This window comes from Cupressus sempervirens, chromosome 3 (genome assembly GCF_028749045.1).
Source record: "Cupressus sempervirens isolate cs-2001-9-10 chromosome 3, ASM2874904v1, whole genome shotgun sequence".
Classification (NCBI taxonomy): domain Eukaryota; kingdom Viridiplantae; phylum Streptophyta; class Pinopsida; order Cupressales; family Cupressaceae; genus Cupressus; species Cupressus sempervirens.
Window position 1 is genome coordinate 487,419,764 of NC_143120.1, and position 247,502 is coordinate 487,667,265.

The following is a 247,502-nucleotide window of genomic DNA, read 5'->3' on the forward strand; positions in this document are numbered from 1 at the left end:
AGCTTTATCCATAGATGGAAACCAAAAGTGGGGGGATGATGAAGATATTTCTAAAGCCCTGATGGGTGAGGAGGAAGACTCTAAAGTAGGATGGATTGCATCGGGGGCTAAGAAACTTTTAAGATTGAAAAATAAGGAGGATATCTCCTTTAAAAAGAACAAAGAGAATTCTTTGGTGATCAAGAAAATGAGGAGCAATAAGACAGGGGATATTACACATATCATCACTCCAAAAGGAAAGAGAACTAAAAAGGAAGATATCAAGAGTAACAAAGCCAGCGATAGTTTTCTACCTTTTACTCTAGTTGGGAAGGATATCAAATTTGGGGATGTTGGCCTAACTTCTACATCTGCAAGAAGACCTTCTAATGTGCAGAAAAGAATTGTGGAGACAAATAGAAGTATTGTGGACAATAGTTAGAGGACTATCGTAGATTCAAAATCTTTCCATAAGAAATGAAGTTCATATCATGGAATATTAGAGGATTAAATAATCCTCACAAGCAAGATACAGTGAAGAGCATGATTAGGGATAATAAGCCAACTATGGTTCTTCTTCAAGAAACTATAATGTTAAAAGAGAAGGTTGAAGGTCTGCTGGTTTTTAAAAGTGGCAAGGTGTTTGGAGTAGACTTTGATGGAGCTTCCGAGGGCATGGTAGTTTTTTGGAATAATAGATATATTTATGGAGAACTTATATCTTAGAATAGAAATATGATGAATATCATATCTTGTAATGTAGAGGATGGGACTTCTTGGGTTTTAACTAACATTTACACCCCCATATCTAAATGGGGTAGGAAAGCGCTATGGGATTCTCTTTCTAATCAAAGGAATAATTTTGGGGATGAATACTAGATTATTATGGGGGACTTCAATACACCTCTAAAAGAGAATGAAAAGAAGGGAGGCAACCAGATTAATTTTGACAACAGAATGGAGTCGATGGAGTTCATTGTTAGTCATCTTTTGCATGACATGGACTTACATGGGGTGGATTATACTTGGACTAACAAAAGATCAAGGAAGGACCTGATCCAAGTAAGGTTGTATAGAGCCCTTATTAGTAATGACTGGTTTTTGAAGTACAAATGTTCCCTCTATGCCCAAGTTAGAGCGGCCTTGGATCACTACCCCATTTTTCTCTTGCCTAACCCTATTACGAGTAAGAAGAACTATCCCTTCAGATTTGAGAAGATGTGGACTCTCCATCCTGGGCTAGAAGACCTTATTAAAGAATGGTGGGACATTCAAGTGGAGGGAACAACTATGTTTAAAGTCATCGTAAAGTTGAGAAATGTTAAAAAAATATCAAAAGATAGAATAAGGAGACCTTTGGGAACATATTTGACAACAAAAGGAGGATTTTGGAGGAGATAAAAGAAATTCAAGACAACATTCAGGTTGAGGGCTATGAGAATGTGTTTAGGAAGGAGGAAGATTTGAAAATTATTGAAATGCATGATATAATTACTAAGGAAGAGATATATTGGAGACAATGGTCTAGAAAAGTTTTTTTGAGTGAGAGGGATCAAAATACTAAATATTTTCATATGACTACTTTGAAGCATAGAATGGTAAACAAGATTTCTAGGCTTAACGTTCATGGGGTTCTTACTGATGATGATGAAGCAATCAAAAGGGAAGCAATGAACTTTTTTAGTAATTTACTAGAGAGTGATCCCAATCTGGATAAGGACAAGAAAATGGTGTTTATGGATTGTATCCCAAATTACATTTTTGATGAACAAAATAAAAAACTTACTGCTACCCCCAACAATGAAGAAATTACAAGGGCAATTTTTTCCTTTGAAGGAGACAAAGCTCCTGGTCCAGATGGATTCCCCTTTCTCTTTTTTCATAAGTATTGGCACATTATTCAAGGGGATATCTTTAATGGTGTGAAAGAATTCTTTGGGTCAAGGAAACTCTTGAAGGAATTGAAGAGTACCTTTCTAGTTCTAATTCCCAAAAAACTTGGGGCTGATTGTTTGGATCATTTCAGTCCAATTAGTCTTTCTAACTCTTTTTACAAGGTTATATCCAAAGTTCTTACTCTTAGAATTTTATCTATTCTTCCTAATCTGATTTCTAGACAGCAAAATGGGTTTGTTCCTGGCAGGTAGATTTTGGATTCGATAATCACATTGCATGAAAATATCCATTCCCTTACCAAATCTAAGAAAAAGGGGTTCCTCCTTAAGCTAGATTTATCAAAAGCTTATGATAGGGTGGACTGGAAGTTTTTAAAATGTGGACTAGAAGCTTTTGAATTTAATAACAAATTTTTGGAGATGGTCTTTTTGTTGGTTTCCTCTACCACCTTCCCTATGTTGGTTAATGGTTCTCCAACTCCTTTCTTCCAAGCCTCCCATGGGTTCAAGCAAGGAGATCCACTCTCTCCTATCCTTTTCATTCTTATGGCTGAATGTTTAGGTAGATATGTGGAAAAAATGGTTACTATGAGGAAATTTGTTGGGCTTAGACCTTCCTCTAAGAATCTTACTTGCTCTCATCAAAAATTTGTGGATGACTCAATTATTATGGGAGAAGATTCTATGAGAAATGCAAGAAACATTAAGAAAGTTCTTGAGGATTATGGGTAGGCTACTGGTCAAATTATAAATTGGAATAAGAGTGTGATTTATTTTATCAATATCAATGAAAATAGACAAAATTAAATTAAAAGAATCATTGGTTGTGAGATCAATACCCTTCTGGGCTCATATCTTGGGTTACCTCTCTGTCTCAACCCTACTGAGTCTTTTTGGAGTTCTTTGATCGACAAAATCCATTCAAAATTAGCTAACTGGAAAGGATCCCTGCTTAGCTAGGTTGGAAAGGTAATTGTTCTTAAATCCATGTTACAAAGTTTGCCTTTGTATGCTTTCAGTGTGTTTAAGATTCCTAAGAAGTTTGCTTTAACAATTGAAAAGATTTGGAAACAATTCTTATGGACAGATATGGAAAAGAAGAAAAGAATGGCTTTAATTTCTTGGGATAAGGTCTACATGCCTATAAACAAAGGAGGTATTGGTCTTAGAAGGGTTATAACAATGAATCATTATCTTCTTGCTAAGCTTATTTGGCATTGGTATCAAGAGGAGGGAGAATGGAGAGACATTTGGAATGATAAATATAATAGAGAGAATCTTGGGTTTAACCTCTTCCTTAGTAATGAGGTGTCCCATGGGGGTTCTGAAATCTGGAAATATATTTTACAAATAAGAAAATTATAAATAAAAGAGACAGATGGAAGGTTGGAAATGGTAGGAATATTCATTTTTGGGATGATATTTGGATTCTTGATCATACTATCAATTCTAATAAGAGGTGGAATGGATTTATGGATCAATGCAAGTACCTGTTTGGAATCTTTGTTGTTGATTATTGGGAAGAGGAAAAATGGGTTAACCTCAATAGAGTGGATATCAATCTTAATGATCTCAACAAAATCCTGAATGTTGTCTTTTTAATTCAAGAGGAGGATACTATAATATGGAAGCATAATCCCAATGGATTGTTCTCTATTTTGTCTTTATATACCAATGCTTTTGAGGAATATCAGGCACCTTGCTGGGCTCAAGCTTGGTATAAAGGAATGACCCCTAAAGCTAACATTTTTTTTAGACTCTTTTGCAAGACAAAATTCTAACCATTGATAATTTGATGAAGAGAGGTATGAATTTTGTTAATAGGTGTTATCTTTGCAAGGAAGTGGAAGAGTCAGTTAATCATTTGACTATTCACTGCTCTTATAGTAGAAGGTTATGGGAAAGGATATATGGTTCACTAAATTTGGTTTAGGTCTCTCCCTTGCTATTCAAGAGTTCTTTAAAGGATGGAAATCTCCTACTTGTAATACGTTGATTATGAAGCTTTGGGATTTCATCCTCCCTTTTCTTTGTTGGGGAGTATGGAAGGAAAGAAATGATAGGGTGTTTAAGGGCAAGGAGACTAACTCTGTCCGGTTGTTCTGTAAGATTAAGCATATGGTGATTAAGAATATTAGGAATGTTGGAAAAGGGAATCAACCCTAGATAGATTGGAAAGAAAAATTGATTCAAAAATAAAATTTGGAAGTGTTAAGTATTTCTCAAAATGGGAATAACCTTAGGAATTTGGCTAGGTTGGATTGCTCTCCTTAGGGCTGGTGTAAGATTAATTTTGATGGGGCCTCAAAGGGCAACCCAGGGATGAGAGGTTGTGGTTTCATCATTAGAAACATGAATGGGGACAGTTTGGGTGTGATGGCCATCCCTGTTGGGGAACAAATGAATCATTCGGCGGAAGCCAGTGCCACAATTTGTACAAGATTTGGCTAGAGGGAGACTCCCTTAATATTATTAATTGTCTCAATAAAGTTAATCTTTCTTGGACAATTCATAATATTATTTGTAATGGAATTATTTCATTAATTCATTTCATACTTGTATCATCACTCATAACAATAGAGAAACTAATCATGTTGTTGATTGGGCTGTGAATATGGCTTGCAAAAGTGACGAGAAGTTGATTTGGAATCAAGTTGATAATATCCCTTTTGAGGGAGTATTCTTGATTGAGTATGATAAGGTGAGAAGTAGCCAAAAATGGTTTATTAATGATGAATAAGACTATAAGTATTAATTATTACTTGGGCAGATTTGGGGAGGCAGGGATTATGATTAGATAAGACTTTTTATTCATTGCCACATGGATTGGGGGCATGTTTATGTATCAATTACCTCCATTTTGATATCAACACCAAGCTTTTCTTTTTGAATGTGTACCCTGAGATTGTGAAAATCTGTAACAGATTGAAGAAATTGGGAGGAAGGAGAAAGAGGGTTGAACCAACTAGTTGTAAGGACTGGAAAAAGAAGAAGGAGATTTGGGATATTTTGGGACAGGGGAAGTTTATGGGTTTTATGGAGAAGCTTAAAGGTAGTAACCCTTCTATTTCATGCCAATTCATTAAAACATGGAAGGATGGGATTATTCTGGTGGGTAATCAGAGAATGGAGGTTACTAAGGACATCATAGCAGAAGCTACAAGCCTTGACATAAAGGGGATCAACTTTTATAGAGACATGAAGCTTTTGGATTGGGCAGAAGAGGAATTTGTAGAAATGACAAAGGAATGAAACAAACTAGTTAAAATTGGTAATTCTTATTTTAGCCCTAGTTTTATATCTCACCCCTAGAGGTTTTTCATGTTCATTGTTATTGAATACTTAACTTTGGATGGCCGCTTTACTAAGACAGTTAGGTACCATTTTATGCTAGTGAACCATTTTAGGCATAGGGTTAGGCTTAATCTTCCCTTCTACCTAAGAAAATCATTGGGTACTACAATTTTAGCTATTCATAATGATCCTAAGGGTGACCATGCTTGTCATGAGGGTTCAATGGTGCTAGTTATGAACCTCTATAAATAAATAAAAAGTGGATAGATCTTGGTTCAGTAAGAAAACTATGAAATGTGAGATGGAGGGGAGTGAACAGGATGAGGGCTTTGATGAAGACACAAAGGATCATATTGTAGAGATAGAGGTTAAGAAGAGGAAAAAATTGGAGCCTGTTAGCTCATCTAGGAAGAAAATGAAGATTAAGGAGACTGATTCTAATGTGGATACATATTCTGAAGAGGAGTTAGAAGAGGGGAATGGGAAAAGTGGTATTGTTGGTAAGGTCTCTAAAAACAAGGGGAAGAATCTAGATAGGGCCCCAAGCATACCTTCTAATGATGAACCTCTGATTAAGAGGATGGAGCGAAAAGGAAAAAATGCACTTTGCCAAGGGAAGATGGATGCTAAAGGTATGAGGAGATTGATTATGAAAGAGATAATGTTGGTGGGGATGAGGATGACCTTATTCATAACAAGGGCAATGATGACCAAGGGTTTTTGAAAGGAATTTTTGGCAATCTAGGGCTGACAAAGAAGGAGATTAGTAGTTTGTAGCAGCAAATGCAGGACATTGTTAGAGAATTTGACTAGCTCAACAAAACTACTAGAGGGGAGAGAACTCTACTACAACATATTGATAAACTTTATGAGGTGATTGGTAATGCTAAAGAGGTTAAGATTTTAATGAAACATGTTCCACCTCTCGAAGCCAAAAATAAATCTTTGAATCAAATGATAAAAGATTTCTAGAAAAACTTGGATGGTCTAGATAATAGAGTGGTTAATATGGAGAAGATGGTTAAGAAACTAGCGAATCAGAATTGCTCTATTCTAAAGATAGTGGTTGACAACATTAAAACTCTCCTAAACAAATTTGAACAAGGGAAAGGTCTAGGATCCAAGGAAGTGAAAGATGACCAAGGACTTAGCAAGCAGACCAAGGCCAACTCGAAGAAGACAGAGGGTGTCAAAGCCAAAGAAATGGATGATTTGAAGGCCTCTGTAGAAAACATGAATATCCTTTCAAATCAGGCAACGAATCTACTGAAGACCCTATAGCTAGTTTTGTGCTATCTTTTTGTTGTCTTTTCTAGTTTGTTGTGTTTAGCTACTTGTTTTAGCTTATTTTGCTTTTGGTGTTAATGCACAGTTCTTCTAGGTTTCTCAGTTTTTTTTTTTTTGCTACTTTGTAAAAAGTTTCAGGTCCTTTAAAACCTATTTTTACTTAATCAAAGCAACTTTATTTTAGAATTGATTGTAGAAAATGCAAAAAAATAGTTCTCATTCCATATTACAAAAACATAGATAAATGGTATGTCATATGTTTTGAAAACTACACGGTTTTTTAAAATTTTGTTTAAATTAAAAGAAAATTGAAAGAGAACATAGTGAAAGGTGTTCAGTTAACTTTGATGACACATCAATCCATAGTACATTCTCCTCTAAAGAAAAGATGGCTAGAAACAGACATATATATCAAACGATACATACAATAGAACTTTCATCTTCCTTAATGTAGGAAAGTTGGCTTTGAAGAATTAAGAAAATGAAAAAAATTGATCTAATAATTTAACTTGTGCATAATTGATAAATAAACAAAGATGAATGTAATCCATTTTTCTTTAGAATATGAAGGTACATGAAAAACTTTTGTTTAAGAGCTTCAACCCACAAATTTGTTGATCATTAAAAATAAATAGTTGTAAACATACTCCATATAATTTGAACATTAAATTCTTCATATTTATCTTCTTCAAAATCATATCCTTTGTGATCTCCCTAGTTATGATGAAGATCTTCTTTACCATTCATATTTTCAATGACTAGCACAAATTAATCATGACTTCACCAACCCTATAAAAGCAGAGACATAAACTAAATCTTGTATGGAAATTAAATATTATGCATCAATTTGTAGATAAAGATAAAATTTTATTGCATAATTTCAATTAGATGCTATATTCTATTTTTGGTAAAACCTCAACTTCAATGCTTGAACTTCTAAAACAACATTTATAGTAAAAATTTCAAGTTCAAGCATGGACTATTTTGATAAATAAATTTAAGAAAATATTATAAAAAATATAATCTTAAATTACGTTAAACATTTATGTTCTTTGAGCTAATATTTGCATAGTAAGGAAACTATTTATAAAGGAATTTTTTTAATATAGCATTGAATAATAAAAAGTTAGTATATCAAATAAAATCTTATTAGTCATTAGATGAGAATGAATAATCAATTAATGCTAATTCTTAAATATAATTATATTAAGCTTGAAGTTATAAATTTGATACAAGATTTGTATAAGATATTTTTTGTTTACATTATGATACTTTTGTACTTTTAATCTCACACAATCACATCAAATTCATAGAGAGATATTTGAGCTAGAGAAGGCCACTTAGGTGTAAACAATTATAGAGAATTATAATCGTAAATTGAACATTAATGCTAATTCTTCCATTAAATAAATTTGTAAAACATAGAACTCATATCATAGATTAAAATTTTAGAATATAAATCAATGAAATTTATAGAATCTAAAATAAGAATTTAAAATTTAAGAAATTTACCAATATAAAATATTATTTACTAATCTAGATGAATTTCAAGAAATAAATCTTACATACAATCAATATTTGAGAAAATAATTTAACATAAAAATAAAAATAAAAATTAACAATAGATCTTATATAATATTTTACTTATAATAGAAAACAAGATTTAAAATATTAAATTTGAAACTAATTTCAAACGTTAAAATCAGATCAAATGAGTAAGAGCTTCATCAAAGAAAACATATTCTTAATTTCATACTATTATTTTAAAACTTGCATTATTTATTTAACATAATAGAAAAATTTAACTAAACCAAACTATATTTGCCAAAATAAAAAAATCATAGTCAATAAATTACAACCAGGAGGTTACTTCCAAAGATCTCTCTATGATCCCATGCTATGAACAATTTTTTGAGTGAGACTAAGCAATAAAATAGCTATACAGAGAAGTCACACTAATTATTAAATTTGTTAATAGACAATAATTCCTACTTACAAAATAAATCTCATAAAAAAATAGAAATTTCTATTAAAAATTACAATTAAAAAGTTAGAACTTTCTATTAAAAAGGAATAAAAAGTTAGAAATTTATATTTAAAAAACAAATTAGTTAGAACTTTCTATTATAAAGAGAACTAGTGATGGACATTAAAAGAAAATCTTGTAAATATAAAACTATTCATATGACAATAAAGAACTCAATAAAACTTTAAAAATTAGAAGTTCCTTTTCAAAACTCTTAAAAAACATAGAATTATAAATTTTATTTTATTATACATTTAGTTTATTCAATAAATAATAATAAAGTATTCCTATTGATAGACATTCATAACAATAGTTTCTCCTCACCACAAGTAATAATAGAAATCTGTGTTTGGTTATAATTTTAGAATAAAGTGGGAAAAAGACAAGTTTCTATTTCTTATTTTAGAATAGTTCATTAATTTTAAAGAAATAATAAAAAAATTGCAACAAGACTCTAGAGTTTAAGTTTCCAACAAAACTCAAAATATTTAGAAAAGCTTGAAAGAAAAAATGGCAAGTTTCTATTTTCTTTACTGAAAAAAGACTATCAGTAAAAAAAGGCTCACAATTTTCTAGTGAAATTTTGTAAAAGTCGAGAGCAAAGCTCCCACATATAAGCATATAAGCATATCGGCTTAATTAATTCAAATATATTAAATAGATATTGGTTAAGTAAAGATAAAAATGTCAAAATAAATTCTATATCATGAAAAAAGAAGTGCCACAATGGTTTAGTAAAACATGAAAGTGAATCGAATGGTATATTGCCTACCACGAATACAACAAGATTGTCTCATTATAAAAAATATGATAAATGCAATTATTATCAAGACTTAAGCTCCTACAAAAAGTCTATTGACTTAATTAGACATTGTTGGAAAACTATTATATATTTTTTAACAAAGATTAATATTTATTTTAAATAAAATATTTTCAAAATTATAACTAATGAAAAATATATATAATTATTTTGTTTAAAAAACATTCAAACAAAGTTAAACTGTAATAAACATAAAATTTAAAAATAATATCACATAATATATAATAAAAGATATCTAACTAAATGGTTTTAACTCTTTGATTTATAATGACAAACTCTACTCAAGCGAATACTACTCTAGTGAACAAAATAAAGAAAATGCAAAAAACTAAAGCAACCACCACTGGCAGCCTAAAATCCTTCAAGCAAGATTGGTGATATCACTCCCTCCATGGAGCTTGAAAGCAAGGAAACTTGGACCTTAGCATATGATGCACAAATAATTTTGAAATTCTATCCAGACTCCATGAGAACAGAATGAAACAACTTAAAGAAACAACAACTCAACTCTGTAGCAAATCATAGAGGACAGAGAAAAACAACCACTCAAGAAAGCTTGATCCCGCTGATAATAAGGCAATCAACCTCCAATCCACATTAGTGAATGGAGAAGGTTGGAAACTGGTTCGTAGAAAGAAGAAAAATCAAAAACCTTATTAGAAATCAGGGGAGGAACCCAAACAAGAATAAAAGGGCAAAACAAATCAAATCTCCTAGCAAAATAGACAAGATCCCTAATTAGGATCCAAAGAAGTGATCAATCCAATGGAGAATTGGCTAAAAAGGCAAGAGAATTTTTTTTCCAAAACTAAATATGTGCTACCTTCAAGCACAAAAGCAGAATTGATAATCCCATCCTCTAATCTAAGATCTATAGGTCTTTGCATCCACCAAGACCGTGAGAAGGAAACTTCTTTAGAAAACCTAAATAAAGTTAGAGGGCATCAACATGACTCCAAAGAAAAAACATCATACTATTCGTGCATGTCCCAATCACCCACCAATAAGGAACTAATTATAGAAGAACCCTAGAAAAAGAATTCCTCAAAAACCCTAACCTTTTAGTCATTCAAGCCCAAACCCTTCGATAGAAGAGCTTCAACCAAAGCTTACATCCCTCCACATAGGTGTACCCCCCATCTTCCAATCATTCAAGAAATAAATAGGCCTAAACTTTATAACCCACACAATAAGAATCCAACAATGGTGGCTAAATTTCCAACACATAGTCGACACTATTGTCAAACATCAACCAACAAATATTGATCAGATACTGACCATTAGTAACCGCACAGTGAAAATCGATGGATAGAATGTTAAGACCAGGGTATATATGCATATTGGAATGGACCCAAGGGAAAAATCCCCAAATTAATTATTTGGCTGGAATTTTTTTGGGGAGACTAGGTAAGTATCTCCACCTTCTCTGAGCATTTACTTTATATTCATTCGCAAAATAATCTAATTAGAAATGAATTTCTTTCATCTTAGCATTTATTTTTCAAAGGTCATATGATAACTTTAAAAAAAAATGGGAACCTAATTTTAATGAAGCCAAGATCAAAGGAATCTTGGCACCAACCTGGGTAATCATCAAATCTCTTCCCTTGGAACTTAAACAAATTCAAATTCTGAACTGCATAGGTGCATCAATAAGAAATTTAATAGAAATAGAGTATCATGTTAACTCAAATAATGTCAAGTTTCTTATCAATTTGGAGCTAGGCATTTAGGAGATCAAACCCATTAAGTAAATGAAAAATAGATCAGTATATGAACTAAAAATCTCAAGATTTGAAGGAAAATTTAAAGGGATCCTTAAAACCATTCCCCTGAGAACTGCTAACTCTCTATACATTAAAAGAAATTCATCTTTAAAATAATTATTTGATTTGAACCACGTTAAGAATAAAACAAACACTAGGATGGCAACAACAATAGTCACAGATAAGCCCATAGAGGAAAAGGAGAGCCTTGTAGGAATGGATGTAGAAGAAGGGGAAATATTAGCATATGATGATCTTAACAAGAAACTAAGTCATAATAAGAACAAACAATATAGGAAGGATATAGAAAATTAAAAAATGAGTGCCAGATATTGATATAGACAACTACCAAAGGAAGAATTAGCATAGAAGAAAAAAATGGCAAGCTTACAACGGTGTGATTAGTGTGAGCAACAACACGTGTTTGCTAAAGAGATAAAAAAAAATATGATCAACATTGAAAAATTAACACATGACACCCTACTCACAAAAAGTGATATCGATGATTATATCTCTTTATGGGAGGAAACCCTCTGGAATCACAACAGTGATGCAAATTCCCAAGAACTCTCAAAAGGGATCAATGGAAGCATAGAAATGGAAAAGAATATAATGGATTCACATTCCCTAGAAAACACACAAATTAATGAAGAATTCAAGAAGGATGATATAAAGAAAGGGGAAGAACTAGGGCCCCTAGATATTAAAACAAAAATGGCACCAACCCTAAACCCTATGGAAAAAGGAAAAGTCCACCATTTGGGTGAATAAGATTGGAACTCCTTCGAAAGAAGATAGAAACATTTCCAATTTAGAAAGAGCATTCAAATAGAAAACAAAGAAGGAAAGCACTCTAGAGGTATTCAGTAGCTTGAATGGTCAAAAAGGGTATATCAGTCCACAAACAAAGCAAAGGGATAATCAGAGAAGTGAAATAGAAATAAACCCTATTAAGAAAAATGTAGATTTAAGGACTAAGAAAATAGAGAGAAATAGAAGAAGCCAAACAGGTTTAGAAGGCAATTCTACTCCCCCTGCCATAATTGAGAACACAAAACTAATTACCATAAGGAAAAAAGCAAAAGGAAATAAGAAAAAAAAAACTAACAAGTTTTGGCAAACACCTTTGAATGATAAGGATCCCTTTGACACCCAAGGTTGTGACTAGGGAGAAACCAAAGGCCATAATGAGAATATTATTCCATCCCATTAGAGGTTGAAATTTTTTTGAATGAAGTTTGGGTGGATGATTTAAAAAGAATAGAGAACATGGATAAGAAAGAGATGACAACAAAGGACTTTTGGGAAGAATTTGGAGTTTTAGACCTTATGGAAGAAAATTAGAATAATAGCAAGGAAACTAACATCAGTAGATCTAAGGAGGGAAGAACAACACTAGACAATGAGGGAATGAATATCAGTGACGGAATACTCGAGGAAATTAGACAAAAGGAGAAGGAAAATGAAGAAGAATGGGGTGAGGATAATATCCAAAGAGTAAGTGAGAACACAGAAAAATTAGGCCTAACACAAAAAATGGAAGGAATAATAGTTCCAAGATGTGGAGTACTACAAAAAAAGAAGAGAGGAAGAAAATCTCTAGTAGAATTAAGGGCAGTCATGGGCAACACAAAAAATTAGAGAAAGATATAAGATATGTTGAAAGAAGGGAAGGGGAAGGTCCTTCCCAATGAACAATGAAGCTAACAACATGGAATGTTATGGGTCTTAATGCCCCTAACAAAAAGTGCTCACTCAAGCCCAACTTATTTTTATTTAATTTAGAATTAATAGTAATCCAAGACACCAAGTTGAGAAAATTAGAGGGCAAGAAACTTAGTAAAACACTAGGCTATTGGAAAACACTGATTATAGAATTAGATGGGGCATCAGGCATAAGTGAAGTGATATGGGATCCAAGGAAAATGCACTAAACAAATCTAGCATCAAGTAAAAATTGGATGGGAGGAAGAATCAAGAGCCATAAATCTGACATTTGGTTCATCATTGTCAATGTATATGGTCCAATTCGGACAACATAAAAGAAAACTCTTTGGAGTGAATTAAGTAATTTTATGGAGTCACACCACGTAGAGAACTTTTGGAATGGAGGAGACTTCAATGCCATTCTAGAATTAGAAGAAAAAAGTAGAGCATCACAAACAATATCGAAATCAATGACGAATTTCAAAGACTAGTTTCTTTAGGTCAGTCTAATTGACATACAACCAACAAAAGGGTTATATACTTGGTTCAACAGATGGAAGGACTTTAGCCAGATAAAAAACAGGATGGATAGGTTCATCTTTAAGGGAGAACTGTAAACATTCAACTACATGGTCCAATCTACTATTCTCCCCTATGTTGGTTCAAATCATTTTCTAGATAATTTAGAAATATCAACACAACAAAAACCCTCAAGAAACCCCTTTAAGTGTGAAAAAATATGGTTTTTAGAGAATGGTTTCTTTAGGACAATCTAATTGACATACAACCAACAAATGAGTTATATACTTGGTTCAACAGAAAGAAGGACTTTAGCCAGATAGCAGAAAGCCTGGATAGGTTCATCTTTAAGGGGGAACTTTAAACATTCAACTATATGGTCCAATCTACTATTCTCCCCTATGTTGGTTCAAATCATTTCCCAAGCAGTTTAGAAATATTAACACAATAAAAACCCTCAAGAAACCCCTTTAGGTGTGAAAAAATATGGTTTTTGGATGAAAAATTCATGGAAAATATTAGACAATGGTGTAATGAAGGTGAATTTGAGGGTTCTAGAATGTTCTGCTTTGTATCCAAACTCAAATTACTTAACTAAAATATATTAAAATGGAATAAAAACAACTTTGACAATATTTTTAAAGAAAAACTTGACACAAAAGATGAACTAAAAAAGATCAATGAAGAAATCATTAGGCATGGAATGGACAATGATAAATATGAAAGAGAGAAAGAACTCATGTTAAAACAAAAAATATACTAACCAAAGAAGAGATATTATAGAAATAGAAATCCCAAGAAACATGGCTCCTTGAAGGAGAACAAAACACTAATTTTTTTCACAATAGTACGATGAGTAATAGAAACATCAACAAAATTTCTAAAATAAAAAACAATGAAGGAAATTTGGTAGATAACCCTTCACAAATAGTTGAAACTTTTGGAAGTACTACACATATATACTAAATAATTATGAACACTCAAACCTTACAACCCAAAAAGCTATGTTAAGCTCAATCCCTAAATTAATCTCAAAGGAAGATAATAAATTTCTAAACAATCTTCACCATAGAAGAAATCAAAGAGGCCTTATTTAGCATGAATCCCAAAAAATCCTCCAGGCCTGATGACTTCCAAGCATTTTTCTTTCAAAAATATTGGATGATACTAGGTGAGGACCTGTGGTGAGCCATAGAAGATACAATAAGACTCACGATCACTTCTAGCAGAAATCAACAATATGTTCTTATTTCTTATCCCAAAGAAAGCAAACCATGAAAATTCAGGAGATTTCTAGTAAATATCACTATGCAATAATATTAATAAGACATTAACTAAAGCATTAGCCAACATGCTTAAGATAATCCTCCCCAAACTGATCTCGGAGGAACAAATTGGTTTTGTCCCAAATAGGTCAATACTATATGAGATTATAATAATAAAATAATTGAATACACTTGGTCCAAATAAAAAAGGAGACATGTATCAAGATGGGCTTTGTGGGCCCCTCAAGATGTCTTATGTAAAAGAACATCTTCTTTACCAATGTAGTTTTGCTAGACTGCTGGCAATGGCTATGCCACAAACTAAATTGGTCATCAACACGACACAATAACCTATGAGACCATCTTAAAAATTTGCCCAAGGATGGGTAGTTCAAGATTTATAACAACTTTTGGAAAATATCCCCCTCCATCCTCTTATGATAAATTTGGAAAGAAAGAAACATAATAATATTCAAAGATGAAGAAATATCTTTGGAATCCTTCCTAAACAAAGTAAAAGCTAGTTTTACAGAAATCCCCAACAATAATCTCAGAAACACCATCAAAGAGGAAGGCACCTTTTTAGAATGGGATTCATTGATGAAAAAGAGTTGGAATATACTAATTAATCCCCCAATGATTTACCCCAAAGCTAGCAAGAAAGCTAGATAAAATTGCATAAGTGAACCTCCCTTTGTGGGATGGGCTGGAACTTAATTTTGATGGAGCTTCTAGGGGCAACCCAAGAATAGCGGGGCTAGGCTATTTTATATCGTCCCTAGAAACCTAGACCATCAAATGATCCAAATCTTTAGGCATAACTTCAAACAACTTGGCAAAACTAGAAGCTCTAGAAGAAGGTCTCCAACAAAGTCTAGATCTGGGGATCAAGAAAATCATCATAGAAGGGGACTCCAAATCATCTTAAATGCATTAAGGAAGAGAGGTACACTAAATTGGACACTAAATTCTAAATTGGAGAATGTCCCAATTGCAATTGACAAATTCAAAGAAACCAAGATTCAACATGTTTATTAGGAGGGTAGAAAGGAAACATATATGTTAGCAAACTTAGGAGCAGATGGACAAGATTCCCTTTATAAAAATACGAAAAACTTAGAGTAAGTCTAGTAGTGAAAACTTGCAATAGTAATTAAAAACTACACTTAAATAACTAAAACCAAATACACCCTAAGCAACTTTGTCAGCAAATAAACAAAATAAACTTAGCAATGACTAACAAAATAAACTTAATAAAAAATATATTTTGGTGATCTATATGAGATGTTACTCTGTATATATGGGTAGTTTCTCCTTCTAACAGATGGAGGGTCTCATCTAGTTCGGAAGTCTAGGTGGAAGGTTTTTTTGGTCATTTAACTTTTGGCTTTGTTGCTATCTATGCCTTTTCACCCTACTCAGTTTAGTAATAGCAACACTTTTTCTAGATCAAGAATAAAGGGCTCTTCTCATGGGTGTACATAAATATGGTTGTATAACTTCAAAAATTTAATATAATTAGTATATATTTTGCTTTACTTAATGACTGGATCTTCTATAACATGGATAAATTTTAATGGCTTTCAACTTTTAAGGCTAGCTTTAGCAAAGTTCATGAATTACTTATGCCTTTTTTTGGCTTACAATACTACACCTAAATCCTAGAATTTGCATTGTTAGATATAAAATTTCAAGTATCATAAATTAATTCATTGTGATTATGACTGACTCTCATATCTCTGTTTTATGGTATCTATTTTGCCCCACACATATAAAGTGATATTATCTCAAATTACTTTATCAAATCCTTTAATTAGGAAACCCTATATCAAGATTGATTTGTAAAACATAGATCAATAATAGCATAGGGACTAAAAGGCCATAACAAATTCGATTTCCAAAGAAGCTCTTTAGGCCCGAGGATTACTAACACATTGATAATCAAAATAGGAATTACTTTTGACAAAATCTAGTTCATTAAGAATTATAGATATATCATAAAAGAAAAATCTTAGTCTCAAACTAGAGTCACACATAAACCAGAAGGATATACATTTCTTTGGAACATAGTCTGTAGGAGAAGAGTTTCCATTAATTGAACTCGTAGTTGCAATTTTGATAGGTTATAGAATAACATAGATGTATAAATCTAATGTAATTGTTGGTCATATATAACATGGTAAGATTAAGATAAGGCTTTAAATTGATCATATTATCTTATGTATTTATAACTAGGATTGATATCAGTAGTAAGATATAGACTCATAAATAGGACTTAAAGTGGGAAACTTCAAACCTAATAGCTTAAGTAAATAATCATGTAGTTTAGAATGAACAAAGATTTAAATTAACCTTGACTTTTAATTCTAAACAACATCAAAACTTAATTAAACTCTCAACCTAATTATTAAATTCAGAATTCAAAATGCATGTTTGGAAAACATTTAAGAATGTTTAGTATTTTTAATATATCTACGAGAATAGGAGAAATATTCATCTTGAAAAGGAAAGCTTGTAACCTACAACCTCTATTTTTTGGAGAAATTTGGCTTCTAACCCATAGTGTATTTCATTTTATACATTAAGATATAGTGTCTACTAACATTGATCTTGACTAGAAAGTCCTTTGTGCAACAATTTTTAAACAAGGATGGAGAAGTCTCAATCGGGAAGAATAGACTGATGAAACACAAAAGGAAGCTCCATTGAATTATTAGGAAAGGACAAACTCTATAAACACACAAATGAAAATTCTATATAAGAGGTATGGACACCATAAAATGTAAAGGAAGACGAGGGCAACTCCTCAAAATTCTAATGAATTGAATTGAAGGAAAGTTGCTAATACTGGAAGAAGTCTAAAAGTAATATCCTTCTTCAAGATTAAAAATTAGGGTATGTCCCTTTCAGTTTTGTACTTTGTATAGAATTGTTGGTCATATATATAACATGGTAAGATTAAGATAAGGCTTTAAATTGATCATATTATCTCATATTTATAACTAGGATTGATATCAACGGTAAGATATAGACTAATAAATAGGACTTAAAGTGGGAAACTTGAAACCTAATAGCTTAAGTAAATAATTATGTAGTTTATAATGAACAAAGATTTGAGTTAACCTTGACTTTTAATTCTAAACAACATCAAAACTTAATTAGACTCTTAACCTAATTATTAAATTCAGAATTCAAAATGCATGTTTGAAAATATTTAAGAATGTTTAGTATTTTTAATATATCTACGAGAATAGGAGAAATATTCATCTTGAAAAGGAAAGCTTGTAACCTACAACCTCTATTTTTTGGAGAAATTTGGCTTCCAACCCATAGCGTATTTCATTTTATACATTAAGATATAATGTCTACTAACATTGATCTTGGCCATAAAGTCCTTTGTGCAACATTTTTTGATTAAACAAAGGATGGAAAAGTCTCAATCGGGAAGAATAGACTGATGAAACACAGGAGGAAGCTCCATTGAATTATCAGAGAAGGACAAACTCTATAAATATTGTATCACACAAATAAAATTTTTGTATAGGAGGTATGGACATCATAACATGTAAAGGAAGACGAATGCAACTGCTCAAATTCTAATGAATTGAATTGAAGGAAAGTTGCTAATACTGAAAGAAGTCTAAAAGTAATAGCCTTCTTTGAGATTAAAAATTGGGGTATGTCCCTTTCAGCTTTGTACTTTGTATAGGTCTTTGGTCTCGGGCAAGACAGAAAGTTTTCTTTCTCTGTTCTTTCCTATGAGTGCCTATTTGAATAAAGATAATATAGCTTTATTTCATTTTAATAATATTTTACCAACATTAAAAAGAAAATAAAATATGTAACTAAATAAATTAATATTGAAAATAAAGTTCAAATTTTATTCCATGGAGCATTTTACTCAATTACAAAGAAGCCGTTTTAAAATTAGAAAAAAAAAAAATCTAACTAAATAAATTAATATTGAAAATAAAGTTCAAATTTTATTCCGTAGAGCATTCTATTCAATTACAAAGAAGCCGTTTTAATTGAAGCGGAAAAAACAGATAATCCGCATTTGCCTTCCAAGGATTTGAGCGTATGACCTACAATTTATTATTTCATTTATCTTTACCACTATACCATGTCGAATAATATTGATTTTTTGATCGCGTATTTTATTGGTAGTGATTTTGCAGACAAAGCTTGGTTTCGCAGGCGAGGCATGGTTGTCCAATGGTGGCTGCTCCACCGCGCTGTGCGTCTCACAGGGCAGTCGGAAACGGAGATATAATTTTGTGATTGGGAGCCGGTCTTGTGTTCGCTCAAATAGTATCGATGCTCTGCTCAATCGGATGTTTACTCTCAAATTTGCTTCCGTACAATTTACAATTCTATCACAAAAAACCCAAATAATTGAGAGGATCTCCAAAGAATCTGCAGCCGAGAGTATAATTTATTGCAGAGACGATCAACTCCATAGCCCACAATTCAATGATCCTCCAATTTAGGGCATTTTTGGGAATGTAATGGCGGGGATTCCTTTCAAGGCTAGGTGGCTTGAAGAATGCAAAGATGAGATTATGGAGTTGCATATTGTGGGAAAAGAAAGCGACAAAGGCCAAAAGGATGGCTACAAGGAGCGCGACATGACGAGCATACAAAGGGATAGCGACAGGGAGCGCGACTTGACAAGCTTACAAAGGGATGAGGACAGGGAGCTCGACTTGATAATCTTGACAGATAGTGAGCTCGATGACAAAATCGTTAGGTTAAAAGGTTTACTGAAGTGCCAACTGCCTGATAAAGGTGCGAAGCTCAAAATTCTTCTCCAGAAGCATGAAGATGAGAAAAAGCGCAGGAAAGACCTCCCAAAGGTTGGTATGTTTCAACCTTTATTTACTCTATAGTTTTCCTAATGCAAACGGACTGATGTTCCTCATAGAATATGGTTATTAGCTTACTTATCAGGCTACTCCAAACGGATAAAGATCCACTTCCATTCGTCTCAAGGAACACGAAAATCAATGTAAAAAAAGTGAGGATTCTGAAGAAAAAACAATATGAAAGCTTTGCGGGGTAAGCGAGTGAGGCTACAAACAGGAAACTCATTCATATGTTGAGTAGGGCAAGTGCCCAAACATAAGGCTACTCTGTAGCAACGCCATGCACTCAGAAGTGGCATAGGGGGTCATTTAGGTCTAGCCTGGCTAGCAATATTGAGAGTAGAGACCTTGTTGTAGGGAGGGGCTATTATATCTTGTTTTAAATTTGATCTGCTTAAGTTTTATTGCTTGAATTATTGTGAGAAAATATGACTTGGACACCCCGCCTATGCTTTCAGAGGTGGTTGCCTACATGTCTCGAGGGTATATTTTGCATCCCCAATTGCGAGGGCCATATGCTTTTTTCATTATCTCTAATTAGTTTTACTGTCGAATCTTATTTACTGAAGGAGCAACTAGCTTGTGGCCGCTCTCACAAAACCTTTTCATAGAACAATATTCTTTCTCACATCCGAGGGAATTGTACTGCCTGATGAGTTTTGAACATCGTTCAATTTTACAATAAATTCTCACATCTCAGTAGACAGCAGCATGGTACATTTCACTTTCTTGTGTTTTATCATTAACATAACTTTATTACACATAGGATGCAACTCACATAATATTATAGTGGAAATTACAGGGGCCAAAGAAAAACACAAGATACGATAGATGAAAAATTGAAACATTTGGACATTATAAGTATTAATATCTAGGAGGCAGTATGGCACTTAAAGGAGGTTGTTAGCTTTTGGGATTGAAATCTAATTTTAAAGAGAAATATATTGCAAGTTTGTTCTTAGGTTTGGAACATTGCAAGGTTTTAAAAGAGACAAGCTCCAAAATTGAATAGGAATATCATTAAATGAAGCCATAGTTGTCTTATTTTCTTTTTGTTGCACTCCTACCCTATGAGATGCGGTATCTTTGCTCTTCACTTTTCAGACCTCAACCTCATCATGATCAGATGTACTATCTTGATTCACTTCTTCCTTCCCATATTTTGTGCTTCTCATTGAATGTGTTCAGGTTTTTTCTTCGTCATGTTGTGGAATTGTTGACCTTGGGGTTGAAGGACCTACCGTATTTCCTTTTAGAGTGGTTTTTCCCAAATAAATTCCTTTTTCTCTCTATATGCTGACAAGGTTATCCTTAGCTAGAACTTCAGATGTGTGTTGATGTGAACCTTGGAATGTTTGGAAGAGTGCATTTTTAACATAATGGTTTCCATTAAATTATCATTCATTGATATATGTCTTTCCCTCCCAGTTTGTGCTTGGAGCTTGTTCAACTTTTCGTTTCACTTGACAGCCTTATTTTTCACATCACCAATTCAAGCAAAGCTCAAATTTGAAAGGGATCATTTATATTATGCTTGATATTCTCTAATTTGGTTAAATATTTATAGTTGAATGTTGGGAGTAAAGAGTTTATGAGGGTCAAGTCCCATAGGAATCCGAGAACACCTAAGGTTAGTATGTTATATTGTTATATTGGACATCCTAAGAACCAAAGGTTTCTTCTATCTGTTCGAGATAAAAACAACAGTACCCGAAGTTTTGGGGATGAGGAAACGGTTTTTTGGGGTGCATTTCATTTTTGCCCTTTTAGGATACGTAGGGGACATGTAAAGGGGACAACTCTATAAAAAAATAGGAAATTTTTAAAAATATTTAGGGAAATCGAAAATATATTCATACCATAAAGTTGATAATTCTAAAATCATTAATTGTAGACACTATATATAGCAATTGAGTTCAAATGTCAATTGCATATCTTCATAATATATCTGACAATCTAGTCAGTCTAGCTGCAAATTCATTTCAGATAATATTCAAAAAAATGACAGCATATGATATTATTCTACATTCTCGATAGCTTTGAGTTCCTCAAATTTTGGTTCAGTTTGGATTAAGCCATAATCTGTCCCAGTATGCCTGGTCACTGCTGCTTCAACAGCAGATTGAGGGGGGTATAAATGTCCCATATCATAGGAAAGGAAAGTGAAGGCTTTAGATATAGAGCCATTATCAGGAAGCGAGATAAAAAGGAAAAAAGATTCAATGAGGGCAATGCTGTGTCTTTAAGACAAAACACTCCTAGAAATGGAGGAGGTACAATAAATAAGTGCGATTCTGCTAGAAAATGGCTGGCTGAATGACTGCGAAAGGATTACCATATGCAGAAATCACAAGCAAGGATCAACACGGCAAGGATATAGACAACGGTATCTTTTAAGAAACAGATTGTTGGAGAGAAGTTCATCAGAAACATAGTCAAAATAGCTACACTTCTCATTTTGGAGCTTGGAGAGGAGGTGGTCAGTGAGATGGATCATTGCAAACAAAATGAGGGTTTTTCTTTCAAGAGTTGGGCATGTATTTTAATCTTTTTAAAAAAAATCACTGGGAAAAAGGTTTTGGTGGGGAAGGCTGGTCGTCTTTGGGATGGACGGGGGATGTATGAGGTGTTCCTTGTCATCATGGGGATGGCTCACCATCTCACCAAAACTCAAAGCCATTCCCCAAGTTTTTAAAATGTCTCCTACTATTTTTGCAAAATCGGAAACTTGTTGAGAATGTTTTGTGCTGTCGTCCCCAGTGTGGTTTCTGTTTATGGTATGCCAACATTTTGGGTGGAAATCTGTTTCTGGGTTTCACTGGATAAAAATCATACTGAAATTCTAATGGGGTACTAGTAAGTCTCATATAAATTTAGAAAATGGGAGGATTTCCTCTAAATGGATCAAAATCAATTATAACTCTTTAATAATTTTGTGTAAAACGCATCTATACCTTTTAGCTAGGGTCCTTGCTCCACGATTCTTGTTTATGCTCATTTCCAATGTTTTTATGAAGGTTCCTGTCCCTAGAGGTTTATAGAAGAGTTGGTGGCAATTTATTCCATTGAGTGCATCTTTTTTTTGTTTTCTAGAAGTATATTCAAGGATGGCTTTTTAATCGTTGCATTGCTGCCTCTAGAACACGCCTGACTTCTTTCATTTTTCCTATAATCGAATCTCTCCTTTCGAGAACAACTATTTCTGAAGAAGCATATCTAACACTTTATCTTACTCCACAAACAATACTTCTATCACCCATGGTACAGTTCAACATGGATCCATGCCATCTTGATTAATAGCATCTGACATACCTTTACTCAAGCTTGATTCCTCTAATGGAAAGATAAGGTGAGACCTCAGTTTCTTCTAAAAATGGATTGTGAACTGAAAGGGGTTTTCTACTCGGAAAGAAAGTCACCTATCGACTAGGAATTAGAAGTTATAATAACTAACCTGATCCATAATATAATTCTGTAAATATTCTTCCCCAAGTCATCTTTCTTGGGTCATCGTGTGATGATAAAATTGTCAAGTACTAGTTTTGGAACAAGGAATATTAATAAAGAAAGCAATTTTACCAAAGAAACTTTGACTTTGAGTATAAAAGTCATCATTGTTAGACACAAATGCAATGAGTATATGCCAAATATCAAATTCAATTCTAGTTTATTGTTAGGGTCACTACTGGATCTTTCTTTAGCATTAAAGCAGCTGAACAAATGATAAACACAATTACACATCATTACAAGAAAACATTGGATATTCATGGAAACTGAAAGGGAAAAACTATGGTGAGAATAGCCTCTTAGATCTACTGCTCAAATCCAGCTTCACAAAGTAAATGAAGAACTTGCAATATTCTTCAGGCAACAATCTACAGGAATCATAACCTATGATGGAGGCACTGATCTTTAATCACAAAAACTGAGCACCAACTCAGATGGTGAGGTACCAACTTCATTTACAACAATGTATGTGAAAGATATGTCACACATACCTTCAAGGCCGAGCCTTCAACATTTTCTTGATTTGATCAGCTTTAGAGCCTAGTACAATGTGCATAAGATTTGCATTTGAAATTACACAATTAAACAAAATGAATAGACAACTTGCACAATGTTTACCAAGGGTCATTAGTCCTACTCTCTCAACCATCTCACATTAGTATAAATCCAATTACAATTATACATGCACCCCTACATTAATCAACTTCGCTTTTGACAATAGTCGGCTTGCGAAGTGCATTGGATGGTCCAACCCTTTCCTTCCTACTCGTGCCAACGTAGCTCGTATTTGGTAGTTAGAGGCATATACGTGGACGTGGAAATCCAAATATACCAAGATGGGTGGTCCTACTATTCTTGACTTCAACTCTTGGAATGCCTCTTCTTGCTCCTTCTGCCAAGCAAATGGTTCCCCCTTCCTAGTTAGCTTCTCCAATGGTAAGGATACCTTGACAAATCCTTTTATGAACCTTCTATAGTATCTGACATGCCCCAAAAATGATTTGATACTTGTTACATCTGTAGGTCTCTCCATGTGAATGATGATGTTGATTTTATCTGGGTCTGTTTTCGGTCCTTCTTTGCATACTATGTGGCCAAGTAGTCTACCCTATGGAACCATGAAATGACATTTCTTTGGATTTACAGCTAGTTTGGCTCACTGACATCTCTCCATGCACCTTCCAAGGACTTTCAAGTGGTGTTCTTTCTCATTGTAGATTGATAAGTTTTCCAAAAAAACTTTGAAGTTCCCAATCGACATCTTGTCAAAGATGTGGAGTATGATCCTTTGGAAGGTGGCCGGTACATTACAAAGACCAAATGATGTCCAGTTATAAGCATACACTCCATCTTCCACCGCGAAGGTGGTGTTTAAATTTTTCTCTTTTGCGATGTTGATTTGGTTGTATCCTGAAAATCCATCCATGAAAGAGTACGTTTCATGGCTGACCACTTCTTCCAGAATGCTATCTGTAATTGGGAATAGAAAGGGATCTTTCACATTTACGACATTCAATCATCTAAAATCTCCATAGATCTAGATCCAATTTCTTTCCTTTTTCAAAGATATGACTATATGTGAGACCCATTTATTAGTTTGTACCTTAAAGATGACCCTGACATCCAACATCTTGGCAATCTCCTCCTGCACCTTTGATGCATAGTTTCTATTCATCTTGTATGGTCTTTAGCGTATGGGTCTAGCTCCTGGTATGAGGGGAATTTGATGGACATATAACTTAGGTGGTACTCCTTTCAGATCTTTATACGCCCATGCAAATACGTCCTTGCACTCTAGAATTTTTTTGAATGCCCTTGCTTTTAATACTGGGTCCCAACCATCTCCTAACAGGATTACCTTGGGATCTTTTTCTTCCCCTAAATTCATCCTTTTTAGATTAGGTTCTTTGTATTTTACTTCCTTGTCCTTGTCAAACTGGTGAACTAGAGTGTCATTTTTTTTGGCTGTACCTTCTTTGTATTCCCCGTAATGGCCACGGTACACTTCATCAGTTTTTGTTTCATGGATTTGCAGCATGTTGCATTTTGGTTAGAAGACCTCATAATCTCCCATTTGCCAATGAAATAGACCATTGAGGGAGCTAGTTTCATCTTCCGAACGATTCCCTAATCGTAATATGCCCTTCTCATCAAGTTCTACTCCTTCACCCTTGCCCCATTCTTCACCCTCTACTTTTGAATCAAAGGCTAACTTTTGACTCACTATTTGGTTCCAAAGGTCAATTACATATTTCAGTCCTTCTACTTCAATGGAAAGAGCATTTTTTTTCCAATTATGATTCACCTTAGCCGTAATATATTAGAAATTTGTTCAGCTCTCCCCTCGAGATTCATGACAAGGGCTTAACCGCTTCCTGTGTATTGTAAGTTGAGTGGTTGTATCGAACATTGAGAGATTGGCCTTTTGGTGCGACAACAACCCCATTCTAACAAGTGGTATCAGAGCTTGGTCACAAGTTCGAATTTTGAGACCCTCGGGTAATGCTAAGGGGGAGATTGTTAGAAATTTGTTCAGCACTCCCTTGGGATTCGTGAGAAGGGCTTAACCACCTCCTGTGTACTATAAGTTGAGTGGTTGTATTGGGCATTGACAGATCAATCTTTTGGTGCAATGACAACGCCATTCTAACATAATAAACCAATCTCTCCCCAAAGTGCATCATACCCTTCCTTTTCTAAAGCAATGTCTGTGAAGTCCAGAAAAAATTGTTGTGTACCAATCACTACTTTTTGTCCCATCAATGTTCCAATGAGCTTGATTTCGTGCTGGTCGTCTCCTACTGGGTGGAATTGGGTGGTTTCCCCAAGACTTTCCAGTTCTCGTCACCTCTTAGCGAAAGTTTGTTGTTGTTTTATGGACTTTCGCAAGGCGTTTGATTCTGTTCCCCGGAGGACACTTTTCTAGAGACTTAGAGACGTTAGGGTTTCAAATACTCTACTAAGGATGATCATGAGGCTCTACGAGATAGTGGTGGGAAGAATCAGGACTCCGAGAGTTTTTTGGATCTGATCCAGAGCACTATTGGGGTGACTCTCCCCTACTTTGTTTGGCATCTATATTGATGAGCTTGAGGCTTTCCTTGAGGATTCCTCACTTTGTAGTGATGGCTGCTACTTACACCAAGTCATGATCTCTATTCTTTCGTTTGCCAACAAATAGATTCTTCTAGCCTCTTCTCCAGAGGGGTTTCAGAGGCTTTTGGATGTGTCAACTCGTTGTAAACCTGCGTAAGTCTCGGGTTATGGTCTTTAACTGCTTGAAGATTTCACACCTCCATTTTTGTTTACAGGGCAAGGAGAAAGAGATCATTTCTGTTAAGTTTGTCAGATTTGCTACAAATGTACTTGCACTGCCTGTATATGGTATGTGTTTTCCATGTGCAACATCCTCTCGTTTATATTGAGCATAGGTTATTGAATAGACATGTCTATTCAATAATCAAATAATTAATAATACAAACTTAATTATATATATATATATATATATATATATATATATATATCACATAATATTATATCTCATATATAATTATATGAATAACCATAGAGTTATCTGACAGAAGCTACCAAACATTAACACTCCCTCTTAGCAAGAGAGGATAAACACAAGACAAATATTACACCATTGGTAATATCTCAAAAGTTTTTCATCATTAATATTGCATATGATATCAAGAGTATTGATCTTCGGAATATCAACATATGATATTCATCAATTACTCAAACTTACGGTAAGATATCACATTTGATATCAAGAGTCTTGATCTCCCAAAATATCGACATCCGATATTCATCAAGTACTCAAAAACAAGGTTTGATATCAAGAGTATTGGCCTCCTAGAATATTGACATTCGATATTCACCAAATACTCAAATAAGGTTCGATATCACATTTGATATCAAGAGTATTGGCCTCCTAGAATATTAATGATATTCACCACTTACTCAAAATGTTTAGATATCACATTTGATATCAAGAGTATTGGCCTCCCAGAATATCAATGATATTCACCAAGTACTCTAAGAGTAATGGCCTCCCAGAATGTTGAGATACAAGACATTCACCATTTACTCAATTTATTTAATCTCATAATACAAGTTGATTGTAAGATCGTCACCTTACAACAACTTCTCCCAAATACAAGTGATGATCATTTGGAAGTCGTCACTTCCTTATGATATACACAGGGGATAGGGGCATATAAATATCACATGGTCACAATCCTCTTGATTGTGACACCTTATTAATCACTAGAGAAACCATCTTAACATGGTCTACTCCCTCTTAATCAATAAGATTGGGTTCACTGAAGGTTTTAACCAAATAGCATCCTCAGTCTTCTCTCTCGAATCTTAATCTCCCTCTTTTTTCTGCAAGACCATTCTGAGAGGAAAAGATCAAGGTATATAGCTCAAAAGAAGGAGACTACTATTATACTTAAGAATAATAAATAATCTTTCATGATAAGAGCATTCCAATAAAACATAGACAAAATATATTTTGAATATATATGCATTTTTCAAACTTCTATATATAAACTTTTATCTATATTTTAACATATTATTTCATTTTAAAATAAATAACTAAGGTTATGAAATTATTATTCATTAAATGAATAACCCATCCATATTAAGTAATCAATTTTCACATAAGGAAAAAAAACTTACCTCCATGTTACCCTTTTAATGATTACTTTCTTAATATATTTATTACTTACTCTCCTTTCTCTCTCTCAATATGGATGTCACTCCATGTATTTGTCCATGCCTCTATGTATTGTTATAGTTTGCATTATCTCCATCAATGATCAATCTCCATTACCAATGTTTAGATACCTCAGTTTTCAATTTTTCTGGTCCATGCTCCAGTGACTTTTATTCCTCTTCCAATAATCAAAACTCTTAAACACTTGTGCATCTTATCCAGAGGTTTTGCGTAAAGTTGGAATTCCCAGCTCCGTGATGAAAGATGGATTCCTCTCACTTTCTCCAGTCTCTGTCTGTCTTCAACAATATTATGCAGATATTGCCAATCGATTATTCTATCCGATTCTGACAATTTTCTTCCTCGTTTGAATATGACATCATGAAGTTCTACTCGACCATATTCGTTGATCTTTACCAGTGCTGCTTCTTCCAACACAAGAAGCTCATCGTTGCACACAATATAGCTCACAATCTGCTGCTCCCAAGAAGAAAAGAAATCTGCTATATGGAGAAAAGCATCTTTGTATTGATTGTCGGGCAAACTGTCATACACAACGTACACTACTCTTTCAGTTAGTTCTCTCTCTTTTGCTTAGCGAATCCTTGAAAGTTTCAATGGTGTTATTGAAGGTGGACAGTTTGCTTACATATTTTAGTTCCTTATATCTTCCACCCGTGGTCTTTATGTCCACGTAGGATAGTTCATGGCAGATAATTTAGGTAATTTTAATACTTTTCAGTCACCTTTGATGACAACGAACGTAGGCATATACTGAGACATTCCCTCCAATTTGTTTCAGTTCCAACATGCAATTCATTGACAAGGGCATCGCTCATATTCCAAATTGCGATCATCTTTTGTATAGGACTCTCCTGAACTTGGCTAGCTTCAAATTAGGTATCTTCAATGAATTGGATTATTTCTTTATCATTTTCATTTGTAGTTAGGCTTTGATACCATGTTAAGTTTGTCGGATTTGCTACAAATGTACTTGCACTGCTTGTATATGTTATGTGTTTTCCATATGCAACATTCTCTCATTTATATTGAGCATAGGTTATTGAATAGACATGTCTATTCAATAATCAAATAATTAATAATACAAGCTTAATTATATATATATATATATATATAAAACCATAGAGTTATCTGACAGAAGCTACCAAACATTAATAGTTTCTTCATACACTTGCCTTAGGGCGAAGTTCTTTGGCCCCTACTTTAGCTTGAGATTTACTATCCTGCCTAGGATTAATAAAGGGTTGGGTTCCCTTGCCATGTTAGAGAGATAACGTTTTAGACACAGCTTTTAGAACACTTTCTCCTAATTGTCCCTCCTAGACTCTTTGGTCACACCCATAGTCTTATATGGTTTAGTGGTTTTTGGCACCTCCCTCTTGGACTTTGACTGGTCCTTGGTTGAGTGGGTCCAGATGCTTTTCGTCAGGCATATCATCAGATATCACCGTTCCACTCCCTGTAGTGTTATATTGGCCGAGTTTGGAGCTCATCGGTTTAGACTTGCGATCATCTTCAATTTGATTTGGTTTCTTCACTGTCTTTGGGGCTATGCGGATTCAACTTATGGTTGCCACAGATATTCCTACTTGGTTTACTGTTCTTCAGTCACTATTGTTGGTTCTCATCTGGCTGCAGGGCCCACTACTGGTATGCCCAGCCCATTACACTATTGGGTTCGATTGGGATTGGGATTGATTGTCTCCCTCCTTATCAATTTTGTTTGGATGCTCCTGCTCACCTCCTCCCCTCTCGTCAAGAGATGAATGGGTATGTGAAAATTGATATTTACAAATGGTACATTATGATGACCTGGATCAACCCCCCAGGAGGGTTGCATTCATGGATGGCCTTTTATGTCAAGCACTTCTCAGATATCCGCGATGGGATTATTGTGCATCCTGCATGTTTTACTAGGCGTTGGTGCCATGCCCTTTGTATCTTTTTTGGTTCCTTCTGATTTGTATCCTACCGGCTTAGGTACCAGACTGACCTTACATCAACAAAGAGGACTGTATTTGCCGTTTATGTACCCTTGTAGAGATGGAAATGGACTCAATTTATTTTTTCTTTGTCCCATCTACTATGAGATTAGAGGGAGGTTTTATAGCCTTTTTTAGAGATTGTAGGTCTTTATGGACTTTTTTCAGTTACATTGACTAGCATTCCTTGACATTATCTTCGGGAGGCCACTCAACTTTGGGACCATACTTTACAGCTCCTTTTCCCTTAGTACCAGCCTTTGGATTAGTGTACCACCGACTTTTACACTCCCATGTCCTCTGCTAGGGGCATGAAGCAACAATTTTGCACTCCCACTCCCAGCCACACCAGATCACTGAGACCTTGTGGTGGACTCACTAGACAACGACACTCCTCATCCGATAGTATTCAGAGATGGTTTGGGACCCTAGGTCGTTTTGTTCTTTATCCTTATGTTCCCTGTTGTGGGTGGTTTCCCTTGGTTGTAAGCTTGTAGTCCCTTAGACCCTTGTTGATCTCTTGTTGGACATTAATAAATTTATCTTATCTTATCAAGAAGGACGTTAGCACTAGATCCTCCATCCACAATAGTGCTTGTCAGTTTACAACCCATTATTTCCATTTCTACGATGGTAGGTGTTCTTCCTACTCCTATTGTGAATAGAGCATTCATGTCTTTTTCTCCCATTGTTTTCTCCTTTTCTCCTCTCTTGGGTTTCTCCTCTTCCTCGCTTCCTCCTTGTCTAATAGCAACCTTCAATTCTGGTGAGTTTCTAACAAATTTGCTGCCCTGATAGGTATGGTGGCGTAACATTTGTTGGATAATATTGGCCTCTGATGCTGATTTAGAGGAAGGGGATTTGTGGTACTAACATGTCCTTTCGTCATGGCCTCCTGGATGTCTTTTCTTGCCTCCTTTAGTTTGTCCTTCTCCGTACTAGCATCTAGGTAGGTGGGGTTTCTGGCTTGTGTCCTTGTAATGGCTAGGACTTCCCTCGATTTTGAAATATCAATAATGTTCACACTTCTATGTTTGGGACAGTAGACATGTTCATGATTGCCAAGTCCTTACCATTTGCATAACATCCCTCCACCTTGTCCTCCACTTTGTCCTCCACTTTGATAGTCACAAGCAAAATGGCCCTATTCATTACATCATCATAGGGCATCCTTGGGCATCGTACTGGCTACAGCTCCAAAATGTATTAGTATTGTTGTTATTATTACTTCCTTGTCGATGGTTGTGACAACCTCTTGGCGAAGCCCCCATGTTTGCATTTCTTGGAGGTGTGGAGGGGCGTGTGGCTTGTTCACCTTGGGTGAAGAATTCCTGAGCGCTTGTTGGCTAAAATTTTTGCAAGCCACTGTAACCACATCTTACAAAATGGGAACTTTAGGCAATGGTGTAGTGAGATAAATCTCTCCTCTTAGCAATAGGGGATGCTCCCTTTTTTAGATGGCTACAACAAAGACCTAACTGGAATTAACAAAGGGTGGTTTACTGAATCAATTCCTCTTTTTTCAGGAATGATTTTATATTACCAACTACTACTTGTAATTAAACAAAAGGAATCTATTGCTACTATAATACCGGTGGCTTAAGTATTAATGTAAGAACAACCTTAAGACAACGGTTATATCTTGACTTGTGTGGTTGATGGTAAGAACCCAAAGTCTCCTACAAGGAACCTTCTTGAAACAAAAGGGCAAATAGCTAGAAAAGCTCAAAGTCTTTGTTCAACTATCCAAATATGAAATAATATACTAAGAAATTAAGCTCAAAGTCTTCAAACCCTAGTACTTGCAGCCATTAATAAACTAGATTAATCTTGTTTAAGAAAGCTCAAAGTCTTCCAAAAACAACATCAAACACTCAAATGCTTCTAAAGAAAGAAGTAACGAAGATGAATGAATCAATGTAACATAAGAGACAATGATCAACTCCAAGTATCTCAACACAAAATTTGGGAAAAACTTTCTTCTTTATTCACTTCAAAGATTTGCAACAAGAAATACAAAGCCTTCTAGTCACAAACCCATCCTTGTCCTATAAAGCAAAAGATGATTATTTATAATGAACTTTCCTCTTTATATAGGAAAAACAGAGAGAGAAAGGTGGAGGAAAAAAAGTGTGGAACAACCTCAACCACCCATACTTATCCTAACTAACTACTTTGACTTTATTCAAAGTTGCACGCCTAATGCGATTACAACTAAACTACATGAGCTGATAATACAGGTACATGTTATCTTGTATTTACAACATGAATGTTCGTTACATGTAGTCTTTCTACAGCTATTCTACTTAAAGCATATGATAATTTGAGATGTTCATAAGGTCTCAACAATATTTGCAAATTTCTGTAGTGAATTCCATACAACCTCGGCATCAGGCTCACTGGTGTTCTCAACATTATGATCCTTTGATATGTGCTAGCTGCCTCTAAAATCTCTTTCACAGAAACCTCCTTTTTGCTTTGTAGTTCATCCAATGAACACTTCTAACTTGTAAATGTATCCATTACACTGAGATTGAAATCATCCGCTACAAGCTTCAAGCAAATTATTTCAGTGAATTTTGTAAGAATATCCTCTTCTTTCCTAAGTTCATCATTCGTAGTGATATCTCCACATGACAGCTTCTTGAAGCACTCATTGATCACATGTTTTTGCTCATCAATCTTCACTATTGCTGCCTTCACATCCTTCATGAGTTTTTGCAGAACTTGTTCTATGTTAATCATTAGATGCTTATAATCATGATACATCTCAACAGACGAGATGACTTCATAAGCACATAAACCCTCCAAGTCAAGTTCCATCATACTCTTCCAGGTACCAATATCCCTATCTAACAACTGTAATTGTTGTTTAAGTGATCCTTGAATATCACTTATTTGAGCGGTTGCTTTCTTACCTTTCCTCAGCATTCTGTAAGTATCACAAATAAGTTGATAACCATGTGATTCAATGCTGGTTACCCATTCATCTATAACATGTGCTTTCCGCTTATCTCTTTTTGTACATACAATTGAAACAGTTTCACTACTTGTAGAGGACCTCTTCATTTTTTCAATGATTCCCAACATATGTGTATTCTCCTCTTTGAGTTTTATTTTCTTTTTCCACGGTTCATCATTCTTTCGAGAAAGAAAGTTAACTGCCTCATGTGCATCCTGTTGATAACTTAGCCTTGTTTGTTTACCAAGTTCAACCCTTGTGATTCTATAATCAATAGGTTGCATGTCTTCAGTAGATATCTCCACAAGTGGTTCAATGACTTTAGCATACTTTATTTGATTTCTATCAATCACTACTCGAGAAACTGTCTTAGCTTTTTAATTCTTTGAGACCCTTGGTTTGCTTACTTTCTTGTTAGATTCCTTAGGTGGCTTTTCTTCTTTCTTCCTTTTCTGTGTGGTAGTGCTCAACCAAGGAGGAAGGCTGAAAGAACATGCATTGACTGAAGAAGTAGTTACCATAGTTAACTTTGGATTACCTTGCATAACAATGGTAACTATAGTTGGTGTCTCAGTCTGAATGGACGTAGGAGGAGGACTGCTATGTGTTACCTCAAACATGAATTTATCGAATTGAGCTAAAGTCACATCAAGTAATGCTGAAGACCAAACAATGGCAAAAGAAATCAACAAGGAATATGCATAAAAACTATTCTTAAAATCATATTGATCTCCTCGTGTTTCTAGTACAGGTGCGACTGAGGACATATGCAACATTGGTGTAATAGTCACAAAATCTTCAAAAGATGAATACTCAATGGAGAATACATCCATAGCAAAGCCTAAAGGCAAATCATGGGATTTATTCGATACTAGAGCCGAATCCAGAAGAGAAGTTGCAGCGATAACTTCAAGAGGACATGAAGCAAGAGGTGATGACTCCTTTGATTTCCTTGCTTCATCGTCACTTGAGTCAACTTGAATTGATTGAGATTCAACCCTTTTCACCTCAAGTATTTTTGAATCCTTTCCTCCTTTGATAGACAACTTGGACAAACTTTGGGCAGGAGGTTCAAATGTAGATGAGGTTGTGTCGTCTTTACCTTTATCTTTTAATTTTGATCTTAAACCAATTGGACTAGTAGGATCAAAGTCTTTGCCAGGCTTTATTTTGATGCATTTGAGATCTCTTCTCTTCATCCATGTGTTGGTATTAGCAAGAACAAACTAGAATCTATCCCAAATAGATGTATTTTCTTTGCATGACCATGTAGGAGGAAGAATTGGTAACTTCTCCACATCATGCTGAAAATATTCAGGATCTAGGATTTGATCACCATATTCAAATCTAAGAGGGATTGATGCAAGTTGAAATCTACAATCTGCTTCATAGTCAACCGAGTATAATCCATGCGTCGTATATCCACCTCGGTATGTACATCAATTCAGAGATCTTTTCGACAATGTATATGCAAGAACTGCTTCGTTATCTTATCATGCAACCCTTTCCAATCAAAACAACTCCTGGCTGCAAAATTTTTTAGCGTGATCCTTTGAAGTTCAAACTCCATGTTCTTTTCTTTAGGCATAGTGTCCATCGAGTATCCTCTAATCTTGAATGGGTTTCGAAATGAGAACTCCACTCTAGGACGGTGCAAATTAGACTGATAAGCTTGGACTTCCATTAGTTGCCTTGCCAACTCCATGGGTATGATTTTATATGTAGGGTACCTTGACACTGTGTATGGCTCTCCCTTGAGGCATCTAACTCGCAAATATGTGAAGTTGGAGCACTGTAAAAGCATACAACCATACTCATTTACCTTGTTCCACGCTTCATTAGATAAGAAGTTCTTTATCAAATAAGCACATAAAATGCCCAAAGAAGGCATCCTAAACCCTTCTGAAGTGTATCTGACTTTTCTTTAAGGGCAGCTACATATAGTACTCCTACACTTGAACTATAGACTTGTCATGTCTTGTTGATAGACCAGAAAGGGTGCCCAGAGCAGTAACAATGTATACCATGTAGGAGTTCATGTTGAACACATCAGTAGATAACACGTTCACCAATTCCTCACATATTTCACATATTGAGTCACTCACCAATTCAACCCAAAACACATTCCTTTTTGATCGTATTATGAGTGAGATGTACTTATACATCCAAGGTTCGAAGGTGTTTGAATCTTTGAGCCCTACCAAATGATTGAGAAGTGTGATGAGGTCATTGATTTCTTCCTTGAAATCTTATCTGCGCACTCCTTTGATTGGCCATTTGACAAGATTTGGCCTCTTGATAATCAACCAATTGTCATTTACAAACTTAGTACAATAAGGAGTACCTCATTCTACCTGTCCATAGCCTTCTTCTTGGTGATATTTGTGACAACTAGAGTGTGAGGAACATGAAATATACGATTAATAGTCTTTGGATCGAGACTAATGATAGTGTTGCCATCCTAATCTTTGATGGTTTGTGAAGCTGTATCAGTGTGTCTTGCACATGCAAGGATGAATTCTGGTTCATGGGCTGCCAAGGGAAAAGTGGATAGAAAATGAATATGATTCCGCTTGACCCACACCATATCTTCAGTAGCTGCAATATCAACTCTTGCAAGAAAGTCTACAATATTCATGTGAGAAATATCAGTATCCCATACTTCATCACAATATGGAGTTACTTGTGATTAAGGGATGGAGTTATGATATTGATCGTATTGATACTCCATCTTCTTTTTGTCCTTGCCTTTTGCTGGAGTAGGTTCTCTTGACATTGCAAAATGGTACGCTTGCACAACTGTTACATGAAAATCCTATAAAATGAGAACGTCTTCATGTGAAGGATCCATAGCAAAATTTTGACAGATTTTGGACAAGGTATAGATGGTGAAAATTGATGGAATGAGCAAGGATAGAGAATGAACAAATGGGTCAAGCTGAGAATGGCGAAATTATGAATAAAATAGCCTAAAATGGTTTTTTTGGGATGAATTACATATGTGATCAGCAAGCTTGGACTTAAGCGAGCAAGGGGAAAAACAAATAACACATTGAGCATCTCATGTTTTAACAAGTGCAAAATGTGAAATTCTATCTAGCAAGCATGTGGGAAAGTCTTCAACCATAGGGCAGCCATATGGAGGAACATGGAATGTGTAATGGTGGAGTTTTAATTTGCATTCACATGCGAGGGAAAAACAAACTTATCAACTTGGAGAAGAAGATGGAAGATAGAAGGAACAACTTCAAAAGCAAAAGCATGCAAATCTAAAAATGGAAATGACAATGACTTGCAAGAACATTCAACAAATATATACAAATACGTTAGAGAAACTAACCAAGGAAAATTACCTCAACTCCACCAAAAATGAGAAAGACAAATTCTTATCCAAATCTTGAGCAAATCTGAAAAGAATCCAAGAGATTTTCGGATTTTAGATTTGTCCAAAACCAAGACTCAATAGATTTCAAAATCTTCATAATGTGGTTCGAATTGGGACTTGGATATGGGTAGAGAAATGCAATGCCCAAAATGTGGAACAACAAACTTTGACCAAGCAAATTCAAATGCGAAGACATAAAAACGACATCTAGGGCAAAGATGAGCTTGCAAAATGATGAAAAACAAAATTGGAATAAAAAACCCTTACCTCAGATAGCCTCTTGAAGAGTTGATGCAAAAATGCCTTGAGATCACACGGTATTTTGATGGAGATCAAGCCCAAAATAGGCTGCTTTTGCTCAAATGTATGTATTGTGAATGTATGCAAAAACTCTTAAAATCGCTGTGTATAGCCTTATCGAGGAAATGCAAACTTCAAATGCACTTTAGAAGAGCATCAAAATGGTATGGAATGCATGCATCTCTTCCAAAAATCACTGCCTAGAAGGGTTAAGGTGTTTGTAAGCCAAAATGCACAATTTGGAAGTCCTAACATATCACAAATCATATGTATTTCCTTTCAAAAACGCCGCTCAGCGTTTAAAAGAAGGAAAATAGTTTATAAGGGAAAAACCATGTTTCAAAACACATGCAGTTCCAACAAAAATTGCCATCCATGAGAGATAAGACGTTTTCAAGACCAAACGCATTTAGGAACTTATAACATGTCTTGAAGTATATGCATCCCCTTTGAAAATCGCCACTTAGCCTTAGATAGAGGAAAACACAACTTTTGGGAGCAAACACATGTTATAAAATTTATTCATATCCACCAAAAATCACCACTTTTAGTTGACCATTTCAATTGCTAATGAAAACGTGTTTTTAGGAAGCATATGCATAATGGGAAATATATGCAACATGATATAAAATGTCCACTTTTTCTCCAAGTGGAATTTACAAGTCAAAACCCACATTTCAATAGCATTTACATGTTTTATAAAACATATGCAGTTGGCTCAAAAATCGCCACTTATGATTTAGAATTAAAGGAAAGCATATATTTTAACAAAAAACATATGCATTTGGGTCCAAAATCACCATTTTCGCTTAAAATGAATGAAGAACTCATCTTAATTTTGCAGTTACATGTAAATGAGTTTGAAAAACCCACTTTAAATGGTGATTTTAAAACACATGCATTTAATTATTAAAAATGAACTTTAAACACAAATACATATGCAATTGCATTTAAAAAGCACACTTTAAATGATGTTGGAACTTAGAATTTATTGAAAGTGGATTTTCATAGAGTATTTTGCATGGGCATATATGCAATATGAAATAAAAATCCCACTTATACACTTTAAAAAAAAGAAAAAAAAAAGAGAGGTCAACGCTTTGACCTGGAGCTATGAACTAGTGAGGCCACAAATGGGGGACCTCATCCCCATGAGATTTGAACCTTGATGGCAAGGATAACAACTCAACAACTTAACCATCACAACACGCCACTATTGGCTTTCCCACTTATACACTTAAGTAGTCTCATGTAATCATATTTAATATTTAATTATAGTTTGATAAAGTAACGTGAAAAATAACGTGAAAAATAACCTTGAAATAAGCTATTTTCATAAAACATAGAAAACTATGGTCAAATCAACTCGGAATGAGTTGAATTTTTTTAAAATGGACCATAAAATCCACTTCAAATATCAAATACAACATTATATCATGCAATTACCAATAAAAGCCCACTTTTATGAGGTTTTTAATAAAAATATGCAATTGACCTGAAAAACCCCACTTTTTCCCTTATAACTTGAGATAGACAACTCCGATTTGGCAGAATTCCAAGGGCTATTCACCTAAAGCAAAAACAAGACCACAAACTATCTACAACTCAAATAAAAACAAAAAAAAGATGAGAAAGTTAACCAAAAATTGAATGTTTGCAGCAAAAGAAGGAAAACTCTTAGCTACAAACAATTGGAGATAATCTTGACGGAGAACTTTCAAAAGAATACATAAACCAGACTACACAAGGACAATTCAGGGATAATGAATTGTTTTCATGATGCCTTATAACGTGTTATCAAAGAAGATGCACCTACGAATCCATGAGAAAAAGTTGTGTAGGGTTGCCTCTATTTTGTGATGTCAAAATTGAGGACAATGACTCTCCTCGCCTTCAGGTTATAGGGACATTCCTTAATGGAATGTCTTAGTATCTGACATATATCGTAGAATGCCTTATTTGAGCAATTGGCTTTTGTGTGGCTCTCTAGCTGGCAGTCAATACACCAAACTTCCCTTCTTTTGATCCTTTTTTCCCCACAGTCATCTCCTTCATCATCTCACCATATCCCTCCTTAATGCTTGTATTGTCTTGGATTCTTCGCCACTCTCTCCTTCCAGCTGTCATTGTTGCTCTTTTGCTTTCTTCCTTTTGAAGTCTTGTTTTTACTTTCGATCTCTATGGCATGTGTGCAAGCATCAATGTATGAGGATGGTGGTACAACCTTCATTTTCTGTCATAGAGATGGAGCTAGACCTTCCATAAACCACCATTTTTTCAATCTATCTGCTGGTTTATCATCCAATTCGCCTATCAGTGCCTTTAGTCTCCGAATGTAGGCTTGTACTGATTCATTTTTCCCTTATCTGGTATTATATATTTCGGTGACTGTTTCATCGTCATCCCTTAATAATCTAAATTCTTCTTCAAAGGTTGTCCTAAGATCCTTCCATGATGCTTTCTTGCCAGCCTCTAACTTCGTATACCAATCGATAGCAATCCTCCTTAGAGTGGTCGAAAATGTTTTTAGCCACTCATCCTGGTTATTCTCTCCATTTGCTTGCCATATAGTAATCAATTTTTTTATAGTGATGTTGGATCATCTAACCCATCGCCTGTGAATCTCGGGAGTTTTTGTTTTTCTACTATTTTGACCATTTTAGTTCGCCTACAACTTGTGTGTTTATTGAAGGCAAGGGTATTTCTCCTCCTTTTCCTTGTGCCTCTTCTTCTGTCCAATTGGAGCTTCTTTCACTGCTTGGACAATATTCTCTTTGTGCTGGTGTTTCCGGGTCTATCCACTCAACCCTGGTTTTTGGTTCTTCGAAGATTGCCAAGTTTGCTATTCTCCTTATGGTAGTTTCAATCAAGTTTTCTGCATTTGTTTCAAGGTGGGTTGGTTCCTTTGATTGATCAACAAGTCCTTTTAGATGATGATGCCTCTCCTCTTGCTCTTTGATATGTAAGGCCTGCCATAGCATAACTTCTACTTCAATTTCCTCTTCTACTAATTGCTTGAGGTCTTTATTTGAGATTAGGGGCATTAATGTTTCACTGGCTGCGCATTCTGTGCTGTGACGTGTCTCTCTCCTGTGTTTCTTGTTGGTTCCTTTCAGCAAATTGCAGCAGCACTTGTTGCCTTTGTTGTTCATGTTGAACTTCGACCCATTGTTCCTCCAATTGTACTAGGTTCCTTAATAGTAACCAAGGTATCTGTCCAAGGAGATCGTACATTGTTGATGAGATTGAAAGTTTGTCATGTACTGTGCTCTCAGGAAACACTTTCTCTTGGGCTTCCTTTCACACATACTGATTGATAGAAACTTCCCACATCTGCACCAAATCTTGTGTTACTTGATCCTTCCTTGTTACTTTGTCCTCCTCCATGTCGCTCTCTGTGACTAGTACTTTTTGTAGGAATAGCCAACCCATCACTCTATTACCTTCATTGTTGTGAAATTATGGTCACAAGACCTCTAGGTTCGAACACAGGCAAGGATGCCAAAAATGTAGATGAGCTCTACAAAAAATGTATGCTGTAAGTAGTACTAGTACTTCTATCTATCATACCAATACTCAGCCTTAATTACAATACACAAAGTATTACCATAATACCATGCAATGTGAAGGAAATCCTTTATTATTGATTTAAAAAATATTCCATACAAAATCTGTCTTTACATTACTTTCACCTGTCCTTATATACTACTCTGGTTGGTTAAGCAAACTAACAGATGCATCCTTTCGCTACAACTAACTATCCAATTCCCTTACAACTTTTATCAATAGATATACTAATGGTTTATTACTGACCTACAAACTGTAGGATGTGTAATATCTTGTCTAGTAATCATGGATGTAGTCGATGGTATATTGATGTTCCTAATTTATGGTTTGATCATATTTGCTTTCTCCCCACGTGTCATCTGCAACTCGTATGTAACCATAAGCTGCAGCTGCTGCTGAGTTATTTGCTCACTTACTTGCAGGTGAATTTCAGTGAGTTGTAGGGTGAAAATCATGGCATTTTGTACTTGTTACTGTGTGCTGCAAACTTGCTCAATGTTGAGTTTTACGGGTTAATAAATTTAAATACTGAAAAAAATGATGAATTTTCTAGTTTTTGCTGAGTTACCAAGTTTGAGTTAATATCGGGTCTGCTAAATTTTACCAAGTCATGAATTTTAAGACAATGATTTATCTTGTCTTATGCTTTAGCTTATCTGTTACATATTTTGGCAGTGAACATGTACAGTGTGTAGTTATGAATCTAAGTGAAGCAATTGCGAGAGATTTTCATTCCAGACTCCTAGTAAAGTGTATTGAGTTACTTTTATGTTACAACTTAAAGAGTATTGCTACTTTTTTCTATTGTTAACAGCTATCTATGGTAGTCTGTGCTTCACAATTTAATTTATAATTTATTTCATTTCTTATCTGAACTGATTTATCTCTATACTTGTACATTGTCTAATTAGTATAAATATAATTAAGAGGTTATTTGCTCCTCCTGCTAAATTTTATTAATGATATATTAGCTTTTGTTTTTGCAGTCAAGTTTAGAGAGTATCAATTCTGTGAAGGGTGAAAGAAATGTTAATTCTGGTGAGAATTGTACCAACTTTTTCCTTTCATTAGACCAATATGGAAATCTGATTTTTTGGTGTCTATTGATGCTATTCCTTTACAGAAATGCTTTTCTTGTCTTTATTTTTGGCAGAAAAGAATGATGATAGAGAATACTTTTCCTAATGCTAATTTACTCTTCCCATTTGCATTTATTGATTATAACTTCCTGCACTACATACCTTGGATGCCCATTGCATTAGCTAGAGCTGCCAGCAAGTTGCTGCTCCTGTCATGTTCTCTTGAAACTATTTTTTAGATGTTAGGGTGCATCTATATGTAACAATCTGGTATCCGAGCGATCCATATCCTGGGGCAACTTAGTTGTTAGCCAGGATAATGTTAGATATATATCAAGACTTCTCTGTAATGACCCCTTTTATAAATCTTTGACCTGTGGTTCAAATTTCGTATAAGTTAGGAAGTCATTTAGATTTAAACATGCCTTGGACCCTTATTAATTCAATATTGAGGAGTTGAGTATTATAATTCAATTATTTTAATTTATTTAATGAATTCTATTTCATAGTGCCAAGCAATCTTCTCTCCTCTGGTTACGACAATCTGGAGACGGTAGATTGACGGTGCAAAGGGCGCGTGAAACAAGCTACAAGCGGCTCCCTGGAGGATACTGTCAGGTGCTGGAATTTACTCGGCCTCTCCCTCCACCCACTCCCTATCTAAAGATTTCATTACTCAGACGAGAGTAAGCTTCCTGGACTATAGTTGAAAGCACATTTAATGTTAAGCCTTAAGATTGTGTAATGTAATGATATTTCAATATTATTGTACACAATATTACAATTTGAAATATTTAACATATATATAAAGCAATGTTTATGTATATGTGATACGTTTATATCTATTCTGAACCATATATCATCAAATATATAAATATATACTCATATATATTTTAATCAAATTAATGTATATGCCTTACTTATGCGAATTGCTTTATGAACCTAAAAATCAATTTAAATCTATAAATCTTGGATTGAATAGAATGGAATCAATTTAAAGTTATATATATATATATATATATATATATATATATATATATATATATATTGGTCCGATTGCATTCCATGTATATTAATAGATCATTGTCAACAATTTAAGTTGATGAGACTTTGTTATTTAATTAAACTTACGTTATACACCAATCATCGATTGGTAGTACGCGCAGTTAATTGCAATTGTTTATAACAAAATCCCTCAATTATTTGTGAACTCTGTAATGTATTATAATGCGTGGATTAGGCATCGTACCTGGCGAGAAAGGCTTGCAGGTTGACAGTCCACGGTACAGTGTGGATCCCTGCTGCGTGACCAAGGGTTTAAGAAGATATTGCATGCGCCGGGTAGGATATAAACGTACCACCTTATTATTATTTTCCTTCCTTTATCGCTAGATTGATGTATTTTATTCTACCGCAGATTCTACGTGCAAGACGCTGAATTTTGTACTTCCTGTATTATTATCTTTTCCCAAGCTTTTCCAAAACTCGTTCCTTCCTTCTCTGTCCTTAAGCTCATATATATTGTATTTCTATCTTTCAGGATTGCATCTGCGGTTCTATAATACCCTTCCCAATTCTAAAGATTCCTCCTTATACCTTAGTCAACTAATTCTTGGCTATACTGATGGTAGAAATATGGGATGACGATTTATTTATTCCTTTTATTACTTTATGTTCTGTCGTTGACATGTAAGAGGGAGTTAATTTGGTGTGCTTCATAATATGCTAAGACTCGTAATAGATCATCTCCACTCCTCTATTTCAAATTAGTGGTAATATCTGTGCTTGTATTTGTCCATGCTGAAGATGATGACAGCAGACATGCGTTTCGAGATCTATAGCTATATGTACTTCCTTTAATTGAATATTGTTTGATAACAATCGTTTCTTTGTTAGTGGAAACATGCCCATTATCTACGTCCATAATATTATCAACCCTTCTATCATTGTCCAATCTTCTCTATCCTAGTTCTCACGGGATTGACTTCCCTAACTGTAATGCTGATGACGATGTTGCTTGTTTGGCATAAGATGAGAGATTTCTAACACTTAATAATTCCTTTATTATCTCCTTCAACATACTTTCTTCCTTTCTTATCTCCTAGAATAATTGGCCTTTCTCCTTATAAATAGGATTGAAAGGGTGAAGACTTAAAAGGACACGTCTCCTTATCGACATATGATAAAGACTAAACTAATCCATTCCTTAAGACATAAAGAAACCCGATGGAGATTAAAGATAGTAGCTCGAATGCATAACAAAGGAACGTGCCGAAGATCATGAAGGAGAAGAGTAAACTAAAATGCCTGATGCAAAACATAATAAGAAGGAACTCGGTAGGATAAAGGGAATATCCCTAAAGATGCCCGAATACATAATGAATAATTATGTATATATTAATAAGGATTAATATATAATACTTGAAAATGAATAAGTATATATATATATAAACCTTAAGATATTATATATATATATATAAACCTTAAGATATTATATATATATATATATATATATATATTCAAAAGCATGTATAATTATATATATTTATATATTTCAATATATAATATCATATTCTCATTTTAATCAATTAAATGTTTTGTTTTAAGGTTTATGTTACGTTTATCTAATCGATGCTATAATTATTAACACTCCCTCTTAGCTAGGGAAGATAAACATGAATCATACACAGTAGAACAAAGATTTTCAGCTCATATGACCTTGGATATCAAATCATTTTGATATTAGAATGTCAACTCTTATAATATTCATGTATGTCAACTTATTTGAGATTCATTATGTGCTTAAATGATCATAAGGTTCTGATAATACGTTTGACATCAAGAGTATTGGTTTCCCAGAATATCAGAGATATTCACCAAGTACTCTAAGATTTAGATAGCACATTTGCATTGACAATTATGGCTCATGACATCTCTCTCGAGTCATTATTTTGGTCCAACCTTGCCATATGCATATCTAATTATAATGTGATTATGCAATATATTCTTGCACAATATGTGTATTGTTATATGTGTTGTTTGTGATACGAAATACATTCCATTTACATTCCACATGGTGCTCTGAATGAAGTAGAGGTAAATGCCAAGTTAATTGCAGAAACATTTGGAAGCTTTGACTCCCCTCGTTCAACAACTGAACATCAAAGGCGTACACCAGTTCGCCACAGGGATGCTTTACAACAAAGAGAAGTAAAGGTGACTATCTGGACTTGTTTCTGCTATGTTTTAATGGAAGATAATTCTACACGATGCTAGCTGAGTTGATGTTGCTTCTTTTGACTCCTTTATTGATGCTATTACTGTTGTTGAAATGAAATTCACTTGTTTCTTTTTCACATCATCAGCCAGATGATACTAATAAGGCAGATAAGACGGCCAATGCATTTGAAGATGAGTTGAGATTTTTATGTCAAGGGCAAAAGAAGTTGACTGGACATGGTCTGCAACATTCTAGTAACAGAGAAGTAAATAGCATTCGACGCTCTCCCAGAAAATTGGTTTCTCGCAGTCCTATTAATCGAGTCAGTGAAGAAGGGAACTTGACAAATTCTGTTGCTAGAAATAAGAAGCCAAGATTTTCTGGGGTTTCTGTGATCTTAGAAGATTGTGGGCCAATCCTATCTGATGGAAGGTAAGTTTATTTTTCAGTTATGCTTGTTTTTCATGTCCATATACATTTTGGTAAGCTGGGTGCAAACAATTTCCACATGCATATACATTTCATTGCTTTTTAGTTTTTGTGCATGTCTATTGAAGTAGCATGCATGTGTACTCGCTGCATTTTCTGGTTTTGGGATGGGTTTTCCATATGTTTCTATACCCCTTATTCTTTTCAATAGTCACTATTGTCTTATTTGAGATGAAAAATTCGTTACTTGAAATGCACCAATAGTCAAAATATTTTACATTCTAACGTAGCATCAAATATCTTTTGGGGAAAAAATTGGCAAACTAAAAGTATAAGATTTATTTAAAAGCCAGGAATTAAACAAGAAAAAGCCTAGGAAAAGTTGGATTTAAAAAAATGTAGAAAAAGAGACAAAAATGTCTAAATTTTTAAATTGAAAGGCATTTCAGTGGCATAGAGATAGAGAGTTTAGCCCATGCATTTTCTAAAATGGAAAGTTTGTGTAAAATAGTAGAATGCAGTGTAGTATGTAAGCTTTGTAGTAAATGATTCTTTGGTAAGTTTTGTATGAAGTCGATAAATTCATTGCTAAGTTAATAATAAAGTATTTCACTAAGTGATATGTGAGTAGTCTTTTGAGGCTTGTTGTATGATGTCAGTGGACAGTAAAATTCTACTAACAACACTACATTCCAAATTTTATTAATATCAAAAGAATGCTTAATCATAGAGATTGCACTATCATAGTAAACTCTGAAACTGTTGAAAACTTATGAAGGCCCCATCACAACTACAATAAACATGTTTGCTTCACAAAAGGACAAAACAAAACATTTTATCACTGAGAACATCAACTGATATATCATTCAATTGAAAACCTAATCAACTGATCACAATAGCTACAGTCAACATGGACATGGATTATGCATTTTGAAAGATTCGAGATACAAAACCAAGTCACATTCAAAAGGTTTGCAACTAAACTAAATCCCTAAATCTAGTCAAAATATTGATTATATAGAGTAGAAATAGAAGATGGATTCAAAAGGGATTTTAGGATAGATATGCTTAATATCAAAATACCATACAAAATCATAGTGACTGTAATGTCCCATGCCCGAACTGACCGATTTTGGCTCAAGGAATATTCTCAAACACTTGCATGCTGCCTTTCTCTTTACTATTTTTTTTGTGTTTTAGATTGTTTGATATAGTTTGAATGATGCCAAGAAATTTAGAATGTTCGCAAATGATATTTACAATACCTCTTACAATGAACTAATATGCAAGTGTAGTTCTTTTTGGTATTTTCAATGCATATACATGAGAACTAGATATGGAATGCATACCTACAGCCAACTAACATTTTGACAAACAATTGGCATACAACTATTATGCTGATCATATATGCTATTAGATGGACATTTCGTCAAACAAATGGTATGCAACATATATCTTCTTTATTAAATTTTCATTCTCATGTACAATGTTGCTATGGATTTACCAAGACTAATTGGCTTACAATAATGACTACAACAATGCCAAATCTGATTTTGAGTTATCACTTACAACAACAAAATCAAATGCCTAAGATTACAATGCTGACTTCTAATAGTTGCAAGAGGAACCTGATAATAGTGATGCCCAATGATGGAGATGAAAGTTGCAATTGAAATCAAACACAAATACCGTAGCACGACATTGTTCACGTGTACTGTAGCAGCAAGAACAAAAACTTAAAAAAGCTGATTACTAATGGCTGCCAATGATGAATCTTCAGGTTTGCACTCGATAGTCCTTCAATATTCTTCAAATCCTTCCGTTATTCCTTTACTTTAAGCACAAATAGAACTCTAGAATGAAACTCTCTTGAATGCCAAATTCAGTAGGTATTTCACCACCTCAAATGGTTGCAAAACTGAAGAATTGATGCTCTCCAATGGCTAATTGAAATCATAAACCCTTAGCTTCTTCTCCCAAATTCATATCAAATGCAATCGACAACATCAGATAAATAGAAAAGAACCTCTCAAGTTAAATTATTCTTTCCTTGTGGGTGCTCACTTACTTTTCTCCTCAATGTGGGATAAAAGATACTCTTATTATTGCGCTTTATAATATTAAAGTGACTTTATTATTATAAGTTACTTTATAACTTTATAATAACAAAAAAAAATTTAAATAAATCACTTAAGTCACTTGAACTTTAATATCTCTTGAAATACTTGTCTAATTGCCATGCCGTTTGAAATAGGAATCTATCCTCATAATTCCCCATGTGACCAAATACACTTTCTAAAAATAGAAAGGGTCCATCTCTATTACTCTTGACTTACTATACATAGTAAGTATGAAAAATGGAGTCCAAATGATATCGAACGAAGGCCAAATCCATAAATCCCGGAGTGTTGGTGATGAATCAATCCTCAAAAGACCCTCTAACTATCTTCATTAGCCTACGAGGGTCCAATAATAAGCTAAACCATAGCTAAACTAAAGTATCTAGCGAGAAGGGGACATCACAGTCTGCCCCTCCTGAAATTGCTTGTCCTCAAGCAATCTCAACTCTGAATACTTTAAAATCTTCTCACTCTCTCAAGTAGCATCCTCAACTAGCATGTCCTTCCATTTGACCAAATACTCTCTGATTGTGCGCTTCCTCAAATTCTTTTCCCTAAACTCAATGATAGCCTTAGGTACTAACACCAACTTTCCCTCATCATCCAAGGGAGGAAGCATTGTGGAGGGAACAATTTGATGTCTGAACGCATTCTTGAGATGTGATACATGAAAGACATTATGCACTCTACTATCTGATAGCAAATTTAACTCATAAGCCACCTCTCCAACTCTCCTAATCATCCTAAAAGGCCCATAATAATGCGGCTTGAGTTTCTCGGCACCACTCTTTTTGAGAGTGGACTGGCGGTAAGGTTACAACATCACATATACCATATCACCTACCTCAAAAACCCGCCCAGTCCTCTTTTGATCAGCATATTGCTTTTGCTGATTCTATGCCTTAAATGATATTCTCCTTAAGAGCCTTTACAATGTCCTGGCTCTCTTCTAATAAGTGTCCAGCACTAGGCACTCTACTATTTGATAGCTACAAATCCATGAAATTGGGTGCCTCATATCCATATAATGCCATGAATGGTGACATCTGGATAGACGTGATAAGTGGAATTATAACAATACTCACATAGATATATCCACTTAACCCAAGCCTTCTGCTGCCCTGCTATGTAATTCTTGAGGTATCCTTCCACCCATTTGTTCACTATCTTTGTCTGACCATCTGTTTGGGGGTGGTAGCTAGTACTCGAAGTGAGCTCTGTCCTGCACAATTTGAACAACTCCTGCCAAAAGTGACTCATAAATCTGTTATTCCTGTCGCTGACGATGCTCTGAGGTAAGCCATGCAATTTGAATACCTCTCTAAAGAATAAATTTGCCACTTGCTTAGCAGCGTATGTAGTAGTGATCGGGAAGAAGTGGGCAAATTTCGTAAGCTGATCAACAACATATATACAGTCTCTACCTTGGGCTCTCAGCAGTCCTGTGATGAAGTCTATGGACAAACACTCCCACTTCCTGTCAGGAATCGGAAGTGGCTGAAGTAAGCCGAATGGGTAAGAGTGCTCTTGTTTATTCTGCTAGTAAGTAGGGAACTCTCTAATGTACTGCAACACCTCAACTTTGAGCCCTTTCCAAGAAAAGCACTCATGAACCTGTTGGTAGGTTTTGTAAAAACCTAGATGTCCTACCATAGGTGAGTCATGATAAACTCTCAACACCATCCTCCTCACCTCTGACCTTGGCACCAAATAAATGCGCCCTTTTGTAAATGATGAGCTCATTCACAAGGGTGAAATCACTATTCTGGATCGATCCATCTATGAATCCCAATGCCCATGTATCCTTTGCATACTCTACAAGGATCAAATGTCTTCAATCCTCTGATATATATGTCATCAAGATCAAGTGGAGTCTTCGTGACAAGGCATCTGCTACTAATTCTGTGTCCCCTTGAAATAGGTAATATCAAAGTCATAGGCCTATAATTTGCTTACCCGTTTTTGCTGCCTATCATTAAGATCTCGCTGCCCCAGGAAATATTTTAGGTTATTGTGGTTAGTTTTTGTGCTGAACTTGCTACCCACTAAATACTGCTTGAATTTGGCCAAAGCATGCATTATGACCAACATTTCCTTATCATAATGCTAAAGCTCCTCTCAGGCCCCCTAAGCTTCCTACTCATAAGCAATTGGGTGCTTGTTTTGCATAAGCACCGCTCCAATACTTTCATCGGATGCATCACAATGCATCTCAAAAGGTTTGCTAAAATCTGGTAATGTTAGCACTGGACAAGAATTCATCAACTCTTTGAATTTATCAAAACCCTTCTGTGCCTCAAGAGTCTATAAGAAAGCCCCCTTTTTCATCAAGTCCGTCAAGGGTGCTGCATGCCTGGAATATCCACTAACAAACCTCTTGTAGAACCCACACAACCCCAAAAATTCTCTCAACTGTGTTAGGTTCACTAGAGTAGGCCACTCAATAATAACAAGAATCTTTTTAGGATCTATGTGTACTCCCTAAGCACTAATAATGTGACCAGATATAATAACTTTGATAATCCCAAATCGCATTTGGACTCCCTACTCAAAATGCTCAACATAGTGTCTAAGTGCCTTACATGCTCATCCCATGTCCTATTATACACCAGGATGTCATCAAAGAAGACTAACACAAATTTCCTCAACTAATGTTGAAAGACTATACATTGTGAACTAAAAAGTAGTGGAGCATTGGTTAGCCCAAATGACATAACTACAAATTCAAAATGACCACAATGACACCTGAATGTCGTCTTCTCTATAGCCTACTCTCTTACTTGAATCTGATGATAGCCTGATCTCAAATCAATTTTGGAGAAGAAACATGCTCCATGTAGCTCATCTAATAACTCATCTAATAACTCATCAATTCGTGGGATGGGGTACCTATTTTTGATAGTCTTCTTGTTCAAGACTCTGTAATCTATGCACATTCTAAGAGTTTTATCCTTCTTCTTCACCAAAATCACAAAAGAAGCGAAAGACGACTTACTTGGTCTAATGTGCCCCATAGCAAGTAGTTCCTTGATGGTTTTCTCAGTCTCATTGTTCAATCTCTTTGGATGCCTGTAGGCTGTGATCATGAAGGGTTTAGCACCCTCCTCTAACTCCATCATATGCTGAGCACCTCTATCTGGAGGTCTACTTGGTGGTATTTCACTTAAAACCTTGTCGTGCTTGATTCTCAGTTCCTGTATGTCTAGGTGATATTTTGATTTTTGCAGCCCCTGTGATGGCATTAAAGTGCAACGGGCTGCCCACTCAACCTAGTTGTGTCTCAACAAGCTCTCTATACATCAGCAAGACATCATTCTAAACCCATTGTCACGAATGGCCTTAAGTATATGGGTCTTCCCATATGATTGAAATTTCACTTCCATATCTCTCAAATTGAGAGTGAACTCTCCAATATCATGTAGCCAAGTCATGCCAAGAACTAAATCCATATCACCCATGTTAACAACATAAAAATCTGTTTTGAAATCAAAGTTGTTGATCTTTAGGGGCAGACCTATAATCTTCCTATCACATTTGAGGATGTAGCCATCAGCTACCCTCACTCTCAGACCCTCAAACTGCTTTGTCTGTATCTCACACCTCTCAATCAACTTGGAATCAACAAAATTCTGATTAACACCTATATCAAACAAAGTGATAACTCGCTGACTAGCCAATACCCCTCTCATCCTGAATGATCCCTCTTGTTGTACACCAGTGAGATGGGCCTCCTTAAGTCTACCCTCAATTGTCTCATCACTTGTAGCCATTTTGTTCAACTTTTCATCATCTGTGTCTTGATTTTCTTCAATTGATTCCTCATTTTCAGATTGTTGGTTCGATTTTTCAGAATTATAATCCTCATAATAAGCCCACATAACCGTGTTTGCTTTCCCCTTTGGCCTCAAAGGACAGTCATGGTTCATGTCATAGGGTCTTCTATAATAAAAATGAAGTTTTTTCTTCTTTAAATCATTGAATGTCTCTCTATTCAAAGGAGCAAATGATTTATCTTTATTTTTAGTTTTTGTTTCATTCCTCTCAAGTTTCTTGAAGAATGGTTTGTTGTCTTTGCTAGGTGATGCACCCTTGGGCTGAAATTTATTTGTTGGAGCTGCATGCTCCATGCTTTTGGCTTTCCTCATAGCCTCCTGCAAAGTGAAAGGATCAAAAGTCTTTATCCAAACTCTCAGTGGTTCATATAATCCTTCAATAAATAAAACTATCAACCTCCACTTTGATATATCTGGCACCATAACTGAATACCGTTGAAACTCATTGATGAAATGCTCCAAACTCCCTGTTTGCTTGAGCTTTGCGAGGTCTCCAAAGTAAATCTTTGGGCCTTTCTTGTCAAACCTCTCAACCAATTTGTCCACAAAGTCCTTGTAAGAAGTCACCCGATTGTGCTGAAGTGTGATCAACCCATGATACCACCAATCGTGTGCTACTCCCTCTAAATGTAAAGCCGCATATTTTATTGCCTTAATCTCTGTCATAGGCTTTAGTTCTAGAAAAGTATCAAGCTTGTGTATCTAAGCTTTTGTAGTCAATCTACCACTACCATCAAAAGTGGACAAAGCAAGCTTGCTTGTAGCATGCTTCAACTCATTATTCTGTCCCCTGGGTCTCTTGTCTTGTCTGACTGCATGGTAGTGTTCTCTTCTTTGGTTCACAAACCTCTGAAAAGTCATTCTCTCCGGCACCTACGGTGCCAATAATTCCCATTCATCATTAGCATCCATAAGGATATCTACAAATGTCCCATCCTCAACTTCCTTTGCTGGCTCCTGTACTGGTTGCTTTCTAACACAGGTAGGATGGGTGGGCCTGTCTGCTATTTAGGAAAGAGCTCTATGAGCTCTAGATGATCCCATTGCACTCCTGTTATCCCCTTGTTCTTGATTCTGTCTATCATGTGGGTTCATGCACTCAACCTTGTGGTGAGTGCTTGCAAAGCATGAGCCATCCGCTCTTGTCCTGTGACCATTGCTTTGAAAAACTCCCTTGTTTTCTGATCCTCATTCTTATTGTCTCTTGGTGGGCTATCCTCTTGCTTGCCAGCCATGGTGTTTGGCCGCCTATCAAATTCTTGTTCCCTATCAAACAAAGCTCACTTGCGAGTGTAAAATCTGTGAGAGCCAACCCCAATATTCCTTGAGCCAAAATCAGTCAGTTTGGGCAAGGGATATTACATTGGTATCAGAGCTAAATCCTGCCATCATGAGGGTTTACCAATCATATGTAGCCGCTGTTACAAATGTAAATGCCAGAATACTTGATATTAAACAGAGATCAAAACGCTCAATATATACAAAAGGAGAATCGAATAGAACAGAAACATTCTATTCTAGACTCACCTAAATATTAGAAACATTCTAATATTTACAATAAGCTACAAGAGTGAGCATTAAAGATTATTCTAATACCCCCCCTAAATGCTCAATCTATTTACTACACCAATAGATCCCCTGAATTTATCAAACTTGTCAGGACCAAGAGGTTTCGTGAAAATATCTGTTGGTTGCTCTGAGGTAGGGACATAGAGTAACTGAATAGATCCATCTTCTACTAACTGTTGGATATAATGGCAATGAAGCTCGATGTGCTTAATCCGTTCATGAAACATTGGGTTTTTGGCAAGTTTGAGTACTGCCTGATTGTCTGTAAACAAAGAAGTTGCTTGAGAAATATGCATATCTGCAAGCATCTGACGGAGCCAAATTGCTTCACAAGCTGCCTTGACAGCTCCTCTATATTTTGCTTCTGTAAAAGAGAGTGGATGTGCCTGTTGCTTCTTACTAGTCCAGGTAACTGCTGCAGATCCGATACTAATCACATAACCAGATGTAGATTTCCTGTCATCAACTGAGCCGACCCAATCGGAATCGGTGAATCCACTGAGCTGAGGAGTAGTACTCCTTGTGTAAAGAACACCATAATCTGTAGTACCATGTACATAGCGTAACACACGTTTCGCTGCAATCCAATGATCAGTCTTGGGGTTCGTCATGAACTGTGAGATGTAGCTGACTGCAAAACTGAGATCAGGTCTAGTAGTAGTGAGGTAGATGAGACTACCTACTAGCTGCCTGAAGAGTGTTTCATCTACAGGAGGAGAATCAGATTGTGCGGACAATTTCAGACCAGTCTCCATAGGAGTGGAGGCAGGTTTGCAATCCTGCATTCGAAACTTGTCAAGCAAATTTCTGGCATACTTGGACTGAGACAAAAAAATACTATTGTCAGTCTGCCAAACCTCAATACCTAAACAATAATGAAGCAATCCAAGATCGGTCATATCAAAAGTTCTGCATAGATCCTGTTTGATATGTGAAATCAAATGTTTTGAACTCCCAGTAATGATCAGATCATCCACATAGACAACAAACAAAAGAATATCATTACCAGAGTGTTTAATATACAGATTACTATCTGATGGGCTATGCTGAAATCCCTGATTAACCAAGTACTGATCAATCTTTATGTACCAAGCCCTAGGAGCCTGTTTAAGACCATAGATGGCCTTCTGGAGTCTACATACTTTTGGTTCTGAATTGGCAACCTTAAAACTTGGGGGCTGTGTCATGTAGACTTCTTCTTGTAATTCACCATTGAGAAAGGCACTCTTCACATCCATCTGATGAACTTTCCAACCTTACTGAGCTGCAATGGCAAGAAGAATGTGAATAGTGCTCATCTTGGCTATCGGAGCAAATGTCTCCTCATAGTCAATGCCTTCGCCTTGGGTGAATCCTCGAGCAACAAGTCTGGCTTTGTATTTGTCCAAGGTTCCATCCGCATGGTACTTGACCTTATAGACCCATTTACAGCTAATGGGTTTCTTCCCAGGAGGGAGATCTAAAAGAACCCAGGTGTGGTTCTTTTGAAGACTCTGAAGCTCAGCATCCATTGCTTGTTCCCATTCTGGAATTCCTTTGGCCTCTACATATGTCTGGGGCTTAGGGATGCTATGGATGTTGGCCATAAGAGCTATATTAACTGTGTTGTTCTGAATGCTCTTATTTCTGGAGGTTCTACCCTCAATGAGTTCATTAGGACGAAGATCACTAATCGTTTGAGCCCACCATTTTGGCGGAAGAGTCGAGGAGCCAATATTAGATGTAGTCGGAATAGCTAGATGAGGAGTAGGAGCAAGAGCTGTATTATCTGGAAGTGGCTGAGGTGGTGTATCGGTAGCATTAGATGACTCATATAAAATAGAGGAACCCAAGTCAGAGATTGCTGAAGACTGAATCTCGGAATGTGGTGGGTAGTCAGAGAGCAGAAATGGTCTGAGTTCCTCATCAAACACAACATCTCGATGTTGTGTTTGATGATTAAACAATCAATATTTACATCAATTAGTCTGTAGGCCTTATGTGTGTGATTGTATCCTGTAAACATAAGTTTTTGGCTTTTGGAATCCAACTTAGTGCGTTTGGCATCAAGAATCCATACATATGCTAGAGAGCCAAAAAATTTCAAATGGTTGATCCTAGGTTTGTGACCAGACTGGGCTTTCTCAGGAGTCTTATGATTAATTGCAAGGGTGGGTGACCGGTTAAGGAAGTAGATAGCTATGGATAATGCTTTTGCCCATTATTTTCTAGGAACATTTCTATGTTCTAGCATAGCCCTAGCCATTTCTGTGATAGTACAGTTTCGACACTCTACAACACCGTTTTGCTGAGGGGTGTGAGGTGTGGTGAATTGATGTCTAATGCCATGAGTAGTACAGAAGGCAAAGAAAGCAAAAGAACAGAATTCCCCCCCATTATCGGTCCTAAGAGTACAGATGGAGGAACTAGACTCTTTTTCTACTAGAGCTTTAAACTGCTGAAATATAAGAAAAGCATTTGATTTTTGCTTAAGAAAATATACCCACATTTTGCGACTGAAATCATCCACAAAGAGTAAAAAAAACCTGTTCCCAGTAATAGGAGTATTCATAGGACCACATACATCAGCATGGACCAGCTAGAGCACTCTAGATGCCTGCCATGATTCACCATTCTTAAATGGTGTCCTATGTTGCTTCCCTGCTTGACAAGCTCCGCAAATGCGATGGTTCTAGGTCTGAATATTAGGTAGGCCATGGACTAAATTATCCCGAGCAAGTTGTGCTAGATACTGAATGTTCAGATGACCGTATCGTTGATGCCAGAGACTGCTGAGAGTGGATGATTCGGCAATGAAAGCATGCTCAAGGGAATCGCCTGAATCTACAAGTTCATAAATACCATGATCCTCAAGACCGACAACAAGGGTGGTGCGAGAAGCACGATCAATAATCGAACACTTATATCCACTGAAAACGACATCCAACTGAGGAGAGTGCTTCATAATCTGACTAATAGACAGAAGATTATGTTTCATGCCAGGAACATAACATACATTGAGGAACATGAGTTTTCTTCCTCCAGACTGAATCTGAATATTTTCCTTGCCGACAATATTGTATTCTTCGCCGCCTCCAAAGATTATTGAGTCAGAATAGGGAGTGAATTCAACAAACCAATCACGCCTATGAGTGAAATGTCGGGAGGCACCAAAATCGATGTACCAGGCAGAAGATTTCACATGATTTGCAGGTATGCTTGCAATAAAGGCATGATAGATAGATTCTTTTTGCTCTGAGTGTTGGGCAGCATGGGCTTGCTGTTTAATTGAGTCTGACTTTTGATGTTGCTGATACAGATGCTCAAATGGAATCCAGAAATAAAATGTTGTCGGAATCCGGATCCGCTGGCTTGAAAATCGAAGCACAAAAAATGAGACACCCAGAAAAATCTAACGACAACCCATTTGAGATCTCAAAAAACCCACCACAAATATGAAATCAAAAAAAATTCGGACCCCAAAAATTAGGGTTTCGAAGCCAAAACTCAGTCGGCGGCCATGGAAGGTCAAAGACAATAGAAAATGTCGATTGAAAAAACCAAATCTATTTCCCAGATCACGACTTCAGGCTGAGACGGTGCAAAAACACTGAGTTTGACCTCCAAATGATGGCAGGAGCAGGCATTTTGCAACACAAAGCCTTGAGTTGGAATGAAGCCGCGAGTTTTAAAAACTAGAGCCGTCTGTAACTGAGCCGTGGATCTCCCAAAAACGGCACCAAACACAAAAATCGGTTGCACAGCAGAGGTAAATACCAGTCGCGAGCCCAAAACCAGAAATGAGCTGTGATTTTTCGCCAAAGGTAAACCCGTGATTTTCAACACCAAAAAAGACGTGAGTTCCTTAGCCACAAATGCAAGTTTCAGAACATGAGAGCAGAAAAGAAAAATCGCGAGTTGCAGATAATCGTCCACGATTTCCATGCGTTTTGCAGATGACGGGAGTTGCAGAAAAACATGTTTGGAAGTCACAATTTTTAGGGTAGACTGGTCGAAATCTCAGACACAAAAACCTCAGACAAAAACTCTAGTTGAAATCTCAGGCTTTTTAGAAAGCAAGGATCACAAAATAATTTCGAAAATTGGCTCTGATACAATGTCACAAACGTAAATGCCAGAATACTTGATATTAAACAGAGAGCAAAACGATCAATATATTCAAAAGGAGAATTGAATAGAATAGAAACATTCTATTCTAGACTACACCTAAATATTAGAAACATTCTATTCTAGACTACACCTAAATATTAGAAACATTCTAATATTTACAATAAGCTACAAGAGTGAGCATTATTGATCGTTTTGATCTCTGTTTAATATCAAGTATTCTGGCATTTACGTTTGTAACAGTGGCTACATGTGATTGTTAAACTCTCATGATGGCAAGATTTAGCTCTGATACCAATGTAATATCCCTTGCCCAAACTGACTGATTTTGGCTCAAGGAATATTGTCAAACACTTATATGTTGCCTTTCTCTTTTCTAATTTTTTGGTGTTTCAGATTGTCTGATATAGTTTGAATGATGCCAAGGAATTTAGAATGTTCGCAAATGATATTTACAATAACTCTTACAATGAACTAATATGCAAGTGCAATTGTTTTTGGTATTTTCAATGCTTATACATGAAAACTAGATATGGAATGCATACCTACAACTGACATTTTGATAAACAATTAGCATACAACTATTATGCTGATCATATATGCTATTAGATGGACATTTCGTCAAACAAATGGTATGCAACATATATCTTCTTTATTGAATTCATTCCCTTGTATAATGTTGCTATGAATTTACCAAGACTAATTGGCTTACAATAATGACTATAGTATGCCAAATCTGATTCTGAGTTATCACTTGCAACAACAAAATTATATACCTAAGATTACAATGCAAAATACTAATAGTTGCAAGAGGAACCTAATAATAGTGATGCCCAATGATGGAGATGAAAGTTGCAATCGGAATCAAGCACAAATAATGTAGTGCAACATTCTTCACGCGTACTGTAGCAGCAAGAACAAAAACTTAAAAAAATGATTACTAATGGCTGCCAATGATGAATCTTCAGGTTTGCACTTGATAGTCCTTCAATATTCTTCAAACCTTTCGGTTATTCCTTTACTTTAAGCACAAATAGAACTCCAAAATGAAGCTCTCGTAAATGCCAAATTCAGTGGATATTTCACCACCTTAAATGGTTGCAACATTAAAGAATTGACGCTCTCCAATGACTAATTGAAATTAGAAACCCTTAGCTTCTTCTCCCAAATTCATATAAAATGCAATTGACAATAATCAGATCAATAGTAAAGAACCTCTCAAGTTAATTTATTCTTTCCTTTATTAGAATATTTCTAATATTTACTAATGCTCTATCTATTTAGATAGTTTCTATTTTCTGTATATTCGTTTTGTATATATGAGCTTGTAAGCTCTGTGTAATTAATTATACATTATTGATTATTTTATGGTATCAGAGCCGGTTTGTTTTTCATTTTCAAAATTTTCTAAGAGCTAAGATATTATAACTTCGTCTTTTTCAAAGTTATCCGACCTATTTCTCGGTCATGGTCTTTCGCCCGTGTCCAAGCCTCTGTTGAAATTGTCACGACTTGTGCTCCTGTGTTCTTGTGCTCCGTCTTTTGCAACCAAATTCATGTTGTTTGGTTGAGATTCACGTCAGAATACTCATGAGTTAGGCGTTTGAATATTCACGGGTGCCTCTTCTTTCGTCTCTTTTGTGACTTATTTTACTGGTCTTAATTGCCATTTTTTGATTGCATCTGCAACAAATATCGTGTCCTTCCTTTGCTGTTGATTAGGGTTTTCTTTCAAAACACTAATTTTTGAAACTAGAATTTGTTTTGGATTTCATATTTGTGGTGGGTTTTTCGAAACCTTATCTAGGTTTTCATCAGAATTTTCTGGGTACCTCATTTTTCGAGCCAACAAATTTGTGATCCTACTTCAGATTTCTTGTGGTTTTTTGCCTAGTCTTCTAGGGACTCAGTTTTTTCTAGGTCCATTTAAAATTTGCCTTGAAATCTGTGCAAATGGCATCTGTGACTAACTTGATGCTAGAAAATAGTTAGCAGTTTAATAGCAGCAATTACAACACCTGGAAGCAGTCAATGCTGACCATCTTCGAGTATCCTCATCTGGATGAGCTAGTTCTAGGCATAGAGACCCGTCCAACCTCCGTACAAGCAGATTAGGATAAATTCGATGATTGAAATCGAGAAGCTGTTATGCTTCTCAAGCTCTTTGTCACAGATGATCAGTTGTCTCAGATTCCCTTTGGCAAGTCTGCAACACACATTTGGAAATATTTGAAGGAGTTGCATGGGATATCTAACAAGAGTCGCATGTTCTTTCGGAAGAATCAGTTGTTTTCCCTTATGATGGATGAACAAATGTCCTTATAGGAACATCTCACAAAGATTAAGGGCATTCGTGATCAGCTTGAAGCCATCGGTCGAAAGATGGAGGAAGAAGATATGGTAACTATACTTCCTCATCCTCATTAGAACAAGCTTTTGCAGCAAAACTTCAGTCTTCTTAGTCATCACAACAGGGCAGTTCGCATAATTTCTCAGGCAGTTATCGACAGAAGAGTGTTCAGTGCCATTACTGTCACAAGCATGGTCACATGAAGAAAGACTGTGGTCAGCAACTCGCTTCCGAAGAAAAGAAGTTGGGAAGGTCAAATCCACAGGCAAATGTAGCTGAACATTCTGAACAAAAGGAATCTGCTTTCTATGCGTTTATGGCTAAAAGCCCTTCTGATTTAGCCTAATCATCCACTTGGTATATCAACTCTGGTGTGTCACATCATTTTTCGCGTGATTGGTTTATAGACTTCTATCCCTACAGTGATTCAGTTGTGTTTGGTGGTGGAGAGGAGTTCAAAATTCTTGGTAGAGGAAATGTTCAGATACAGTTTAATTCACATTCGATCGGTGATAACCATAATATCAGTGATATTAGTATTAATATACAATGCCCGATTCGCCGATTCACATAACATATTATCGGTAATATACAATGCCCGATACAAATGTAATCAACATTAATACAATGAGACTTGAATGACTTGTAGTGATGTAAGTAAACTCCTAGTTTATGGCTTTGATATAGAATATATAGTTCAAAATATCATTAACGAGAACTTATTGCCAAGGGAATTTTTTTTCTAGAAATCAGAGATAAATTGACAATTTATCAAGAACGTAAAAAAATTGCTTGAATTTAATTAGAAATGCATTTTTTCGCAGAATTCAATGAGGAAATGCATTTTATGAATTAGTAAATGTGTTAAGATATCAAACATGCCGAGTCTAGATATATATAAATGCAAATAGGGCATAAAGTCACATCCTCGCATGGAACGCTGATGGCTTGTAATCAAAGTCTGAATTTTAAATTCTGAAGCAAACTAATGATATCAAAACCCCAAACCCCCATCTCGAAAACAAGGAAAATGTTTGTACCCGATCAACCAGGTAGAACTAGCCAACAACAATGGAGGGGAACACTAGTTCTCAACCTCCTAACATTCTGCTACAAGAAACAAAAGCTTAAACGGAGCAAAAACGACAAAATGGGAAGGCCCTACTTCGCAACAAAAGGGGCCGAAATTGAAATCTGCAGAATAAAATAAATATCCCACCAAAACTGTTGAAAGTGATGGCAAAGAAAGAACTCCTCGAGCCGAATCCAACAAGACTGACCTCGCGAAAAAACCCATGCTCACAGCTCCTAGAACGAATAGAATTCGAATCCTTTAGAAGAGGATTCTCAAAAGCTCTCAAATTTTCTATTTCAAAAAGTGAGAAGTCGATAATAAGATCACTTTTTCAATACTTATTCACTTTTCAAGTGAATATAAATTGTCTTTGTAAACCTATAAATAAATACAAGTACAACATCAAAATAGTTTACATCTTCCTCTTCCCCTTCCCAACAACTCTAGTAAAAACTATTGGATTGGTAGGGGGTCTAACCCTAGAAGTCTACTATGGCTGTGCTTCCTCCCTCTGCAGTACGGGCTATGACTCGACCTCCATCCTAGATGTAGATGGTCTTGACACTAGTAATGACTCGTCATTGTCCTCATCCTCTTGAATGTTATCCAAGTGCACTGTGAATCCACTCTCCTCTATAGCCTGCCTCTCCAAATTGTAGATCTCCTCCTTTGTAAATGTCCAATCACAATAAGGATCTATGTCATCTAAATCAAGTGGACCAGCTGGTGTTTCCTTTTCCTTTCTTATGCACAACCAAAGGTTATTTGCACAAAGACAAGGTCATTGAGGCATTTCTAGGCTAACTTGTTCCTCTTCATTGTGTGGATGTCCTCAAGAAAGCTCCAATTGTGCTCACAACTGGATGAACTAGAAGGCTGGCATAAGATTCAGAGTGCAAGTCTTTGCAGATTTTGGACATTTCCATCCCAATTTCACCACCAAACATTTTGCAAAATAAAATCTTAAAGAGTTAGAAAGCAAGGTGGAAACATATTTTAGTAACTTAGTTTTTATCTATTTATCATGCATGTGAAAAGCTCTGAAAATTTGAACATTGTACTAAGGGTTTCAGTGTTTCTTTCTCTCTTTGCCAAGTCTGAAGAGAATAGTTTACCTTGTGCATTTTGATATAGTTCCAATTCAGACACAATAGGGTCTCTGACCTCAATCTTAAGTACAATCCTCAACATGCATTCTATGAGGCCCTCCATAAGGATTTGAGTAGGATGGAGAGAAGCGATAACAAGGGTTGAGGAAGTACCCAACCACATGAATGGGTTGGTGGAGCTGATTGTTACACCACGTATCAGTAATTTCCCATACGGGGTCAAATTTGAGGCTGCACACCTTGTAGTTATTTTTGATGGCCTCTTTGGCCCTATCCATGGCCTCATAAAAAACCCCTTTGGGTTTTGATCCCCATCTCTACCAAGTAGAGATTCTAACGAAAGGCTTCGACACCTACATTTGAAAAGTAATGAAAGATTATCATTAATCATTAGAGACTAGAATTGCAAATTAATATTATAAAACTTGATCCTTGAATACAAAAAAATTAAATATTCGACTTTTGAAGTTTCTAAGTAACCTTCACAATTTTTGTAGTAGTTTGTGCAATTGGTTGTTAAAGACAATGTATGCAACACTTTCACTATCAGGCTTCTTTGAAAAACTTGAGTCTAGGCATGCTTGACTTACAAATATTTGCTTCAAAGTGGTCAAAGAAGTATTATTACTTTGCAATGTTAAGAAAATAGTTGCAAACTTTCTGATTCTCACTCTAACCAACTCCTTTCCTTGGGTGTATTCTCTCATTAAGCAAAGAACGGAAGGGTGATTGTAGATTATTTTGTTATCATTCCCATATCCTCCACAATCAGTCTCGCTAAATTTAGCTTTCCTATGTCTTCCAAAAGAAGATCAAGAACATGCACTGCATGAGGAGACAAAAAATGTGTACTATATTTATTTTGGAGAGCTGCTTTCATATATGTTTTTGCATTGTTAGTTATGATTTGCACCACATTATTAATCTCCCCCTCCATTATAACTTTCTCTAACAATAGAGCCAAAATCTCAGCCATCTTTATCTAGTTGGAGGCATCCAAGGATTTCAAAAGACCACTTCGTCCTTGCAAGGAACCAAAAAAATTGATGATGGTGTGGTCTTTTCCATCCGTCCATACATCTAAAAGAATGGTGGAGCCAAATTGTTTCCATTGTAATTTTTGTTCTTCTACCACATCTTTGGCCCTAGAAACTACATTTGTGACTAACCTACAAGTTAATGTTAAGTACACAATTTGATTAAAAGAATAACCTACATTCAACAAAAATAAGTAAATTGTAGAACATTTAAAAATGAAAACAAGTGAACTTATTTCCCACTCAAGTCTGTGGGAGAAAGTGCCTTGTAGCCCTTGCTATAGTAATTCTGCTAAAAAACTCAGCCAATATGGAGTTGCAACAACATTGAAGGGGATGTTGTTGAAGTACTAGAAATCAACACATTATATGTTTACTTGTTGATGCCCATTGTTGTTCCACCCCATACCTTCCAATGATGGTAGTGGTCTAGCTGTGATTCTATGCACAAACAATCTCTCTATAGAGGATGATTGTGGCATTGATGGTGGTGGTCTACTAGAAATGACATAAGTGGTGTTTGAGGGAATAGTGGATTTGCACATATTTAGGCGACAAGAGAGCCCACTACGCCCTCAAGTGCTTCTTACGATACTGGTCACAGCCCACATATTTGGTTGGGATACCTAGTCACGACCCACATTATTTCATTACGATCCTTTATATTTTGAGTTGAAAATTGTTTTAGCAAAATACAAGCTAATAATGGTGATTAGAAAATAATATATGATTCTTAAAAATGAGACATAGCGGGATACCTTGAGATAAAAAAATGGTTGCCATGATGGCTATTTTTGCCCATTCCATTTGTCTTTTTTTCTCTTCTTGGGCAGAGAGCAAGGTATACATTTCTCTTTTTATTTCATCTTTGGTGTGCTCACAAACCATTGTGTCATGCTTTGTGATCCCTCCAAGGTGGTATTTCAAATGGTATATGCCTCCACTAAGTACTTTTTCACATTTTATGCAAATCACAGTATTAAATTCGGATCCTTCATAGCAATACTTTGAAGCCTTATCTCTAGCCCCTTTATGCGCATCTACTAAGGCACTCGTGGACTCTAGAGTTGATGTAGTTGTGGATGTATCTCTATTTGCCATTTTAATCAAAGTTCAATCCACACATACAGATTGAAACCACAAATTAATATACTACATTTTATTAAAGAAATACAACAAACAAACAAAATTAGTATAAAACTTAAAATAATTTTAAACATAGTTTTTGATTAAGTGAGAAACAAGTTTTGAAGGAACCTAAAACCCTTAAAACATCATTCCATAGAGAGAGGCATTAAAGCTCAACAAAAAACTAGATTGTGACCTAATGACACCAAGGAAAAAAGATGGCACAAACAAAGAAAAAAAGCGAGTGAAAGACCAGTAGATAGACGCATAAAAAAATCAGCACAAGACAGAACTAGATAAAGCTTCAGATGGCACAAACAAAGAAAAAAAGCCAGCGGAAGACCAGTAGATAGACACAAAAAAACCAGCACAAGACAAAACTAGATAAAGCTTTTCAGAAGCTTTGCATCTTCCAACTCTAGTTGATCAAAATTTGTAGTAGCACTCTTCAAATCTTCTATGTCTTTGTAGGTCTTGAGAGCTTTTCTCCTTGTAGTTGCACGAGTCCTTTTCCCGGTCCAGAAACCTCTTCAGGGCTGGCCTCCTCCTCATCTTCCACCTCAATTATAGCTTTATCTTGATTGATCTGCTCAAGCTTCCCCACAAGTATTTTTAGGTGCTCTATAGAGGCTTTGAGGATTTTATAGCCCGATTCTCCAATTTTCTTGAGGAAGGACTCCAGGCTGGAAACTCTAGTGTTAATGGCCTCAATTATTTTGTCAAACTTAGTGGGTCATTGCTTCAACAATACTTACAACTTTAGTAAGGTCTTTGACATTATTTGAAAATGTATTGTCTTACCCACACCAAGCGCCTCCAAGAACTCTAGCTTATTGGTAAAAACCCTTTGCTTGATTTTAATATCTTTAACTTCGTGAAAGACCCATCCGATAATTCTGAAAATGTCCAGAGATTCTTCTTCGGTGGTTTGCAAAACCCCAATGGATGCCTCTTTTCTTTAATTGTCCAATTCATTGAAATTAACACCTTCCCTAGAATTCTCCCCTCCCGCTTTAGGCTCCTCACCAACAGGGGAAATGGGGACATCCTCATCAAATATGACATTCTTCAGGTTGTTGTTTCTGAGGGTAGGGTTACCTGCCTTTTTAGAGGTTGAAGGGGGAGAAGGGGCAAGGGGCTTGCCCAAATCTTTTCCATAGTCCAACCAGGGGAATTTTCAGAACATGCATGGGGTTTATTGCCAATTTTCTTTTCCAATCTTGTTCATTACGCTCTAAAACAATTTACAGTATATTGGAAATGTTGTTATAGAATTTGTATAAACTTAGATTCAACAGCCGACAAAATGATTTAAAAAAAACAGAGAATTTTGAAAACTTGTGAAGTCGATTTTGCTCCAAAAACCTCTTAAATCCTCTTCAAACCACAACAAATTGCTCTAAAATGCTACGAACCATGTTTTTTCTCCTTCAAACCCCTTTTTTCTATCCAAATACCACTTGGCAACTTCAGAAATGTGAAATGACTTTCATTTGGGTCAGTATTCCCTATTAGCAGACTGCGGTCGATATTTTATCTGCTTGTCATCAATTTATTGGCAATAGGCTACGTATTTAATTGCTCAGCATAACTTAATACGATAACTAGATATATCACCGATATTTCTGTGCTATTTTATTCTATGGTTGATACCCTTTCTAGGATGCACACTCTTTGTTCCATTTCCTTCATTTTTGGTGATCGAGAGGTTTTTATCATGGTAGAATATTCCAAGAACACATTCTGCTGCTAATATCTTCAACGGAATTGTGAAGGATGAAAAATTTGCTATAGCATATGGTGTTATTTTATATAAGTATAGTCTTTTATAGTGCTTGATTCTAAGGTTGAAGAAAAACTTTTGAAAGCATTGCATGATGCACCTTGGATTTTACAAGACATATAAGTGAACTAGGGAAAGGTTCTCTTTGAATGGCCTTAAGGATGATGTTCTCTAATACATTAAGGAGTGCACAATTTTTCAGCAAAATAACACATAATATGTTTATCTTTTAGAATTAGAATAACCCTTTTTGATGCCCAATTAGAAGGGGAGATCCTACCCATGGAATTTATTCATTTTCCTTCCAAAAGTAAATAATATGAATTCCATTTATGTGATTGTTGATAGGTTAGCCAAGTATGCACTCTTTGTTTCCATCAACCCAAAATATAGAGGACAGAAGATAGTTGATCTATTTTTCAGGAAAGTACTTCGATTGCATGGTTTGTATAAGAATATTGTTTGGAATAGTGATGATAGAAATCTCAACTCATTTTGGGAAGAGCTATTTGGCTTTAGAATATGTATTCATATTTCCTATCCTCAACTTGATGGATAGAAAAAAATAGTAACTAAGCGAGAAGGGTACTTGGGGAACCATGTCACAAGGCAATAGGTGGCATAACACCCATCATCTGCCCATTTGTATGGCACCTTCCATGGTTTTATGTGGATATGATTGACTACTTTTACATATTTGGATTGATGGTTGAGTACCAACATGTGTGACACGGATAAACATAGCCAGTATATTTTGAAAGCACTGAAGATCACCTACAGTTGAATATGAATTTACAAATAACTACGTATATTGACAACATACTAAGCAGATTTGAGTTTGGAGATATGGTTTTTCTTTGCCTATAGCTTATAGATAGACTTCAATCAAGTGGATGAAAATGTCAAGCCTTACTTCTATGGATCCTATAGGATTATTAGGAGAGTTGTTGAAATGACCTACAAATTGGAGTGCCAACTAGAAACTAAGATCCATAGTGTATCACATGTGTCATGCACCAAAGGAGCACTTGGACAACGCATCACAACTGTAGTAGATTTGTCACACTTGGATGAAAAAGTCTTATACTAGTCATAGGAGATGTCTTTGTGCTCATCTGTAATACTGGAGAAATGTCTACTGTCATGGGAGATGTCTACTGCTGTGGGAGATGTCTACTGCACAAGCAGATGCAGTGGCATGTCTACTGTCATGGGAGTTGTCTTTGTGCACGTCAGTAGTACTGGAAAAGAATCTCAATCATGGAGATGTAACTTACGGGGTGGGAGACTCTGCATTTGTTAGTTATGGTACCATTTTTCAATACTTCACTACTACCTTTTTGAAATGGGCCAGCTTGCTGTCTGCTGGGCTTCTAAACTTGGGGTCACTTGCACATAAATGCCTCTTTAGTGTTACACTACAACTCTTTTTACATAAAATTATCAGTATTAGTTAATTTACTCACCTGCATAAAAGCTATGGACATTAAATATTTATTAAGATTTTCAGCAAATTTTCTGCAATGATGAAATAATGCTACAGAAAGGATTTGCAATTGGGATGGTCCTTACAGAAACCTCAGAAATGTGGAGACAACTATTTTTGCATTGGTTAAAGGATTTTACAAGGAGCTTTTACATTTTAAACACTTTTTAAAATTTGTTATATATTGCATTCTTCATCTTTTAAATTATATTTATGTAAAAAAGAAATACATTGTTTATACTTATGCTTGTTTCTATCATGTTACAGATAGGATCTTTGCCGATTCTTATATTTTCCAGTTTCTTTTATTTGCGAGTAACTCTTTGTAAATTAGACTGTTGTTGTGTCTAAGTATCCATTTTCAGGTAGTAAATGTATTGCATGGCTAACCAAACTTTGTTTTCCTGTTTGCAACATATTATTATCCCATTTAGAAGGGCGGCATCATCTTTTATCTCACAGAGTTCATCGAAGAAACCTTCATCTCTTACACCAAAATGCTCAACAGAAAAGGTAGATGGCTTAGAAATTTTCTTTATTCAGTTGGGATTTAGCTAGTGCATATGAAGTTGTATCACGTTTTATAAATTTATTTTCTGCCAGATGAGACAAATATTATCATGTTATCTGAGCTGAGCATTATAGTAAAGTGATTTGTGACGTGTCTAGTTTGTGCACCATTTTATATTTGGATTGTTTTATACTTGTTTCGGATCAGAGTTAAAGATTGAATCCTTCTTACTAGTCTTGATAGTATTTATTTTCCTTTGAGATTCCCTTGTTGAATCATAGAATAGTCATTGATTTCACAATATAGTGTTTCGAGCTTCCTTACCCGATCCATGCCTATTTATATATATATACACTATTAATTTTATTTTCATTTTTTTGAAGTTTTTGATCAGTAAGAGGCTGAACCCAAGATTGATTATTATAATGTGTTGTGATTAATTGTTATTATTAAGGCTGAGGAGACTCGAACCCAAGACCTCTCAGATAAGAGGCTCACAATTTACTGTTGTGTTATAGGCTCTTGCCTCAATTTTTAATTTTTTTTATTCAAGTAGACTTTTCTAAATGTTTTTGCTCCATATTTTCACAGTAATAATAAAATTCAAACTTCCTTTGTCATCAATATTTTGAAGTATTGATTCTAATACATTTGCTAAATATGGTATTCTGGGCGTTAAACTGCTGGTTACCTACATTGAAATTTCAAATGTATTGAAAATTAACAAATCAGCACAGAATGTTATGCTATGCTTATTTCCTGCATTTGAAATCAGCACATAACGTTATGCTGTCAGGCTTCATCATCCCAAAAATAATTTAATAGTGATTTGCAGTCTCATAATTTACTGTTTGACTCAAAGGTTGCTTTCATTGGACTGAACAGACATATGTTTCTTATGCTTTGTGTCCTGTTTGGCACAAAGTGTTCTCTAATACTCTAGTTCTTTTTGAGAAGTTAATTTTTAGACACGGACATTGTTATCATATGTTCCGCCAAATTTCTGGGATGGGGAAAGTGTCTTTGGGCCATACTTTTTTGTGACCACTTTAGCGAATGGCAGGGGAAAATTGTAACATCCCTAAATTTGAATAAAGTGACTTAATGAATTTAATTAATTAAGTGGTCCCAAAAACTAAATAATATTTTTGATTGATCAAAAATTAAATAATATTACAAAGGACTTCTTTGATTAATTAGTTTAGTTAAAAGATAAAAGATGACCAAAATAATAACATAATATTTTAATTAAAATAAGTTGTATGGACCCAAAACTTAATAATGATATCTTTCAGGCCCTTTTTATTAATTATTTAGTTTTTTGGTTGTGTCGGCCCATTTGTAATCCTTTGAAAACCTTCCTAGAGCCCCTGTTTATAAGGCCAAGTTTGGCATAGTTGTAGGTATGGTGAATTTAATATATTAATTGTATTTGCGAACTCTAGTTAAAAGTTTGTTAATGGTTGTAGCTTCAATTAGATGATTCGAATCGATGAAATCAAATGTATGAATGGCCTATCGACCTTAAACATTTGATATCTATCCTTCACTATTATTATCAAGGAGCATTAGTATTATTGATAATGAATTATTTTGTATATATGTATGTATGTATATTAGATATATGAGATATATATATATATTATATGAATTATTATCATATATTATAATCAAGATAATACCTTGATCAAATATTATTTGTGATAACTAATTTGAGTTAAGATATTAACAATAGACATGTCTCTTAATATCATATACATATTCATTGAGAAGGTGTCTTGAACCACACAAAAAGTAAACAAGTGTTATTACGAGTTACAAGAGAAACATATCATACCATCTCAAGTGGAAAGCAACGTTAAGCATCCAAGAAGCATAAACAAAATTTTCCTAAATGTAAAACTAATCAAAGTTCAACAAATATCAGTGTTGTTTGCCATTTTGGAGGTGCAAGATCCTCCCTACTCTGGCACTTTGTAGTTTCGGTGGCTGCGAACCTTAGTCACTATAATATATATTTTTTTTTGTTAAACTCTATATTTGTTCCTTTGTGCTATTATCTCCATTGAGCAATTTATCACTGTGTTAGGATCTGGCATTAATCAATAGCATTAAATTCCTTATCTTGGCTGCATCCCCATCCATGTCTATGTCGTGTTTGTGCCCGCATCCGTGTACATTCTCATGTTTGTGTCTATACCCACATTTACATTTGCCTCTACTTCTGCCTTTGTCTCCACTTTTGTGTCTGTGTCACTGCTTACATCCGCTCCCTTCATATGCCTCATGTTGATGTCCTTGTTTACGCATGTGCTCATGTTCGTGTCCACGTCCACATCTACATCCATGTCCGTGTCCATGTCATCGTTTGCATTTGTGTCCGCATCCACAATCGTGTGCCCACATGGCTTGTCCACATCTGTGTTTGTGTTTGCATTCAGAGATGGGCCTTGTTTGTGTATGGTAAAAGGAAGACCTTATGGTGAAGGGCTTGTGTTGGTCGTACAGGTTGTTTTTGTGTTGTCTGTATGTAGTGGTATTGACCATTTGGGGAGGTGTTGTAGGCCATATGGGGAGAGACAAGAGGTGCCATATGGAGGAAAGATAAAGAGGTTTGGTATAGAGATTTTGCACAACAAAGGGGCCATATAGGACATTACAACAACTATATAAAATATAGGGACGCATTTAAGAAATGTTTGAAAATTTAAAATTTCATATGATAGTATTGAAAAAAAATTCATCATGTACATTACGGATCCTTAATGTACAACATCAGAGTTTAATTGAGAGTCAAATAAATTAATAAATGTCAAGACCCAAAATTTAATTGCTTCAATAATTTTTAATATCATTTATTACATATATAAGCAATTACAATATCACAATATTATTAGATTAATTTTGATATAGATAGTCACTATATAATTTATAGTAATATAAAATAATATATAATAAAAGAGTTTTAATGATTTATTTATTTATTTATTGATCAATAATGTGCAACAGTGCTGTGGAAGTATATATACCAGGATCAATGTCGTGTGTTAGCCTAAGTACCCTCCCCCGTCATAAAATATCTCGATGACAAAATACCCCCAATTATATCAAAGGTCCATGATGGCCATCCAGAATAAATTTATTAGGGTTGAGACGGCTGTGATAACATCCTATAGACATCATTTTCAACATGCTTAAGATACATACTATATTGTAGTTACTTACATATACTGCCTACCTATTTGGACTACAATTTGTTCTTTCTTCCTCAGGGTGTTACATGAAGCCATCACCACATTCCTTTCAATCTAAAAATATTATCAAAAAACAAGATGCTTTCACATTTTTGCCCTAGTTTTATGTGCCTTCGTAAAATGCTTTTGAACTTACCATAGGGGCAAAAGTCTTCAAACACTGAGACTTATCTTGTTTAATACCCGATTCTCTATAGGAAGCCTTTGCTGACTCGAAACCAACTCCTATGGCGCTGAAATGCTTGTTTGTTCAGCCCAAGGATGAAAGGCTAATAGGCAACTTCCATTTCTGGCTCGAAAAGTTTTGGAATGTCATTTGGCCATGACTATCTTCCCACCTCAGCCAAAACCACTTATCTATGTCATCCATGAACACTTTCTCTTTGAAGACTAGTTAGAGTAGTGTTGATGTAATTTTTGTTATACTACAACATACAAAATCAAGAACTTAGTATTCCAAGATGAAAAACTAAATCTCCAACTCTCTCTCGAATAAGGGTGCTCTTATGCTAAACAATGTGATAAAATAAGACAACCTCAAGGCTCCCTTTTATCACAGACTCCACTTAGTTTTATGATATGATATGTTGGTTATCACAAAGGGACTTGTGTTGTTCATTCAGCGGATGTTGACTTAACTTCAACCACTTCCAACCAAATAAATTGCAAAGAGATAAAGCTATTTAACTCTAAGAATTTAAGCCAATGTTGGTGATGGGGTGAGACTATAATCAATCCTTGCTTTGCTATGTCAACTAGGCATAGGAGGGTGCTAGCTTCTACATATATGGGAATTTAATGCCCCTATCAGAGCATCCCATGGATTACTTCAAATTTATCTCTTTCACTATCTAGTCTTTCGACTTTGGCTACCTAACAAAGAATATGATTTATATGACTTGTTACTTGATCTTTTATGTGTATGATGTAGGGATGACTTGTATCGATGACTTGGAGGATGGTATTTGCTTCTTTTGATATGTCCAAATTGGGTCAAATCTTGTAGTTTTTATTAAATCAATATAGTATTTCCCTACCCTTTACCTGAATGTACTTCTATAACTCTATGCAAGGCACACCACAGTCAAAATTTTAATCATCGCCCACTAAAGGAGTCCAACCCTATATTGCCTTGTTGATTATGCAAACTGGATTGTTTACATTTGAGAATCAATCAGATTGTATTGATTAATCATCTCAATGAGCAAAGAGAGATCAAGTTGCTTCTTATCCTTATTGCTTAAGCTAGGATGAATGTGATCTACTGATGATATATCCTCTTGATAATATTCATTCTCTTGAGGTCCTCCTAACCTGTCACGGATTGGAATTGTTGAAAGTATTATTGTTTGTATTAATGGACTTGCTGAGGATCATATTCACCGAAGATGGTTTGAATTTGTATTTCCTCGAAATGCCAGTCTTACTGTGATTTATCGATGATATTTCTGTTTGTTCAATGAACTGCTATCCATTAATATATTTTACTTGCAATGGTATTTGTTGTTTGTTATGTCTTGAATGCTATTGCATTGCTGAATTATCATAGTGGGTTTTTATGTGACTATTTTTGGTCTACAATTTATGCATCCAAGCCTAAAGTGGCTGTTATTGAAGATTCAACTACTAATGGATATGTCGTAGAAAATGAAGGAATAATATTCTATATCCTTTTTGGAGTAGTTAACTCCCCTTTAAGATATGTCTAGGAGGCATGATGTGATAAGTCACATCTCAATAGTTATTACTCAAACTAAATTGCACCTTGTGGAAAATTAATTATGAATCATTTAACATCAGCTACAATTAGTAATTATCGTAGCTCTCTTGTGGTAAGAACCTCTATTTCAAGATCTCATGTTGATATTTCATGATGAATTGTTACTCAAGGCTATGATCTTTGTATTATCTCTAATCACATAGTCATTGTTATCTCAAATTAAATCACCTAAATTTATGTTGTCTTCTCTTAATCTTCCATTAAACATTTTTTCATTTGATACCTTCTAATGGAACTCTAAATTTTGAGAATTAGAGTCCCAAACAACCATGCCAAAGGGGTGAATCTTCAGATCTTACCCACTACTTATATTCAAACAATATGCTTCATAACACTGAAAGGTCATAATCAGAAGAATATGGAATAAAAACTTGTTTCATATAAGCATGCATTTTGCATTTTGTTGTCCTCAATTTTGACATCACAAAATTGAGGCAACCCTATGGAATTTTCTCATGGATTCGTAGGCGCATCCTCTTTGTCTTAACACATCGACGAGGCGTCATGAAAACAATTCGTTATCTCCGAATTGTTTTTTGTGTAGTCTTGTCTATGTGTTCTTTTGAAGGTTTTCCGTCGAGATTATCCCCAATTGTTTGTAGGTAAGAGTTTTCCTTCTCCCACTGCAAACACTCAATTTTTGGTTAATTTTCTTGTCTTTTCTTTGTTTTTCTTTGTGTTGTAAATAGTTTGTGGTCCTGTTTTTTCTTTAGGTGAATAGCCCTTGGAATTTTGCTCGATTTGAGCTAACTTAGGTCCAAATCAGAGTTGTCTAACTCAAGTTAAAAGAAAAAAAAGTGGGTTTTTTAAGGTCAACTACATATCTTGATTAAAAGACTTCATAAAGGTGGGCTCTTTATTGATAATTGCATGATATGAAGTTATATTTGAAATTCAAAGTTGATTTTGTGGTCCATTTTAAAATTTCAACTCATTCTGAGTTCATTTGACCATAGTTTTTTATGTTTTATGAAAATAGCTTTTTTCAAAGTTATTTTTCATGTTACTTTATTAAAACTATAGTTAAATATAAAAATTTAATTACATGAGACAACTTAAGTGTATAAGTGGGGTTTTTGTTTCATATTGTATATATCCACATGCAAAATACTCCATGAAAATCCACTTTCAATAAATTCTAAGTCCCAACATCATTAAAAGTACGCTTTTTAAATGCGATTGCATATGTAATTGTGTTTAAAGTTCATTTTTAATAATTAAATGCATGTGTTGTTAAATCACCATATAAAGTGGTTTTTTGAAACTCATTTACATGTAAATGTAAAATCAAGATGAGTTCTTTGTTCATTTTAAGCCAAAGTGGTGATTTTGGACCCAAATAGATATGTTTTTAATTAAAAAATATGATCTCCTTTAATTCTAGGTCATAAGTGGTGATTTTTGAGCCAACTGTATATGTTCTATATAACATGTAAATGCTATTGAAATGTGTGTTTTCATATGCAAACACTATCTAAATGTGCATCCAAGTATTGGCAACCCTTGGGCACATGTTCTCACTCAAAAAAGTCATGTTTTGAACTTAAATATAAGGTATTTTTGGGCTTTTTTCAGAAGTGGCGATTTTTGGAGTGATTGCATGTCAAATGTTACATGCTTTTGGTCAAAAACAGCCTGTCTAGGGCACATTTTTTACCAAAAACGTTGCATTTCTTGGTGGATTTTGGTTTCCAATCATCCCAAAGAGCTTCCTAGGGTATGTATGTTATTTCCAGCTTGTTCTTCATCATTTCCAAGCTTAAAATGATGCCCTAGATACCGTTTTTTAATGCATTTGCACATGGCTTTGATTTGGTCAAAGTTTGTTCCATTTTTTGGGCATTGTATCTCTCCAACTATCTCCACTTGTCCAATTTCAAATCTTGACTATTTTCAATGTTTGAAATTCGAAATCTATATGTCTTGTGATATTGGACAAATTTAAAATCCTAAATCTCTTGGATTAATTTCAGATTTGCTCAAAATTTGGATAAAGACTTGTTTTCTCATTTTCGATGGAGTTGAGGTAAAATTCATTTGTTATTTTCCTTAAGGTTTCTATTGTATATATTTGTTATGTTGTGTATGCAAGTCTCATTATTTCTATTGATTTCTAAGTATCCTTGTAGATGCAATAACACTGCCATTATATCTGGTATGTGTTTTCCAAATGACATTGATATATTATTTATATTGAGAATAAGTCATGAAGAGACATGTCCATTCATGGGACATGTCTATTCGTTAATCATATAATGACATATAAACATCAAACATCAACACCCCCTGAAGCTATCCAACTAAGCTATCAAACATCAACACTCCCTCTTAATGACATATAAATTATATCTCATATATAATTATATACAAGTTTATCCGACTAAAGCTATCAAACATCAACACTCCATCTTAGCTAAGGAGGATAAACACAAGATAGAGATTACACCATTGGTAATATTAGAAATGTGAAACTTTAAAGATATCTTTGATCAGAAGATATCCGCCATATTGATATCACATATGATATCAAGAGTATTGGCCTTCAGGATATCAACATATGATATTCAGCAAAACTCTTACTAATGGTCTCCAGAATATGAACACTTAATATTCACCAAGTACACATTAAGGCAATGGTCTCCAAAATATCAACATATGATATTCACCATTTTGATATCACATTTGAGTATTGGTCTTCAGAATAATGATATGTGATGTTCATCAAATACTCTTTGAGTAATGAGATGCAAGATATTCACCAAGTACTGAGTAATGGCCTCCAGAACATTGAGTCGTATGATATTCACCACGTACCCTGTGTAATGGCCTCTAGAACATGAATTTGCATAACATTCACCATATACTCAAAAATTGTTTATAGGGTATGTGCACACGCATTCTCATAATGCTTACCATATAAACAACCACCATACAAGGTATAATCTATCATGATCTGCATAGACATCGTAAGATATCCATCATAATAGAAAATTAAGTTATTGTAAGATTGTCACCTTTCAATAACTTCTGCAAATACAAGTGACATCATTTGGAAGTCGTGACTTCCTTATGATGTACACAGGGGGTAGGCCCATTAAAATCACATAGTCACAAGGTATATTCATGAAGCGTAATCCTCTTGACTGCTACGCTTTATTGATCACCGGAGAATCCATCGCAACATAGTTTGCTCTCTGTGAATCAATATGACCCACTGAATCACATCCTCTATCTGCTCCCTCTCTTTTAAGGTTGCCTCTAATTAAATGTCAGGCTCCCTCTGAATCTTAATCTTCTGAGCTCCTCATCCAAAGTTGCCTTTGAAGAAGTGTCAGACTCCTACTAAATCTGATATCAATCTTCCTTTTCCTGCAATAACATTCTCGGAGGAAAAGATCAAGGCAAATAGCTCTTATAGAAATACAAATAAATACTTGTCTACACATCAATGTTTAATCTTTCATTCCTTTAGACTTTATTGTAGCCGAAAACAATTATTTATTACATTAATTATTTCATTAAAATAGATTATATGGTCGTGTTAGTTCGAGATTATCAATCTCCTCTCATACTAACACCATCGACTATTTCCCTCATGAAATATTCTTTTGTTATAATAATATCAAATTTAAATAACCATTTACATTGGCCTCTTAACTATTTTTTATAAATGTACATTTATATCTATCCATATAAATGAATAAATAAATAATCAAAAGAATGAATAATTATTATCACACTTATATTGATTAATGTTATCTATATTGAAATCATACCTTTAGAAGATTGATCAACAACTCCACCAATGTCCTCGGTAATTTATTTAAATGAAACACTGTGCCATGTAATAATTGATTACGCACCCTGTGTAAAGCCATGGGCTAAGAGATTGGTGCTTTCTTTTACAAACATCCCATTCTGGATCACCGTGAAACATTATCATGCACACCTTACTACTTTCATTCGTTCTGTCAAAAATTTAACATGAATTCTTAATGATTATATGCATATACACCAGTGTATTTGCTCTGAAATTTTCTCAATATTTCTATTCTTTACAAATCTTGTCATCTTTGTATCGCATGGCATCACATTTCATCGTGACATTTGATAAAACAGTCACGTACTCTATTGGAGCTTGCACATTGTGCATGCTTTTCTACAAAAGCATTTCCAATTGCTAATTATATTGGTTCTGAGTTTCTTAAAGCTTTGATCACTGTTTTTCCTTTCTTATCTTTATAACACAACATAAATCTCATGATTCTGGACATACCCTGCTACATTCATGTCAACTGCAGTAATTGCAACTATAACAGCAGACCAAAAACAAGAATATATATTCTGCTGAATGTCCATACCCTGTTTTGAAGCTCCTTAGTTGAGTTTCTATTTATCAAAGTGTAGACTTCCCAAGAAAGGAATGGTCTCCACGATGGAATATAAGGAGGCAGCTCTTGATTGAATACTAGTCAGATTTTGACGGAATGCTATAGGAAGTTATAGCAGATCAAAATCATGCTCTGTTGCAAAAACATTGTTGCATAATCTCCTATGGGCAGTCATATTCACAATATGTGTTGCTATGGATGTATTGGCATATTTTGTACCAGACACACATTACCAACTTACAAGCCTCTTGCCCTTTCTTCTTTAGGAGCCTTTTTTATATCTATTACGTCCAATCTTTTTGTTTACTTTCTACATCTGCAACTAGGCTCTGACACCATGTTGAATATCTAAGTATCGCTGCAAATGCAATAGCACTGCCATTATATCTGGTATGTGTCTTCCAAATGACAGTGATATATTATTTATATTGAGAATAAGCCATGAAGAGACATGTCCCTTCATGGGATATGTCTATTCGTTAATTATATAATTAATAAAATAACAAATTTGATCTCTCTCTCATATATATATATATATATATATATATATATATCATATAACAATAAACATATATCTCTAATATAATGACATATATAAATTATATCTCATATATAATTATATATAAAGTTTATCTACCTGAAGCTATCAAACATCAACAATTTCCATTTTAAGATTTGCATTTGTTTTGTATCTATCAAGTTGGTTCTTCTGTTCTTCCGTCGTCTTCTTCAAGTTGCATATGCAAGGTCCCATTTACTTGCATGTGTGGTCGGGGATAAACTCCCATTCTAATATGAAAGCAAATCTCTCTTTTCCCTTTATGAGAATGCAAGTGCAAGTCCCATGGATATGCATTTCATGAACCTCCATATGGCTGCCCTATGGTTGAAAAAGAATTTTCCACATGCTTGCTGGATAAATGGCATGACTTATGCCTATTAAAGCATGCTATGTTTCCATTTCATTACACTTTACTCCTCATTTGCACATTTTAAACCACGCTGTTCGCATATGCAATCCACTCTAGAAAATCCATTTTTGGCTATTCTAGCCATTTTTAGCCATTATGAGCTTGATCCATTTGCTCATTCGTTGTCCCTAACCATTCCATGACCTTTCCCTATAAATATGCTCGAATCTGTATTTTTACACACCCAAGTTTGCCATTGACCCTTGATATGACAATGTTCATATACTACGGAACTTTCATGTGACAGTTGTGTAGGCACACTATTCAACAATGTCAAGAGAAGTTACACTAGCAAAAGGGAAAAGAGACTACTGTTGAATTGACTGACATTCTCAAGTCACTCAATCATCAACTCGAGTTGTTGGATGAAATCTTGGTGCCTGGAACAACATGATGGAGATTGATTTGGACATCTTGTGTGAGTATGAAGTCATCACGTCTGTTGAAATGTACCATGATTACAAACATATGATGACCAACAAAGAGCAAGTTTTATAGGGACTTGTAAAAGATGCGAATGCAGTAATAACCAGGATAACTAACCAAGAAAGCATGATTAGAGAGGCATTCTGAGGGCTATCGTGCGAAATCATCACTAAAGATAATGAACTCAAGAATCAAGAAGATGTTCTCACAGAGTTCACAGAGGCCATATGCTTACAACTTGAAGTAGATCAACATTAGTGTGCTAGATACATTTGCAAGCTGGAAGTATTTATTGAAGAATCTGCAAAATCAAATTGAGATTTGTAACAATGAGATATCTGGAGCAAAAAGCATACTTAGGAAGGTTACAATGATTTTGCAACACACCGATGAACTAGATGCTGCAATTGTATGCAAGTCTCTACGGATGTTTGGAGAGCTGATTGATACCATTTGAATACTTCAAATCAGATTTTCATATGCTTTAACTAGAATAGCAGTAGGAAAGTTACATGTAAAGAGCATATATGTTGTAAGTATAGGATAACATACACTTGTACAACCAACTCATGTAGTTAAGTTGCAATCGCATTACGCTTGCAACTTTGAATAAATTCAATGTAGTTAGTTAGAGATAAGCTATGGTGGTGAGGTTGTTCCACTTTTTCCTCCACCTTTCTCTCTCCTATTTTTCTATATAAAGGAGCAAGCTCATTGTAAATAATCATCTTTTGGAAAGGCAAGAAAACTATGCTAGTTTATTTGTGCACTCGAAGACTTTGTGATTGGATGTAAATCTAAATTGCTATCAGTAAAAGAGGCAACTTGCTTTCAAACTTTGTGTTGTTTCAAGGTGTCATGTGACGACATTTTCTGAATATTGATTGTGAGTTTTGGAGCTTTGATCAAGAGGGATATGAATTTAATTGTGCAGACTTTGAGCTGCCTGTTGTATTTAGAGCCAATTTGAATTTTTGAAGACTTTGTGCTGCAGGAGGACAAATTGTAATCGATAGTAGTGGCTGCAATTACTTAGAGCTGAAGACTTTGGGCTTCAGTTTTAAGTGTTTTTATTAAATTTGAGAGTATCCAGTAAGAGACTTAATGCCTTACTATTTATTCTACTTGAATCCTTATTCGAGACAAATGCAAGAGACTTTGGGTTCCTATTTTTGTTTCACAAAATATAAAAAGTAGACTTACCACCTCTGATGTTGTTCTTACGTCAATTCGATGGTCACCGGTATTATTGTAGCAATAAGACACTTTTGGTTAAGTTGGAAAGTTAAAGAGTTGTACGCAAATCATTCCTGAAAAAAGAGGAATTGACCAAGAGAACCATCCTTTTTGTACTTTCAGTTATGTTCCTATTAAAGCCACCTACGGTAAGAAGGGAGCCTCCTTTATTGCTGAGAGGAGAGAAAAATATCATGAAATATTGCCTAAAGTCACAATTTTGTATGTCGTAGTCAGCAACGTACAGAATATTTAAGCAACACATTTCAACACTATTCAAAGTGCCTTGATATCAGATTTATCATGATGAACTTTTACATCAATGCCCAGTCTTATTAAATGCAAAATAAGAAAGATGTTATATATACTATGCAGATTGGAGACCGGTCCAGAAATCACTAATTACCTCCCCAATTAATTTTTATTCAATAAATTTGTAGATGATGCTGTGCCCAGCCAAGGATTGTCCATTTTTCTCTACAACATTTTGGTTCCAAGACACACAAATTTTTCCAAGCCTTGTATTGATACAAGCCTCATGCAGCAAACAGGTGTATTACTGATTGTGTGAAAGGTGTGTATTCATCATATTGAAGGAACAAGTATATGAGTTGAAATAGACGACAGAAAAATATAGAACAGAGCAGCATTGGAATAGAAATGGTGATTCAGTGGATAGTGACATCACATAATAATCAGAAGAGTAGTGAGATGGTGATTAGCAGAAATAATTAGAGGTAGCGACTACTATAAATATTGAAGCACCCAGATTTAAGTAACCAATATGTTTATGGCAGTGACTGTATTGTCAGCATTAAGGAACTTAAATAGTGACTGCAATCACAGGAATACGCTGATGTATAACAAGTGATAGCCAGTGTGTGAAGACACGAAGATGTTTCCAACAACAATGACTGGTTATTGACTCTCAATAAGCATGATTGCAAGTTTATTTAAATGAGCATTTGAGTCAGGGCAAATGATGAATATTGATGCGAACCAGAAATAGTGAACAAGACAGATTTGTGATAGACTTAAAAATGAATCACAATTATGATGGAAAAAGACAACCTATCACGTGGAATCATGGAGTAAATAGATGAATAGATAAGAGACACCATTAGTTTTGGAATCTAAATTTAATGTTTAGAATCGAGATGCAACAATAAATGTTATGCATACACGATAAAAAATGAAGTGCTCAATGCATCGGATTTGCTTAGCCCAGCTGTTGTTCTATCCTATACGATACATTCACTAAGTTACAGTACTGAATTTCTTCCAGACCAACTGTAGGAGATTGTATCACATCTACAGGCTGCAGGCATCATAGACAAAGCAACGTTAGTGGAGTAAGATCTAATTCTATTAACTGAAGCAGTGAGCCAATTATTATTTGCTGTAGTTAGATTCAGTAGCAGTCATGGCACAGGCAAATCAAATAAATACATGGTGGATTTTACATAAAGAAACACCTACAATGAAATGTTTGGTACCAAGCATTTCGCAGGAACCGTCAGGGCCTTCGGTGCATGAAATTCATTTTAAACCATCACCATAGCATGAGCATGGAGTCTATATTTTCTCGTACTAATCACTATTCGGTATCTAATGATATTGTATGTTTTTTATTTTGCAAGTCTATAAAATGCATGATAAGGGAAAAAGACAAATATATCAATGGAATAAAGACCAACACTATCAATTTCAGGTGCTGAAGATGTTTCTTTGGAGAATGTAGTATTTCACATGATGTCTAAGTTATTCCTCATCGACGGCTTATGTGATGTGTTGTCCTGCATTTTGTCACCACAAAATGTTGATAACAACACAAAAAAATTTCAAGCTAGTTTCGCATTTCTCTAAGCTTGAATTTGATATTCAATTGCTTAATATTGATCGATTGATCAATTTCAATTTGTATATCAATTCATTTTATTATAGGCCTTCGTCAAGTTTTTTTCGTTTTGCTTTTTGTCAAGCTTTTACTTGATTTTTGAAGCCTTCATCGTCTTTTTCTTTGCTTTTGAATTTTCTTTTGTTGGTTTTTAGTTCTTTGGTTTTGCTCATGTCACGCCTTTCGCTTTTCCCTTCGATTTGGTCCAACCTAGATAAGATAAGATAATAATATTAATGTCCATGAAAAACCAACAAAGTTTATGGGACTGAGCATACAAATAGAAGAGCCGGCCAAAGTAGAAGCACCAAACGGTGACTGAGAAGAAACAAAAACAAGACATAAACAAGAAAGAAGACAAGGTAAGGATCAAGGGTCCTTCCTTGCCACAAAGAAATTAGTAATAGAGGGGTAGACCCGTAAACAAGCTCTTGTCTAAGAATGCCGTGTAGAACCCCTGTAGGACTATCGCTGCCTGTAGAGACTGGTGCAGTGTCTAATTGATCTAGAATGAGAAGTACTAGAAGGTCTCTTCAAACCCCATAGAGAAGATAAGGGAGAGAAAAAGGCCATAATGAGTTGGTCTGAAGTACGTGCCTAAGGTATAAAAGACTACAGGGTAATCTCTCGAAGATGGGTAGCCTCCTGAAGATAAAGTGCAAGACACCGCTGATTAATGTAGCTGAAGAACATTGAAAGAGAAGAACAATCTCTGAAAAGGCAATAGAATCTCCCTCTCATCTCATAGTAAAGAGGGCATCGAAGTATGAAGTGAATCTCAGTCTCAACCTCAGCCAAAGTACATAACTGACATATCCTATCAGCCCAATTCGTATGGTGATCGGTCCGAGCCCTGAGGTGGTGGGAACCAACTCTGAATGAGCCTAAAGAAAACTGTAAGGCATGATTCCAGCTCTGATGGAGATAAGCAGGGCGAACAATAATACCATCCTAAATCTCAAGAAAATGCTCATCATAGAAGGCCATCCTAGGTTGGAGACCTCCCAAGGGATTACTCTAGGTAGTGGTAATGTAGTGTCTGTAAATATCCTGTTTGACATGCTCGCTCAACTCTTGGTGTGAGGGGAGAAGATGAGCAAGAGCATCAAGTGAAAACTAGTAAAAAGGAAGATGATTTATCTCAATACTGATCGAACCCAACAAAGAGGTGGCTTGGGCGTATCAACAACGAGACCTAGTAGAGGTGTCAGATCTCAAAATCTCAACAGAAGAACAATATGCCAAATGAGAGTATCTGTGCTGGTCAATACTCAATACCATAAAACCACGAAGCCGATGAAGAAACCAAATTAAGTAAAAGATGGAGGCAAGTTTGAAAGGATGAGCTCCAAACTCAGCTAAGACAATGCTATGAGGGGTGAATCTATGACATCTTATGATACGTTGTAACATCAACATCTGAACCCTCTTTATAAAAGCCCAATCAGAAGCAATAAGAGAAGGCCCCCAAACCACTGAGCCATAGAGAACTGTCAGACGAACCGAGGAGTCCAAAAGGGACAACTTGGATGAAATATTCTGGAAATGATGCTTGAAGCACTGTCTTTTCAACAAAGCTAGGGAACCCATGCCCTTACTAACTCTGGACTGAATAGCTAGCCTCAAGGTAAAGCGCGTTCTTGAGAACTTCACACCGAGGTACATGTAAGAGGAAGTAATCTCAACCTCCTGACCTTGAAAGAAGTAATGAAGATGAGAGGTCTTTAAGTAGTTAAAGACCACAACCCGAGTCTTAGATAGATTGACCACAAGTTGCCGCTAAACACAAAAAGAAGCTAGACCATCCAAGAGTCTCTGCAAGCTATTGGGAGAAGAGGCCAAGAGAATCACATCATTAGCAAGGAGAATGGAAATCAAAACCTAATGCAAATAGCACCTATCTTCCGGTTGAGAAGAATTCACAAGGAAATCCTCCAACTCGTCAATATACAAACCAAATAGTGTTGGAGAAAGGGGACAACTCTACTTCACCCAATGGTGCTCTGAATCGGATCCGAAAAGCCATCCAGAGTCTTGAGCCTACCAGTTACCCTCTCATGAAGCCTCATAATAGTAGTCTGTAATATATCTAAGATCCCAATCTCCTGAAGTCTCTGAAATAAAGCCAACTTAGGAACATAATCAAAAGCCTTACGAAAGTCAACAAAACAACAATAGACCTTTTGAGAGTAGTGCTTAGCCTCTTCAATGATAGCCTGTAGCGTGAAAACATGATCCATAGTTTAATAGTTTTCCCGAAAACCAGCCCGCCCTTTAGCTCTACAACTTCTTCTATCAAGCTCACTAGATAACATGGTGTTTAGAGCAGTGGCATAAGGTTTGGCAAAAGTATGTCCAATTATAATAGTTCTATAGTTACCTGGACTAGAAGCAGGCCCGAACTTGTGAATATGGTAAACCACATGTCTAGACTAGGACTTAGGAAACCCAGTGCAAACCACTCTATTAAAGAGTCTAGGAAGGTAAAATCCAAGAACCAAAGCACCAAGTTTGAAATGTTCTTCTTGGAAACCCTCTTCATCTACTGCTTTGCTGCATATCAAAGATCTAATGGCTTCAACAATATTGAAGTAGGTGAACAAATGGCATTAAGGAGGTGAAGTGGGGTGAAGAGGTGGCTGCCCAGGAATGTCATAAAGCGTAATGATATGGGAAGTCAGAGAGTGGTAGTTGAGAGTGGAGGACAGGGGGGAGCACCGGGGAAAAAGGGTACGCCAGAAGATCTAGGGATTTTGAATAAGCGTGGAGCAAAGGGTTCTACATTGAAGGGATGCAAAATAACGCTTCTTATTGTGAAGAAAATAGAGGTAAGAAAGGCGCAAATGGGTGAAGGTAGGAGATTGAGTCTCAAAGGTGATGCGAACAGAGCGATGGAAAGCTTTGCAATTAGTATCAAACCATTTATTCATAGAACAAGTATTCCGATGCTTAGCCCTAAGAGAGGGAGGGGAACGGTGAGGAATAGAAAGGAGAGCAAAATCTCAAATGGCAAACGCAAGTGAATCAAACATGTTAGAGCCAGCAAATGACTCACTAAAACAAACAGGTGTTAGAAATTTCCTAAGGTGATAAGTAAAAAGCTCACCATCACTCTCAAGGTAGTGAAAGCGAGTAGGAAAGGAGATGGTATCAGCTAGGCAGTGAGAAGACTGTAAAGAGTGTGATAGGTGGGATGAAGTGCAAATAGAAATGCTAAGAAGAGCATGATCAGCCAAGGGGAGACGTGAAATGGTGAAACTGTGAATGGAAGAAATGAAGGAATGAGAGGAAATGATATAGTCAACAACACTCACACTGCCACAGTGGGCCCAACAGGTAAAGAGGTCCGATCCAGGAAGGAAGGATAAACCGTTCAGAATCAACAATCCAAAAGACTCACAGAGCTAGAGGAGGTGACGGCCATAAATTGAGAGCGGTCCAAGAACATCCTCTGAGGTGCGCTGCAGGCCCACACTAGTCGGGTTTAACTCAGAAGTGCAATTCGAGTTAGAACCACGGTCATGCAAAGGAGTTTGAAGATCCCTGGTTTGAGCGTTGAAGTCTCCAAGAATAATAATATCACCCAAAGCCTCAGACCATGAAATTCTCTCCTGAAGGTCACAAAAAGGATCTCCATTCTCCGAGTCATGAATGGCGTAAGAACAGGAGTTTCGAGGAAAATAACAAACAACAATAAAAATATCTCTTTGTCGGTATTTTTGCTGACCAATTCAAACCCACATAAATCTAGCATAGACGTCAGAGTGATCTACTGAAGTGAAAATGAAAATATCATCACGAACCAAGCAAGCAATACCTCCAGATCCCCGGACCCCACTAGAAGTACATACCTCATCTCTGCAAACTGACAACCACTGATAACCAGGATAACCTGGAAGAGGCGCATGGGGCTCTCGTGAGTCTCAGTAATGGCCAAAATATCTGACGACCCCATCGCATCTTGAAAAAGTCCGGGTAATGACCATAAAGAGCCATTACCATTCCAATAGTTGACAAGAAGAGAAGGGGGCTTCCTCTTGTCAAACTGCTATTGGGACTGTTATGCCGATTTGGGGGTTGTCCTCTCTACCCAACTAGTAGGAGGAGAATCACAAACCACTGCCTTAAGATTCCTGATAACAACCCATTTCCCAACATGCCTAGCATCTGACACAATTCCTTGAGCATGTTTGAGTTCTATAACTTGTGCTTTAGTAAGATCTTCGTCCAGGTAGATCTTAGAGGGGAGAGAAAACAACTTTCTCTTTGCCCTAAGGGCACGAAGCCTATTTGAAAAAGAGAAGAATCTGATGAAGAGGGTGCCCCTTGTACCAAACCAGCATCTATCCAAGGTAATATCTGAAATACCAAGTTTATCAGAGAAAAAGGAATGTCCAGCAGCAGTAGGGTTAGAAGTGGGTGTAAGACCATGAATACGCAAGTTAAGCTTGCGTGCATGCCGCACTCGCTCATCATCAATCTTACCTTCGACAATCTTGTCTAAACTCAGCCTCGGGGTAGTAGCATTTATATTGGTGCAAAGCGAAGCCCATGATTTCACCTTTTGCTTAGTTTCCGCAACCAGAGAAGAGTGTATTGTTGCCATTTCGATCTGCTGTTCTTTGATTTTGTCTAGTCCGTCTAGCTGTTCAATGACAACCTCTATGTTGGATTTTAATCTTGCTGTTTAAGAGATGAAAGTATCTAAAAAATGTCGAATATTCAAGGTATTTGATTCCATGGATTGTTTTAGAGTTGCAATTTCAGCTGTCAATTCAGAGACTCGTTCTTTCAGTAAGATGTTATCATTCCCCAGCTTCAAGAAACGATCGCACAAGCGCTGATATGTGATGGTTTGATTTTGATTGCCTGTAGTCATTGTAACCTCTAGTGTAAACCAGGGTTTGGAGTTGTATAGGTACAGAGGAGGCACAACAAAACGTAGTAAAAGAAATACCTGTCTGCAACACATGGGCGACCCACAACCACTGAATCACAAAACTAGTGATCATAAATCTCTCCTGTAGCAGTAAATGAAACACCTATAGCAAAACACCCATATACAACCTGCAAACATGCAACCCTTAAATGGAATGAAGCTCAGCTGCGAAGGAAAGGAAAAGAAGCTCAGAGCTCAATCAGAGCTGTCAGTCAACAGATATGCTCGTTTTAGTGCCTCAAAAGTGGACCTTTTTGGTGCAACAACACAAATTAAAAATATGATGTTATATTTTTAATTTGACTTTCACTTTTTAACTTAAATTCACTTTTTGTTATGTTTTTAAGTTACTTTGACTTTAAATTTTTTACTTAAAGTGATCGTAGTGCACTTTATGTTATCATTTTAAGTTATTTTAAATTGAGTTACTTTTTAATTTCTCACTTAATGTGACTATATAACTATATAGTTCCAGTTCTATTTTTTATTTTAAATCAATTGTTCATTTAAATGTTACTTTTTAAATGATGTCTATATGTTATAATTTTACATATGATAGATAAATATTGTTTATGACCCATTTAGTAACATTTTTATAAATTTAAGTGAATCAAATGACTTTAAGTTATCAAAAGTGGACATTTTACATGTCACTCGTGTACAGTTCAACTTGGTGGACCTTTTTGATGTCATTATATCAAAAGATTATCAAAAGTGAACCTTTTTGATGTCATTGCATCAAAAGGCAAGCTTTTATGTCTTTAAATCCAAAATGTGAGATGTAACTTAAAATGTGCATTACCTTCCAAAAGGTCCGATTTTGATTGCTTGCACATTTTAAAACATGTCATTGACCCAAAAAGGTCTGATTTGCCTTGTTTGCACATTTTAAAATATGCTATTGACTCTTAAAGTATTGATTTTAAACTAAAGCATGTTTTAAAATGCGTATTGCCCTCCAAAAGGTCCAATTTTGAAGGAATGCATGCATTTGGCTTACAAGAACCCGATTTTGATCATTGTGAGAGATTTACTTGATGGTTTTGCATGAGATCTTCTCCAATAGGGTCATTTTTTTTTAGCCATGGATTTTCCAACATTGAAAATGGATTTATCTTGCTAAAAAACAAATTTTCAAACTCCTTCCAAGGGCACGTTTTTGGAAAAATCTTCAAGTAAATCCATTTTGAGTGATTTAAATCATGTTTTTGCAAGGAAAAGAGGAGTTTTGGCATCTTCAATCATTTGCAATACATCTTGGCTCACATTTTTGCACTTAAAAGCCAAAAACGAATTCATTTCATGCCTTTTATAAGTCACGATTTTGCTAAAAATGCCTAGAAAGTTGGGGTTTTAATCCACTTTTTTGCAATTTGGAGTCACTTTTTTGCATTTGGATCCATGTATATCCATTTGGAGAAGTCATTTTTGCATTCACAAGTCAAAAATGACTCAAAAACATGCATTTTTTGGCCACGTTTTTGCAAAAACGGCCCAGATTTTTGCATAAAAATTTCATGTTTTTATTCAAAAGAATCAAAAAATGGCATTTCCAGCCCACACCTTTGATCAAGAGGGATTGTTTTTGAGTTTTAAATGCATGATATTGTCTTTGGGGACCATGTATTTGGCACTTCCATGTCAAATTCGACCCTTCATTGTTCATTAATTTTTGTTAAATGCAAGTACGGAAAAAGTCAAAAAGTTGTTTGAAAATTCGGATTTGAGAAAGAATTGGTCTTTAAGTCTATAAAACTTGCTATTTTGGCTCTTTAACCTCCAAGTAAGTGGATATTTTCAAACTTGCTCATCAATTCATGCTTATCTTTCATTTCCATGCACATTATTGCTTGATGATTGCCACTAGTTGAAATCAATGCCATGGAAAGTGCATTTTTCTTTAAAAATGAAATTGTTCATTTTCTTGTTTTTGGTTTTTCCCCAATTTCCAATTACGAATTTGTGTGTTAAAGTGCTTTGCATGTTGACATGTTTGAGTCATTTGCCAAAAGTACGTTTTTGTTTTGAGTTTTTGTACTTTGTGTTTGTTTGTCGATTTTCTCCACTTTGGAGAAATTACATCTCAAGAACTTGTTTCACTTCATACGAAAGCATTGTCACATTCTATTTCCATCTTTCCATGCCACAACACTTCGCATCTCATCCGACAAATGCGATTACATGTTTTCCGTCTCATTCACCATCCGCACATGCATATAATCCCATTTTTCACTTCCATTTTCCCTCATCTCACTTTCTGCATCCATTCACACAACACAATTACATGAAATGCGTTATGTGTAATTGCATCTCAAAGGTCCTCTTTTGATTAAATATCACTTTTTGAAAAGTCAAAAAGATGTCATTTTCATCTTCCATGTACTTTGATTTCATCTTTTCACCAAAGGTGATTATAAAGTTCCTTTTCCCTCAAATTTTATTCCATTTTCATCTCCCCATATGCATTCGCGCCTTCATGAGCAATTACATGTTTCCACATCTTTCCATGCTTCACAGCTCATCTTTCATTCGCACTTACATTTAAAAGCTCATTCTTTCATCAACCTTTGCATTCCATCTCATCCTTCATCTCCCATTATATGTTGCATTTACATGTAATCCATTTTCCATGCAATGACATCTTGAAAGCCCAAGTCACGTTTGAAAATCAACAATCTCCATTTGCACGCATTCCCATGCACCAAGCACTTTACTTCAGAAAAAGAAAAAAAGAGAGTTAAAGGCGTTGATGGAAAGTTGTTCTAGGTTTACATCCAGACACTATCAAGAAGGTTTTCAAAGTGTCAGAGAATTCAGAATGTACCAATCTACAAAGGAGAATTTATGACAACTTGAGCAAGAAAAGATGGATCACATCAAGTTTCCACATGATAACAGACAATTCATCAAAGTCAAGCTATCAAAAGACACATCATCATGATTACCAAGGTGAATGCAGTGGCACAAAATACAGGAACTCCCAATCCTGTTATTATCCGGTAATCCATCGCCAAGTACAAGGCTCTTTAGAACAATCGCTATGATTATTTCCTTCTTTTCCATCTTCTTCTTCTTTTATGTTTGTAATTGAAGAGGATGTATTACATGAAAAGATGTAATTACATGTAATGCGAGTTACATGTGTATGTAAAAAATGTAATGCGAGTTGCATGTAAGCCTATATTCTCTCTTTTAGTTAGACTAGGTCAAAGTTGGTTGAGTTTCTCCCATTTTTTCCTTCACCTTTTTCTCAACTCCTGTGGCTATATAAAGGAGTGCCCCCTCATTGTAAAAGTCATCTTTTTTTGTATGCAAGAAAGATCTGCCACATTTGTGCAAGCATAATTTTGATTGTGTAGTATGAATTTGGGAGAAAAGTGAATAAATGAAGCAATTGAATTCAAAGCTTTGTTTGGAAGCAATTGTGATAGAGCAAATTAGAAGCTTTGACCGTAATTTGTGCTTATTGTCTTTGATTCATGTTATTATTGTGTGTTCAATAATAGAGCATAGTGATTTAAGAAGCAATCGGAGCTGAAGCTTTGACTGGGAGTGGTTGTGGAAATATATAGCTAGAAGCTTTGTTTGTAGCTTATACTTCTTTCTTAATTCAGAAAATAGTTAAGTTATTCTTACTTTTAGGAGTCTTTGTGCTCTAATTGTAAAGTTTTCATATAGAAGTACGACCAAACTTAGAGCCAAACCTGTACATTTTCAGCTAGCCTTTGAGTTAGTGAAGGTTTATTGTTTTATTGGTATCACTATTTCTAGCTCTTGATAGAAGTGTAGTTAGAGATTCATCGTGCCCATTACTCGCTCCATGAGTAAGTGGATTCTTTCTTGAAAGATAAGAAGAAAGGATATTGGTAACACTCATTTTATAAAATCTCTCAACTTCTTGCTTACTTTGAGTTGATCTAAGGAATGGTGAGAAGAAGGAGCTTTCCTTTTAAGGTAGGAGAGACTTTGCCTCACACGTATTGGCTGGTCATCCTATTTTGCGACTGAATTTGTACCCAAAACTGTCGGTTTCAAAATATCCACCCAACATGATGCATGATGGATACCTATGCAGAGTTTCTGAAAGATCATCCATAAGTGTTGTCAAAAATCTCGATGCTTCATCAAGGAACTCCATGCGGTTGCCATGTTTCAATTTTTTGAATTTAAAGCCCGATGACAATACCACCAAGACTATAGCAGGATATTCTGAAAGTATTAAATCTAATAGTTTTCCAAATAGAGTGACAAGTGCTCGGTGATTAGAAGAAATTGAAATATGTTGTGGCTTTACACTTTGATTTCCGCAAGGAAATGCGTTTGGAAATTTACATAGCCAAATGCATGTCATTAAAAAAATCCAAAATGATGCTCTTGTTGCAGTGATTTATCCTTACTAGGATGATTACAAAGAATTATTACTTTACGTGAAGAAGATAAATGGCTTGTTTTCGGCTAAAGCAGCAGTTATGTGTATGAGGAGTTGTGACTAGAATTCATTTTTCATAATCAAGTAGTTCCAATTGTCGATTGGTAATTGGGTAAAGCCAAGAGACACAATAGTTCATGTTCGTGCCTTTTCATAGAAGTATAAGTATGCAATGTAAAATAAAACGAGACTTACAATTCATATTCATTTACAATTTCCTAAAAAAAATTCCATACTCAAGTTATACATGCACATTTGACATATTATGTTCTTCTATTAGCGAAGATTGAATAATTGAACAAAGCTTGTGGATTTGGATTATTGGATAAAATTTTATGGGTTTCTGGGATAAATTTGCAGTAGATGGATCATCCGTAAGGAGCGTCTTTATTGCAATTTTATTTCCGACATAATTAGTAAGCATAATTATTTACTTTAATTTCTAGAGTTGGAAATATTATTAAGTTGCGTCCTTTATAATTATTTTTAAATTCTATATATATATATTGTATCTGTGTTTGGTTTGTCTTCTAATCATAGGAGTTAAAGCGCATTCTAGACTAGTTTAAAATTGTGTGTATATATTTGATCTGTCACGTCTTGATTACTTAATTGTTTTTGGTTAAGGTTCATAGAATTTTATAAAGTTGTACATAATAACTTGTAATATTGACTCTATTTGCCTTTTAAATTTTGGCACTCGTCTTTATATTGTTCATGATTCATAATCCATACGCTGACAATTATCTTTCCTTTGAAGAATTAGTAGATTCATTTGTTGGATTAATCCATAAATATTCTTATTTTAAAACATTCATATATTCATTTATTATTCTCAATTCATAATTTGCAAGTTTAAAATTTTTCTATAATCCTTTCCATTTGGAAAACTTTCATTTTATTCACATTCTAACCAATCTACTCTAAGCATCTTGGATCTAAGTTATTTGTTCAAGATCAGGTACACCCGCCTTGGCCTTGTAGAGCTAGAAGTGTAGAAGATCAAACTGATTGATCTTGTCAAGTTGGCCATAACTGGTTGGATATCCCAATATCAAGTTGGCAAGACTTGTAGGATTCCAATTTGTGGTTTTGGGAACCAACACCTTCAAGATATATTAGTTATTAGTTAATGGACTTGTAGCAAAGGTCGTATCTTCTGAATGAGGTAAACCTACCCTTTCTAGCATATTCAATATTGTTTGGAACAATATAGTCATTGTTCTTACCATTAGTTGATAATCCTTATGTAATACTTGTATCATGTTCTTACTAGAGGTAGCCATATTGATAAGCTAGTTAATACATGTTTTTATTAAATTGATTGTATCTATATTAATGTCACCCTAGACATTTATTATCGTACCATGTTATGCCATTATGGATTTAATCATAGTAAAGATGAAGCTTGGTATTTATCATTTTTTTTATTATATAACTTATATTGTAAAATATGGTGATAATTTATTTATTTTACATATAATATTATTTGTCAAATTTATATATTATGTTCTTATATTATTTTAATGCTATGGTCAATTTAACAAAAAGGCAATTCATTTGTTTATTAATTTAATTTTTATTTATTTATTATTAAATCCTAATATAGAAAGGGGACATTACAATCGACCCTTCCCAAAATCACTTGTCCTTAAGCAATCACCAATGAAACATTCAGATTGAATGACCTTAATTTAAAAATTATTCGTCATACTATTCAATTCTACAATACATTAGAATAATTCAAAGGTTGAACTTATCTTGATGTATTGTAGCACTTTGCCTCTGTTGGGTGATTCTTTACTCCTTGATGACTAAATACATAATGTCCCCAACCTTGACACTCACTGAGAATGTCCTTGTCTCTTGCTACTCACTGAGAATGTTTCTTACCTTGACACTTACTAAGAACATCTTGATGCGACTTGACACTTGCTAAGAACGAGTTTGATTCTTGGCACTCTCTAAGAACAACTTGAGACTAACACTCACTAATTATGTCTTTGGCACTCACTAAGAATGCCGCCAATCTTAACACTTCTAAGAATGTCTTGATTAGTTTTGACACTCACTAAGAAACGCCTTGGCACTCACTAAGAACGCCCTTGCTCTCGACATTCACTAATAATATCTAGATCTGGTTTGACACTCACTAAGAATGTCCTTGGCGGGTGATCCCACAATAATGGGTTCCACTTTTTGACCAATTTTGACTCTAAAATCAATATTTTTGCAACAAACGTCACGTTCAAGTGACTATATCTCCAAAACTATAAATAATTTCAAGATGACATAAACTAGTGATTTTGAGTACTTTGTTCCTACTTTGTAACCATATTTTTTAATCTAAAAAAAAAAATTATTTATGTCAATTTTTTTTATCTCCTCCAAAAAGTGGTACATAATAAAATTCAATATTTTAAAAAGTGACAGTCCGTTTGACACACATAACTTTTTTTCTAGAAATGATAATGAAGTAATTCTTTCTGCGCTTGATTTGTAGCATCAATATCCAGTGTCTGCATTTGGTTTGATTTATTTTTGTTGAATATTGTATAGTTTATGAAGTTTTGAAGTGACATGAACCATAATTCAGACATACGTTCCGTTTGACACAGATAATTTGAAGTCAATTTATCATAAACCATTTTTTTTTTTTGAATAGAAAGGTATCTCAATAAGCCAGTGCCTCCATATTTTTCAAAATTTTTTTGACCTAATTTACTAATTTTCCCGAGGTGTCAAAGTCGGTTGATGTTCAATCGGTAATGAACCTATAATGAGTTAAACTCATATTTGGAAGTCTTAATGATTAAATTATGTAATAAAATTATAGTCGTTGGAAAGCTTGCTTCGAGAAGCACATTTTGACATTTTTTATTTTACAGTAGGAGATCATTCTCCTACAATTATGGCAGTCAAAAGAGCAAAAACAAGAAAAAAAGAAAAAAAGGTTAAAATTTTTGTGATTTTGCATGTTCGTGCGAACACGTTTACCATGTTCGCGTGAACCTATGTTCGCGCGAACATGCAAATCATGTTTGCGTGAACATATATATCACATATGTTCGCGCGAACATGATTAAAAAAAAAGTTCGCGCGAACATATGGTAAACTCAATTTCTCATTTTGAAATTTTTTTCATTTTTGTTCGTCCCACTAAAGTGGAACCCATTATTGTGGGTTCACCCTGGCACTCACTAAGAATGCCCTTGATTGTAATAACCGTCTGGTTATAGCTAAATCAAACATCAATTTCTTTCACATTTCAATGGTTTGACTTTTTGTCAAACACTTGGCAAGTTGCCCAATTACCACTAAATATATGATGTCTTAAATTTTCAAACGCAATATCAGGATGTAGAGGAAATTGATCACAAATTTATTTAATTTTGGCCTTATAAGTTTCGCATAAATAAATACCAAAGGGCAATAAACAATTCTGAAATGATTTACACTAGTGTCTGAATTCATTAATCAACAAACCATATAGCAATATAATGAAAAGGGAATTTAATTGTTGGCTTATTATAACTCAGAATTTGAAGCCAACCTGTTTACTTTCAAACTATGTAATATTAACTAAATTTTACAAGTTAAGAACCTGGTCTTTGACGTAGAATGTAATTGCAAAGTCAAACTGAAAGCTGCCAAGGCCAATTTCAATTTGGCGTTCACAATCAATGCTTACAAATGCTGCCCAAAACAAACTCCAATCTGTAGACTAAACCCTTGTCCAACAATAGAGAAATTATAATACTCAATTGTATAAATGCTCCTCGGCCACAGTTAATACAAAAAGAGGAGACGATAATAAAACTCAAAAATCCACAATACCTCAGCTGTGGATTCTCAGAATTAAATCTACAATACTTCAGCTGTAGATCCCAAACCCTTATACTTCAGCAAGGGCACAAACTTCACACACAGAAATGTTACAAAGACAACAAGAGCAAAATCAGAGAATCAAATAATTGGATGCTTTTCTCATCAAATGTCCTCATATTTATAATCTCCAAATGGCACCGGTTTTTCAAAAGAACTCCACTTAAGAAGCTTACTTTACACAACATTAGAATATATTAAAGTGCCATTAATATAATTTATTAATTGCTTTTGGCTCCAGGAAATGACCTTTTCCACTATAACTTAAAATTCTGACATGCAAGACCACTGCTTCTTGTTCCCATGATTTAAAATTTTTTGTCCTAGTTCCAACAAGCTATGATATTGAGGTGACCAACAAACAACACCAACAAAAATAGCAACCTCAGCGCACTTAGATGAATGATAATAATTCACCCGTCTTGCGAAAACAACTGAAGAAGCATCAAAATCGAAATCTGACAACACCAAAGTGATCCTAATGATGAAAGACGATGAATGAACCTGATGGGGTGACTTACTATAAAAAGACACTCCCTCCAAGATTCTTCAAGATTCTTGGAGACCAAATTGGAAGCCCGAAATAAAAATCGAGAGCATCACCCAACTCCTCTAACTCAATTGAGCTCATCAGAAAAAACAGCTTGATTTACTATAAATAGTAAGGGAGCCAAATTACACCATAGGCTGTTGGAAAGCCTATAACCACATAACTGAGACCCTCAAATCCTACTACTAGCTCATGAGGGTCGCGATGGTGAACTGACTTAGCCAACTGTAGGAACTTGCTAAAAAAGTGGACATTACGTTGATCTCGACATTCACTAAGAATGTCTTGATTTGGTTTGACACTAACTAAAGATGTCTTGGATCTCGACATTGAGAATGCCTAGATCTCTTTCTATGTGTTTCTTTATTATCCAATTCTTCTAGCTTATTTGCTTGTCCTCTTTTGCACTAATAATTATGTTTCTTTATTATCTCTTTTAATTGTAAGTATATAAATTAATTGTAGAGTGCCATATTCTGTTTCTTTTTGTACATAACTAAAATGCTGAGTGCTATGATTTATACTGCACATCTTTCTATTGTGATTTTAAATAGCATGTTTAAATATACTTTCTAGAGTTTATAGATTATAGTTTATGCACGTACATAGCTCTTACTAATTAGTTATTGGTTTTAGTTGATTGGTTCTCATATTGCCCTTGTTGTGTAACAAGTGACTTCTTGTTTAGAGTTGTCATATTTGTTGAGCATCTGAAAGACATTTCGCATAATATGCAGAGTTCTTGCAATTCCTGTAAGGCATTGTTTTTGGAAGTTAATGTATGCTTTTATTGCTACACAGATTGTGGTTGATTTAGATGAAGAGGATGAGAAACCAAAACAACAGCATCAGGGTCATAGCATGTCCCTAAGAAGACGGTATTTATGGTTTTGGGTCATTTATATCATATGTTAAATGAATTTACATGCTGCTGTGGTGTAGACAAAAGATCAATTGACTGGAATATTTCTTATTCTAGCTGGCTGTGTCTTTTTTTTCAGGAAAAAGAAGGAGCCCCCAATTTACTATCCTGAAAGGTATATGGAATCAAAGCCACATCAAAATGATTTTTTAATACTACTGTTGAGTTTTAGAAGGTTATTGAATGAGTGGAGTCTCCAATATGACTGGTTATCTTGGTTGCCTCTCTTATGTGTAGAAATCATCCAGAGTCTGTGGAAATTACTCGCTCGGATATGGAATGCTTAGCTCCTTGCTCATATTTGTCTTCTGTAATAATGAACTTCTACATTCAGTAAGAATCTGTTCTTGTTCTCTTTGTAACTTACATGTTCATGCTACTTGGCTTTGCTGGTTATATTTTTTATATTGTTGCTAGTAAGGCAATAGTATTCGAGATCATGAAGTTAGGTACTAAATTTAAAGGAAGGAGCTATTATCTGAATACATTTTCTTGGGTTGATGCCACAATTCTGATTATATAAAAGATCATTATTTAAATTGTGTTTTTATATTTGTATAATCTCTGTTCATTGTTGTTTGTTAATGTTGGTTTATGAGTCATATTGAAGATCATGTGCTAGCAAACACGTCTTCATATGTTAACATGCCAAACTGTTTCCGTCACCCTTGTGCTTTCTTACTTAGAATTGCATTGGAAACACCCTGTAACTACTAATAGTTTTAGGGCTATTTTACTAGGGAGTGCCATATTTACGTCTGGAATATTGTTCAGATCAGCTGAGGTGACTTTAAAGCACAATTTTAATTTTGGAGTTTGTCTACATCGTAGCTCTCAAAACTTGAACCCAAAAAAGAAACATGGTATAAAATACAAGGTCAGAGAATGTAATGTCCCTACTTGCAAGGGCTTATAATATTGTCCTATTTTTTTTTCAAATAATCAATTTAAAGGTTATTATTGTATTATTAATGATTCTTTATATATGTATATATTCCTACCCAATCTATTACATTGTACGTATAGGCTAGGTCACCCGGGAATTGGACGAGGAGACCGCATTAAAGGCTTGACAGGACCTTGGTTCTGCGTTTCAAATGAGTGCTTTCCATCCCTCACCATGTCTAGATGCTATACCATACCTCAGTCCTCAAACATTGTAGTGGGGTCCCGTAGCTTGATAAACCTAAGCCCAAGAGTCGGTATATTCCCCTCTTGCCTTAGGACTCAACCCTACCCTCTTATCCACCTAGTTCTTATTGATTAATGTAATTCTTGGAATTGTTTTCAAGTCATTATCATCTTTCAATCAATAACATCAATTAGATGTTTATTTCTTTTATTTAATTATGTCAAATGAAAGAAAATGTTTGTTCTTATTACCTTGGTATTTCTATATAATTATGTTACCTCATTATTATCATAATTAATATTAAACAACATTTAAAATAATAAATGTTTACCTTATTACCATTTTTCTTTTCCAAGAGTCACAACTTTTCATTATAGAAATCCTTTGAAATGTCACAAGACTTCATAGTTATAATCTTTTCAAAAAGTCACAACACTTCATAACTAAAATCCTTTGGAAAAATCTCAATACTTTATAATCACAATATTTTTGAAGAATCACAACCATTCATAATTATGACCCTTTCAAAGGTTCATATCCTTTCAATATTATTCATACCTTTTCAAAAAGTCACTTCCTTATTTTCTTCATGATATTACTTTCCTCTTCCCTTTTTCCTTTTTGAACTCCTCTCTTCTCCTCTTCCTTTTTCCCTCTCTAAAATAAACTCTCCTCCCTTTTATATCTTAATTTTAAGGAGTCATGTCTATTTGTTAAATCTCTCTTGACTTTTCATTAGATTTAGTTAATTTATATCATTCTATGTTATATTATTTATTTACTTACTTGTGTTTATTATTATTTATTATGAAATTCTATTTAGAAATTTAATATACTTTCTACAATATTGTCTCTTGTATTTAATTTTATTTATTTCTTTACTCATTGAAATTTTATTAAGTTTTAAAATATCATACTAAATATTATTTTAATAATAATATAGATTAAATTATTATTATTTTCTTTTTTATATTTTAGTATTAGTCTTAACATAACTTTATTGTTTATTTAATAATATTGTATTATCTAATAATTATTAAAATTCTATTTTAAAATAGGGATATGACAGTTCGCCCTTCCTCAAATTGCTTGTCCTCAAACAATTATATAACTTCTTCTGTTGAGCTGAAATTTATATTTCTTTTAGTCCAAATTCTTAGGTTGCTATCATGGATATGTTTGAATCATTTCTAATAGTCATTGAATTTCTACATTAGTCTTTCACATAAATTATTTTTCTAAATCCCCTTTAATCCTATAGGATGGCAAGATCATGCTCTAATACCACTGTAATGTCCCTACTTGCAAAGGCTTATAATATTAACCTATTTTTTTTCCAAATAATCAATTTAAAGGTTATTATTGTATTATTAATGATTCTCTATATATGTATATATTCTTACCCAATCTATTACATTGTACGTGTAGGCTAGGTCACCTGGGGATTAGACAAGGAGACCGCATTAAAGGCTTGAGAGGACCTTGGTCCCCACTTTTCAAATGAGTGCTTCCCATCCCTCACCATGCCTAGATGCTATACCATACCTCAGTCCTCGAATATTGTGGTTGGGTCCCATAGCTCGATAAACCTACACCCAAGAGTCGGTATATTCCCCTTGCCTTAGGACTCAGCCCTACCCTCTTATCCACCTAGCTCTTATTGATTAATGTAATTCTTGGGATTGTTTTCAAGCCATTATCATCTCTTAATCAATAACATCGATTAGATGGTGATATTGCTATCAGGATTAAAATTATCTCCTACTTATCAATCGATTAGATGTTTATTTCTTTTATTTAACTATGTCAAATGAAAGAAAATGTTCATTCTTATTACCTTGGTATTTCTATATAATTATGTTACCTCATTATTATCAGAATTAATATTAAACAACATTTAAAATAATAAATGTTTAACTTATTACCATTTTTCTTTTCCAAGTCACAGCTTTTCATTACACAAATCTTTTGAAAAGTCACAACACTTCATAGTTATAATCCTTTCAAAAAGTCACGACACTTCATAACTAAAATCCGTTAAAAAATCCCCAATACTTTATAATCACAATATTTTTGAAGAATCACAACCTTTCATAATTATGACCCTTTCAAAGGTTCACATCCTTTCAATATCATTCATACCTTTTCAAAAAGTCACTTCCTTATTTTCTTCATGATATTACTTTCCTCTTCCCTTTTTCCTTTTTGAACTCCTCTCTTCTCGTCTTCTTTTTTCCCTCTCCAAAATAAATTCTCCTCTCTTTTATATCTTAATTTTAAGGAGTCATGTCTATTTGTTAAATCTCTCTTGACTTTTCATTAGATTTAGTTAATTTTAATCATTCTATGTTATGTTATTTATTTACTTACTTGTGTTTATTATTATTTATTATGAAATTCTATTTAGAAATTTAATATACTTTCTACAATATTGTCTCTTGTATTTAATTTTATTTATTTCTTTACTCATTGAAATATTATTATTATTTTTAATTATTTAAAATATCATACTAAATATTATTCTAATAATAATATAGATTAAATTATTATTATTTTCTTTTTTATATTTTACTATTAGTCTTAACATAATTTTATTATTTATTTAATAACATTGTATTATCTAATAATTATTAAAATTCTATCTTAAAATGGGGATATGATAGAGAATAGAAAGTGACCACAAACTCTAAATTCAATACGAAAACTTCCCAAATGCGTGATTGTAATGTCCCCTTTTTCTGGGACATTATAATTCTGTGTGGCCCACTTGCTTCGCCAAGGTTCGGGGGTGGATAGGTTCTCTATGGGGTTCAATGCGAGATTTGGCATAGAAATTTCTAGTTCCAAACCCATTAGGGTAGTTTTGGCAAGTTGACCAGATGCTTACTATTTTTAGTAAGTAATCAGAGCACAGTATTTTCGGTACCTTAGTGTTGGTTTGGAAGCGTCTTGCCGAGAGCTTTCCAACGAGCTATGGCATGTGATTATCTGAGTTCATTTGGTCAGCTATTTTAATACTTGATGATTATATGGTTTCCTGACTACGTGACTATTAAAGTCATTTAACTTGTTACTTTATTTTAAAAGTTACTATGTTCACTTTAGTGACTAAAGGACAAAAAAGTTGCTTTATCCCACATTGCCTAAAAGAGCATGCATCACATTGGGAAAAGGCATAAAGGTACAACAGGCTCTACATGGGAGGATATATGAAGATTATAATACTCAAGCAAATATTAATTTGGGAATTGGAAACAATTGCTGATTTCTTCTTCTAGGACGCAAACCCTTGGAGAAGCGTTTGAAGGTTGGACGCAAACATAGCCTTCTTACAAGTTTCATTTATATTTCCAATCTGACTGTCATTTTCTGTTTATAAGATTGGATTACTTGAGTTGTTGCACGTTATTGTATTGCTAATGTATGATACAGTAGTGCATTTTGAGTTATTTGAGTTAACTCTTGGTTTTAATATGTACTTCTGATTATTGGAGAAAATAAATACATTTCTTTTCTGGAGTTTCTCATAAGTTTATTTGCTGGTTATGAACAATTAATGTTCTGGAATTTAGATTAAGTCTTGGTTTACTGTACAGTTTTAAATTTGCACTTTTAATATTAAGGGTTTTGGGAAAATATCTTGAAAGGGATATTACAGTGATTTTTCATTTTCACCACATTTTTATTCTTTTTTGTCTTCAAAAAGTGATTTGTATTGCTTCACACACTATGCTATATGCATATATATTTATTTATTTGAGCAAATAGTTAACAAGAAGATATCGTGCCAAATTATACAAAGTTCTCTTTCAGACTAAGTTATGGGCAGATATGTGAATCCAGTATGTGGGTACATGAAATTCTTTTTGGGGGTTAGGGTATGTACTACGTATGCACACATGTTTATATATGCACACACAAAAAGAAGAAGAGAAATACACAGAATTGTAAAACTAAATCATTTCATAGTATGATACTTGATCATTGATCAAAGACAAATGCTAAAGATAAATATTAAATGCCAGTTGATAGTAGAAAAAATGCTCAAATAAGCCATATCGATGATATCATATATGTCTATGTTTACAATTGTAATAAAAATCATTACAATTACATAGATTATGAAATGTAGCTCTTGAAATATGATCAATGTTCATCAATCATCAAAGCAAATAGACAAGTACCCATAGATGCACCCATACTAGGTGCATACCCAGATCCCGTTCGGGGTTTGTGGGTATGAACCTGGTAACTTAGCTTTCAAATCCATTGAGCATCCCTAGAATATTGGATGTGTTGGACTTGTGCATTTTAGAGATTGTACTCGAATGTGCATAAAGTATTAACATAGCCAAGACCAAGCTATAGGAAGCTTATTCCACATAAACAATGGTGTAGGTGCAATTTGGAGGAATGAAAAAGATTAATCTTGTTGCACTGTACTGTGTGTCAAACTAAGTTGCTTAATTGGATTCAGGTTTAGGTATGGGTATGTGGGTATGGCAGAATTTTTTAGAGGGTAGGTATGTCTATACAAATACAAATAAGATCTATTAATATATACATATTTGCAGCCTTATAGAGGGAAATAAATTTAGAATAGCATGTCTCATTCATGTGCTAAACAAAATTAGTATAAATATTTAAATTTTGAAAATAAAATAATTTTTTTTTATATCAATTCGCCAACTCTTGAATGTCATGATACATCTTGAATTCGTTCTTCATTAGTTCACTATTAAAATAATAATAACATGAATAATCAGTATTAGATGGGTCATTAATGACCAACATCAACATTATCATTGACATTAGATGATCTCAGTATATTAGAAGAGCCAAATAATACTAAATATTTGTTAGATATCTAGTTTTGTTGTAGCTGAAGAAATCATATCACTTTCCTTTAGACTCACATCTCACCACGTGCTCCCTTCCTTACACTCACTTTTTTGAGTAATGAGGTGCAAGTTGGAATGCACAAGACCTAGCTTGTTTACCTTGTTGAAATGGTTGCATTTCATTGAGTGGATGGAGCATGCATTCCAGTTTCAGCTTGATGAGAAAGAGGTAGCGACCTATCAAAGTGAATGAGTTATAATTCTAAAATTGTAAATTAAACTTTAGATTTGAAATTAATAATTTTATTATTACAAAAATGATAAACAATTTAAATTTCGAGAGTGCAATAAAAGTTAAGAAACTTAGTTGTGAGAAAATTTTGAACGCAAGAGTTTGTAGGTGTAAATGAAAGTCAATTGAGGTACTACTAAGTGTGAGCATCCTTCTTATACATGACATGGAGAGTGAAACACTTTGACCATTGGAGGCTACAAATTCAGAATTCATTTATAATTAAGTCCTTCATTTTAGGACTGCGGAGGAGTTTAGTAAGTGATTTCCTATTCCTTTTAATAAATTCCACATTTGTGCATGGTGGTGCCCTTGACAACGTAGCAAGAATCTCATCACTGTAAAATTTGGAAGTGCATACAAATAAATAAGATGGTGTGGGCCTCAAAACAAACTGTTTGCACCCTACCATAGAAAGTCACTTAACTATCTTGCTCTTTTTCATTGATGATGGATTTCATCTTCTCAACGATTGAGTCAGTACCATTCTATACCTCTCTTAAACATGGTTTATCCATATTGGTAAAACACATTTACTCATGATGGGCATGGTGAAACCAAGAAAATGTTTTAGCCCAGTCCTGCCATGGACTATGGTACTCAGGGAAATGCAAATCATATTGTTGATGGACTGTGATACTAGTGGAAATTCAATAGGATTGGTAAATTGCTTCAAGAAGGGAGTCTAATTACATATTTTAATGAGAAATTGAGCTGAGGGAAGAGACACTTGGCCTATGATCCAGAGGTTCACTATAACCCAAGCCTCGAAGAAGTGAAGATTATTTGTTTCCAAAATAATGTTTGTTGTATTAACAAGAAGCCCTACAATATTTGAATGGCCAAGGAAAATTGAATTGCAGACATGTGTTGGGTATAGTTCATGCAGAGCTAAATATTCATGCTGAGCCATAGGAGTGAAAAGTTAGAAAAAGCTGCATATGTCTTGAGTAAAAGAAACAATTTTCTGAAATAAATGCAACTAGAACAAGTGGGATTTGAAGAACTCAAACATAAGGATGATCTAGAATTTGTGGAAGCTTGGAAAACCAGGCATTGATAGTTAAATGACTGAAATAAGTGGTTGGACTGTTTCATTGAGGATGATATGCTATTTAAAGAAAACAAATTGTGCATTCCTATGAGTTCAATGAGGAAAAAATGTTTTAAAGAGAAGCATGGTGGTAGGTTAGCAGGACATTTTGGCAGTTGCCAATACCAGAATAGAGGCTTTGGTAAACGAGCATTACTTTTGGTCTCAAATATATAAGGATGTAAGGAAGCATGTTTAACCTTGTAGGACATGTTAAGTGGAAAATGCAAGTAGTTAAAGCACTGAATTGTATCAGCCTTTAGTAGGGATAAAGAAATCTTTAGATGATATCAACATGATTTTCATATTTTAGATATGCCAAGAACACGCAGAGGCCATGATTCCATGTTTGTATTAGTTGATAAAATTTTGAAGATGGCCCATTTCAATCCTTGTGATAAGACACATGATGATGATCTATTTTTCAAGAATATTTTGAGGTTACAAGATTATAAGAGAGAACACTTTGGAAGAAGATGAATACATACCTAAAATTCAATTCAATATTTCATCCATAGATTGATAAATAGATGAAAGTGGTAAATAGGAGCTGGGATACTTGTTGTGATGCCTAGTATGAGTTAAGCTAGGAAATTAAGTTACAACTCTAGCACAAGTAGACTTTTTTTTACAAGTGTGGGAGTGGAAGTAGGGAAGAAATCATTTGAAATTGACTAGATTACAAACTAGAGTAGTGAAACTTAGAGACATCGACAAGGAAACTAAAAGGAGAGTGGAGATAGAAGAATTTGTAGGATACATGGCAACAAGTCACAATCAATTCAAGGAGCATAAATACGAAGGACAAACAAATGATAAGCTTAGATAAAGAACTTTCCATTGGGGACAAAGTCACAATATATCTCTGAAAAGGAAGTTTTCCAACAACGTGAAGATGAGGAGGTTTGGTTTGTGTAAGTATCTCAAATAGTTTGATTCAAGGAGCACTTGTGAGGTTGAGTTACTAGGAGCACTTGGTTTTTACCTATATTCAACATCGTAGACTTCCATGAGTACCACGAAGGCCAGTCAAATGGAAACACCCCATAAGCTTCATTAGCAAAAACAACTAGTGTGATTACCATATGAGCATATATAACAAAATTTTGATAATAGAATCCGGAAAGCTCCAAAAGTAAGTGGTTTCAAGAACACTTGGTTGAGAAGAAAGGAAGATCATTAGAAGACTCATCATGGATTCACAAGCTAAGGTGGAGTTCCTTAGATTTCCTCTAAGTATGGGACTCACCTTTCAAACAATTTGAGGTGTCTAATAAAGTAGCGTTCCGATGCATCCTACCACATTTCACAACTATAGAGAACTATAGTTCAATAATAGGTAATGCACTACAATTTGTTAGGAGTATTGGATTAGATTAACAAGAAGATATCATTACTAGAAGTCTTCAAGTTCATAGTCAACACCCAACTCATTATGCAAAGTTTGTGGCACCATTCTGTAAGTTTTCGAATTCAATTAAACATATCAGAAGGTATTATGAGACGAGAGACCTTTAGTAGAATTATAATGTGACTTTTCTAGGTGATTCGTTGGGGCCACCTCCCTTCTAATTACTATTGGGATTGAGATTGTCCATCTCCTCCCATTCTAATATTCCTTGGATGTTCCTCCTCCCCTTCTCCCCCACAAGTAGGATTTGAACATGTGCTTTAGACATGATATCTACAGGTAGTACCTTCATACCACTTGGGTGAATCCCTAAGGGGGTCTTCGTCCAATGATCGCTTCTATGCTGAGGAATTTTTAGAGATTCGGGATGGTATTATTGTTTGACCTTCCTACACTTCTTGGTAGTGGAAACACTCCCTTAGGATTCCTCTTGGGTCCTTTAGAGTTGGTTCCCGTCACCTTCGTATTGAGACCGATCACTTATTGGATAGAGGTGAAAAAACCTGTCAACATTGTATTCTCAATAAGGTTTAGTCAATGGAGGACTTTATCTTTCACTGCCTTATTTATTATGAGATTCATGGTAGGTTCTATTTTCTCTTTAGAGAGTCTTGTTCCATCTCATCCTTCTTCAAGGACATAGACCAGAGATGTGCGGCTCTTTATCTTCAGGAAGCCACTCACTTGAGGGACCACTGTCGTATATCGGATTAGCTTATCGCCTCTTTCTTCCCATAGATGGTTCGTGGCACCAAAAGGCACTTGGACTCGCCTCTTCTACCTAGATCTGTGAGGCCTCGAAGACCATATTCGCAGAGATCTAGATCCGCTCACTTTGCCTATACGAGACACCTACAGAGGCAACAACACCATCAGCACCGCCCTACTAGCACCACCACCTCTATAGGTTATCCCTCCATTATGAGGTTTGTCACTCTCCCTTTAGTTTCTTATCTTTGGTGTGGTGGGGTCACTGTTTTGCCCTTTCCACCCCGCCAAGTTTTTCGGGGTCTCAGCTTGTTCCTTCTTTCTATTTTCTTGTTTATTTCTGGTCATTGTTTGGTGTTCTTGCTGTTGTTTATCTTCAACAATTGATGCTTCATCATTGGATTTCGGTTGACCCACACCTTGTAGTTGATGTGGATAATTTCTATAGCTTGGAGCTAATATATAAATACCTCTTGGATTCATTTGAAGGATAGTAAGGTAGAATGCTTCCTTGAATGTTAGTAGTCTAGTTAGCGACAATAGTAGTGGTAGAGTAATACAACAATAGTAGTCTGGAGCATCATATCTTTACATATAAGCCTATTGTAAGATTGTGGTGGCCTATGAGCCAATTTATAATTGTTTGATCTGCTTGTGATAGGTCAGTGAGCTAGTTGTAAGCATTTGTGATACCAAATAAGTGAGAAGATGCTTTACTATTTTGTGTTAATTCCCATTGTGTTAACTTTAAGTGGCATAGTTGGAGAGTCCTTTCCTTGGGCTCTTCATCTGCTATTGTAACACATTTATCAACACTCTAAATAAATCCTGAAGTATGTCATGCTGATTGTTGTTTATCTAGCTATAGTAAACATTTTTTTATGTACACTCACTATAAGGAAATCACCATAATTTGTTCTTGTTCATATGTCATGTTGTCCTGCATTTTGTCACAACAAATTGTAGGTAACAGTATGAAACTTTTTCAAATTAGTTTCGCATTTCTCTAAGTTTAGTTCATTATTTAATTGGTTAGTACTGATCAACCAATCACTACCAATTGATATAATGGACTCTTTTAATGAAGGCTTTCGTCAAGTCTTTTTACATTTTTTTGTTTGTCGAGCTTATGCTTGATTTTTGAGGCTTCATTGTTATTTTCTTTGATTTTGAGTGTGTTTGTTGGTTTTTAGTCCTTTGGTTTTGCTCAAGTCATGGCTTTCGGTTTCTCCTTTGATTTAATCTATCCTAGAGCTTAATCAGAGTTGTTAGTCAAAAGATATGGCCATTTCAGTGCCCAAAAAGTGGATTTTTTTGATGCAACAACACGAATTAAACATATTATGTTATATTTTTAATTTGACATTCACTTTTTGAAAAATATAACTTAAATTCACTTTATGCTATGTTTTTAAGTTACTTTATCAATTAAATTCTCATTTAAAGTAATGATAGTGCACTTTATGTTATATTTTTAAATTGAGCTTACTTTTTGATTGTTCACTTAAGTGACTATATTAACTATATAGTTCAATTTAATTTTTGACATTAAATCAAATGCTCCAGTAAATATTACTTATTAAATGATAATTACATGTTATATTGTTAATATGATATTTAAATATAATTTATGTCCCACTTAAGTAATATTTTATTGAAATTAAATTGACATGTGCTTATTAAATCACTTAAAGTAATCAAAAGTGGAACTTTTTCATGCTATTGCATGTAAATTTTAACTTAGAGTGTAAAGTCACTTAAAAGTGGACCTTTTTGATGCCATTGCATGTAAACTCACTTAAAATGTGGAATGACATAAAAAAGGTGAGCTTTTTGGTTTAGTTGCATATGCATGTTTTTAGAATATGCATACACATACAAAATGTGAGTTTTTAAACTAAAGACATGTTTTAATATATGCATACACCTCCAAAAGGTGCGTTTTGCATTAAAACACATGCTCTTGCCCTTCCAAAACCCATTTTTAGAGAAACTTCATGCAATGAGCTCTCAAGAACACGTTTTTGAAGTTTTTTGCTTGACTCATGAAATTTCATGAAATATTTTCCATTAGGGTCATTTTTGCAAATCTATTTGTTTCCAAACATTGAATGTTGTGACTTCACTCCATCTTCCATTCTATTTCCATCTTTTTATGTCACAACACTTTGCATCTCATTCGTGAAATGCAATTACATGTATTTCATCTCATTCATCATCCGCACGTGCATGTAATCTCATTTTCCATTTCCATTTCCACTCATCTCATTTTCTGCATTCAATCGCATGACATGATTAGATGAAAAGTCTTTTACATGTAATTATGTCTTTAAAACCTATTTTTGACCAAAAGTCATTTTTTAAAAGGTCAAAAATGTCATGTGCATGTTTTCCCATGTAATTTGACTTACTTTTCGTCAAAGGCATCAATAAGTTCACTTCGCCTCAAGGCACATTGCATTTGTCCCTTCCATATGCACTTACAACTCTATTAGCAAATACATGTCATTTCACTTCCTTTGTCATTACGCATTTCATCTCATTCGTGATCTGCACTTACATGTAAGCTCATCCTTCATCCGCATTCACATCTCATCTCACCTTCCATTCCTCATTACATGCAATCCATTTTCCATGTAATGACATCTTGAAAGCACAAGTCAATTTTTAAAAGTCGAGAGTTTTCATTTACATGCATTCCCATGTGTTTCACTTTCAAGTTCTGAAGCATATTTATCACCCACTTCATATTTTCTCTCTCTCCACCTACCTTTTTCCATCTTCTACATATGCTTTCCGGTTCATTTATAGCCATTACATGTGTTGCATAAGTATCTAATTCATACTTTGAATAACCACTCCTCGTGTATTCGTCATTGTAACTCAAATCTCAAAGCTTTCATGGATTCAATCTCATTGAAACTTTCATGTTGTAGCAAGTCAAGATATGCTAAAATTTCTATAAAGAACGAAGACATCCAGTAAAGAAGGCGTGCTTCAAATCAAAGAAGTGAGAATTCTTTTGGTCTTCATTTTTCCAATGGTTGTTTGAGAACCCGAGTTCATGATGGTATGAGCCAAGCACTTCGTTTCAAAAAAAAGAGAGTTAAAGGTGCTGATGGAAAGTTATTTTGAGTTTACATACGGACACCATCAAGAAGGTTTTCAAAGTGTCAGAGACTCCAGTTTGTGCTGATCTACAAAAGGTGAATTCACAACTTGAATGAGAGAAAATCAAGTTTTCAAACGACAACGGACAATTCATCAAAAAGAGTCAGAGGTTATCAAAAGACGCAACACCATGGTTATCAAGGTGAATGTAGTGGCACAAAATACAGGAACTTCCAATCCTATTATCATCTGGGATTGCATCGCCAAGTACAAGGCCCCTCTAAAGAATCACTAGGATTATTTCAATTTTTTTCCATCTTTCTTCTTCTTATTTCATTTTTGTAATTGAAGAAGATGTATTACATGAAAATGTGTAATTACATGTAATACGACTTGCATGAAAGGATATAATTACATGTAATGCGAGTTGCATGATGATGAAACCCAATAATTTCTCTTTTAGTTAGATCGGGTCAAAGTTGGTTGAGTTACTCCCACTTTTTCCTCCATCTTTTTCTCAACTCCTGTGCCTATATAAAGGAGTGCCCTCTTATTGTAAAAATCATCTTTTGTTGTATGCAAGAAAGCTTTGCCAGATTTGTACAAGCATAACTTTGATTGTGTAGTACGAATTTGAGAGAAAAGTGAATAAAAGAAGCAATTAGATTCGAAGCTTTGACTAGAAGCAATTGTGATAGAACAAATTAGAAGCTTTGACTATAATTTGTCCCCACTGTCTTTGATTCATGTTATTATTATGTGTTCAATAATAGAGCATAGTGATTTAAGAAGCAATCAGAGTCAAAGCTTTGATTGGGAGCGGTTGTGGCAATACCTAGACTAGGAGCTTTGACTGTTGCTTGTATTACCATCTCGAATTCACGAAAAATAGTCAGAATTCCATACTTCTTGAGGTCTTTGTGCCCCAATGGTAAAGGTTATTCTTCTATAATAGGTTAAAACAAGACTTATAGCCATCGATACACTTTCAGCTAGCCTTTGAGTTAGTGTTGGTTTATCCATATCACCGTTTTCATCTTTAGATAGAAGAGTAGTTAGAGATTTCACCCTGCCCATTACTTGCTCCATGGGTAAGTGGATTCTTTCCTGAAAGTTAAGAGGAAAGAATATTGGTAACACCCCTTTCACAAAATCTCTCGACTTCTTGCTTACCTTGAGTTGATCCAAGGAATGTTGCGAAGGGGGAACCCTCCCTTTAAGGTAGGAGAGACTATCTCACATGCTGTGGCTGGTCATTCTATTTTGCGACTAGATTTTTACCCAAAATTGTCGGTTGCAAAATATCCATCCAACATTTCAAATTACATTTCCTATCAATACCACTACCCTGAATGAATTAAGAATGCATTCGTATGGTTTTCTCATTTGGTATAGAATTACAAGACCCTCATGCACAAAAATCTCTATTTTCTTGTCCTATCTTGATGTGGGTCTATGTGTGATTTTATGCAAAGAATATACATGTGTACTTTAGCTAAACAAATATAATTGTTATCGGGTGCGAGGAAAGTTTTATACAATTAGCTATTGTGGTGAACGACATTCCTAAGGATGACACACAGTAGCGATTATTTGGTGTGAGCTCCCTATTGGTGGTAACACTACAAGTATTGGGTAAGCTGTAGGTCAAGGGTCATTGTTGATGCCGATCACATTGGAGGAAGCACACATTCCAGTTTGGAGGAAAGTTGTAACATTAATGCTTGTCATTCGACAAAAAACTTCCTAGTATTGTTAGCCAGTTATGCTAGTAACGACTTGGGCTTTGTTAGACATCCAAACCGCACAACATATTCCTGTAGGTGAACCATTGAATATCCAACTCTTTGCAGAGACACGAGATGATCATGGACCCATAAGTAACTTAATAGAAGTGAGTTGTTCTTGGAATGGAGCTGAGTTCCCGTGGTAGACTGTATAGGGGTTGGCATTTAACAAGAGTGGGTATCGAGTGCTTGAGAAGGACATAATTCTGTCTATGAACCATTTCCAGAACTGGTGTAGGAAAAAATGGCTTGCACTCTTTTTTCTGGCATATACCATGTTAATTGTCTCTGATCATTGCAATGGGGACTTCTAAGCCTTCTCTAGGTATTGTTTTTGTGCTTTGGACAACCAATATTCCCACACACCCACTTACATATTAGAGATTTTATGATAGGATGTTGAATGCAAAAGCGGATATTTGAGGGAAACTATTCTTGAACTCACTAAGACCATTGCGTCAATCAAACTACAGGTTGAATCCAACTCATCCGCCATCTCTAATTTTTTTGGTACTCTCTTATTTGAAACAACAAACATCACAAAACACTTTGATACAATCATTGATCAACTGGGAGACCTAGACACCTTCAAAAAACAACAATGCGATCTTGTGACCAAGCACACTACTTTTCTATTAGAGACGGAGGAAAAGGCTAAATCACGGACCTCTGTTTGTGTGAATCCCATTGGATCCTTTTATTGGTGTGGAAAAGATCATCCAAGGGAAAATTACCAAGGAATGTTGCGGGAGGGCCCAGGAGCTTAACCTCAGAGTTCGGGGCCTCCCTACTAGTACTATAGACCCTATGACAGCTGGACAATCCTTTCTCGCTGACCAACTCGGCATCTCTGATATTTCTTTAGCCAGATGTTGGGTGGGACCGGATGGTACCCTCTTTTTGAGGTTCATAGCTGCTTTATTTGGATGTCTGTATAGAGAAAGGATACATACCCACCATTGAGCTAAAAAACAGATTATGGGAAAATGATATCATGTAAGAATATCTTCAAGTTTTAACCAATTTTTTGATCATGTCAACAAAATAAATGGACAATCAAAAGTTCAAACATAGAGTCTACCTAGTTGGAAGGTTGTTAAGGCTTCCTTGACAACCCTAGATGAGAGAACACCTTTTCACTTCTTATATGTCTGCAGCTCTGACATATCATCTTTCAATTTGTCTACGTTTTGAAGCATTCTTTCCATGCACATGAACAAGCCTTGTGTGACCTCAACATTAATCTCAACAAACTTCATGTTGTAGAACAATGATGGATTCACAAAGTATCTTGCAACATGAAGAGTAGAGTGCATTTTTCTATCCCATCTCCTATCAATTATGTCCCATAATGGTTGATACCTCGTCCTATCATTTTCCAACCTATCCTTCAGCACCTCCTTGGTCCTATCCATGACCTCATTTAAATATCTCATCGGGGATTTGTCTCCATCCACTAGCCTCAAGACTTTTGTGAGAGACTCTAAGAATTGTACCACCTACTCAATTACGTCAAAAAAATAGGGAGCAAAACCATGTAATGCAGAGCATCATACCAATAGAGAGCCATAAAGGGTGTCATTTGGATGGACATGTGGTAAGTAGTGTAAAAGAAATAATCGTCAAGATGCAACCACTTCACACACATTTTGTTGCCCTGCTATGTAATTGCAAAGATAATGCTCAACCCATTTGTTCGCTATCTCGATCTAACTGTTCATTTGAGGGTGATAACTATTGCTTGGGACAAGCTTGATACCACATCTGAAAAGATCCTTCCAAATAAGGCTTATGAACCTTCTATCCCGATCACTAACAAGAGTCTATGGCAACCCATGCAAGCTACATATCTCTGTGAAAAATAATTCTACTACTTGAATTGTTGTATGTGTCGATGCAATAGAAAATAAATGTGCAAACTTAGTCACTTGATCCACCACTACAAAACTACAATCCCTTCCTTTTGCCCTTAGTCAAACCCATAATAAAATCATCAACACATTGCCCACTTCCCAATGAGAATGGGAAAAGGCTATAGAAATCAATAAGGGAATTAGTGCTCTTGTTTATTCCGCTGATTTATTGTGCACTCCCTCACATGCTGTAATACATCCAATTTGAGCCCCTTCCATTTGAAGTTGTCTCTCGCTTGAAAGTTTTGAAGCTTCCCTGGTGACCTATTATAAGTGAATCGTGAAAAGCTCTCAAAATCTTTTGCTTAATCCTAGATCAAAGTACTAACCAAATCTGATTCTTATGCATAATCAAATCATTTACCACTTAATTCTCCATCCTAGGTGGAACCATCACTAATGCTCAAAACCCACTTGTCTTTATTCTGTGGAAATCAGCTCTCTCCAATCATCTGTTTTAACTAGAGAACCAAAAATTGCAACAGTTCATGTGATTCGGCAATACGAAATATTCTAGGTGATTTTTGATAAGACGTTGAATCAAATGCTGATTTTTGCCCATGAATCGCTATGAATTGCATGCATTTCCATGAATTGGCATGAATCAGCTCAAAAAATCGGGCAGCCCAATTGGGCAACTTAGCATAAAAAAATACAGCTTTTTAAAATAATTTTTGTAACATTTCTCTTTCTTATAACCCTAAAAGGCCTTCTATTTCTTGAGTATAACAAAAAGAGAGGAAAAGTGAGAGATTGACTTGAGCTAGAGCTAGAGTAGATAAAGTTGTTTTATCATTTTGTTTAGAGATAGACATACATTTCATGGATCTTCATCTTATATACATTTATGATTTGATGTCATTGGTTTTATGGATCTTCATCTTACATACATTTATGATTTGACAATGTAATGTCCTCATTTTTAGCAAGTTCCTGCAGTTGGCTAGGTCAGTTCACCATCGCGACCCTTATGAACTAACGATATGATTTGAGGGTCTTAGTTGTAGGGTGTGTTTTGGCTCTATTTGAGGGACTTACTATTATAGTAAGTCAATTTGTTGGTTCCGATGACCTCAGTTGAGTCAGACGAGTTGGAGGATGCTCTCAGTTTTTACTTTGGGCTTTCAATTTGGAATCCAAGAATCTTGAAGGGAGCGTCTATTTATAGTAAGTCACCCCATCAGGTTCATTCACCGTGTTTCATCATCAAAATCACTTTGATGTTGTTAGATTTTGATTCTGATGCTTCTTCAGTTGTTTTTGCAAGCCAGGTGAATTATTATTATTCATCTAAATACGCTAAGGTTGCTATTTTTGTTAGTGTTGTTGGTTGGTCACCTTAGTATCATAGCTCGTTGGAATCGGGACGAAAAGTTTTAAATCATGGGAACAAGAAATAGTGGCCTTACATGTCAGAATTTGAAGTTATGGTGGAAAAGGTCATTTTGGAGCCAAAAGCAATTAATAATTTAGTTTATAATGACACTTTATTATGTTTTAATGTTGTGTGTGGGAAGCTTCTTAAGTGAAGTTAATTTGGGAAATTTTGTGCCATTTGGAGATTATATATATGAGCCCATTTGATGAGTAAAGCATCTGATTGATTATTTTCTTTTGTTGCCTGCGAAGAGTTTCTGAGTTTGCTGATTTCTTTGCCCTTGCTGAAGTAGAAGGGTTTGGAAATAAAAAGTGTTTGGTGTTTCACAGCTGAGATATTGTGAATTAATTTTGAAAATTGTCTTGATTAAATTATAGTATTTCCCAACTGTTATGTACTATACCTGGGAATTTCATTGTGGCTGGAGAATTTGTGTTTTGGAACACCATTATTGTCTGCTGTTTGGCATGGTTAAAGAGGAATGTATTGTGGCTGTCATCCCTGTATTTGGCAGCGATTTCAGACTTTGTGGAAGGCTGCAATCAATTATTGGAGGGCAGCAATCAGGTTTTAGAGCACCTGCAATTATAAGCGAAGAGATGTATTTCTGAACGTACGAGTAAATTGGATTATTTCTTGAGAGCTGCAATCCATATTTCATCTATTAGAAGTCAATTTCCAGGTTCATTATTGCATTCTTGTAAACTTCCAGAAGTCAATTTTTAAATTGGATATTAGTAGCATTGCCATCAATTATAGAATTACTTCTGAATTGATTAGTGGTGTTCATTTGTCTAAATTGATAAAGACTTAATCAATTAAAATTGTGAACAGTTGGCTTTGAATTTAAAGCATTATTTATTGAGTGATAATAATTTGCTTGCCAAATGTTTGACAAAATATCAAACTGTTGATTAGCAAAAGCAAATTGATGTTTGTTAAGGATATAGCCTATGTATGTCATTAAAGATGTTTGTGCTATGCAATGTATGACCACTAGCTACAATCACTTTAAGCCTCTGTGTCCCTCTGTTTGAAGACCATTTGTCCTAACCAACTTTTTAGAGACAAAATTATGCGTAGCACCTATATCGACTAGGGTGATCACTCATTGCCCCTGTATTACACTTTAAAAGTTATTGCTTGGTCATCACTCGAGAGCCTTGCAATTGTTTTTCCCATCATCTATTTCTTCACTTGTAGCCTTTTCTTCCTTGATGTCCTCCATAGCAAATTGTGAATCCCATCTTCCAAAACTGATTCTTTTGTTGAAAAATACTTTGTTTGAGCTGCCTTAGCCTTCAAAGGACATTTTTGAGTTGATTCCCATGGTTCTTTACATTGGAAGTATAATTTTTTTCTTCTTGACGTGCGTTTAAACATGCTTTAGTCCTCAAGTTGTGGTATGTCAACAATTGTACACTTACTCTGTCATATCATTTCCCCACCTTTTGTAGTATTTTTCCCACAAGGATGGCAAGATTCACTCTTCTAATACTGCTAAAAGGGTCCACCCTTTGTTCAGTTAGGATAACTGCTTCTTGTTACTAAGTAATTGTTATTGAGTTCCCTATTTGAGCAAAAACTTTTGTTTTGTAGTGTAGTATGTGATTTAATGTGCAGGTTTTGAGTCTAGTTTACCCAATAAAGTTACCACTACGCAAATTTTGTTTATGAGCATCGAATAGTAACAAAATTGGAAACATTTAATGTAAACAACATCAAAATGTTTTTTCATTCACTTACATGTATAAGTGAAATGAATACACAAAGGCAGTTATAAGTTCTTCCCAACTTCTTGTGCATATTGGTAGAACTCCTTAATGTACTTTCTAGTTGTTATGGTCAATACTTTGTTTGACTACTCTAGCTGACCTATGGATGCCAACAATGGTTCTAGTTTCCTACGTTATTGTGTGTTTGCTCGAGCTAACTGGTATTAACCTCTACTAAGTTGGTGTCCACTTGTGAAGTTGATACCCCTTTACCTGTTTCCATTCTGTCACCTTTTGGTGATGGTGCCTCCACAATACAAGTACCCGACCCTTGTTAGTATGCTAACTTGAAAGGAAGGTAGCTTACATGGGATGCTTGAAGATGATGCCAAATCCACTCTTGATTACTTCATCTGACACAACCACGTTTCCTCATCGTCCCTTGTACCTGTCGTGCATTCTACCTATTCTTCATATTCTTCAACAAACTGTAGCAATATATGTCAACTAGTTATTGCTCGTGTATTAGCTTTGAGACCCCTTCTTGAGTGGCGTCAAAGTTGTTTTTGTGAGGGGTTGTCCCACAAGACTGTATCAATCAAGGCAACCCATAAGTTGATCCAAACTCTATTCAGTCGTCTGCAAGTAATCTCATTTCTCAATGCTGTGTTTCCTCAAACTCCTTCGATACCTCTCCTAGAAACACTGTACTTTGCCCAATACTCCTCCATTGCATAACACATGACCATTCATATTCCCCACTGTTATGCTTCCATGCACGCAAATGTGAATTAAAAAGATCATCTATAGAAGCATAAGTGGCCTTCAACATCTGACTGGAGTAAAGACAAATTTGGACGAACAACTCTCCTAAACATTAGAGATTCCCCCATCTTAAGTGCAACTTCCCTTTCAACAAGTTCATCTTTATCAGCTTGATCCTCATGTTGCACTAGGTTATGTTTTCCCTTGCTATAACCAACCGAGCATTAGAATGCTCCATGTCCAACATTCCCACATTTGGAAAAAGTACCTTTGAACTCTCTATTGTCTCTGCCTCTTCCATGAATTTTTTGATCAAGTTCCTCTTCGGCAATGAGATTTTCTTTGCTCTTATCACCAATAGGTTTATTCCTAACCCTTGGTGTAACCTATATCCTCCTCAACTTATATGCCACCTTTGATAAGCATCCTCTATTGTACTAATCCTCAACATTACTTATCATGAATGTTAAGCCTTAAACCATTAATGTACCTAGACACTTTTTCCTTAGATGATTCTTGGTGTCTCGATCTAATTGTCATTTTCTTGAACTCTTCGGTATACTTCTTAACTATCAAATCTTTCCGCTTTAGATTCTATAGTTTCTTAAACAATTCCAATTCATAATCTTCTAGTATGAACTTGGCCTAAGTCTAGAAACCGTAACTCTCCACCTAGTGATCTTAGGTTCACCATTTTCTTCTCTATCTTTAGGCGACTTTCCACCATAAGGCAGCATGACCCTTCAACTTAATCTATGCTAACCTAACCCTTTATGGATCTCTAACATGATCAAGATCAAAGTAATCCTCTAGTTCTTTAACCCAATTTATGAATTCCTCTGGATGTAATGAACCAACATAGCAAAGAACATTAATTATATGACTCTTACCCATTTGTGACATGGCTCTTAATAATCTTTCTTCCTCCATAGGGATCTCAACTTTAACTATTTCAAAATTTTCAGAAACTTCATCAAATTCATCTTTAGTTTGGGTTCCTCCAAACTCCAATCAATGCATTTGAAATCTCAGTGCTTATGTCATTTTTGAATTCCTCCATCATTTGCTCTAGCCTTCGAGGGTCCATTCTTCTAAGCAACATCCTTGCAATCTTAAGGAATCTTAGATTCATAATCTTCTCTAGTTAGATGATCTGATCACCAGTGTTGATTGCTTTACACCAACAAGTAATCTGCCAACGCCAACAATCTACCTCAAACAATTAGTTTGCTTAGTCCTAGAATCACCAACTTACCCTCAACCAATTCATCAACTCTTTCTTGCCCAACCCTCTGCATTTGTTGGTCAGGTCTATCCTCTACCACCCTGCAATTGAGATTTCTAGGGTGGTTCACAATCTCCAAAACTCGATATGATTTTTCCTCATTGTTGTTACTCCCTTTGTTATGCCAATTAGCAGCAAACCCTATTCATGATGTCACTCTCTTTGGCATTACAGATTACCTTCCAAACACACATGCTTGGTTACTAACAAAAACAGATGCTAGTCTCCCAGCTACCTTTCCACTACTCAAAGTCTTTCTAGCACTTTCTCAAACAAGGACTACTACCCTACTTATATACAAGATTGCCGAACATAAGCTGGCTTATCCGATTAACAATCTCCTAGATAAAGGAAAAGCATTACAACATAAAGTTTAAGACCTAAATCCATAAGAACATTCCCAAATAGATACGTCATGTCATGTAGACATGCAAGAGGGTCAGCCATACATATAACAACATAAAACAATGCACCAATTAGCATTGCATGTAGTGAATTTCCATCTCAAGCCGAAACATGTCAGCCTGCTTGTTAGAATAGGAAAGCCAATATAGGACTGGACCAATCATAAGATATCTTCATTAGGAAACCTCAAAACATGTTGCAAAGCTAGGCATAGGAATTCCATGATGCCTAGACTAGGCCATAAGGATCGCATAAGATAACGAGCTAGCTAAGACGATTGCTACCTAAAACAACAAGAAGCTGTCCAATTGGAACATGAAACAAGCAAACTGAAAGGAAATCTTTTTGGGTGATCCAAGATTGCCAACAACCCAAGGATGCTCTTGCATCAACGTTGCTCGCATGAATTGATGCATGAAATTCTTGATGTTTATATAGTTGAGTTTTGAATGTTGATTGATTTATTAGATAATTTTGTAACTGATTCTTGAATGGATTTCTGATTTTGTATGTGCTGAAATAGTTGAAATTTGATGATTAATTCCTAAATTGATGGTTCTCCCTTCATTCATCCTTCCTTTGCTTCGGGGATTGATTTGTATTTTAAACCCATTGCTTGAAGTAGTTAAAACTTCAAACCCTTCACAACAAATGTGTTGCAACACTTCACAAGAATTAAGTCACCACCCTTTATTGCTGCCTTTGAGGATAATAATTTAATTTCACATTGATTTCCTAAATTCCACATTGATGATTTATGAATGTCCTTAAGTGAAATGATTTCCCTTTTATATCTCAGGGTTGAGGGAGTCACAATCCTAATTCAATTTTAATTATATTGTTTTATATTTATATTTTTAAATATTTTTAAATTATCAATTAATCCCACTTCAAAAAGGGGACATTGCAGTCTTATTTGCCAACGATTGCTTGTCCTCAAGAAATCACAAGCTGGGATGCTTAATTAAAGATACCCTGAAAGTGCAGATGCAACAGCAATTTTTTCACACTTGGTCTCAACAATACTTATCTCTCCCATACAACCATCAACATGGCCTTGACTTTTCATAGTTTAAAGAGCTGCTATCTTTCCTTGTCACGACATTTGCAAACTATAATAAACTTGACCTTGAAAAGTGTGTATGGCAAGGACCTCTCTCCAGCTGTACTCTTGTTCATTTAACCTTTGTTCATTGTACACATGAATTTGTAATGTTTTCCTATGTCTATCATAGTCTTTTTTCTTCATGACTGGCTTAGTTTGCATTTCACTCCTGAAAACCTTTCCCCGTATGCTGTTAATGTTTTTACATGTAGTCTGAATTTGCTTCAATCATTCACTGTTAACTTAGGTTTGTAGAACACGTACAGCACTCTCATGACCATTTAGAACATCCTTATGACTGTTGCACACTATAACTACCTTGACCTTCAAAAGTGTATATGGCAGAGACCTCTCTCCAACTGTACTCTTGTTCATTTAACCTTTGGTCATTGTACACATGAATTTGCCATGTTTTCCTATGCCTATCACAGTCGTTTTTTCTTCATTACTGGCTTATTTGCATTTCATTCTCGAAAACCTTTCCTCATATGCTGCTAAATATTTTTACATCATGTCTGAATTTTCTTTAATCATCCACTGTTAACTTAGGTTTTTAGAGCACTTACAGCACTCTCATGACCATTCAAAACATCCTCTTGACTGTCCTCTAAATCTTGTTATCCATCATTTTATCTTTACTCTACAGGCTGAGAGGATTAAAGCTTTAATACCAATTGTAATGTACCTTTTTAGTAAGTCCTTACTCCTTATTATTGCCCTAAAACAGTAATGCCAACTTAAGACAAGAATCACAGAATATTTATAAATATGACTTTATAAAAAATGATCAAGCTGCATTGAATTCAATTTTATACAATTGTAATTCTCAAATAATTCTGAAAATATAGTTTCTCATTTCTATCAAAGCTACTTCCCTTTTGGTACCAATAACAGCATCTTTATGGAGTGCAGGCAATACCTTTTGTCTTGTTGATTTCTTGACAAATTTTTAAAGAAGAGAAGGGAATGTAACATCCTTTCCCATCAAAAGTTGAGTCTCTGTCTGATCGCATCACCTCTTCTTACCTTCCACTTTTATGAGCCATTCTATTAATGAACTGAATATTAGTCCCCTCATTTTCTATGGTATTTAATACTGATAGACTATAGTTGATCCCTCATATATTTAAGCTTAATTAATTAAATCTTGCTAATTTACAAGGTGTACAAAATGAGACGGCATTATGTTGAGTTTTTAAGCCCAAATATTCTACATAGGTTAAATGTGAACATGCAATTAGTTTGAGTTATTTCTGTTTTGTAATTGACTAGTGATTTAAATTTCAGTGCCTTCTATTTAGCTTAATTTAGTCTAAATTTTTTTATATAGTCACTAAGGTTTAGAGTCTACACTTATCCTCCAAATCACTTGTGTGAGATGGATTTCTATTTTAGAAGTTTATGTATTATATTCATGCTTCTGGTTAAGATTGTGTGAGTTTTTTCATCATCAACGTTTCACATCATACTCACTGATCCATCATCAGGATGAGAGAGCTAAGAATGTAAAATTTATATATCATGATGATGGATCATTGAGTATGACCCAAAACATTGATGCTGAAACAACTCATGCACAATTTTACCCAGAAGCATGAATATAATATCATGGATTGTGAAAATCTGTTATCGGTGAAGTTTATATATTTTAGCCGAATAGTATAAAGATAGATGCAAGATAGAAGCTCAATAACTCAGAATAAAGTAATGATTCTGTGTAGCTGTAGCTGACAGTTGTAGATGTTTCCTTGTAAACTTTCAAAGGAATGCAAAACAGATTTCAAGTTTTAAATGGTTGTGTACTTGTGTCCATTTTTGCAGTTTGAATTTTATTGATTTGTGTGATTAATCTAATGTCTATTTAAGCATTTGAAACTTAGGTTCTGCAGTATAGTTTTAGATTTTTAATATTGCACATGTTGGATGAGGGAGAGGCCAGTCTCAATAATAAAACTGAGTCGTCTAATCAAATTCTTAACTAGAGATGATGAAAGGGCTCTTTTACGGTATGTTTGATACAAGGATCTTGAGCAATCAACATAAGTATTAATTTTAAATCTATACTAAAAAATCTAGAAAAAGAAAGCGTGAATATAAGCACTATTGAGAGTGTTCAACCTAAGCAATATATAAAAAATAGGCCATCTGTAAAAATTAGCATCTTGAATTTTCAGTTGACTGTTCGTAATGATTAAAGTGGTAAACGTAATGAAATGTCATTGTTTATTTTGACAGGCACCTTCAATGTTCTCGATCTTCACCCATTAATCAAAAGAATGATTATCATTTCTTTAATACTTTCTTTTACAGTAAGCTTGAAGAAGCCTTGGATTCTCAGGTGAGATATAATGGGAGTGTCAAAAGCTTTTGTTTTCACTTTTTCATGTAACCAATTTTTTCAGAACAAGAAAACCGAAACATTGATGGTGATGCCATCCTAATTATCATCTCCACAGAATTTTGAACCCCATGATCATCTTGCAAAATATTCAGAATTTGTTTTGTTGTTAGCATTTTTTCAACATTTGTGTTCTGAATGCATTGATCAGTTTCTTAAAATTATTTATAATTGGTTGTTAAATTTAAGTAGATATGCTAATTTTTTTTGATAAATTACGGTCAATTATTTTTTATCATGAAAGGTACTTCATGATGTGAGACAAATTAACCAAGTATTGGTAACTTATACAAGCTTATTCCTAGTGAAATGTGTAACTGAATGTGTTGCAAAGTGAGGAAACGCTTAATCAAGCAGTCATCTGTTTCCAGCAGTGGTCCATGGCTTTTGGTGAGATTATGGTTCTTGAAAGATTGGAGTGGATATTAAATTTTTCTTTGAAAATTTCTTCACAAGCTTCCTTGAGGAAAGAAATAGTGTTACATGGGGATGCATTCAGGGGGTCTGAGGGATATCCACAATGTCCTGGATGTCCTTGAAACTTGAGGACTTAGAGGAAATGTTCTTTTCTCAAGTACTGAACCGCTTGCACTATTTGGTGTGTAAAGTTTAAAAAGTAAAATTTGAATGAAAAAACTGCTAAAAAACTCCTAAAGAAACTTTTGGGAGGAGGACCGCTGTTGCAAATTGAGCACAGCTTTATTTATGTTCAAAAATTATAGCTTGTTTTCACTTTAAAGTATTTTTAGTTATTTAAAAAGTCATTCCCCCACTGCCCCAAACCATTCTTAATATATTGGGAATGATTTTTGGTGTTCCCCAATACCTCGTCCCCACATCTCGAGTCTTCAGAAACTTGGAGAAACACTCAAAAGACATGTTTTCTTGAAAGGTAAATTCTTTGAGTAAAGGAGAATAGATATGGTAAAAAACAGAGCATGAGAGAATTGATTTTTTGTTATATTGTTAACTTTCATGTCATTAACTCTTATGTTGTCGACAGACATCTGAAACCTTGCATTCTCTCAAAATTGACGAGATATGTTCAGCTTACCATGTAAACAACAGAAGTATAGCATAGTATGTATGCTTTAAAGATCAGATTCCAGTGATGACCCCATTAAATTCAAGAGTTAAGTTTTATAAAATATAAGAGCTACCAATCATATATTCCATAAACAGAAATAATATTCTGAGACAACCTTGCTAGGTATGACTAACCACCTACACCACCTTTCCATGGAGTATGGTTGTTGTTTTCCTCTATTTATTTCAAGCAGATAACTGTGGGATGAGTGTGTATATTCCACCCTACTGGAATAACATAATCTCATATCAGACCTACCATAAGTACACACCTGCAGAAAATCATTTTTATGGAAGATTTTAATACAGAAAAAGTTCGGAAGAAATGGATCATGGTTTTAGATTGACCAAAGGTGCAGAGGATTTTATTCACTTTCTATTCAACTCCTCTGTGGTTGATCTAGATTTACTTTTCATGGTGCAACAGATGTAAAGCAATAAATTATATTGCCGAAAAGATTGACTGAACCATCATTTTGCATTTTGGCTTGAAGGACAGCATTAAGTAAACACTGAAGTTAGTGGTACTGCACTAATAAACCATTAGGTGATTGTTATCGATATTAAGATTGAGAGCCAAAATATAGAGAAAAGGCAACTTTGGTTTCAGAGAATTTCTGGTTTTAGACCATTTGACCGGACTCCATCTGTATAGTGAATCAGTGATGATCATGTGAATTGGAGGGAAGTCATTTTTATTGATGGCCATGCTATTTACAGATTTATGCACAAATTCAAAATGTAAAGTTGTAAACAGAAAATGAAATTAAGGGACAAAAATTTATCTGGCAGATCTTTTCAATGTCTTCACAATCACAACAATAATTGTGTAGCTTGGACAAATTTTGTTAGAATTTGCAAATGGTAATGAGGTATATGGTATTTTCCAACCATAATTGCACGCTAGGGCTCCAATGTGGCTACAGTATGCTGCCTTTGGAGAGCATCTTACTTTCATGTCCATTATAGGAGGGAGGTCATCAAAGGAATAAAACTTCATGGGGCAACATTTGGGGCTGCTTTTCTTGTTTTCTAGGTTGAGATTACCTCAGCTTCTTCTAATGGGGCTTATAATCGTCTGCACTCAACACCATGTATACATCCCAAAACTCTTTTGTGAGCCTCGTTTGAAATTTCGATGTAGTAGAACAATCCCAATCTTTGAACAAAAGCTTGCCAGCAAGAACGTCCTTAGTCTCGTGCTACTCAACTTTGAACCATGCCCGAAACTGTGAAGCCAGTCAATGAGACCCACCCATAGTAACACGGGGACGCGTCCCCCCCCTTTTTGCCCGACGTCTCGGAGACTTCAACGCACCGGAGACTTGGGGACTCCGTCTCCCCATCCCCAGCGGTGCCACTAGATTCCACCACCTCCACCGAGGATGGGGGACATCCTGCTATTCACTATTTGCAAATTCGACTATTTATGTTTAATGTTTGATGTTCCAATTCAATGCAATGTTTCAAGTATTCACTCTTTTACATCTTTACATCCTATATTGCAATACATATTTTCATAACTAACATTTTTAAATACCATATGCATAGATATATACACCGCTCTTGTCCCCTGCCGCTGTCCCCCCACCGTCCCCCCGCCGTCCCCAAATTAAGGCCCCTCTGTCCCCCCGTCCCGAAAACTTGTCCCCTCGTTTCGCCGTCCCCCCGTCCCCCAGGGTGGTGTAACTATCGACCCACCTAAACTACAGTGCTAGCCTTGTCATCACTGGGTCCCAGAGCACATTGAAATCACAACCATCCGCATTGTGGAGATTGGAACATTTGAATGTGTCTATACTGCTACAATTATCTCCATCCTCTGCTACGCTTCTTTGGATGTGTTGACTCTACGAGTAATCCAACTTGTGATCAATGATCCCATCTATAACAGATGGCAAATGCCTATACCACAAAGGATGGTGTTGTTGGTTCCCAAAACCACAAATTGGATTCCTATGAGTCATGCCAATTCAATGCTGGGATTCCAATTGGTAAAAGGCCAGTGTGATGGGACTGATCAATGTAAACCAAGTCCCCTTCACTTCTGGCTTTGCAAAGTCAAGGCGGGCGCACCTAACCTGGACAAATCACTAAAATCCAAGAACGTTTATATCAGACAATTTGATTATAAATGCAATGAAAGTCCTCTGAATGGCATGAGGTTTCGAAAACTTATAACTTGTACAAACATTTGCAAAAAGTGTTGAAATTATGTTAACTTCGCAACTTCAATGATAACTTCAGAATGTAAATGCTTCAAACTTGTAAATCAATAAATGAATGTAAGAATGTTCAAAAATAAGAATAGTTATGAAATATTGTAACAAACAAATATACTAATTCTTCAAAGGAAAAATATGAAATAATTGCTAGTGAGTGGATTATGGATCACGAGTAATATAAAGACCAATGCCAAAATTTAAAGGGCAAATAGAGTCAATATTATAAATTTATTACGTACAACATTATAAAGTTTTATGCACTTCAACTATAAACAATTTAGTAATCAAGACCCAATGGATCGTATATATATATATATGCAATTTTAAACTAGTCTAGGTTGTGCTTTAACTCATAAGGTGTGGAGACAAGCTAGACATAGAAACAAAAACAATTAAATATTTCAGTATATCTATTATAACCAAGTTCAAAATGCTATAAATGATCCTATCCACTTATCTGATATTTAAATTGTTTACAAAATTTAAAAAATATTTATAAAGGACAAAACTCTAATATTTTTGACTCTCAAACTTTGTGCAAATAAATAAAATAAACATGCTTACTGGTAATGCCAGAAACAAAAATGCAGTGAAGACACTCATTACTCATGATCGATCCACTGCGATTCGATCCCAAATTCACATATAAAAATTTACCCAATTATCCAATATCCACAAGCTTTGTTCAACATTCAGTCTTTGCCAATGAAAGAACCTAGTGTCATAAATCAGTATAAAGTACTCATAAGTAAGAGATCTGTGTGAATTGTGTCCCTTGTTTGATTTTACATTTCGTATTTATACATATATTTAGGGTTATAATGCAACCAACATGTCCCTTCACATTACCTAATCACCTCAATCGGTTATAATTAATTAAGAAGAATAAGAAAGCATTCCTTTTAAATACCATCGGTGCCTATGACTCTTGTATTGTTGCATCCGAAAATTTGTGTTCATTTATCACAAGTACGCATCATCCTTGATTTCATACCTGAGCCCGCAAATGATCTTATGGTCTTGCATACTTTTCCACTTCTGTCTTGCATACACACGCAAGTCCTTCCTCTTTCACATGTTTCCTACAATGAAATTAAGTAAATATTAGATGCTGATTATTAAATAAGACTTGAATCAGTGGCTGACAACAACTGATTTGTACTCCTCATAGTGTAGTTTTGGTGTGGGGATGAACCGGCAGCGGTGACATTAGTATAATATCCCTCCTTGATTCATACAACGTCACTTTTATTTCTTTCCTCCATAGTATTATTAGGGTCACTTTATCTATGCAAATACCCATGGTGGATCAACTGAGCTTCCGTTCGTTCTGGATCCTTTTAATAGTATCATTGTATGCTATTCTAATTTTTCAAACTCTTCTCATACGGCATACATCCTGTTGCATTTTGCAATGTTTTGCCAAATTGATTGGCTATACCCAATCTTTTGATTTGTATACTGAGACTGAAGTTAACAACTTAATTCCACACTGTTTATCTAAAGACTGCCACTCAAACTTCATACTTAGCAGGCTTATGAAGTTTCATATCCATGTTTGAATCCTCAAACATCTACCTGCGGATGACACAGTCAATTTCACCGTTGTGAGACAGGTTACCGCTTCAAAAATATTTTAATCCCACTTTTTCAGAACTGTTCAATCATGTTTGGTCGCCTTTATGGTATATTGTTGCCCTTATGGAATATATTGTGGTTGCTTAGTTGCTGCCTTCAACTTTATTTTTATAATTTTTGTGACTGCTGTTGTATGCGATTTATGTATTCCAAACTCTGACAGCATCAGCACCATATTTTGATTCAGATTGTATTGGAATATTAAAATTGCTACTTCATCATTACATATACCCATATACTAGTTTCTGCATGAAGGTATCGTGGAACATATTCTACAGACATACACAAATTGATACAGTGCTCAACTTATTTATCTTCAGTCATACATTCAGAACTTGATATGTTGATTTATCCATTAAGATTCAGGATATGGACTTCTAATATTTTTAGTGATGACAGCTGGCATCGTAATTTTCTTTCAACATATCTGAACTTCTTTAACGGCAACATTTTTCTATGCAAGCAACATGTTATGTTCACAATATCACTATATAGTTATTGCTGTATATATAGCCTTTAAACTTGTGTCATATATGTCAGGATTGGCTGCAAATGTAATTGAATGTTGTTAATTGATATGGCAACTTTTTACATTGTGTGCTTCCATATAGGTATTTTAATCTTGACCATTTCACTAAACTTTACCCAATCATGTTATATGCTGCTAGCATTATATTGGCTTTTTCTGGTGTATATCTTTTCATATTATTTCTTGCAACTTATTTTTCACATATCCAGTATGGTAAAATAAATATTTCCATTAGCCAATCCCCAATATTACTTCACAAATGGAGACCTAAAATTTTGTAAAAACCTGGGCTCCATCAGGTGTAACCTTGAGTATTCCTCCTTGTGTAGTCGCAGTAAAAATCTCCCAACTCAGTCAAATTCTGACTGTCATAGCTCTGAATGTAACCCCTAACATCTAGCTTATAATCAATATCTGCAGTGGATGTAACCATACGAGAACATAATGCAACATGTAGACTCCTACTACTCTCTACAGATGCACTCATCCCAAATATACCATCTGCACCTGTAACTGTGATAAGCATGGTTACATCCTAAACCTTCTCACAAACATAGCCTATGGATATCAAATCATTACCGTCATTGTAGGAAATTGGAGTGCAGCTGCAAATGGTGAAGACTGTGCTTGGCTCAACTCCATAGTAACCCCGCCTAACTGTGATTGTGACTCATGTAGAGAGAATTAGGTGCTCTCCAATAAGTTTGTAGTCACCTCAAGTTCAAGAGTGTGCTCATCTACCTCCTCTTCCTTTCCCATCAATGCGTTGTAAAAAGTGCAACCCCACTTGAGAATATAGTCCTTGTTAGCTTATAACTGCAAGTAACTATGTTTCATTATCCTCATAACTCATTTAAGTGAATGAATCTCTACAAGGGAGAAGCCACTATCACTGTGCTCATCCGACATGGACATACCTTAGCAGCCAATCAAATAGGGCTAACATCTGATGAGCAGCATTAAAATGCTAAATGGCTGTGGCAATCATACTATCATTCACTTTTAAGTGCCCAGCCAACTTTTGTTGCTAGAATTCATGGCACTTATGCATGCTCTCAGCATCAAAATCAACACTGTTGAAGGATGTTGTATCGGTATCCACAATGCTCACCTCATGATCAACATCATGTGTTCTATCATTTGTGCACACATCATCAAGGCACTGTTGGTATGTACTCAAAAGATGGCCCAGGTGTTAAAGTGGCAGCTGCTGTTATGTCCATCTCTATGCCCACTTTCGCTTCCAATATAACTGCAAGTCCCTGCAAGTCATGATCCTGAGATCTATTACCAATAAATGAATTTTCTACTTCATTCTTTAAGGTTTGCTATGAAAAATCAGACTTTCTGTAGCATGAGTCTTCACCATGAATAAAATATTAAAATATTAACTACACCTCAAATAAAATAACCATAGTAACTAGAATCATGGCAATTCACGTGATTCACACGATTCGGCAATTCTATTCAAGCCAAACGATTTTTTGTGAATCGGTGAATCAAATCAGAGATAAAGGGTTTATGAAATAAGTTACTAAATTTCAAGGGTTTTTTTAATTTTCTGATTCGTGGCTGATTCGATTCCAATTCATGGCCGATTCGTGATTTGATTCCACCTTGTCAATTCCAATCCGATTCCGATTCTCGTTACTTTGGAAATAACACATGTAAATTGAATGTCTATTTCTGTCTCACACATACACCCCATTAATATCTTTGTACAAAGCATTATCTAATTCTAAATCAACAAAGTCCAATTATCACTTTGGATAAACATTTGGTAATTTCTACAAATCATAACTAACATTTTTTAGCTACTAATGTCTTATAAATCATATAACATTCTTAATGTCCAATTGTCATTTTCATATATTTTATTCAATTCAACGTATCAATTATCCATTTGTAATACCTAATTTAACATAACACTATGGAAATACTGCAAGTTATAAAATAATGTGTACAGCCCCCTTCCAAAACTCCGCAAACTATATGCAAGCACATATCCCAAAACAGCATTATCAAACAATTAAACAACATATATATATATATATATAATCTGATTTTATTTTATTTTTGTTCATAGTCTGAAATCTACTTTTTTTTTAAAGTTAATTTAAGCAAAGAATAATGATGATACTAAACAAGAGGATAAATTCCAATATCTGTCGAAAACTACAAGCTATAGAAACACTTTGATAAAGATGGGAAAGTAAAGGTAATTTCCAAATTTACGTAAGCATTGTGAGGGAATTTCTTTTACATGAAAAGTATCACAAACAAGCGCATCATGTTAAAGGTACAAATAGGATATGAGCAGACTCAAAATTATCCTCGCATTTTAGCTATTAAGTTCCATCATACTATTTAACGTTGCCAGCTAATCAAATTAAAATTTCTTATTTTCCCTTTTCAATAACTCAGCATACTGCCCAACCAAACACTTTCACACAATACCATAGCATAAAGAGAATATGAGTGAATAAATTTCAGTACAGTTTCCAGCAAATAAGAAGCAATAAAAATAAGTGTAATTAAAGATGGGGCTCATGCAACAATATAAAACACATTCAAATTTTTGTTTAATTCTTCTACCAAATTCATTGACTCTATTTGACACTCATGGTTTCCTTTTTCTTTATAGTTTGTTGCAACAACTGTGAACATTGAAAGGGGAAAGTGTGTCCAGCATTAAAATGAAGCTATTCTGATTGGGAAGGGAAAATCTGTTTTTTAAGGCCAAGATGGGACAATTTCCATTGCTGTGGTAAGCAGTGCACAACCACATGGTTGTCGCCTCTTTCGTCATTGAATAGTAGAAGCACACCAGCCGCCTATGGTAGGAAATGATGAACTACTGCAAACATAATAATACATGATGACAAAAAAGTTTAAGCCAAAGGCTTGGACTTGAAACTTATCTAGATGATAACCACGGTATTATTTCAGACTTGAGACGCATACTGGCCATCCCATATATCCGGTCACATTAAAAATGTTCGCTAATACACATCTCAGAGGGTTTTTTTGTTGCAACCAAATCATTTTAATGGAGATGTTCTAAAGGAAAAAAATAAACAAAAAATAATCAAACCATCCGATAAACAATTTAAAATGCCAATTAGAGCGTGAGCCTAAATTGTTGAGCAGAAGGCCGAACACCTTGAATAGACACTCATGTATTGCAGTGATAGATTGATTTTTCTTTCAAACTAAGATAGGACAGTCATTAAATTACCAAGCAATGTGTTGGGTGGATATTTGCAACTGACAGTTTTGGGTAAAATCTAGTCGCAAAATAGGATGACCAGCCACAGCATGTGAGACAGAGTCTCTCCTACATTAAAGGGAAGACTCCCCCTTCTCACCGTTCTTTCAATCAACTCAAGGTAAGCAAGAAGTTGAGAGATTTTGTAAGGAGTGTTACCAATGTTCTTTCTTCTTAACTTTTAGGAAAGAATCCACTTGCCCATGGAGCGAGTAATGGGCAAAAGATGAAATCTCTAACTACACTTCTATCTAGTAGCTGAAAACAGTGATACCAATAAACTGACACGAACTAAAAAATGAGAAAAATGACATTAAAGACTTTAGAAATCAAGCATAGACTCAAAAAATAGAAAAACTAAAAAGACTTGACAAAAACCTTCAATAAGAGGAATCATTATATCAATGGGGGTCGATTGATTGATCAATACTAACCAATTAAATAATGACCTAAACTCAGAGAAATGCGAAACCGAGTTGAAAAAGTTTCGTATTATTACCTACATTTTGTGGTGACAAAAATGCAAGAGAATACACCGATTGAGGAGTTTTAAATTGGAAATAAATGTCTTCCCTATACATTAGCTCTCAAACACAGTAATTGTGGTTCTTGATGTGTTTAGCTCAAGAACTAGATACGTGTTAAATGCCAAACAGAGATCTGCATAATAGCATCTTCTGGAGATAATTTCTCCCCAACTCATTACTGGACATGATAAGACCAAAACATTCTTTAAGTAATCTATCATATTTAAATCACTCTTTCCTGGTTAATTTCAAACAACATGCATATATTCCAAACAATATCGTATTTGAAACAAACTCCACACATACCATTCTTCCAATAATACAAAACTTAAAAGAAAGCAAGAAAAAGTTAAGGCCCTAGCCAAATTATCCAGAATTCGGTTTCACATACACATGAATACAGAATGCATTCCCTTAGTTTAATTATCAAAGAAGAGAATTATAAGCAAAAGCCCTATTTTATGTCTCCCACAATTTCAACAGCAAAAACATTGCAAAGCCAAGAGCAGTAAGGAATGCTTGAACTGAATTGCCAAATTTGCAGATGTCCTTCAGCAGTATGGTTTCTATAGTATGGCAAGGCTCAAAACATCCAATTCCCACTTCCAGATCCAAGAAAACAAAGAGCCCAATAACTACTTCAATTCAAGATAGTGCAGTTAATACAATGCTTATTTTAAGGAAAACATAACTGTTTGAAGGGTATGGTTACCTTTGTGGGTTAGAATTTTCCATTGTATATTTTTATGTATTTCATTTTAATCAAGTCACTAGTTTTCACTATACATTCAATGCATGATTAGCACATATTAATTGAAAGAAATATTAACTTTTTTTTTTTTTTGATCGATAATAAGATATATTTTATTAATAGTCAAAAGATACATATCATCTTTACAGTATAATCTTCATGTTTTGATATCTCCTTACATCTGCCATCTATACCCCACCCATACTTACAAAATTACTTATGTTCCAAGGGCTACCAGCTTTACATTTTTGACCTTTTTAAACATTACTACATAGAAAGACCTCCTTGACCCGACTATACAGAATACGACAAAAACTATATCAAAATGGACAAAAAACTTGCTACAGAATATCATCTTTCGAATGATTCATAGTTTCTACTGCTTCGAAGATCCACGAACCTGCTTCAATCATTTTCCTTTGTCCCGCTGAGCCTTACTATCCTGTTGGAGCAAACATCAAAACTCTCCCTTGCATATCTATTGTGTTTGAAACTGTTGTCTTGAAAAGGGAAAATGCCAACCCGCTGATAAGAAACCAAAAAACCTTCCATCCTTCAAACTAGTTATTCTCTGTGTCCTCCTCTAGCCGAGCGCCTCTTTCTTGGGATGACCATGTTTAAGGTCTTGCTCTGTAATTGTGCATTGAAATCTAGGATAGCATTCTCGAGGGTTGCCCACGCTACTTGACGCTCGTTTACATAAGCCTCTTTATCCGTTTGTCCATGAGGCCAATTTACAAATGGAGCAATGCCTTTCTCCCTTCCCTCTTCTTCATCTTCATAGCCCTTGCTGTAGTCGAATGCCCAGCTCGGATGAGCCCATTCCAACATTGATTCCATGTTTGGAATGAGGGCATCCTCAAAGAGTTGCCGCATAACCCAGCCTACAACCTGTTCGTGCTCGCCTACCTCGAAACCCCATGCCATTGTCATTGCAGCTATGTCTGCCTGGACTTTCCACCTATGCTCTGCTTCCTGAAAAAGAGGACCCAGTGTTGCCTGTAGTGCTTCCACCACTACTTGAGATGAACATTTAACCAGCTTTTTCAGTCTTTGGTCTGCGACATGTCCAAATAAAGCTTTCTGTTGACGCTTTTTTTTGAACGTGAATGAGGGCTCCATTGCTGTTTTCGCCAAACTATTTAGCTACTGTAAACACACCAGTCTGCCGTCCTCCTTTCTTATCACACTCAAATACATTCAATGTAGTAAATTTTCATTAATAATGATTACCTCCTTACATTTCTCTTTATTGTAAAGTCTGCGATCTCTCCATTTGAAAGATTTTGTACGCTTGCCCAGATTGAGGATCTCTAAAACATCATGCCGAGCCTTCTACCTCATTTATTGGTAATTATATACATCCTTACAACTTATATGCTTAATAATTTAAAAAGTTCTCCTTTTATATTTGCCTTCTCTAGCCTTAATTTCTCATTATTCAGCGTTAGAGCCCTTTTGGATAAGATGTCCACTTCATTATTACTTGCTCTTTTTATGTGGGATATTTTAAAGTCTTCAAATTTATGTAATTCTTGCTCTATGAGATTAAAAATAGGTTGCAGATGCCATGCATTAACATTTAGTTTGGAAATTGCCTGCACTGTAAGCAAAGAATCCCCTTATAAATGGATTCTTTTAATCCCCTCCTTACTGGCTATTTGAACTGCTATTAAAGCTACTTGGCATTCTGCACTCTTATTTGTGCCAATAGGAAGTTTTTTCGCTCCTACCATCATGAAGTGCCCTTTACTGTCTTTGAACACTAACCCAATCCCTAAAACACCAGGATTGCCTTTTGCAGCTCCATCGAAATTAACTTTGACCCAACCTTCTTGTGGATTTTCCCATTCAATCTTCTCTTGCCTTACTGCTTTATTGCTAGTAACCAGTGCTCCTAAAGGTGATTTAAACCCTATCCCCGGCCACAATCTCTGCATAAGTTTGTCATCTTTTGTAAAAGCGATCTTCATTGCTTGTCTCCTTGTCACTGACACACTTACTGTTTCTTCTATTGCAATGATTATTCTATTTAAGCATCTCCTCAAACTCTCTTTTTCACCCCTAAAGATCCTCCTGTTTCTTTCCTTCCATGACTCCCATATCATCAGGGAAGGAGCTACTAACTATATACTCGATAGAGTTGATTTCCCATGTCCTCTTGGCCATCCATCAAAGACCTCCCTGAGCGATTGAGCTCTTGGACCTTGCCATCGTAATTTAAATTGAACCATATCCCAGCATTTACTTGCATATTGACATTGGATTAATAGGTGATCTATGGATTCTTCTTGTCTCTCACATAGTGAGCATCTAGATGGGCCTATAATCCCTATTTTCCTCAGTCTTTCTGCTGTTAGAATCCTTCCTTTATATGCGAGCCATGCAAAGGCCCCGGCTTTAGTCAATGCGTCCTTATTCCAACGTAGGTCCTTAGAAAGGAAGCCTTCCTTTCCTGTTTCAGCTAAAAGATTATACCCAAGTTTGACTGAATATTTGCCTGATAAAGATCCACACCATACAATTTTGTCTTTTCTATTTGTTAGCAGCACATTCCTTTCCTTGAAGATTTGTTTCATCTGTATTTTTTGTTCTTTTGTCAAGTCTTCCCTTGACACATCCCGCCAGCACCATTCTTTACCATTCAGGCTTTCCTTTTCAATCAAATAATCTTTAACTGAATTACCCCATCTTTCTTTAAAGTAAGATTTCAGTTCCATATCCTCATTAGCTTCTCCAATAACTGCCAGCCCATTCCATGAATCTTCCCAAAATTTTGCAGATTTCTCATCCCCTATCTGCCATGATATATGCTTAGTTATCACTTCTCTACAAGATAACATAAAGTTCCATATAGTTGAACCTTTCGGAGGGTTCCAAATTGTGAAAATCCTCTGATCTTCCATGGAATCTAAGTATTTTCCTTTCAAAACTTTGACCCAGTAAAGTTGTGGATTCTCATATATTGCCCATATTAATTTTGCTCCAAGTGCTTTATTCATTAGATTCCAATCTCTCAAACCAGCTCCCCCTTCGTCCTTGGGTCGGCATATTTTTTCCCATGCTAACAGCAAAATCTTGTTGTCTTCATTGGCTCCATTCCAAAGAAACTTTCTCATTTTCCGTTCCAATATCCGAACCACTTTTTTTGGAATATCAAAGCACATCATTGCAAAGACCGGTATAGCAGAAAGAATTGTTTGGAGCATTAGTATTCTGCCAGCTAGGGATAGCCATTTACCTTGCCAACCTTCCATCTTCTTTTGACACTTTTCAATAAGTTTATCCCATAAATCAGTCTTATTTCTTCCTACAAAAAAAGGAATACCTAAATACTTGTTTGGCATTAGCCCCATTTTTATATCCAAGATACGACAGATCCTACATTTCACACTTTGAGAGGTATTGAAGAAAAAAATCTCTGACTTTTTCCAGTTTATAAACTATCCCGAAATTTTACCAAATAACTCTAGAGTGTCTTTCATCACCTTTGCTTCCTCTAGACTTGCTACTCCTGCTAAAAATGTATCATCCACAAATTGTGAGTGAGTGAGAGCTTTGACTGTTTCTGTGATTTTTATCCCCTTCCATTGACCTTGTTCTCTTTGTTTTTTAATCAGCCTACACAGCACTTCTGCCATTATGATAAAGAGGAAAGGTGATAGTGGATCACCTTTTCGAATGCCCTTTTCTTGTTCAAAAAAGCCTTGAGGGCTCCCATTTATCAAAACTGAAATATGAGGTGTTTGTATACAGCTCCTCACCCGTTGGATCCATTCCTTGCTGAAACCAAATTTGCTCAAAACTTCCAGCATAAAGCTCCTATTTACCTCATCATATGCTCTTCTAATATCTAGTTTGACCATCATATTTTGAGATTTTGAGGCTTGAATGGTGTGCACTACCTCATGAGCCACAACTACCCCCTCAAAAATCAATCTTCCTGACAAAAAACCACTTTGCTCTGTAGAAATGATCGAGTTAAGCACTTGCTTAAGTCTATTTGCCATTACCTTTGAAATGATCTTATAAACTGTGTTACATAAAGAAATGGGTCTAAAGTCCTCAAAGGTTTGCTGTGTTTCCTTCTTTGGCACAAGGGCTATAAAGGTATTATTGAAATCTTTCAAAATGAAACCCCCTTGCCTTGATTCCTCTATTACTTCCCATAGATCTTTAAGGAAAATAGTGCTCAATTTTTGAAAAAACATAGCTGGAAATCCATCCGGTCCTAGGGCTTTATCCCCTCCTAACCTTTTTAAAGCTTGAACTACTTCACTTTCTTTTATTGGATCCATTAGAGCTTTGTTTTGAGCTTCAGTTATCGTTGCTGGTATGATATTCAGAACCTCCTCAATCTCAGATCTGACTCTTTCTTCTTGCTGACCTTTATGTGAGAAAAAGTTTATGGCTTCCATATTTAATTCCTCACTTTCTTTCTTTAGAACTCCGTCCATGTCTTGGATTTCATAGATTCTATTTGCTGCTCTTCTAATTTTCATTGAGTTATGAAAGAAAGTGGTATTTCTGTCACCATCTTTTAGCCATACTTCCCTAGATTTCTGCCTCCAATTTATCTCTTATTTATTTAGACAATCTTCCAATTCCTTCCTAAGTAATTTCTCTAATTTGAAATCTTCTTCAAACATACCATTTTCTATAACTTTGAGGCTTAGAATTTTTAACTTCTCTTCAATATCCTTTTTTTATCAAATATATTACCAAAATGTTCACGATTCCAAATTTTTAATTGCTCCTTTAGAAACTGCAGCTTTTTAAAGAAAATAAAGGCTTTATTACCTTTTCTAGGTGGGGCATTTTTCCACCACTCCTCAATCAATTCTGAGAAACCTTCAATTTTCAGTCACATTGCTTTAAATTTAAAGGAGCATCTATCTGGAGTTTTTTCATCTTGAATCCGAAGAAATATAGGAAAATGATTTGAGCCTTGGTAAGGGAGAATTTCTGCATCACAAGACCAATTTGCCTCTGCCCAATTCCCTGCCACTAAAAACCTATCCAGCTTTTCAACTATATGCACGAATCTTTCTCTTCGGTTGGTCTACGTGAAATCTCCTTTTTTGAAATTTATATTTACTAATCCATTGTCATTGACAAAAGCACTGAAATCCTTTTGGCTTTCAGAGATCCATCCTTTCCCCCCTTTTTTGTCTTCCGGATTCAAAATGGCATTAAAGTCCCCTCCTAAAATTGTCACCTCATTGCCTAGCTCCTGCACTTTCTTAGCTATAGACTGCCATAGCATTCTCTTCTGAGCATTATTGTTTGGGCCATAAACATTTATCACCATAAAGAAACAATGAAGATGTTTAACATAAACCTTTGCCCATTGCCAATTTGCATTTGAAATTGACTCCGAAATAGTGATAGTTTCAGGTTTCCAAAGAATCGCCAAACCTCCTGAAGCTCCTTGTGCTCTTGTCAGCATACATTCCCATCTGCTGAATTTGTTTTTAAATCTAGCAGAATCTTCTTCTTTGATCTTAGTTTCTTGAAGGAAAACTAGATCCGACTTCGATTGATCAAGGTGCTTATTGATCAAACGAATCTTGTCAAGGGCATTGCAGCCCCTGACATTCCATGATAGTGTTTTCATGGCTCCTGGGAAAAGGCTTAGCCTTTTCCCGATCTCAAAATTTTGGTTTGGCTTGCTTCTTTGCCCGCCATTTCCAGCTTAACCCTGATAGGTTTTGGACCTCTTTTCCTCTGGCTTCCAACATTAGGCTCCTTCTTTTTGGAGCTGGTTTGTTCTAGTGATCTCTCTTCCAGGATACCTGGCACCTTTGATAAGCCAAGGTCATTTAAAAGGTCCTCATCTGTGGGTGACACCTCATCATCCTTTCCACTGCAGCTGTCCAGAGTTTCCTCAAAGGATTCACTTAGATTTCTGCCTGGGGAGACTTCAATTTCTTTAAAAACTATACCATCATCTTCTAAGATCATCTTTCCTCTTGGAGTCTCATTCAAGACTTCCTTTTCTCTTATTGGATTCTGTTGAACATGCATATTAAGCTCCTCATTCTATTCATCCACCCTACCCAAATGGTAAGGAGAGTTTTCCTTCCTTTGTTGATTCCTATCTGTTGACTAGATGCCTCCTTGCTCATTGTTAACCCTTGGAACTAACTCTTCTTCCAATGGATTTTCTCTTACCACTTGAGTGGAGTTTTCTTTTTCCCCCATAAAACCCATCACATCTTCTCTACTCTCCATGCCCCTTTCCTCTATTATCCTCTGTTTTGGAAGATCCTGATTTTCCTTTAAATTATTTGTGGGGAACTAATAGCTTGTTTGTTGATCCTGTAACTCCTGACCTTCTATCTTCTCCAATTCATCTAGGAGCTTGTCTACCTCCAGACCTTTGCCTTTCTTGTTTTTGACATTCAAGACAGCCTTTGTTTGAGTGTTGTTTTCTTCCCCTTCCCATATTTCAATCTGCTGTTTCCAAACCCCATATTCCGTGCTTAGGTTGATGAAATCTGGGCATAGATTTCCTTCCTTCAAAAGAATTAAGAGCCTCGAATGGGAAGATGAATCAGTTTTATTTAGGACCATCTCTGAACTTACATAATCCCCTATTATGTTTCCAATCTGTTCTAACACCTTCTCTCCCCAATATTCTGTAGGTAAATTGTGAAGATTGACCTAGATAGGGAATGACTGTGATTTTTCTTTGCTCGGGTCAAAATTTGGCATCCACTCCTTAATAATGATACCCTTTCCCTCCAATAGATAAGGGCCATTGCTCATAATGGCATCTTTATTTGCTCTACTCCGTGCTATTCCCATATAGAAACCATTTGTAATGGTTTTTAATCTACATTCCACCCCCCATAAAGATTTGCAACCCATCCTAATGGTTCTAACGGATGGCCATGGTCCCAACCATTTAAAGAAAAAAGCTTTCTCTCTCAGTTCACTAACAGTTTCAATCATGTTTTCACTATTAATACAGATAATAGACATTACCTCATAAGTAACATTCTCTTCTGAGTTGTGGGATGGTTCTTTCTCCACTGGTTTCTCCCCTTTTGCTGCTTCTGCTATTTGCTTTGGTTTGTAAAACTTATGAGCAATCTTAGAGTAGTCAAACTTATCAAACCGCCTGTAGAATAGATCACTCCTATTCCTTCCCTTTCCCCATTGCCACTTGTTCCTTCCATTCTGCCTTCTTTGAGGTGGATTAAAACGCCCATGTTCCTGGTAAAAGGATTTTTCTGTTTGCCCCCCATTCCGCCTGAAACGGTTCATTGGCCATTTTCTAATGAGCTGATCCCCATAAAGCCAACCTTCATGGCGTCTGAAACCTGTGCGTCCATCTTCAGCTCGCTTAGCCAGCCCTCATCCTAAAACTATTGACCATTGCCCCCAATGTTCAAATCTCTTGTTCGCCCACTCACGCTCCATAGTATTAAGATACAAATATAAGAAATATTAACTTATTAAGAACATTGTGACTATTTAATTTAATTAAACTATTGATAATTTAAAATTCAATACACAATAGGCACCATACTAATATTAAATTAATTCCATGTTTAAACCATTCAATTTTCACATGGGAAATATTTGTTATCATTGTAATTTGAATATATGTTATTATGAAAGCCATCACATTCAAATATTATAGTATTGATAAATTTTGATTTACTACAACAATAACTTGAATCAAAATTTAAATTGATCAAAGCATTATGCTCAAGATTCATAGTTCCCAAACTCGGACTGACCTTGGACTTGACAAGGCTGACTTGACCCATGACTCAGCTATGACTTGGAAATGACTCTACAAAATGAAAAACCCCTTGAAATGTAGAGATCTTTAATGTTTTAAAACTTGTTTCATGCATCCTTCATTGATTAAAACTTAAAGACACTTTAACATCATCAAATAGAAGCTAATTTGTCATCACATACATAAATAAGGAACATAAATAATAAATACATAACATATGTAAAATGCAAATTGTAGCTGGTAGAAATAGAAATCACAGAATCATACGACATAGATTTATAGAAGTCTAAATGTTGTCAATTTTGTTGTGAAATCCATGAAACTCATGACATCAAATGTTCCATGAAATAGGTATGTGTAACTATAAAGTGTAAACACTGTAAACAAAATCATATCTATCTATTGAGGCTCTAGCTCAAGCCTCATCCTCATCCTCGGCCTTAGCCTTAGCCTCGGAGTAGTCTTTCTTTTTTCTACAAAGGCATATAAGGAAGGTCCTAAAGGATTGAGAAGCCATATTGTCCACCTATGAGGTGCTATGATCAACATCAACAGTGCATGTGCATCTACCGAAGTGTGCTCTATCCTCTTCCTCTACCTAAGCCACAATCTCAGCTTCTATGCCTATCTAGTCAACCCACTTATAGTTCTCCTTAGTGAGAACTAGATCAATAGCCTCAATTAGCTGCTCAGACTTTGGATTGATCTCCTTTAGATTGATTGGAGAGGAACCAGTGTCCAAAATCCAATCTGTCTCATGCTAAGATAAAGGTTGCAATGAACAAAGACAAGATCATTTAACCTCTTCACAAACAATCTATTATGCCGCTTAGAGTGGATGTGCTCAAACATGGACCAATTGTGCTTACATCCAAAAGTGTTGCCTTGGTGACTCAAAATATGGATGACAATTTTTTGAAGATTTTGGGCTTGAGGGCCCAAACATTTGCCACCATTTATCTAAAATACGGAAAAGAAAAAAAATGCTTCATTTACAAGTACATTTTAAAGGATAAATTAAAAAATTAAAAATTAAAATGCATAACTTATAAGCCTTAAACTTAAGATTATATTTGTACCTGGTTTTAATTATGTCTCAACATCTGTGCACAGCTTGCTTGAGAAAATCATCCTTTCATTATTATATGTATCTAGCTCAATGGTTGTAGTTGAGGCTATGCATGACTAACATCTTTTGCACCACAATATATAGACCATCTTATGTGAAGACCCTCCTCATCCGTCTTGAAGTCAGGACTAAAACGAAATGCTAGGTTGAGGAATACACTATTGCATGGAGGGCCTGTGGAGCTGGTTTTGCTATCACCTATTAATGATCTCCCCAAATGGAGCCATACTTATCCTCCACTCTTGCATACCTTGATCTAATGACCTTGGCCATATCCATGCCCTCAAATATGTAGTCCATAGAGAGCTTCTCCCCATTAAAAACTCCTAGGAGAACTGCGAGGGGCTTAATGATCTGTATATAATGTAGAAAAAAAATAGTTAAAGTCACAAATTAAAAAAAAATTAAACATTTGCAAAGTTGCAAACCAAATAAAAATATGCATATAAATTATAAGTTAAACAAAATTATAAAACAAGTAAATACAAACTGTTAAATTGTAATAAATTCTCTTGTAAGGATCCTTTATAAGAGGTCCAAAAATCTTCATAAAAAATGCAATTTCCTACATCTGTCCCTAGAGTGCTCGTAGCATAGGATAAGGAAGTCCACTCATTCCCATCAAATATGCACCTCAAAGCTACCTTTGATGTCAACAAGGATTTTGATGTGAGGAAATTTGAGGCAAACCTTGTGATACTAGGACATGTCAACTCTTTTTTCCCCGTGTATTTCCTCATCATGCTAAGGACCAGTGCATGATTGTAGATAAACTTGTAGATATTCTTGGCCCTTTCAATGCATGATTTGACCTATTCAAGCTTTATCAATATCCTCTAACATGAGGTCAAGGCAATGGGTTAATTAGAATACTAGATAGATGTTGAAAATATCAGCAGAAACAGTATTTCATTCAATTATTAGTCTTAGTTATACATTAAAAGCTTCTATACTTAATTACTTCTATTAAAATATATTTATGTTTTAAAAAAATGATATGTATTAATAAGAAATGGTGATATAAAAGTTGCCGATTTGTTAGAACTTCCCATGTCTATCTGTTAGAACTTAGCAATTAATCCTCATCTCAGGTCATTTTAATCATGATGATTAAGATGAACTTTGCGAACTTACAATTTGCATTTACTGCTGTTTGTGCAGGCTAGATCTGAAACTGACAATTCCTTTGCAAAACTTCGAAGATGGTTTAAAGGAGTAAATATCTTTGAGAAGGCATATATCTTTTTGCCTATACATGCTTGGTAAGTATTTTACAAATTTTTTCAATTGTTCAGTTGAGTTTTGAATAGGCTCATTTATAATCAACAGGTATGTCTTTACATGTCTCAAAAACTGTAATGATCAGAATAGGTTATCTGTAGAACTAGAAATGCTTTTGCACCTGATCAAACCGGAAGGATACAAGAAAGTCCTTGCCATGAATAGTGTGTGTGGAGTTTGAAAATGCTTAGTTTAAATGTCACAATTCACATCCAGTCTAAAACAACTGTGATATGGTTATTAATAAAACTGTGATGTAGTCATTAATAGAAGAATATAAATTATCATAACCAATTTATTCTATGGATACCATTTGATCCAACTGTTTGGAATTAACTGATACTACTTCAATCAAATGGGGAATCTTATACATGTTAACAAATTGTATAGCTCTCCAATGACATTGATTTAAACTATATCTATCATAGAATGTTATCCCACAAGTGAGGCAAAATGGTCATAAGCGTGCAATATAAACTACAAAGCCCTTGATAGGCCTTGGTCTTCTTTTTGCATTGATGGTAAAATATCCATAAATTCACTTTAATGGGGTTGATGTGAAGGCCATACTCTATATGCTTGATCAAGAGGAGCAACCATTCCTCAATCTTAGGCATCTCAGCAATTGTATGCATTACATATGGTATCTTATCTCAAGCATATGCCAGTGTTCCTATCCTGATTGAAATCTCCTTAAAGGACATGCATCTTGTATGTAACTAATTTTCACACTTGCAATCCACTGAGTCAATGACTCAATAGTGTTTGCAAAAAGTATTTTCTTATTCATGGTATTCTTTATAGTTGAGGACAGTATTCTGATTAAAAGTTTACTCCAGCTTGAGATGAACTCCAACTTGAAATATGTTATAATTTCCTTTCCCTTCATCACAGGCCTAGCCAATGGTGCAAAGAAAACTACCTCTACTTTGGAACATGTAACTGGGCACAGAAAACTACCTCTACTTTGGAACATGTAACTGGGCACGTAGAACATTGCTGTTGACAAACTTTACCTTCACCTATTTATATAAAATAAATAAATAAAATTTCCTAGTCAAGTATTGGTACCTGATACACTGATACCTTTCATAATGGTTTCATGGTATTTGACTTTATCACTTCATTGCATAGTTACAAGATTTGGGCTCGTCTCAGACATGGAAAGCAGGATTTTGATTTGGGCTTGGGCTGGACTTGACAAGGACTCATTGAAAAACCAAAGAAATTCAAATTTTTTTGTTTGGATTCAAAACTTTTTCCATGCATTATCTAATAAATTAACATGAAAGACTCAATGATTGAGATAGATAGAAGCTACTTTGAGTTTGCGCACATACACAAGTCTACATTGATCAGATAAGTATAAATGTGAATTTATGAAGGAAATAAGTCAAACTCAATAACACATTAGAAATACAAATCGTGTCACTGTTAAATGTCTACAATTTTCATGGAATATGAAATTCATATGTCCTTCAGAAGTTCATGTTTATACTTGTGACCTCTACCGTCCTGTACTGTCTGAAAGAGGGTAGAGGTCACTCTGTATCAAGTGGGACAGTGACTAAATTTACCCAGCTAGATTCCAAATTCATCAATGGCAATATACAGAAGTCAAACTGAAATCTGCACCATGTACCCTTGCAAAGATGGCGTGAATGCCTTCACAATGGACCGAGAACACCAGTCCATTTCAGAGAACACCCTTCTACCAGTCCAACAGGCAATTGCAGCACTATTGAGTTAGATTTAGGTAGATAAATATGACTCCAAACAGCCCAGTGAGCTACAATGAACATAGGTTGGAATAATCAACTCCCAGTTGCAATGAAACTTAACACAAATCACCAAGATATCAAGAGAATGACCCTTGCAGGCCTGATGGATGAAGTGCAATGCGTCAAATAGAAGTATGACCTCATTAAACTCTCTCAAACCTTGCATAGAATAATCGAGTCCTAGCCCAGGGCTCGCCAAATCAGCCCAGACTTGGTCTGACTCAGCCGAGTCAGAGTCCAGGGGCAGCAAACCTGGTAGAGCTGACTCAGCTGTGGACTTGCAGAGTCCTGTAACTATGCTTCATTGCTCAGAAGGAATCTCTTTGTATTAAACACTTTCAAACATGTAAACAGGCTTTGTCATTCTCAAGTTTTTAAAAAAATTACATTAAAGATTTTTCTGACTTTAATGTCCAACAAAGTTGCCAAAATATTGCCCCATTGATCAAATTCTTTGAGAACAATATTCCTAGTGAAGATTCTCTTTTGGTTCATTATTATCCAATTATATTTGTCTGGACATCATGGTTTACAAAGTCTGTTTTTCCTTCTGAAGAATCCGTGCCAATTTTGTGTGCAGTGTCATATACAATCCCTGATTCTTGTTTAAAGGAAGTGCAAACAAGGAGAATCCAACAGCATTATATTTTAGTAAATGGACTCTTGAAAAATCATTCTAATAAAATGACTATATCCTAAAACAGGGGCTGGCAACAGAAGTGATAAATATGGACGCAATGATGGGAACCATAAGAATATTATAGAGCGAGATTTATTTAAGAGTAGAATGCCAGTTAGATTGCAAAAGCCTAGAGAAATATTTTTTGTTTCATCAAACCACAATTTCACCAACCAGAAAACTAGACATCACTACTGAAAATATTATTCAGGCTCTGCAAAAAAATTGGCATCTAGGCAGTAAAATACTCAGAGAAGGATTCAGGAAAGATGTAGCTCCAAAAGTATTCAGATGAATGAAAGTTTGGCTGCATCACATTCAATTCTTCTCAATTGTTTGTTGGTTCAAAGGTTTTTACAACATACTTTGCTCAAGAGTAAGATCTATGTTGATCCTCCTGTTAAAATTTCTTTAAAATAAGGGTTGCGGAGGAATTGGATATCTCTTCTTGTCAAGGTACTAAAGAGAAGACAAAACAAAGATGAAAAAACATTCATGAAAATTACAGTAAAGAATCTAGCTCTGTGGTCAATGTTCTAAGCCCTTGCCAAGCCCTTTAAATGCCACCAATAATATGCAGATAAACTTAGAAAGGTATAGATTACTTTCATTCCTTTGCAGTAGGAGGAAGACCTTACCTGCCCCCTCTTCTAAAATGCTTGAGTAAAAGACACTAATAATTCTAAGTCCTTCAGTAATAACTGTTTGAAGATCTATGACTAGCTTCCATTTGTATTTGAACCAGCACCAACGCCTACTTTTTTAGCCACAACCTTGGAAACAGGTTATTCTAAGATGAATGAATTTGATTTTGGACATAATTTTGATATTTATAATTATTCTCATATTTGGATAGCGTCTCTTTTCTTTTTGGGATGCAATTGAAAAATCTTATTTGCCTTGAATTTCAAAGTCTTGAGGAGAATTTCAAATTTTAATACATCTTTTTCTTTTTTCTTGTGATCACAGTCAACACTGGAGTTTAGCAATAATCAGCATTCCTGCCAGGGAAGATGAAATTGGTCCTATTATTCTTCATTTGGATTCACTGGGTCTCCACACCAGTGGAACAATCTTTTCCAATATTCGGAGGTATGGTAGCATAAATTTGGCATTTTCATAGCTTGAGAAGTTTGGGATTTGGTTTTCTAAAGTTCATCTTTAATAATGCTCTATAGAAACTACTTCACTATAGCTAGATTATCTGTATATATTGTCAGCTATTTACAATCATTATGAAGCAACTGAGATTGTCTTCACAATGTAGGAAGAAGTTTGCATAGGATGACATTCTTCAATGTTAACATTCATGGAAACTTCCTTACTGAAAAGTAAATACTTCTCATATATTCAAAATTCTGAGATCTGAAAGATTAGCTGTTATAGAGAAATGCACTGGGAGCCATATGTCTGACAATTGTTCTTTGTATCTGGATGATGTATTGTGGTACAAACACTGTTAATTCTTACTTTTGAAATGTTCTGTTTGTAAATAAACATGTGTATTTTATTAAAATATCTGACTTTTGTCATTTAATAATGGATATACAAAAGTATAGGAAAATATCACTATTTCTATTTATATGTTGGTTGCTAAGATTACAATTTGTTAGATACTTTGTAATGCATACTTAATCACCTTAAAATATAATTATCTTTACTCAATATTGGCTTTCTATTTTTTGAGGTTCTAATATATTCAAAGTGGCTGCATGAACTTGTTCTATCTAGAATGATTTGTGCAAAGGGGAAGGTTCATTATAGAAGAGATGTATGAAATTCAGTAGGAGGAACCTTAATTATCCGAAAAATCTGCTCACTTGAATAATCTTGAATTGCTAAAAAAACAATGAATTACCACTTGTTTTATACTGTAAAAGAATGAAGAAGAATCAAAATGGGGGAGTAATTCATAGAATTTGGATTTGATAGTAAATGATGAAAATCGATAATGACATTTTCTCAAATTTGAACCATTTTCCTAGATATTTTTGAAATGAGATGCAAATTATGTTGATTTGCCAATTCCTCTTTTTGTGGAGTAACCTTTGGCTTAGTTGTCATGACTACTTTGTCAAATTCACCTATGAATTCTGGTGAGCTTTGTTAAATATAGTGTCCTACACCTAGAGAGGCATAACACAACAGTGTTCTATTTGTGGGACACTTTGATTTTTTCATAAAACCATTTGGTATTCAGAAAAATGCATAATTTATGCCTAAAGGTGTTCCATCAAAGGGGTCCAGTTCAAAGGATTAGATAAAAACCCCTTTAATAGAACCTATGCTACGGGATCCATAGGCCAAGATGTTAAGTTCGGGTCTGGTTCGAATCAGATTTGGGATCTGATTCGGTACATGAGTGAAATATCTCCTACTGATTATTCATTGAAAATTTTCACTTTCTCTAATTTTGTCAAACTCTGTGCTTCATTGTTGAAGGTATTGTTTTTGTTTTTTAAGTGTAAAAACATTTGTTTGATATTTGTTTAAGCAGATTTCTTGTTCTGAAATAAACAGAAACTATAATAAGATTTGCATTTGTACACAACTGTATTATCAATTTTCTTTAACATTTAATAACTATGGGTTACTAGAATAGTGATAGAGCATGTTATAGTTTTAGGATTCAGACTCAGCATGGCTTTGGTAGCCCAAAGTAAGACTCCAACTCAAGACTTGACAAGAAACATGGCTAGAAATCGACACAAAAAACTCAAGTTTGACCCCTCCAAAAAAATTAATTAAATTGCAACTTTAACTCCATTTGTGCTTAGTTGCTGGTTCGGGTTTAGGGGCGGATTCGGGTTTGAGAATCCAGTTCGCAGATTTGGGATTTTTTTCCCCATTATGATTTGTAAAGAAATAAATAAATATATTAAAAAAAAGAGAGAAATATACATAATTCTAAAACTAGATTATTTCATACTTTGAATCTATGATGCTTGACCTGTAATGTCCCCATTTGTTGCCAGCATCAGAATTTCAAGGATTAGCCTAATACTGGATCCTCGTAGACTAATGAGGATGGTTAGAGAGTCTTCTGAGGATTGACTCATCTCCAACATTGAGGGATTTATGGATTTGGCCTTCGTTCGATATCATTTGGACTCCATTTGCCATACTATGTATAGTAAGTCAGGAGTGACAAAGATGGCCCCTTTCTATTTTAGAAAGTGTATTTGGTCACATGGGGAATTATAGGAGAGATTCCTATTTCAAACGGCATGGCAATCAGACAAGTATTCCAAGAAATATTAAAGTTCAAGTGATTTAAGTGATTTATTTAAATATTTAAATGTTATAAAGCAACTTATAATAATAAAGTAACTTTAATATTATAAAGTGCAAATGTAAAGTTACTTTATAATTTAGAGTCACTTTATGACAAAAGTAACTTAAGTGACTAAAAGACGAAATTGGCTTTTTTTCCCACATTGCCTAGTTATTTGTGTCTTCCCTCATATCAAGGTTATAAAAGCGTGGAGCTACATTGGGATTGACACCATGAGATATATTATTATTTTGAAGACAATCCTGGTTGCTTAAATGTGACTGGTCTACTTAAGAACAAATTTTTTTAAGAAGAATCGAGAGGCTGGACGTAGCCCCAACATCTCACAGTGAGTTTTTAGACTAGAGTTAGTGTTGGTGCAAGATAGTTGGAAGGCTTCTGGAGATTGACGGTAGGTAGCAGAGCACAAGCAGTTGAATTTGATAGTTTTTGGAGCCGAGTATTGGGGTACAAGCAAGTGAAACAGCTAGTAGTTGACTAGCAAATCAGAGGTCCGCCATCAACCAGTGTAAGAAAGGTACCATTCCAGATATCTCTATGACATTGCGTAAATAGAGGTTGTGTCGTGAGGTGGCCTGCTCATAGGGATGTGGATATACAGTCGGATTGCACTAGAGGACAGTGTCGCAGAGCTTTTACTACATTCGTTGACTCCCTCTCAGCCAGCCGTGAGAGCCATTAACCCCAACATAGGACGAATGGGACGTCTATAAGGCAAAACATGTACAGGCTGCAAGTCAGGTGAACTGCTGAACAACGTTGGAAAACAAAATTGTGATTAGTGAGCAGCGGATTCAACAGGGATCCTTGTGGTAACCGTTATCTTGTCAGCTTCCGATAACAGCGGACTCTCTTAGGAATAAACGGATTTGTATAACATCTCATCAGTCTTTTTAATAAGTTGCCTCTGTAATACAATATCTTCCATTTGTGTGAGGTATTATGTTCAGTATTTCCTGCACATTAGGTTTAATATATTATGTCATTGTTTATTGTGAATTTGAGTCTCCTTTCTTCCTATGCACACTAATGACCTTGAGTTACCGATAAGACAAGTCTTTGGAGATATTTAATAGAGACGTGGGTAGCCATTTTCTTATCATAAATTTGGAAAAATGACCTTAAGAAGATTACTGCAGTAGTGTTAGCATACCCAGCAGCCAACTTGCACATCAACTGTTTGTTCAAATTCCAAGGGAAAAATTGATGACTTAAATCTGATTAATGGCTGAAATATTACAGTGGTATTTGATCTAGTATCTTCAAAACATATGTCCATTGAAGAACACACCAATGTGAACAATACCTTTTGCTTGTATGCATGTTGACAACCATCTGTAAGTGATAAACTGGAGGGATAATTAGGTCTGTGATGTTTAACACCATTGATTTGGTATTGAGTGAAGTTCTAGAATAAATTTGAGGACGTTATATTATTGGTTCAGGTCTGCTTTTAGTCACCATTTCAGAATTAAATTTGGTTCCTTGGCAAGAGTTTGTTGTGTTATTTCTAGTTGTAAGGAAATGTGATAAACTTGGCAAACATCCTCAAACCAAATAAACATTTTCATATTGAAGAAACTAAGTAGCATTCACAACATCCGGGTTGTACACCAACTGTTTGGAAAAATTCCTCTATCTTTTTTTCCTATGGACAGACATAGGATGACTAGTAGTTCTAGAAGCCAGTGAAGTAATGAAAATTTTAGCAAGAAAATGAATGCTTTGCAGGAGAGTATGGAAAAATTTAAGCTTCATCAACAGAGGTTGGCGGAGAGCTTGTCAGATGCAGAGATAGTTGAGAGGGCAGCGAGGTATATAGTTTCTGCCTTTAGAAGGCCGACATCGAGTTTACAGGGAAGGAAGCTTGAGTTTTCCCCAATAGGTGTCCATGATGCAGATGTACCTATATTTAGTATGATGATGAACCCATTTCACAGAGGTCAATAGATGTGTCAGTACCCTTGGTGGATAGCAGCACTGAGCTTCAGCACGTTGAGGCCCCCAAAGTTGTTGCAATTAGTGCAGAGACGGTTGATGCAGTTGTTACTACTGATACTTTAGGCTCTCTTGAGGAGGGAATTATTGTTGGAGATTGGTATGCGAGTTGTCATAGTGTTGTTCCACTGCAAGAGGCAGTTGCTTCCTTAGGTGGGACCGATGCATGTATGGAGTCACCTAGTTGTGATGCCAGTGAATTGCGTGTTATAGCGGAGTCAGTAGGTGTGGGTTCATGCTCTAGTGTTATTGGTTCACAGCCTGGCATAGAGTCATGTGTGCAGTCATGTGACGACAGTTGAGGCTCGATTAGGCGATGGGAATGCAGACAGTATGGAGTCATGGACACCTTTGATGAGTTGTTGAATGATGCTATGAGTTGCACTAAGTATGATACCCCATGTCATATATTGGGTGATGACTCTGAGGGGGTTTTGGATGAGTTCCAGGATTGATGTTTGTAGGATCTTACTATTGAGGTGGAAGCTGAGACGTGGGGAGATTGATATTGCTAGGGCTTCTATTTCTTCGGAGGAGTTGTTTGAGGTACATAGTAGTTGTATCTTGGATGTAGAGTTGTACAAGGATGATAGCACATGTATGAGTGATCTTGTGGTGGACAGTTCTGATTTAGTTTTCTATTATAGTGCAGTTAGTGAGACACAGAGCTTGCATAGGAGTCAGGGGTTACAAAGGCATCATGTAACTTATCAGCTGAAGCTGAGTGATAGTGACATTTCTTCATCTCTTGATCATTATGATGCTATTTGTCATATGCTAGCTACATTTGGTTAGGGTGCTCCTGTGTTAGATGAGCACGGTGATAGTAGTCTTTCCCTAGCATAGGTTCATGCGCTTTGAGAGGCTGTTAGGATCTTGAAGCATAGTTACTCTCAGTTAGTTCATGACAAAGATTACCTTCTGGAGTGGGGTAGCACCTGCTATGAGACATTGTTAGGGAAAGAGAAAGAGGTGGTTGAGCTCACCCGGAAGCTTGAGGTGATGGTGGACTCTCTTCAGTATACTTGGCTCTTCAGGAGTCATAGTCACAGTTGGATGAGGTTACCGTGGAGTTGGAACGGGTACAGTCAACACCAACCTAGACCTTGTTCAATTACATATTGTGGTTGGTACCAGGTTTGCTTTTACAGTTGAGGATGAGGGACATGATGATGTGGTGAACACATTCATCTAGGATATAAGTGTAGTATGTACAGAGGAGGTGAGAGCATTAGATGACAAAGATTACCTTCTGGAGTGGGGTAGCACCTGCTATGAGACGTTAGGGAAAGAGGAAGAGGTGGTTGAGCTCACCCGAAAGCTTGAGGTGATGGTAGACTCTCTTCAGTATACTCAGTTGGCTTTTCAGGAGTCACAGTCACAGTTGGATGAGGTTACTGTGGAGTTGGAACGGGTACAGTCAACACCAACCCTAGACCCTATTCAGTTACATATTGCGGTTGGTACTAGGTTTGCTTTTACAGTTGAGGATGAGGGACGTGATGATGTGGCGAACACATTCGTCTAGGATATGAGTGTAGTATGTACAGAGGAGGCAAGAGCATTAGTGGAGACGGGCTCTCATGGTGACTTGCTTCCTTCTACCAGAAGTGAATCTATTTCTTCTTTTCCCACCAAAAGAACTTTGTTTCCCTTTTGAAATTATCTTATTAGCATTTTCTTGTTCTTTTAAAAGTGATGTTATTTGCCCAACTTACAACCCTTTCTTATCAAGCCCTACACACATATTAATACCTTTACCCCCAAGGCCAAAGAAATGAAGTTCAACTCTAGAGTAGGAGCTTCTATATCGTGCTTGGCAAAAATTACATTTACAAATGAAGCACTCACATCCACTACTATGTGTGATTCTTGTAGTGTGTCTCCATAAAGGAGACCCTTTATCAATTTTAAATTGTTGAGAACCCTCCCCACCCACTGAACTTTGACTACTCATTCTTGCACTCTGCAATTTATAACAAAAATTTAAAAATGAATTCTTTAAAACTTGTACAAAACATGGAATAAATTTGAAATTTTGGAAAAACTTGAAACAATGAAGAAAAAACTAAAGCAAATGGTTCAAATATATATCTTCAACACTCAAATCAACCTTCAAACAAGAATTTAAGTTTTAACACTCCACAATAATTCTCCTTTGTATTCAATCACTTCACTTCAAACTTGTAAGAATGAGAGCAAAATGAGACATGAAATGAGCCTAAAATGAATTAGATATCAAGTAAAAAGGGGCGTTTTAGGGTTGGGTTGAAAAAAACCAATAAAAAACCATTTTTTTTTTGTTTTTTTTGGCCATTTGGCTTGTGGGTTCACTGGGGTCCGTGCGGGGTCTGCATTTGACCCTGCATGAATCTACTTGAACCCACAAGGTCAAACGCGGACCCTACGCAGGCTAGTCCACAGACTCGAGTCCAGTTCAAGGCCAAGAGCCATGAATTTGATAACTAGGGTAATCACTGAAAGTAAGTGCATTTGAATAGAAAAGAGGACATCATGCCTGGTACAATGTCATTGAATGCAGTCCACCAATTGTACTTTGGTCGCCAAAAGTGATGTGTCACACTACCCAACCATGTGGTACCTCAGACCCACCTCATCATGCTCACGGAGATAGTCACATGACCCAAGCAAAAAAAATGCACATACAAGATGTAAACTTATACACAAGTCAATCAAGTGCAATAATTAGGGGATGGCTTAATGATCTCAATGCAATCACCAAACAACGGATACCAAGATACAAGAACACTAAGGTCACTACTCAGATCCAAGTATTCTTGTATCTTGGTATGTTGGCTCAACATTGCTCAGAGGACCACAACTATGCTAGCTCAACGTTGCTCATATGACCATGATAATCATATTAGTTTAATCTCATTATTATGTTTTACCCCATTTATTTATTTATGTTATGATTCTTATTAAGAACTCTATCAAGGCTTCTAGAGACCCTTTGTGTCCCAACGTGCCTTAGACAGCCACTTGATTCCAAGCAAACAAAATGCACATACAAGAAATAGGCTTTCATGCATGCCATATAAGTGCAACAATCAAGGGATGATACAATGATGCCAATGCAATTAATGAAACAAAAAGTACCAGCATACAAGAACACTGAACAAAGTTATGGTGGAGAGACTCAAGAATAGAGTGTCATCACAAAACACATGGTGGCACATGTGGCTTTGAGCACTCCTCTCCTCAGACAACCACAACTACGCCATCTCAACATCCATAGATGGCCATGGCTATGTTGGCTCAACATTTCTCTGATGGCCACAACTATAGTGGCTCAATGTCTCTTAAAAAACCACGATTAATCTTGTTATTATGTTTTATCCCTTTTATCAATTTGAGTTATCAGTTCTTATTAAGAACTCTACCAAAGGTTTTTCTTGAGACCTCTTTGTGTCCCACCCTGCCTTGGAAACCTTGTCATTAGTACCTCTCCAAACTAACTCAAACTCCTCTAAATGCATAGTTTTTAGAGAAGTTTGAATTAGTTTTCAGACATAATAATGACAGGGTTTGTGGTAGGCAGCCATCAATAAAGAATCACAGCATTTAAACAGAGATTGAGGAGTTTTTATGAATTAGCTGATTCATATATAGTATATACAGCCCGCATGAGGCATCAAAGGCTGGAATCAATACTCCAGAGCAGTTTGATCAGATTTTGGGGCATCATTTCATCTCAGAATTGAGCGGGTAGCTGTTTATCGACATTGTATGTTATTTTATGGAGCATTTTCGCAAACTACTACAGACTGCGAATAGTTTCCAGGTTCCATTTTTGGCTGCAAGTTATATTTCAGTTTTATTATTGGCCATTGTTGTCTAGTTCTATTTTCAATAAATAGAATGAGAAATCTAAATCTCTATTGGTGTATGGCTAGTGTTTTAGAATTGGTTTCCATGTGTTTGCAAGTTATTGTCAAAAACTCTTAAAAGTATTTAACTTAAAAAACCAAAAGAAATTCAGAACACTGCAAATACAATAAAAAAGCTGTCTATTGCCAGAGAGATTAGAGATTGAGCTAGTAGAAATCATCACATTATTGTTATTATCAAACTTGCCTTCGATAGTTTGTTTAGGCCATTTACAAAGTCTTTTGTTCCAAATTCTCATCCGTTCACATTTGACAAGTGTAACATTGTTCATTATAATATTTTATTGCTTCATCTTCTTTTTTGATGAGCAGTCTCAATATTATCACTTACAAAATAGTATTACACATATTCATAAGAAAAGGTGGGTTGAAATAGTTGAAAAAGGGCAGCTGCTTGGGAAAACACAATATCACAATTGCAGTAAGCTGCTACATGAAAAGAGTAAGAACAATGCATGGAGGATGAGGGTCCCAGTCATCCATTTTTCCATAAATCAATGGGGGTCTGAAGTGCTCATGGAAAGGTCCCAACCATCATTACCATCTTTATCATTCTCATCTTGTTTATCTTCGTCAACAACTCAAACAAGAGACAAAGAAAGAGTGAGCATAGGGAACTTGCTAGAGCCTTGCGAGCCTAGATTTTTTAGTTTTTGCACTGTTTGAGCATTCATGAGCTTGTTTGTGAATTTTTTTTTTAAAATTGTATTTTGGCCCATGTGACTTCTTCACTGAGATTCACTTGATCATGCCATTTAGTGGTATAGTCTTCTGGTGTTTTAGGGAACTATTCTGGTTAGATTTGCTATCATTATGCCATTTCTTCAAGTCACTGTCCTTGGTCAAACAATGTGTAGTTGGATAGTAGGGTTTTCATCATCAACCCTTGCTAGCTCTGAAATCATTGATGACTTTAGCTTCGTGCTCTTTTTCCTACACTATAGAAACTTATACTGTTTTCTGCTTGTTTGGAAGTGCACTAATCTGAACGACTTATTCTTTATTATATCATTTAACGGTATAGTCTTCCAATGCTTTGCAAATAGTTCTCGTCTGGTTTTGTGCTCATTATAATATTTTCTTTCCAATAATACTCCTAGGTTAAACAATGTACAGTGGGATAGTAGTTCTTTTTACAACTAGATCCTGCTGGCTTTGAAATCATTGAAGACTTTTAGATCATGGTTTTATTCAAACAGTCTAAAAGTATATTCTATTGTCTTGATTGGGCCATGAACCAGAGAAACTTATTCCTTTTTCAGGCATAAGCTCTCAATCTCCCATCCTTCGTGGCAACTGCAGTTTCCTCCAACTTATTGAATGGTCCTGACTTCCTATTGCACCTCAAGTTGTACAAGTAGAGTAGATAAAATGGCTACTTAAGTTTGATACAATTATTTAGATGATATCTGCATGTTGCTTCTTTCACAACTTTGCATATATTCTTACATCTACTGCATTGGCATTTCCCTTTCCTTAGTGGGTTTGCATCACTATTCTGGCACGCTAAATTGCTATCTATGCATGCCAACATAAAACCTTCTACCACTGCAATAGCGGTTTCTACAATGATGACATTCATCAGCTCTAACCTGTTCATGAGAACATGTGAACTATTTTAGCATAAAACAATTTACACAAGCAAAAACATGAATAAAATAGAGAGCAACGAGAACAGAAAACTACTGATTGGTAAATGGAATACTTCTTACTAAATATTTGATTTACTATCAAAAGTTTTTGCGTTACATTTCTAAAAGAAATTCATTGTTGGGTATGCAATCTTCAAAGTTAATCTATATAATTTTTATGCAACACATCTTAAATACCCATTATGCAATCTATGCTAGAGTATAGTTATACCTTACACATCGATGAATTGGGAATAAAGGGGAAGGTACAGCTTGATTTTGCCAGGTTCTTACATAAAATGTTTAAGGAAATCCCCAAATATGATAAATATGACAGGAAAGTTTATGCACAATTTCTATTATGCAAACTCTCCTTAGGGTGGCAATGAATCCTCATTCTAAAATTACAACACTGGATAGGAAAATTGTTTTTTGAGTATCTTAACACATGTACCTGACATATATGATTTTGCTTTATAGTTACTTAAAAGCAGAATGGGAGCATTTAAATCAAGAAGAGGTTCCTGCACAAGTTCCTATTGCAGGAGAAATTTGGAAAGATCTGCCAAACAAGATTCAAGAGAAACAAATAGAGGTATATTTGGTTTTTAGTTTATACTTATGTGCTTTCTATGCTTCTTGTGTTTCATGATTTATGGTTTTTTACTTTATATTGCACTAAGAGTTTTAGTAGGAGGTAAATATATACTTTGAGTTACTGATGCAGCAATTATCATCTCAGAGGTCATTAACCTATCATTAATTATAAGCAATATGGTTTGGTGTGGCATCTATGGACACCACCTCTGTGTTATATGTTGATGATTGGTGATCTTTGACTTAAATCTTTAAGATAAAAAGGTAGATATTTCATTTTGAGCTAGGAAATATGATCATTGCCATCATAGAGGTCATTGGTCCATTTGTTAGTAAATTGCAATATAATGTCATGGCACCTATGAACAACTTAGAAATTTAGCTATTTACATCTTTAGAGTTGCAAGTTCTTGCATACAGGAAGAAAAATTAATACATTTCTTCATACATAGAACACATTGTTGGGCGGATATTTTGCAATCAACAATTTTGTTAAAATCCAATTGCAAAATAGGTAGACCAGCCACAACGTATGAGATAGAGTCTCTCCTACCTTTAAGGGAAGGCTGCCCCTTCTCACCGTTCCTTGGATCAATTCAAGGTAAGCAAGAAGTTGAGAGATTTTGAAAGGGGTGTTACTAATATTCAAGAAAGAATCCAGTTACTCGCATATCAAGTAATGGGCAAGATGAAATCTCTAACTACACTTATATTAATAGTTGGAAATAGTGATACGGATACAAAACACCAACTCAAAGGCTAGTTGAAAGTGTACCGGTTTGGCTCAAAGTCCTAATTTAACCTATTCTATAAGAATAAGCTCGACCATTGGGGTGCAAAGACTTCCAGAAGTAGGGAATTCTAACAATTTTTGTGAATTGAGGTGACAATACAAGCTATAGTCAAAGCTTCTAGTCTATGTATCATCACAATCGCTCCCAGTCAAAGCTTCGGCTCTAATTACTTCTTGACTCATTATGCTATATCATTAAACATACAATAAAAACATGAATTAAAGATAACAAACACAAATTACAGTCAAAGCTTCCAATTTGTGCTATCACAATTGCTCTCAATCAAAGTGTTAGCTCCAATTGCTTCTTTGTATTCACTTTTCTTCAAAATAGTATTACACAATTAAAGTTATGCTTGCACAATTTTATCAGAGCTTTCTTGCATACAATAGAAATATTATTTTTACAATGAGGGGGGTACTTCTTTTATAGGAAAAGAAGTGAGAGAAAGGAGGAAAAGTGGGAGTAGCCCAATCACTTTGACCCGATAAAACTAGGTGAGAAGAATTATTGGATTACATGTCATTGGGACATGCAATACATCTTCTGTAAATACAACAATATGCAGAAAAAGTAGAATTGCTGAATCAATCTTGTAGATTGTCAGCAAAAGCCTCTGTACTTAGTGACAGAAATGTGGATGATCACCAGATAAGAAACCCCTGTATTCTGCACCATTGCACTCTCTTTGTCGAATTTTCATTTATTATTTGAAAACTCGATGTAATCAAGCTTTTCCTCATTCCAAAGTTGTGAATTCTTCTTTGTTAGATTCGTACGTTTTGGAATTTCTGACACTTCGAAAAACCTTTTCAATGGTGTTTGGATGTAAATCCGAAACAACTTTCCCATCACCATCTTCAAATGATTTTTCTCTTCTTTTTTACAAATCAAAGTGCTTTGGTGCATTCCCATATGAACTGAAGTTCTCAGCTAGCCAATGATAAAGTGGAGACCAAATGAATAATTGCTTCTTGAGAATCAAAGCATGTCTTCTCAACATGATATCTCTGTTTTCTAAAGAATTTTTGACATATCTTGAAGAGTATGCCACAACATAAAGATGAAAACATCTTCCAATTGGATTGGATCCATGAGGGATGACTATTTGAAGTATGGATTAGATACTTATTGACTACTTTCGAAGGCTTGAAATGTTTAAGACTTGTATTTAGGGTAAAAATGGCCAAACTCAGATTTAAGATGGTGGATTGCATGTGGGCAAAATTAGGTTTTTTCTTTGGGTGACCAAGAATGCAAGTTGGAAGCATTTGGGTATGTGCAAAATGAAAGTTTTGGCATTTTAAAATGTGAGTTTTCACCCAAATTGGGTTCTCTAGATGTCATTGCATGTGGTAAAAATTCCTCATTTTATATGATGTAAAACATGCAATTAGGTTCAGAGAGTGCGATTACATGTATGGGAAAGTGGAAAATAAATGAGTTGGAAAATAGATCAAGTATGGGAGATGGAAACATGGAAATGCACTTGCATTCTTCAGTGAAAAACTTCAACTTCTCTCCAAAAACAAACTAAAAACAAGCAACAAACAAGAAAGAAAAACTATGGACAAAACAAAAACTTACCCCTTGCTGTTGACTCAAACATGACAAACTTGAAGATATACCTTTACATGCAATTTCGTTTTTGGTGTTTGGAAGAGTTTTGACATTTGCAAATGAGAAGCTTTCAAACTTATTTAAAGACAAAATGCAAAAGACATGGGTTGTATTTGAACAGATGGCAAAAAACGAGCCAAAAAATGTAGTATTGTAGCAAAACAAGTAAGAAATACAAACAAAGTTGAAATCTTCTACTTACTTGGAGCTCAATGAGCCAAAAATGAGGGAAAGAGAAGTTTAGATGAACAAGTCTTCTCCAAAATTGGGTTCTCCAAGTGCAAATGCATGCAACAACTAAAAGCCTATGACAAATTCAAAGTTACAAACTGTGATTTCCAAGGTCAAATACATGAACCATTTTTACTTGAAATGGTAAAAAACATGGAATGCATAAACTTGCTTCTAGATTCTAAATGCCAAAATGTGCCCTCCAAATGCAAACACATGTGCAAAAATGATTGTCTCTGGGCATTTTTGGAGAAAAAATGCCCTTTTGATGCCTTTACATGAGACATTTTGGTTTGTAATGAAGAAAAACCCCCTTTGAATGTGTTTGCATGCATCTAAATGCTAAATTGCATTCTATGGATGTGATTACATGTTTTATTTCTCGTCAACCTCCAGCTTTTTTCTTGGAGAGCAAAATCGGACCCTCAACATGAAAATGCATATTAAAATAAGCATGTATTGGAGTTGGAAGTGCAAATCACACTCTAGGAGAATCATTGCATGCAACACCCAACATGTAGAAAGCAATTTCCATTCAAATCGAACTCTAGAAGAGTGACTGCATATTTAAAATGAATTGGAAATGTCATGTTTTAGTGCAAATCGCACTCTAGAAGGCCATTTACATGTGATGCCTAGGCTAGAAAAGTGTTTTAAATGCGAATCAGACTCTAGAAAGGTCATTGCATGTTTTAAAAACTTAGCATTTGCCTTTCAAGGCAAATTGCACTGTATGAGTGCAATGACATGTGACGTTTCTACATGTAGATGGTGGTTTTCATGTAAATTGGACTCTTGAAAGCCTTTTACATATTTAAAATGACTTGCTTTTTCATTTGCCTCAGTCAATCTTTTCCATTTAAGTGCAAAATCTCACTTTCCAAGTGCATTTGCATGTGCTGAAAATATGCTTTGACTTTACATGCATATGGGTAAGACAAAATATATCTCTCTAAATGCATCTACATGTAAGAGGTAAATCTCATTGCATGGGACATATTTCAAGAAAAAACATGTTATTGGGTTGGACAGTTTAAACTTTCTATGTAGCACATGTCTAATTGATTATTGAGTATCACTTAAAATGGGTCAAATTTAGTATTTACACTATATAGTTTACATATTGTGTAAAGATTTATTTTAAAAGCAATATTTACTTAGATATTTTAAATAAAACATTAAATTAAATCTCAATATTTGATTAGACTATATAGTGCACTATAGTCACTTAAGTGAAAAATTAAAAAGCAACTCAACACAAAATTATAACATAAAGTGCACTATAGTCACGTAAGTGATAATTCAAAAGTGATAAAGTAGCTCCAAAACATAACATAAAGTCATTTTAAGTTATACTTTAAAAAAAAGTGCAACTCTACATTAAACTATAACATCCATATTTTAAATATGTGACTGTGCTTGGAGAGTCCACCTTTTGGGCACTTAAATGGTCATATCTTTTGACTAATAAGTCTGATTAAGCTGTAAAGTATGCCAAATCGAAGGGAAAATTGAAAGCAAGAGATTGAACGAAGCAAAAGTTTAAAGAAAACTAAACAAGTACTCAGCAATGCTAAAAGGGACATTGAAGGCCTAAAAAATTGAGCATAGGCTAACAAAATGAAAAGGACTTGACGAAAGCCTTCAGTAAAAGGATTCACTATATGAATTGATAGTGATTGTTTAATCAATTCTTACCAATAAAATACTGAACTTTCTTAGAAAAATGCGTATAGGAAAAGTTTCATATTGTTACCTTTATTTTGTGGTGACAAAATGCAAGACAACACACATCATTGTCGTCAATGGTATTGTTGCACTGCATATTTGATTTAAAAAGTTTATAGTGAGAGTGAAGCCCATGCCAGAATAAGGAATAAATTGAAATAGAGAGGGAAATACGTAAAGCATGTCAGAAAGTTCATAAAACTATAATATCGACGAACTTGTCTCACAAGCTAAGAGATGGTGAGAGAAAACCGAAGCTTGTAATTGTAAAAATCGTGTTGCATGATTGATTGGTTTATTTCTTAAAAGCAGCCTTGCATTCACCATCTCAACATGCTTTCCTCCTTGGGTTGTAGTGGGGTGAGGGTGCGGCCAGTTGGGGCAGTGGCAGGGGATCTTGTCTAAATTTCATTAATTGTATGCCCTTCCCTTCTTTTAGAAAGTATTCTACTGCTGCTTATGCTTATGCCTATCCATTTGTGGCAAAATTCTTTGAGGAATGCGTCCCTGTGGAACACGGGTTCTTACATGTCTATTAGACAATTTAGACAATTGTTTGTGTTTTCAGATGCTATTGTTGAGACCTTTAATAAAATATTTTATGCTTTTTATAGCTCCAAATGAACATGCTACACCTTGATTATCAAACAATGAGGAAGAGCCCCTATATTGAGTCACATTTTGTTGATTATTGCACAATGCAATACAGAAATATGGGAAGGAATTGTATTTCACTAGCAAAATTTTGCCTATAAGTGTTGGCTGCACGTTTTTCAATCAACACTCTCTACACATTGGAAGTAGTGAGTGCACAAGGAACTTGAGAGAGAGTGAATATTTTAGCAAATAAAGTCAATTACTTTGTTTGTCATTTCCTTTCTTGTAATGGACGAGGTTGCTGAAAGTGAAGTATGGTCCATTCTTTTCTCAGATTTGTTGTTAGAATTGATTTATCATTGGTGAAATGAAAAGATTGAATGATTCAAGAGAGAGGAAAAACAATCCAATGTAGTATCTTCAAGTAATCATGGGAATAGTTTCTTTTACAAGTCATCCTGAAAAAGTGAGTCACTACATGGTGCAATGAAAGCAAAAACATGAGATTGTGGATCTCCCTTTGCATTGTATTTCTTAATCATTCACACTTTAAGCCCTTAGAGTAAAAATGTGTTTAGAATGTAGAGAGTTGAAGGGCTGCAACATTAGAATGGTTGTGAAGAAGTGTTTGTAAAGTTGGGAAATTGATTCTACATTTGCCCCATATTTTGAAGAAGTGTATTAAGGACATGATAAAGTGGAGCAACATAAATTTGCACTGTAGAATTCTAATAGTAGAAGTTTGAGCAATAGATGTTTGAGTTACTATAGTTGTAGCATGTAATGTCCCTTTCAAGGCCATTAATTTTTGATGTGTCATTAGCCCATTTTGTCTTAGTCCTGTAGACTAAGTAGGCTTTACATCAACCAAAGTGAGAATCGGCCTAGGCAATTCCACTTTCAAGCCAATCAGAAAGTTTCAAGGGGGTTTCCAGATGCATAGTATTTATAGTAAGTCAACAGGGCTCAATATTCTTGACATTTCAATGTTGGATTGAGAGCATCTTGCCAAGACCTTTCCAATGAGCTATCACACATGATTATTCGAGTCCATTTGATCAATAATGTTGATGTGTAATGATTAAATGATTTATTAATAAAGTAACTATTAAACTAAAATACATATTATTATGTCACTTTATTATTAAAAGAGCACTATATTCACTTAAGTAGGAATGGATATTTTAAAGGAAAAATAAAGCGAGAAAAAGGAATATGAAGCTTAAGGGAAATGAAGTGTCACAAGGTTGTGCTTTAAAAGAACACTAAGAGGCTCATTCTTAGCATACTTGGTTATTTGATTTGATTACTATTCTCTTGGATAATTTGAAGGTTCAACTTCAAGTTGGATTGAGGATGGAAACCCTCAAGCTTGGAGACAGTAGACAAAAACCCATTATTTGTTGGAGATATCATACAGGTGTCTCACTTGTGCTTAAAATCTTTATTGCTTATTATCCAATCTTGCATGAAATTATCTATTTAAATTTTTGAGATCTATTTTGAGAAAATTGGAGAAAACAATAAGTATTTGGATCAAAGTAAGTTTCAAAGTGTATCCAATCCTTCCTAGCGTACATTCAAGTCTTTTAAATCACTTGATGTGCTTTGGATGCCATTTTCCAAATTCTCTGCATGTTGCACATTGCTTAGTGAACACGGTTGTACACGGTTGCTAAAATGATGCAATTTTCTACTCTAACTTCCTACACTTGGCAAGCTACAAATTTTGACTCATCTCTTGCAAGTATTGAGTCAAGATTCAAAATCTATTTAACACTTCATCTTGCAATTTTCTAAATCCAAGAAATCTCTTTGATTGCATTTTCAGATTTTTCACTAGTGTTTTAAAAATGACTTCCTCTCTTGCCTCTTGGGAAAAAAGTTTGGTTCCTTGTTATTTTTTCTTAAAGTTTTTGTTGTATATATCTGTTATGTTGTGTATGCAAGTCTCATCATTTCCATTTAAAGACAAAAAGTGTTTACTCTGATTAAAATAAGGTTTGCTCCGTCAAAATCAAGACAAGACAAAAGATAAGTATAAGACAAACCAGAGTCAGCGACCATGGAGCAATAACAGACAAAGAAGTTTGCAAGATAATATTAAATCAGAAGAGACAGAAATTGAAAGGCCCAGGTTCTATAAAAGACAAAAATGATTTAGAGTTTGATTGCCACGTTTTCATTTGAAGTAATAATATTCAGAACCAACACCAGTATACAGATATAAAAAATTACATATGATAAAGGCCACAATATGATCCAAATAGGAAAGGAAATATGAAGCTGCCATTCTAATTATTGAAGACAATAATTATCGGTGATTTAATAAACAAAGAATAAAATTAAAAGAAAGGATGTGTCTTTTGGTCAAAGGACATACCATTTTGATTGGATTGAAATAATATAAATAGATGAAGTGTGCAGATATATGAAGAATGTGAAGTAAGTGAAGAAGAAAAGGAAAATATTAAGGCATCGAGATTTGAAATGAAGACAGTGTGGAGCAGAAAAATGCTTTAAGTAATATAATATACATTCAGACTTATTCTGAATTTATATATTTATACCTATGTGAAAATATAGATATGTGCAGATGGATAATGAAAAATAAGAAGAATAAAGAAGTGAGCAGTAAATGAAAATAAGGTAGTTTAGAACATGTGGAAGTAAAGAACAATAAGGGAAGCGTCGGTATATCAAGAAGACCAGAATATATAAAAGATTAAAGTTAGAGGCAGATAATAAAAGGGAGAAAAAGATATAGAATGATATATAATCTGATTTAAAGGAGTGGACTACATGTGTGTGTGTGTCAGGTTGACTTAAGATAGATTAGAGAATAGATAGCATCCATTATCTAGTTGAGTAAGCAACTAAATAACGGTGGAAAAGAAGTTTTTTTGTGGTGGGTTGGTGCTCACGAAGACACGAGTGAAGGTTGGTGCTTCCAGTAGGTCGGAGCCTGCAAAGTGTGGGAGTTGGAGCTTCCAATGAGTCCGTGCTCATAAACATAGGGGTTGAACCCTGTAGTAGGTTGGAGCCTACAAAACATTGTAAAAGAACAATTTATATAAGAAAGCATTTATTTGTTGTGGTTTTCTCCTGCATTGGGTTTTCATGTAAAAATTGTGTTATTGTGTTCATGTGCATAGTTGTTGATTCCAACGTTTAAGTTATTAAAGTTATTGTTTGGATAAAAAGTTTTAAATTGGCAAATTTCTTATTATACTGAGTCACCCCCCCAGTATAATCATGTGCTCTTCAACCCCTATATGTCTCCTTGTAACATAGGAAATTTTTATACTAGTATCTTACATAATACTTGGAATAATATTGTCAAACACTTATAATTCCTGTTTTTAGCTAAAACATTTATGTAGTTGTGGTTTTTATATTTCTTTGCATGGAGAAAACCTTAGATAAAGCTACTCTATCATGATTTTTTGCTGAAACCATGAATTACACGCATGAACTTGAATCCAAATCTGAACCAGAACCAGCAACATTAGTTTTAACCTAAGTTGCCAATTCGGATTCGGGCATGTGTGTCAGATCTGTGGATTCGTAATTTTTTTTTTTCCCATTATGATTAATGAGGGTTCATCTATATATATGCATTATATATACAAAAGAATAAGAGAAATATACATAATTCTAAAACTAAATCATTTCATAGTATGAATCTATGAATCTAGTATACCTGATCATTGATCTATTTTCATTTTTATAAAGAAAATCAACACATCCACATTGAATTTTACATTAAACAAAAGATTTTTAATGAAGTTAGACCCACTTAAAACACCCTTTAGCCAGTGGATCCTCGCGGATTCACATGGGTCCACTCTAGGTCCTTGATCCTCGCAGTATAGATGGATCCGTGGAGTAAAAACATGGACCCTGCCCAAATCAGGACGAATCTGGCAAAGAATCTGCATCCGGATTCGGCCTCTAGGGTAGGAATCCGGCAACTAAGGTTAACCTTAGTCTTTGGCTATTGTGGGCCTTCAATAATGATACACAAATAAGTTAAACATATGTTAGATCTTGTACTAAATGTAATTACTTCTAAGATAATTATTCCAATGTAGAGAGTGGGAATAACTAGTGCATTCTACTGGCATTGACATATAGTGGTTATTCTTAATTTTTGGGAACAACTACAATAAATTTGAAGAAATTATCAGTCATCTACTTACTTGATGGTAATTAGGAAACATTTTTAGCTTCGTATACAGATGTGATTTTCTTCGAGAATTATAGCTTCATAGTAAAAATGTGTCAAAAACATCCCATATTTGGTTCTTGTATAAAATTCATCCATAGTGGCTTTAGCTGTATGTAAGATGCTATGTGGCTTGTAATGCTTCTGTAAGATATATTGTTTCCAGGGTCATGCAAATTGTGCAGTAATATTTGTAAACCATTTTTGTGCTGTTTCTATTATCACATAATATAATACTTAATTATTTAACAGTGATCTTGACGTGTCTGTTAATGTTAACAGGAATCTTGTAGTGAGACATGAAATAATTGCAATGCTGGTTTCATATTTGATAATTCTAGGTCATTATTCCATTTTCTTTTGCCCAGGTTCCTCAGCAGCAGAATGATTATGATTGTGGATTATTTGTTCTGTTCTTCATGGAGCATTTCATTGAGAAGGCTCCTACAAGACTCAGAAAGACAGATTTGGATAGGGTGAGAAACACATGCTTTTTAGTGACGTTTTCTTATGAGTGGAGGTTTCCTACAAAATATTTAAACTCTTCATTTTTTTTGTGCTGAATCACATTCTTGGTTTATCAGTTTGGCAGAAAGTGGTTTGAACCTGTTGGAGCTTCACGTTTGAGGGGTGTAATTAGTGAATTGCTTGAGAAATGCTTTGAAGATGCAGGAAAAGGAAGCCGGGATATTATGAACAATTCATTTCCCCTTGTCGAGGATGTAAATTAAAAAATATAATTTTCTAACAAGCTCCATGGATAAAATAAAAAGGCTATTTCTTAAGTCTGAAAAGCAATTTTGATCGCTTCTTAACCATTTCTTAGATCTGTGTGATAGTTGCAAAATAGAGACTCACCCTGTAATCTCAATGTACACTGTGGTCGTATGTATGATATGTTGGTGACAGAGATGGAGCACTTCATTTATCCAGCATTATGAGCACAAATATGAAGTCTATATAATCTCTCTCTTGCTCATGAAGAATTCCAGACTCTAACAACATCATTATCAAATTTACCTGAAAGAAAATATAACCTATTACAAAGTGCAAGATCCATATTTGACAGGTCGTCTTATTGAAGACTCTGACAATATTAGTGATGCTACTAGCAGATATAAAATGAGGTGTAATAAATTCTCATTTATCAGATATAAAATGAGGTGTAATAAATTCTCATTTATCAAGAGTTCTATGTACAGGAAATTTTTTTTTTTAATCAAGATATGTAAAGAGCCTTGCGATTACATGTTTTCAAGATTATTAAAACCACTGGGTTGCAATTAATAAATACTATTAGTATTTTTAAGGAACTGTGACTTGTAATGTCACAAGCAAATTTTACAATTAAAAAATTGTTTTCAGTTGAAAGACCAGCATTTTTTAAATTCTCATTATTTCACAACTTCCTTAAACAGAATAGTGTTGTTATTTGGGGAATAATTTAGTAAATTAATTGCTAGATTTGTCCAATAACCACGAATTATAAATTGATAGCTTTATAAAAAAATCCTGACAACCATTTCCTATAGTAGTTACTACAAACGATGAATGCTTCTCCATGATATGTTTGCAGATATTGTCTAATTTACTCTGATACATAAGAGGGTAAATATCAAAGTCTCATGGACATGGATATGGATACAAATACAGTTCTGATATCAGATACAAATACGGCCGTTTTTTAAGACCCTCAATATGGATATGGCTCAATACGACGTTAATAAAGGACATACCCACGTATCTTTAACACAATTTTCAGAGTTATTAGAGCATATTTTCACTACAAATGCAATGTTCCATTTCAGTTATACTCTTTCGAAGGGAAAGAGCTTTCGATTTTTTGTCGTGCGGTGATGGCCTGGAAGTCATACGATGATGGTTGTGACCGTGTGCTACAGAAGTTGTACGGTAATTGGATGTGGGTTGTACGGGTTGTTGAATGGGGTCATGCTGTTGGGGGGATAATGTCCAGTGATTGTGGATGATCGTACAGTAAAGTGAGGTATGGTGATTGTGTAGGGAATTCATATAGAAGGGATGAAGGAGCTACCATATGGTGAAACGGAGGGTGTACCTTACGGCGACATGGGAACCAAATATCCCCGTCGGCAACGTCCCACGACAGATGCAGAGAGTGCACGGTGAATGGCATATGGAAATTCTAGTTGTCGTAACGTGAGTAGAGGAATCGATGTACGGTGGAGTTGGGAAGTGTACATTGGTAATCTTGGAGGCTGCACAGAGGTATGACCAGGGTTGCATGAAGTGGGGAGGCAATTGGTATATAGTTGTCCAAGTGAAGATGCTGGATTTGGAATGCATAGATGTTAATGATGCTGAGTCCTAGGGCAAATGGAGTTAATCAAATAAACGAAGACATCACCAATCTCACCGATAAATGCAAGATCTGATAATTGCAATCAAATTAAGAAATGTATATTTGCAAAAAAAGATAGAACTCCAAATGTGCCAGGTCCAAAGAAAAGAAATATAGAGAATTGAAGTTGAGGGTGGAATCCCATAGAAACTGAGCCTGCCAAGTAGGGAAGATCTTCCACTCCCAAAATGGCAAACATTATTGACCTCTAACAAGAATTCGTAGTATAATAAAACAATTCAAAATTGCATACCAAAACAATGCAACCTCACAGACATAAATGCCCCATTGAGGGAGAAACTAAGTGTCGATAGAAGATATGACAAATTCCTACATAAACAATTAAAATAAATCAACTCGTAAACAAAGTTTGAACTTAGTATTTATTTTATGTCAAGGGCATTCTAGTCTTCTTGTCCTAGAATTTGCTTGCCCTCAATCAAACATAATGTTGGATGTTGAAAAACTTGTTCACCTTCCCACGTGGTGTCATTGAGTGGCAAGTGCTTCTAGCATACCAAATATTTCTCGATGGTGCGATTCCACAGTTTTCTATCCTGTATGTCAAGGATTTCGACAGGCTCCAATATTAACCTTCATTCATCGTTCAAAGGTGGCAGTTCTGTGGATACACGGATGGTTTGCCCCACAACCTTCTTCAAGAAGGATATGTGGATCCAACTTCCTTTTGGTAGCTCAAGCTTGTAGGCAACTTCACCTATGTGTCACGTTATGCAGTACAAACCATAGAATCGTGGCCTTAGTTTTCCTTTGCACTTACCTTTAGAGATGATTGCCTGTGTGTTTGAAGACAGAGATATACCAAATCACCTACCTCAAAGCTTCTCACATTTTTGTCTATCTGCATACATCTTATGTTGATTATGAAACCTTCACAATATTGTGTTCTTTTTACAATCAATCCTTTGCCTTTGATGCACGAGTGTCACCCATAACCATATACACACATAAAGGGGGTTGTATTCGTAAAGTGCCTTGAAAGGCACTATACTAATAGACACGTGATAAGTGGCATTATAATAGTACTCCCTAGATGTAGCCATTTAACTCACACCTTTTGTTGGGTCAATAAATAGTTGTGAAGGCATCCTTCCAACCATTTGTTCATAATTTCTATTTGTCCCTCAGTTTGGGGATGATAACTGGTACTTGACAACGATTATGTTCCAACTAGCAAAAATGGTTTTGACCAGTAGGTGTTGAAGAAATAATTGTTCCTATCACTTATAATGTTTTGCAACAATTCGTGTAGGCGGAAGATTTCCTTGAAGAATAAATCTTGTACTTAGGCAGCCTAGAAATCAATGGTGATGGTGAAGAAGTGTGCTTACATTTTCAATATGTCAACCACCACGAAAATGTAATCCTTTCCATTTACCTTCAAAATTCCGGTGATGAAATCCATTGAGATGTTATTCCATTTTTGTCCTAGTATCGACAAGGGTTCTAGCAAGCCTCCTGGTAAAGTGAGTTCATATTTTTTTTGTTGGCATGTTGCACATTCTTGCACATATTGTAGGACATCTTTTTTAAGAACTTACCATGAAAATATCTCTTTGATTTGCATGCAAGTTTTGGGGAATCTCGGATGTCTAGCTAATGGTGAGGAGTGCATTTCCTTCAAAACTTTATGCTTCATTATGGATTCAAGTACCAAATATATTATGTCTTTGTAGTAGATGATGTCATTGACTACCTTGTATCAATCGTCCTAAATATTGACATCTATCAATTTGCATGCAAAAATGTTCTTGGAGTACTCCAATAAATATGCCTTCCAATCAATTGAAATTTGAGATAATGAATAGATGACGAGTTTCTTCACAAAGCATTTGCAACAATATTATTCATTCCCTTCACATATTTAATGTCAAAAATTAAAGCATGAATCTTAACCATTTTTGTTGCCTCTCGTTTATATCGTTCTGTTAACCAATCAAAATAACTTTTATTAACCTTATCAATTCTCAAAAGTGTGATCAACATAAACAACAACCATAAGAAGATAACACCAGATATGTTAACTGGGGGAACCCTTGATTAGAGGGAAAACCTTGGTGGGGATGGTACCCACAAAAATAATGTACTAATACATATGTTCCTTGTAAGAAGATGTAATCTGTTAGAGTCAATGAAATACACTCAGTACATATCAGTGCCTCTTAGGAGACTTTGAATCCTTGTTAGGAGTTGTGCCAATCTTGTTAGGAATTGTAGAGGGTAGAAGGGCCCACTGTCCAAACAGCTTTAGGGGTAGACCACCGAACTCACTGTCCAACTGGTCTTGTATTATCCCTTGTAGAATAATATCAAATACAACTCATACTCTTGCTTTGTCCTCTTACCGTGCTTCCTTCCGCACCAAACACTACTCAAATCTCCATACCATAACTGCAAACTTGCATCACAATAATTCCTTAGATTGCTTACTCACACGTACTAATCTTCTTCACTTGTCGCATACACATTCACAATTCCTCATTACAATCAAGGAAGCAAACCCTCCATTATACCAAGTCCTCAAAATAATTTATTGAGTTTGCCTTGAGGCTTTCTCAATTTACAATTACAATAGGACCTCATTAAGTTAAAATGATACACATTACATCAGATCTTTCTATAATAACACTGTCAACTCATAGTTTTTACAACTTTTCACATGTGCAACCTCAGACTTTGCACACTCATTGACGTCATCATCATCATGTCTTTTACCATTGTCTAACTTCGCTCAACCAGATTCTATCCCTGTTAGGAGACATAACCCAACTACCAGAAACCACTTCTCAGGAACTCTATCTATAAATTGTCTTCTGTAAGTCTCGAATAACTATAAGAAGTCTTTGACTTTCTGCATGCACACTTAATCATGGAATCAGGACACTCTATAGAACATGTCTCAAGTTGTGCTTGACTTGATCTGCAATCCTCTATCAACACTAACTCAATCTATGTTTTTTATTCTACCAGTCTTCATAGTACGTTGACATCAATGACAAATACTACCATGAGTGCAACTTATGAGCACACTAACAATTTTTTCAAGTGATCCAACAATGCTAGGATACTCCCCCATAGGAATATCATCGACATTCATATTAACAATCTCTCCTTTTTGCATTGATGGCAACATAGATGAAAAACATCTAAGTTCCATAAATACCGAATACTAAAATAAAAACATATTTTCAAATCCTTTTCATCAATCAAATCTGAATCTCTTAGGAACAACTCTTCATCAATGTTGTTGCTCCCCCATTGACATAAATTCATCCCATGAACAAATCTCCCCCCTTTTTAGGAGATACTTCTCTTGCACATTCTCAAAAGTTCATTCTCTCCCCCATTTTAGGGAAACGTTTTTCATGTATTCTCTCCGCCATTGACATTAATGAAAAAGGCATCATTATGTCAATCTATTGCTTGATATATTCAATCAATCGAAGTGTCCAAAGACATTGTTGAATACCAACTACCAAGAGTACTTTATGATTCAGCTCAAACATAGATACTCTAGATAAACAATAGTGCTATGCACCACTGGATTGATGAATTTTTTGTATCATCTACTCTAATGTAGGTAGGGGCATAACTCTAAGCATACCTCTCAAATACTCAAATGTATCCTTAGGTAAAGACTTTGTAAATATATCTACATTGTGATCTTTTGTACTAAAATATTCTAGTATGATCTCTTTCTCTATAACTTTCAATCTCAAAACAATAGATATGTGCTTTGTCTTCGAATGTAACACAAGAATCTTAGACATACTCACTATACTTGTGTTATCACAATGTATGACAACAGGTTCTAAAAACTCTATCCCAATTTCCTTTAATATTTGTTTCATCCACATGATTTGATTGCAATTGTTTTTTGCTACTACATATTCTGCCTCGATGTACTCTGTGAAATACAATCTTGTTTCTTGCTTAGCCAAAAAACCAATCTTCCTCCTAAGAAAAATGTTTCACCACTTGTAATCTCTCTATCATCCATATTGTTTGCCCAATCTACGTTAGTATATACACATAAAGTAAAGTTGTTTAATATGTCCTACCACAACCCAAAATCAGGTGTACCCTTCAAATATCTGAAAATTCTTTTTATTGTTGCATAATATGCTTCCTTAGGATCAACATGAAATATTGCAACAATGTCAACTACATTAGCTATATCCGGTCTTGTATTTCTCAAGTATTGCAAACCTCCAATCATGGATTTATACTTCTTCTAGTCAACAGTAGGTATCTCATCTTTGCTAGATAACTTATAACCAATTACCATATGTGTACCAACAGAGTTACAATTTTTTAAAACAAATCTCTTCAATAAGTCTTTCAAATACTTAGTTTGTGATAAGAACATACCATCATTGTTCTGCACAATCTGTAAACCCAATAAATATTTCATCTCACTAATCATGCTCATCTCAAACTCTTTCTTCATCTTGTCAACAAATTTGTCACTTGCTTCATCATCACCTCCACAGATTATATCATCCACAAATATCACAATAATCAATAAGACCATTCTTAATTTCTTTTAGATGTAGGAACTACTATCTGCAATACCTTTAACAAATCTCAATTTTGCCAAATACATGTCCAACCTTGCATACCAGGTTCTAGGGGCTTGCTTTAATCCATATGGAACTTTCTTCAATTTATATACCATATATCCTTCTTCTATTAAAGGAAAACCTTTAGGCTACTCAATGTAGACTTCTTCAAGTTCTCCATTTAGAAATGTTGACTTCACATCCATTTGATACACTTTGAATTTCTTGTTTGTTGCATATGCCAAGAACATTTGTACTACTTCAATTCTAGCAATAGGTGCAAATGTCTCCTTATAATCGATACCTTTTTTTTGTAAATATCATTTGCATACCTATCTTGCTTTGTTTCTCACAACTTCACCTTGTTCATTCATCTTATTTATTAAAACCCACTTAGTTCTTATAACATTTTTGTCTTTAGGTCTAAGAACTAATTCTCATGTCTCATTCTTCACAATCTAATCTAGTTCTTTCTTCATTGCTTGAATCCAATAATCATTCTTGCAAGCTTCATCAACACTTTTAGGTTCAACTTGAGCAATCAAACACAATTTTTCATATACCCCATTTCTCGTCATAACTCCTCTATCTTTGATTATAATAATCTGATAGCAAGGTGATTCTTTGTCAAATTCTTGTTTGGTGTTATTGTTTCAACTCTTTCTTCTGCTATAGGTTTGGATCTTGGTTCCTCTCTATGTTCCACAACTTGAATCTCATTCTGCAAATCACTGTTAGTTTCATAAAACAATTCAACATTCTCTTGGTTAGTCTTAGGATTAGTTTTTTCATCACAATTGTAATCAAGTCTTCTTTCTTGAACTCCAAACTTCTCATCCACTTTAACATTTGTGCTCTCAATAATAGTCTTAGGTTTGTTATTAAAACATTTATAAGTTTTGCTTTTCAATGAATAACCAAGGAACATACCTTCATCGCTTCTTGAATCAAACTTACCAATATCATCATCTCTTAATGTAACACTTTCTTCCAAAAATTTTGAAGTATTTCACTGATGGTGCATGTTCAAACCATAATTCATAAGGAGTCTTGTTTGTACCTTTTCTAATCTGCACTTTGCTCATTGTATACATTGTTGTATTAATTGCTTCTCTCTGTAATGTCTTTGATACATCACTTTCAAACATCATAGCTCTTGTTTCTTTTGTTATAGACCTATTTCTTCTCTCATCTATACCTTTCTATTTAGGTGTTTTAGGGGCTAAAAATAGTCTCTTAATACCATTTACTTCACAATAAGTGTTAAACTCATTTGAAGTAAATTTTCCACCTCTATCAAATCTCAGACATTTAATCTTCAATCCAAATTCGCTCTCAACTCTATTCTTGAGCAACCTAAACTTCTCAAATGCTTTGAACATTCTTTAAGATATGCTACCCACATCATCCTAACAAAATCATCAACAAGAATCATGAAATACCTTTCACCATAGAATCCTATTGTCTGTGTAGAACCACTCAAATATGTGTGAACAATTTCCAACTTTGTTGGTGTAGTGAACTTCTTGCTAGGAATATAATTTTTCTTTTGTTTAGCCATCACACATTCCTTTTACACAACATTGGTAGGCTTCACAATTTTAGGCCAATCTCTTATTGCTAATGTGGTACTTGCTTTCACAATATTATCAAAGTTTATGTGGCAAAACCCTTTATGCCATAACCAACTATTGTAAACCTTAGCAACTAAACATGTCATCTCAGTAGGATTCAACTAAAAAACAATACCTATGGATCTTGTACCAATACCAATCATCTTAAATCCTTATCCTTGATAATACATGTCTTCTCTATGAACTGCAACTGATATCCCTTGTCAGCTAGTTCTCCAACACTCAAAGGATTATGTTTCAATCCATCAAGAAAAATAAACATCATCAGTGTTAGTTTTTCCATCAAGAGTAATGGGTCTTATTCTCTTTATGTGACAAGCTACATTGTTTCCAACTGTGACAATTCCTCCATCATAACTATTGAACTCAACTAATGTATTTATATCACTAGTCATATGATGTGAACAACCACTATCTATGATCCAATCAACTTTCTTCTCAACTACTCTTTCTTCTCTAACTTTTTTTCAAGACTTCCTTCTTTTATAGCAACAAAACCTAACTCATCATCACTTTCACTCAAAACTCTTTCATCTAATTCATGATCATCGTTTGCATAAAAACATTCTCTAGGCTTTATAGACTTGAAATTCTATTTGTACTTCTTTACTCTTTTAGGGCATTTAGAAGCATAAGGATCAAATTCATCACAAGTCCAACATTTAAATACTTTCTTAGCATTTGGTTGTCTTCTTACAAGCAGGGCAATTCCTTCTTCAATATTTTTGTCTTCTTCATATCTTGATCTATTGTTTTTAGCATAATTTGCACTAGTGCTTGCACTCCTTGATAGGGTAAGACAAACATTTAATGCGCTAAAGGCAGTCTCCTATCTTGGAAAATATCCAGATTGTTTCAGACTTATTTCTGTTGCTTCCAATCTTCCAAGAAAAGTCTCTCTAGAGAACTTCACAATATAAGTTATCACTTGCTCAATAATTTGTGCTATCTGCTTGAATGGTAATGTCAAAGTTTTCAAGATCTTCCACAGGATCTCATCTTCTTCTTTACTTCCTTCACAAGCCTTGATTCCTGCAAAAATTTAAGATGTTATGCCAATATAACTTCTTACAAATTCATCTTCCATCATTTTAGCTTCTCAGTTATCTTATCAAAACACATTTATTAACCTTATTAATTCTCAAACATGAGATCAACATAAACAACAACCACAAGAAGATAACTATACACAATAACACCAAATATGTTAACTATGAAAACCCTTGATCATAGGGAAAACCCCAATGGGGGCGGTACCCACAAAAATGATGTAATAATATATAAGTTCCTTGTAAGAGGGCTCTGTTAGAAGTCAATGAAATACATTCAGTACATATTAGTCCCTATTAGGAGACTTTGAATCCATGTGAGGAGATTCTTGCCCTGTTAGGAATTGTAGAAGGCAAAAGACCATTGTCCAAACAACTTCAAGGGTATACCACCAAACTCATTGTCCAACTGACCTTGTATTATCCCTTGTTGAATAATACCAAATACAATTGATCTCAACAACTCATACTCTTGCTTTGTCCTAATACCATGTCTATTCTGCACCGAACACCACTTAATACCAGGTTCATAAACTTGCATCTCTATAATCCCTTAGATCGCTTACTTGCATGCACTAATCTTCTTCACTTATCACGTACACATTCATAATTCCTCGTTACAATCATGAAAACAAACCTTCGTTTATACCAAGCCCTCAAAATAATTTATTGAGTCTACCTTAAGGCTTTCCCAATTTACAATTACAATAGGACCTCATTAAGATAAAATGATACATGTTACATCACATCTTTCCATACTTACATAACATTGTTAGCTCACAGTATTTACAACTTTTCACACATGCAACCTCGAACTTCACGCACTCATTGACATCATCATCGGGATGTCTTCTACCACTATCTAACTTTGCTCAACCAGATTCTATCCTTGTTAGGAGATATAACCCGATTACCAAAAACCACTTTTTAGGAACTCTATTGGTAAATTATCTTCTATAAGTCTCAAATAACTGTCATAAGTCTTTGACTTTCTGCATGCACACATAATCACGACATCAGGACACTCTATAGAACATGTCCCCAACTGCGGTTGACTTGATCTGCAATCCTCTTTCTGCACTAACTCAATCCTATTTGCTATTTTGCTAGTCTTCACATTATGTTGATATCAATGACAAATACTACTATGAATGCAACATATGATCTCACTAACATTTTCTCAAGCACTTTAGCAATGCTAGGATACTCCCCCATAGGAATATCATCAACATTTGTGCTAATAGCTTCATCTAAGGAAGGCTTCTTGGGTGGGAGATTTTTGTCTTTGTCCCTCAAAACTAATGGCCATTTTGGAGTGGGAATAACCTTGATATGAAGATGTTGACGATGTTTTTGATAGCCTCCAAGAGGGTGGCAAGATTGGAACTCTTTACCCAACCCCTTAGTAGTTCTATCAATCTGCCCATGAATAATACTATTTTTCTTCTTTCATAAATGTCTATAACTAGTACAAAGAGTTTCTGGAACTTAGCGATGTAATTTTCAATCGATCATATTTGTCTTAATTACACTAATTCTTTAAAAATGAGTTTTGGATCTTTGCCATCAAATTGATCTATTAACTTTTTAGTGAATTTGACATAAGTATTTACTTGATCATGTCCCAGTGTAATTGTATCATGATGCCACCATTCATGCACTACTCTCTCCAAATGGAGTGTAATGAATTTAATTGCTTCCTCTTTTGGCATTGGGTTAAGCTAGAAGTAGGTATTGGCCTTCATTACCCATGTCGATGCAAAGATTGATCTAGATTCATCAAATGGAAAAAAAATTATTTAATTTCCTTTTGAGATCATAATTGAAATACCTTCAGTTTTCTCCCCTATAATGTCGCATTCTTAATTTCACGTAGTCTTTGTAGGATATATCCCCTTCCAAGATTACATTCCTATAATATTCTTTCAATTGTTTTTGAACTTCCTCAAAGATTGGCTCATTCCCTCTATGTGGCACCTTTGTTCATGGAGGGAAAGTTGGCATCTCCTTTTCCAAAGTTGAATCATCATTGTGACCATTTTGTTTGCTACATATTTTACTATTGGCAAGTTTCCAGAAAGTGTCTTCCATAAGTCATTGAGTGTCATTAATTTGTGTCTGAGTTCTTGAAAGCTCCCTCAAGTAATGCCATGACTTCAACAGGAGTGGGTTATCACAAATACTCCATTCTATCAACTAAGTGGGGTCTCTTTTATTTTTGGCTATAAACTTTCTTTCATTGGCCAACGATTGGAAGGATCACTAGCTTTGATACCATTGCAATGTTATGCTTCAATTAGACACTTTTGATGACAAAGAGCTTCAATTTCATTGTTGTGCGCTGATGACTCAAAAGCTATATGGTGATGGTTGTGTGACTATACAAATTGTGCTATAGATGTTGTACAGTAATAGGAGGGTTGTACGAGCTATTGAATGGGGTCATACTACTAGTGGGATAGGTGAGGTATGGTAGTTCTATGGGGAATGTCATATTGAAGGGTTGAAAGAGACATTGTACAGTAAAAAAGAGGATGTAATGTAAGATGATAGGGGAACTAGATATCATCGTCAACAATGCCCCACTACATAGTCAAAGGGTGTATGGTGAATGGTCTATGGAAGTTATAGTTGTCGTATGGTGAGTAGAGGAATAGATATATGGTGGAGTTGGGAAGTGTATGTTGATAATCTTCGATGCCAAACAGAGGTATGACTAGGACTGCACGAAGGGGGGAGGCAGTTGGCATATGGTCGTGTAGATGTAGATGTTGGAGTTGGAATGTGTAGACGTTAATGATGTCAGGTCCCAACGAAGATGGAGTTAATCATATAAACAAGGTATTCACCAATCACACTAATAAATACAAGTACAAATAATTACAATCAAATTGAGAAATGTATATTCGCAGACAAAGATAACACTCCAGATGCCCCAGATCTGAAGCCAAAAAATAGAAAGAATCAGAATAGTGTAAGGGTTGAACCCCGCCAGAACCAAATTCACCAAGTAGGGAAGATTTTCCACTTCCAAAATGGAAAAAAATAGTGAACTCCAATAGGAGTTCATAATATAATAAAATAATCCAAAATCACATACCAAACAACTCAACCTTATGGACATAAATACCCTATTGAGTGAGAAACTAAGTGCCAAGAGATGACACAACAAACTCCTATAGAAACAATTAAAATAAAAGTGGGTTTGAGATATGCTAAATCAATAGGCTTGTAAACAAAGGTTTAATCTATTATTTATTTTATGATGGGGACATTACACCAAAAGCAATATAGATGCAAGAATTTTACAAAAATAATTAAAAGTTAATTTAACACTTTACAATATACAAAGTAGTAGAGATGCATTGAAAGATAACCCCAAAATGTGATGTAAACAGAAAAAAAAAAAAACACCTTGTTTGTTTTGCTCATTTGATTTAGATTTTGTTTATGCAAAAATAAATTAAAAAATTGTACAAAAATAATTATAAGTTAATTTAATACTTCACAATCTACAAAAGTAGTAGAGATGCATTGAAAGATAACTCCAAAATATGGCGTAAATAGAAAAAAAAAACACCTTGTTTGTTTCTCTCATTTGGTTTAGATTTTTCTTATGCAAAAAAAAGAAAAGAAAGAAAGAAATAAATTGCATAAATGAAGTTCTTTAAATAAAATTTGGGAAGATTTATGTCAAGTTTTAAAAATATCAAATCGTATAGTATTTGGTAGGGATGGAAAATCAAGCTTTTCTTAACACACATGGTTCAATATTCAATGTGTATCTAGACTTTATTGGATATGGGGATACACATGTCCCACGAAGGACATAGGAGTTTTTGGCTACTCTAGTAAATGTCAACCTTAGAAAGGTGGTAATTTCATCAATTTATAGAATCAGGATGCCTTGTGCATACGTCCATGGAATAATATGGGTGATTTTGTGACAATGTGTAATAAATGCATTCCTAGTTTATCCCATAACTACAAAACATAGAGCAGGAAAGTCATAAGTGAATCATCCCACAAACACAAGATTCTTCCATAATGGTACAGAGGTGAATGTTCTTTCATGACATGTTTTCCAATCTCATCTAAATTCCTGGGATCTACAAAAAGCAAATAATCAACCCTGCTTGAAAATGGTTGTTTAACCAATGGATGTGGTAAGATGCATTAAAGGAACAAATATTATTCTTAGTTAGGAAAAATTATTCAGAAGCATTCCTTTTAGTGAGCATCAAAAAATTGAAGTCACAAAATTGTTAGATTGGGAACCGAATTCTATGCTATACTTACTGTGATTAAGGAGTTTTCATTTTCTGATTGGAACCTTTTCTTGATTTAGGCTAGCTAGGAGGAGGCAACCACTATTAGGGAATTCAATCCTAGGTTAGTGTTAATAAATTCCTAGAGGTTTGCATTTGGGTTTAGCACGCAAACCCACAATATTGTAAACTTAAATCTATGTAGTTCTTACTAATACTTGTAGAATTTAAACATTCATCCTCATTTGCAACACATTCTTTTTGAGTACATAATCAATAAATTGAAAGCTTAATAGCAAATATTGGTCACTTGATACAAGCCACATAGATTTATGCAAAAGCAACTTTTTTAATGTGTGTGATGATCTTGAATTAAATTGGCACTTACAATGTTAATCAAAAGTTGTTGCCTTTATAGTACTAAAATTAGGAAAGTTTGTTTGCTAAATAGATAATCTCCAATGTATGTAGCAATCAATTTGAACCAAGACCACTAAAAATGTTGACTTAGTGATTGCATATTAAAAAGATAAATTGCCATAAACATACATATCTTTGGTGTTGCTTGGGACTGATACATCTTATTTTGATACACGATTTCCATGTTATCTCTATGATAATAGAAAACCTAGTTTTGTAATATCTATGGGATAAGACTAGTTAGTATAGTTGTAAGTACTATGACTAATTAAAGGAGACTTGTTTAGCATTTAGGGCACATTTGTTTCTAGAATTGAGTTGGAATTGGAATTCACAAATACCAATTTTTTTAAAGTCCATAGTTGGTTAAAAAGATGAAAATGGAATAAGAATTTCTAAATTCTAATTTTAACCCAAAAGGAGTTTGGAACTTCCACCTAAATACTTGGAATTGGAATTGGAATTTGGAAGGAATTTTTTTGAAATTATGATAGCAAAGGAAGATTTTATGTGAAGTTCATTTTGACACTTATTCACCTAGGCTACAAAATTGTGTGACAAAAGATTCAACTTTCACTTTTTCATATTAAAATCACGATAATCTTATCGAAGAAGGTTAGGTCTTAGAGTGAGCCCCTCTACAAGAAGACACAAATCAACATTTGAGAACATTTTAACTTTGGAACCAAGGGATCTTCCAACTCAATCCCTACTAAATGTGTTTATAGTTCATCAAAATTAGTCTTCTTGCGAATGAAGGTGCACACAGATTCTCTTTTCCTTAAGAAATAATTTTGATTTCAAGAAATTTTGTAAATGCAGAGCATGAAATGAGATGTCTTTGAAGTGACATTGCAAATTGTGATGTGTGTGTGTAGGGAGTACGACAAGATCATCATAGGAACCATTAACCTCCAAGTACAATATCATCAAAATTGGTCTCTCTCTCTCTCTCTCTCTCTCTCTCTCTCTCTCTCTCTCTCTCTCTCTCTCTCTCTCTCTCTCTCCTTGTGATGGCAGAAACTTCCTCACAGATTTTATTTTTTATAGTGAGGATTATGTTAACATGCATGTCCTTCAACACTACATCAATGAATTTTAGTTGTACAAAAACTGTCTTCACATTATTTCGACAACACCCAAAATTATTTTAAGCTTTTCCCTTCTTCTCAAATGCACCCATTGTGCTAGGATGAGTTATAGAGCCATTTAAGATGTTATAGGTCTCATGCAAACATATACAAATCTAGATTTTCATATTGAAGAATGTCATTACATTATCTTAGAATTCATGTTATTCGTTGAATGAGAAAACCCATTTTACCAAGCTTTTGATTTTGAGGTCAAGTGATTAGGGTTTTTATTAGTCTAGATTCTCAAAAATTTGGAGGGCAGTAATTTTATGGTGTTATTTTTGTTATGTTCTTTTTTTATAATGATCGAAAACCAAAGACACATTCCAAAAAAAAGTGTTGTGATGGCTTTTTCTATTCTCATCATTACTGTGGATGTCAATTAGTTTTATTTTTCGAAGATGTAATACTTGTTTTCTTTGTTTGGGGGGTTGGGGGGAGGGGGCAGGAGGGCAGGGGAGAAATATCAATAATGTACCTTTAAATATACACTACAATAGTTTGGGTCAAATTGCAACAATGATGTAATTTGTGGTGATTTTCATGTTTTTTTTTTTTTTTAATAAATAATTTTGTAATTGTCCCTAACACTGTTCAATATCGATGTTGGTATCGTAATTGTGATGCCCGCTTGAGTATAAATAAAAGAAGAAGAAAACATGACATAGATCATTCCCCATTTGTTTTGATTGTGGAGAGTTACACGTGAAAGAGGGTGGAGAGCTCCAAACGAGGGTGGAGATCTCTAAATGTTGTCATGCCCTTGTGATCAGTGCATTTTGTTGTTGTGATCTCTACATTTCATTTTCATGCCCTTGCTCTGTGATTTCGTTGTTGTGATCTCTACATTTTATTACCGTGCCCTTGCTCTGTGATTTCATTACCATGCTCTTGTGATCTCTGTATTCCATTTTCATGTCCTTGCTCTATGATTTCATTGATGTGCCCTTGCTCTGCAATTTCATTGCCATGCCCTTGCTCTGTGATTTCATTGTCGTACCCTAGCTCTGTGATTTTCTTCAAGGGCTATGTAAATGGTTGTTTCTTTTCCTTCTAAACAGGGATCTCTTTATATTTCCTTCTAAACATGTATATTTATAGATGTTTTTTAAGGTGCTTATTACATCTTAACACAACATAAAAATTGATCCAGCTGCCTACATATTCTAGAATCCAAATAATAAAACAATAAAACTCACTCAACCCATGCTAAGTGACTTACCTCAAGAGCCTCCACCAAAATAATGTAGACTAGGAAAAATGGGTAGAGCTTGTAAGAAATTTTACAAAAACATATCATAGCAGATATTCTTAGAAAGAAACTATCCATAACCCTGCAAAATGGGTCTATTTGTTGATTAGATGGGTTGATTACAAATTCCTGTAAAACTATCATTAAATTAGGTACAATAAAATGAACAGTTAGTTGTTCCCAACTAGCAGGACCAAATACAATTTTCCAAGGTGATAAAATTGTATGTGCACGAAATTGAAGAATAACTTCAGTGAAGAGTTGAGTGTAAGGAGTTGTTTCTAGTTGTTATTTTTGTTGTGCAATCTCTTTCTAAAGTCATTCCTTTTCTTTCTAAAGCCGCTCCTCCTTCTCTCGTGCCTTAAATGTTGATTATCAAACTTTTGAATATCTACCTCTACCTTATCTAATATCAACTTCACATTGTGTTCTAACTCTGGCATAGGTGTTTGATCATCGATAGCATTCATTTCAACATTCATTTCAGCATTGTTGTTTCTATGTATGTATGTATGTATATGTATGTATATATATGTATGTATAAAGAGAGATCTTGTGGATTGCAGATTATGGATTATAAACAAACAAATAAAAATCATGACATTAATTATTCACCATTTGTATTGATTGATTGTCGAGAGCTACACGTGAAAGAGGATGGAGAGCTCCGAATGAGGGTGCAGAGCTCTGAACGTTGGTGGATATCAGTGGAGATCAAAAAAAAATTGTCGTTCCCTTGTGATTGCTACATTTCGTTGTTGTATCATACCCTTGTGAACTTTGTGCCCTTGCTTTACAATTTTCTTCAAGGGGAGAAGAGGTACCTATGTAAATGTTCTTTTTTCTTTCTTTCTAAACATGTATCTCTTGTTCATATATAATAGCTTTGGTTAGATTCAAGGTTAACTGATTATGATGATTGTATACATATGTGCATGTATGTATGTATATCAATTCATTGTGCGAACTACTTTACATGCATATATACACACTTGCATATTACTTGTGCTAAATTAAATTAATCATTCATGTCTTGCATTCACACAAGTAATAGTCCTTGCATTCAATTGAAACTATTCATACCAAACTAAGTATGCAAAAAATTGTTCATGTTTGCATTCTTTAAATATCACATATATAAATGAATAAAGTAATCTTAGGATATGACTTTTGCATTGATAAAAAAAATGTTGATTTACAAATCTAGAAAAGAAAAAAAAGTGAAATAATGTTGATTTTTACACAATGTTAGGAAATTGTATTTGGGAAAAAAGAGTACATTCATATTTAAATCAAAAGTAAATCAAAAGGGGCAAAGAGATAGAGCTAGATACACGGAATAAACTACAGAACCAGAATTAACTGTAGTATGCTTTTAAAATCCTTCACTATCATTATGCAAATGAAGTTTTTGTTTCTCAGAGCAATATGATTAAAAACTAACATGCTTTCTACAAATAGTCTATTTCAATGAAACTCTAAAATACTCATATTTGGCACAAAATCGAAGCAAATCTTCAACTTAAGTTAAATATTGCAAAGGCAATCATTACCTTTTTTAGAGAGATTGTCATATGCATGGATGATTTAAAATAAGAAATAAATTACATAGCAAGCCTGGTCAAGATTTATGGTATGTGATTTCATTACCACACCTACATTTGTGCTTCAATTTTTTGCTTGAAATATACAATAAAATAAGTCGAGTAGGTTGTTAAATCTTCATGCATTTGTCCCTTCAATAACCATTGCGGAGGTGCTTCAATTCCTTTCACACCCAACTACCTAGCTTGTAACTGTTTATGCAAATGTCAGACTTAGTAATGGTGAATTCAATAAAGCTTGGTGTATTTTTCCTCCAAAAAAATTATAAAATAAGATTTGTATTATAACAAGTGTATTATTATTAAATATATTTCAACTATGATTCTTTCTATCTGATAACAACTTTATTATGAAATATTTCAAATATTCAATATGATTGTTTTCATTACCTTTTTGTAATTAGGAACGAAATAATAGCTGACATCAATGATAAAAATGGCTAGTTCTTGTTTTAGTTACATAATTAATTAAATCAAATTATGTTAATGTTTTGTATTATTAATATGATAATTTATCTGTCATTTTAATACAAATGAGACTGAAATGACCGTCAATTTTTTTAAAATTGCTAAAAAGTTTACATTGATGAATGCTTCCATTGTAGAAAGCTTCTCGGCTTAATTATCTCTTTGTGATTAAGTAAATAAAGATCAAATGCAATTTTTCAAGATGATACAATTGCATATATAGATGTATGTATGTATGTATGTATGTATATATGTATCTTTGCATTTCATTGTCATGCCCTTGTGATCTCTACATCTTGTTGGCGTGCCCTTGTGATCTTTGTATATGTGTGTGTGTGTGTGTGTACATAGACACACACATATTTATGTGTGTACAAATATATACACATACATATACATAAAGAGAAGCTTCTCTAATCACCTATTGGGGGAAATATAAAGAGATGCATGTTTAGAAGAAAAAGAAAAGAACATTAACATAGGTACCTCTTCTCCCCTTGAAGAAAATCATAGAGCAACCTAGTCTATCTAGATTTTGAAAATAAAAGGCTAAACTCTGAGTCTCAACATTAACTTGACTGGTCTATGTAAATCCATTGATTATTGTCACAAGCTTTTAAACATCACTATATAAGGAGTGAATTAGGATGTATATAAGTTAAACCTTACCTTAACTATAAACTAAAACACAAAGGTTGCACTAAGGTATTACAATATTGTAATTATAGAAAACTATTTGATTCTCTCGAGTGGGTGTATGATGGCGAAGAGTTGTATTTGGTGAGTAAAGCTCACTAGTGATTATAGGAATACAACTACATTAGACCAATTAGAAACCATAACTCCATATTCGTTAGAGTGAGTAGTTCAAGGGTCTTTATTCTATGGATACAGGTATATAGGCAGTTTGGTAGGCGGAGTATGCCTCCAGTGTGCAGATGCCTTGGACATTGTTAGGTAGCACTTAACTATTTTTAAGACATTATATGTTAACACATGAGGCTCATTCCCTTGGAGAAGCCTCTGCCACAATGGCATTATCTCTAAACCATGTAAAGGATGTTGAAGTGGTTTCCAACCTTGAAACACTCTTATAAGCAATGACAAAGAAAATGCAGATGCAATACATATATTACTATTATTTATGTATATGTATGTATGTATGTATGTATACAAGTCATAACCCAGTTAAATGGGTCTACTTGTTGATTATCCGGGTTGATTACAAATTCTTGTAGAACTATCATCAGATTAGGTACAATAAAACGAACAATTAGTTGTTCCCAGCTAGAAGGATCAAATACTATTGTCTAAGGTAATAAAATTACATATGCAAATGCATCACTTGAATGCCAAGTATGAAGCGCATTCCCCAATTTAGAACAAATGGTTTGATATAAAGGCTCCATATGGTGGCCCAGCAATGGAAGCCAAGGATTTAACCATGCATGTATTGGCATGCTCTCCCTGTGAGGATCCCAAGTGTCTACTATTGTTGTTAACTTGGGCATCACTATATCATCTATATGTTATGAAAACTCCTCCCATGTCTCCTGAAAATGTAGAATAGGTTCAGGGTCTCTTGGCTCCAAGGAATTGTAGTAGCTATTCTCACTACTGGAAGAATTACTTCAGTGAAGAGTTGAGTGTAAGGAGTTGAAGAAGAAATTTCTTCTTCTATGTAAATGTCATAATCACGAGGCTCATTCCCTTGTAGAAGCCTCTGCCACAATGAGATTACCTTTAAACCATGCAAAGGATGTTGAAGTGGTTCCCAACCTTGAAACACTCTTATAAGCAATGGAAAAGCAAATGCATATGTAATACATATATTACTATAATTAATGTGTGTGCACGTATGTATACAATCCATAACCCAGTTAAATGGGTCCACTTGTTGATTAGTTGGGTTGATTACAAATTCTTAAAGAATTGTCATCAGATTAGTTGCAATAAAATGAACAATCACTTGTTCCTAGCTAATAGGATCAAATACAGTTTTCCAAGGTGATAAAATTGCATATGCAGATGCATCACTTGAATGCCAAGCATGAAGCACATTCCTCAATTTATAACGAATGGTTTGATATAAAGGCTCCATATGTTGGCCCAACAATGGAAGCCAAGGATGTGACCATGCATGTATTGACACGCTCTCCCTATGTAGATCCCAAGTATTTACTGCTACTGCTAATTTGGGCATCACTATATGATCCAAAATGTTATAAAAACTCCTCCCATATCTCCAAAAAATATAGCATAGGTTCGGAGTCCCTTAGCTCCTAGAAATTTGTAGCAGCTAGTCTCACTGTTGGAAGAATAACTTCAATGAAGAGCTAAGTGTAAGGAATTGAAGAAGAAAGTTCTCCTTCTGTATAAATGTCATAATCACAAGGCTCATTCCCTTGCAAAAGCCTCTACCACAATGATATTACCTCTAAACCATGCAAAGGATGTTAGACGTGGTTCCCAACCTTGAAACTTATAAGCAATCGCAAAGCAAATGCAGATGCAATACATATATTACTATTATTTATGTATATGTATGTATGTATGCATGCATGCATGTATATACATATATATATATATATATAAGTCATAACCTAGTTAAATGGGTCTACTTGCTGGTTAGCTAGGCTGATTACAAATTCCTGTAGAACTATCATCGGATTAGGTACACTAAAATGAATATTCTGTTGTTCCCAACTAGCAGGATCAAATATTGTTCTCCAAGGTGATAAAATTGTAGATGCAAATGGATCACTTGAATGCCAAGAATGAAGCACATTCCTTAATTTATAAAGAATGGTTTGATATAAAACCATCTCCATATGTTGGCCCAACAATGGAAGCCAAAGATGTAACCATGAATATATTGGCATGCTCTCCCTGCGAGGATCCCAAGTATCTACTGTTGTTGTTAACTTGGGCATGACTATATCATCTATATGTTATGAAAACTCCTCCCATGCCTCTTGAAAATGTAGCATAAGTTCAAGGTCTCTTGGCTCCCAAGAATTGTAGCAGCTATTCTCACTACTGGAAGAATAACTTCAGTGAAGAGTAGAGTATAAGGAGTTGAAGAAGCAATTTCTTCTTCTATGTAAATGCCATAATCATGAGGCACATTCCCTTGTAGAAGCCTCTGCCATAATGACATTACCTCTAAACCATGCAAAGAATGTTGAAGTGGTTCCCAACCTTGAAACACTCTTATAAGAAATGGCAAAGAAAATGCATATGCAATACATATATTACTATTATTTATGTATATGTATATTATTTGTGTTCAATATTTTGAGTTAAGTCACTTAGCACGAGTTGAGTGAGTTTTATTGTTTTATTATTTGGATTCTAGAATATGCATGCAGCTTGATCAATTTTGTTGTTGTGCTAAGATGTAAAAAGCACCTTAAAAAAGATATCTTTGTATATATACATACATACATATACGTATATGTATGTATGCATATGTGTGTGTGTGTGTGTGTGTGTGTGTGTGTGTGTGTGTGTGTGCATGTATGTATATATCAATGGAGATCTAGGATTTCATTGTGATCACTATATTTCATTGTTGTGCCCTTGTAATCTCTGCATCTTGGTGTTGTGCCCTTGTGATCTCTGCATCACATCTATTTTATTGTACATAATCTGATGACAATTCTATAGGAATTTCTAATCAACCTAGTTAATCAATAACTAGACCCATTTAACTGGGTTATGGCTTGTTTCTTTCTAAAAATATATGTTATGTTTTTGTAAAATTTCTTGCAAACTCTACTCATTTTTCCTAGTTTGCATTAATTTTTTGGAGGATCTTGAGATAAGTCACTTAGCACCTTCAAAAAGATCTCTCTTTATACATACATACATGCATACATGTATGCATGTATGTATGTATTTGCCCTTGTAATTGCTGCATTTCCTTGGCGTCTTGTGAAATCTACATGTTGTTGTCATGCCCTTGTGATCTCTACATCTCATTCATTTTATTGTGCCTAATCTGATGATAGTTCTACATGAATTTGTAATCAACCCATCTAATCAACAATTAGACCCATTTAACTAGGTCAAGGTTTGTTTCTTTCTAAAAATATCTACTATGATATGTTTTTGTAAAATTTCTTGTGAACTCTACCCATTTTTTCTGGTCTACATTATTTTTGTGGAGGATATTAAAGTAAGTCACTTAGTACCTTAAAAAAATCTCTTTGTATACATACATACATACATATATATCTATCTATGTATGTATGTATATGTATGTATGTATGTATGTATGCATGTATGTATATACATATGTATATGTATATATGCATACATACACACACGTGTGTCTCTATCTATGTATGTATTTATGTATATAAACAAAGAGATCTTGGCACAATAGAAAAATAATAAAACTCACTCAATACATAGCATGGTCAAAGATGTAATGGCAATGCCTATTGGTAAGTATATTCCTCTTTTTTTCTCTCATTTTGCATGTGTTTATTTCACTTGAACTATTATTTCTTAGGGGGCATTTTGTACTATTGTATTCATTTTATGTAGGAGGCGATGAGGATATTCCTAGATGTACCTATGTTAGATGTACGAGAGTCAATAAAGAATTGTGATGAATTGCTTATGAGCAATGAAGATGGACTTTCCCTGGGAATAGCAGGAGACGATCAGAACATTCCAGATACTTTAAAGATTGATCCTTTCTTAAAGATTTTAGATGTTAATAGGGAATTTAGATGTTTAGGGGGTGGGGCCAAATGAGCTTCCACCTTCATGTGGTTGGCCTTGCTTAGTAGAGAATATTAAACTATTATCGAAACCAAGTGAAGCTCAACATTAACCTTATATGATCACATGACAACTAACTGTGTGAATCTCTTGGTTTCAGACAATGTAGAAGGAGGCCATAGTTCAATATGCAATCTCAATTCACATGCATACAACATTAGGTGTAGCTGAAAAATGTAACAGGTTTGCATTTTTTTCTTAGAAGTCTTTAATTAGGTATTTTAAGTTATAGAGCATCACAAACATTCTCTTGGCCATTGTAGCTAGAGTTCTAATGTTCATGATGTTCTTTAATTTTAAAAACTTAATAGACCTATTAAATAAATGTAATCGTGCTGCATTTTTTTAGTTGCACCTATTGTCCATGCATATGGAATGCAGTTGCACATGCATTCTTGATTTATAGTGGTAGATTCTTATTGTGGATGCGACAAAAAAATGGCATGCACCAGAAGATGAGAATGTTGAAAACAATTGGTTAATCGTGTATTGTCTTTAATGTTACACAAAATGTCATATCATTGCCAATCAATGTATGCCGAGCTCACTTGGGTATTGAAGATAGTTTCCTATGTCTACCAAGTATTCCAGAGTTTTCCAAGCTCAGAAGACAGTGTCTATCGAGTTCACTCAAGAAACAAGGGGAAGATCTTAGAAGTTGAGTGCTAATTGAGCTTATCTGGTCAATGAAGGAAAAGTTGGATGGAACCAGTGTTAACTGAGCTCACTTGTTTACCAAAAAAACTTTGTGAATATGCAATGTTAACCAAGTTCACTTAGTTAACACAGGAAAATTATTTTTGAGTTAGTGTCTACCGAGCAGGGTCAACTAACAGAGGATTTTCTTGTTTTGGCATATTGAGTTCAATTGATTTATTTGTTAGTTATAGTCGATTGAGGAGATGAATATTAAGTATTCTAAGTGGTATTCAAGCTGACTTGACAATGTATAAGATATAAATATAAGGTCAAGTTGAGGGTTGAATGTGTGAAAGAGAATAGAAGATTTTAAGATTCTTAGAGGGAGCAAATTAGAAGGATAAACCAAGTATCTTTGTTGAGCTACAAAGATACATTCTAACCATTATAGCAGTGATCTAAATCTTTTAATAGAGTTGGCTTAACAACTATTTGTAAATCCTCTAACAAGGTGGCATTTGATAAGTAGGAGATGATTTCCATAGCTAGTCAAATTGTGATGTGAATATCAGGATTTAACTATGTGATTTTTGAGTCAAACTCGATGACCCATGTTTCATGAGTAGTGATTCAACTTGAATCCATCTCTCATGAGAATAAATGGAACACTTAGTACTCATTGGATCTAGGTGATGCTCACAGGGGTGAAGCACCGGGACTTCCCGGGAGGTCACCCATCCCAGTACTACTCCAGCCTGAGCGCGCTTAACTACGGAGTTTCCTCCACAGTTAAACCGAAAGCTTGCAACCCCATTTGCAAGCTTTCGGTTTAACTATGGAGGAAACTCCGTAGTTAAGCGCGCTCAGGCTGGAGTAGTACTGGGATGGGTGACCTCCCGGGAAGTCCCGGTGCTTCACCCCTGTGAGCATCACCTAGATCCAATGAGTGCTAAGTGTTCCATTTATTCTCATGAGAGATGGATTCAAGTTGAATCACTACTCATGAAACATGGGTCATCGAGTTTGACTCAAAAATCACACAGTTAAATCCTGATATTCACATCACAAGGTGGCATTTCTAGATTAAAGTGTTTAAAGACCTCTAACAAGGCCACTCCTAACAAGGTGATTAAATCCTCTAACAAGATCACACCTAATAGTGCATTTTGTAACTTTTAACAAGGTTGGATCCTAACAAAGCTCACTTTAGAAGAGTGAAAATCGATAACTAGTTGCAATTGGTGGTTTTGCCCAAATTGGGTTTCCACGTAAAATCTTGATGTCACTTGTGTTCATGCTATTTCTTTCATGTGTATGTAACTAAGTTAATTAAGGTTAATCACTGATAATATCTTAATATTTACATGTTAAGCATTTATCGAGTTACATCATTTAATCATGTAAATTGAGTGCCTGTGTATTAACTGAGCATCAATAATCTCAGTGAAGTTTATGTTATTTATGAACATCTAAGGAATTTGGTATTTAGGTTAGTGGTAACTGATTCACCCTTCCCCTCCCAATTACTGTCTTATATTTTCAACAATTGGTATCAGAGCTTATTGGTGCTTGTAGAGAAAGGTTTTAAGGACCTAAGCTAAAGATCATGATGTCTTATAGGAGAGAGATTCCCAAGCTGAAAAAAGATAACTTCTAGGCATGGCAAGAACTTATGAAGTTTTACTTTGCAAACATTAGTAATTCAGGTTTGAAATACTTGGAAAATGCTTACAAGGCTCCTACTAGAGCATTGACTTTAGAAGAGATTGTTGAAAAGAAAAATCATAACATCATGATGATTGACGTTACATCAAATCTTTACTATGTTGAGTTTGATGAGGTCAAGGGATGTGCTACTGCTCATAACATGTGGACCAAACTAAAGGATATCTATGGAGGTGATGATAACATAAAAAAGAGCCAAGGAAGAAAGCTTCAGAGGCCACTTTGATCAAATGAAAATGAGAGAGGATGAGAACATTGCAAAATATGTTGAGAGAATCAAAGCCGGTTTTAGTGCTATCAAAGGCTCTAGAGGAACAATTGAAGATGTAACCGTGGTAAGCAAGGTACTTAGAACCCTTCTTCCTATCTATGCAATAAGAGTGTCTACTATTCAAGAGATTAAATGTGATCCAAATAACAAGATAACTTTGGATGCTCTAGTTGGAAGATTGATTGCATTTGAACTAGATAACTATGATAATTATACTCCTAGCTCTAGAAATCTTGAGTCTGCATTTGAAGCCAAGGTTCACTCAAGAAGAAAGCTAAAAGGTCTAAAATAAAACAATTTCAAAGTTAAGAGGAAGAAAGTTCTGACAATGATCTTGAAGTCATTGAGGCATTGCTTGCAAGAAAGTATCCCAAAGGCAAAGGAAAGTATAAAAGTGAAATCCCTCTAATATGTTTCTTTTGTGAAGAAGTTGGACACATTGTTACAAGATGCCCAAATAAAGAAGATAAAGATGAAAATAGGCACAACAAGTACAAAGGATGAAGGATTTCAAGAACTTCAAGGACAAAGGTAAGAAATCTTATTTTTGGCTAAAGATTCAGATAGTAGTGAAGATGATGAAATGGTTTATATTGTTGTAAAAGATGAATATGATGATGAAGAAGATAAAATGGCACTTATCTCTCATGCTAGCAAAAATGATACATGGATTATTGATAGTGGTTGTTCACACCATATGACTGGTGACAAAAAAAAAAGTTTGAACATATGGAACATTATGATGATGGAAGTGTGAGATTTGAAAACAATGAACCATGTTGCATAAAGAGAAAAGGTTGTATCTTACTAACCAATGAACTTAGATGTGATAATGTTTATTGGGTTGAAGGACTAAAGCATAATCTACTAAGTGTGGCACAATTGAATAACATTGGATTCAAGGTAGAATTCATGAATGGGAAGGCCAAGCTGCTAGATGGAAAATAAAATCTAGTTGAGTCTAGTAAACAAACAAAAGGTAACCTATTCTACCTAGATCTCAGTAAAAGTCCATGCTTTATTGCTCAAGTAGAAGAATGTTGATTATGGCATAAAAGGTTATGTCATGTGAACTTTGATAATCTAATTAAGATAAGCAAGCAAAAAAGAGTAAGAGGTATTCCTAGCTTGCAGAAACCTAATATGGGCCTATGCAAAAAAATTCAAATTAGTAAGATGGGAAAGACAAGTTTCAAAAGAAAAGACTATCATTCTGAAAAAGTCTTGGAGTTAGTTCATATAGACTTATGTGGACCTATTGGAAAAGAGAGTTATGGTGGAGATAAGTAATTTATTATTTTTGTTGATGATTGTTCTAGAATGATGACTGTAATGTATCTGAAAGATAATTTTGAAGAATTTCAAAATTTTAAGTGGTATCTGGCAAGAGTAGAGAAAGAAATTGGAAAGAAACTAAAGTGTTTAAGGTCAGACAGAGGTGGTGAATTCATTTCTAATGACTTCAATAAATTTTGCATTGAAAGAGGAATTAAGAGACAAGTATCAGCCCAACCTAACACACCACAACAAAATGGTATAGTTGAAAGAAGGAACAGATCCATCCATCATAGATTGTGCAAGAACCTTAATGATAGAAAAGAGTGTTGCAATCAAATATTGAAAGGAAGCAGTCAATACTAGAGTGCATACCTTGAATAGAGTACAGTTGAAGAAAGACTCAAATCAAACTCCTTATGAACTATGGTATGGCTACAAACCTAATATAAGTTACTTGAAAATATTTGGTAGCAAATGTTATATCTTGAATGAATCAAGGAAAGGTAAATTTTATGTCAATGGTGATGAAAGCATATTACTATGATACTCTTATAGAAGTAAAGCATATAAATGTTTAAATTTATCAACTCATAAGATCATAGAAAGTGCACATGTAAGAATTGATGAGTTTGTAGAAAAGAGTGAAGAAGAGAGAAACAAAGAACTTGAGGATTACAAAAGGTTTGTCTACTATAAACCTAATATATTGCCAAATAAAATTAGAAGTCAATAGACTTCACCTTCTGAGTCCCCAAAATCTCCAAAAGCTACCGAGTTGCAACCAGTGCAACCCAAGTCACAATCTAAAGAACTTGTCTCATAATGAGAAGCTACTGATTTTTTGCTAGAGAAAACTGAGTTTGATGGACCTGAATCACAGATAGTGGGACCCAATCTTGATACATAAGACCATGGTGAGGTTAGTGGAAACAATTCTAAATCCAAAGTAATTATGTTAGCAAGAAATGTCAAAAGGCATTGTGCACCTAATCAGATCACTAGAGACAAGTCAAATGGAACAATGGCAAGAAAAAAAATTGAAAGGTACATGTTTGCTTGCTAAATTTGAACCTAGATTAGTGAAAGATGCTTTGGATAATGAAAGTTGGATTGAAGGTATGAATGAAGAAATAGAATAGATAGAGATGAATAAGACTTGGACTATTGTTCCTAGACCCAAGGATAAAAATGTAATTGACACAAAATTGGTTTTCAAAAATAAGTTGAATGAAAATGGAGCAAGTATCTAGAAACAAAGCAAGGTCAGTATGGAAAGGTTATTCTCAAGAAGAAGGTATTGACTATGGTGAAACTTTTGCTCCTTTTTCTAGATTAGAAGGTGTTAGAACTTTACTTTCTTATGTTGCACATAAAAGATTTAAAGTTTATCCAATGAATGTAAAATCTACATTCTTGAATGGAATTTCTGAAGAGGAAGTTTACATAGAACAACATGAAGATTTTGTGGATCTTAGCAAAAAGGATATGGTCTGTAAATTATACAAAGCATTATATGGTCTCAGGAGAGCTCTTAGAGATTGGTATGTAAGACTTCATAACTACTTGATAAAGATTGGTTTTCAAAGTACAAATCATAACAACAACCTGTACATCAAAGAAGGACTAGACAAGAAAATTGTGTTGGCTAAAATCTTTGTGAATGACACTTTATGTATAGGAAATGATGATTTATGTAAGGCATTTTCAGAAGAGATGAGTAAAGAATTTGAGATGTCCATGTTTGGAGAGATAAAATTCTTTGTTGGATTGCAGATCTAGCAAGAGAAATATGGTATCTACATTACTCAATCCAAATGTATCAAGGAGATACTAAAGAAGTTTGGAATGGAAGATTCAAGACCAGCTGGAACACCTATTTCTACTAGACATAAGCTTTCCAAAAATGATGATTCCAAAGAGGTAGATAAAACCACATACATATCAATGATTGGAAAATTGCAATATGTAGTACACACAAGGCATGATATTGCATTAGCAGTTGGTATGTTGGCAAGATTCTCAGCAAATCTCAAAGAAAATCATATGATGGCAATCAAGAAAATCATGAGGTATCTAAAGGGTACTAAAGGCTATGGATTATGGTACAAGAAAGGAGGCAATTTGGATCTGAAAGCATTTACAGATGCTAATTGAGTAGGAAGTGTTGATGAAGGAAAGAGCACTAGTGGTGGAGTGTTCTTTCTTGGTAAAAGACTAGTGTCTTGGAAAAGCAAGAAACATAATTGTATTTTTCAGTCCATGGTAGAGGCAAAATATGTGGTAGTAGCAACTAATTGTTTCAATATTGTTTGGTTCAAGCAACTGTTGTTAGGTATGAAGATAGAAATCAAGGATCCAGTGGCTATATTCTGTGATAACACCAGTGCAATTAATATATCAAAGAATCTTGTGACACATACCAAAACCAAGCACATTGATATAAAATATCACTTTTTGAGAGAATTGGTACAAGATAAAGAGGTAAGATTGGAATATGTGAACACTAAAGAACAAATTGTAGGCATATTCACTAAGCCATTACCTAAGGATGCATTTTTGTATTTAAGAGGTAAGTTAGGGGTCATTCCCCTATCTAAAGCTCACTAAAAGAAATCTATTGATGTATGAACCAGAGGATGTTGAAGATCAGTCAATTGATGCAGTATTGAAAAGGGCACATTGCATATGAATTAGTACATAAGTACACTAATATTCTCTAAATATTGTCTTTGGCATGAGATGTCAAAAAGGGAGAGTTTGTTATCATATTAGAAAAAAAATTATAAAGAGGGAGAGTACACATTTCACAAAAAATTTATTTGAAGATGTCTAAGAAAGGAGATGAACTTTATCATAAGAAGATGTTGAAGGAAGAGTTTGTAGATAGAGGGAGAAACTAAAAGTAGAGGGAGTTCACACTGATAGAGGGAGTTCTAAAGGATGAGAATAAAAATGAAACTAAGGATATGTTCCTTACTTTGTTCTTGCTCTAACAATTCATTGTATTTTGAGATGTTGTCTTGCCATCAATGCAAAAGAGGGAGATTGTTGAAAACAATTGGTTAATTGTGTATTATCTTTGATGTTACATAAATTGTCATATCATTTCCAGTCAGTGTATGCCAAGCTCACTTAGGCATTGAAAATAGTTTCTTGTGTCTGCCGAGTATTCTAGAGTTTGCCAACCTCAAAAGACAGTGTATATTGAGTTCACTTGGGCGACAAAGGGAAGATTGCAGAAGTTGAGTGTTAACCGAGCTCACTTGATTAATTAAGGAAAATTTGGATGGAACTAGTGTTAACTGAGCTCACTCAGTTGCCAAAGGAACTTTGTGAATATGTAGTGTTAACTGAGTTCACTTGGTTAGCATAGGAAAATTGTTTCTAAGTTAGTGTCTACCAATCAGGGTTGACAAACGAAGGATTTTCTTGTTTTGGCATATTGAGTTTAATTGATTTATTTCTTGGTTCTAGTTGACTAAGGAGATGAATATTAAGTATTCTAAGTTTTATTCAAGCTAAATTGACAATGTATAAGATATAAATATAAGGTCAAGTTGAGGATTGAATGAGTGAAAGAGAATATAATATTTGAAGATGCTTAGAGGAAGTGAATTAGAAGGATAAGCATAATATCCTTGTTGAGTTGCAAAGATACATTCAATCATAAAGGATCAATTATACAAGCCAGAATTGATATTTGTAATCAGCAATTTAGTTGCATCAAAAATCAAGACATCTCATTGTTTCTCTCTAACTATTGTAGGAGTGTTCTAAATCTCTTAATAGAGTTGGCTTAACAACTATTTATAAATCCTCTAACAAGGTGGCATTTCTAGATTAAAGTGTCTAAAAACCTCTAACAAGGCCACTCCTAACAGGGTGATTAAATCTTCTAATAGGGTCACACCTAATAGTGTGTTTTGTAACCTTTATTAGGGCTGGCTCTTAATAGGGCTCACTTCAGAAGAGTGAAAATTAGTAACTAGTTGCAATTGGTGGTTTTTCCCAAATTGGATTTCCACGTTAAATCTCGGTGTCACTTGTGTTCATGTTATTTCTTTCATGTGTATGCAAATAAGTTAAGTAAGGTTAATCATTGATAATATCTTAAGATTTACATGTTAAGCATTTATCTAGTTCTTGTTTCGATGTTTGTCAAGTTACAACATTTACTAGTGTAAACCGAGTGCCTGTGTATTAACTGAGCATCAATAATTTCAGTGAAGTTTATGTTATGTATTGACATATAAGGGATTTGGGATTTAGGTTGGTGGTAACTAAATCTCCCCTCCCCTCTCAGTTACTCCTCTTATATTTCCAACAAAGAAAATGATGTCACTTTTGCAAGTTTGGAACCTTTTTTGTACTTTAAAGATTGATCCTTTCTTAGAGATTTCAGATGTTAATGGGAGCTTCCACATTCACGTGGTTGGTCATGATTAGTAGAGAATATTAAACTATTCTTGAAACCAAGTGAAGCTTGACATTAACCTATGATTGTATGACAAATAATTGTGTGAATCTATTGGTTTTGAGGCAATGCCGACAAATGTCATAGTTCAATATGCAATCTCAATTCATATGCATACGACATCAGGTGGAGCTAAAAAAATCCAACAAGTTTGCATTTTTGTTAGAGGTTTGCATAGGCCTATTAAATAAATGCAAACGTGGTGGGTTTTTTTAGGTCCTTCTATTATCCATGCATACATAATGCAATTGCATGTGCATTCTCAATTCAAAGTGGCAGAATCTTAGTTTGGATGTGACAGACAAATGACATGCACCAAAAGATGGGAAAATGATGTCACTTTTATAGGTTTGGAACTTTTTTTGTACTTTATTAATCATTACTCATGTTAGCATTCTCACTTCTAATACTTCCAAGTGTAGTCTCTTCTGCAGTATACAAGGGGCAAATGAGATTCCACCTTCACATAGTTGGCGTTGATTAGTAGAGAATATTAAACTATTCTCGAAACCAAGTGAAGCTCAATATTAACCTATGGTTGCATGATAACTAACTAACAATAATAAACCTAATGTTCTATTAGAGAGATGCATATTCTAGATTCGATTGTGCCATATTTTTGCATCAACATTTCAGCTATAGATGTTGATCTTGTTAGCTTGTGTCAGTAAGATTCCATTACTGAGAAATCATTGAAATTTGTCTCATGGACAGAAAGGAGAGTTTACCATAACTAGTCATGGTTAAGGTCTGATGTTACGTTTAAGAAAATAATGGAACTGAAGTAGTGCATTACTATTAACTTTAATTTCCCTAGCCTTGTCCAACCACATTTAAAAAGGGATCTTAACTCATGTAGCTGGGATTCATTTGCTACAATTTTTATTAATAAAAAAATCAATAAGTTGTTGCAATTGCAATTACTTTTTCCAATGGATAACAATCACACTAACAACATTGCTATTAGATCCCCGTTGTAATTACAATGGATTGTGCTGACAAATAGTCATCACTTCCACAACATGCCTATCGCATAGCCATCGTAATTATGATGGACATCACTAACAGCTAGCTATCAGTCTAACGACAGACTGGAAGCTTATACCGTAGCAATGGTGACAATTTATTGTCGCAAGTGGGAGGGCATGAAGATGAACTCTTGCCCTTGCACGTTCCAAGTTATGACACCTTTATTCATTGTTGTTGTGATAGACACCCTTGCCATCACAATTTGCGACAAAAAAAGTATGACGCCTATCTGACGGGACCCAATTTGTGGTATTGTTGCTTAGGTGATGGGTGGCCATCGTAATTGTGATGGCCTACCATCACAATTTGGGCCCAAATGTAGTAGGGATATGATCCTTATACCTTTAAATGCTCTTGCATCACTAATAAGTAAGTACACCAAGATGGTGTACTAAAAGGGGGGGTATAAGTGGACACCCTTTTTTTCTAAAATCAGATAAACCTAAACTTGGATGAAATGTTTGAGGGTCATCCACTTAAAATGAAAATATGTGTAAAATATATAAACTATATTACTTTGAATCTACTTTCTAAACTACTAGAGTTTTTACAAAACATATAAGATTAGTATACCTAAAAAAATTATTTATTTTTTGTAAATTAAGCTAAGAAATATCCAATTTGAATATTTATAAAATTAATAAATATATTAAATTGTATAATATAAAATTTAATTTAAAAATTAGAAAAATAAATAAATTAGAAAAATAGAAAAACTAACAAATTATTTCATAAAAAGGTAAAATAAAAGCTTATTACTTTTCGATTGTTATTGAATTGAAAACTTAATGTAAAATTTGAATTAAATAAATTTTTAAAAGAATTTGAATTAATCTTCAGTATCTTAATGTCAAGCAAGTCAAAAAAATATGACTTTAGCTTTAAGCAATGCATCTTTGCTTAAAATAAACCTAAACCTTGTAAATAAAAGGATATAAGAGTCCATTTTTTTAATGGTTGAAACCAAGTACAAGCTAAAATGAGGAGCAAGCAACCCATTTAATATTAAAATATTATGATTAAATTTCATCTCATGTTTACATAAATATGATCCTTTCTCTATCTATCTGTTTTAAAGTGGGAAAACCCCAACAATAGAAAGAATGATTATAATAACTGTTATACCCATTGTCTTTATAACCTTGCATGAATTAAAATAAAACTCTTAAATTATGGCATTGAAAAATTAGGAAAAATGTTTGGATGAAAAGTTGCAAGGAGAATTTGGAACCATGAGAACATATCAGACAAAAAACTAAAATGGCATTCCTGAATGAATAATATATGTTATCTTTTCTAGTAGCAAATGCATTATTTGAAAAAGTAGTTAACCAAAAGAAAGTATCAAGCGATGTATTGTGAGTTGTTAAACTGCAGAGGTTTGTGATTTAATGGTAGTGTCAAGGATTTTCTTTTTGGGAGCCAAACCCCACTAATTTTAGGCAAATATTTTTGCTAATGGCCTCTAATTTATTTACGAGGTGAAGTCCATGCAACATATTGAATGAGGACACTTCAAATTTCATACACTAGCCCCTAAATATAATTCATTTCATTATAGCCTAAATGTTTACTCATGCCTATCACCAATACATTATATGATCTAAATAGTTGAGATAATTGAATATTTTTTCATATAAAAATTGTGTAACATTAACATGAAAATAAGAAGAAATGTTTAATTAAACATGCATTCCACTAAATTTAAAATAGTCTCAAAATATAAAACATGCATTCACAAAATTGTGGCTTGTTGTCAACCAACTCTCCTAAAAAAATGTAAGATAAGAAATGATGCTTGATCAAGATAAAAATTAAATTAAAATTCATACTAAAACACCAATAAAACAAAGAGGATGGTAATTACCTGTAGAAAAACACAAATGTATGAGATCACTTACTTTCACTTTAGGTAAGAGGATATGCATTCAGCACTCAACAATATATAGAAGATTGTTTTGTCTTCTATTGTAACCAAAGATTCTTGATGACTGTAAGTGAATGCTAGCCACCTTCTTGATCACATTTATGCCACAATATTTTCACATTGAGAATAAATCAATAGCAATGACTGTTTTTTTTGTTGGATATTGGTACATATTCTCGTTTGGCAACCATAGTTAGAGATTTTTGGATTAAATCAAATTCATTATTCTTGTTTTCATTTTCATGCTACCAAATTTCATCACGTTCAATCTATTTGTCTGCCATCTAAAAAAATTAATGGTGTTAATTTCTATTAACTATGTTCCTACTTGGTAATAGGAGAATATTGCAACATTAAAATCCCAACAAATTTCTACTAATGTATCTGACACTTAGAATACAAGGGGTGAAGGTGTTGAAGTTCATTCCTTTAATGTTGTGGGTTTGGGGGTAAGAGTTGAGTCATATTGTACATTTAATTGTGAACATGGAATAGAATATGGGATGTCATGGAGGGCTTCCAATTTACAAAGAACAAGAATTTACTTTTTTAAGAATCTATAAATGTCAATATAAATTTCACAGTTTATGCTAGCACACCAAAACAACCAAGGAATGTCGACCAATGTTTAGCTAACATACTAGGTTGTCATCCTTTCAAGCTTCTTGTTCATTTGACATAATAAGTGTTATAGAGTGTACTTATCATGTTGTACTTATTTTGTTGTCCCAAATCTAGATTTCTCATAGTTCAATTTAATAATTTGAGTTTTGAGAGTTCACAAGAATAAAATGCATCTATATATTGTTAAGAAGACACTTTGCAATGACTTTCTGTCCAAATTTTAATACTTGAAGATTAGAATTATATACTTTATCATAATTAATTAGTATGGATCAAAGCTCAAGTATTCTTGCATTTTATAAAGTTACAACTAGAAATTGTTTCATTGAAAAAATTAAATTTTTATTAAATATTTTCACTTAAACTAGATAATAAACTATTTTTATTATTATAAAATATGACTTCCATAATTTTTTTTAAATCATAACTATAACTTTTAAAATAACAATTTGATATGAACCAAATTTCTTGAATGAAGCAATTGAAGCAAAGATATATTTCCACCTAGGTAATACGTTTTGAAATACAATTAAAGGAAATAAAAATTAAGAAAAAAAATGATTAAGCTCACTTTTTAAATCATTAAAATTAAGTAACATGGACTAAATGTCAAAATCGTAAATAATAAGTTAATCATATTCTCTTATCCATGTGTCTACAATTATTGCCCACATGTCATTGATGTTATACATCCTCTAATACATGATGCCACTTGCATATTACTTGACTTTGCAATTGAGATACTCAAAGACTTACCTTCAATCTAGTGATTCAGGTCTTAATGTGCAAAAGAGGAATAACAACCAATTTAGACATCACAAAAGAATATGATTCAATTCAACAATGATTTCCTGACCTTAGTTCTTAAAGATTCTGGATTCACTTAAGACTATATAGGATGAGCAATGAAGTTGGTCACTGATTCTTGGTTTTTAAAATTGGAGGATACCTTGCAAGATGAACTTTTTTTTTCAAATTTAGGTGGGCTAAAGCAAGTAGATCTAAAAAATATGAAATTTGGAATGAATATCAATCTATTAAGAGGCAATGGAAGTTTAAAAAACATAAATTGTGTTGAATAAATATTCTTGAGTATATGGAGGCTATCACTAGTTGGTGATTTGTAAATGATACCCTCCTTTCTAGTATGAGGGAGATAAAAGAGGTAAAAGGTAATAAGAAACATGTGGATGAGTGTGAGCATGTTTGAGGGAAGGCAATAAATGCATAGAAATGGAGTCTTCTTTTTGTCAATCCTTATATGCAACCAAGAAGATAATATCGTAGGATTCTCAAATGGATCTTTGTGCAGTATATATCTTGGTATTCTTCTATTCAGTGGGATAGAAAAATATCTTTTGTGAAAAGATCTCTTACTGCCTCTACCTCTTCTATTATTTTCAAGTGTTTTTTTCGTTCTGGTTGTGTACAATGTACACACTATTTTTCTTTCCATTTTATATGATCAATTTTTAAAAAAAAATTTTGTTGTCATGTATTTGAAGAGAGTGTGTGTTTTTTTTCACTTCTTAAAGAATAAAGACGGAGAAGTTGAACTAGTGGTGTAAGGACAAAGCAGAAAAATAAAGATTTAGTAGAAATAGTAAACCAAAATGGTTTATGATAAAACTAAAGGACAATCACTAAAACTTTTGTTAAATAAAAATTAATATAAACTAATTTCATCCAATCTCAATGCAATAATCAATAAAAACCCATGGATATTCTATCCTTCAGATGGAATACACGATCAAAACAATTAGAAGCATTTTCTAAAACTCTATGTTAAGTGCGCATATGAGTGGTAGCAAATGCAACAACCCAGCAAGCAAGATAAAATTATTACGATCGAGGCAATTGGTGAGAAGGCTTAAAAGGAATGTCTGTAACATTTGGCGGAGGAGTACTTCAAAATTCAAAGGTGTGGAAGACTAAGGTTTAAAGAGAGTGTACATTTTCATATGGTGTGTGGCTCAAGGTTGGAGGATATACTAAATTAATATATGAATTCCATGGAATGGGCATGTTGTACAGATGGGCTAGGGGGTTGCATTTGTGTTGCAACTTAGTGTTGTGAGGAAGTCATCTATAAAAGATTGGTACCACTAACGTTGATGTTGAAATGCGACAAGGTTGCAATGTTCGTAGAGTGTAATTGATGGTGTTCTTCATAGATTATTTATGATTTCAAGGGGTATGCATACAATTTATCTTCAAGCCTAGCATGGGAAAATTACATGAAAGGAAGGGATATTTTTTAGCATGGACTACATGGCTAAAAGCACACTATTTGATATTGTTACTATTATCATTTTTTCGATTGCTTCTAGGGGTTTGTAAGAAGTACTATTGGAGATTGATAGGGCAAACAGGCAAGAAGGGATATTGTTGCACTATCCCTATAATTAACTTCCATAATAGATTTATTTTATCAGATGGAGTTGGAAAATGCATCTAAAAATTAGATCCAAACATACTTGAAGATTGTGAACCACAATAAAGACCAAAATATATTTCCTTTTACCTTTCAAATTTGACAAAATTAAAGCTCTTCCTTATCAGAAGCCCTCCCCTCTGCAAGAAATATTGAGGAAATTCTTGTTTCACTGGATCTGCCACCACAAATGTACCTACAAGAAAATTAAATTTTCAAGTGTATGGACAAAAGATGATGAAAAAAAGAGACCAAACTAGATAAGGAATTGTAAATTATAGGAAGAGAAGTAGATACTGGAAAAACATTTTCAGTGCACACTAAAAGAGAGATCTATCTTAATGATTTCTGAAGTGGTAATCTAGAAACAATTTTTAAAAATGTGTTTAGTTCTATGTGCTTTGGGCATTCTTAATGGGGATTGAAAGCATGTACCTCTAAACAAAGAGTCCTTAAAACTGGAGGGAAAAACAATTGTATTTTGGGGAGAAAATTAGAAGCTTCCAGAATGAAGCTTTATAATTTGGGGAGAAAGTTAGAAGCTTCAGATGGAAGACACACTACAATGGATTTAAATAACTACAATGTGCAAATATGGGCATAGAGAGAAATTGGTAGCTGAGAACATTAAGAGGTCACATTGTATGATTGGGATCCTCGGCATGTAGGCAAAAGTTGGCCACTAGAGCTATAGATTTGGGACCAGAGGTGGGGTATGGCCACTCATCGTTTACATTCTCACCTTCAATGGCCAAAATGGCTAATCTTACCACAAAATAAATTCCATAGTTTGTTTAAAGAAGATTCATTTACTTGATGGCAAATAAGATTTTTTTCTGTCCTCAATATATGAGGAGCAAATGTTGTGACAAGCATAAGAGCTAATGTTGTAACAAGAGCATCTAGATTAGTGATCTTGCTTGTCTGAAAATTTTCTATTAAAAAAAATTTGATATACAAGTAGAAAATCTAGAATTTCTCAAACCAACGATTTCTAGAATTTTCCAAACCAACCAAGCTCTAAGAAGGATGAACATTTAATGTAACAACTTTGACCTATACGAGTTGTCAAAGTACTCAGACAATTTTTTTCTTATTTATCATATCTAAAATTAATTTTACTCATTCCTTTTTTCCATAAGAACTAATAAGACATAAGATAATTAACATTTTTGAATTTTTAAAAATATATCAAAATTTAGACTTTTGAAAAAAAATTAGAAGCTTAAAAATCCTTTGATTCTATTGGATAATTAAAAGTTTTAATAATATTTAATGGAACTCAACGATTCCATAAGTTTTCCTACCATAACTAATAAATATGAGCTCAAGAAGTTGTCTTCACAACATCATAATACTATGTGAATGAAATAATGAAAAATTGAAAAGTGAAGAAGATGTGTTGAATCTCTTTATTATAATTACAAAAAATCACTGCCACATAATGACAAGAAACCACATTTAAGAGGTGACCATAATGAATAGAATGAAATTCAGCACTACGGCATTTAACAAATTTAGCAAACATTAAATATATAATATTTAATCTTAACAGACATTACTAGAATTATGATCATTGTTTGGTGAGGCATCATCTACGGTGCAACATATATGCACCATTATTCTATAGAAATATAAAAGACTCCCACTATTTAACACTGGCTACGGATGCATATAAGTTACCTCGTAGCCACTAGCATTTGGTGATGGCCTAGTGTACAAGTTGGTAGAAACTCACGCAAACGAGTATTCTGATTGACCAAGTTTATACACAAGTTGGCTTGGTTGTCATTTGGTGTATTTTAATAATTTTTTGACCAACCATGTTGTCCATTTTATTATAATTTGTCACTATTAAATCATCAAGTTGCCAACTCATCAAAACATTCAAATGAACATCAATTTTATTTTTTAAATGCTTAAATGTTTACATTGAAGATTAATGTCACTGAAGAAAACCTCTTGGCTTAATCAGGTGCGTCAAACCCTATGCACACCCAAAAATAGTTCCTAATTTTTTTAGAAAATATAACACGGTTATTTTCCTGTGCAACACAAAAGGGATAGTTATACTCGGTATTTTGCAAAAGAGCTAGTTATAGGACAATAGTTAAGAATGATATCTAGAAGTGGTGAATTTATGTGTACTTTTCCGATGAGTGTGTTTTTAATGAATTATTAAAATGATTGCATACTGGAATTTTTGTACCTATTTGTATGCAAGACATAATTTGCATCAAAATAATTGAAAATGTTTTTTGTTTTAAAAAATTTATAGAATGAAGTGTAGAACAATAATATGTAATTTATTTTACATTTGGTTGAGTATATTAAAAGTTAATAAAAAATTTAGATATGTGTATGTGAAGATAGTTGTAAACCTAATTAATGTTTACAATGTTAATGTTGTAAAAAAAAAAAGAAGGAAAAATTATATATTCAGAAAGATAAGAAGAGGTGTGAGATTATGATGGTGATTTTAGAGATACCCACTTTCTCGTTCGGAAACCTAATGAAGGTAACTACGAGAATTCATCATAGGAGGTGAAAAAATGTCTAAAGGATTGAAATTGGAGGGAAAATGAGCTCTCAGGTCTTTGGGTCAACTCCCAAGGATAATTCCAAGGCATAACCCAATCAGATTTTAAGTTTTCAAATAACCTAATTAGGTTATTAAAGCCAAAAATGCATTGTGATGTTTAAAGAACTCGATTGAGTTATTTTGCTAGACAGAACTCGATCAAGTTATTTTGCTAGACAAAACCCAATTGGGTTATTAAAGAGCAAATGAAAAATATATTGCATTCGCATAACCCTCTCAGGTTACTATAATAACAAAAAATTGATTGAGTTTTACCTAGGATGAATTAACTAAATATTTATAAATATATAAACAAATACATAATTATAATTTTTATATACTAAATTAATATATAATTAAACATTATATATATAATTAAATATTATATATATTTATAATCATATCTATATATATATATATATATATATATATATATATATATATATATATATATATTCAACTATATATCTATAAGTATACAACTAATTTCATATATAATTAAATATTTTTATTCTATTTTTGTGTATAAAATCACATATATTCATAACCTCTCTCTCTCTCACTCTCTCAGTAACCCCTAACACCCACTTCCTTTAACATGTAACCCTTCTTTGTGAACAAGGCATTCATAGACCCGCCTGAATGAAAACATTTCATTTTTTTGGCAGTTGGGGGAGAGAAGCCAAAACGTGCACACTCTAACTTTGGGGGTCCACCTAGTTGACCACATGGACCCAGACCCTTTCATTTATTGGATGACTAGATAGATGAGTTAGCAACCCAAAATCAAAATGTATGCCTCTTTTGAGTCCATTTTCCATGCATTTTGATCCCATTCATCCAAGGTGTCATTGCTGTGACATGTCAATACCTTGACCGAGATGTGCACAGGGCCCACCACAAAATGATTTTTTTTACCATTTGAACTAGGTGGGGTGGTTGTGTGACAGTCCACCACATGACCATACAACCTCCCACCTTCACCACCATTACTTCCCATGAACACCTTACATGGGAACATTCAATGGTATTTACTATGTGTCAACTCACCTTACATTTGGCTAAGGGGATTCCTATTCACGTTACAAATCCATTCAATATGTCTCACTCCTTGCAGATTAAACCATGTAAATTTCCTTTATATCATGCTCATTCAAAGATGGTTTGATTGTTTAGTAGCTAGAACATGTTTGGTGGGGGACTACACAACTTCACCATGAGGAGAATTTTTCCCATGTTGCTAGGATTGGAGCAGTTAGAATGTTTCTTGTATATGCTACTTATAAAAAATTCAAGATATATCATATAGATGTCAAGTCAAAAAATTTGTATCATGATCTAGAAGAGGAACTTAGTATTGAACAACCGGTTGGTTTTTATTTGACTCATCATAATGATATGGTTTACCAATTGAAGAAAGATTTGTATCGATTGTAAAAACCCCGTAGAGCTTGGTATGGAAGGTTAGTAAAGTATTCATTGATAAGTGCAATGAATTTTTTCCTTGGTCTATATATCTTACAATCAAAAATTAGATTTTTTCGTATCACAATCCAAGTATGTGAAGGAAATGTTAAGGTAATTTGGGATGGATGCTTTAGATCCTATTGGGACTCCTATAGTAGCTAGTTTAAATTAATAAAGGATGATGATTTTCCCAATGTTTTCATAAGATAAACAGGTTTTAAGGGATCCTGAAACCCATAAGTTTTACAAAAACAAGGCTGATAATAAGCAATAGAAGCCCAGCCAAAACAGAGGTCCAACAGCTGAAAAAAAAAAAAAAAGAAGCCCAAAGGCCCAACCCAAAACAAAGGCCCACAAAAAGGCTAGAAAACAAACAAACTAAACCAGAAAACAGAAAGCTTGTCCATAAGCCAAAAGCCAGGAAGACGAAAAGACAAAAGACAAGAAAACTAGTCTTCAGTTATCTTCTCCATTTCCTGCATAGTCTGAGCTGCCTCAACTATCTTTTGTTGCTCCTTTGCCATTTGATCCTGGACCTTCTCCATGCCCTAATCCATACTGGTGAACATACTAATTGTGGCCTTGTCATCATCTGGCCTGGCCTTATCCCTGTTCTGTCCTCCGTCCTCCACCAACAAGCCCCTGTCCTTAAGTTTACCAACAAGGGATTGGATGTTGTCATTCATCGAACTCAGGAGAGAAATCATCTGACTTGCCAGGTTGTGGTTGTAGTTTTCAAGATTTCTTAATCTCCTTTCATTTAAGCTTTCTCTGTTATCCTGGTCCTCCTGGCTGTCATTGTCTTATTCTTAGTACTTTCCATCTGGGATACCCTTTCTCTAACTTCCTCCAGCTCATGGAAGAGCCATTTGATTGATCTAAAGTTTTCAATCATACTACTGCGAGCATTATTCAGAAGGTTCATTCCAATCTCCTTAGCGTTGTCTGAAATGGCTAGGATAGCAGGGTCTATGAGCTCATTGAGCCTAGGCTGCTCCAGGTTGTCCACCAAGATCTGAGAGTTCATAACTTCCCTAAAAATCCCCATAGTAGCAGTTCTCACATTGAAATTTTTCCAGGCCATGATTTGCCCAATGTTAGTCAACAATATACAATCAATGATCGGTGGATTACAATATGTAGCACATACTAGTCTTGACACATCTAATGTTGTTGGAATTGTGGCAAGATTTGAAGTTGAACCTAAGTAATCACATGTTGTTTTTGTTAAGAGGATATTCATACATTTGAAGGGTACACTTAACTATTGGTATGGTAAAGATAAGGCTTTTATTGTAAAGTTTATATTGATGTAAATTGGAAAGGAAATGTGGGTGATAGAAAAATTACTAATTCTTTTTGCGAAAGAGGTTAATTTCATGGTTAAGTAAGAAGAAAGATTATATATCTCAATCTACCATTGAATATGAATAAATTTATGTTGTTATTTATTTGTACATAAGTTTTTGGATGAAACAAATGTTGAAAGATATCAAAGTATATATTGATGAGTCTATTGTCATTCATTATAACTCTAGTGCTATTAATATTTTAGAGATTCCAATGTCACAATAAAAAATAAAGTACATATATCTATCAAGTATCATTTCTTAAGAGATAATGTAAATGAGAAGGAAGTAAAAATGGAACATGTGGCTACTAGAGAGTAGATTGTAGATATTTTTATGAAGCCTTTACCAAAAGATGCCTTTAACTATTGTAGAGACGTGTTGGGGTGATGGCCCTTCCTAATTAGAGTTAGTTGATGGATGGATTGCATCAATTTAGTGATCCTAATATAATTATCATGCATCTAGATTAGTATTTTTGGGAGATGCTCCTTACAAGGAGTAGTTGGTCATGAGAAGTATTATTTTTGGTGTTTTATTTAGTTGATTTGATATTGTTGAAATATTAGTTCATTTAGGATAATATCTTACTATTGAATATATTTGAGTAATATATTCCAATATATTATGATATCATCATTGTATAGTATATATAATAATAATGATGATAATATTCAATAATAACCATAATACATGTGAGATTGATTAAACCCTCGGTTGACTGTCTATTTACTTTGGTTGAAGGGATAAATTGATAAACTAATATCGAGCTTGTTGCTTATCTTAGTTGGAAATTATTAGTAAGCATTTTATAAACTTTAGTTTGTCCCATCGAGAGCCACATACCCAATGGGGCATGACTCCATGGTGGAGTCACTTCCCATCGAGCATGTGACTCCATAGTGGAGTCACTTCCCATTGGGGACATGACTCCCCCTTTACTTATAGGGTAAGTGCAAGAAGTTGGGTCTCACTTTTTGGCAAAAACTGGAAGTGTTTTTCCTATTTTTAAAATTTCTTATCAATTGATGTCAAAATTTGAGGCATTTAGAGATTACATATTAAAACTTTTAGAAATAAATTTTTTAGTGTTTAGAATCTACTTTTTGAATATGTAATTTACTTGTGTACCCATATGATAGATTTTTTTTGGTATGTGTTAGTAAACAGTTTTTCCCAAGATCTTCACAATTTCTTAACCAAGGGAGAAAGTTGCAAACTAAAAAATTGAATTCCTATTTTGGATAAAGAATTCTCTGCTTAAGATTTGCTTTATTTAACACAAGGTGCAGCTAACCTTTATGAAAAGATAATCATGAATCCTTTAATGAGGGATAATCTTTCCAATAAGTATTTTACTAAAAACATTGAAAAGCTATAAATTATTTCATGAATACAAGGTAAATGCGAATGCTAAAAACCCATTTGATTTTAGCAATCAATGTCAACCACATGATTGAATATTAAAAGAAAGGATAACTAATGAAATAATATAGATTCCACCTCCCATGATCTTCAAGATTCAAAATAGATAATTCCAGAATATACAACAAATGCAACTTCACTCCCACATAATCATACACCCTCAAGAATGTAAATCATCATAAAGAAGACAATAATATCCACTTTAGAAAGCTTCATAATGTAAAACTATAGAATTTTACTTTAATTGCTACTAATCTAGAAAATATTCTATTCAAAATTCAAAGTGCAGAGTATCAAAACAAAAGTATTTTTGTTTTTTGTCCACGAAGAGATTAACCTATCAAATAATATCTATTAAATATATATAGGGCATAGGGCTAGATAGTTATCCAAAATTACCCTGCCAGGAGTTGTCTCCAAGTTAACAAAACTGGTTAACTGAAATGCATAAAAAAAGAAATCAACAAGAGAAAATGAAAATGCAGTTGCCCAATGAACGTGTGCCATGTTAGGAGGAACTGTCCACACCAGTCACAATTATAGTGGCCTTCCATGTTGCATAAGCTATGGTAAATGTGGAGATAGCTAAATTGTGAGGTAAGCTGATGTATGCTATCATCTGCTTCTAGACTTCTTTTTCCTTTTTTAGCTCTATTGCATTTTCTTCATGCATCTCCAAAATTTTCAAGTTTATTATCAACATAGCTTCAAAATGGGAAACATTTGAGAAATCCTATCTACATGGCATTTTCTTCTCCTAAATATTTTGGAACTTCTTTTGGACTTCACTTATTAATTCTTCGACTAGGGCTACAGATTCACTATCTTTACCCACACAATGCTTGTTGAACCACCCTAGATCACCACAGATTATTTCATCTACAAGCTTAAAGCTATCCAAGATTTCTTTAGTTTTACTTACTGCCTGGACCAGTGCCACATTCCTCCATTCGATACAATCTTTAATGACATACAAAATTTTATCATCCAAGCTAGCTACTGGGCATTCAGCCTGGAACTTTTGTAGTCCAAATCCTTGGATTTCCTCTATCCAGATCACCACTTTCACCCAGATATTTATTTCTTTTTCAAATCTTTCATTATGGGACTCCACATTTCTAACGATGGCAGCAGTTTCTTTTGAAGCATTGTCCAAAAGTCTTATCTACTTTTCAGTCTCACTCAAGACAAATTGCAATCGTTCCTCAAATGTTCTTGTAATAACCTTACATTTCTACAAATTGTTGAGACACTACTAGTTGGCTGAAGAAGATACATCCACAATTGTTGACATCTCATTTAGAGGTTTGGGTTTTGGGTGTAGGATAGCATTGATGTACTGCACCATGCTCCTCATAGCTTCTTTCATATCCTATTTATCTTGAGTATCTTTCCAAACTGTCTGTAATCTTTTTGTTTGAAGCTTTGAAAATCTTCATATCAACTACACGGCTCCCTTTTTCAAGATCAACTCTTGAGATTTGATAGTCCTGAGGGGTGAGGTCTTCATGCTTACTACCTTCTAGTGGTTTAGCTATTTCAGCTGACCAATGTCTAGAACTCTTATCAAACTTTATCTTGGATTTAGTTTTTGCCTTTTTGGATTTTGAAGGCTTTCTCATGCACTTGCTAACTAGGTCATCAATATGCATGGACAATGGTACCAAGCTCCTTTTCTTCTCTATAGAAGTTTCCAACCACTTGGGCATATTAGGTTATTTTCCTGTCATGGGGAAACCTTAGTTAGAGTGAGGGTACCAGATTGGGTACTAGTGCTTTCAGGAGACTTTTGAGGATTTGGAGTATTGTTAGCCATGGGAGAAATAAAAGATTGATCTAGACTTGTCTTTGTTTTGGCAAGATCTAGATCAACTGTAATTGTGCCCTTTTCTATACTTGATATTTCCTTCTTAGTGTTGGAGCGAGTCACCCTTCTGACCTTTGGCACCTCCTTATGAACTTGAAGTTGAAGTGGTTGTGGGGTTACTTCAGCTTCGACTTTAGGAGAACCCACAACAAGATTAGCAATATTAAGGTTAGTGATGGCCTTTGGCTTGGAGTGTACCTTTTTTTATTCGGCTTTTGAATACTTCTCTGAGGTTCTAAGGGTGGGAGATTCAACATTCTTTGACTTTAGCCATTTCTCAATTCTTCTCAACACATCTGAAGTATGAGCAAGTAAATCATCCTCTTCCCTCTTGGTCTAATCAATTTTAGAGATGGGCATGCATTCAATTTGATTAACATAAAATGGGTCAATAACATCTTCAACTTCATCTTCTATTATCCCCTAGGTGCTAAGGTTAACCTTAAACATATTAATCTAGCTAATTGTCAACCTAGACCGTAATCTTTTTCTGACTTCAAATTCATTAGGACAATTAGCCCAATAATCTTCCAAATGTGGAACATGAACTAATGTAGATGCATGTTTGAAATTATCCCTAGCAAAACCTATATAATCAAAATCTTCTCTAGGAGAATAGGATTTAAGGCATAAGTGAGACAATGCATATTTTGCTAACACAACTTGCTTGAAGTTTGAACATCTGTAGTGACCAATTTCAAAGGGAAATAAAAAATAAGATGATTTTTTAGTGCCTTCAGGAGACTCTGTCACATAAATAAATTTCCTACATATCTCAGATAAGATAATGTTGTCTAAACAATAGCGTGGCAACCTAAGAGGTTCACCAGAAAAACCTCCAACTCTGAGATATGTAAATTTAGGAAACTGAATATAGAAATAGCCATAAATCTTGATGGCTTGCATTGATTCTTCTAATAACCTATGATTTTCATGTCCTTGGAGCTCAAATACTAACCTCTCGAGGAATACATCATTAACCTTCCTGAATTCTTTACAAAATTTAGTTGCTTGGAGATCTTTGTAGTACTGATAGATGGTCATTTCATCAGTCTAGGGCATGTGTGGAAGTCCCTCACATTCCTTAGATGCCACTAAAATACAGATTAAGGAGGACAGAAAGAATGAGCTGAAACTACTCATGGCTATGAAATGTTTATGTAAATTTTCAACTATTAAATCAACCCAATCAATGAATTTCTCACCCTCAACAATCTTTTGAATAAAGAGGTACATTAAACTCTCCTAGTGGAAGGCATGGTCATTACCCTTGGATCTATTTAGAAGTAACACAACATCTACAATCTCCCTAATGAAATTCTCAATAGTCAAAGGTTGGGCAATCTAGAGCCTCCTTTAGTTGGTTTCAAAAGCTAGGTCTATGCCACAATAGTGTCATAATTATTCTTTCTATCACCATATAGGTGTTTTGCTTCCTCAAATTTCTAGGGCTCATAAGGTTCTTTGTGAGGAATTCTTAGAGCCGAGATGACACTAACCTTGTTTACCCTAACCAGTACCTTGTCAAAAACCTTCTTTATGCACCTAGTGTTGGGATCATAATGATTTACAGACTCGAAAATCAATTCTAGACACTTTATAGCTAATGGGAAGGTGGAGGCTTCAAGTAACCCACTACTGGCTAATTTCTGATGAATGGGCCCAGACTAGACATTTTTCGCTTGCTCAACTATATCAACTGGATCCTTATTTATCAGGAAAGTATCTTGAATTTCGAGGAGGGAACTCAAAAGGCATGGCTTTTCTAGCTTAGGTATCTTAGGGCACAAAAGCATCATGGTTTAACTTGAAAGATGAAAGATTTACATAGATAAACGAAAGCAGCTAAATGAAAACTAGGCACAAAAATGACAAAGTAGAGGATAATGCACTTACAGTTCTTGACAGAGCCCAACCTTCCACTTCTCCTTCTTACTAGTTGACGTTGAGAGCCCAAAATGATTAAATGAGAAATTATGCAAGCCATATGAGTAATTGTAGAATGATTTCTTGAAAATCTCTGAACATATATGAGCAGGAAGAATTATTTATAACGTGTGTTGCTTGTACCTGACAAGACTTGCAAGGTTGTTTGCAATTAATTCCCATCAAATCCACACACAACTCTATATCTCATGATATCACAAAATCTAAACATCATCTTTTTCCATAAAAATAGTTGTACTTCGGCACAATTTTTCACATCTATCATATTTATTGCCTTTTATGTCATTAAGATCGCCACTAGGTTGGACCCATCTCTTGCCTCACAAATGAATTCATGATTTATTACTATATAACCTATGAGAAAATAAGCAATGTTAAAAGACCACGAAGTCCAGGTTGAAGTTGAAGTTTTGAATCAACTCCTATTTCAACTTCAACTTCGAGCATATGAACTTGAGTTGACGGATAAAGACTTTTCCTAGGTGACGAGAAGTGGGTAAAGTTGAACTTGAACTTGAAGTAGGTTAAAACTTCAAGTTTGACTTCAAGTTACAAAAATGATAATTGGCTAACAATATTGCACATTGTGAAAAATTGTAGGTTAAAAATTAGCTCCGATTGGGGAATGAGACTAAAGAGGATCATATATGAACTTAGGATTCTCTGGTTCCACAGACCAACTTTGAACTAACCTAAACTAAAGTGACACAAAATAGGAAAGACAAAGCAACACAACTAGATGGGAATCAAAACAAGGAAAAGCAGGTATTTATAATGAAGACAACAAACAGACCTAGAATTTAAAAAACTTAAGATCTTGTCTGTTATATGACAAGGGAAAATCATCACCATTAAGATACTTAAGTTTGAATGGATTGGAGGCCAATTTCGCTGAAATAACAAATGGCCCTTTCCACAGGCTTTCAAACTTGGTATGTGCTCCCTTAGGCTCTCTCCTTTTGTCCCATAGTAATACTTGATCTCCTTCCATGAGCCTCCGAGGCCTTGCTCTTCGATCAAAAATCTTCTTTACCCTTGTCTGGTGACTGGTGATGTGATCCACTATTTATCTCCTCTCTTCTTCTATCTTCTGAAGGTATAATATATGTTTTTCAATAGAAATAGAGAACACCTCATCTTTAATTACCTTTTGTAGGTTTAGAGCAGCCAATTCTAGTGGTAAAGACAATTGTACTTCAACTCCATATGCTAACTCAAAAGGAGTCATACCAATAGCTCTTTTAGGAGAGGTACTATCCACCCAGATTGCTTCATACAACTATTTATGCCAGTCTCTCCCTTTTTCTTCCACCAATTTTCTCATGATATTAATTAAAATTTTATTAGCTGGCTTAGCATACCCATTTCCTTGGGGGAAGTAGTTAGAGGCATGTGATAGCTAAACACCATGATCATAACAAAACATCTAAATTTCTTAGGACAAGAAATTTTGAGCATTATCAGTTAGTATCTTGTTTGGCACCCCAAAATGAGTCAAGATATTTTATGTTAAGAATTTCCAAACCACTTTAGATGTTATAGATTTCAAAGGAATCACTTCAACCCACTTGGTGAAGTAGTCCATGGCAATAAGAATATGGGTATGACCAGCATTGGAGTTAGGATTGATTAGACCAATAAAGTTTAGTGCCCACTACTGAAAAGGTTCTTCTATAATGATCGGTTTCAAAGGTAGGGCAACTAGTTGTGGTTTACCTGTAAATAATTTGCATTTTTTACAATTACCTACCCATTTATAAGTAGACTTAAACATACCTAGCCAATTATAATACCCACTCCTTATAATTTTAAAAGCAGTCACTGTGGATGAAAGATGCCCTCTGCAAGCTTCATTGTGAAAGGTTTTGAGTAGCTTCTCTTGCTGATCAATATCGACACATCTCAAGAACATACCATCTAGTCCTCTTTTATACAAGACATCATCTACAATCACAAATTTAGTTGCTTTGAGCTAGAGGCTCCTTTGGTCCTTTCCTTTTAGATGGCTTGGACATTCTCCATAGGTTAGAAAGTATGCTATATCTGAAAACCATTCATCCTTGAAACTGACTAGCAAGCAATTAGGGTAAGCTTCTTCTTCTTTATTCTCTAACATAAGCTTGCAAAGACCTTAACTGCAAACTAGCTTGGATGGTTTGATATCTAGGTCAAATTCCCACACTTTTGATACCCAAGTAGCCCTATTGTTTACTGCTACATCTTTTCGTGTAAGAATGCTCTTAACGACTGTAGATGGTACATAGACTATAATTGCTTCATAGCCTTCACAATGGTGAATGCTTGCTCCTCAGCCAGAGAGTAGTGCAGTTCATGCTTCTTTAGAGGAACACTCATAAAAGAAATAGGCACTTCTTCTCCCTTTTCATTTTTTTGAAGTAGGATACCTGATATAATATGATCTGATGCATAACAATACATTATAAAGTCTTTCTTGAAATCAGGATAAAAAAGAGTGGGTGCCTTTGCAATAACTTCTTTAACTCCTTCAAATGCTTTAATTGCTAGGTCATCCCACTTGAAATTATGTTTCTCACTTAAAAGTTCTACCATCAGTTTTATGGTTTCAGCAAAGTTAGTTACAAACTTTCTAAGGAAATTAATCTGGCTGAAGAAAGACCTGATACCATTATGATTAATTGGGAGACATAACTCTTGGATTCTTTTTACTCTCTTAGGGTCGATCTTGATCCCTTCCTTTGAAACTATATGTCCTAATAGTTTTCCTTCTGTTACAACAAAGATTGATTTCTTGGGATTTAATGAGATGTCATGTTCTCTACATTTTTCAAGTACTTTCCTCAAATCTTTCAGATGCTTCTTTCGCCTCGTAGAGAAAATAGTCATATCATCAAGATAAATAAATAGTGATACATTTATCTGGAAGATGTCCAAAAGTCAAACTCATTGCCCATTGGAAAGTTTTGCCATAATTTATTAGACCAAATGGCATTCTCTTATAGGCAAAGGTGCCCTAGGGAGTTGTGAACACTATTTTATGTTAATCCTCATTAGAAACTCCTATCTAATTATAACTCAAGAACTCATCACGAAATGACATCATCTCTGAGCTAGCTACTATTTGGAGAATCTGGTCCATTATGGGCAAGGCAAATTTACCCTTTAGGTTTGCTTGATTTAGGTTCCCAAATTCTACATAGATTCTTATCTCTTCATTCATTTTCCTAATTAGCACTATATTTTTCAGCCATGTGGAGTGATGTATGGGAAAATTTATACAAGCTTTGAGCATCTTATCAATTTCCTTGAATATTACATCTAAAACTTTTGGGTTATAGGTCCTTAACTTCTGTCTAAAAGGAGAAGTACCTAGCTTTAGGGTAATGTGGTGCTTGAACTGTCCTCCCCTAAAAGTCTTTAAATCTTCATATGACCAGGAAAAAACATCAATGTAGTCTCTTAGTAGTTTGATGAATCTTGTCTTCTCATCTATCTCACAACAAGTCCCTATGTTCACCATCTTAGGATCATGTTTATCTCCTAAGTTGACCTTCTCATACTCACCACTTTTTCCCTCTTTAGAAAGTGAACTTTGAGATAAGAAATCATCTCGTCTGTCAAAAAGCTTCTCAAGTTTGACTAGACCCCTGGGTATTACATTTCCTTTAAATTGCATTATACCTTCTATATGTTCATCTACTAAGTCAAGACTAAACTTCCTATATTCTAATTCAGAGCCTTCAAAATAATTGGTGGCAAATTTTTCCATACTTTGGAGGAAAACATTAATATGTGCATCATCTTTGAATACTTGCCATGAGTTATTGTTGTCTGGGACACTCAATTTATGAATGATCTCCATAAAATACTTATTAGTTACAAAATTAGAGTGAGGGATCAGCAAGGAAGTCAATACTGCGAGGGAGTCTGCTCTAGCATTTAGCTCTCTAGGAATTGATTCTATTGAAAAAGCTTCAAAATCTTCAATTTCATTCCATACCCAATTTCTATAGTGCTTCAATCTTTCATTTTTCATTGTAAACATATTCCTAACCTGCTTTACTATTAAGTTTTCATCACCTTTGGCCTTTAACAACTTAATACTCTTCCTTTTTGCCTCTTCTAATCCCAGGAGTAAAGCTTCATACTCTGTTGTATTATTTGTATTTTCAAAAGCTAACTTGAAAGAAGAGGGAAAAGTTTGGCCTATAGGGGATACCAATACAACACTAGCCCCAGACCGACTTGGGTAGTAGATTCCATCAAATTCCAACATCTAAGGTGAATTCATATCTTCTGACCGCATACATGTTTCTTCATTTTCAAACATAATCAAGTAATTAGAAAAAATCTGTTTCTTGATAAAGGATTTGAGATCCTAGGTCATCAGATGGGAAAACTATGTACTTAGACTTGGCTTCAAGGAGTAGGGTTACTTTCTCTTTCCCTATGGGTATGATAGCTTGGGACCAATCCATTTTGACTTCTCCTCCCAAATCCTGATAGAAGGTTCAACTAAGGAGCATGCCATAGTTGGTAGGGATGTCAACTACTAGATATAAAAGTTTTATTCTTTTCTCTGGGAAGGCTACTAAAGAAACTTTGGCATCTTTGATTTGGCCTATTAAGGGTACCTGCTTGGAATCCATTGAATAGCATTTTCCAAAAGCCTTAGTGAGAGGCAGATCAAGGGCTTTTGCCACTGCAGTTGGCATTATATTATCAGATGCACCATAGTCAATAATACAATTACTTAATTTAAAACCATGGAGAAAAAGAGATACATAAAAAGGATCTGGTTTTTTGTGATAAGGTAACTCAAGGTTGACTTTATTAGGTTGGATCAGGTCCTTATGGTGATTTGGCTTTGGAATTTTGGTCTCTTCATTGACAGGGGTTTTGCTCGTCTACTTAGTAGATACTTCTTCACCAACAGAGACTTTATTTGTCTTTTTAGCAGACATATCTGGTGAAGATTGGTGGACATATTCAATCAACTTATTGAGTTCACCAGGGTTCATTCTCAAGTATTCTACAGGAGATATTTGAATTCTAGATGCTTTACAAAATTCAACTATATCAAATGCAAAGTCAGGATCACACCTTTTTAGAATTTGACCGATAGGAGCCTGCATTTGTGATGACTTACTTTCACCTTCCCCTCTGGCTTTAGAATCATTTTCTTGAGTAGGAATTGTAGTATTCTTAGATTGAGAATTAGTTTTGGTAGCTCTTTTCCCTCTGGTCAAAATTGAACATGAAGCTTCTTCCAAAGTTAAAAGAATGTCACTGCCTCTATCAGAATCAGATTCATATATAAGGTAGTAACTTATAGAGTTGTCAAGTCCTTTGGAAGACTCTTCGTCTACTATTATATTTTTTGTGGCTGCTTTCTCAGCTTCAAGTTGCTCATGTCTCACATTCTCAGGACATGTGGCCCCTTCATGATCATTAGTGAGGTGAAAAGCACACATGTCGGTCTTGTTGGGAGGAGACTCAATTTGCAACCTTTTTTGAATTGGAGGTAGGGTAAATTTTTTCCCTTGGGAAGGAGCATTATGATTGGGATATTTCCTTGGAATGTCTTGTTAAGGAAATGAGGCTTTAGGGAGTTGCTTCCTTACCACCAAAAGATCGTTAGCTAGCTTTTAGATCAGCACATCATTGGAAGATGATGATGTTGAGGGTTGTGAATTTAGTATTTGCACATCTTTCTTCCACTTGCTAGATATAATAAGATCATCTTTTAACTCTATAGAAAGAGTTTGAGATGTTGCATGTGTGGGAGGGTTAACTCTTTTCATGAGAAAAGCAATGTCTGGGGGCATTGCATTCAAAAAGAAACCTTTCTGATTCTCATCATTAGATGTGCTAGTTGTAGGTATTTGATGTAGGGCTTTATTAAATATGGCTACAAATTCACACATGGACACATGTATTTCCTTTTTCATCTAACTTAATTGCATGAGTAAAGAATTTTCATCTTCAGTTGCTTTGAATCTAGCCTCAAAATCATTTTTCATAGTACCCCAAGAGGTGATTGATTCATTAGGCAAATGGTAAAACCAATCAACCACTGAGTCTGTCAAGGTTTGTATGAACAACCTTACGGCAACATTTTCTATTGCTATAGCCAAAAATCCACATGTTTTAAAAGAATTTAGATGTTCTTTAGGTGATATTTTCCCATCTTTGCTAAATTTGGGGAGGACTTATTTTGCTCCTTTAGGTAATCTACCTAGGTTTCTTGCAAGTTACAAAGGTCCCATCGCAGCACCCCAGGGTTGATTGTGAGCCAATACTAGTAACTTGAAACTGATAGGGAGGATTGTGATAGCAAAAGGAATTAAAGTTCTAGGGATGATTAGGGATTGCAAAGAAGTAGCAAGACTACCACCTTTAGGAGGTGATGATGGTCTACTGATAGTTTTAGCTTTACTTCTTTTCAAAGAAAGATCAGGCCTGAAGTCAATTCTAGCTAAGGCTTCAAAGTCTTCATCTACTAGGCCTAAAAATCTACCAGTCCACGTATACCTTCTTACAGCTAGGGTGAGATTTCAACTTGACCTAATCAATTGTTTGCATGGGCAACTCTTTCTACAACAACTTCTTCTTGTATTACTGGAAAACCCCTAATCATCTAAGCTATTTCTTCTTCTCTTTCGAGTACTAACTACACTTGGAAATATTGTTGATTACTAACTTGGTTAACCTAGGCACAAGTGCTAAGGTCAGAAACAATATCTTCTTATGTATCTTGAAACCCTAGGTTAGGTTGTAAAATAGACAACTAATTGTGATTAGGAAGTACCATTTCACAAAACCATGAAAACTTGTAGGAATCTCAAAAAATAATAACCCTATCTTTCTGAGTTATCCCTAGTATAGTCGCCAAAAACTGTTAGTAAATAGCTTTTCCCAAGATCTTGACAATTTTTGAAATAGGAAAGAAAGTTGCAAACTAAAAAAATTGAATTCCTATTTCGGATAAGGAATTCTCTACTTAAGATTTGCTTTAATTTGCAAGGTGTAGCTAACCTTTATGAAAAGATAATCATGAATCCTCGATCGAGGGATAATCTTTCCAATAAGTACTTTAATAAAAATATTGAAAAGCTTTAAATTATTTCATGAATACAAGGTAAATGTGAATACTGAAAAACCATTTGATTTTAACAATCGGTATCAACCACATGATTGAATGTTAAAACAAAGGATAACTAATGAAATAATATAGATTCCACCTCCAATGACCTTCAAGATTTAAAATAGATAATTCTAGAATATACAAAAAATGCAACTTCACTCCCACATAATCATACACCCTCAAGAATGTAAATCATCATAAAGCAAACAATAGTATCCACTTCAGGAAGCTTCATCATGTAAAACTATAGAATTTTACTTTAATTGCTACTAATCCGAAAAATATTCTATTCAAAATTCAAAGTGCAGAGTATCAAAACAAAAGTATTTCTGTCTTTTGTCCACGGAGAGATTAACCTTATCAGATAATATCTATTACATATATATAGGGCATAGGGCAAGATAGTTATCCAAAATTACCTTGCCAGGAGTAAATTTGTCTATTAGTTAACACAACTGGTTAACTGAAAAAGCTTTAAAAAAGAAATAAACAGGAGAAAATAAAAAAGCAATTGCCGAATGAATGTGTGCCATGCCAGGAGGAACTATCTGCACCAGTCACAATTCTAGTGGCCTTCCATGTTTCATAAGTTGTGGTAAATGCAGAGATAACTGACTTGTGAGGTAAGCCGATGTATGTTATCCTCTGCGCCAGACTTCTTTTTCCTTTTTCAATTCTATTATCTTTTCTCCATGCATCTTCAAATGTTTCAAGTTTATTATCAATATAGCTTTAGTATGGGAAACATTTGAGAAATCCTGTCTACATGACATTTTCTTCTCTTGAATCTCTTGGAACTTCTTTTGGACTTCACTTACTAATTATTCCACTGGGGCTATGGAGTCACTTTCTTTAGCCGCATAATGCTTTTTGAACCACCCTAGATCACCATGGATCATTTTATCTACAAGCTTAAGGTTATCCAAGATTTCTTTAATTTCACTTACTACTTGCACCAGTGCCTCATTCCTCCATTCGATACAATCTTTAATCACATACAGAGTTTTATCATCTAGGCTAGCTACTGGGCATTCAGCCTAGAATTTTTGCAATCCAAATCCTTGGATTTCCTCTATCCAAAGCACCACTTTCACCCAATTATTTCTTTCTTTTTCAAAGATTTCATTATGGGACTCCACCTTTCTGACAATGGTAGCAGTTTCTTTTGAAGCCTTGTCCAAAAGTCTTATCTTCTTTTTGGTCTCACTCAAGGAAAATTGCAGTCATTCCTCAAATGTTCTTGCAACAGCCTTACATTTCTGCAAATTGTCGAGAAATTTTTGGTTGCTTAAAGAAGATACATCCATAATTGCCAACATCTCATTCAGAGGTTTGGGCTCCAAGTGCATGATAGCATTGATGTATTGCACCATGCTCCTCATCACTTCTTTCATATCCTGTTTATCCTGAGCATCTTTCCAAACTCTATGTATAATCTTTTTGTTTGAAGCTTTGAAAATCTTCATATAAACTACAAAGCTCCCTTTTCCAAGATCAATTATTAAGATTTGATGCCTTTTGGTGGTTTAGCTATTTCAACTAACCAATGTCTAGAACTCTTATCAAACTTTATCCTGGATTCAATTTTTTCCTTTTTGGTTTTCGAAGGCTTTCCCAGGCACTTGCTAACTAGGTCATTAATAGGCATGGACAACGGTACCAAGCTCCTTTTCTTCTCTATAGAAGTTTCCAACCACTTGGGCATAGTAGGTTCTTTGCCTATCATGGGGGAAACCTTAGTTAAGGCGAGGGTACCAGATTTGGTACCAATGCTTTCAGGAGACTTCTGAGGATCTAGGTTATTGTTAGTCATGGGAGAAATAGAAGACTACTCTGGACTTGTCTTTGTTTTGGTAGGATCTATATCAACTATAATTGTGCCCTTTTCTATAGTTGGTATTTCCTTCTTAGTGCTAAAGCAAGTCACCCTTCTGACCTTCAGCACCTCCTTATGAAATTGAAGTTGAAGTGGTTGTCGGGTTACTTCGACTTCGATTCAAGAGAACCTACAACAGGGTTAGCAATATTAAGGTTAGTGATGGCCTTTGTCTTGGAGTGTAACTTTTTGTATTTGGTTATTGAATACTTCTCTAGGTCTCTAGGGGTGGGAGATTCAACATTCTTTGACTTCAACCATTTCTCAGTTCTTCTCAACACATCTCAAGTACGGGCAAGTAGATCATCTTCTTCCTTCTTGGTCCAATCAATTTTAGAGATGTGCATGCATTCAATTTGATTAACATAAAATGGGTCAATAACATCTTCAACTTCATCTTTTGTTATCCTCTGGGTGCTAAGGTTAACCTTAAACATATTAATCTGGCTAATTGTCAATCTAGACCATAATCTTTTCCTGACTTCAAATTCATTAGGACAATTAGCCCAATAATCTTCCAAATGGGGAACATGAACTAGTTTAGATGCATGTCTGAAATTATCCTTATCAAAACCTGTATAATCAAAATCTTCTCTAGGAGAATAGGATTTAAGGCATAAGCGAGATAATTCATTTTTTGCTCACACAACTTGCTTGAAGTTTGAACATCTGTAGTGACCAATTTCAATAGGAAATAGAAAAGAAGATGACTTTTTAGTGCCTTAAGGAGACTCTATCATAGAAATAAATTGCCTACATATCTCAAATAAGACAATGTTGTCTAAACAATAGTGTGGCAACCTAAGAGGTTCACCAGAAAAACCTCCAACTCTGAGATATGTAAATTTAGGAAACTGAATATAGAAATAGCCATAAATCTTGATGGCTTGCATTGATTCTTCTAATAACATGTGATTTTCATGTCCTTGGAGCTCAAATACTAACCTCCCAAGGAATACATCATTAACCCTCCTGAATTCTTTACAAAATTCAGTTGCTTTGAGATCTTTGTAGTACTGATAGATGGTCATTTCATTGGTTCAGGGCATGTGTGGAAGTCCCTCCCATTCCTTAGATATCACTAAAATATAGATTAAGAAGGAGGACAAAAAGAATGAGTTGGAACTACTCACGGCTATGAGACCCTTATGTAAATTTTCAGCTATTAAATTAGCCCAATCAATGAATTTCTCACCCTCAAAAATCTTTTGAATAAAGAGGTACATCCAAATCTCCTAGTGGAAGGCATGGTCATTACCCTTGACTCTATTTAGAAGTAACACAATATCTGCAATCTCCCTAATGAAATGCTCAATAGTCAAAGGTTTGGGCAATCTAGAGCCTCCTTCAGTTGGTTTCAAAAGTCAAGTTTGTGCCACAATAGAGTCATAATCTTCTTTCTATCACCATATAGATGTTTTGCTTCCTCAAATGTCCAGGGCCCATAAGGTTCTTTGTGAGTAATTCTTAGAGTCGAGCTGACACTAACCCTATTTACCCTAACCAATATCTCCTAGGAAACCTTCTTTATGCCCCTAGTGGTAGAATCATAATGATTTGCACACTTGACGACCAATTCTAGACACTTTATAATTGATGGGAAGGTGATGGCTTCGAGTAACCTACTACTAGCTAATTTCTAATGAATGGCCCAGTCTGGACATTTTTTGCCTGCTCAACTATATCAGCTACATTCTTACTTATCAGGAAAGTATCCCCAAATTTTAGGGAGGGAACTCAAAAGGCATGGCTTTTCTAGCTTAGGCCTCGTAGGGCAGAAAAGCATCATGGTTTAACTTGAAAGATGAAAGATTTACAGAGATAAACATAAGTAGCTAAATGAAAACTAGGCACAAAAATGACAGAGTAGAGAATAATGCACTTACAGTTCTTGACAAAGCCCAACTTTCCACTTCTCTTGCTTACCAGTCAACACCAAGAGCTCAAAATGATTAAATTAGCAATTATGAAAGCCAAATGGGTAATTATAGAATGATTTCTTGAAAATCTGCAGACAGATATGAGCGAGTGAAATTATTTATAACAAGTGTGTCGCTTGTAGCTGACAAGACTTGCAAGGTTGTTTGCAGTTAATGCCCATCAAATCTGCACGCATCTCTACATCTCATGATATCACAAAATCTAAATGCCATCTTTTTCCATAAAATTAGTTATACTTTGGCACGATTTTTCACAGTTGTCATATTTATTGCCTTTTATGTCATTAAGATAGCCATTGGGTGGGACCCATCTCTTGCCTCGTAAATGAATTCATGATTAATTACTATATACCTGCGAGAAAACAAGCAATGTCAGAAGACCATGAAGTCAAGGTTGAAGTTGAAGTTTTGAATCAACTCCTACTTCAACTTTGAGCATATGAACTCGGGTTGATGTATAAAGACTTATTGAGGTGACGAGAAGTGGGTGAAGCTGAACCTAAACTTGAAGTAGGTTAAAACTTCAAGTTCTACTTCAAGTTACAAAAGGACCATTGGCTAACAATATTGCACATTGCAAAAAATTGTTGGGTAATAGTATGGATCTTTAAAAACCACTTCTTCAAAATGCTTGTTTCAGGACCAAACCACACTCGTGTATGGACATCATAATTTGACACAACTAAAAAGAATTTTCATAAATCCTTTTAAAGAAAGTTACCCAATGCACCTAAGATTGATGATAATATTTTTCCTTAATTTTTATTGAATAATTTTTTATTAATACTTATTAATTGGCTATAAAGGTAAATTTTAAAACCTCTTGTGTATGGACACCATAATTTGATCGAAATTTTACTTTTTTCAAAAATCCTTTTTTTTTAACCTCAAAAGAATTGTATATAGATTAATGACATATAAATTAATTTAAGAAAAAATATTAAATAAAAAATTTATTAAAGTTTTAGTAAACTTCACTATTTTACATTTAGGTTTTTCATTAAAAAATAATGCAAAAATAGTAAATAAAATTATAGCACTATAAAATTTATATTTCTAAAATCAGGCTAGTGAGAGCTCTAATGGGTTTTTGTTTCATAAAAAAATTGATCGAGAAGACCCTCTAAAAATTATGGCAAGGTGTGAATTTGTCAGTTCAATGACTTAGCCAAATCTTGAGAGGTCAAGGCATAGGCTTGGTCTCACCAAGCCTATCCTGAACCAAAATCCAAGGTAAGAGGAAAAAATCCCACCCATATTGTAAGAAATGGGTACCCATTATTTGAAATTCAAAAAATATGTACCCGTTTTGAAAAAGTCAAATCAGCATTTAAAATCCCCCCCAATTCTTTCTAAAAAATTTAGAAATGAGAAAAAATGGGTACCCATTTTTCACTTTTCAAAAATGAGTACCCATTTCTAAAAAATATAATTTTTTATATTTTCAAAAATGAGTACCCGTTTTTTGAAAATTAAAAATGGGTACTCGATTTTATGAAAAAATAAGTGCCCTTTTTCAAATTTCGGATCGAGAACCTAAGCCTAAAATGGGTACCCATTTCTAAAAGAGCACGATCTCAATCTGTGGACTTCCACAGAATTGACACCCAACTTCTTGCTTCTACCTATAGACACATTAGTTTGATCTACTAATAAGACAAGGAACTATATACTCAAAATAAGTCTTCATGCTTATCAACGTTCAGGCACCAAACTAGTGTTCTTCACTCATAGCATATGGACATTAAGTCTTCAAGACTAACAGAGATTAAAAAAAATAAGCCTCTTATATATGTGGATTTAACACTCCAATTGAGTACAATTATATCTAAAAGTATTTAGATCACCATCTAGTTTTTGTCTGTTGTTATCATTCTCTTGATTATGAAGATTTTATATCAGTCATTACATCTTAAGATTTGTTAGAGGATTCAAATAAGAATATTTTTAGAAGTACAATATAAGTTTGATAACTTTAACATGGTATTAGAGTAGGCCTAAGAGACGATCCTGATCAGACTTATCCATAGTGCACTCATATATTCTTAAAATTTATATTTTTCAAAATGGTGAACAGTATGAGGCTAGAAGATAGGCTCAAAGGTGATTTGGATTTTGTAGGATGGAAATTTTGGATGAAGTTAACCTTGAAAGAGAACGGTTTAAAACAATTCATTGAAAAATTTGAACCACTACCTAAAGGAAGTGAAGAATTGGAAAAATGGGAAACCGATAACAACAAGGTCATAAAGTTAATTGTGGATGGTGTTAAAATTAATGTACTTACAATCATCTTAGAGATAGATACAACACATGAAATGTACAAAGCTATTGAATAGATGTTTGAAATTAACAACACTATCAAAAATATCACATTGAGAGACAAACTCTTCAACATCAAGATGAATAAAGGAGAGACAATTTCCTCATATTTCATTGGAATAATTGAGTTAAGAAATCAATTGTCCACAATAGGTCATATCTGTGATGAAAAAAAGTTAACCATAATGACCCTAAAAGGTCTCCTAGCTTCATGGGATACTTTTGGATAAGGAGTGTTTTGTTGATCAAAGTTTCTTAAACTTGATAGACTCAAAGTTGATTTCATACAAGAGTAATTTATTTAAATATCTTGAGGCATGAGTATCTCTTCCATGAAAGAAGATATGCACGTTCTTTCTATGCAAGTAAAAAAAAAAAAAACATAAATTCAAAGGAAAGTGGAAGCAGCCAGACTACTCCAAAATGCAATGCTTTAGATGTGATAAGTATGGTCATCTAGCATCTAAGTGTCCTAATTGACTAAAGAAACAAGATTCATTTTCCCAAGTCAACAACTCCAATGAAAATTCAGAAAATAATGCCTTCTATTAGGCTCTATCTAGTGAAGTATCAAGTAGATCTAATACATAGGTTATTGATAGTGGAGCATCACGTCACATTACTAGTTTAAAAGAACAACTAGATTCAATTAAAGAAGACTATGTTGATATGTAACCATTGGAGATGACACTAGCTATCCAGTAAAAGGCATTAGAGCTTGTACTATAAATCTTAAATCAAGAATCTCTATTGAACTCACTAAAGTACTATGCATAGCTAGTATAAAGGGAAATCTAGTATCTATATATATCAACACTTCAAGATGAAGGATACATGATCACATTTATGAAATGAAAAGTCTTAGCCTGGCCTAAGAACTCTAATATTTAAAATGCTTACAAAATTGGTTCTAGACATAGATGTCTATACAAACTAAACTTTTTCTCACCTACAACTCTAATTCTTGATTCAATCAAAGAAAATAAAATTTGGCAGAGGAGATTAGGGCATCTTTATTTTTAAGGATTACCCTCTCTAGAGAAAATGGTAAAAGGGTTACCCAAACTACATCCTAGTCATGAAGGAACTTGTTAAGGTTGTGCAAAACTACCTTTCATAATAGTGAGAGAAAACCCAAAGAAGTCTTAAAATTTATCCACTCTGATTTATTCAGGCCAATGTATGTTCCTTCTCTAGGGGTTTTCTTATATTACATCATATGTATAGATGATCTATCCAGAAAGACATGGATTTACTTTCTGAAATGTAAAGAGTGTGAAGAAATTTTGTCAAAATTTAAAGAATTCAAAACCCTTGTAGAAAACATGTCTGGAGAGAAAATTAAAATTCTAAGAACTGATAATGGTAAGGAATATACTCCTAAGATATTTTCTAATTATTGAAAAAGCTTTGGGATCAAGAGGGAGTGTTCACTCCCCTACAATCCCTAACAAAATGGGGTAGCAAAAAGAAAAAATATAACTTTGTTGAAGCTACTAAAGCTATGCTACATGATAAAAACCTTGAAACCTTCCTCTAGAATGAAGCCTCTGACATTGCTATTTTTATACAAAATAGATGTCCATGCTCTCATCTTGAACATAAGACCCCTAGCGAAGCATTTTCTAGAAAGAAACCTGATATCAATCATCTAAGAATATTTTAGTGCCCTATCTATATACACATTCCTGAGGAGAAAAGAACTAAACTAGAACCTTTAGGAAAAAGAGGAATCTTAGTAGGATACAGTGAAACTTCTAAAGCATATCGTATATATATCCCTAGACAAAGAAACATTGAATTAAGTCAAGATGTTATTTTTGATAAAGATATTACTTACAAAAGATCCAAAGTTGAATCAAATAATGAAGAAACCCTAGAAGATTCAATTTCTAAAATTGAGAGGGAGACTCAAATAGAAGAGGATAACTCTTTTGAACCTATGGATATGACTTACATATCTAAAGAAAGGAAGATACCTCTATGGGCTAGAAAATTAATTGAAGAAAATAGTTCTCCTACTAAGTCTATTAGAGAAAGAAAATGACCAAACATATTCTCTAGCTACATTGCACTCATGAGTGAATTATCAAATTATAAGCCCTCTAGTGTGAAAGAAGCCATGAAAAATCAAAATTGGAGAGATGTCATGATAGAGGAATATAATTTGATTCTTAAGAATGACATTCGGGATATTGTACCCAGAGCCCAAAACAAATTAGTCATATCCTCAAAATGGTTATTCAAAATCAAGCATGCCTCAGATGGAAGCATTGACAAATACAAAGAAAGGTTTGTTGCAAGGGGTTTCTTTCAAAAGGAAGGAAGTGACTTTGAAGAAACTTTTTCTCTAATTGCAAGATATACCTCAATGCTATTGTTGCCTCTAAAGGATGGAAAATTCATCAAATGGATGTCAAGACCACTTTTATGAATGGAGTAATAGAAGAAGATTCTAATCATGAGAAACCTGAAGGATTTGTGGTACATAATCAACAGTCGCATGTATGCAAATTAAAGAAGGCCTTGTATGGGATAAAGCAAGCTCCCTAATCTTGGTATGAACGAATATATAATCATTTAACTAAATTTGGTTTCACTAAAAATGATGCAGACCCTAATTTGTATTTCAAAATACAAGGGGATATGTTGATTTTGGTACTATATGTAGATGACCTTTTGATTACAGGAGAAGAACACCTTATTGCCAAGAGTAAAAAAGATGTAGCATCCAAATTTGATATGAAAAATTTGGGATTATTACCCTATTTTCTGGGACTAGAATTATGGAAACATGCTAATGAGATCATTCTAAATCAAGGGAAGAATACTTTGGATATACTTAAATGATTTGGAATGATGGTAAGCAAACCTATGAAGACTCCTACGGAAACAAATCTTCATAAGCTAAAAGAAGCAACTAAAGATTCTGACAATGTTTACCACCAAATTATTGGATCCTTAATGTACTTACTAAATACAAGTCCTAACATTTGTTATGTTGTAAATGCTTTAAGTCAATTTATGTGTGAAACCAGACAAGTTCATCTAGTAGCAGCTAAATACATTCTCAGATATCTTTGTGGCACAATTGAATACAACCTAAGATACACAAATGTTGAACTAAGTCTAAGTGGATATACAGACTCTGATTAGGTTGGAAACTCTTTAGATCAGAAAAGAGTACATCGAGATGTTGTTTTACGTTGGGATCAACAATGATATCATTGTTCGGTAAGAAACAATCTATTGTAGCTCAGAGTTCCATAGAAGCAAAGTACATAGCAACATCCATGTGATCTCAACAAGTCGTATGGTTAAGGAAGCTTCTAGTTGGATTGTTTGGGAAGCCTCTAACTCCTACTACTATCTATTGTGATAACCAAAGCTACATCAAACTCTTCCTGAATCCATTATTTCATAACAAGTCAAAACACATTGAGATACCATATCACTATGTACGAGACATGGTTGAGAAGAATGTGGTTGAGTTGAGATATACCAATACAGAGAATCAAATTGTGGACACTATTACCAAACCACTTGCTAAAACAAAGATGGAATACTTTTGTAAGGAACTTAGTATGATTGTAATTGCTAAGAAATCATAGAATAATTGATTATTGTACATAATATATATTGTAAATGTTATAAATTTATGATTCCTGTATACATCATGAGAACATGACAAATTTCAAATGTTTTTCACTTGTACTTGCAAAAGTTATTGGAAGGTGATGATCATACAATAACTTAAATCATGATATACCTTTTGTGTAAATGTTGAAATAGATCTCACGAAAGGCTTTATCTTGTAAATCAACAACTAAGTGTTAGATATCATTTAATTAACTATCTATAAGTTGATTGTATAAATATATATTAGGTACTTGGTCAATATTTTACCTTGATATTGTGATAGGCCACTACTGCATTGAGTACTTGGTGAATATCGTTGGATTAATATTTTGATAGGCGATTACTCTGAGTACTTGATGAATATCATTTGATTGATATTCTAATGGGCCAATACTCTTGTTACCATATATGACATCAAATAGTACTTGGTGAATATCTTGTTTTGGTATTTTGATAGGCCAATACTTATATGATATCATACTCCAAAAATCTTTCGATCAAAGATTTCCTTCATGTTTTATTTCTAAATATTACTATTGATGTTTTATTTACAATGTGTATCCTTCTAAACTAAGAGAGAGAGTATTGAAATATTAATTCATTCGAGATAATATCCTACTATTGAATATATTTGAGTAATATATTATGATATCATCATTGTAATATATATATATATATATATATATATAATGATAACATTCAATATCAATATTATTCAATAATAATCATAACACATGTGAGATCGATTAAACCCTTCATTGGTCATTGGTTTACTTTGGTTGATGAGATAAATTGACAAATTCATATCAGGCATGTTGCTTATCTTAGTTGGAAATTGTTAGTAAAGGTTTACAAAACTTTAGTTTGTCCCACAAGGTGCCATGCACCCAATGGGATGTGACTTCCCTCTTTACCTATTAAATACATTAGTGTGACTTGCGAATAAGACAAGGAACGCATATACTCAAAATAAGTCTTTAGTCTTAGCAATGTCCGGGCACCAAGCTAATAAGCATTTGTCACTTGTAGTGCCTAGACATTAAGTTTTTAATACTAACAAAGATTTTTAAAAAAAATAAGCCTCTCATATATGTTAACTTAACACTCCAATTAAATATAATTATATCTAAAAGTATTTAGATCACCATCCAGTTTTGGTTTGTTGTTATTATTCTCTTGATTCTGAAGACTTCATATTAGTCACTACATCCTAAGATTTGTGAGACGATTCAAATAAGAATATTTTTTAGAAGTACAATCTAAGTTTGATAACTTTAACATATATCTTTCACTTGGTGCACACATGTGACTTTGTCATTCACGCCAAAGGGGGACAAATATCTACATGAAAAACATGATGTTTGGGGTGAGATATTGATTATTTGTTAGAGAAACTCTAAAAGATACATCCTATGTCGATCATTGTGCATTGACTTCATTTTTTACATGATATGTTTTCATTAATGCCAAAGATGAAAATTGTTGTGATATTATCAAGGTTATTGCAGAAGATTGCATTATATGTTCTAGCATTAATGTTTTGTCATTGATGTCAACATATTTATTTTCCTAATAGTATTGATAGTTTAATATGTGGTGAGATTAGATAGATATTTTTTTTATATTCATAATTAGATGGTTGTATACATATCTTTAGATGATCATTGTTGGATCATAGAAATCAATATATGTTGGAAATTTAAGAGTGTAACTGAGAGGGCAGGGGTGAATCAGTTACAACAAAACTAATTCCATGTCCCTAAATGTCGATTCAAACTTTCCATTGATCATGCAACACTATCCAACTCAGTTAACACAAGAATATAATTGTCACTCGATTAACAAATAAATCTGATGATTATTAAATTGTTAATACCTTTACTAACTTAGTTGCATAAATATAAAGCATAAGAAAATAACATGAGCACAAATGACACCAAGATTTAACATGGAAAACCAATTTGGAAAAACCACAATGCACCTAGTTACAATATATATCACTCTTCTGAAGTGAACCTTGTTAGGAGCCAACCCTTAATATTAAACATTACAATACATACTATTAAGTACAACCTTGTGAGAGGATTTAGATCACCCTATTAGGAGTGGCTTGGTTAGAGGTTTTCAAACACTTCAATCTTGAAATGTCATCTTGTTAGAGGAATTAAAATATGACTATTAAGTCAATTCTGTTAAGAGATTTATTTACTACTACAATGGTTAGAAGGTAACAACAATTCAACCTGATTTGTGAAGCAAATATCCTTGCAAATTCAGATCTCTATTCTGGCTTGATCTCTAGATCCTTACTAATTAGATGTTCTTTGCAAGTTATCTTCCACACTTTTCTACCTTATCTTTCACTCACATATCCATCTTATTCCATATTCCACTTGTACATTTTATCCTCACAACTTGTCCCTTCTTATATACCATAAGCTACGACAAGTCATCTTAAATACCCTTCCAAATAATCAATATACATCCAAATAGTCAGCCTCAATCAATTAATTATTAGACAAATGTATTTTTTTGTCACTTAGTCAATACTAGGATTGAATGCTTAGTTCATACTGTGAGCGCTTTGATGCCTAACCACTCAGTCAATACTACAAGCAAGATTCCCTTCTTTAACCAACCAATCGATTAATACTAAAAGTTCTTCTTTACCTGACTGCTCGGTCAATATTGAGATATACAAGATTAATATTGCAATCTCTGCATTGCTCCGTTAATACTGAAATTTGTGTAACATCGATGAGAACATACAGTTGAAGAGTTATTTCTGACAAACTCCCTCTTTGGCAATGATAGGAACAACACATTTCAACATAAAGTGATAAAAGTATGAGCAATTGTTCATAATATCCTTAGTTTCATTCTAATTCTCATCCATACCAACTCCCTATGAGATTTTGCTTGGATCTGACTTTGTTGCTTCCTTTTCAACACTTATCTCCCTCTTTGTTGTACATTCCATCATTTGGATATCTTTCTTTTTAGATACTAAACTCTCCCTCTTTTACTTTGATACTGAGCTGTCCCTTACTCTTCCTTGATTAACTCTCCATTTCTCTTCCATGTTAACACTAAACTCTCCCTCTTTGACATCAAATGTCAAAGGATACAAACTCTGAAGCTACTATAACCTCACGTATTGATTCATATGCAACATGCTCTACATTTCACACCTAAAGTGTGACAATCTGCATCAACTTGATATATCTTCAATGGAACTTGGTTGATGCCTCACTATCTTTTGTTTTAGTGAGCACCAGATAGGGGAATAACCCCTAGTTTACCTCTTAGATACATAAATGCATCCTTAGGTAAATCCTTAGTAAATATATCTACTATTTGTTCCTTAGGGTTTACATATTCCAATCTCACCTCTTTGTGTTGAACCAATTTTCTTACAAAATGATATTGATTGCAATGTGTTTTGTCTTTATGTGCATCACAAATTTTTTGGATATATTGAGTGCACTTGTATTATCACAATAGATAACTGCTGGTTCCTTGATTTCTTCCTTCATTCCTGACATTAATTGATTTATCCATATTATGTTGGAAAAATTGACTTCTACAAAAACATACTCTACCTCTGTTGTTGATTGAGAAATACAATTATGCTTCTTGCTTGTCCAAGATACTAACCTCTTTCCAAGAAAAAAATATCCTCCACTAGTGCTTTATCTATCATCAATGCTTCCTGCCCAATTTGCATTAGCAAAGGATCTCAACTCAAGATTTCCTCCTTTCTTATACCATAAACCATATTCTTCAGTTCCTTTTAGATATCTCAGAATTCTTTTAACTATCATCATGTGATTTTCTTTTAGACTAGCATAAAATCTAGCAACTATGCCAACTGCTAATGCAATATCAGGTCTAGTGTGTACCACATACTGAAGTTTCCCAACCATTGATCTATAAGTATTCTAATTTACCTCCTTTGAATCATCATTCTTTGAAAATTTATGTCCAGTAGACATAGGAGTTCCAACTAGCTTGGAATCTTCCATTCCAAATATTTTCAATGTTTCCTTGATGTACTTTGATTGAGTGATGTATGCCATATTTCATCTGATGAACTTGTAGACTCACAAAGAATTTAAACTCTCCAAACATAGAAATTTCAAATTCTTTTCTCATTTCTTTAGAAAATGACTTGCATAACATCTCATGTCCTACAAATATGATATCATCTACAAATATTGTTGCAAGCAATATGTTGTCCTGTGGTCCTTCCTTAATATAGAAATTGCTATTATCATTTGTCTTTTCAAAACCAATTATTACCAAATATCCATGCAACCTTTCATACCATGCTTTAGGAACTTGCTTCAATCCATATAACACTTTGTGAAGTTTACATACCATGTCTCTTTTTCTTGGATCAATGAAACCTTTAGGTTGTTTAATGTAGACTTCTTCTTCCAAGACTCCATTCAAGAAAGCTAATTTAACATCCATCTAATATACGTTGAATCCCTTTGGTGTAGCATATGCTAGAAGCATTATGACTCGTTGAAGTCTTGCAACAGGGGCAAATGTTTCCTCATAGTCAATAGCTTATTCTTGAGCATAACCTTTGCATACAATCCTTGCCTTGTTCCTTGTTACTTCTCCTTATTCATTCAACTTATTTCTGAATATCCATTTTGTACCAATCACATTCTTATCCTTAGGTCTAGGAACAAGAGACCAGGATTTATGCTTTTTTATTTTCTCAATTTCTTCATTCATTTCCTATATCCAACCGTCATCTTCTAATGCATATTTTACATATCTAGACTCAAATTAACTAAGAAAACATGTATCTTTTAATTTGGTTATTTTCAGTATGCTTTTTGTTTCTCCTCCAATTATTTTTTAAAGTGCATGATGTCTTCTGACATATTTTTCAAGTCTTGGATCTTTCTTTCTTGACTCTAAACTTGGTTCACTTGGTTGTCCGTGATCTTTTGTCTTTTTCTCGAGCTCCTCTGGCTAATCTATTTGTAACTCTAGTTCCTCTATTTATGGCTTAGGTTCTACTACTTGTGACTCAGGTTACACTGCTTCTGGCTACAAATCAAGTTGAATTGTCTATGACTCGGGTGTCTTTGTCTGTGACTTAGGTTGTATTGCCAACTTTTGATTAACTAAAACTATTTGTGGTAAAGTCTCATGTTCCTCCTCATAGTAAAAAAAACCACATGTAGTCTTCAGGCTCCTTGCTACTCTATTCTTCACTTCTTTTTGTAAACTCATCAATCTTTACATGTGCACTTTCAATGACTTTGTGAGTAGCAAGATTTAAACATTTGTATGCCTTACTTTTATTGGAGTAACCTAGGAATATACCTTCATCACTTTTTGCATCTAGCTTCCCTTTCCTTGCATCTTTCAAGATATAAGATTTGCTTCCAAATACTGTAAGATAACAAGCATTAGCCTTATACCCACACCATAATTCATAAGGTGTTTTGTTTGTGTCTTTCTTAAGTTGAACTCAGTTTAGTGTATGAACTAATATGATGATTGATTCTCTCCAATATTTTCAAGCAACATTATTCTCAGCCATTAGTGTTCTTGCACACTCCGTGATGGATCTATTTCTTCATTTTTCTATTTTATTTTGCTCTAGATTTCTAGGTGTTGATGCCCATCTTTTAATTCCTCTTTCATTGTAGGTCTCATTGAATTCATTTGAGATGAACTATCCTCCTCTATATGATCTCCAACATTTCAGATTCTTCCCTATTTCTTTCTCAACTCTAGCCAAATACTATTTGAACTTTTGAAAAGTGCCATATTTATCTATCAAAAATATTGCAGTCATCATCCTAGAATAATCATCAACAGATAGAATGAAATATATGTCTCTACAGTATCTTTCCACACTTATTGGCCACAAAGGTATGTATGAACTAGTTCCAAAACTTCTTCAGAATTGTAGGACTTACTTTTGAAACTCCTTTAACTCATTTTACTAATTTGGTGTTGTTTACACATGTCCATCTCAGGTTTCTTCATATAAGGTATTCCTCTAACTCTCTTTTTCTTGCTTATGGTAACTAGTTTATCAAAGTTAACATGACACATTCTTTTATGCCATAGCCAACTTTCCTCTATCTAAGCTAACAAACATGTAATTTCAGTGAGATCTAGGTAAAACAAATTACCTTTTGTCTAGTTTCTAGTTCCAACTAGGTTTCATTTTCTATCCAATAGTTTAGCTTTACCATTGATGAATTGTACCTTGTATCCTATATTGTTCAACTGACCTACACTGAGTAGATTATCTCTTAGACCTTCAACCCACTAGGTGTTTACACATTTGATTCCTTTAGTTAATGTTATGATTCCTTGTCCTTTTACATAACATGGTTCATTATTTCTAGATCTAACACTTCTACCATCATAGTGTTCTAAATGTTCAAACTTAGTTTTATCACCAGTCATGTGATGAGAACAACCACTATCTATAATCCATGTATCATTTTTGCTAACATGAGAGATAAGTGCTATCTTTTCATTTTCCTCATTATCAAATTCATCTTTAACAACATTGTAAATTACTTCTTCTTCATTATCATCACTATTAGAATCTTTAGCAATGTAACGAGATTTCTTACCTTTGTCTCTGTAGTCCTGGAAGCTTTTGAAGTCTTTCTTGCCTTTGAATGTGTTATTTTTTTTCTCATCTTTATCTTCTTTGTTTGGACATCTTGCAACAATATGACCAACCTCTTCACATGAGAAACAAATTAATGGGATTCTTCCTTTGAATTTTCCTTTCCCTTTTGATACTCTTTTTGCAAGTAAGGCTTCAATGACTTCAATGTCTTTATCTGATTCGTCTTCTTCATCACTATCAACCTATTTTCCTTTTAAGTTTCCTCCTTTCCTACCAAGGGTTAGTTTAGCTTTGAATATAGATTCAAGATTGCTAGAAGTAGGAGTGTACTTATCAAAGTTATCCAACTCAAAAGCAGTTAACCTTCCCACAAGTGCATCCAATGTTATATCATTTTTGGGATTACCAATGTTATATCATTTTTGGGATTACATCTCATCTCTTGAATTGCTGAAAATCTAATTGCATAAATAGAAAGAAGAGTTCTTAGTACCTTGTTGACCACTATCTGGTTAATTATATCTCCTCCTGCATCTCTGATTGCACTCACACTTTCTTTGATTCTTTCACTATATTAGATAATGTTTTCACCTTCTTTTATTTTCATTTGATCAAACTTGACTCTCAAGCTTTATGCCTTGGCCCTTTGCAATTTTTTATCACCTCCATTGACTCTCTATAGCTTTTCCCACATCTCAAATTCTATAGAATAATCTTTAACCTCATCAAATTAAAAATGGTTGAGAGAAGAAGCAATGTTAATCATCATTATATTATGATCCTTTTCCTCTTTCATATGATCCACAATCATAGGTTTAGGTAGTGGAATATATATGTTTTCCAAGTAGAATAGACCAATATCAGGATGCTTGATAGATGCAACTTCATCAAGTGTTGTCATGCTGAAAAGTTGTCTATGTTAAGCTTAGGAATCTCCCTTCTGTAAGACATCTTGATCTTTAGCTTAGGTCCTTGAAACCTTTCCTGTAAGCACCAAATGATCTGAAACCAATTGTTGGAAATGTAACAGTGTAGCTAAGAGGAGAGGCATGAATTTGTTACAACAAAAAACAATTCCCTATCCCTAGATGTCAATTCAAACTTTCCATTAATCATGCAATACTCTCTAACTTGGTTAACACTAGAATATTACTGTCACTTAGTTAACAAAGAAGTCTTATGATTATTAAATTGTTATAACCTTTAGTAACTTAGTTGTAAAAATATAAAGCACAAGCAAATAACATGAGCATAGGTGACACCAATATTTAATGTGGAAACCTAAGTTGGGAAAACTATTATACAACTAGTTGCAATATATTTCACTCTTCTCAAGTGAGCCCTATTAGAAGTCAACCATGTTAAAGGTTACAATACATACTGTTAAGTATGATCTTGTTAGAGGATTTAGATCACCCTATTAGGAGTGGTTTGGTTAGAGGTCTTCAAACACTTCAATCTTGAAATGTCACCTTGTTAGAGAATTTTCAATATTACTATTAAGTCAACTTTGTTAAGAGATTGCTTTACTACTACAATGGTTGGAGTGCAACAACAATTTGACCTAATTTGTGAAGCAACTATCTTTGCAAATTCAGATCTCTATTTTGGCTTGATCTCTAGATCCTTACTGATCAAATTTTCTTTACGACTTATCTTCCACACTTTCCTATCTTATCTTTCACTCACATATCCATCTTATTCCATATTCCACTTGTACATTTTATCCTCACAACTTGACCTTTCTTATATATCATAAGCTAGGACAAGTCGACTTGAATACCATTCCAAATAATCAATAAACATCTAAGTAGTCAGTCTCAATTAATTAATTATTAGAAAAATGCATTTTGTTGTCACTCGGTCAAAACTAGGTTTGAATACTCGATTAATACTACAAGTCCTTTGATGCATGACCACTTAGTCAACATTGCAAACATGATTCCCTTCTTTAACCAACTGCTCAGTTAATACTAGAAGTTCTTTTTTACCCAACTGCTCAGTCAATACTGAGATATACAAGGTTAATACTGCAGACTCTGCATTGCTCGATTAATACATGCATTTGTGTAACACCAATGGCAACATACAATTGAAGAGTTGTTTCCAACAAATATGATGATTTGAACAAGTTAGAGTTTGATGATCAAAAAGTAGTTTTTGGGGTGATGTCAATATTGTAGTATTTCAATCGATAGGGATAGATAATGCAATACTTTATGTTGCTAATATAACAATATAGATAGGACTTAGATATTTGTCCAACTGGAGTGGTTCATTATTTTGTGATTAACAAGCTACTTATCTTTTATGACATAGATTGCTATGCGATGTTCATAATGAACAATGCAAAGTTCTTTCTAGATTCTGAGGAAAAGAGTTTGTTGTTGCTATTGTGGTATTTCATGATGTTTGTTGTTGTTTCTTAATTACATCTTATTCTTGGTATGGTATCACATCGAGCTATGCGATCAAATTCAAAATATTTTATGAAGGATGTTGATGTATATTTGGCTGACTTGGTGATGTAGCATGTTGCATTCATGAGCATGATTGATGGATAATGACATGCTAAAGATTATTTTTTGGGGTTCTAGCTATGTCTTAATTGGCATGTCTTGGATATCATTGATTATTGCAATTCATATTTGTGATTAAGGTTATGATTAAGGCTGACCTTTTTTATGTTGGCGAATTGTATAAAAAAGATAAATTCATTAGTGTGATTGGAAGCAATTGATGATGTGACAAGTGTATGAAATGTGAAGGTGTGAGCATGTTATATTCATGATTGGAAGCAGAGGTATGAGTTGAACCTAATGAGATAGAGAGTTGGTGTAATTCATTGGAGCTATATTGGAATATCAAAGATGTTATTAGTTAGTTCGTAATTTAATGGATCATTGTCTACAGTGGATTGTTGTTCATTTCATGGTTGTTTCCCTTTTTTATCTTTGAGAAATGAGTTCTAGGAAATGAGCCTAAATGCATGTGTGTTCTCATTGTACCTTGAACATGGTAACTATACCAACACATTATCAAGTGGATTTGATCCCCACTACTATTTTCACCTAATATGGTTTCCATGGAAAAACAATCTAGTGTTATGTGTTATGGTGTTGTTATTTTCTATGCCTTTTTCATGTTTAAGTTGTTATGGTGGTGAATGGTTTAATGGATCAAGTTCTACCACACAACTGAATCCCCACCCCCTCAGTTGTGAGTGTTTCCTTATTATTCCTTATATATGCAATCAATCAAAAAGAACCATTGGATAGGGATCTAGCACTTACCCTACTGCTAAATTGTGTCCCACCATTATATGATCTTATCAATAACAAAATCCATTCTCATCCATTTTACAAAGAGGCTGGGATTTTTGAAGTACTCCCAAACTAGCTAGAAGGTTTGGTGGAGATGATTTATACTTGTATTTTGTTTGGTGAGACCCAAAACTTCATATCTCCTCCCATGCTCGAATCCTCTTGTTTTACAAATTCCTTGCCATCTTCTAATGGATGTCCATCTAGGGTTTCCTTCATTTTGGGGTCTATTCTAGTCGATATTCCATTTTCCTTTATATATAGATGGAATCCACCCATTTTGAAAACTAGAACCTATGTTTGAAGGAGGACAATTTTCAACCTTAGCAAATTTGTCTTGTCTATTACCTCCTTGTTATTTATTTTGTTTGATCATTTTCTTTCTTGTTTAGATGTATTTGATTGCTCTTCCTTGGCCATTGGCGAATATGATATAATTTGCCCCCATGGCAAATTTGGGAATGACAAAGAAATTTTGATGATTCAGTTAGTAGTACGACTTGTCATTTACATCTAGATTTATATTTAAGTTGTATAACAAATATTTATGAAAAATATATTAGTAGACATTAATAAAAAAATTTAAAAATAATAAGTTGAAAATATAAAGAAAAATAAATCTATAAAAATTATTTTTAATAAATTAGAATAAAAATTAATTACATAAATAGGATTGATCCATTTAAAGGAAAAATTGAGACACTTCATTGTTTACCTGATATATTTAAAATACTTATAATTATCTTTAATTTTCTATATTTAAAAAATTCCCCAAAATTTGTATTATACACACTTTTGATTGATAATAAAAATTAAGTTTGACAAATTCCCATATACGATTTAATCACCATTTAACTCAAATATCTTAACTTTCTTTATTATTTAATTTTTAGTGCTCGTCCTAGATATAATTTATTATTATAATTAATAATAATAATAAGTGACGCTTCCTCACAAAATGCACTACCTTTGAAAATTGATACCTAAATGACATTTGGAAATAAAAAGATTTTATTGACAATACATTCTATACACAGAATTAAATTGAACACGTCTTGGCATGCCATAAAAAGTAAACTATATAAACTCTCATAAGAATTTTGAAACGAGTCCAATGAATAAATTAAAACAAAATTATTTTCCCACCTAGAGATCTTGAAAGGAAATAAAATATTTAATTATAATGTGGTGTAATAGGAAAGGAAAATGACCTAAGATTGTTATAGAACTTTTTAAGGAAAAAAATTTAAAATGGAATATTTTTATAGGATGTATGACATAAAGATAAGACGGTCAATTAGTTTTAACGAAATTTTTTAAGATTTTATTTATGTTGGATCTTTTAGAGGACAAATAGGGTAGGTAGGTTGTCTATTTTTAGGTTAGCTTTGTAGATGATAAAGATGTCATTGTATTGTAGATTATAAATTCATACTTAGTATTTTATTTCTATTATGTGAGATATTTTAATAGGATGTGTGAGACCAAAATAAAGGTTTGAATTAACTTTATAAAAATATTAAACATTTTCTCATCTGGGATCTTTTAATAGATTAACAAGATTTAAGTTTTGTCTCTATCATTTTTTCATTTGAAATCTTTTAAAAGATTAACAAGTTTAAATGTTGTCTCTATCATCCTTAAACACACTAGATAGGTCGTACCTTCCTACATTGTCTTCATAAGTGGTATAAATGTATACCACACATTATAGGTGGTACACATGTCATTAAATACCACAAATGTGATCTTGTAGGAATTAGATGAATTATGATACCCTCAAAAAAATCATTTTGTCATTTTCTACTCTCTTTCGAATTGTAATGTCTATAATGACTTAATAAAACTAATCCTTGAATGAGAGTGTACCTTTTATAGTGCCTTGAATGTAATGTCTTGAGTAAAACACTAATCATCAAGAAGAAGAAAAATACTTTACTATGGATTGTAATGCCTTCAAGAACGTTAGAGATAATCATGCCAATTCAATGACATTGTTTCTTGGCGTGATTTATTCGTTGATGAGACCACAGATGACTATCACCCCCTTGCATAGAAAAATAGACTAAATTGCAAAAGAATAATATCTAGATCGACTTATCTATCTAGACCATCAACATTATCTAGATCTATCTAGACCATCAACATTATCTAGATTTTATGTTGATGTGGCACCATATTTGCCATGAAACCTCAATTATAAGCAATGAATTTTCCATGCAATCCATCAAAAGAAATCAAAAGAAAGCAATTTAAAACTTCACATAATATTTTGAGAAATCTCAATTATCCCATTTGACATAATAATATTTCATTTCTATCACTACTATAGGAAGAACACTAGTAGTAGAGCATGTTTGAATAACCACACAAGTTTTGTGCACCCAAACCCTTAATTACTAATTTAAAAAGGACACAACTATCCTCCAAACAAAATGTACCTTTGATCAAAATCCAAAAAATAAAAAACATAATAGATTTTCCTAAAATTTCCAGCATCTGTTCTTCATGATCTGCATGTTTCGTAATCGAAAACAACAAAAAAGTGAGAAGAAATCCCTATATTTTTGGAGATCCAAGAAAAAGAAATGTTTGACTTTTGGTGCACTCTACCATTACTCAAACACTCTGCCATTACTCGAACACTCTATACACACTAATGATTTTGAATATATGATTATTGAAACATTTTTAAATAGATGTCAATCTAACAAATTCAGAATGATCACCTTTTTTTTAAAGCCTTTGTATTATATTATAAATAGGAAGTAAAAATGTACTCCATTCAAACAGGCACTGGTAGGAAAGAATGGAGAAAGAAAATCTCCAGTCTAGCTTGGGACCAAAGTCCTATATTATACAGATTTAAAAGGGACATTCCCCAGTAAGTATGAAGCTCTATTCATCAAAATTTTACACGGTGTTGTAACCAATTATTACAAAGAAATTTCATTAATAAGGATAATTAAGAGCTGCAAGGGCAAGACTATGTCCAAGTGTTCTTCAAGTCCAACCATGAGAATACTAGATTAGATATCTACATCACAAAAAAAAAAGTTGTTAACTTCCCACATGGGGTTAGTGATTAAATCATAAGAAAGGAAAAAGAGGAGGAATCAATATAAAGAATTATCTATTAACCTCTTCACATCAAAGTTCTTAGTAAATGACTCTTATTCCTATTTAGTTAAATTTTAATCATTCTACATAGTTAAGTTTTAAGGCATAAGTCTATACAAGCAAATCCCATTCGATGTTAATCATTAATGGACTATATAATAATAACCAAGTTTATGATTTTTACCAAGATTTTAATACAGGAACAATATTCCAATCCTCTAATTTCCTAGATCGTTGTTTAACCTTTGGGATGAGTTAGTAATTCAGGCCTTTGTTAAGCTTTAGCTAAAGAAGTCATCTAATAAGATTAATCCTACTTGGTATAAATCATTAATGGGTTCTATATAAATAGCCAAGTTTATGATTTTTGCCAAGATTTAACAAGGGAACAGTGTTCCAATTCCTAAACTTCCGAGATCTTTGTTTAACCTTTGGGATGAGTTAGTAATTCAAGCCTTTGTTATGCTTTTACTGAAGAAGTCATCCACTTGAATTCTTCAAGATGCTAGTTTAATGTCTACTTTCCATAATGTGTTTGATAAGTTTTTATTTAGGCATGTGAGAAGGGGAGTTGATCACAAAATTTACGGTCTATCATTAGAACTCTTGCTTGCAAATCCTTATTGATATAGATTTCTTTAAGAAAATTGCTGAGAAAGAGAAAACCATGTACCCGATTTTTAATGCTATTCAATCTAAATAATCCCATTGTGCTTTAAAATAGTCATTTGTATAATAATAAGCCATAAATACATTAAACCATTCACATAATTTAGGCTAATAGTAATTTGGCATATACCCAAAATGCCATAAAATAGGATTCCAACCATGCCATTTACAAGCTATCTAACCCTAAAACCTAATAAGGATACATGATGCAGCAACCTAAACAACCATCCTTAAAACTAGCCACAAGGTCAGCCTTAGGCTATAGTAAAAACTAGAAAGCTATTTTGAAACCAGAACCTTAAGGAAACCTAAATCTATCATAACCCAAAAAAACCAAAAACTTGAGAAAATACGGGGCTAGTTAATGCTGGGCCATCTCCTCTTTCTTCTAGAAAAACATGACTATGTCTTCCACATCATCCATTGTTGAGCCTAATGGGTAAACAATCGTCGTGAGCTCTTTGCTAGACCTAATGAAATTAGGAAGTATGAATTCTAGTTTTCCCATGTCATCAAAATTGATATCTGGATCGATATAGGCTTCAAAAGCTTGTGGAAAGTTGGATAGCCAATCCTTCTTAGGGTCTTCAAGAATGCCTCTCCACCTCAGCAAGAAATTAATGTTGGCCTCCATTTTTGGCCAAGTGTTGTAGAATTTTATATTATCTTTGATGAGTAGAGCTAGCCTCCTGGCAATATTGAAATAGGGGAGTTCCTCAAATTCATATGCCATGTAAACCTCAGGGAGCGGAATACATAGTTTCTCATCCATACTCGTAACGACATATTCTAGACCTACAAGCCAAGTGCTATCAAAGATGTTAAGACATAACCTAATAATTGCCCATTTCTCGACATTAGCCCCAGCTAGACAACCTATGAAAGAGCCTATGATAGAGCTATTGGTACACTAGGTGTAATCGTAATTAAACTCCTTTTCCCTAAAAACCTAGGTAATGGAAAATATGGTAACATCATTTACTAGCTTTAAAATCCTATTCCATCTCTCCTGCTTCATAGACCCCCTAAACACCATTTTCCTTACCTCTACTGCATGAAAGAGGGCTATTGAAGATTCCATATTGACAGAGTAGCTATCAAGAGATCACCATAAAAAGAGTTATAAAAGATTACAAAAGTCATGCCTAAATAGCAGATGGCGATGTAAGGGATGTGAGGTTATGACTAAAGCCAACTCACATGTTGGTTGATGATTATAAATGATGCTTACAGGTTAAAGTTGATATTAATGATAAATTCATGGAGATCAAGAGGGAGTTAAAATGAGCACTTAGTTTAGGATAAGCTACTAATAATTATTATTAATGATGTAACAATATCTTATCTAAAAACTATGCTTTAAACATGGGTCTATACATTAAACTATCTTGAATTGTATTAATTCTTTCATAAGTGTAGTTTTAGTCTATCATTCCTTGATGTGTCATCTAATACATTTAATTAATCATGGGTTAGTTCAACAATTTTTAACCAGGAAATCCGTGAATGTCAGAGCAATGTAAGGTCTTAGAACCATCAGTACCTTTATTGGCAAGATCATCTGCTAAGGTATTTATTTCCCTATATATGTGGTTAATCGTGAATCTTTCTAGTTTTGGAATAAGGTCTAAGCCCTGGTTAAGAAAGCTACTCAACTTCCAATTAGGAGTAGATTTATTATGTAGGCCATTGATAACAATCATAGAGTCTCCTTCAATGGCAACATTTTTGAAATTGAGTTGGGAATAGAGCCATACGCTTTTTATTAAGGCTTTAAATTCTACAACATTGTTTATGGTCAGTTCAATTTTCTTTGATCATTCTACTAATGTTCTTCCTAAACTATTCCTAATGCAACATCCAATTCCTGTAGGGCCAGGATTGCCTCTAGAGGCCCCATCAAAATTAAGTTTTACCTATCCATCCTCTGGGGGGGTCCAGACACACATTTTCCTTAAACTTTGACTAGAATCCCCACCTTTGCCATTAAAGGGAGGGATCTTAAGGCCTATCCACCTATTTCTCATAGATCCATCCCATGATGTCATATTTTCATTGGTTTGACTTAATTTTCTATTCAAAGTTTTAATTATTGAAGTTTCTAGTTTAGAGATAACTATATCAATCGACATCTCCTGATTCTTAAAGATGCGTCTATTTCTCTCTTTCCATATTTCCCAAATTATGATTGAAGGTGAGATTATCCATAGTCCTTTGAAAATATTGTTGTAGTTGTATTTAGGCCATGATAATAAGTGTTTTAAAATGGTATCATGTGAAACCATAAATAAGTTCATTTTTTTATAAAATCATGTCCATATGGTATGGGAGAAATTGTAATGTAAGAGGAGATGGTTAGGGTCCTCTTCGACCATCATACATAGTGGACATCTAGATGGTCCCACATAACCCATCCTTTTGAATTTATCAGCAATGAGAATTCTATATGTATTGCTAACCATGAAAAAGTTTTCGCTTTAGGGAGACATAACGAATTACAACATAGATCAGCTGGTAAAAGTTTCAAGGTGTTTGATTTATGATTGGATAAGTACTTATATCCATCTTTAGCCTTATATTCTTTTTTATGAGATCCAGTCCATACAAGTTTTCCCTTAGTTGATGAAAGGTTAAAGGACCTCATTGATAATGATGCTTTTAATATGGAGAGATCTTCTTTTGGAATGTCATAGATGTCCAGGTTTTTCCATTTCCATCATTTGGTTGTGGATAAATCTACTTCACAATACTCTGCTAAGGAGGTTCCTATTACTCAAATTTTGCACATGTGTAAAATTTAAGTATGAAGACAAGGAAAATACATGAATGCCATTCATTTCACACAAAGAATGTCCTTGTAATAGTCATTTCTCAAATACAATAGATATGTACAATCCTTAGTTTTACATGGAATGGAATGAATATAAAAATGCTGGAAATGAAAATCTCACACAAGCCATGAGTTTAACTATTTTCTTTCATACATATTGAGAACAAGGAAAGTACAACATGGGAAGAGAGAGTTAGAGGTAACCAATCATTGCCTTTTCAACATTTGACTGGTTATGTAATCTTCGATGCTGCTCCTGGTCCAGCTCTCAATCTGATAACTTCAGGTCTTCGTTCTCCTACATGGAAAAAAGTGGGGTTGGATCTTTATGATCTAAGCAATGACTAATTATCTACAACTACATACCCACATATGTTATATTTCTCTTATTCTAAATACATATAAAAAATAGTACTCTAAGTGCTCAGATGCAAATCACAAAAAGGTAGTTTGTGAATGTCATGAGCCTGTGCTCAAACTTCATATTTCAAATATTATATTGAGAGAGGAAAAGAGTGATGTACTGTATGAAGCAATAAGAACTATGAAGGAGATAAAAGTTAAAAAGTCATGTGCAAGTCAATTCCGTAAAAGAAAGCAAGCAGACATTATGTTAAATGACACTGAAAGAAGATACTATACTGCTACAAGTGAACATTTAGATGAAGAGACCATAGAAAACATTTTCTCAAACTTGAGATAGCAAATAAAGGAAAGATTTGCAAAGAGCATTAAAATAGAGATTCTGAAGTTGTGTCAAAGAATGTTTCAGCTTCATCTCAATGGAAAATATAGTAAGAGTAGGAACAAGTTCATAAAGTGTTAAGGAATGACACAAAAAGAACCAAAAGATAACTCTATTACTGCACCTTCATACCTATGGACTATTGTGGGGTCTCAAACAATATCAAAGAGATCAGGAATTATGATTAAAGCAACAGAAACCTCTTTTATGGCAGCTTCAATAACACAAGCTAAGTTCAGAGCTCCTTTACCAAATCAGATTAAAGAGGAGATTGAAGAAATTGCTCAAGGAAGGATTGGAAATAGTCAATGCTTCTAAGATTACATACAGGCAGACTTGGGTCAATAAAGAAGAAGGATACAGTTGAAGGAAAAACCAGCTCGCATAGTACAAGAAAAACTTACCAATTCAAGGCCTGTTTTACATGATACTCTTAGTTATAGCTCAAATGCAACCTAATATATTTTTGATGCTAGGAAACCCATTGCAAAAACACATCCGCTAGTAGTAGCTGTAGGAAAAAATAAGCACAATCAGCAATCAGAAAACAAATCAATGAGACTGAGTTTTGACTTATAGAAAGCTTGGTTCACTTTTTACATGACTCAGCAAATGAAACAATAGAGATTGCAACTGCATCTCCACATGATGATTGTA

The 247,502-nt window shown here is 34.6% G+C and overlaps 1 protein-coding gene across 2 annotated transcripts; it reads left to right on the plus strand.

Moving 5' to 3' along the window:
• The first annotated feature begins 18,568 nt into the window (after positions 1-18,568).
• Positions 18,569-165,227, plus strand: LOC149567292 (ubiquitin-like-specific protease 1D). Of its 2 annotated transcripts, XM_089820459.1 has the most exons (15): positions 18,569-18,636; positions 18,726-19,414; positions 40,860-40,911; positions 44,071-44,168; positions 44,318-44,604; positions 66,633-66,711; positions 95,269-95,345; positions 95,469-95,504; positions 95,627-95,722; positions 120,566-120,668; positions 140,799-140,899; positions 144,348-144,470; positions 154,694-154,808; positions 164,377-164,484; positions 164,593-165,227. In XM_089820459.1, exons 2-15 carry the CDS (start codon positions 19,067-19,069, stop codon positions 164,737-164,739), a joined length of 1,770 nt encoding a protein of 589 aa, XP_089676585.1. In that variant the 5' UTR covers positions 18,569-18,636; positions 18,726-19,066; the 3' UTR covers positions 164,740-165,227. The 2 variants fall into 2 exon arrangements, with proteins under 2 accessions (XP_089676585.1, XP_089676584.1); XM_089820458.1 differs by lacking the exon at positions 18,569-18,636 and having other exon boundaries at positions 18,691-19,414; positions 44,047-44,168.
• Positions 165,228-247,502: the final 82,275 nt, after the last annotated feature.

Coding starts and splice junctions, on each gene's coding strand:
- LOC149567292 (XM_089820458.1), top strand. CDS start 19,067: ATGGCGGGGATTCCTTTCAAGGCTAGGTGGCTTGAAGAATGCAAAGAT. Junction 44,169..44,317: donor TACAACAAAGAGAAGTAAAG/GTGACTATCTGG, acceptor TCACATCATCAG/CCAGATGATACTAATAAGGC. Junction 95,505..95,626: donor CCAATTTACTATCCTGAAAG/GTATATGGAATC, acceptor TCTTATGTGTAG/AAATCATCCAGAGTCTGTGG.